Source organism: Puma concolor, chromosome D1, assembly GCF_028749965.1.
Source record: "Puma concolor isolate L17-30 chromosome D1, mPumCon1.1.hap2, whole genome shotgun sequence".
In the NCBI taxonomy this organism is placed as follows: domain Eukaryota; kingdom Metazoa; phylum Chordata; class Mammalia; order Carnivora; family Felidae; genus Puma; species Puma concolor.
Window position 1 is genome coordinate 6,984,867 of NC_141676.1, and position 267,864 is coordinate 7,252,730.

Sequence of the window (267,864 nt, forward strand, 5' to 3'; positions counted from 1 at the left end):
TCTCAGAGGTGAAAGAATTCACCCAAGGCAGAACAAAGGAGTTAGAAGTTCATGGAATACACTGCAAGGGAAGGAGGGCAGGAGAGCAAAGAGATTGTCTGCCTGGAGGCGGGGGTGGGGGGGGGCTGTAGTTAAGGGGAGGAGGTCAGGAGGTAGGGGAGGTTCGTGTGGAATTTTCTTTTTGGTGCCTATGACTGGTTGTAAGTAGCCCCTTGGTCAGCTAGGGCTTATGGGTATTTTGAGGTGTGGCACCTGATAGGTGGTCACTGTGGGCCCCTTCTACCTTTCTCAGGTTCCCACTGCTCAAGCCTGTTGCCTAAAAGCAGCCTCTGCATATCTTATTATTAGCGAATTCAAAGTACCAACTTTCACCTTTGTTAATCTCTACTTCAGCTTTACTTATTTTATTAATTTCTACTTTGTTGTTTCCTTGACTTTCTCATTGGTAAAATTCACATACCATAATATTCACCATTTGAAAGTGTACAATTCAGCGATTTTAAGTATAGTTACCAAGTTGGGCAACTGTTACTAGTACGTGTTCCAGAACATTTCTATCACCCCCCAAAGGCAACCCCACATCCATTAGCCATCGCTCCCCATTTCCCAATCCAGCCCCTGGCATCCACTAAATTTCTGTCTATGTGGACTTTACTCTTCCAGATATTTAACATAAATGGAATGATACAATATGTCTAGCTTCTTTCACGGAGCATAATGTTTTCAAGGTTCATCAGTGTTATAGCATGAATCAGCACTTCGTTCCTTTTTAGAGCTGAATAATACTCCATTGTATAGATATGTTACATTTTGTTTCTCCGTTCACGGACCTTTGGGTTTCCACTTTTCAGCTATGTTGAATAATGCTGCTACGAACACTCATGTACAAGTGTTTATGTGAACAGACATTTTCACTTCTCCTGGGGATGTAACCAGGAGTGGCATCGCGGAATCATAGGGTAACTCTCCGTTTTCTTGAGGAAACGCCAAACTGTTTTCCAAAGGACCTGTACTATTTTCCCCTGCTAGAAATGCGTGAAGGCGCCAATGTCTCTACATCCTTGCTAATACTTGTTATTATGGGGCTTTTTGTGTGTGTCTTTTTTATTATAACCATCTGGGCGTGAAGTGATCTCATTGTGGTTTTGGCTTGCATTTCCTTCGTGTGCCTATTGGCCATTTCTTCTTTGAAAGAAATTTCTGTTCAACTCCTTTACCATTTCTGAATTGGGTTATCTGCCTTTTTATTATTGAGTTGGAAGGATTCTTTTTATATTCTAGATACAAGTCTTTCATCAGATATATGGTCTGCAAATCTTTTCTGTTATTCTGCGGGTTGTCTCTTCAATTTCTTGACGCTGTCTTTTGAAGCACAAAAGTTTTAAGTTTTGATGAAGTCCAATGTAGCTAGTTTTTCTTTCGTTGCAATGCTTTTGACGTCACATCCAGGAAACCATTATCTAACCCAAGGTCATGTAGACTTATGCCTGTTTTTTCCCTAAGACTGTTATAGTTTCAGGTCTTACATTTAGGTCTTTGATCCATTGTGAGCTAATGTTTTGTGTATGGTGTGAGGTAAGGTTCCCAGAACCATTTGTTGACAAGACTACTTTCCCCCCCCCCGCTGCATCGTGTTGTTGATAATCAACTGACTATAAATGTATATGCTTATTTCTGGACTTTTAATTCTACTCCACTTCTTTGTCTATCCTTTTGCTATTACTACATAATCTTGATTATTGTAGCTTTGTAGTAAGTTTTTAAAATGTTTTCTCTATTGTGGGTCTCACGCATTTCCACATGAATTTGAAGATCTCATCAATTTTTGCGATGAAGGCAGCAGGGATTTTGACAGGGACTGCTGAATTTTTAGATCAATTTTAGGGACCATGCCGTCTAACAATATTAAGTCCTATAACCCATAGATATCAGATATCTTTCCATTTATTTAATGTTTATTTTTGAGAGAGAGAGAAGATCCAAAGCAGGCTGTGTGCTGACAGAGAGCCTGATGGCGGGGCTCAAACTCACAAACGGTGAGATCATGACCTGAGGACTGGAGCCAAAGTCAGACGCTTAACTGACTGCGCCACCCAGGCATCCCTCTATGTGTCTATTTTTGTGTCAGTACCACACTGTTTTCATTACTACAGCTTGTAGTATAACTTAAAATCTGGAAATGTGATGCCTCCAGCTTTGTTTTTCTTTACCAAGATTGTTTTCGCTATTTGGGGTCTTCTGTGGTTCCATACAAATTTTAGGATTATTTGTTCTAGTTCTGTGAGTAATGCTACCAGTATTTTGATAGGGATTGCATTAAGTCTGTAGATTGAAGGGGCGCCTGGGTGGCGCAGTCGGTTAAGCATCCGACTTCAGCCAGGTCACGATCTCACGGTCTGTGAGTTCGAGCCCCGCGTCAGGCTCTGGGCTGATGGCTCGGAGCCTGGAGCCTGTTTCCGATTCTGTGTCTCCCTCTCTCTCTGCCCCTCCCCTGTTCATGCTCTGTCTCTCTCTGTCCCAAAAATAAATAAACGTTGAAAAAAAAAATTTAAAAAAAAAAAAAAAAAAAAAAAAAAAAAAAAAAAAACAAAGTCTGTAGATTGCTTTGGGTACTATGGACATTTTAACAATATTTGTTCTTCCAATCCCTGAGCATGAAATATCTTTCCACTTGTATCATCTTCAATTTCTTTCATCAACGTTTCGTAGTTTCCAGAGTCCAAGTCTTTCGCTTCCTTGGTTAAGTTTATTCCTAGATACTTTATTATTTTTGGTGCAATTATAAATGGGATTGCTGCCTTAATTTTTTTCTGTTGCTTCATTATTGGTGTATAGAAATGCAGTGGGTTTCTGTACATTGAGTTTCTATCCTGTAACCTTACTAAATTCGCTTATTGGATCAGGAACAGGACAAGTCATACGCATGACACATCTGGGGTCCCCACAAATAGGGCATATGCCTGACAGGCAGAGCGTGGGGAGAGGAGACAAGACGTGAACGGAGGTGTCAGAAGATCTTTCTGGCCATTGTAGGGGCAATAAGTGGAGAGCAGAGAATAGGAAAGGAGACCAGTCGGGTGGCTGTTAAACTGGACCAGGCATAAGATGGTGACAGCCTGGACTAAGAAGACCAGGAGATGGCGATGGAAACACTTCGGAGGCAGACTCAACAGGACTTCATCTTTCTCTCTCTCTCTCTCTTTTTTTTAATGTTTATTTATTTTTGCGAGCGAGAGAGACAGAGCCTGAGCAGGGGAGGGGCAGAGAGAGGGAGACACAGAATCGGAAGCAGGCTCCAGGCTCTGAGCTGTCAGCACAGAGCCCAACACAGGGCTCAAACTCACGGACCGCAAGATCATGACCTGAACCCGCGAGATCATGACCTGAGCTGAAGTCGGCTGCTTAAACAACTGAGCCAGCCAGGTGCCCCCCCCACCGCCCCCACCACCCAGAACTTCATCTCTTGAGTAATATACCGTAAGAGCCTCCTGTTTTACCCCCGCTCTCACCTTTGCCCGCAACCCCACTCCATTCAATAGCACAGGTGCTAGAGTGACCCTCTTACCTAAGTAGAGCCTTTTACAACATCTCTGCTCATGGCTCCTCATGTCACTCAGAGTAAAAGCCAAAGTCCTGGTAATGGCTAATGCCATCTGGTTCTGCCTCCTCCTCCTCCTCCTTACCCTTTTGCTATTTCCACTCTGGCCACACCCATGTCCTCCAACAAACCAGGACAGGTCGACTCTTACCTAGCTGCAACTCTTTACCCAGATATCCACTTGGCTCACGCCTCTACCTCCTTCAAGTCTTTGTCCAGCTTCTCACTGATAGGGCAACCTGCTTCAAGCACCCTACCGCACTCCTGACCCCCTTTTGTTCTGCTCTTTTTTTTTTTTTTTTTTTTTGCCTAGAGCACTTATTATTCATTGCCTCCCAACGTAGTAGAGAATTCACTTACATCATGCGTATTGTCTATCATCCAGCACATTTACTAGAATAAAACGTCAAAAAGGCAGAGATCTGTGTTTTGTTCATGGACATCCTAAGTTCCTAGAACAGGTTGCATCTGACACATATTCGCAGACAACTGAATAAATGACTTATTTACCAGTGGGGATGTGGGGACAGATGGAGAGGGACAGGGGAACAAGATGCCCAGGTTTCCGGAGCCGGGTAAGAGGGGATGACTAGGGACACTGAAGTGTTTTAAAAACAGGAGATATTCTAGTAAAGACCAGACGTGAGAGTCATCAGCACTTGGGTGGGGAAAATGGAATCCACAGGAGCAGAGGACATTATGTACACAAAACAAACAGAAGGGGCCAACGTGGACACCGACATTTAAATAAAAGGACAGAGGGAGGAAAGGGGCAGATGTACAGCCAGAGAGAAAAGCAGAGGCCTGTGGGATCACAGAAGTTGAAGGAGGAGACTTTTTACAAGAGGAAAGAGATCGAGTCAAGCGAGAACCGAAAGCTGACCATTGGTTTTAGTCACTAGAAAGTAATAGATGGCCTCGCGGGGGAGCCAACTCTGTGACAGCTAAATTGGTCAGGCCAGTTGGGGAGGTGGTGAAGGTGATGAGGCCAACCAACAGCACGGGAATCTAGAATCAGACACAACCGATGCCAATCCCAGGACAGGTCTTGTTAAATCTCTGAACATCAACAGTCCCAAGTCCAAAATGAGTATAGCACCTTCTAGCTCATAAACTGTAGTGCTTGGATGTTGAATGCGACGGAGGACAACGCAAGGCACAAATTGGGTGTATCGGATTCATTCTGTCAACGAGCCGACTGGGTTGGCTGCGACTGCGACACAAACAAATACTACGCAGCCCAAGATCAGTAGTAGCTGCGATTACGGCCCGGGGCTGAACACAAGGAGAGCAAAGCTGTAGGCGCCGGGAAGCTGAAGTCAATCCCTTTGCATTGAACACCATCCCAACATTAGCCGGAATTAAACGTCTGCCTTCTTAATCCCAGACACATCAGGCTGCCCCTCCCTTTTGTGGCGCAGCAAATGTTCCCGCTGGGCAGACACAGATCACCCGCCCACGGACTGCGCCCCCCCCTACCCCCCAACCCTGCCAGCTGTCCGCCCACTGGGGTTGGACCCAGACCTAGGCAACGCTGCCTTCCGTCCCTAGCAACCGCTCACCTGCTATTCTCTTTCCACAGGCCAGCAAATGTCCTTCCTTTTCTTATTGGTCCGCGTAACTCTATCTAGGCCAATTAGTAGCAGCCACGGGGACCCAACTCACTCCCACACAAATCGGGGGTGATCGCGGAGAAGCAAATTTTTCTTTTCTGAACCCAGTTCTCCAAGGAAGCCTCTTATTTGTGAAGTTGTTGCGAAACCTTCTGGAATGAGACTCTAAAACATTTTATTTCTCTTAAGCCCGTAATGCTTGTCCCTTGCACACTCCCCCTTCCAAGTGGTACGGCCCACACGAAGCCCCACCTTCCAGCCTCTTTGAGAGCCTGAGCCCTCCGCTAGGTTGAGTACACTCAGCGGCGGAGGCGATACCATCTTTGACTGATAGATGGGGGGACTCCAACTATCTCCCGGGTTGTCCTATTCCGCTCCGACCACCTCTCGCGTCTTTAGCTCCGGCCGTGGGCACGAAGCCTAGATACAGTGGCGGGACTACCGCTCCCGGCACCACGGACGGTGCGCGGGGCGGCCAAAGGAAGGGTGCACTTGGTACGACCCACGCCGCGCCCCGCCGGAAGTGAGGTGTCTCTCCCCCGAAGTTCCGGCTCGCAGGGGGTGGGGAGTGTTGTTAACCGGGGCCGCCTCCGCAGTCGCGGGGATTGAGCGGGCTCGCGGCGCTGGGCTCCTGGTGAGTCGGCCGGGGTGGGGCCCGGGTTGTGGTTGGAGTCGGGACCTGGGCCCTCCCCTTGCGGTCTCCGGGGTCGACGCGCCCCCTCAGCCCCGCTTGCGGCTTGTCAGCTGGCGGTAGACCTCAGGCTCCCGTGCGGCCGCTCTCCGTTGGCTGGGCCCCACCTGCGACGTTCGCAGCTCCCGGAGCTTACAGGTGCGGGGGCGACCCGGGTCCCTCTCCGTGCCGCCGCTGCATCCCTCCAGTCGGCCGTTTCTCCGGTGCCCCGAGTGGACATTGCCCCGGCGGGTGGGGGACGCCAGGGTTCCAGGCTGACGTATCCCGCCCGCTCCCGCGGGGCGCGCGGCGGGGTTGCGCACCCCGGCCGAGCTGTCACCGGCGCTGTCGCCTGCCCGGCTGCGCCCCCCAGCGCCTGGCTTCTCCGAGTCCAGGCGGCACGTAACCGCTTCTGGAGATTTCTGCGTTTGCATCCTCTCCATCACCTTCACGGTAGAGCCCGTGGTAGCAGTTCTCCTTCCTGCAACACGTTTGCCTTTCCCCGTTCCTCCCTGGAGGCGGTGGCTTGGCAGGCGGCGTGGAAAGAGCCCTAGATTTGAAACAAAACTGACCCAGGCTCCAGGCCTTGCGTCAGTCTGATCGCTTAACCCTTTTGAGCCTCCATTTTCTTGTTCGTAAAATGAGGGGGCGGGGGGCGTTTGCTATATTTGACGTCATGATTGTGTGGGAGAGGTGAGGTGGGGGGGGGGCTCTCCCTGGTGTTTAGTGACATCGCGCGCTGGGCACTGTTCAGGGTTTGCGCAGTGTGCGCAACACGCAGGTTATTCCTTCCCTGTCCCCACGCAGGTCTCCAGGCCGGAGCGATGTTCCGCACCGCAGTGATGATGGCGGCCAGCCTGGCACTGACCGGGGCCGTCGTGGCTCATGCCTACTACCTCAAGCACCAGTTCTACCCCACCGTGGTGTACCTGACCAAGTCCAGCCCCAGCATGGCAGTGAGTTCAGGGCTCAGGGTGGGAGGAGCTCCCTGGGAGGGAAGGAGGAGTCTGCTTGAGACAGGGGCGGAGCTGGGGGTCAGGTAAGCGTGAGAGGCGTGAAGCTGCCACCAGCCGCCTAACTTTGAACGAATTGGGACGGACGGGGACATAGGGAGGTTCCGGAATCATGAGCCCCAGACATAGCAGAGCAGAAAGTGACCTCAAACCATAGCCTCTTCTCACTCCTAGGTCCTCTACATCCAGGCCTTTGTCCTTGTCTTTCTCTTGGGCAAAGTGATGGGCAAGGTGTTCTTTGGACAGCTGAGGGCAGCAGAGATGGAGGTAAGATGTTCACGACTCCCAAAAGTGAGGGCCAGGGAGCTGGGCAAGCAGAATGTCTTGAATTCCTCGTCTTTCTCTGCCCAATCCCCAGCACCTTCTGGAACGTTCCTGGTATGCCGTCACTGAGACTTGTCTGGCCTTCACTGTCTTTCGGGACGACTTCAGCCCCCGCTTTGTTGCACTCTTCACTCTCCTTCTCTTCCTCAAGTGTTTCCACTGGCTGGCTGAGGACCGTGTGGACTTTGTGAGTTGGGTCAGGGGGTTCTCAAAGCAGATGGGAGCCAGGGAGTGGCTTGGTAGGTGGGCTTGTGAAGTGGAGGCTGGGGGGTGGGGTGGGGGGTGAGCCCCAGCCTTCCCGACAGGCCCCCTTTCTGCTCTGCCTCAGATGGAACGCAGCCCCAATATCTCCTGGCTCTTTCACTGCCGCATCGTCTGTGAGTGAGATCCACGGGAAGGGAGAGGAGGGAGCTGGAGGGAGTAAGAGGCTCTGTGGAGGATTGGAACGTGATAAGTCACGAACTGCGGACCCGTGCCGTAGAGCGCAGGCTTCCCCCTCGACCCGCAGCTGTACAGGAAAGATAATTTGGGAAGTTAATTTGCATCATCTCTGCCCTGTTCCACCCCAGGGCTTTTCAACTGTCCAGCCCCTCAGTTCTTTGCCTCCTCACCTGGAACTTGGGCTGCTCTAAAACCCTCCTAGGCAAAACTGGAGCTCCCAGGGGGCCGGGGTCAAGCCACCTGACTAGATGGCTAGGGCTTGAGGGTGGGAGGTGTCTTAAAGCGGGAAGTGGCTGTCAGTCCCTGGGCTGACCCCACCAACCCCCTATTTGGGGGGTCCCCACAGCCCTTATGTTCCTCCTGGGTATCCTGGACTTCCTCTTCGTCAGCCATGCCTATCACAGCATCCTGACCCGTGGGGCCTCTGTGCAGCTGGTGTTTGGCTTTGAGGTAACACTGGCTCGGGAGGTGGGGAGGACGAGCCTGAGGTGCCTCTGAGTGTGCCTCGAATAACCCAACAGCCCCTCCCTGGGCACCTGTTCTGTGGTCAGGCCCGTGCAGGCCACCAAGGAGCAGCCGTCAGTCTCCGCTCCCGCCTCGTGCGCTCTCACGCCTAGGAGAGCGGGGGAGGCACAGAAAGAGGCGTGTGTGTTGGGGGAGCCCTGACCCGACGCTCAGGGAAGGCCTCCTGGAAGGTGACGCCAGAGGAGCTGGCTGTCGTTGGGACGGAAGCACTTAGCTCGATGGACAGCTGGGGAGGGGTGTTCAGCGATAGCAGCTCACCGTACGCTAGACCCCCTGCTGAGCACTGGCTGCGTCTTTTAATCAGCAAAGCAACGTAGTCACTAAGGAACATTTAATGCCGTCACTTGGCAGACAAGCAAAGTGTCTGATGTTCTGAGAGGTCTGGTGAGCCGCTAGAAGTCCAACCAGCTAGTGAGTGCAGGCGCTCGGAAGACCCCAGCTGTGTCCAGTACCACGCTTGTGTCGTTGCACTCTGCTGTAGTGGCCTGGGTGTGGCAAAGGGTGACCAGAGCAAGGAGGCGTCGTGTGCTTAGGTCCCCGCGCCCCCTCCTCCCTCCAGTATGCTATCCTGATGACTATGGTGCTGACCATCTTCATCAAGTACGTGCTGCACTCCGTGGACCTCCAGAGCGAGAACCCCTGGGACAATAAGGCCGTGTACATGCTCTACACGGAGCTGTTTACAGGTGAGAAGAGCCTGGGCCTCCCCTGACCTGGACCAGCGTCCCCAGCCCTGCCTCCCAGGCCCTGTGACTGCTGCTCTCTGCACCTCCCCTTGCCCCCCAGGCTTCATCAAGGTTTTGCTGTACATGGCTTTCATGACTATCATGATCAAGGTGCACACCTTCCCTCTCTTTGCCATCCGGCCTATGTACCTGGCCATGAGGTAAGCCCAGCTCAGCCCAGCCCAGCCCGTCCTGCCCCTGCCCCTGCCCCACACCTGACTCTTCTCCCTCACCCAACTTTCACTGCAACTCTCCTTTCAGGCAGTTCAAGAAGGCCGTGACAGACGCCATCATGTCTCGCCGAGCCATCCGCAACATGAACACGCTGTAAGTGGGTCGGTCCAGCTGCTCTCCCTAGCTCCGCCCCAGGTTCCTCTGTCTCCAGTTCCGGTCTGGACATACCCTTGGCCTGTCCTAACTAGGTATCCAGATGCCACCCCGGAGGAGCTCCAGGCAACGGACAACGTCTGCATCATCTGCCGAGAAGAGATGGTGACTGGCGCCAAGAGACTGCCCTGCAACCACATTTTCCATACCAGGTGGGAGGGGCCCGGGGAGCCTGACTGCAGGGGATGGGCTCTGGAAGGCAGGCTCCTGGGGACTTGCCGACTGTCGCCTGTTCTTGACCCCCAGCTGCCTGCGCTCCTGGTTCCAGCGGCAGCAGACCTGCCCTACCTGCCGTATGGACGTCCTTCGGGCATCACTGCCGACCCAGTCACCACCACCCCCTGAACCTGCGGATCAGGGGCCACCACCTGCTCCTCACCCCCCACCACTGCTGCCCCAGCCCCCTAACTGTGAGTGGCCCCCTCGTTTGGCCGTCCAACACACTGTTGAGTACTTGCCCGGAGCTGGGTAGGGGAAACACGGAGGTGAATCCTCCAGAAGCTCAGTCTGGATAGGGGAGGGGGTCATAGAAAGAGACCTCCGTGGACTGAAGTCACATGTCATCAGTGCTGAGCTCAGAGAGGCCCGTGGGAGCAGGGACAGAGTTCCTAACAATCAGTCTCTCACATGTGATTCGGAGCTATCTCACTCCGGACCTTTCTTCACTGCCTCGTCCTCTCTCTGCAGTCCCCCAGGGCCTCCTGCCTCCCTTTCCTCCAGGCATGTTCCCGCTGTGGCCCCCCATGGGCCCCTTTCCACCCGTCCCGCCTCCCCCCAGCTCAGGAGAGGCTGTGGCCCCTCCGCCCACTAGTGCAGGTGAGTCTTTTGGCTACTGTGACGGCCAGGGGGCGGGAGGAATGGAGAGCCGAGGCCTCAGCTCTCACCAACTTCCTGTTCTCGCTCTGTACCAGCCCTTTCTCGGCCCAGCGGAGCAGCCACGACCACAGCTGCCGCCGCCTCCTCCGCCTCCGCCTCGGCACCTGGCTCTGCCCCTGCCCCCGAGGCCGGCCCCGCTCCGGGCTTCCCCTTCCCTCCACCCTGGATGGGCATGCCACTGCCTCCACCCTTTGGTAAACCCAGCCGCCCTTGGGGTTGATCTGAAGGGATTTGGGCGTCGGGCCCAGGCCGCCCCGGCTGAGCCTCTGCCTCCCTCCAGCCTTCCCCCCGATGCCCGTGCCCCCCGCGGGCTTTGCTGGGCTGACTCCGGAGGAGCTGCGGGCTCTGGAGGGCCACGAGCGGCAACACCTGGAGGCTCGGCTGCAGAGCCTGCGCAACATCCACACCCTGCTGGACGCCGCCATGCTGCAGATCAACCAGTACCTCACCGTGCTGGCCTCCCTGGGGTATGTCTGCACGCGGGCCGGCGCGCATGGCGGCAGCCTGGAGCTGCCAGCGAGGCCCCCGGCCCCGGCCCCTTCTCTTCGGCCACCCTGTGATGGATTCGATGGACTTCGAATCCTGCTCCTTTATATTTTTCTGTAGTCAGTTCACTCATAATCGTCAGCGCTTTAACTCATCACATATACTTTTCTCACGTGTGGTGACTCTGTGCCCGGGAAACACTGCCCCTGATCTGAGACCGCGCGTAAGTCACCCAAGGGCACCTGGGTGCCTCAGTCAGACGTCCGACTTCAGCTCAAGTCACGATCTCACAGTTCGTGAGTTCGAGCCCTGCATTGGGCTTGCTGCGGTCAGCACCGAGGCCACTTCAAATCCTGTTCGCCCTCCATCTGCACTTCCCCTCCCCCCGCCCCCAAAAAGTCACCCAGAACCAGCCTGGCCTAAGTGTAAGTTATGGTGCCCACCACTCATTTGCTTCGTGACCACTGTCACTTTAATTGAATAGAAGGGTCCTAGCTCCTCTTCACGGGTCACACACACAGAGTGTCTGGCGCACAGAGCACAGGCTTGGAGGGGAGTTTGAGTCTGAGCAACCTGAATACGGTTTTCTTCAGTGGAAAATCTTAGGTGGGAACTCTGTGAGGAGCCTGGCGCCCCGCTAGAGACCGCCGTTTACCAGCGAACAGGCCAACGATTCTTGCCCGCAAGTAGTTTAGTCTATAGTATGAAATCCCGAGAACTCACACACGCTCGCTCGCGTCTGCTGCAGACTGAGGCTGCAGAGGTGCGGGCTCCACCCTGCAAGGCTCACCAAGGGCAGAATCTTCTCAATCATGCCAACGTGTCCAGGCCTCACCTCCCTCGTCTTTCTCTCCTAGGCCCCCTCGGCCTGCCGCCTCAGTCAGCCCCACTGAGGAGACCCCTGGAGTCGTCACTGCTGCCACCCCCACCGGCGTCCCCAGCTCGGAGGCCACCACCCCATCCCCAGGAGACTCCCCACCGGCCCCTGAACCTGACAAGCCTCCAGGTAGTCTGGGCGAGCGTGGGGAGGGGGTGGGGGTTGGGAGGGAAGTTCTCTGGTTTCCACTTCCGAACTCTGTCCCCAGCTCCCGAGTCCGTGGGCACGGAGGAGCTGCCTGAGGACGGGGAGCCTGATGCCGCAGAGCTCCGCCGCCGCCGCCTGCAGAAGTTGGAGTCCCCTGTTGCCCACTGACACGACCCCAGTCCTACTCCTGCCTCCACTCTCTTGAGCAGCCCTCGCTGTAACGTGTCCTGCCACCAAGTGCCAGCTCCCTCTGTGTGCACCAGGGAGTAAGAACCCCCAGCTCTGAGACAAAGGAGGTGGCATCCCCTAGGCCGAGTGGAAAGAAGCCTGAGGCCCCAGTTGACTCCAGCCCTTTCAGTCCCCGGCAGCCACGGGGATCTCGGGTCAGTCCCAGCCTTTCTTTCCAACCCGTCACCCTTTTCTGCTGGGGCCGTGAAGGCAGAAAGGCGGTCTCTGAGAAGCCCTCTACCCCGCTCTGGGAGAAGGGGCAGCCCTTCTAAGCCCACTTGTGTGCGTGTGTGTGTGAAGTCGCTTCAGTGCTGAACAGTATTAGCTCCCCAATCCCACGTGTGAACTTCAGGAGCTGGAGGCAGGCCAGGAACTTGCTTCCTGGGCCACCCACCAAGATTGGTACTGATTTCCCTTTTCTTCCCCTAAACTCCCTAGAAGCTCTTTGTGACGGTGACTGTGTCACTTACGCCTTGTGGTGTTTCCGCGTCTTAGTGGCAACCGCACAGCTCTGGGAAAGGAGTGCCGAGCAGGTGGGCAACATTGAGGTGTCCACGCCCCTCTCCCTGCAGTTTGTCTAAAGTGAGACTTCCTGGTCTCACCCAGCAACCACTGCCCAGCCTCACTCCAGGCTGAGGGCTCGTGTGTCTGCCCCTGAACCACTGCAAGCCCCAGAATCTGTGGAAGGCCACTTCTCAACTTACAGAACTTTTCTTGAGTTGAGAAGAATTGGAATTACTTCCTTGCCGTTGTCTCTTGGCTTAAATTTTGTCTTTGAACTTGAATGCTTGACCCTAGGAAAGAGGAGCAGGAGTGTCAGACTCCTGGTCTTTCCAGTTTAGAAAAGGCACTGGGCCAGGTAGGGACCACAGGAGCCGAGGCCTGCCTGCCCTTGTCTCTTTCTCCCTTGGTTTTGTGTTACAAGAGTTGCTGGAGACCGTTTCAGATGATTATTTAATTTGTAAATATTGTACACATTTTAATAGCTCAAATTGTATATACCGCCAAATAAAGACTTGCATTAATGACCGGTGGAGCTAGTGTCATGGGGTCAGTGTGCCGGGAGTGGTCTTCTTGCTCAGGCTCTAGACTGGAGAATCCCGGGGGGGGGGGGGGGGGGGGGGGTGATGGTTTCTTTAGACATTAAACCATTACAACAGTATCTCCATTTTCCAGATGAAGAAACCAAGCCCCAGAGAGTTAAGCTTTTAGAACTCCCAAGGACGGGGCAAGTGTGAAGGCCCACGGGCCCAGAGTGGGATGGGAATGATGACAGGGGCAGAAGGCCAGCATATTTTTTCCCGCAAAGGCCCCGACCACCCCTGACACCAGGTCAGGAAGCTGGCAAGGATGGCTTGCTCTGCGCTGGACCGCTAGAATCTCCCAAGCACCCCCTCGTGGACAGACCAGCTAAAGCTAATCACTTAGCTTCCTGGAGCTAGAAACCTAGTCACGCCCAACTCTGGCCTAGAATGGAGCAAAGGCCACTGGGCCGCCTTCTCCAAGGGTGAAAAGAACGAGCCAAGGGGCTGACGTGGGTGCTTTATGCCTATGCCCAGGACTGCGCTGGGAACTGAAGACCTCTAGGACCCACGCCTGAGTTCCCTGTGTCCTCCGTAGCCTCCACCAAGCTGGGTCTGGCCTGGAGCAAGGGCTTAAGGGTATTTGTGGTAGTGAGGGTCTGAGGGCCAAGGAAGGCAGGTGCTCAGGGCGTTTGCCCTGTGCCACCCTGCCCTGAACTGGATTGGGCTATTCCCCCAGAGGGGCAGTCAGCAACCTCCAGAATTTGAAGAGCTGAGCCCAGTGAGCTCCAATGAAGGTAGGGTCCAATGTCAGACAGCCCACCCCCAGTGCTGGCCCCTGTGTAGAGGGTCCCGTTCCCCCTTACTGTGAGCAAGGCCTGCTCTGAAGCCCTCAGCCCTCATTTAACCCGTCTATGCGCTCAGCCCTGCCATTTATACCTGCTGTCCTGGTTGGTCCTTCAGCCATCTCCCTCCTGGCCCGCCCCTTCCCCAGACTCTAGTTGTGGGGAACGCTGTCAGGTAGGCTGCTCGGGTGGGCCTCAGAAGCCCTTTTCCAGGAGCCAGGCTTTGAGCTGCTGGTCAAAGTAGCCCTTGACCCGCAGGGTACCTGTCACCTCATTGATCTGGGTGACTGGTGTCTTCCCGAGCAGTGGACTCAGAAAATCTTCCACGTCCTTCTGCAGGGCCTAGGTGGAGAGAGGACAAATCAAGCCCGGTCAGACCATCCCCTCTAGTAGACTCCCCATCCTTCAGCCCTGAAAAGGTCAGAACCGGGCCCTAACCCATCCCCTCGCTTACCCAGATGTCCCCCTCCACCTTTCGGATCACAGTCATCTGGCGGTTGCCATGTGTGACGTCCTTGTAGACAGGGATATTGTGCATACGAGAGCGCCTCACGAAGTAGGGCAGGTTAGGTGGGGGGTCTGCGACAGGAACAGTGAGAAGTCAAACCTCCCCAGGCTTTATGCCACCTTAGCCAACACCCTTCCCCTCACAGTCTACACAGAGTCAGTGCACCCAATGGCAAAGCCACCTCTAGATTTCAGATCAGAAGACCCGCTCTTTCCCTAAGTTTAGAGCCAGGGCCAGGTTGTTCACCCTGGTAATCTCGCAGGCCCAACACAGGGCCTGGCACCAGAAGGTGCTCAAGAAGAAACGAAGTTAGGGCCATGCCTCCCTGGATCCTCATCTGGGGCCAATCCTTGCACTTCTCCCCTGGCACAAAGAATCTCTGGCACAAATGGGGATTTACAAGCACTGAACACCTACCTACCGCATGCTGGGCTCTGTGCTAAGTGCTTTATATACTGAGCAGATTATCTCCATTTTGAGAAACCGAGTGACTAATGATCACGCTGGCAATGAATAACAGAGCCAAATTCGAACCCAGCACTGCCCAACTCCCAAGCTATGTTCTCAATTATGGTACGAGGCCTACTGGAGTCGGGGCATGGAGGTCCCAGCTCTTGGGTCTTCTCTCTTTGCTTCACTGTTCCTGAATGGGAAGACCTCATCCCAACAGCGTTGATGGATGCGTACTAGTAAAACAGGGCTGCATTCCCAGGCCCCTCCTTGAACATGAGATAGGTGCTGGGCCCTGAGTGCCCTCAACACAAATCCTGAACCCACTGGGGAATCCAGAGCCTCAGCTGGGGAAGTACACCACTGGGGGGGGGGGGGGGTTCCCTGTAGCTTCCAAGCCATCCCCATCACCCAGCTCACCTCTGGGTGGCTGCCAGCCACTAGGAGTGGGATAATGTTCATGCTTTGGGGGCTTCGGGATGCGGGTAGGGGGTAACAGGCGCTCCACAAACTGGTATTCATCCACAGACTCCACAAAGCTGGGGTAATCAGGAGGCCCCTGGGTCTGGCTCTGCGGCCAAAATCAAAAGCAAACAACCGTTGCTCTACTGGCCCAGCCACCATACACCCACCCACCACAGGAGAGGCAGAACTTCAGTAGGTAGAAACACTACAGGTGCAGAGACTGGGATAAATAAAAGACTGGAGGTAGCAAAGCATCAGACTTCAGTTTGCCAGGGTAGAGGTAGGACTGGAAAAGAAGTTCAGGCACTCTGAAGCATCTGCCTCTCTTGGGATTTCTGTGGGACTCAAAACCCAAAGCCAAATCACTGTCAGTCTGACCAATACAGCATTTTTCAGGATTTTAAAGTTTCCTCTAAACATCCTGCTGAAATATTCTAGTTCTGGATGAGGCACTTTCAGCAATCTTGATAATGCCACTCACAATCATCTGACATGACCCTCGCTTACCTGGAACGTTTTGGCCTCATATAAACACCGCCAGGCATTGGACTTAATGTATTATGGGTATTGTTTTGAGTTAATTCCTACAATGATACAGTAAGGTATTTTATTACCCCCTTTTTCCATCTAGGAAAAATTAAGACATTAATAAACAGTCTACCTAAGGTAACTCTCCGCTGTCTCTCCATCCTCCAACAGATAATCCTGGAATCCCGATGGGCCCCGGGGTTACAAGCAGAATGAAGTGGCCTGTATATCATGAACCCCAGGTTCCCTAAGTGTCGCCAAAGATCTGGGGCCGACCCCTACCCTGTGAAACGGCTATCCCTTTTTAAAATTAGGCAGCAAGCGTTGATGTGTAGCCTCTCCCAGTTCTGACCAACCCGAGCTGTCCACCAATCAGGTTCCAAGCCCCACACACAGGGGCGCGTTGTCAGCCCTGCACCTTGCCTCTCAACCTTGTATGTGAGCTCCAGGGTTACAGGAGTAACAACCAGACTCACACGCAGCCCTCTTCCCCCACCTCCAGGCTCAGCGCCCTCACCAGCCACCGTAGCCCGCAGCCCGGCTGGACGCCGGTTCTCCAGCCCCTCAGCGAAGCTCGGAACAAGGACGCTGCCATCTTGCACCGCTCCCGTACACTGGCCCTCTGCGCGCGCAACCGGCCTGGTTCCGCCCCTTCGGGAGCGCACCGCCCCGGACCGAAAGAACGCCTGCGCAAAGCGTAAAGAGGCGGAGCTAGGACTGCGGTGGGCCGTACAAACACCAGAGACCTTCGCGGTCGCTCAGCAGTGACGTAGCGCGCAGCAGGCGGTGAGGACGTGCGCGCCCTTCCTCCTTCCTCTTTCTCGACTCCATCTTCGTGGTTGCGGCTGCGGTGGCCGTAGTTCAGGTAAGATTTGGGTCCCCGCTGGATCTGAGGAGCTTAACAGCAGGTTGGCCGCGAGATCAGAGGGCACGGGAAAAGTAGAGGCAGAGGGGCTGTTCTGAGGGCCAAGTTCTGTTCCCCGCCCGACCTCCCTGAAAGGCCCGGCCTTACCCACGTGAGATCCCGCGACCACCTAAATCCCAGAGCGATCGGCCCCGGCCCACCACCCATCCTCCGATCCCTCTAGAGCATTGTTTCTCATACAAGCCTTTCTTTCTTCAGTCGCCGACATGCAGCTCTTTGTCCGCGCCCAGGAGCTACACACCCTCGAGGTGACCGGCCAGGAGACGGTCGCCCAGATCAAGGTAAGGCTGCTTGGTGCTTCCTGGGCTTCATCCTCTTTTTTTTTTCTTTTTTTCCCAATCTCCTCTCCCTCGGGAACGCTGACGAATCTTCTTTTTCCCGGTAGGCTCATGTAGCCTCTCTGGAGGGCATCGCTCCGGAAGATCAAGTCGTGCTCCTGGCGGGCACGCCCCTAGAAGATGAGGCTACCCTGGGTCAGTGTGGAGTGGAGGCTCTGACCACCCTGGAAGTAGCCGGCCGCATGCTTGGAGGTGAGTTGGGGAGGATTGTCCTTTGAACTGTTTGTAAGCTCATAACGAGTGTGGGCTGTGGAGTTCATTGTCCTCAATCCAGGGTGGTTCTTGTTTACCTCCCTCAGAAGGAACTCCTGAGAGGTCCGTGGGAGACTGAGCCAGAGCCTAGTTCTCTTTTTAGTCATTTATTAGACCCTATAAAGGCTTGAATTGAGAGAGAGAGAGAGGATTCTGCTGGGTGGGGCCTTGTTGCTCCCCTGACTGTTGGCTGTCCTTTACCATCGCAGGTAAAGTCCATGGTTCCCTGGCCCGTGCTGGGAAAGTAAGAGGGCAGACTCCCAAGGTAGGTGAGGGTATTGGTGGTGGTGTTCGGAATTTGTTTTGTTTTGTTTTCCTTCTATCAAAGTTAAGCCGAGACCTTTGGCCTTTCCTCTTGTCTGCCTTCTTCCTGGAGTTGGGCCGAGGGAAGGCATGGAAGAGGTCAACCTGGGTCTGATCGTTCCTTCCTTTGCCCAGGTGGCCAAGCAGGAGAAGAAGAAGAAGAAGACAGGTCGTGCCAAGCGGCGGATGCAGTACAACCGGCGCTTTGTCAACGTTGTGCCCACCTTTGGGAAGAAGAAGGGCCCCAATGCCAACTCTTAAGTCTGTCGTGATCCTGGCATTCCCCAATAAAGCCACTTAGTCCAGACATGTCATAGTTTCACCTTCACTTGCAGGGCTTCGGGAGGATACGTGGCTCCCAGGGTCGGTGGTGTGCTCGTTAGTTTCTTGGCACCGTCTGGTTGGAAGAGGCAGGGACCCTTGGGCTGGCATGGGCAAAAAGTGATAAACTACAAGAAGAGGCTTGCCGTGAAAATAACTCGGTAATTCTCCCGAGTCCTTTTTTGTTGTTGTCCTTTAAACAGAAGGTGGCAAGAATCGTGGGAGGATTATGGAGGCCGTGGTAAAGGAGAGGGGTTTGAATAGTAGATCTATCAGGAGGGCCATTCTGACCTTCCCTTGGAGATGGGACCAGCTATGTATGGCCTTAGTGGAGTCCTTGGCAAGGGTCTGGCCTGTCCCCACTTTAGAAAGGTGGGGTGACCCGATTGGGTGGAGGCCAGTGACTTGGGCAAAGCAGTGTAAAGAATTCACCCCAGGCAGAACAAAGGAGATAGAAGTTTATTGAACACAGTGCAAGGGAGGGAGGGCTGGGATAAGGTGAGGAGGTAGGGGACTGTATGGAATTTTCTTTTTTTGGTACCTGTGCCTGGTTGCAAGTAGCCCATTGGTCAGCCAAGACGTATGGATATTTTGAGCTGGGTCATCGGATGGGCCTGTTTGTTGCCCAAAAGCGGCTTGTACAGAAAGCATTGCCTGATTACTTTGCATTGTGTAACTTTGCTCCCTTAATCACAGGTCAGGTGGGTTGTTTCTGTGTTCCCAGAAGCGGAATTCTCTGGGATTCATTTCAAGGTCCCTTAGCTATGTGGGTACCCACTTGTTTTGATAAGGTTTTTCAATCTGCTTGTTCTTGGAATACAGTATAACAGGAGGTAAAGACCTCGGGATCTAGACTTGGACTGCCTTGAGTTTTAATCCTCGCTGCATTTGTTTTCTGACTGACAAACTACTTATTTAATCTCCGTCATCATCAGAGTTGCTGTGGAGACTAATAAAGGATGTGAAAGACTGAGATCAGTACTTGCCACATAGAAAGTGTGCAAGTATATTGGCTATTTTTATCTCTAGTAATCTTTCTAGAAAAAAGACGTCCCCTCCCTTCTAGGAGTTTGGATTCTCCTGGGCTAAGTGCAGAAGCTAGTTAGTTTCAAGTGCTAGAGCCTCAAAGAAAGTAAGCAGGGTGTTGTAATGAAAGAGGGGCAGGGGGTGGTGGGCGGACATAACATCATAGGGAAGGGCTCTGAAGATGGGATGTGTGACGCCTGAAGCAACCTGTCAAGTGAGATGACCAGAGTTCCAGCCAGGAGAACTGTGTGCAAAGCTATGTGGTATTGTTAACATGGAGGAGTTTGGGTTTGAGTCCAAGTGCCAGTGGAACGTCACCCGAGTACAGGGAAAGGTTTTAAGCAAGTGCCTGATGTGATCTGACTTGTGATCCAGTACTTTCTCTGCCTGATTTTTCCGGACAGCTGGCAAGAACAGAAACCAGTTAAGGGACCAGTAGCTTAAACCAGTGGTCGTGGGGATGGAGAGAAAGAGCAGACTCAAAGGTCCTCAAATCCATCCAGATCTGTAGGGAAAGAAGTGATCCACGTTGAGATAAATACAACTTACTGAGGCTGGGACTAGATGGAGGTGAGGGGCTAAAGAACCAGAGCTCACTTTGATGGGTGCCATGGATGGTCTTCAGGACACTTGCCACGGTTTGTGTGGGTTATCACGCCCACTCTACCACAAATAAGCTCCTTTAGGACAGGGACCACATCTCTGCCCCTCAATGTGATTTTGGAACCTGCTGTGGATTCTGCCCTTAAAAGTTGGATAAACCACAGATTAGGAGGGGGAATCAAACAAGTTCAGTCTTAAAAATTGCTTTCTTCTCCAGAGGGGAAACGCCTCCAACGTGTACACACACACACACATTGTAGGCCAAGTAATCTATCTTCATTCTTTTTCTATTCCGCTTTGTGTCCCCTAGTTAGAATGGCTACCCTCCCAGCGCAGGGACGCATCTCATCCCCCGAGGGCCTGGGGCAATTAGCCGCCTAGAGTAGGTGCCCCGCCGAGGATGAATTTCCGCCACCGCGCTTTCTGGTGCCAAAAAAGGAGCCACTAGGGGGCGAGCTGGTACCAGCGGAGCTCCCGCCGAGCGCGCTTGCGCTTCCTCCTCACCGCTCAGGCCGGGCTTGTGCGTCAGGAACCCTCTCCAGCGCCTGCCCGAGCCCTACTTGACCGAGAGGTGGGGTGGCTCCCGAGTGTGGGCGGAAGTTGCCGAGAGTCCTCGGGAGCTTTGGCTACGCCCCGTTGGCCTCCCTTGGAGGCGGAAGCAACCGCTTAGCGCCGGAAGTCGCCCCGCGCCGCCTGCGCGTGTTCGCGAGTGGCACCGGGCGCCGGTTGCCATGGAGCCGGCCGGGCCGTGCGGTTTTTGCCCGGCGGGGGAGGCCCAACCAGCGCGCTACACCTGCCCTCGCTGTAATGTGCCCTACTGCTCGCTGCGCTGCTACCGGGCGCACGGCACCTGCGCCGAAGACTTCTACCGGGACCAGGTGCTGGGGGAGCTCCGCGGCCGCAGCGCCTCGCCCAGCCGCCTGGCCAGCGCCCTGCGGCGCCTGCGTGAGCAACGCGAGACCGAGGACGACCCGGAGGACGCAGGCCTCAGGCCTGGCCCGGCGCCCGGCGGCCTCTCGGGGCTCTGGGAGCTCCTGGCCCCGGCCGAGAAGGCGGCCTTCGAGCGGCTGCTGAGCCGGGGCGAGGCCGGGCGGCTGCTGCCCCCATGGCGGCCGTGGTGGTGGGGACGCGGGGCCGGGCCGCGGCTCCTGGAGGAGGTGGGCGATGCTGCGGGCGGTGACCCCGTGGGGCTGGAGCCCACCCCCGCGAGGGCGCCACCGGAACCCGTGAAGGAGGCCGCCGCCGAGCCGTTTCTCGGAGACGCCCCCGAGGCCTGCGCGCCCACCGTGCCCACCCGGATCCCCACGCTGGCCAGCCTGAGCCGTGGCCCGGCCTCGCCGCTCGTGCGCTTCCAGCTGCCCAACGTGCTGTTCGCCTACGCACACGCTCTTGCCTTGTATCACGGCGGCGGCGACGACGCCCTGCTCTCCGACTTCTGTGCCACGCTGCTCGGCGTTTCCGGCGCCCTGGGTGCGCAGCAGGTCTTCGCCTCGGCCGAGGAAGCCCTGCAGGCCGCAGCCCGGGTGCTCGAAGCCGGCGAGCATCCTCCTGGGCCCCTGGGCACACGGGGCGCCATGCGCGAGGCCGCCCTCATCCTGATGGGCGAGGGCCCGGCCAACCAGAAAGGCTACACGCTGGCGGCACTGGGGCACCTGGCGCGGACCCTGGGCCAGGCCCGGAGGCAAGCTGTGGCTACCGAAGAGCGAGATCGCCTCTACCGGGCGCGGAAGAAGTGCCAGTTCCTGCTGGCTTGGACCAATGAAAATGAGGTGGCCCTCACGCCCCTTGCTCTAGACTGTGCCAGGGCCCACCGAGCCCACACTGTGGCCGCCGAGGAGGTGGCAGCCCTCACTGGGGAGTTGGAGCGGCTTTGGGGAGGCCCCCTGCCACCTGCTCCAAGAATTCTCATTGAGGAACTCCCTGGCTGAACTGGGATCCCTTTGTCATGAATAAAGCCGCGACTGGTCTGCCCTGGCAGCGGTGCCCATTTCTGAGTAACAGCTGTTGTCCCACCCCCTCTCCCCTCCCCCACCCCCAACCCTGGGGCCCACAAACCACCTCTCAGCTTCTCCCAGATCAGAGCTGACCCAGCCGGTTTTTAAACACCCTAACCCCAGAAAGGGAGAGAAGTGGTACCAAGGGTTCCAGATGTTTATCCGAGGAGGACGAGCAGCCCCTCCACCCCCCCATTTTGGGGGCACTGGCTTCATTTCTCCTCTCTCCGGAGCGCCTCCCTGAGGCTGTTCACCCCTGCCTGTGGGAGCTCAGAGCAGGGGAGGGGTCCAGGCTCCTGGTGCTGGGTGCGCTGACGGGCGGGTGGGCACGTGCCCCCACCCGGGGTCGGTGGAGCTGCTTCAGTAGACGTAGGGCAGGATTCGGTAAGGCACGCGCCGGCAGTACTCCTGCCAGGCCAGGCCGTACTTCTGTAGGCACTGCTGTTCATCCCGGGCCTCCCGGTGCACCAGGAGCGCCGTGAAGTAGAGGAAGTAGAAGTAGGGCAGCAGGTGAGACACCCCTGTGGGGAAGGGGAGGCTGTGATCCCTCAGCAGCGCCCCCCCTCCCCGCCCCAGTTCACAGAGGTTTCCACACCCACTGGCTCACGGGGACCCCGGGGCTCTATGGTGAAAGGTCCAGGTCTGCAGCAAGGCGCTGGCACAGCTTAGGTTGGATGGAGGTCGGCCCCGGCCACTGAGTCCATCCCCAGCTCCCTGACGGCTCCCTCCACCGGGGCGCACCCCTGCTCTGCATTCCACACCCAGACTGGGCCTCCTGTGTTCACCATCTCTGCCCCTCGCACGCGTGGTGCCCGCCCTGTGCCCACCCGAGCCGCTCACCGCAGGGCAAGGACCACGCCAGAGCCATGATGAGGTCCCCGAGGTAGTTGGGGTGGCGGACCATACCCCACCACCCAGACACCAGCAGCTGCCGCCCCGTGGCCGTGGGGATGGTCTCAAGGCCTGGGGAGAGACAGGGAATGAGGGGGCGGGGGGACTGCTGGAAGCCCAGCCGTCCTTGACTCATGTCCTTCACTCATGGCAGCCCGGGAACCCAGCTCACCAGCCACTCTGGGGTCAGAAGGATTCTTTCGGAAGGTGTTCTTCTGGGAATTGGCTCTTCGGAAGATGTAGTAACCAAGAGCTAGGGAAAAGCACGAAGTGGTCAGGGCTGAGGGTTATAGCCTTCTACCTGACCCTAAACCTCCCCGCGCAGCCCCGGAGACCTCGGACCCAGTCCTCCCCAAGCCCCGGCTTTAGAGAAGCGCCTGAGGCTTAGCACCTACCAGGTGCTGAATAAACATGACATGAATGAATGACAGGGGGAGGAGCCCCTTCCAGACTGACCGTTGATGAGACAGATGGCGGAGGCCATGGGCAACCCCAGGGGCTGCGGGTGATGCAGCAAAAATTGGGCCTGCAGGCTGTAAGTGAAGGGTACCCAGGCTAGGTCCCCAAAGGCCAGCATGAAGCCAAACCCGTCGTGTGTGATGTCCATGGTGGTGAGAACAGCCTCCTGCAGGGACGGGACCCAGACACACTGGCTCAGTCCCCACGAGGTCCTCAAATGCCCTCCCCGCCTCTCCGCCCAGTCGGGCCTCACCTCATGCCAGAGAGCATCACCCACATAGAGTAGCTGGAAGCCGTTGACCAGCCACATGGCCAGTGAGGGACTCCCCCGAAGTTCTGCTTCCTGCATCAGCAGGGCCAGGTTGATGAGGACCTGGGGTCGTGGGGGAAGGAGAACAGGGCAGTGTGTCCCCAGCCCGTCTCTACAGAGGTGGCAGCACCTACATGGGAGAGGAGCCAGCCTTTCCCCTTACAGCTCTCAGTCCTCAGGCCTTTGTTGAATGGATCCAGGCCCTGTACCCAGGGGAAAGACTGCAATAGATGTTTCTGGAAGTGCTCCCTGCCTGTTGGCTGACTCTTGCCTCATCCTATAATATTCCTTTTGGGAGAGCAACAGACAAGGATTAGAACAGATGTGGTTTGGGGGCGCCTGGGTGGTTCCGTCGGTTAAGCGTCCGACTCTTGATTTGGGCTCAGGTCACGATCTCACAGTTTGTGAGTTCGAGCCCCACGTCAGGCTCTGCGCTGACAGGGCGGGGCCTGCTTGGGATTCTCTCTCTGCCTCTCTCTGGTCACTGGGTGCGGCCCCTCCCCCGCTCTCTCTCAAAAATAAATAAACATTAAAACACACACACAAAATCTTTAAAACAGACCTAGTTTTGAATCTCAGCTTTGCGACTTGGGCAAGCTGCTGGCCCTCTTCAAAGCCTCCTTTCCCCCACCCCATGTGGGAAATGATCGTGGACCTGCCTTATGGAGCTGAGGACCAGTGGACCTGACGCATGGACAGCACGAAGCACGATGAGTCTGGCACCCAGGAAACAGTAACGGCTGGCTGGCAGCCAGCCTGTGCTGAGCGCCCCATTCTGGTAGTGGTGGCTTTGGTGTCGCCATTAACGTCCCCGCTTCTAATCCTCACAAGAACCTCAGCAGGAAGCTCTCTGACTTTATTCCATTTCACACATGAGGAAATGGCCTCAGAGGCCAGAGAGACCTTGCCCGAGAGACCCTTTGGGAAATCTTGACCACAGTCCAGCATGGGGGATTACAACCGAAAACCACAGTTGGCATGTCATCAAGGCCACTGGTGATGACCAGGTTGCCGCACCCAGTGACCAGTCTTAAGTTGGGCACCGCTTGGACCGGCAGGCAGCATCACATCACCCTGTCCTGTCCTCAAAATAGATCTTGAACTTGACTGCTTTATTGAAAGTTGCACCTGCTCACGTAACTCCTTCCGTGCCTTTTCTCCTGAGCCATGCTATATATTTTTTACTTCTGTTTTGTCTGCCTTCCCCAATAGAGGGTAGGCTCCATGGGGACAGAGATTTTTTTTTTTTTTCCTTGCTTTCCTGTAACTTTTTCTCCTTTGTCTCCTTGGACCTAGAGCAGTGCCCAGGGCACACAGTGGACTCAACAAATATTTGTGGAATGGATGATTAATGGTTTACATCTGCACAGCATTGGCCCTGCCTGCCTCAGCAAGCTTATCCATCCCACCCCTCCCCTTAGCCGGGCCCAGCATACCCAGCCGATGAGGCCAGGCCGCAGTTCACAGAAATATTTGAAGTCAAAGGAACAGATGCGCGGGTTGAGCTCCCGTCCCAGGAAAAAGTCGTAGACGGGGTTGCCTGGAGAACAGCCGAGGGATGAAGGCGCAAGCGAACGCACCCCCACCTGCCCCCACCCGCTCCCTACCGGGCCCTCTCTCACCTGAGGTCCCCCCAGGTGCCAGGGCGGAGGGAGGGACTCCCAGAGCCTTCAGGTAGAGAAGGAAGCTGAAGATGAAGGCGGTGAGGGTGGCCGCAAACGCCAAGGGCACGAGCATTTCCGGGAGCGCCCCCAGAGGCAGCCCCGCGGACACTGCCAAGCCCACCAACAGGGCCGTCAGCACCAGGGCCTGGAAGCCTGAACCGCAGTCCACAATGAGTCCTGGGGGCTGCGCCCCTACACCCCTGCTCTCCCCCTCCATGCCACCCCCACCCCCACCCCAACACACACACACAGTCCAAAGCCCAGGGAGGTCAGGGACCTTGCCCTTGGCTTTCAGTGGGTCACACCGACCACTGCTCTGGTGCACAGAGTAGCAGCAAATGCTGCGGGTAGGGGTGGAGGAACAAGGGACGTGCAGAGGGACAGTGAGATCCCCCACGTCGGCCTGGGCACATGGCATGAAATAGGCATCTATCGGAGCTTGGGGTCGGGGGCTAATCGCCACTGGGCCTGGATCTCCACCCCCACCGGGCGCAAGTCCGGCGCAAGGATCCCCCAGGCACCGTTAATGGGGTAGCGCAGGCGACTCTTGTCCTTCAATTCCAGCCCCTCGGCCACCTGCAGGCACAAAGGGACTCTGTAAGGGGGGAGTGTGCCTTCTCTCTGCGGGCGCCCCCTCCCTCCGTCCGCCGAGTCCGCACCTTGCGCGCCGGCAGTAGGTAGAGAGCCGCCTGAAGGCCGAGCCAGGTGAGCCACAGCAGCAGCACCCGCGGGCTCCACAGCACGTCTGGACCCGGCAGGTAGGGGGGTGGGCCCAGCAGGCGCGCCGGGCCCGAGCGGGCCACCAGGAGCAGGTGGAACATGGTGGCGGGGAGCAGCACCATCAGCGCCGCGGCGCCTGGGGAAGGGGGCGGTCGCGTCGGGGGTCCGCTCCGCAACTCGCCCACGGCACCCGCAGGCGCCCTGTTGCCTCCAGGGCCCCCTCAGCATTCCCACTGCCTTCTTCCATATCCCGTCCTCAGCCCTCAGCCCTCAGCCCCTGCCCTGACTTCCACCTTGGTCCCCGCCCCCACGCTCGCCCAAGGATCCTCCCCCTGCTCCCCATCCTCCGTCCAATCCTCCACTCCTTAGATGCCGCTCTCTGCAGCAGTCTCCCCAGACACTCCCCCCACCCCCCACCGGACCCCTCTTCCCCGGGATACCCTTCAAAGCCTTCCATTCTCAGACCCTGCACCCGCCCCCATCTCTCAGTTCACCCCGTACCCGCCGAGCCTCTGGTCCCAGCCCCGCCTGCCCCATTACCCAGGGGTCCCCCGAATTCCAGCGGAGCCCGGGAGCCCTGAGGATAGGCCATGGTCTCCACTCCACCCGGGGCCGGGGGTACACAAGCGTCCGTCAAAGGAACACCGTCCACCCCATCCCCCAGGAGATGAGCTTGGTGACGCAGAGGATCGGCCCGCTTCACGCAAGCACCTGCTTGGTCCCCGAGCTCGGACTACAAGCGCCCGAGTGCCGAGGCCTTTAAATGGACCCGCCCCCGGCCCATTCCAGGCCCAGCAATCCAGCCAATCGGCTCTCGGGAGCGGGCCTGACGCGAGGGCCTCCGAAGCCACCTCCGTAGCCTCACAACTCCACCCCGGGCAAGCCCCGCCCCCGCAAGCGACAAGGAGGAGGAGGCAGCGCGTCTTTATTTGGCAAGTTTTGAGGCTGGAGGGGAAGGGCCGCCCGGGCGGGAGACCAGGAGATGGGCGGGTTGGGGCAACTGGGCGAGCCTGTGCCTGGCAGCGGCCCGGCCTAGCCGCGCTCGCAGATGACCTCGACGACACTGGGTTCCATGGGCACTGGGTCCGGGCAGCGCAGGGCGGCTGAGGCCACCACTTCATCCAACAGTAGGTGCACAAGCTCCTCGTCGGCCACGAAGCGCCACAGGTAGAGCTGCAGGAAGTGACAGTCCACCTGCACCTGCTGCAAGCCGAAGCGCCCAAAGGTGCGCAGCCGCACACACTCCAGCAGCGTCTTCAGGCTGATCTTGATGATGCCGGTCAGCACCGATACCTGCAGGCAAGGAGAGGAGGCTGCTCTGGGACAGCAGGTGTTGGGTAGGGGCACTGGATCCCGGAGGGCACCCACGTTCTGGGCAGGGGCCAGAGAGACAGTAAGAAGCCAGTAGCTGTGATGGACCCATCTGAGAGGGAGGGATGGATACAAGGTTAGCACCATCATCCGAGGGGGAACAGACAGGGAAAACCCAACAGTCAGAAGCAGAGATGGGAGAAGCGCCTGGTCGGTTGAGTGTCCAACTCTTGGTTTCAGCTCAGGTCATGATCTCATGGTTCGTGAGTTCGAGCCCCGCATAGGGCTCGGTGCTGACAGTGCAGAGTTTACTTGGGATTCTCTCTCTCTCCCCCTCTCTGCCCCCTCCCCCATTCACTCTCGCTCTCAAAAAAAAAAAAAAAAAAAAAAAAGGCAAGCAGAGATGGGAGTCAGCACTGACACCAGGAGCGGGAAGGCTTGCTGAGTTAGAGGCAGAAGAACACCAGGTCCCTGAGTGTGGGCTGGGTTGGGGCAGGGCCTATCATGTGGACAGGAATCCCTGATGAGGACCCAGAACTCCTGTGGCAACAAGGACAAGGATAAAAGAGGCATTCCAGATCAGCATCGAGACCCAGGCTGGGGGCACCAAGGTCAGGGCAGAGGGCCATGGGATATGGCAATGGCGGGGCTGTAGATGACCATTCACTCCTAGAAACAGCCCAGAGATAGAGCCTGGTGGCAGGAGGCAGGGGAGCAGAGGAGTCCTAGACTCCTTGAGTCAGATGCTTGAGCCAACCTTCCCAAGGGCCCCTAGAAGGTGGGGTCACAGGGGACTTCAGACCTTGTTGAACTCCACAGGGCTGAACACGTCGATGCGTTCAGAGAACAGCTTCTGGATGTTGCTCAAGAGATTGGTGTCCATTGGGGCACTGGATGGGGGGAGACAAGCAGTCAGAGCCCACCCTGCACCCACATCCTCCTTTATCCATTCCCCTGGGGTTACCCTGACCGGCCAGACCTGGGCGTGTAGCTGGGGGCGTAGCGGCCCTGCTGTCGAGAGCTGCTGTACACGGAGAAGGTCCTTTTGCTGGAGTCACTGCTCTGGGCCTTGCGGACACCCTCTTCGTACAGAAGACCCACCTGGCGGTGGAAGGAGGCACTCACTGTAAGGAGGCCAGAGCAAGGGGACCCTCTAGCCCACCAGGTGCCCAGGGTGAGGGCCAAGGACACTCTAAATTACAAACTCTGGGGAGGCTGGGTGGCTCAGCGGATTAAGCTTCTGACTTGGGGTTCAGGTCGTGGTCCCACAGTTTGTGGGTTCAGTCCCCACATCAGACTCTCTGCTGTTGACACGGAGCCCCCTTCTGGTCCTCCCTCTGTCTGCCCCTCCCCCACTCACGCTCCGTCTCTCTCAAAAATAAATAAGCATTAAACAAAATAAGAATAAAAATTACAAACTCATCGGTTAGAAGCACCACAGGGTAGTGGGGACCTGGCATCTGGTTGGTACCCGGTCGCTCTTCATAGAACAGTGGAGCGGGGCAAGGGTAGGACATCAGACTTGGGGCTGAGGCTCAATCTTCAGTGCTAACCCTGTCCTGATGCCCTGGGTGACTCTAGAGCTCAGCCCCCTCATAGGTGACATGCGAGCAATGATGCCACAACCCAGGGCTGAGGAGGAACGAGGCCACAGACGCAGGCACTGCTCGGCCCTGCCGTCTTGATCCTCTGAGGGCGGCTATCTTCCAACCCCCCGAGCCTGCATCAGGACCCCTCCTGGCCAGCCCAGGGCCAGCACCTGCACGTCGATAGCCGTCGTGTCCTCCACCACCCGCTTCATGACAGCACGCACGTTCCGGGGCTCCAGGGTACTCAGCCAGTCCCGTGTCTCTACACTCTTACGCAGCATCTGTGATATGACGAGGCCCTGCACCTTCACATAGTGGGTCAGTAACCGCCGCGCCGTCTCCCTGGCCTCTGCGCACAGTGTGCTCACGGGGGTCACTGGAGACTGGTCCTGAGCCAGGGACGCAGAGGACAGAGGGGCAGTGAGTACGGGGTGGGCAGCTCGGGGGCCACCGCCAAGCAGGAGCGGGGCACGGGCTGGGCACGGGCAGCTGGCCCGGGTCTGGCCGCGAGGGCACCGTCCAGCCGCCTGGACTCCCGGTACCACCGTCCCCTTCCCTGCTATGAGTGAGCGGTTCACCTGCACGAGAAACTGTTCATCGGTGAGGGTGAGGATGTAGGAGATTGTGGCTGTCTCATAGTCCAAGCAGAGGCGGGAGAGCAGCAGGAGCAGAGCAGGTGGCGTGGCTCCCCCCTTCTCCCCAGGGCTGTCACAGAAGCTCTGAGCCGTCTGGCACATGGAGCGGATGAAGCCCACGATGAGGCCCTCGCGAACACCCTGGCTGCAGAACTCGCCCTGTGAGGAGGAGGGCCGCAGATACACAGCAGGTCCCCTCTTCCAGGCGGGGGCCAACAGCGACCCTCTACTGGGACCCTACGTGCCCTAGCCCCTCTCCAAGGGACAGCTTGGTCCTGCATTCCGGTCCCCAAGAGCAGCTCCCCCCGGGGGGTGGGGGGGCGTGGGAGTGCAAAGGGGACAAAGCCAGCACTGGGGACCCTGCTGGCAGATGCCCTTGGAGGCTCCCCCCCCCCCCCCCCGGGGTAGTGCCAGCCTTCCTCGTGACTCCCTCAAAGCACACCCAGAGGGCCTGGGGCAAGGACTGTGTGCCCCGACAGCTGCCAATCTACGGGATGAATGAAACAATGCCCAGAATGGGGGGTGGGGCAGGGAGATAAAAGCCCGAAGGTAGGCCATACCCGGAAGTAGGGCTTGTTGGAGAAAGACACCTCCTTGGCGGTGAAGAGGTGCACAGCTGCCAGCGAGGCCTTGATGTGGCTCAGGATGGAGCTGGCCACGTTGGCCAGCAACTCGGCCAGGCCCGGGCCTTCCTTTCCAGCCAGGCGAGGGGCAGCCAAAGCCTGCCGCACATCGGTCAGGCAACCCAGGAAGGCCGACCGCAGGCCCTGCAGGTGGTGGCCCAGGCGCTCGCGGGCCACTCGCTCCACGATCTCCGTGGCCGCCTCGGCCAGCCCAGCAGCGGCCAGCAGGGCCCCAGGAGCCCGCAGGCGCCGATGGAAGCGGTCCAGCGCCCGCACCAGCAGGGAGTTGTCACCGCCACCCTGCTCCTGCGCCAGCCGCCGCTCCACTAGCGCAAAGTAGCGGCCACCCAGCTCCCGGGCGAAGGCTGCCAGCCTCTCGGCACCCGCCGGGCCCTGGGCCGCAAAGAGCTCCTGGTAGGCCGAGGCCACCTGGCAGAGGCCACCCACAAAGCCACTTCCTCCGCGATCCGTGAACTCTAAGACGTCGGGAGCGGGAGGGGAAGGCCCCAGCTCTGCCTCCAGGCTCCGCAGCTCGGCCTCCAGCCGCCCACGGGCGTGCGCCAGGAACTCCTCACACAGCTCCTCCGCTGGCTCGCCCAGGGCCAGCAGCAGCTCCACGCACTCTGCCTGCTCGGGGGCGCCGGAGCCGCCCTCCCTGCAAAGTGGGAGGCGGCGGTCAAGGGCAGGCTGATCGAATTCGGGCGGGAGGGCGGAGGGGGACGAGTTTGGACCGCAACTGGCAGGCCCAGGGCCCCCGCTGGGGGTGGGAGAGGGTCCCGGGGCCACACCTGAAGCGCTGCCGCAGCTGCTGAGCCAGGCGAGCCGTGATGACCTGGCAGTCATCCTGGATGGCGCGGAACGAGGGCAGGTGCTGGTACTGCTGCAGGACGGCCCGCGCGCGGCCCTGGTAGCGCACCGCCTGCCCGTAGGCGCCCAGCTCCACGCACTTGGTGAGGCGCGAGGGCAGCTCGAAGAGGAACTGCAGCTTCCGCAGCAGCGCGTGGACCCCTGGAGGCCGGGGACAGGTGGTGTCAGCCCCAGAGCCTCGGGGTAGGCCGCTCCAGCACCCGCTCGGGGGCAGGGCCCACCTGCTAGCTTGGTGATGCGCTCATGGCGGTCCTGCAGGGTGGCGCTGATGCGCGCACTGAAGTCGGTGATCACCGCCATGTTGGTGGCCAGCCGGTCCATCTCGTCCTCCATCTTCCGGAAGTCGTTCTTCATCTTCCGGATGGTGTCTGGCGGGGCAAGGGCGCGGGGGAGGGGAAAGGAGGCGACTTGTCAGCTTGCGACAGGGTCCGACTGCTCCCCCCACCACACACACACGCACACATGCACACACATGCACGCGCGCACGCGCACAACCCTCCTTCCCAAATGCCCCTGAGCCAGCTCCTTAAGGGTCAGGTTGATGATTCAGTGCAAAAAGCAATGGTGTTTGGTCACAGTAAATGGGAGGGAAGGCCGCATCTTCTGAGCACAAGTGCCCTGGTGCGGAGACAGCCCGTGGAGCCACAGTCCCTGCGTTCAGAAGATGCCAAAAGGGGGCACAGAGCACCTGGCAGGAGCCTGTCTGCTCCTTTCCAGGGGCATCCTCCGCCTTCAGCGCACTATGTGGCACAGAGGAGACAATATCTGTTCGCCCTTATCTTCCCAAACCATTTCACTCCACTTTCTGGAACATGTCCTCTCTTCTCTGAAGGGTCCTTTAGCTCTCTTGTCTCAGGGGAAACCTGCCTAAGAGTTTTTCTTTTCACAACCGGTGCCTCAGGGCCTGGCCCCTTGACACTTCTAGATAGTTTCTACTCTTCTTCCCTTTTAAAGACCCCAGCTTCTTCGAAGCCTGTGCCGTCAAACGGCATCCCTCTTGCTGCTGTCCCTCCCCTCCTCTGTGCCTCACCTCTCTGTGCCTGGTCACTGTCACCTCCTTGGGGACATGACCATCCACGTGAATGAGGCTTCAGACATTCCCGACTCTCCGTTCACAGTCTCCTCAGTCCCACCCACCCTTGCCTCTGCCTCATCTGTGCCACCTCTCCTGGTCCTCGGCAAGACCTGTCAATCTCAGCTTCAAGCCTCGCACCTTCTGTAATTCTGATCATTCACCCTGTCTACCCACTCTAACAATCCTTTGCCTTTTCAGGAACTCTGGACCCCTAGCTCGGGGCACTTCTCATCACACTTCTCACGGCTGCAATTCCCTACTCCTTCCCCAGGAACTCTGACCCACCACCAGTGTCATCACATGTTTACAAGCCCCCTTGCCTCTCTTGTCCACTCCCTCCATTACTTGCTAGTGAAACTCTACCGCAGGTTAAGCCCAACTAGCCACCTATCCCATGCATCGGAACAGCTAAAACCGCGCCACAAGATCATGCCAACTGCCTCCCTTTATTTTTTTTTAATATTTATTTGAGAGAGAGAGAGAGAGGGAGGAAGGGGTGGAGAGAGAGGGAGACACAGAATCACAATGCAATTAAATTGGAAATTAATAACAAAACTAGAAAGCAAAGAGACCCCATCATTTGGAGAAAAAAAGAAAACTTCATTCTTAATCGGCTAGTGGGTCAAAAGGGAAATCAAAATAAAGTGCAGCATATAACAACGAGAACACTAGAAATCAGAACCTATAGGCTATAGCCCTCTAGAGCAATGTTCAGAGGAAATCAGTTTTAAATCCCTACATTAATAAATTAGAATAAACATTCAACTCAAGAAGTTAGAAGAAAAAGTACTACAAAAGAAAGCAGAAAGAAATTAGTAAAGCTAAAAGCAGAAATTAATACACTTTTTAAATGGGGTGCCTGGGTGGCTCAGTTGGTTACGCATCCAACTTCGGCTCAGGTCATGATCTCGCGGTTCATGAGATCGAGCCCTGCATCGGGTTACTCGCTGACAGTAAGTTTATCGCAATATAAATAAAAAAGATCAGGATCACTGAAAATAAAAGGATAAAAAATAAAATTTATAAAATGTTAGCTAACCTAATTTTTTTAAAGGGGAAAAAAACGAAATAAGAAATAAGGGGTGAAATAATCATAAATACACAAATTATAATAATCACAAGATACAAGTTTGCTCGATTCCACATAAAAGAATTGAAAACCTGAATGAATAATTTGCTACAAAAACAGAAGTTACCTAAGTGGATTCCAGAAGAACAGAAAACACAAACGGAGGGAAGGGAGAATGTTGTCAATCAAAGATTCTCCCTCCCCTCCACACAAAGGCACCAGGCCCAGGGGATGTCCTGGGGCGGCTACCAGAGCTCAGAAGGGCAGTACGTTCCAATGCTCTGTGTAAGCAATGCTCAAACAGAAAACATTAGAAAAGCTTTCACGTTAATTTGTGGGACAAACCTAACACTGACATGAGAATGTAATAAAAAGTTCAAAGATGAAAATGGTACATTCATGTCTCTTATGAATAGAGATGCATAAATTAATAAATGGAGATGTGTAGGTAAATTAGCAAACATAATCCAGCAGTGGATTAAAAGAATAATTGATAAAATATGTCCAAATGTTTTTTATTTCATAAATGTAAAGACAGCTCAACATTAGAAGCCCCTCCCCTGCCCATTCTCTCTCTCTCTCTAATACAAATAAACATTAAAGAACATTTTTTAAAAAAGAACTTTCAATAATAATTCACCCATATAAAAGGTGAAAGAGGGCCAATTCAACATCTATTCTTGAATTTGAAAAAAAGTCTCTCAATAAAATATGAACAGGGGCGCCTGGGTGGCTCAGTTGGTTAGGCGACCGACTTCGGCTCAGGTCATGATCTTGCAGTCTATGAGTTCGAGCCCCGCGTCGGGTTCTGTGCTGCCAGCTCAGAGCCTGGAGCCTACCTACTACAGTCTCTGTGTCTCCCCCTTTCTCCACCCCTCCCCTGCTCACGCTCTGTGTCTCTGTCTCTCAATAATAAATAAACGTTAAAAAATGAAAATTAAAAAATATGAACAGCTGAGTATTTCTCTAACCTCCAAAACCCAGCATCAAGTTAATGAAGCAATGCTAGAAGCATTCCTCTTAAAATCAGAAAGATAACAAGGATAACCATGATCACCACTACTATCTAAGGTTATTCTGAAGATACTGGCCAATTCGATTGGACTCAAGAAATATATTATAGAGATACACAAATTGGAAAGGAGGTGAAATTATCAATATTTGCAGACAATAGACTTGTATAAATAGAAAACCCTAAAGAATCACCGAAAACATTACAACAAACAATAAGAGAATTTAGTAAGGTGATTAAGTATGGAGTTAATACAAAGAAACAAAATATAGTTGGATTCAGACCACACGCTCTCACACACACACACATACACCAGACGGATCAAAGTTTAAATGTGATTTAAAATGTAATCATGGGGCACCTGGGTGGCTCAGTTGGTTAAGCATCTGACTCTTGATTTTGGCTCAGATCATGACCTCCCAATTCGTGGAGTTCGAGCCCCATGTCAGGCTCTGTGCTGACAGCTCAGAGCCTGGAGCCTCCTTCAGATTCTGTGTCTCCCTCTCGCTCTGCCCCTCCCCTGCTCACACTCTGTCTCTCTCTCTCCCAAAAATAAATAAACATTGAAAATTTTTAAATAAATAAATAAATCATTGGGGTGCCTGGGTGGTTTATTCAGTTGAGCGTCCGACTCTTGATTTTGGCTCAGGTCAGGATCTCACAGTTCTCGGGATCGAGCCCAGTGGCGTCAGGCTCAGAGCTCACAGCGCGGATTTTCTCTCCCCCTGTCCCTTTCCCACCTGCACGCTCTCTCTCTCTCTCTCTCCCAAAATTAATAGATAAACATGAAAAAAATAAAATAAATCATTATGAAAAAGAACAAGTCTATAGAAAAATAGGAAAAGGACATGAACAGGCAGTCCACAGACAAGGATACCAAACAGCTCTTAAACAGGCAAAAGACTTTCAACCTCACAAGAGACATTGAAACTACACAGAGATACCACTTTTCACCTATCGGATGGCCAAAGATGAAAACTTCTGGCAGCAATGTTGGCCAGGGTGTATAGAAAGAGCTCTTCTCTTAGTTGCTGGTGGTTGCACAAACTGACCAATATGTACGGAAAGGAACCTGGCAACGTCTAACTGCGGTCATCTGTGAGGCTTCGCACACCCACCGCTGGTTTGTGTGTGGCTCCTGGGCCAGGGGAATATTCTCGGAGCAGGACTGGAGTAGCAACCCAACTTGGGGAGAGAATGCAGGGCCAGTGGTCATGGGGGTCCTTGGAAGGTCATGAGGCATTTCATACCCCCCCCCCCCCCCCCCCAGTTCTTGTTCTTGCTTGTTAACAGTTTAACCTGTGACACAACCTCCTCCCAGGTCTGTCAAATCATACCATCAAAAGAGCAGATTCTTTTTTGGATTAGGTGTTTAGGCCCATGATACTTAGGTGCTACCTCAAAAAGGAAACTTGAATCTGACTTCCAAAGGGGGGAAAAATCCCCAAACTAAGTTATCAGAGTAAGAGAGGGGCACCTGGGTGACTCAGTCGGTTGCGCGTCCGGCTTCAGCTCAGATCACGATCTCACAGTTCGCAGGTTCGAGTCCCGCATTGGGCTCCTGCTGTCACTGCAGAGCCCGCTTCAGATCCTCTGCCTCCCCCCTCTCCTCCCCTCCCCCACTTACGCTCTCTCTCCCTCTCTCAAAAATGAATAAGCATTAAAAAAAAAAAAAAAAAAAAAACAGAGTAAAAGAAAACCTACCGCTAGTGTCATTGTTGCTGATTTCACAGGCCCAGAGCCACAAAATTAGAAATTAAAGTTCTACCATGTCAATAAAAACAAAACAAAAACAAAAACAACTTCATACCACCAAGTAATAAATACTACACTGTGTATCTTTGAACCATTTCAAGCTTGTTAACTGAACCAGCTTGGGCTAGGGCAAATGGTTAGCTGTTTGGACACCAATATACCAGCCTGGGGGAGGAGTGGAGGGTAACTGGTTACTGGTAGGAGACTGGAGGGGGCCTTGCTAGCCTGCAGCTTACTGACCTGGGTGCTGACTGCATAGACCTGTTCTGTTTGTGAAATTCATGGAGCTGTCCACTTATGACCTGTGCGCTTTTCTGTATGTCTGTGAATCTTCAGTCAAGTTTACCATCAAAGACTGCTTTGCCTTTGCCTGGAGAAAGGAATGGGAAGAGGCTTTTCATTGCACAACTTTGAGAGATCTTTTCAATTTTGAAACAGATAAACGCATTATTACATAAACTCAAGGTTGAGGCCAGATGCTGGCAAAGTTTAGCCTGCAGGCCAAACCTGACTTGATCCCTGGTTGGGTTTTTTTTTTTATTTGGTTGGTTGGTTTTTAACTGGGATATAATCAACATACCATAAAATTCAGTGGGTTTTAGTATTTTTGGTATATTCACAAGATTGTGCAACCGATATCACGATCTATTTCCAGAACATTCATCACCCCAAAAAGACCCTCAGCAGTCACTTCCTGTTCTCCCCATGCCTCAGTCCCTGCCAACCACAAATCTGTCTTCTGCTTGTATGAATTTGCCCATTGTGTACATTTAACATAAATGGAATCATACAATATGTGACCCTTTGAGCTTGGCTTCTTTTAGTTAGCATGATCTCAAGGTTCTCTGCATTTTAGCATGTATCCGTATGTGGGGAGTAAGCTTAGGAATTCCCTTAGCTTGCACTCATGGGTTAACAAGGCATACAGGAATAGGAAGCCCCAGGATAAAAGCATCCAAGATTAGGTAGGCAAGATTAGGTATTCAGGGCAGGACACCCCCCCCCCCCCCCCCCCCCCCGCAATTTAGTACAATAGCAGAAAGCTGCTTTCACTGGAAGGAAGGGCCAAAATAGGTAAACAGGTAAACAGGGCTATAGACCACAGCAGGACAGTGGGGCCAATTAGCAAAAGAAAGCAGGTGCCTTGTTGACCCTGAGGTAGCCAGCTGTCTTGTCCCTGAGTCAAGTTAAGATAAACAGAGGTGAGGGGCGCCTGGGTGGCGCAGTCGGTTAAGCATCCGACTTCAGCCAGGTCACGATCTCGCGGTCCGTGAGTTCGAGCCCCGCGTCGGGCTCTGGGCTGATGGCTCAGAGCCTGGAGCCTGTTTCCGATTCTGTGTCTCCCTCTCTCTCTCTGCCCCTCGCCCGTTCACGCTCTGTCTCTCTCTGTCCCAAAAATGGATAAACGGAAAAAAATAAAATAAAAAAAAAGATAAACAGAGGTGGTGCCTCATGCCTGCCTTAAACAACCATCCCCCCCGGCCAGGATTTTGTTTTGTATTGACCCAAACCCCTAACACTGCACATCTATCTTCAAAACCTCCTTTCCCTCACACCCATGAGTTAATGTTCACAGTTTCATGGTCTCTTTGCGCACATCCTTCAGGCTCGTAAGCTTTCCTGATCCTAATAAAAACAGAGTAAGGACCCTCACTCGGGGCTTGTCTCCTCCCAGACATTAGCCTCTCTCTCACTTTAATCCTGTGTCTGCTCTCTTGCTGGACAAGACAGAACTCCAGACCCAGAGTCTATGACATCGGTATGTTATATTTTTTATGGCTGAGTAATCTTACACTGTGTGGGTCCACGTTTGTTGTTCTATCTACCAGTTGGTAGCCATTTGGCTTCTTTTGACTATTATGAATAATGTTGCTATGAACGTTCATGTACATGCTTTTGTGCAAACATTTTCTCTTCAGTATATTCCTGTGAGTGGAACTGCTGGAACATAGGCGAACTCTGTGCTTAGCTCTTTGAGGAACGGCCAGACTATTTTCAGGAGCACCATTCTGTATTCCTGCCAGCAATGTGTGAGAGTTCCAAGTCCTCCACATCTCCAACATTTGTTATATCCCATTTGCTGGAAATCCCAGTGGGGGTGCAGTGGTATCTCACTGTGGCTTGGATTTGCGTTTCCCCAATAACTAATGATGCTGAGCATCTTTACATGTGCTCATTGGTCATTCGTGTATCTTCTTTGGAGAAATGTCGATTTGAATCCTTTGTCCATTTTTAAATAGGGTTGTCGTTTTAGTGCTGAGTTGCAAAAGTTCTTTATATATTCTGGACATTAGACCCTTTTTAGATATATGCCTCACAAATACTTTCTCCCATTCTGTGAGTGGTCCTTTAACTTTCCCGGCAGTATCCTTTAAAACACAAAACTTTAATTCTGATGAAGTCCAATTTACCTATTTTTTTTTCCTTTAGTTACTTGTGCTTTTGGTGTCTGTAAGGGGAAAAGACACTCTGGTGCCTCTCCTCCACTCTCGATACTCCAACGCAACTTCGTATCTGACACCACGTGTGTGGGGTTTCCACACATCAAGCAATTCTGCAACACCAGCTGGGTGTCCCACGATTTAACTTCATTGTGACACTATTTGCCTGGAGTTAGTGTCAGATCTCACAAGTTCAGGGCTCGGTCACCCAAGACTACTCTACCCCCACCTCAAACGTCAGTCCAAAGTTGAGGTTGTCACTGGTACTTTTGACCAACTGGCTGTAAACTGGAGGGTTCCCATCCATGATCCCTCTGCAGGTTCAATTAATTTGCTACAGCAGCTCACAAAATTCGGGAAAACAGTTTACTTACTAGATTACCGGTTTATTACAAAAGGATACAACTCAGAAACAGCCAGATGGCAGAGAGGCATAGGACAGCATATGTGGGAGGGGCACAGAGCTGCCATGACCTCTCTGGGCATGCCACTCTCCCAACTTCCGCATGTTCACCAACCTGGAAGCTCTCAAACTCTCTCCTTTTGGAGTTTAGTGGAGGCGTCACCGATGAGGCATGACTGATCAAAGCGATAGCTATTGGTCACTGAACTCAGTCACCAGCCCCTCTCCACTTCCACATCCGGGAGGTCTGGGGGGCGGAGCTGAAAGTTCCAAACCTCTAATCAGTCACATGGTTGGTTCCCCTAGCAACCTGCCCGTATCCTCTGGTTATCATGGGGCTTTCCAAAAATCGTTTCATTAACATAAACTTAGGTGTGGTTGAAAGGGGTCCGTTATATGAATAACAAAAGACATCTATGTTGCCTTTATTGATCTGGGGTTATTTCAGGAACTGGAAACAAAACTAAATATTATTACAAAAGATGCCTTGCAAATATGGTGCATTCCACTGATTGATTTGCATGTTGAACCAACTTTGCATTCCTGGAGTAAATCCCACTTGGTCATTGTATGTAATGGTTTTTCTATGTTGCTGGGTTTAGTTTGCTAGTATTTTGTTGAGGGCTTGGCATCCATATTCATAACGGATATTGCTCTGTAGTTTTCTTATGTTGTCTTTCCCTGGTTTTGGCGTTCGACTAATACTAGCCTCATAGAATTAGTTAGCCTCCTCAAATTGTTGGAAGACTTTGTGCACTATTTAAATGTTTGGTAGAATTCAGTAGTGCAGCCATTCAGTCCCAGGCTTTTCTTTGTGGGAAGTTTTTTTCAATATTGATGTCTTTCATTGTTATACATCTTCCAAGATATTTTATGACTTCTTGAGAAAGTTTTGGAAGTTTGTATTTCTCCAGGAATTTGTACATTTCACCTCATTTTCTAATATGTGAGCATACAACTCCTCACAGTGTGCTCTTATAATCCTTTGTATTTTTGCAAAATTGGTAGTAACATCTTCTTTCTCATCCCATTTTAGTAATTTGAATGTTCTCTCATTTTTTTCTTGGCCAGTCTAGCTAAAGTTTTGTCAATCTTGCTGAACTCTTCAAAGAACCAATTTTTGGCTTCATTTATTTTCTCTATTGATTTTCTACATTATTTATTTTGTTCTAATCTTTATTATTCCCTCCTTTTGACACACTTTGGGTTCTGTTTGTACTCCCCCCCCCCCCAGTTTTTTAGGTAGTATGTTATTTATTTGAGATCTTTTCTTTCTTTCTTTACTTGCGTCTGTATGTATATAATTTCTACACCCAACTCTGAGATTAAGAGTCCCATGCTCATCCAACTAAGCCACAGCCAGGTGCCCCTCCCTCTTTCTCTCTCTTTTTAAATTTTTTCATGTTTATTTATTTTTGAAGGAGAGAGACACAGAGCGTGAGCAGGGGAGGGGTAGAGAGAGGGGAAGACACAGAATCTGAAGCAGGCTCCAGGCTCTGAGCTGTCAGCACAGAGCCCGACACAGGGCTCGAGCTCACAAACCAGATCATGACCTGAGCCAAAGTTGGATGCTTAACCAACTGAGCCACCCAGGTGCCCCATCTCTCTTTTTTAATGCAGGCATTTATAGCTATAAATTTCCCTCTGAGCGCTGCTTTTATTACATCTCATAAGGTCTGGAATGCTGTGTTTTCATGTTCACTCATCTCAAAGTATTTTCTAATTTCCTTGCAATTTCTTCTGTAACCCATTGGTCATTTTAGAGCATGCTATTTAATTTTCACATATTTGTGAACTTCTCAGACTCCTTTGTTACTGATTTCTAATTTAATTCCACCATGATCAGAGAACATACTTCATGTGATTTCAATCCTTTTAAATTTATTGAGGCTTTGTTTATGACCTGACGTATGGTCTATCCTAGAGAATGCTCCATTTATCTTGAGAATAAGGTGTCTTCTATTGTTGCTTGGTGGAGTCTGTTAGGTCTATTTGGTTCAAGTGATCTTTTAAGTCTTCTGTTTACTTGTTTTTCTATATAATTGTTCTATTCATTTTTAAAAGTGGGATATTGGTGCTTCTATTATTGTTGAATTTCTTTTTCTCCCTTTAATTCTGTCTATTTTTGCTTTGTGTATTTTGGGACTCTGTTGCTAAGTATACAAATGTTTACATTTGTTAAATCTTCCTCATGGACTGACCCTGTCATCATTATAAAATGCCCTTCTTTGTCTCTAGTAACAATATTTGCCTTAAATGCTATTTTGTCAGACATTGGTACCACAATTCCAATTCCCTTCTGGTTATTGTTTGCATAGAATATCTTTATCAGCCCTTTTTCTTTCAAGCTATTTATGTATTTGAATTGAAAGAGTGTCTCTTGGGGCGCCTGGGTGGCTCAGTCGGTTAAGCATCTGACTTCAGCTCAGGTCACGGTCTTGCGGTCCGTGAGTTTGAGCCCCGCATCGGGCTCTGGGCTGATAGCTCAGAGCCTGGAGCCTGGAGCCTGCTTCCGATTCTGTGTCTCCCTCTCTCTCTGCCCCTCCCCCGTTCATGATCTGTCTCTCTCTGTCTCAAAAATAAACTTAAAAAAAAGAAAAAAAAAAGAAAGAGTGTCTCTTGGAGGCACTCTTGAATCGTGAGGTTTTCAAATCTATTCTGCTTATCTCTGCTTTAATTAGAGAGTTTAATCCTTTTACATTTATTGTAACTACTCATAATGTGTGACTTACATGTGTCTTTTTGTTACTCATTTTCTGTCTTATGTTCTTTTTTGTTCCCCAGTTCCTCCATTCCTACCTTCTTTTGCATTAAATAGATATTTTCTAGTGTACCATTTTAGTTCCCTTTTGGGGTGTGTGTGTGTGTGTGTGTGTGTGTGTGTGTGTGTGTGTGTGTTTGTGTTGGGGTATACCTTAAAACACTCAACCAGGCAGCTTACAACCCTGCCTCAGCCTTCACTTACTACATGTGCAGAGCCCGAAGATGAGCCACAGGTGAGAGCTTAGGGCATCCTGAGGTCTTTCTTAAAAGCATGTGTACTGGGCATCTGGGTAACTCAGTCAGTTAGGCATCTGACTCTTGGTTTCAGGTCAGGTTGTGATCTTGCAGTTCATGAGTTCGAGTCCCATGTCAGGCTCTCCACTGATAGTGCAGAGCCTGCTTGAGACTCTCTCTCCCCCTTTCTCTCAGAATAAATAAATAAACTTAAAAAAAAAAAAAAAAAAAGCATGTCATATATATGTGACCTTCAAGATTCCCAATATGGATGTCTCATTTCTCAGCTTTTCTTTTAAGCTTTTTCTTTTTAAGCTTTTTTAAGTCTATTTTTCGCCCCAAATATTATCCATCACTTGAGGCAGACACAATACCTGTCTGTAATTGTTTTTGACAAACACCCCCTGGTGAAAGGCTTTTAGTACTGGGTGACCTCAGGGTCAGGACAAATAAAGACAAATCTAGGGAGGAGAATCTTTCAGGAAAGCACCAGACAGGTTACATAATGACAATTCTCTCAGCATGAGGCTTTGAAACAGGTCCAGTCCTGTTCTGGTCCCTCCAGAACTAGAAATAGAGGCTATTTTCCAAGGCTACTGCTGAGCTGGAGAGGAAACGGTGGGCCAAGTTAAAACATCACTACTACAAAGAATTCACTACTTTGACCAAGATTCAGCTGTTTTTCTTGAATAAAGGCTCGTAAGATTGCTACAAACATTTGGTTAATTTCTAGAAGTCTGAAAAAGTTGACTCTGACCGTTTTGGCCAGTGTTTTGGTTCCTTTTATGGAAGGGAGATTTCCAAATACACTTGCTCCACTGTTTTCGCTGATATTCTGGATGTCACAGCTGTTGGTGGAAAGGAGTTTCACCGGAACACAACCATGTATACGCTTACCCAGCGTCTATTGCTGCTTTCGGGCTACAATAGCAGAGGTGAGTACAGAAACCAGGTGGCCCACAAAGCCTAAAATATTTACTCCACCCAGAAAATGCCTGCCCCCCCTCATGGACATCCTATGCAGTCGGGTCCTGTTCCCATCATCCTGTCACTCTTACTCTGGTCATAGAGTTCTCAGGGCCTCTGCACAGGTCGCTTCCTCAGCCTGAGCCACTCTGCCTCCAAATCCTCCCACGGTCAGCTCTTCAACATTCACCTTCATTGTCCCCTCCTCACAAAACCCTTTCTCTGCCACCCCATTCGAAACCACTCCCAACCGCCCACTCTCTCTATACTATCCTGTTTCATTTTCTCCAGAGCTCCTGACAGGGAAAACGATCCTATCTTCTGTCTCTTTCTCTAGAATGTATGTTCTGTGACGGCTGAGAAATTGTCTCGTTTGCAGCTATATCCTTGGGCCTAGCATAGTGCCCGGCGCACAGGCAATCCAATACTTGGCAAGTAAGTGAACGAACGAATGAATCAGCCGAATGGATGTACATTCGTGCTGGTACCACCTTCCCTCTGTGACCGCTCCTCTCTCTGCTACAGGCTCACCCTCTTCTGTACGGCCATCAAACACGCACTCCTCAGAGGCCTGTTCTGGGCTCTCTCCTCTTCTCAGGCTCTATCCTGTCCTTGGGCAGTCCCACCCACACTTCCCTTCAAAACCTCCTCCTCTTCACAGCAGACTCCCAGGCTTATCCCTCCAGCCTAGCTCTCCCCTCTGAGCTCCAGACCCACACATGTATCTGCCGTCTCGTCAGCTCCTAGCACCTCAAAACCTCACTCCCTTAGCCTCCGAGTTCTGAGATCCCACCCCTCGATAAAGGCTCCCCACCTCCAGCGTGAGTCAGAAGGCCACCCCTTAGAGGTACTCGGAGGACAGAAGAGATGGACTGGACTAGATCTGTCAAGGCTCCTTCTAACCTGAGACACTGTTGTCATCTGACATGGATCTCCAGAGTTATGATGAAGACCAAAATCCTTCTCATGATCTACAAGAGCCTTCATGATACAAGGGCCACAGGGTCCTCCAGGTTTGTTTCATGTCTGGCTCCCTTTCAGAAAGTAAAAACCACAAACAAAAACACCAACCTAGCTCACTTTGTCCCTGTTCCCACACCTGATCTTCTTGTAGTTTCTGGAGCACCAGATCCACCATCCAGGGGTCACGCTGAAACCTAGGGGTCATTCTTTATGGCCAAAGCTCTTCAACACCGTGTCCCGTCAAGCTGCTGCAAATACTTCTCAGCTGGCCCAGCACGGTCCTTCTCCACCACTCCCATCCTGGGGTAAACTCCCCAAATCTCTGGCTTGGACTAGTGAAAAGACCTCTCTCCAGCCACCTCTCCAACCCATTCCTCCCAGTGCAGCTGGAGGGATCTTCTCAAAACACAAATCTGCCACATGACTCCTGTATCTAATCACCTTTGTGTGGCTTAGCGCTTAGGAGGGATAAAGGCAAAATTCCTTAATACGCTCTAGGTTACACTCTACTGTGTCTGACCACCTGACTGGCTCCGCCCACACTCTGCTTCCCCTTCTACAGTAGTTGGCCTGCTCTCGTCCCCTCTCCCTTCCCTGAGGGCTTGGCTCCTCCCTGGCTCTTGCACCACGGATAAGCACTCCCCACACTAACGTTTAGCCCATGCTGATCAATTCTATTTCCTGCAATGCTTTCTTCATTTGGCTTCGAAGACACCCGTGCTCCTGACTGTCCTCAAACCTCCCCAAATGCTTGCTTCCTTTGTGAGATCTCCCTTCTCTTCATGACTTTCCGAACGTCAGGCTGCTGCAGGGCTCAGTCCTTAGACCTCTTCTCTTCTCTCTGTATACTTCCTCCCTAGGAGATCTCATCTTATTCCAGGGGACCTCGAGGTCCAGACTTCTCTGAACTCCAGACCCTTCACCTAATCAATTAAAAAAAAAAAAAAAAAAATCTTGAATCATTCTACTTTTCCACTGCTGACAGGCTTCCTGGTCCCTGCCACCAGCATCTTCCCTGGACCACTCCAGTAGCCTCCTAATGCATGTCTCTGCCACCCCTGCCTCCCTAGAGTTCATTCACTGGACAGTGAGCGTCCTTTTAAAACCACGGTCAGGTCACCCCATTCTTGTCATTTCATCTCACTCAGAGTAAAGTGCAGGATCCCCATAACCACTTATAAGTCCCTAAAATCTGGTTCCCACTAACTATCTACCCCAGTCACCTACCACTCTTCTCCTTTGCCTCCCCCCTAAACTCCCTGCTGCACTCTGAATATACCCAACATGCCCCTCTCTTCAGAGCCTTTGCCCCCGCTGTTTCCTCCCCCACAGTAGCTGGTTCTTTCTCATCAAAGCCCTGCTCAAATGTCACCACCTCAAAGAGGCCTTCTCATACTTACCCTAGCTAAAGGCAGACCCCAAGATATACTACTCTTTTGTCCCTACTCGATGTCCTTCTTCTAGTACTTACAACACCTTTATTTGTACATTCACTTATTGTCTGTCTCCCCAACTAGAATGTGGGTTCCAGGAAGGAGCCTGATCTAGCTGGTCCATTGCTGTATCTCCAATATGCAGAACAGCTCTTGGCAAAAAAAAAAAAAAAAAAAAAAAAAAAAAAAAAAGCCAGCCAGGAAGGAAGGAAGGCAGGAAGGAAGGGGCATTCAATGAAAACTTCTTGAATGGATACAAAACTTTACAGTATTTATAGATTTAGAACCCCTGATTCCAACGCTCAGTTTATAACTCTCTCCCCTTCGTAGGAAAAAGACAAAACAGCAAACCATCCTTATTTAAGCAAGAGCTAAATGTCAAAACTATACAAATTCTAAGAAATGGAAAATGTAATGTTTGCAAAGTTCCCGTGAGAAATTTCTTAGCACAGGAATTATGATTTCTTACTGGTTGACATTGGTGTTAGCAAACACACAGGTGCCTATTCATTGAACCTGCTTCCAATCAGATAAAAGAACAATAACTATGTGTTACTACACCTGGCATTATGACACTTAGTACAGTAAGCGATGTCACAGTGAACCTCACAGAGGTTCATGCAACATCCTCATGGACCACAGGTAGACTCCTCAGGATCTGCCTCTAGGACTAAGTACACATGGGTCCAAAATGATCACAAAACTCTGAGTAGTGCATCTCACCAACATAAGACAGAAGTTAGTGTGGATGATAGCTAAACATTGTGTGGCACTGTCCTGGACAGAGAATAAAGGGGGCAGGAGGGGAAAAAAAAAAGAAAAGAAAAGAAAAGAAAACCTTTACATGAACTTTGTGTCCCTTAATGTCATAAATTTTCTCTTTGCTTCATTTAAAAGGGGGGGGGGGAGGTGGAGAGAGGAAGGGAGGGAGGGAGAGACAGAGACAGAGACAAGCCCACCCTCAAGAAGGACCTGGACAAGAGAAGAAAGCTACCACTAATGACAGAAACTAATCCTTACTGAGACATCCTTAGTGTCACGGATTCTAAGTGGTTAAGATAAATCCATTTCAGTTTAAAAATGTCTTTGAGTTTTCTCTCCTTTGACCCTCAGAACGACCCTCTGAGAGCAGCTATTAAGCCTATAGTCGTTTGACCACAAAGGTTCTGAGCGGGAGGTGAGCGTAGATTAAGGTCAGAGAAGGACTAGAATCTGGGTCTTCTCCCCCGGAATCCCCTGCCGGTTTCCCCAACACAGGAGGAACAGGTCAGCGGGACTGCGAAGGGTAAGGTCCCGGTGCGAATCACCTGTGGCTGAGATGAACTTGTTGTAGTTCTCATAGACCAGGGTCTGCATGTCGCTGTCTAGAGCCCGGATCTGCCGCACCATGTCTGTTTCACTGTCCATCAGCTGGGCCAGGGGGCACTCTCTACGCAGCTGGAGTAAATGGGGTTGTTAGTGTTCAGGTCAGGGGGTACTCAGGTCCCTCAGGCTTTCAGAGCACGAAAACCCGCATCCCACCCCTGTCTGGAATCCTAGACATAGAGCCTATAAGTGGCACGGGTCGGGAGTTACTAGGTTCGGTCCTGTTTGGGATTTGTCAGCGTTTCAAACGCTCAGGCCCGGCCAAGGCCCCGTCCTTATGCCTGTCAGCGCCTGGGCCACGCCCCCTACCCGGGGCCCGTCAGAACGTCAGCCCAGGACACCTCCGACTCCGCATCACTTGAGGCCGGTCCAGATCTGCCCATGCCCCCCTAGACTCCAGCTCTGCCCCTGCTTCCTGCCCGACCGTCGTCGTCTTTTTATGAACCCCTGCTTCCCTCACCCCGCAACAAAGTCGAAGGCACGATCTGGGGGTGCAATGTATCGGGAGCCTGGTTCCCCCCACCACACAAACACACACCTTGTCCAGATACACTTCCGGGTCGAAGTGCGCCCCGTTGAGATCCGTCGGGTCCAGGGGGTCCGACCCCGAGGGGCGCCCCGCCGCCTCCCCCTCCGAGAGGCCATAGTAAAGCTTTAGCATCCCGTGCGCCTTCCGCCGACGCTCCGGAGCCTCTGCCTCGGGCCCCTCCGGAGAGTCCCCGGGTCCAGAGCCCGGGCCAGGCCCAGCGGCTGCCGCCGCCATCGCTCCAACTGCAGCCCACGGGCGTGAGGCTGGGAAGAGGACCGGGAGGAGGCACTTCCGGGAGCCATAAAGTTCTTGTTGAAACGAGGCAGTCCTGCAGGTGAAACGTCCCCCCGCAGCCCTGGGTCCTTCGAGACTAGAGTTCCCCCGCACCTTTCCTCCCCGAGCGAAGAGGTTCCGGGAGAAGCCTGGGCTCCCCCAGCTTCTCGGGTGGAGGGAAGGAGTGAGTGGAACTGGTCCGGTTGCTTCTCTCCCGGATGGAAGGCGGGTCCTGGCTCTCAACCCCGCGCACCCTTGCGGGCAAGGACCCCCGGAATATGGGGACGGAGCTCCCGCCGCGGAGCCAGAGAGCCTGTGCCGGACGTCCTGGCACTGGCTCCTTACCTGGGCGGCGGCGGCTCCGTTTCCCCCATTCCTAAACTTGGGGGACAGACTTCACAGTGGGGTTGCGAGTATTAAATGCCCGCACAAGAGGACAGGTAATGACTTGAAGTTCCAACTGAGATCACGATGAGCTTTAACGGAGAAAACGACTTCACGTCGTGGTCCTTGGAACATTACTTATGATGGGCTGTGGTGGGCTCGCGGCGGGGAGGAGAGGGCAGGGGAAGTGTTGGAAGGGAACTCACCTTGCAGGGGTCTTGAGGGCCCAACGCATCCTACCATGTGTTTTCCTATGGCCGGCGAGCTCAGAGTGTTGTTTTTTGTTTTCGTTGGTTTTAAACAATTAAGACTTATGTTTGATGATACATGAAAATTATTTAAGTTCATATAATCAGGCTAGATCTTAAAAGTTCTCATCATGAGAAAAAATGTGTCGCTATGTGACGGGTGTTAACTAGACTTAACTGTGATCCGTTTGAAAATATACACAAATAGCGAATCATCGTGTTGTACGCTTGAAACTAACGAAGTTATGTGAAATATTCCAGTGTCTATAGTTTTTTAAAGTATCTACTTATTTGGGGGAGAGCACAAGCGGGGGAGGGCAAGGGAGGGGGACAGAGGATCCGAAGTGGGCTCTGCACTGACAGGCCAAGAGCAGAGAGCCTGATGTGGGTGGGGCTCAAACTCACGAACTGGAAGATGGTGACCTGAGCTGATGTCACTCAACCAACTGAGCCACCCAGGTGCCCCATCTAGTGTCTGTAGTTTTATTTCAACACCAGCCATGACCAGTTGTATACATTTTATTTATGCCCACTTTTGCACGACAACAGCAGAGTTGAGTAGTTGCATCAGAGGCTATATGGCTGGCAAAACCTAAAACGTTTACCATCTGGTCCTTTCAAGGAAGTTTGCTGACCCCTGAAATCTATATTCAGAAGGATGTTCAGAGGCTGTTTAAAAAAACACAGTGTCGGGGGCACCTGGGTGGCTCAGTCGGTTAAGCGTCTGACTTTGGCTCAGGTCATGATCTCGTGGTCTGTGAGTTCGAGCCCTGCGTGGGGCTCTGTGCCGAGCTTAGAGCCTGGAGCCTGCTTCGGATTCTGTGTCTCCCTCTCTCTCTGTTCCTCCCCCGCTCTCCTTCCCTCTCTCTCTCAAAAATAAATAAACATGTAAAAAATATTTTAAAAAATACAGTGTCGGCCTATGAAGCTATAATCTTAAGAAAATGAAGAAAAGAGTATAAAGATTTAGATCTACTCCAAGAAGTCTATAAACTTAAAAAAAAAATAGGTTGCAGAACACTGGTGAGAAAAATTACCCAAAATTTGGAAATAAGACCCAAAATGCAACATGTCCTCCCAGTGCTATAGCCATCCAAGGACTATTTAAATACCCATAGGGATGAACATTTGATTTTGCTATTTACCACTAAGTGTTCAGATGCAGACATTACAAGTAGATATTGTGCAGATACAAAACATTTATATCCAGTAGAAAAAATAACTTCCAAAGTTGTATTTCTTATCGCCCTATAGGACATGAACCAGTTTTGTGTCTAACTTAGAATCATACTCTAACACTCCTCTTTAAATGCCTATCAATATCCAGCTCCCCAAGACGTATTACCACCTTACTGAGGGGGAACCCCTCACTGATGGGTTAATACAGCTTGGTTACATGTTCATTCCAGATCTAGCATCGGACTTTTAACATTTTGAAGATTATACTCTGACAATACATATGCTGTGATTCTCTACATATTTTTTAAATTATGCATGTTGGGGCGCCTGGGTGGCGCAGTCGGTTAAGCGTCCGACTTCAGCCAGGTCACGATCTCGCGGTCCGGGAGTTCGAGCCCCGCGTCAGGCTCTGGGCTGATGGCTCAGAGCCTGGAGCCTGTTTCCGATTCTGTGTCTCCCTCTCTCTCTGTCCCTCCCCCGTTCATGCTCTGTCTCTCTCTGTCCCAAAAATAAATAAACGTTGAAAAAAAAATTTTTTTTAAATAAAAAAAAAATAAATTATGCATGTATATGCACATGTACGCACATGTAGTTACATCAAGAAGGGACCCAAAAGGGGCGCCTGGGTGGCTCAGGTGGCTAAGCGTCTGACTTCAGCTCAGGTCATGATCTCACGGTTTATGAGTTCGAGCCCCGCATCGGGCTCTGTGCAGACAGCTCAGAGCCTGGAGCCTGCTTCGTATTCTGTGCTGTCTCTCTCTCTGCCCCTCCACTACTCACACTCTGTCTTTTCTCCCTCTCAAAAATAAATAAACATGAAAAAAAATTTTTTTGAAGAAGGGACCCAAAAGATACCCACTCACCAAACTATCGAGGGGGTTACCTGTTAGGTACGTAGGAGGTGGAAGGCTCTTGCCTTTTCCTCTGTATGCTTGTGTATCATGCAAATCTGTTTTGTTTTTTTTTTTTTTTTGAGAGAGAGAGAGAGGGTGCAAGTGAGCGAGGGGCAGAGAGGAGAGAGAGAGAGAAAGTGGGGCTCATCTGAAGTGGGGTTTGTTTTTACTGGAAGCAGGGCTCAAACTCACGAACCATGAGATCATGACTTGAGCTGAAACCAAGAGTCAGACGCTTAACTGACTGAGCCACCCAGGCACCCATCGTGCAAATCTTTTACAAGAACAAGTTCACACACTACTTGGATACTTCCTTCAATGGCACTGAGCCAGGGACGCCTGGGTGGCTCAGTCAGTTGAGCAGCTGGCTTCGGCCCAGGTCACGATCTCATGGTTCATGAGTTCAAGCCCCACATCGGGTTTGCTGCTGTCAGTGAAAAGCCTGCTTCAGATCCTCTCCCCCCCCCACCCCTCCCCTACTAGTACGTGCTCTCTCTCAAAAATAAACATAAAAAAATTTTTTTTTAATGACACGGAGCCAGAAACCCTAATGCATAAAAGCTCATGTGTATTCACCAGAGAACCGAGATGCAAACTATTGTTTCAGCGGTGGGCCCATGGCTGGGCCCTGGGTGTCACCCCTGTGGTGTGTCAGAACGGGGGTCTCAGGGACGGTTGTGATTAAGGACACTGGGCAGCAAGCATGGTGTGGCAGGAGACTTTGGGTCTTGGCCAGACCTTGAACCTTACTTCTGGGGCAGAGAGACAGGAAGGAGGCCATGGGAGTGGCCAAGTTCATGTTGTCCTTCTACTTTAGTTCCCGGGAGTGTTCATGTCCCTCCACACCATTTCTGCCCGTTTTTCTGGATTCTGTGGTTGAGAGTCCTGGAGTTTTCACCTCTTACACGTATGGAGGAAGTGTTTTCTTCTTGCTTGGAAGTGTCCCTGCCCACTTAGTCTCAGTACTGGATCTTAGTCTCAGTACTGACTCCTTCACTCATGGCCGTGAGCACTTGAGCCGGCACTCCCTCTCTCTACCTCGAACTTGTGCACAAAACAGGATTTATGCCACCAGTCTCACCTGGGACTCCGGGAAAGGACAGAGATGATGGGGGTGAAAGTGCTGCGTGCTTGAAGGTGGCAGAGAAGGGCAAGCTGGTCAGCATCAGGCCCCTGAAGAAGAGGATAGAAGAGCCGGGTGCTCTCTGGACCTACGGAAGGCCCGGGGAAGGTGCCAGAACAGTTATGGGCACTCTCTCACCTCTTCCCTTCCCTTCGTTCCTCCCCATTAGGGGATGGAGCAGATACTTGGGGCTTGCAATTCAGCCCAGGCCTCCTTACCTGGGAATGCCCTCCGGCTACCCTTCTGGGGCCTAGTCTCTTGTTGGCCGAAGACTTGCTGTGGACCTGCGACATGCCCTTCCGCCGTTCCGAGCCCCGGCTCTGTACAAGTACCCACACTGCCTCCTCTGTGGCACTGTCGAGGGGACTCAGCGAGAAGGTACGCAGAAGCGTACACGGTGTGTGGGCAAGATGATACAGGACGCTGTCCCTTCATCAACCCAATGAAGCCAACAGGCTCCTGCTGGCCTGCACCTGTCACCCTCCAACCTCCCTTAATTTGGGAGCTCCCCTGGCCCCTCATGAACCACTCCTCTATTGGCTGGAACCAGCCTGGATTCTAGAATCTTGTCCCCTCCAATGTCCTTGTGGCCCTGGAACCCCACCGCTATTCCAAACTGTGCACTCTAGAAAGAGAAGGGCCAGCTGCTTCTCCTGGACAGTGTCGGCTTGCTCAACTCCGCCGTCTGACTGGAGTCTACGCTGCCGCCAGGATGCGGTGGCGGGACCGGCTGGCTGTGCTCTTCTTTCCAGAAGGCATGATGCTCACTGTGGCCTCACTGATGCTCTTCCTTGTACACCTGAGTGTCTTTGCCAGCGACGTGCACAACTTCTGTGTCACCCACCACTACGACCGCATGAGCTTCCACTACACGGTTGTCCTGATGGTAGACCGGGGCCGGGGCTCAAGGGCGTGGTCGGGGGAGGTCCAGGGGCTGATGGAAACCCCGCTGTTGTCTCAGGGGGCCACTCTCCCACCGGATGGGGCCTACAGTTCTCCCAGGTGATCGGCATCTGCTGGGCCGCCATGGGGTCACTCTACGCTGAGATGACAGATAACAAGTTTCTTCGGTGCTTTTCCCTGACCATCCTGAGTGAGTGGGGGTGGGGGCTGGGCTAAGGGGGAAGGGGAGCTTTGGATCCCTGAGACCTGGCAAAGAGCAGGCAGGGAATGCTGATGGGGGCTCTCTCCTCTGCCCAGTGCTAAATGGAGCCATGTTCTTCAACCGCCTGTCTCTGGAGTTTCTGGCCATCCAATACCGGGAGGAGAGTCACTGAGGCCAGAGGACCGGGCCGAGAAGGGGGAAGGAAAAGGAGGCTTCGGTGTTTTAATAAAGTCTGTCATTTATTTCCACCTGTCATCTCCTTTGTGGGGAGGAGGGTGGGAGGCTGGAGACCCAGGGTAAGCAGGTCAAGACAAACGTTTGAACTGCAGGGGCCCCAAGCCCAGCCAGCAGCCACTCTAGTGGACTTGGCTGGGCCTGGGATCTTAGTGTCTCAAGCTTGAAGAAGAGGAGCGGAGAAAAAAAGCCCCCAGACCTCCCCACCTCAGGCCCCCAGGTCCTAGGCTGGCCCAACTCCAAGCAAAGGCTCAGGAGGGTCCCACACGGATGTGAGGGTTCATGAGCGGGTCCAAGTTGGGATCGCTGTCGGCTGCAGCTCGGCCCAGGCGAGACATGAGGGCAAGGAGAGCCAGGAAGCCCAGAAGCCCCAGGAGCAGCAGCAGCCCTGCCCGCTGGAGCAGGGTCAGCGGCCGCTTACGAGACCCAGCCCGGCTCCTAGGGGGACGAGGGGAAAGTCAGGTCAGGTCCCCGCTCCCTGACGGCCCCTCAGCCCGGAGAGGAACCCCAGTCACAACACTTGTCTTCTGGCCCTAGGGCCACCATTCCTGAGCTTTGTTTCTTCATGCGTGCAGGGTCAACCCTGCACCTGCCCGTTACACAGGTGACTGTGCAGCTCAAACCAGCTGAGGCAACAACTTGTTCTGGAAACTGGAATGTGTCAGGCATGGTAGAGTCACTAAGGTCAGGTGGTGCCAGAGCAGGAAGAGGCCTCAAAGAGCCCAAGTTCAAGCCCCAGATACCTAACGGGCAAGGAAACAGCCCGCGAGTAGAGCAGACCCAAGACTCCTACTGCCAAGCTGCGGCCTCCCTGCACAGCCCAACACGAGGTGTCACTGCCCAGAACAGGCCCCTTCTGTCATGAAACCATCACGCCCAGGGCCTCTGGCTCTCACTTCCTCCCTTCCCCCTTCCTGCCATGCTGCCCCACCTGACCCTGTGTACCTGAGCAGCTGGGCCAGCCAGCCCAGGGCAGGCCGGCGACGGTACTTGTCATCATCACAATCCCCGTGGAGGCCTGGTGAGCGGTCATCGTCCCGCGTGTCATACACCTTCCTCGGGGCTGAGGCTGCAGGGGCAGAGCCACCGGTATCCACAGGCTCAGAGAAACTGGCCTGCAGCAGGGTGGGGGGTGGGGAGGGCAGGAGCTCCTTGCCCTCTCAGCCTGACAGAATGTCTCAGAATCGTGGGGAGGTGATGGCCATGTAAGAATGAGAGGGGAGGGCCCCCCCGGGAGGACTCTGGAACCCTGAGCTCCTTACAAGCCAGCCCACTCCCTTTCTATCTTCCTCTAGACTGGACAGTGCCCCGGCTCACCGTGAGTCAAGGGCTCAGGGCTGCCCATGTGGATCACCGTGTGCTGCTCGGGCCGGCTCGGGGAAGCGGGGGGCCGGGGGACTTGGCTGTAGAAGGCTGGGGCGGCGGAAGCGCTGGCAATCTCCTCTCGTTCTGGGGCACCACCGGCTATGGCAAGAAGAGAGCTGTCAGCAGAACAGGGTGGCGAGGGCCCCCAAAGGCAGTGCGGGCCACCGCTTACCATTAAAACTAGACCAGTCGGAGAAGTCAGAGGTGTTGACGGGCTCGGGTTCCGGGCTCACCACTTCATCGATCTGGAGGAAGGAGCCTGTGTCATCGGCCTGCCTAATTATGTCCCTCCCCACCCATCTGGCCCAGGTGGCACCCAGGGCAGATGGTCAGACAGACAGACAGATTCTCACCAGAGGAAGGCCCAGTCCTGCTCGGGCCCAGTTGACCGTGGCCAGCTTCTCTCTCAGTGCAGAAGCCACAGGGCCAGCCAGGTTGGTCGGGGGGAAGATGGGGCCACTGCAGCTGGGGCACTGGTAGCCAGCAGGCGCTGTGTTTCGGGGTAGCTGGGCGGCACGTTCGTTGAGGCAAGCCCAGTGGAAGAGGTCTTAGGGCCCATGAGACAGGGGAGGAGAGGTAAGAGGAAGAAGACACTTAGGACCCCTAGCCCAGCAACAGCCCCCAGCCTGCTCTAGGGACATAGGCGCACATACACCTAAGCCTGCAGCCTTCCTGTCCTCACTTAGGTCCATTTCAGCAGTGTCCCCTAAGACTTGAGCCTTCTTGGTCACCACTGACCCAGTCAAGGTAGATGCTACCAAGATCCCCAGCCCACTAGGAGGGAGAAGCCCACCAGGGTGGGAAGAAGATGCCAGCGACCCTTAAAGTGAGTCCTCTCTGAACCTGCACTCAACACAAGATCCTCGGGCTAACAGCTAATCAAGAACAGTTTCAGAAAAAGTTCCTAAACACACACAGGCACAGGGATGCATGCACACACCCACGGACACAAACGTACGCGCGCTTGTACACCTACAGTCAAACACAAGTACCGTCCCCTGTATCTGTACTCGTGGGCACACTGACTCGCACATGTACACATCTATACATTCACGTTTGTTAAAATTCAAGCACTGTCACCCACACATACTCCTGCGACCCCACAACGCACCTGTGTTCATATGTTCACACGATTTACCCGTTTACTCGTCCCCAAGTACTAAGGAACCCGTTAACACATGTAAAAACATAACCCACGTTAAATTCATGGATATAGATACACACATACACACAACGAGAAATACATACACGGAGCTCTCTTGCACTCGCTCCTTCAAAAAAGTGGAACTAAGACTCCTACACCGCAGTCAGGTCAAGGTCACGACACATGTGACTGCTGACTTCTTTTTGCTGATTTACTGTGGGAAACTCCCTTCCTCTCTCCCTTCAGCTCACTGTTGGTCCAGCCAGCTACTGCCCACAGTCATGATGATAACCACAAGTTTGATCGACTCTCCTTCAATCCTCAAAACGGGCAGGTAAGCAACGAAGAGCTTTAGGGGCGCCTGGGTGGCTCAGTCGGTTAAGCGTCCAGCTCTTGACCCTGGCTCAGATCATGACCTCACGGGTTCGTGAGTTCGAGCCCCGAATTGGGGGACATCAGTGTGGAGCCCGCCTGGGATTCTCCTCTCCCTCTCTGTCACTTCCCCACTCTCGCGCGCTCTCTCTCTCTCAGAATGAATAAACTTAAAAAACGAGAAACAAAAAAAAAAAACCTAGGAGCTTTAATTTTTAGGGCAAAACACTGAGGTCTAGAAAGGGAAAATGACTTGTCTGAGCTCGCATAGCAGGTAAATAATGTAGCAGGGCTAGAATTTTGGGCTCCAGCCTCCCAAGCTTGGGAGGGGGTGGTTTCCATTGCCCTGCTGCTTAGAGAGGCCCTGGAAACTGGTCACCAAGCTGGGCCTGTCCTGATCCCTCCCAAGGTGCTCAGGCCTCACCATAACAGACGAGGCGGGTCGTCTCCCGGTTGGCCAAGGGTATGTTGCACAGTCGGCAATTTGGATTGTAGTCGCTATCTTGGAGCCACTGCAGATAGGACTGGACAATGCACTGCAGAGGGAGAGAGAGGTCACAACTGGGGCCCATCTTCTCAAGGCCCAGCTGCTGGTCTCTCATCACAAAGGAGAATCATCTTTTCTTTTGTCCAATCAATAAACATTTATTGAGCCCACAGTGTGCTAGAGTCTGTCTTAAGGGCTGGGGATAGAGCCGAGAACAAAATAAACCAAGTTCCTCCCCTCCTGGAGCTTCCATTCCAGCCCAGGCCCTTCAGAGATTTGGAGAAAACCAATACTGCCTGCCCACCCAGTGCCCTGCTCAGCGGCTCCCATGAAGGACGCACCTTGGCGTGATTGGCTACCAGGCAGTGCTCGCAGACGTTGACCCGGTGTTCGAAGCAGAACAGATTGGTCACCTTCCTCTTGGGGCACTTGCAAAGTCCCATATTCGACTCTGAGAAAGGAGTCTGAGTTAACAGAGAATTCTGTTGTCCTCCACTACGAATCACAAGCCCAGATGGCTTCCACTCTGAACTCCTCTAGACACCTCTCATTATCGCCCCAACCCCCAATTCCTGCCCACTGCCCCGCTACATCCCTGGCCACGCCCCCTGAACAAATCCCGCCTCTAGTGACCCCCCATTCCTCCTGGATCCCGCCCCCCGCCACGTCCCTCCATCAGCGTCTCTCCGATACCAGCAGCCCCGCCCCCAGGGGCTCCGCCTGAGCCCCACCCCCTCCAAGCCCCGCCCCCACGTTCAATACAGACCCCGCTCTTCGTGTTCCCGAACGACCGCCGCACCGGTCCCGACAGGCGCGAGAGCTGGCCCGAGGCGCGGAAGGACAGACACCGCGCTCAGCCGAGCTCTGCGCTCTCTACCCCGGACCGCTCTGATTATCCCTCCGCTGCCACGTCTCTTCCGGGTGCGGCGCGCTCTGATGACGCTAGCGTGCCACTGGCCCCGCCCCTGCTGACGCTAGACGTGAAGACGGCTGAAGAGGTGAAAACTGAGCACGGCGGCCCTCCCCCCTTGCGTCACTTCCGCTTCCTCCCAGCCAGGCGGGTAATTCGAACGTTTCTGTCTCCGTCGGCCCTCCGGGTTGGCGCGAGCCCTGGCGGCGGAGACCGTGGCGGAGATCGAGACCAAGGCTAATATGTCCGAGAGGCGAACGCGGTCCGGAGGGGCCGCCCAACGCTCCGGTGAGCGGAAGACGCGCGGGAGCCTGGGGCCGAGCCGTTTGAGGGACGGAGCCCCGTGAGGAAGGCCCTCCCCCACCGCTCTAGGAGGCTCCTTCCCGGGAAGAAGCCCCAAAGGGCTTGTTTGGGAACTTTCTCTCGCCCTCTCCTGAACTTGTTCTCTAGACTCTGAGGTTTAGAGCCCTCCCCTACCTCCTAACTTTTTTCTCTTCCCAGGGCCCAGGACCCCGTCTTCTACTCAGTCTCCGCGGAGGTCCCAGCGGAAATCAGGCCCTGATCTCCCCAGCACCCTCCCTGAAATCTGGCCCAAGGTGAGCCCGGGATTCCTCAGTTTCTGCCTCGGAGGCCGGTGGAGTAATGTGTAGTTCATGTTCACTCCTCTTTTCCAGGCATCCCCTGCGGCTCCTGTCAGAAAGCCCATCGTTTTGAAGAAGATCGTCGCCCATACCGTAAAGGTGAGGGCTAACAGAAGGGTTGTGGGTTGGGAGCCAAAATTGGGGGTGGCTAAGTGATCAGTTATTACTGTCTCCACAGACCCCATCTGTGCACACGCCTCGAAGGAGCCCAAGGGTGAGTTCATTTTCATCTGCTTAGTTGAGTGGGGAGCACTCTAGAAATGGGGCAGGGCATACTGGCTGCTCCCATCTGCCCAGGTAACTGTTTTGAGGTACAGATCTTCCTCCCGTTAGGACGGGGTTACATCCTAATAAACCTATCGTAAGTTGAAAATATCCTAAGCCAGAAATGCATTTCATACACGTAATCCTTTGAACGTCATAGTTTGGCGAAGCTTGCCTTAAACGGGCTCAGAACACTTACGTTAGCGCGCCGTTGGGTAAACCATCTAACGCAAAGCCTATTTATAACAAAGAGTTGGATACCATTTAATTTCTTGAGTTCTGTATGAAAGCGAACAATGGGATGGTTGTACGTTCTATCCATTGTTTACCCTCCGTGATCGCGTATCGGGAACTGCCTGACGAGAGAGTATCTTACCCCGTATCACTAGCCTGGGAAAAGATCAAAATGTGAAATGTGATCTCTGCTGAATGTATATCAGTTTTGCACGGTAATAAGGTTGAAGAATTTTGAGTCCGACCATCAGTAAGTTGGGAACCATCTGTATTTGGAAACAGGTTGCCTTTGGAAACCTACATACATCGCCCGTTTTGCGCACTCCCTGTGGACTTAATAATACGTTGTGGTCTTGTGGCGTTCTAATAGTCTATATTGTTTTCCTTGAAGAACTGAGCTGTGTCCCAACTCTTCCTCCTCCTTTCCAGTCTGTCTGCTCTGTTTGTGAGTACTGGTTGTTGTAAGAGAAACGTACAGCATTTGTACTGGTTTAGCAGGAGTTACTAAGGGTGTTTCATTAACAGAAAACCTGTGCCTGGGGAGACAATAAGTGGAAAACGCTAGCTGCCTTTTAGGAGCACATGGAACCCCCAGTCAAGTGGGGAGAAAGACCGATGAGCAAGCGATAGTAGCCTAGTGTGCTGAGAACTGCAATAAGAAAAGTACTAGAGGTCAGGAAGGCACCTAACCCAGACTAGCTGTCCCTGCGATTGTGTCACAGAAGAAGGAAGGTTTCAACTGAGTCTTTAAAGACAGTAGTGTTTGGGCACAGGAAGCTGTGTTTGCCGCGACCTCTTAATTCACAAAATCCCGAGGCGTGCAGAAGGGCAGCTTGCTCAGTGTGCCTTTGGTGATCTTGTTAGGGGATGGAACAGGCTAAGACAGAGCAGTTCCTGAAGCATGAAAGCCACACTCGGGAGCTTGGGCTCCATCCTTGGCACCGCAGGAGCCTTTGGGGAGTCGGTAGTCCCCGAGGCATGCTGGCGTGTTTCAGAAAAATCCCTCTTGGGTCTGGGTGGAGACCGGGTTGGAAAAAGCCTGCTGCTGGGGACCCGAGGCCAGGTAGGAGGACTTGACTGAAGTGACATGGTGGGGGCCTGAAGGAAGGGAAGGGCAAAGTGATGCTCTGCCCCTCGGCTCACCACGTGACCATCCCATCACATAGGACTCGGCTTAAAGGACACCTCCTGGAAGCCTTCCCTGACCACTTGCACCCTGTCGCTGTTGCGTTTCTCTTCGTAGTTCTCGTTAGGCCTTACAGATACCTGAGAATATTTGCGTGTGGTCTTGAGGGCGGGGACTTCTGCCTCCCCGTGGTAATCCCTCATTCTTGTTGGTTGAATGATAGGTTGATGATATACTGATCAAAACTGCAAGGATTTGGACGGTTGTTTGGCTGTAGGGGATGAGGAGGAAGTAGTCTAGGGTGACCCCCATTTTGTTCAGCATCCCCCCTTTTTTTCAGTTTATTTGAGAGACAGTGCAAGTGGGGGAGAGGCAGAGAGAGAAGCGGGGAGAGAGAGGGGGGGAGAGCACGCACGCACAAGAATCTCAAGCACGCTCTGTGCTGACAGCGTGGAGCCCAAAGCAGGGCTTGATCTCACCAACCATGAGATCATGACCTGAGCTGAAATCAAGAGTCGGATGCAGGGCGCCTGAGTGGCCCAGTCGGTTGAGCGTCTGACTTCACCTTAGGTCATGATCTCGTGGCTTGTGGGTTCAAGCCCAGCGTTGGGCTCTGTGCTGACAGCTTGGAGCCTGGAGCCTGCTTTGGCTCTACTCGCGTGCTCATGCGCTTGCTCTCTCTCTCTCTCTCTCTCTCTCTCTCTCTCTCTCTCTCTCAATAATAAACATTAAATAAGAGTCAAGTGCTTAACTGACTGAGCCACCCAGGCACCCATATTCAGCATCCCCTTTACTAAGACTCCTGGGGCAGATTTCTAGTGCTTGTAGCTAGGAAGTGTCTCTCTTGATAACCAACATACTTCTGTTAGACCACAAGAGTGGCGGAATTTGTCCTGTTTCCTACCTTGTCTTGGCTGCCAGAAAGCTCAGTGTGGAATTTTGTGTACATTTGTTCACTGAGCATTTATGGAATGCCTGCTGCACGCAGAGGGCTTTGCGGAAGGTGCTGGACGTAGGCAGGGTCACCCAGACGGACGAAGACCCCTTGCTGTCAAGAACCTCATATTCCAGCTGGGGTGATGGTTGACCAGTGAACAAGCCAAAATCTGAGAGTGGTGGCTGCCGGACGAGATAGGTCAGGGTGGCAGCAGTAAATAGCAGTGGTAGGAGGGGCTGGTCTCTGCTCTATGGTAAGAAATACCTTCTCTGAGGAAGCCGCGTTTGAGCTGAGAATAGAATTTTTAAGGAGCCAACGCGTGGACCTCTCTTTTTTTTCTCTCTTGATTGTGTTAAGTTTATTTCTTTATTTTGAAGCAGGAGAGGGGCAGAGAGAATTCCAAGCAGGCTCCACCTACTTAAAATTCCAACCCACCCCCAGTCCTATCTTGTCCTGTTTTTTTTTTCCGAAGCGCTTAGTACCTCTGACGTGCTACATGATTTTTCCCTGTTCGTTAGCTCTGTCTTCCTCCCACGGGAACGGAAGCCCCATGGAGACCGGGTTTTCTCTGTTCTCCCAGGGCCTAGAACGGGGCCTGGAACGGGGCCCGTGACCAATAGGTACTTACTGACTGGATGCACATTTTAGGAAAACTCTTGCCAGCTGTGTGACATATAGACCACAGAGGGCACAGGCAGAAGCAGGAAGAGAGGTCAAGAGGTTACTGCACTGGTCAGGACGACCCGTGATGGACGCCTGCATCAGTAGAGGTTGGCCAGCTTCTGGTCACGTGTTGTTTGGAGACGGAGCCGACAACACCAAGTGGTGATAAGTCCTCTTGCGTTGCAGAAGTGCACTCAGAAGCGATGGCAGATTGTTCTTCCCCTTCCCAAATTTGTCTCAAGGTCTGATTTGTTGCTTGTCCTGTCTTTTCCTTTATAAGTGTTCTATGCGTCTTTCCACACTGAATCTCCTCGGACCTTTCTGGAAGTGAGTAATAACAGCTAAGTAACAAGGAGTTGTTCTCTCTTCTGCCCTGGTACAGATTGCTTTTTTCTTGGAGAAGGAAAACAACCCTTCTAGCAAGGAGCCTGCTAGAGAGGAGCCCTTCAAGACAAGCAGTGTCCCCATCACCCCCACCCCTACTCCTGTGCTGTGCCCCCTGAATGTCGAGTCCAACTCCAGGGAAGACCTGGACGCCAGAGACTTGGAAATGTCTAAGAAAGTCAGGCGATCCTACAGCCGGCTGGAGACCCTCGGCTCTGCCTCCACCTCCACCCCAGGCCGCCGGTCTTGCTTTGGCTTCGAGGGCCTGCTGGGGTCAGAAGACTTGGCCAGAGTCTCACCTGTGAGGTGTTCAAAGTTAACCGAAGTCCCCAGGGTCCCTGTGAAGCCCTGGGCCCCAGATACCACTCTCCCTGGAATCTCTCCACCTGCTGCGAAAGAGAAACGAAAGAAAAAGAAGGTTCCGGAGATCCTGGTGAGTGAGGGGCAGGGCATTTCCTCTGCTGGCACACGGGACACACTGGGAGACATGCCGGGACTCAGGCTGGCCCGGGGCTCAGCATCTGCAGGGTATGGGTAGAAATGCCCTGGCCAACGTGCCCCTTTCCTCACTCACCTGTCCCCTCCTTCACCCCCACCCCCACCCCCCATTTCTCTTCCTCTAGAAATCAGAGCTGGATGAATGGGCTGCAGCCATGAATGCCGAGTTCGAAGCTGCTGAGCAGTTTGATCTCCTGGTTGAATAAGATGTCGTGGGGGCCGTATTCTCCCCTCCCTTGTACATAGCTCCTCCTCCCTGCAGAGAAGACACTTGGGGTCCCCTCCCCTGGTTTTGTTACCTGTGCATGTGCCGTCACCACACAAAGCCTGTCCTCCTCTGAAAGCTTGTGTAGCGGCAACAGCATCTCAGGAAACGTACTGCTGTCCCATGTCTATTCTGACCCACCGGCCTCTCCTTCCCTCCCAGGGGAGTCCAGCCAGTTTCCACACCAGGGAGTAGAGATTACTGGCACAGCCAGAGGAGGTGAAAGGCTGGGGTTGCAGGTGAGAGAGGACCTGGGCCGCCGTAGGGGATTGAGGCTGCTCTGCATCAGCCGCACCAAGCCTCAGGCATCCCCCCCACCCTGCATCGTCTTCTCCTGGGGGTTTGGTTCCCGGCCACGAGCCCATCTGCGTCAAGAAGCTTGGGCTCCCTCTCAGATTCTGTAGATGGTCCAGGAGAGAATTCTGAGGAAGAAGCTGGACACTGTAGAGTTTTACATTGTGAAGGAGGGAGGGAAGCTTCGGTTGGGTCTGAGACCACAGCTCTTACTATGAAAGCTGTTCTGTAGGTCTGCTCTGCTGCTGAGATTGTTCAGTTAAATGCCAGGCTGCTGGGGGCCAGCAGGGTGCGTTTTTCGGTGTGGCCATTAGGTGCCACAGGAACTGAGGCCCGGGCCTCTGGGGGACGCCTGCACAGGGCTGGGAAGGGGCTGTGGTGGGAGGTGCCCTTATCGTCGCTTAGCCTATTTCTTACAAAATAAAATGCAGAGTCTACTCCACTGTAGAGGGAAAACAGGGTCAAGCAATCCGAATCCTAGTCCCACTAGCGTTTTGCAGCTACACCCATAAAGTTCTAGGAGGTGCCTTTTCACCTGCCAGAAAGGGACAAGGGTCAGAGGCAGTTTTAGCTTCCTTAGTGTCTGCTCACACGAGAACACTGCCTGACGAGATGTTAGGAGCAGATGGGGCGCGCGAGCGTGGGTGTGTTGTCTCATTGTTTCTGGGGAGCCCTGCTCCCCTGCTTCTCTTGGTTCAGTGCTGGTAAAGAGCATGCTCTCAGAGGCTGCCCTCCCACGATTTCTGCCATACGTCTTCTGACGTTTACGGGGCCGTGGAGGTAGAGGGGAGATGCACGCATGCTGGGTTAGGGTACTCGATGATCCGACGCGGGCCCGGTGGGCACCCGTGAAAGCCCTCAAAAGGCCTGGGAATCCCGGGCTTCCTGTTCAACACTTCGTGCTTCGTCAGACCCTGCAAGCAAGCCCCCTTGCTCGGACGGGCCCGGACGCTCCAGAGCTCGACAGCTAAAGAATTCTTGTCCTCACTGGCTGGTGGGGTGGAACACGTGGGAAGTGTCTTAGCAGAGTCGAGAGTAGCCAGGTGCTGTGCTGATGGCATCGTTGCAAATTCTCGCTGTCCCTGAAAAACTAAGACTAGAGTTTAAGGGGAAATTGTGTTGTCGTTTTAATAAAAAAATTTTTTTTGATTACAAAGTTTCTGCTCATTCGTAGACTGCTGTTTTTATAGAGGCAGAGGCAAGGGTGGGAGGCCCAGGAAGCCAAGCCTTCTTTGACCTGTGTCACCAGGGTTGTCCCCTTGTGCAGGGGACTACCAGCCTGGCCTCTGGTGGCCCCGTGATCACTGCTCTGCTCTCACGTTTGTTTTTTTCTGTCCAGTCAAGAACAGGCCCTTCAAGGCAGGACTGCCTGGAAAGGGGGCCTCCAGGGAGCCCCAGCCCCTCCAGTCCCAGGAGGAAAGAGGTGGGGCTGCTAAGAGCTTCACCCGGTGCCTGGGGACCCGCTCCTCACAGAAGCCGGCCTCTGTTCCCCTGTGAGGCTCCTGCGAAGGAGCCAGCTTCTCACATTGGCCCAGCCGCCATGCCCTACGACAGTAGGGGCAGAGCCTCCTGGGGGCTAGTCAAAGATACAGGTTCAGTTCACCCATCCGGCTCAAGGACACCCAGGGACGCGTGTGCCGCTTGATGGCCTGTGGCGCGAACTAGTCTCCCTTCCAGCTCCTCTTTAGACTTGTCCTTGCCTCCTGGCCCTTAGAACAAATTAAGGTCTTTAACTCCTTAAATTCAAGGTGCCTGGGTGGCTCAGTTGGTTAAGCATCCAACTTCAGCTCAGGTCATGATCTCACTGTGAGTTCAAGCCCCGTGTCGGGCTCTTTGCTGTCAAGGGGCCTGGGGGGTCATCTGCAACTCTGTGCTTGCCCTCGCCCCATCCCATCAGCCCTAACCTCAGCCTCCCTCTGTCCCAAGGCCATTGGACAGCACTGGCCTGGCAGGTCTAGTTCCTTTTAACCTCTCACTTCCAAACTCCACACTGGGGCCAGACTCCGTTTCCTAGAAGACAAAAATAGCCCGTCTCTCCCTTGCTTAAAGCCCTTTACACAACTCCACTTCTGAGTGTAACACCCAAAAGAATGGAAAGTAGGGTCTCGAAGGGATAAAAGATAATCATTCGTACAGACCATTGAGAGGCTTGCTTTTGTGGTGTCACAGCGTCTCCTGCACTTGTTCCCCGGTATCCACACAGTGTAGACACTTGGCAGGGGATCAGTTGCGCCTGCCTCTCCACTCCCAAGGCCCTTGGCTTCCCCCCACACTCCTACTCCCCGTGTCTCCTCGTCCCCCCCACACTCCTACTTACGGCCCAGACGACCCACAGACACACAAAGGTCTCTCCATGCCTCCTTGTCACCTGGGGGCCACAGCCCAGGCCGGCTCACACTGTGCCCTGGTGGGCGTGCCCTTCAGTACCGGCCTGCGCAAGCCGCTCCTTCTTTTTTGGATTGCTCTCCCCGTGCCAAGATACCCCATTTCCTATGTATGGACAGTCAAGCACATTCACGGCGGAATCTAGCTGGAGCTTTGAACCAAATGTGTGGCTCCTTTCTTTCGTGGCCGGGGCTGTCTACAGGCTTCTCTTAAGGCACATCTCCCTGTGCTGCGCTCACCTGGGAACCTGGGACCTTCCCTAGCCCCGGGGGCTTTTCCTGAGCAGAACCGGACCACCTATCTGTGTGCTCTCGGGACCCTGCGAGACCTGTCCCACAGGAAGCAGCTCGTCACAGTTTACTGGGGACCACTAACTGCAGAGTAAGCTGCGTTCTGTCACGTTCATGCCACTGATTACTGATCTTTTCTTAAAAATTTTTTTTTCAACGTTTTTTATTTATTTTTAGGACAGAGAGAGACAGAGCATGAACGGGGGAGGGGCAGAGAGAGAGGGAGACACAGAATCGGAAACAGGCTCCAGGCTCCGAGCCATCAGCCCAGAGCCCGACGCGGGGCTCGAACTCACGGACCGCGAGATCGTGACCTGGCTGAAGTCGGACGCTTAACCGACTGCGCCACCCAGGCGCCCCTACTGATCTTTTCTTATACTTGGGCCCTTGAGGCTGCTTCCAGTTTCGCTCTCTGGTATAAATCGGCTACTCTGTGTAAATTATTTTTTATTTCCATGGGAGTCGTGTCTTTAAGCCTCATTACCAAAGCAACCTTACCAGGGGCAAAGGTCCCGGCTAGTTTTGTAGATCTTGTTACACGCTGCCAACTTCCCCCAGGACACAAATCAAACCCAGTGACAGAGCTACCCGCTTGGGAGCGCTGGTATGACTTTGGAGAGTTACAGGAACTCCTGCAGGATATTGCCAGCCACGAAGGTTCTGTTTACATCATGTGGACAGGAATTATAATATTTTAGGCCACCTGGAAAGGCTCAATGTACGGCAGAGAGGACTTCACATAGGATCCCTGCCACGACCCGTGGGCCTGTCAAAAGCCCAGACGGAGCTCGGTATGAAGGACACACGGGAGGTCACTATTTGCCTTCTCATTGGATTGTCCTCTATCACTAGGCCAGCCGAGGTGCAAGATTCTGGAAAATCTGAAAGTGAAAAATGGCGACAATTCCATCTATTGACTGAAGACTTTCTGTCACCTGGGGGCGGGGGGCGCCTGGGTGATTCAGTTGAGCATCCGACTTCGGCTCAGATCATGATCTTAGGGTTCGTGAGTTCGAGCCCCGCATCGGGCTCTCTGCTGTCAGCACAGAACCCGTCTCCCTCTCTCTGTGCTCCCCCGATCGCATTCTCTCTCTCTCTCTCTCTCTCTCTCTCTCTCTCTCTCTCAAAAATAAACACTGAAAAATATATATTTAAAGACTTCCTGTCACTTGGGGAGAAGCTGCTAGTAACATCACTTCGTAGAGACAGATGCATATTTAGGCTCAGGGATGTGAACCTGTCCACGGGGGTCCCGGGAAGGTACATCTGCTCAGCAGAGAAAAGAGTGGGGTTCAGCTCAGATTACAGAGCAGGGAGGGAACAGGAGAGGGGTGAACAACACGGGCAAGAGTGGCAGTGGGGGCAGCTCAGGCTGGTGTTGGGAAGTGAGGCTCCTGGCCGGTCTGAGCAGAGACCTGTTCAGGGACAGTGGCGTATTAAGGGGGTTGGAAACAGGGGTGTACATAAGAGAGGGTCTTGAATGCCACACTATTTATTTCTCGGCGTCTCATTGATAGATGATTTCTATGTCCAAAATGGGAGGGATTCTCCACTTTTTTACAAGCTTCTATAGGATTCCTTTCAACAGGGTGCCCGTCACGCCCCCACCCCCTATACCTTGCATTTGCAAGGGTTCGGTTTCTAAAATATTACCAGCATGTAGCATGTTGCCAGATAAAATGTGGGTCACCTAGTAAAATTTGAATTTCAGATAAACCATGAATCATTTTTTAGTCTAAGTATTTCCCAAACACTGCGTGGGCCATACTTACGCTTTCAAAAGTATTCGCTTTTTGGGGCGCCTGGGTGGCGCAGTCGGTTGAGCGGCCGACTTCAGCCAGGTCACGATCTCGCGGTCCGTGAGTTCGAGCCCCGCGTCGGGCTCTGGGCTGATGGCTCGGAGCCTGGAGCCTGTTTCCGATTCTGTGTCTCCCTCTCTCTCTGCCCCTCCCCCGTTCATGCTCTGTCTCTCCCTGTCCCAAAAATAAATAAACGTTGAAAAAAAAAATTAAAAAAAAAAAAGTATTCGGTTTCATCTGAGATTCAAATTTCCCTGGTACCCTTCCTTGCGCTTTATTTGCTAAATGTGGTGATCCTAACTTTGAGGGGTCTGGTTTGCTAGACAGAACTGGTGGTGGAGGCTCTCCAGACAGGAGGCTACGTCAAGAAAACCAGACAAGGGGCGCCTGGGTGGCTCCGTCGGTTAAGCGTCCGATTTAGGCTCAGGTCATGATCTTGCGGTTCGTGGGTTCGAGCCCCGCATCAGGCTCTGGGCTGACAGCTCAGAGCCTGGAGCCTGCTTTCGGATTCTGTGCCTCCCTCTCTCTCTGTCCCTCCCCAACTCCCTGTCTGTCTCTCTCAAAAATATATAAACAATTAAAAAAAGAAAACCAGACAAGGCTGGAAAGGGGGAGACCAGCAGGATGGCGGACGTGCCTCACCAACCGGGCTTCTGTCTCCTTCAGTCTCTCAGGGGCAGACGAAGAGCCCACTCTACACCCGTGGTGAAGCCAGAGGTGCAGCCTGTTGAGAAGCAGGAGCCAGAAGACCCTCAGGTCTCCGGGGAGCCAGTCTTAGAGGTGACAGGAAGCACCAGGGCCTCCCAAGGCAGACGGCAGGGGTGGCAGGAAGGGTGGCAGGTGGCTGGAGAAATGCTTCCCCTGCCGGAGAGGAGCTCTGGACTGCTGGCCACCAGCCCCGCTGTCTTGCTCTACGGTGTGAGGGGACCCAGTCTCCCTGGCCGCCAGCCTCCTGCCCTTCAGTCACCATGGCACCTTCTCTGCCAAAGCCGTCTTCTTCAGAGCAACCGCGGAACTTGCAGCCAGAACCTACCGTCACATTCCTGTTTATACTCCTGAGCACAGCGGAGCCCAAGGAGTCCAAAGACCCTGAGGGGTAAGGCTGAGTGAGTGTGTGCAGGGGAGGGAGGCAGAGGGTGCTTCTCTCTGTTAACATTCAGACCTGGGCCAGGACTCGGCCCTGGGATGCGCAGGCCTGGGCCTGGGCCAGCCCCCCTCCCCAGACCCTCCCCCAGCCTCTAGACCCTCTGGTCCAACCCTTGCTGTGCACTCTTCCCAGGGACGCAGAGATCCAGGAGGACCAGTTCCTGGACAAGGAAGACTGGGGGGCTCGGCGGACCTCACAGGAAATCAGCCATTTGCACAATGATTGCATGAGGTGAGCCGGGCCGGGGCAGGTGGGGGCGGGTGGGGGGACAGGGCCTTGGGCTTGACAGCGGTGGGTTTGCACCCTCGCGTGCCCCTCCTCCTTCCCCTCTTCTGCCTGCTCACCGTTCTGCACTGGATGACCTCCTCACTGGCCAGCAGGTCCCCTCCCTCCCCAGCATCGGTGCCCTCCTTCTGTGTGAGCGGAACCTGCCCCACAGGTGCAGGAGGCGACCGCTCTTTCCCATCGGGCAACTGGGTGCCCGCATGCCTGGTCAGCAAGGCTGCCTGCAAGGGGACCCCCACCTTTAACTGTCCAAGAACTTGAGGGAGCAGTTTGGTCTGTGGAGCAACGGGGGTGGGGCTCTGTTCTCTGGGTGCCAGGCTCTGGAGTCTGTGTAATTCCGCGGCCACTTGGCCCTCCGTGGTGATGCCAGGGTCAGACCTCTGCCTGGAGACAGAGGTTTGGGGGGTGGGGCAGGGGGACACATTCCCTCCGGGCTGCACGTGGGCTCCCATAGCAGAGATCTGAGGGGTGGGCACGTTGATTCATACCCAGAGCACTCGGGCCGGGCTACTTCCGGGGCCGACCCTCTTGCTGGCCTGGAACCACGCAGAATTCTGTCATGGTCCCCGCTGCAGCCCAACAGGCTGGGATGGCTAGCCTGTGGGACAGAGCAGCCGGCCCTTCTGCTGGAGAAGAGGAAGACACACTCTTCGTTTCGGTCTGGGTCTCCTGCTGTGAGTCACTGGGGGGGAGAGGAACCCGCCCCCACCTATGGCTTTGCCAGGACAGGAGGACCCTTGGTGAAAGCCCGTTCCCAGGTGGCCTTTCCAGGTCACACAGCCCAGGCAGGAGACGCGTGTTGGGCGCTGCGGGGAAGCTGCTTAGGACAAGAGCCTGGGGGCTGAAGCGGGTCCCTTTCCATTCTAGACTTCGGGAGTCACTGAGCACCATCCAAGCAGACAACCTGGCCCTGGGGGAGAAGCTGCAAAGGCTGGTGAGCCCCTCAGCCCGGGACCCCCTTTCTTCGTTGTGCCTCCCCCTCCTCCCTGCCTCCCAGCCCAGCTAGAGGGCCTCATAGCGGGCCTCAGGCAGTCCTGTCCGGGGTCAGTACCCACCTCTGGGCCCTGCAACCTTTTGTTCCAGCTGAACTTGTCATATAAGAGCCTCCAGGAGGAAGCAGAGACCCTCCAGGAGGAGGTGAAGGCCGTCCACGAGGGAGCCCAGGCCATCCAGGAGGGAGTCCAGGCCGATCCGGAGGAGGCCCAGGCTGTCCCGGAGGATGCCCGGGCCGTCCAGGGGGTGGCGCTGTCCCCGCTGCCCTGACAGCACCCCTGTGGCACGTGGGGAGCAAGGGCAGGCCTTCCCAGCCGCTCACTCAGCTCCCCTTGCCTGTAGCAACCCAGCTCCCAGGAGACAGCACTCGTCCTGCAACCTGGTGCTCCCGCCACCCACAGACACCAGCGTCAGCCCCGGCCAGGCCCGAGGCTGGAAACTGGTCGTCTCCTCGGGAAGATGTTCCAGCAGCTCCTCTGCAGGTCCCAGCAATAAACTTCTCCGAAGTTGAGCAGCCACTCCCCGCGTGTTTGTGGGCCCTGGGAATCAGGTAGGGTGGGAGGTCACCAGCTCCAAAATGAGCTTGGTCCCTGGGCCCCCTCTGAGACACCCCCCCCCCCCCGCCTTGGTTCCCTGGCCCTGAACTCCCATCACCCCGGAAGAGGTTCCAGGCCTGGTGGTGTCAGCCTCAAGGGCAATGTCCCCGTGATAAGCACTGGGGTGGGACTAGAAGCACCCCCCCCCCCCCCCAAGGATGGAGGCCACAGGTCTAACTCCAAAGGGCAGAAAGAGACTAGGGAAGGGCTGGAAGAGCCACTACCCACCTTGCAACCTCGGATAAGTCTCTTCTCCTTTATAAGTCCAATCATGGGCAGGGGTGGGGGCTGGTAGTGGGAGCTCCACAGGGGTCCAACACCTGACACTCGTGTGACCTCTTGCCCTACACCCATGGGACTCTTCCTGCCCTGGCTGCGGCTGGCTGCCTTCCTGTATGACAGGAGCATGGTCCATTTGGTTTGGTGTTCAGACTCCTTAAAGAGGGGCGCCTGGGTGGCTCAGTCGGTTGATTTCAGCTCAAGTTCCTGGGATCGAGCCCGGAAGTCGGGCTCTGCGCGGGCAGTGCGGAGCCTGCCTGGGATGCTCTCTCCCTCTCTCTGCCCCTCCAGCGTGCTGTCAGTCTCTCTCAAAAATAAAGAAACTTGGGGCGCCTGGGTGGCGCAGTCGGTTAAGCGTCCGACTTCAGCCAGGTCACGATCTCACGGTCTGTGAGTTCGAGCCCCGCGTCAGGCTCTGGGCTGATGGCTCAGAGCCTGGAGGCTGTTTCCGATTCTGTGTCTCCCTCTCTCTCTGCCCCTCCCCCGTTCGTGCTCTGTCTCTCTCTGTCCCAAAAATAAATAAACGTTGAAAAAAATAATAATAATAAAGAAACTTATTTAAAAAAAGAGAAAAACAACTCCTTAAGGAGGAAGAGGACAGAGCCAGCAAGATTGATGAGGTTTTTGGGGTGACTGTGGGGCTCGTGGGGTCCGGAGCCGACGACCAAGAAAGACAGGACCCGTGGGCAGGAAGAGCTGCCCCGGGACCCTGAAGAGAGACTGGTTAAAGTCCAGGGGAAGTTTCCAGTGAGATTTTCATATGCTAAAGACTCAAAGGTTACCGGAGGCCTAGCTATTGTCAAGCTGAGGCGGTTTTCTCTCCAGCAAATCATTAGCATTAAGACTGTAAGGAGTTTCTGGGGAAACGTTTTACTCTGCCTGCCTCAAGTATTTATTTGTCGATGGGCTGCTGGTTAGAAGGAAATTGAGTTCTAGCTGCCATTTCTTTCTGCCTTTGTTCCCCACCTCACTATGGAGGGGTGATGGAGGCTTTTAGGTCCTTCGGGACTATGATCTCTATCAGTTAACCATCTGTTTTTCCCCTTTCCTTTGTTCTCGGGCAGCCAGGACTGCCCAAGGAATGTCACACAAGTCCCACCTTGGTGGGGGAGGGGAGTGTTTGCGGCCTGTCAGCTTGCCTCGTGCTCCCTGATCAAGATGATGAAACCAGTTTAAAGGAGGATACAAGAAATCGACACGTGTGTGTGTGTGTGTGTGTGTGTGTGTGTGTGGTCAATGGGAGAAACAGGAGGAATCCTGAAATAAGATTGCTATTGCTAAATTAGATCAATATTGGTCAATATCCTATAGAACAGTGTTTTTCAGGGGCACCCAGGGGGGTTCAGTCAGTTAGGCGTCTGACTTCGGCTCAGGTCATGATCTCACAGTTTGTGAGTTCAAGCCCCGTGTCGGGCTCTGTGCCGACAGCCTGGAGCCTGCTTCTCATTCTGTGTGTGTCTCTCTCTCCCAAAAATAAATATTTAAAAAAAAAAAAAGAGCAATGTTTTTCAAAGCCCCATGACCCCTAAGGGTGATAAAACGTACTGGGCAGAAATTCTCTAGTATGACACGAAAGGACTGGGGCCGTCTTTCTGCCTCATACCCACTGCAGGGAACACTAACCAAGAGGATGGAAATTCAGGTTTGTGGCCCCTCTACAGACCTAGTTTGACTTACAGCAGCCCCGGTGGGATCACCCCCAGGCCAGTAACTCCCGACAGATTTGATTAGTGAAGGTTTGATTTGATCACAGCTGCAGGCAGAGCTGAGCTGAGCTCTGACCTAGCAGCCGCCTCCCCCAGAACTCCACCCTCAGGGCCTGGATGGTTCTAGGAGTCCCAGGCGCCCCCCGCCCCCCCCCCCCTTCCTGACCTGTTCTTGAAGGCGGTCCAGCTGTTACAAAACAGCAATCCTGCCATTTTCCTGAAGGGAATCATCTGATGCTCAGAGGGCTGTTGGACCGGAAGCATGGTCCCCTTTGAGCCTGCTTCCCCGAAAGCCTCCAGCATCTCAGCCTGGGAAAGCAAAGGTATGCGGCTACGTGAACACTGCAGGAAATGGAGTCGGTCACAGAGCCCTCTCTGCCCATTTGTCTCCAAACCACAGAAGAGCTGACAGGTGCCCCGGAGGCCCCAGCTCTGAGCTCCGTCCCTACAGCCGCTCCTGTTGACACAGCAAGGCAGCAAGGCAGGGAGGCCTTCCCAAGGAGGGGGTCCCACAGCACAGCCATGTGGGCCCCGGGACATTCCCAGGTCTTTTAACACACACACACACACACACACACACACACACACACACACTACTGTGCCATTCACAAGCTGTGCCCCACGATCGTCCAGCCCTCTCTGTCTTCAAGGCACTGAGGCTGGGTTGGCAAACCAGCCTCCTGCGTCCCCGTGATTCCGCCTTGTGAGGAGCAGAATGGGATGCCCCTCTCCGCCTGGAGCCTGAGAGGTGGTGTAGCTTTGGAGAGAAGAGGTCCTGCTCCGGGGTTCTAATCTCAGCTCCGCCACGTGCCAGCCCGTGTGGCCTCGACCGAGGAACCACACGTGCTTCTTTTATCTGCAACATGCCCACTTCAGAGGCCCCCGCGAGGACCGGTGACCCAGTGCGGGCTCGGGGAGTTGTTAGCATGCAGCGAGGGTTGGCAAGTAGCCTACTTCCGGTGCATCTACCCACGCCTCCGACGTGGCTTCAGGGGCCCCGTGGAAGCAGGGTGGAGTGGGGTACCCCAGCAGGCTCCCAACTCCCACCCCACCTGAAGGGGCTGCTATTCCTGCCTGTGAGGGTGGCTCGATCCCGCGGCCCAGCAGCAGCACCCTCTGGAAACATCCCGCCCTGGAGGACTGTTAGATCCCACATCCCCGTCTCACGAGGGCACTTGTGTCATGCAGGCCCCCACCCGTGGCCACCTCAGCGATCCCACTGGGGCTCATTCAGATGGGGTCTGTTTCCCAGGGGTTCTGAGCCCACCTTTTGTATCCCTTGGGGTTGCCCCGGGCCCCCTGCGTTCTGCTCCTTAAATCCCAGATAGCTGGGCCATGAATGCCCAACGCCGAGGAGGTGCGCTGGTCCAAGGCGGCTTTCCATCCATTCGACAGGCATGTGCTGAGTGCCTCCTATGTACCAGGCTCTGTTCTGGGCTCCGGAGACTCAGCGAGGGTGATTCAGTGAGATTCAGTGAGGGCGAAGCTTCCATCCGGGAGCGGGGAAGGGTGAGCAGGCCAGGACCAGGGAAAGACAACGGGACCGCTAGGCAGTGCTGAGAGCCTGCCTGAGGTTTGGGCTCATAAAGGTAAAGCAAGACCAGTGAGGTCACGTGATTCTGCAGGCCCATTCAGGGTCAAGGGTACAGGTGCAGAGCGGGCAGAGCGCCAGGTTTTTTTCCCCAGCGAATGTGACGAAAGCAGAAGAGGAGGCCGGTGGTGGAGAGGCTTTGTAAGGGGCTGGGCGAGGCCAGGAGGGTGGAGAGGGAAAGTGGGAAGAGCTGGCAACCAATGGATCAGGGGTCCTGGAGGGTCAGGAGAACTCCTGCAGGCAGCAGGATCAACAAGTGAGGTGGGAAAATAAAGAGAACGCGGTAGCTACCTTAAGTGGTTCCATCAACACCACAATCCAAAATGTTCAGGGAGGGGCCACACCAGCCACCAAGCCAAGATGGGGAAAGGAAAATTGGCCAGGTTTACATCCGGTGCAGAATGCGGCGTAGACACCAGCTGACTCCAACAGCCTGAGCTGGGGTTCTCAGATGGCACACAGAGATGTCACACGCCCTTGTCCACGTGTCGCATCTGTAATTTCACAGGTTCAAGCGGCTAAATCCCTCCAGGAGGGGGTGGTGTGGGACCGTGGGGCTGTTCCTCAACTTATCAGCCGATCTTGACGTCCCTCCCACTGCCTGCCAGGTGGTGACAGTCCTTCTGGTCCTCAGGAATGTGTACGCTCCCTACACTAACAGGCTTCTGATAAGATCCAAGGTCATATCTGGCGTGCTGATAACCACCTTGCAAAAACTGTGGCTTCCTGGTGTGCCTCCCTGAACCACTGATCACACTAAACCCCACCCATAGCCCTCCCATGCTGTCCTCCTGACCAGCAGCACCAGGGGGGATGGACACAGGACGGTGGGGGGCAGGCGGTGCCCACAAAACAGGGTTGTGAGCAGGAAGGGGGCTGCTCCGGGAGCGGGCTGTGAAATCACACACACACCAAGTCTACCCTGCCCGGCTCGCCCAGCTCTTGGAGCATCTGTGGGGCAATCAATGGGCTGCAGCCTGGCTGGGGAGAGGCCCAAGGCAAGATAGGTCATGGGGGTAGGAGGAGTCACAGCTTGAGCCCCGGGGATCTTCCCACCCTGCCTGGCTGTCTGAGGCCCAGAAGGGGCCCAATCAACATTTGTAGTGAGAACTTGGTGTCTTCCTCTCCTTCTCAGCCTTTGCGCATGCTGGGCCATTTGCACGGATGGCCTGCACCTCCCTTCTCCGCCTGCTGAATGCCTTCTCATCCTTGGCAGATCCCCTCAAATGTTCGCTCTTAGAATTCCTCATTCTCCCCACTGGGAACACACTGGTCCTCCCTCTATAGGGGCACTTACCACATGGTTGAGCCCAAAGCCTGCCTGTCTCCCCTCTGGACCTGAAGTCTTGGGCACCTCTTCCTCCTCAGGCCCTAACACGGGTCTTGCACAGAGCTGGATGAATGGATACTTGCAGGTATAAGAGAAGGAGTGAATAAAGGAATGGATGGATGGGAGGGTGGGTGGATGCGTGGATAGAAAAATGGATGGGTAAATGGGTTAGTGGGTAGATGGATGGATGGGTGGATGGATGGATGGGTGGATGGGTGGATAGATGGATGGATGGATGGATGGATGGATGGATGGACGGATGGAAGGATAGAAGGATAGAAGGATGGATGGATGGATGGTTGGATGGATGGATGGGTAGTTGGGTGGGTAGATGGATGGATGGATGGATGGGTGGCTGGATGGGAGAATAGATGGGTGGGGGAATAGGAGGGCGGGTGGATAAATAGTGGATAGATGGATGGATGAACGGGTGAATGGATTCCAGAGAGGGCAGATACGGTTAGAGGATGGAGGAGGAAGTCACCTTGCAAAGGAAGAAATGGCTTCCCTTTCTAAGGGTTCCACTTCCTCACATAAGCTGGGACCCCTGCAGGATACACACAGAGAATTCTTCTGGATCCCCTTTCTTCCTTTAGCCCCAGGTTTTGCATTTTAGGGAGTCAGATGAGGCAGGAGTGGCTAAAATGTACTGAGCTCCCATGATGTGCCAGACACTGGGCTAGATTTTTCTGCAGATGTGGTCTTGTTTAATGAAAACAGCACCAGTTTTGTGAAACAGATCTATTATCCCCGTTTGACGGCTTTAAAAAAACAAAACAAAACAAAACAGAGTCAGAGAAGCTAAACGAATTGCTCAGGGTCACACAGCTTACATCCGGCAAGGACGGCATTTGAACTCAAAACCTGCTCAAGCAGCGGGGACTGAATGCGCTGGAAATCAAAGGGCGCTGAGGAGACAGAGGTAGGGGTGGCTGGGGGCAGGCCCAGCCTTGCTCTGAACAGTGGCTCTGAGTTCCAGTTCTGACTGAGACCTGGTCCCTCTCTGGGCCTCAGTGTGCCCATATGGACTTGATACCCTGGGGGTCGCTTCGGTGAATGATGCAGATATGGAGGTGGATGGGAACAGCTCGCGGCCCTCCCTGCAGGATGCTCCCTGACTCTCCCCGCCAGCGGAGGGCCAAAGGGCAGGGCCACCCATGGGGTAATGGTTAACTAGACCTGACACCCATCTACAAGGAGTGACCCCAGCTGGCCAAGACTCCACAGGATGCAGTGGGTGAAGGTGCTTGGGGGGCTGGTGGGGGCCTCTGCCCTCTTGGGCCTGGGGATCATCCTGGGCCACTTCGCCATTCCCAAAGGGGCCGACGCACCAGCTCCCGGCGTCTCGGTCTCCCAGGACCTGGATCTGGAGATCCTTGAGACCGTCATGAAGCAGCTGGATGCCAGCAAGATCCGAGAGAACCTTAGGTGAGAGGGCTGTCTACCCTCCCCTCCTGTTCACCAGAGGCGCCTCCCTGACCCTGGGCCTGGCCCTTTGTCTCCCCGCAGAGAACTCTCCAGGGAGCCTCACCTGGCCTCCAGCCCCCGGGATGAGGCGCTGGCACAGCTCCTGCTGCAGCGCTGGCGGGACCCGGAGTCAGGCCTGGACGCAGCGGAGGCCCCCACGTACGAAGTGTTGCTGTCCTTCCCCAGCCGGGAGCGGCCCAACCGGGTGGCTGTCGGTGAGTCCCTCCCACTCAGGTCTGGGGATGCCCGTGGGGCAGGACCTGCCAGGCCCAGCTCTGATGCTGCCCCTCCTCCACAGTGGGTCCCACTGGGACCATCCTCTTCTCCTGCCGCCAGAGTGAACAGAATCTGACTGGGGAGCAGGGGGGCCCCGATGTGGTGCCACCTTATGCCGCCTACGCTCCCCCTGGAACCCCGCAGGTGGGCCTGGGACACTCCCTCCCCTCTGCCGAGGCCCAGTCCCCTCTGGCTCCACCCCAAATTCTCCCTTCCTGACCCAGGGCCCTTCCCTCTAAACTCCACTGCCACACCTTTTGCCCATCGCCTAGCCATTTTACAAATGCTGATGGCCCCATGTTCAAGGTCAGGCCCACTACAGGGCACCTGGACCCAGAGGAAACGAGATGTGACTCCGTTCTTGGGAAGTTTACAAGCTCTGGGTGAGGCGGGGAAAATAGAATCAAAATCCTTCACTCTGCCACTCAGCCTCCCTCTCTCCTTTCCTCACCCCCTCTTTCCTGGGCCTGGCTCTGAGGATCACCTCCCCTTGGGACCAGGGCCTCCTCGTCTACGCCAACCGGGGAACGGAAGAAGACTTTATGGAGCTACAGACTCAGGGCATCAGACTGGAAGGCACCATCGCGCTGACCCGCTATGGGGGTACAGGGCGTGGGGCCAAGGTGAGCAGCAACCCCCAGTGCAGGAAACTGGTGTGTGTGTGTGTGTGTGTGTGTGTGTGTGTGGGTGTGATGGGGTGGTCAGCAGAGGACAGGAAGAAGAGAGGGGAAGAGGAAGGAGCAGGGTTGAGTGGCCTGCGGAGCCCTGGGCTGGGGCACAAGAGGTGAGCTATGTTTGTGCTGTTACCACTCATGATGTGCTGTGTGACCCTGGAGGCCTCCCCTAACCTCTCTGAGCCTTAGGAAATAAATAGATCAGGTAAACTTTGATATTCTGGGGGTCTAAGTTCTCCTGAATATTCAACTTAAGTCCCTCCTGTTGCCTTCCCTCCTGGCCTGCATCTTTTCAACTAAACATTTTGGCTGAGTAGTTCACATGTGTGCTTTTCAAAAATGCGGGATTTTTTTTTTTAAACGTATAGAGTGAGAGAAGGGAATAGGGAGTTAGGGTTTAGCGAGCACAGAGTTTCAGATGTGCAAGAGGAAGAATTCTGGAAGTGGGTGGGGGTGATGGTAGTGCAATAAAATGTGGATGTCCTCCCTGCCCCTGAACAGCAGGCTATAAAATGGTTAGGGTAGTAAATTTCATGTAGATTTCAGTTGGGGGGTCACAGGCGCAGGTCTTGATCTCACAGTTTGGGAGATTGAGCCCCTTGTCGGATAGCTCCCAGAATCCCTGCTTGGGATTCTCTCTCTCTCTCTCTCTCTCTCTCTCTGCCCTCCCCACCCCACCCCACCCCCCCCCCCCCGCTTGCACACATGCTGTCTCTCAAAATAAATAAATAAACTTAGAAAAAAAAGAGAAGTGCCCGTAATAAGATCTGCAAAAGAGAAAAGAAAAGAGGAAGAGCCATAATGGAATTACACAGATTATAGGGTTTAGAGTGCAAAAGCTTTCCTGTCATGCCATCCTCCAAAGAGGAATCTATCCACAGTTTCTTTTGGAAGAAATGCATATGAATATATATTTTTATTTCTCCCTCTTTTTGTATAAAAGCAGCATACTATACCCACCTTTTCAAGGTGTGCTTTTTTTCACCTCAATACATCCTGGAGATGATTCTCCATCGGCACATAAATTGTGTCCTTGTTCTCTTTCTTTCTTTCTTTCTTTCTTTTATGTACTATTATGTTTTCATTGTGCTAAAATATACCAGTATAAACTGACCGTGTTAACCATCTCTAACGGTACAATGCAGATGCATTAAGTAGCTTCACAATGCTGTGCAAACCATCACCACCGTCCATTTCTAGGGCTCTCGATCATTCCAAACGAAACTCTGTGCCCATGAAACATAACGTCCCCTCTCTCCCTCCCCAGCTCCTGGTGACCTCTATTCTACCTTCCAGCTGTATGAGTTTGCCTATTCTAGAAACCTCATATAAGAGGAATCACACAATACTGACTTTTTGTGCCTGGCTTCTTCACTTAGCATAACGTTTTCAAGGCCCATCGATGTTGTATCAGAACTTCATTGCCTTTCAAGTCTGAGTAATTGCCTCTTGCATGCTGTATACCACACATTGGCTTATCCATTCATTCTGCCCATGGACACTTGGGCTGCTTCTGCCTTTTGGCTCCTGTGAGCGGTGGCCCTGCTCTCCTACGCGGCTGCCCAGGGTGCCCTTGTGCGATGCCTCCGATCACGTGACAGCCCTGCTGATGAGCATCGACCTATGTCCAGCGGTCTTTTGCTCCCTCGAGCAGGGCTGCAGTAAATAACTTGTGTGAGCATCATCTTGCCTGTGGGAAGACAGATCCATCCTGGCTGCCGCAGTGAGGGAGGGAGCGGAACAGGACATGACATCCCCTCTTCTTTCCCCTAAACACAGCCTCATCCCCCTCCCGCAGGCTATCAATGCGGCCAAGCACGGGGTAGCTGGGGTGCTGGTGTACACGGACCCCGCAGACATCAACGATGGGCACAGCTCCGCCAGCCAGACCTTTCCGAACTCTTGGCGCCTGCCTCCCTCAGGGGTGGAGCGAGGCTCCTACTATGAGTATTTTGGGGATCCTCTGACTCCCTACCTTCCGGCCAATCCTTCTTCCTTCCGCCTGAACCCTGATACTGTCCCTGGATTTCCTCCCATTCCCACTCAGCCCATTGGCTTTGAGGATGCAAAAATCCTTCTCTGGTAAGCTCTGGTGCCCCCCGGGGACCCCTGCCCGCAATCCAGTGGCCCCCAACCTCCAACCCCCACACCCTCCACCTCCTCCTCAGTAACCTCCAGGGAACCTTGGCCCCAGCTGCCTGGCAGGGAGCACTGGGCTGTGACTACAAGTTGGGGCCTGGCTTCCGACCTGATGGAGACTTCCCAGCAGACAGGTGAGGTGGGGCCCCGCTTCCTCAAGGTTCCTCTCCTCTCCTCTTCCCTTGTTATGCTTCTCTGCCCACGTCAAGGCCTGGCCTTTTCCTTTCTTCTCTCTCCCAACCTTCCCCTGACTCCAAAATATCTGTCTTGTCTTTGGGGAAGCCACAAGGCCCTGTGGGGTTCCACCCGCCCTTCATCTACACCCTCCACTCTCCAGTCACCCTCTCTCTCTCTTGAACTCATTCCCAAACCAAGGCCTCTGCACTTGTTTGCTGCTCCCTCTGCCTGAACACCATTCCCCACGCTCCTGCCACTCCTGGCCTGTCCTCCCCCCATCTGCCACCAGGTGTCCTCTTACAGGTCAACCTGTTAGTGTCCTCGCCACACCCCTTCACCGCCTGCAGGTGCTGTCTTCCTCGTGGTTTGTCTCGCTCAGGGGAGGGAGGTCCCCCCAAGGGCGGGGCTGTGTCTGTCTCAGGCCCTGCCCAGAGCCTAGTAGGGTGCAGGCATACACTAAGTATCCAATAAATACTCTCACCTGAGTAAGTCAGTCCGTGAAAAGAACTGACTCTAAAGAGCGGGGCCCTAGCCTTGCTGCCTCTCCAGGTACTTCTGGGCAAGTGACCTCGTGGTGTCGCTTTCTCGCTCTGGGTCCCAGTTTCCCCTGTATTGGGTTGTGAGGGGGAGTGGGCAGGGCCAAGACTCTGCTCGCCCCCTTGGCTCCCCAAGCCAGGTGAACGTGAGCGTCCACAACCGCCTGGAGCTGCGGAACTCCTCCAACGTCCTGGGGATCATCCGCGGGGCGGTGGAGCCCGGTGAGCGCCCCGTCGGGGCTCCCTGACCACGCCCCCTGCGCTCCGCCCGGCTGGCCCCGCCCGCCCTCCTTCTTCCCTGGTTTCCGAGCCTCTGCTCCTCTCTCCAGACCGCTACGTGCTGTACGGAAACCACCGGGACAGCTGGGTACACGGGGCCGTGGACCCCAGCAGTGGCACTGCCGTCCTCCTGGAGCTCTCCCGAGTCCTGGGGACCCTGCTAAAGAAGGGTGAGGCAACCCCCGGTCCCGGTCTAGGGACTCTCCCAGCAGGAGGTCACCCGCAGCCCACTCCTCCCCCCAGCTTCCCCCCCCCAGTCCTCTCCCACCTCCTCTCTCTCACTCTCCAGTGCCCACTTGTGCCAAGCCTGAGGGCCCTGTGGGACGACCTGCACGGACACCAGCCCTGGCCTTGCTCCGGTCGCCCAGTGGGACATGGGGAGCTCGTGCGGTGGCTGCTGAGAGCCTCCTGTGTCCCTCCAGTGGAGGGAAACCGGGTGCCACCATAAGGAAGCCAGTGCCGGGCTCTGCCTTCAGCCTAGTTGAGGCAGGGATGACAGGCAGTCGTTAACTCAACAAACATGTCCCGTATGCCTACTATGTGCCAAGCCAGTTCTAGGCACAGCAGACCCCACAGTGAACACCTGAGTGGCTGTGTGTAAAGACAACCGTGGTCACAGTTTCTCCTGCTCCAAATGGGGAGGTTATAGGGAGTGAAGACCCTACATGGAGGGACCCGTCAGAGGCCTTGGCATCCTCAGGGCCAGGAGGGATAGTGGGCTTGGGCCAAGGTGGGGGCAATGGGAAGGAGGTCTGTGGGTTGTCACAGGTGCGGGAGAGGACGAGTGGAGGACTCCTGGCTCCCTGATTGCTGGTTTGAGCAACCTATATATGGCAGTGCCATTTATGAAAAACAAATTGGGGTCAGAGGGCAGATCGAGGGGGAAGAACGTGAGGTTAGTTCTTTACATGTTGATTTTTTTTTTTTTTTTTTAGCTTTTGTTTGTGTGTGGTAAAATATACGTGCCATACAATTTGCGCTTCTAACCAGTTTTAAGTGTACAACTATGCATTAAGTATATTCTGTGTTGTACACCCATCACCCCCATCCATCTCTGGAACTTTTTCATCTTCCATTACCTATAACATCCTAAAGTTATCACTCCATAATTTGAATGGATACCAAGTTAATCTCATAGGAAACTCTACTGCTATAAAGCGCTGTCTTTCCTCTTCATGTTACTGATGTCACAAATCACATCGTTATACATGCGTGCCCGTTCACACATGGATTTCGAGGGGCCTAGGAGACATTCCCCCCGGGGAGAGGGCAAGCAGGCAGTTGAAAGTGCTGATCTCGGGGGCGCCTGGGTGGCGCAGTCGGTTAAGCGTCCGACTTCAGCCAGGTCACGATCTCGCGGTCCGGGAGTTCGAGCCCCGCGTCAGGCTCTGGGCTGATGGCTCAGAGCCTGGAGCCTGTTTCTGATTCTGTGTCTCCCTCTCTCTCTGCCCCTCCCCCGTTCATGCTCTGTCTCTCTCTGTCGCAAAAATAAATAAACGTTGAAAAAAAAAAAAAAGATTTCTTTAAAAAAAAAAAAAAAAAAAAAAAAAAAAAAAAAGAAAGTGCTGATCTCCAGGTCAGAATAGAGACTCCAGAGATAAACTGGGGAGTTGGTGGCATAAATGGCATGTGAAATCACAGGCGTGGTAGAGATCAACTGATAAGTGGAGGGGGGCTGAGCTTGTGGCTTTATCCCCTTCGTTACAAGGGCAGGAATTTCTGTCTCTGTCGTTGCTGTTCAAGTTTTTTATTTTGAAATAATTTCTGGGGTGCCTGGGTGGCTCAGTCGGTTGAACATCCGACTTCGGGTCAGGTCATGATCTCTTGGTCTGTGAGTTCGAGCCCCGTGTCGGGCTCTGGGCTGATGGCTCAGATGCTGGAGCCTGCTTCGGATTCTGGGTCTCCTTCTCTCTCTGCCCCTCCCCTGCTCATGCTCTGTCTCTCTCTGTCTCAAAAATAAATAAAAACATTAAAAAATTAAAAAAAATAATAATTTCAAGCTTACGCAAAGACTTGCCAACATAGTACAAAGAAGCCTTAGACACCCTTCATCCAGATACTCCTGATATTAGGATTTTTACCTTGTTTTCTCTTTCTCTTTTTGTTTTCTGGAGTGTTTGAAAGTTGCAGAAATGCTGGACTTTTACCCATAAACTGTGTATTTCCTAAAAACAAGAACATTTCCCTTCATGACCACCATACAATGACCAGAATCAGGAAATTAACAATGGTCCCAGTTGTTCTCATAATGACCTTTAGAGCAAAAGAAATTTCTGGTTCAAGGCCCAATCCAGGATCACACATTGCACGTGTGGTAGTGGTATGTGTCATCTGTGGAGGGTTAGGGGGTGTCTGGAGGAGGTAAGGGGCAAGCGAGGGCTGCTAAGGCTTCTGGGAGGCGGCTGGAGACTGCGGCTCTTGGCAAGAGCGGTGTGGCATCGAGATTGGAGATGGAAACGCGGTCGCCAGAGGCAGTGAGAGGGAGTGTGGGCAGCTAGTGAAGCCCCTGGACTCTGGAGCCGGGCTGTGGATTTGAACCCTGGCTCTGCTTCCTACCAGCTGTGTAACCCTGAGCAAGTCATTTAACTTCTCTGTGGCTCAGTTTCAATTGCGAAAAGGAGATTGTAACAGTCCCTCCCTCAAGGCATTGAGGACTGGCTTAATATGAATAATGCCCTAAGGAGAACATCAGTGTCTTATTACCAAGTGGAGAAGGTTCCGGAAGAGTTTGGCATAGGATGCTTGAAGGAGACAGTTGGAGGGGCCGAGGGTCAGGATGTCTACCCAAAGCATGCCTATAAGGAAGGGGGAGGGAGGGCATCCTGGCATAAGGGACCACCTGAGATTGGTATTGGGGGCAATTTTGTGGTGGGGTCATAGCACAGGCCGGGGGGCTGGAAAAAGGAAGCCAGAGGGAGCCTGGGCCAGAAGGCTGGGCTGGAGAGTAGCTGGGACCTACCTCCTGTCTCTGGCAGCTCCGCCCCGTCCAGCCCTTCCTCCTCTCCACGTTCTCAATATTTCCAAGCGACCCCAAGATCCGGGGACCCTGTCCTCCAGCCCTTTATCCCCCTCCCCAGGAACCTGGCGGCCCCGCAGATCAATAGTGTTTGCGAGCTGGGGGGCAGAGGAGTTTGGCCTCATTGGCTCCACAGAATTCACCGAGGTGAGTGAGCCCTGCAAGGCTGGCGGTCAAGGGGATTCCCGAGGCAGGGCACCGCTGAGCTGACGTCGGTCCTCCCACCCTCAGGAATTCTTCAGCAAGCTGCAAGAGCGCACCGTGGCCTACATCAACGTGGACATCTCCGTGTTTGGTACGGGGGGCAGCTGGGCTGGCTGGGGGAGGCGGGTAATGAGGGGCTGGGGCCTGAATAGAGGCTTTTCTGATCTTCCCACAGCCAATGCCACCTTGAGGGCTCAGGGAACACCCCCGGTCCAGAGCGTCATCTTCTCCGCGGCCAAACAGGTGAAAGGGGGTGGGGCCGGGAGGAGGGCTGTCCCAGGCGGGGTGGGCGGGGCTGGAGCTGGTACTTATTAGAAGGTCCTGGCGTTGGGACTGAGGCTGGGGGCAGGCTTTGTAGGAGCCCCAGGGCTATGCATAGGAAGGAGACTCTAGTGGGCAGAGCGGAGGACGACGGCCTCTTGGGCCTTGGGGGAGGCCAGCTCCAGACTGGATTCGTCTCCGGGTCAGATCCCCGCACCGGGCCTCGACGGCCTCAGCATCTACGACAACTGGATCCGGTATTTCAACCGTAGCAGCACAGCATACGGCCTGGTTCCCAGGTGAGCCCAGGGCCAGGACAGGGACCCGGGAAGGGCGGGCTGGCCCAGCGGCCTCCAACCCGACCATCTTTCTTTCCACAGCCTGGGCTCTCTGGGTGCTGGCAGCGACTACGCACCCTTCATTCACTTCCTGGGCATCTCCTCCATGGACATCGCCTACACCTATGACCGGGTGAGCAGGCACTCCTGTCTCCCAGCTCCGTACCTTGCTCCACAATCCCCTTCCTCTTTTAGAGCTGCTCTAGTGCAGACTGAATCCGGCTCCACCACTCAGTAGCTGTGCTACCTCAGCCAAGTGTCTTAACCTCTCTGAACATGTTTATGCTCACCTGTCAATTTATCAAATTTAAGATACTACTGATTTTAAGATGCAATATGGTGATGTACACTATTCAGGGGGGAAAAAAAGCAACACTGCCAGTTAGTTGTAGGGTGACATTGACTTAAGAAGCATCCTGGGGCAGGGCACCTGGGTGGCTCAGTAGGTTCAGCATCTGACTTCTGCTCAGGTCATGATTTCATGGTTTGTGAGTACAAGCCCCACATTAGGCTCCCTGACAGCTCAGAGCCCGCTTCGAATCCTCTGTTCCTGACTTGTGCTCTCTCTCTCTCAAAAAAAAAAGCATCCTGGGCGCCTGGCTGGTTCAGTGGAGCATGCAACTCTTGATCTCAGGGTTGTAAGTTTGAGCCCCACATTGGGTGTAGACATTACTTTTAAAAATCAATTTAAAAAACATTTGTTTAAATGTTCATTTATTGTTAAGAGAGAGTGCGAGCAGGGGAGGGGCAGAGAGAGAGGGAGACACAGAATCTGACGCAGGCTCCGGACCCCGAGATGTCAGCACAGATTCGGCTTGAACTCACGAACTGCGAGATCATGGCCTGAGCCAAAGTTGGACGCTTAACTGACTGAGCCACCCAGGCGCCCCAAGAAACAAATCTTACCACCAAAGAGGCATCCTGATTCCAGAGATCTTAAAATATGACAAAAGTGTTTACCCCAGAATAGACTAAGTAACAGTATAAAACAGGGGTGATTCATAGCACTGGTGTGAGGGTAAAATGGGATAAGGGATATGGAGTGCCCAGCTTGTGTCTCCCTGCTTGATGTTCTAAGAAGCCACTTCTCTCATCCACGGGTATACTGCTGCAGGGCAGTAGAGCTGGGATTTGAACCCTCTTGTCTGATTCCCAAGCCCTCTTCCTCACGTGAAATAGGAAACTGGCACCTGACCCGGTTCTGCTACTCTTAGCTGTTTGGAGTCAGGCAGGTGACTTTACTTCTTGAGCCTCAGTTTCCTCCTCTGTAAAGTAGGAATTCTAGAACCTACCTCATACCCGTGGCGATGATTCAAGATAATGTCCCTGTGTTGTAGCTCGCTGTTGATTTGCCTTCTCCCGCTTCTCCTCTCAAGCCTGTCGCTTGGCCTTGTTCCCCTAGAGCAAGACCTCGGCCAGGATCTACCCCACCTACCACACAGCCTTCGACACCTTTGGTTACGTGGACAAATTTGTGGACCCTGGTGAGGAAGGGGGCAGGGGGAATCCTGAGGCTGGAGGGCGGTGGGCTGAAGACTGAGCCCTGGCCTGATGGCATTCCTTGCAGGTTTCAGCAGCCATCAGGCTGTGGCCCGGACAGCAGGGAGCGTGCTGCTTAGGCTCAGTGACAGCCTCTTTCTCCCTCTTAACGTCAGTGACTACGGAGAGACCCTCCGAAATTTTCTGCAGGCTGCCCAGCGCGACCTTGGGGTCCTGTTGGAACAGCACAGCATCAGCCTGGGTATGGAGCCCCCTTAACATGGAGGTGTGGGGAGCCCTGCACCTCCAGGGCTAAGATGCTGGCTGTTGCCCACAGGGCCTCTGGTGACTGCAGTGGAGAAGTTTGAAGGGGCAGCCGCGGCCTTGGGCCAACACGTATCAGCGCTGCAGAAAGACACCCCTGAGTGAGAAAGGGCAGCAAGCAGGTGTCTGGGAGGGTGGCCTCCGGGGCAGGATGCAGGCTGGCAGCTGGGCTATTGGTTCCAGGGTGACAAGGTCCTGCCACTTCCAGCCCCCTGCAGGTCCGGATGCTCAACGACCAGCTGATGCTGCTGGAACGGACCTTCCTAAACCCGCGAGCCTTCCCAGACGAACGATACTACAGGTGAGCCTGCTCAGGGCTCTTGGGAAGTGCTGTGCGGTGGGGGCCGGGCAAGGGGCACCCATCTGAGGGCGGAGAGATGTCAGAGTTCTGCTGGCCTTTAGAGCACAGGACAGCCCTTTGAAACAGGTGGGGAATCAGCCTCAAAGGAGGGGAGGCAAATCAATCACTTGGGGCTATAACGTACATCTCTCACCCCCACTGCGACGAGGGCCGCAGGTTTCAGAGGCGGTGGGGAGGCGCTTTTGTGCCTAGCTGTACAGAGAGGGGCCCCTCCAGGCTGAAGCTCCCTCCTCTCCTGGTCCCTGAGTGACTTTGCGTCTCCCCCATATCTGCTTGCAGCCATGTGCTCTGGGCACCCCGCACAGGCTCCGTAGCCACATTCCCAGGCCTGGCCAATGCCTGCTCCAGGGCCATGAACACGAGCCTAGGATCTGCAGCCTGGGCGGAAGTGCAGAGGCAGCTCAGCATCTTGGTGGTGGCTCTGGAGGGAGCGGCAGCCACCCTGCGGCCTGTGGCTGACCTCTGACCCCAGCCCTCATTCTCCAGCTCCCACCATCCTTTATCCTAACCTTTTCCCACCCGAGTTCTTTTTGGGTGTGCCCCAGTCGTCCTTGATGCCAACCTAGGGCACTATCACTGGACCCTCCAGAGCTTGAGACAACAGCTCAGGGTCCTGCCAGTTGTGGACACCTGAAGGGAGTGACAAGCCTTCCTCGTCCTGGATCTTGGTCGGCAGAGGGTGAAGATCCGGAGACGGGGATGGTGGGGAGTGTCAAAACCACCAGCTGGTGGGGGCGCCTGGGTGGCTCAGTTGGTTAAGCGTCCGACGTCAGCCCGGGTCACGATCTTGCAGTCCGTGAGTTCAAGCCCCGCGTCGGGCTCTGGGCTGATGGCTCGGAGCCTGGAGCCTGCTTCCGATTCTGTCTCCCTCTCTCTCTGCCCCTCCCCCATTCATGCTCTGTCTCTGTCTCAAAAATAAACGTTAAAAAAAAAAAATTAAAAAAAAAAAACAACAAACCACCAGTTGCTCTTGGTGGTACGTGGGCAAGGGAGGGATGCATAATGCCAACCAGCGACCACGAGACCCACCCCTCAGGGACCAGCAGGGAAACTGAGGCCCAAGATGGCTAGGGCCTTGCCCAGGCTCGGTTCCTCTCTCCCTACATACCTATCGTGTCTCAACAACCCCCTGCCCTCCCCCACATAAATCAATTATAGTTCTTGTCCCTACAAAACAAATTCCTTTTATTGTGTAGGAATGATGAGAAAAGAAACCTGAGTGCTTGGATCCATTCCTGGGCTCTGGGAGAGCGCACAGCTCCTCACGCAGGGGACTTCCGTCTAGCCACACCCTCATCTTCCTCCTCCGCCATGACCACCTCCTCCAGGGTGCGCCCTCCCAGTTTGCTCGCCACCAACACACTGCAGGTCCCCGCAGGTGGCAGCCCTTTCTCTGTGTAGCGACCCCTGAGAAACACAACTCTCTCCTGTCCGTCCAAGGGCAGTCCGTGGGCCTGGCACAGATCCCGTGCCTCTTCCGGCCCATCCAGGGCCAGCAGGTGGACCATGAAGCCCAGGGGCAAGGTCTGGCCTTTGGGGGTGCTCAGGGCACGAGCGAGGCGGGCCAGGGCTCCCCGGCGGGCACGGCCTATGTGGCACTGCACTGCGCAGCTTTGCAGATAGGGCAGGATCCGGAGCAGGCGGAATAGGCGGGCGGTGTTGCCTTCTCGAAAGGCTGAGTCCACAGCCAGGGCCCCGCGCAGGGCGGGGCAGGAACGCAGGGCGGCAGGTAGCTGCAGAACCTCATGAAGGGCCTCCACGGAGCCTGTGAGGGCGGACAGGGGGGACAGCTCAGTGTGTTTCTCTGATCAGGTCCACGTTCCATGTGGCCTCCGGTTAGGCCTCACCCCACCCTAGCCTCCCACCTGCTGAGGTCCTCAGCCACGCCCACCCCCTCTGGCCTACCACCAAGCCCTTCTCCGACCTTGGGCCGCCCACCTTCCGCTCTGGCCACGCCCCTCCCCTGGGCCAAGCTTACTTTCCCTCCCCCTTTCTCCATCAGCCCGTTCCTGAGCCTTATTGGAATGAGGTGCAGAGAGAGCCCCTTCAAACAGTCTGGATCCTCTTAGCAGAGTGAAGCATTGTTTTCGGATGAGGGAGACAGGCCCAAATGATTTCACGACTTGGCCTGAGGCTGTCCTTGAGTTCGTACGTAGAATTTGAAACACACACACACACACACACACACACACACACAAATCTGTTTTCTGGCTTCAAACTCAGCTCTTTCTCCACTGCCCTAGCTGCGATACAGACGAGGAAGCTCGTTCTGCCACACCTTCCCTGTCTACCTGGTGAGGCCTTTTCTTCAAAGAGCTTCTGCCCCTGCTTCCCTTCCAGGATAATCACAGACAATGGAACCTCGGGCCTCTTTTGTGAACTAAGGCTTCTGACCCATTAGTGGGTTGTGAAATCAAGAGCATTTTATTACAATTAAATAGGATAGTATTAGAACGCACCATCCACCCACAGGGAGGATCTAATGTCTTGAAACTTCTGTGTCAGAAGTCTCATGGGCATATATTCATGGCTGCTTTGCAACACTGAACTGCAGGTTTAAAAAAGTTTGAAAATCACTTAGGTGAATTTTCCCGTTCCAACCTTGTCCTCTCCACTTTTATTACAAAAACACCCGAGACCCAAATATGGGAATGGACAGTCCGGAAGGCCCACGTCGGGGCTCGGCGGATCTTGCGCATTGACTCGACAGACATCTAGAAGGCAGGGATGGGGAGGGAGCTAATGGTGAGATTGTAGAGCTTCCCGTTCCTTCCCTGGCCTCCACCATCCGTCTACAGGGAGGCACCCTTCCCACGCCCCGCCCCCGCCCCCTGCCCTTCCGCCGGGACCCGGACTCACCCAGGTTGTAGAGCAGAAAGAGGCCCTGGAAGACGGCCTCGCGGGGATGCGGCCCCGCGCCCTGAGCGTAGCAGCGCCGCAGAGAACCGAAGCCCTCCTGCACCTGGGCCTGCAGCAGCACCGGGTCCGCTGGCCCGCGCACGGCGTCGGGCCCCAGCCGCGCCACCACGGCCAGCAGCACTGCCAGCGCCGCCTCCAGCACCCCCGCCGCCTCGGCGTCGCCCGCGCCCTGCAGGGCCAGGTCCAGCCGCACGGCGCGCAGCCGGTCCGCCACGAAGCTGGCCACCTCGGCGCTGGATGCGTCGGCGCGCTCGGCCACCTCGCCGGCCAGGTAGCGCACGGTGGCCAGCAGCACGGACGGCGGACGCAGCTGGCTCGGCGGGGGCCGGGCCTTGCCGGCGGCCGGCCGCCTGTACTCCTTCACCGCGCGCTGCGGGTCCGCGCGGGGCCGGTCGCCGCGGCACCCCGGCGCCACCTCGAAGCGGTGCAGGCGGCGCTCCTTCTCGCGCTGAGCGCGCTCGGCGGCCGGGCACATGTCCGGGCACGTGCCCACCGGCAGCTTGCAGCCGGACATGGGTGGGCTGAGGGGAAAGGACAGGCTCTCAGCATCCCGGGGACCGCGGCGGCCAATCGCTCCATTCTACGCGAGGGCTGGCGGGGACTGTGGCGGCGGAGCTGGCTGATTGTGGCGGGGCCCCGCCTCCCCGCCCGGGGCCTGGCGTCCCCACCGCCCAACTGGCAAGCGCCGTCCTCTCACCGAATCTTGTCCCCTCCCACAAGGCCTCCAGCAGGACTCCCGAGACGCCCCGCGTTGTAGTTCAGCGCCACCATCTCCGGCTCAGGCGTCCCTGAAGCCTCCATGATGCACCGCGCACAGCCCCGCCCACTCGCATGACACACCAGTTTGTAGTCCCTTCCGCAACCAACCGCTTTGCAGGAGGGGCGGGGAAGGAATAGAGCCACGCCTTCCCAGGTTTCTGCCTGCCAAACCCTCGCTCTTCGCCTCTGGGCACCTCCCAAAATGGCTAACGCTAATTTGGGTTCCTCTTCATCATCCTTTTCACCCAATAACCTGGTTCAGTCGGTCCTGCTATCATTCTCTACTCTTGTTTCCCTGCAGACTATTCTCCCTATTTTCTAGATCAGGGGTCAGCAAACTTTTTCTGCAAAGGGCAGATAGTAAATGCTTTGGGATTTGCGGATTGGAATTAGTCGACTCTGCCACTATTCACCTCAGCTGGTGTAGTGGGAAAGCAGCCACAGACAATATTAAACGAATGAGCCTGATTGTGTTCCACATTTTATTCTTAGATACTTAAATTTCATGTAATTTTCACCTGTCACAGAATACTATTCTTTTGATTTTTTTTTTCAACTATTAAAAAATGTAAAAACCTTTCTAGCTCATGGGCCTTACAGAAAAAGGCACTTAGGCAAAATGTGGCTGCTGGCCGTAGTTTGCAGAACCCTGTTCTAGATGGGTAAACAGCTAGTTTAGGACCAGAGATGCTGCTCACACAAGATAGGATCACAAGTAGGAGTCCCTGATTCCAAGGTGGCAGATGTGGTCAAGGAGCTTCAAATTCATTATTTGTCTCATTCTTGGTCCAGTTACATACAGAAATCACCCCTAGAGTTACAAGACCAGGATGCAGGGCCAGGCCCCAGGGACAGTAAAAGGGAGTAGCTGGCAGTGCTGGAGCTAGTCCTGGGTAGGGGTTCATGTCCTCTCACGGGGGGAGTTGGGACAGATGCAGGTGCAAAATTTCTTCTGCCCGCTTTAGATATTCAGCTGCCTTCTTCTTCACACCCTCCCGGCGGGCAGGTGATGGGTCACCTATGGAGAGAGAATGGTTCAGCTGAGACACCTGGGTTCAGAACCCCTGGTCCAGCCCCTTACAGTTCACAGAGCATCAACGTGCATCTTCCCCCCTCCCCACCTGCCCCGCTGCTCCCCCGCTCCCTGGGAATCAGATCTATTCTCCCCATTTTACAAATAAGAAAATTGAGGCCACAAGAGGTAAAGAAACTGCCCAAGGTTATATACCTGGTCAGGGACAACGCTTCTCCCCCTGGACTTGCTTGTTTTGCACCTTCCCTTCCCTGCACCATCTGAGACTCTGGGCCTGACCTTCCACCTTCCAGGCCTACTCACCGGGAACCCCCTGTAGCAGGATGTGCACGCCGTCCCGATAGCCCTGCAGGGCTGCAGGGTAGGCACCTGCCTTCTCATCCCGCAGAGCCTGGGTGATGAGCTCTGTGGCTTGGCTCAGATATGCAGGGACGGGCCGTTCTTCCTCCTCCTCTTCCTCCTCCTGCCCTCCAGGCTCCCAGGGCTCCTGGTCCAGCCTTTCAGACTCCGCCTCCATTGCTGCCAGCTCACCCAGGTGGGTTGGACTGGGGCCCGCACCTTCTACAATCAGATATGGAGGACTCAGGCCAGACTGGCCCTCCTTTTCCCAGGGCCTGCTGCCCATCCCCAGAACTCTCTTGCCCATCAAGGTACCAACCTGTTCCACGTGGAGGGAAGCAGTGCCTGAGCAACTCAAGAGCCGTTTGTGCATAGCAAACTAGCCATGACCTATTTAATTGATGCAGTCCTTTGCTTTTGTAAAAACAAAAACAATGACCTTCCTAATTCTTTCCTTGGGTACGCACTAACATTAGTTTGTGAGGTTTGGGTCACTGGGCCTACTCCTCTCCTGACTATAGTTGATCTACAAACGTAAGAATTCTCTCCACAAAGTTTAACGGAAGGATGCTAGAGCAACCATACCAGGCCAAGGATAGAAAGGCTCCAAACCTTGGAACGTCAGAATAACGGATTCAGAGAATCTCAGGTCTTACAACTTCAGTTGAGAACCCCCTCCATGGGGGGCCTTCCCCCTTCCATGGGGGCGGGGGGTCTTGTGGTGCCTCCACCTGCCAGCAGCTGCTGCAGGGCCTCCCGTGCTGCTCTCTGAGCCCAAGCCTCACCCCTCCCCGATCAACAGGCCTCTCCTGCCCTCAAGATCTGCAGCGTGACCCCGAGCCAGCCGGGAAACCCCCACCTTGGGCTTCCAATGGAAGGAACTCAAACCCTCCGAAGACAGGGTGACCCCTGCCTGTTCCAAAGCTTTCTCAGGGAGGAGGAGATCCCACGGTGGGAGGTGGCTCATTTCCTTCCTCTGTGGTTGCCCACTGTCCAGGGGCCTCCAGCTTATGCGCCCTGGCACAGGGCAGGGGGGAGTATGGGGGGTGGGGACCTGCTTCCGATTCTCACTAAGGCTGCGGGCTGCCCGAAGGGGGGCTCCTTTCTAGGATTCACACAGGCACGACACGAGCTAGTTGGTGGCTCTGCCTACTCTCCTTGCCCCCACATCAGCCCCCCTCTGCTTGTCCCAGCTTGTTACCTTCCCTGGAGAAGGGGTCGAAGAGGGCAAGCTCAGCCTCTGTGAGGGGGCCTCGGGCAGGGGAACCGGATGCCTCCTCGGTGCTCCCACAGTTAAAGAGGAGATCCAGGGCCTCCTGGGCAGGGCTGGATGGTGGGGGATCCGCTGAGGAATAGATCATTGGTGACATTTCATGCCTGTCTTTATCATTTCCCAGCTTTCAAAATGGAATTGCCTCTCATTAAATCCTTGTGGCACCCAAGGGCACAGATAAGCCCACGTTTAGGGTTTGTACCCCTTTTACAGATTAAGAAACTATAGCCCAGAGAAGGAAAATGGCCTGGCTAGAGCTCCTCAGCAGGTTAATGGTAGAGGGGCTGGAACACACCCCAGAATTTTTACTGGGGAAAATCTTCACTGGGGAGGAAGTGTGTGCCCACCACCCCCCCTCAGACCCTCCAGCCCTGCTGCCCTCCCCACCCCCCATGTACCTGGCACCTCCAGTTCCTCAAGGCCTCTCCTCTCTGCAGGGAGCGGCTGGGGCAACCAGGGTTCCTCAGGGGGCGGTGTGGGGATCAGAGGGGGTGGCAGGATGTGTAGGTCCCTGGACATGTCAGAGGGCCGGGTTACCTCCCCACCCTGCGGGAGAGAAAGACAGGGATGGGGAAATCTCCAGCGCGGCCTCGAGGGCAGGTAGGTTTCCCAGGTACCCGGGAAGAGGGACAGCAGGTACACGCACCCGGAAGAACTCCTTGAGCTGGGGGCTGTTGTTGAGTGCAGGGATGTGCACCGTGAAGCGAAGCAGGTCCTCGGCCCCCTTCCGCCGCTCCTCAATCACTGAGGCCTCGAACCGGCCTGCAGCCGCCCCAAGGCAAGGGGTGGGGAGAGAGGCAGTGATCCACAGGGGTCACTCTCCTGGTTCAGCCGGAGAGGATCCCAGCAGCCTGCTGCCGTCCTCCCCATAATCTTCCCTGGCTCCTCCTGGGGAGGTGGGGTGAGGGTGCTTGCAAGCAGGGACCGAGCTCCCTAGTCATCCATTTGCCACATGTTTATCGAGCACCTACTAATGCGCTAGATTGGTGTTGAGAAGGCGAAAGAGAGAAAAGCAAGGCCTCTGCTCTCATGGACATCACATCCTAGACAGGCGGGGCAGGCAGCCAGCAAGAAACAAAATAGTTTCAGACGGGTTTGATGTAACGGAGAGGAAAGTAAGGCTCAGAGAGAAAAGTGACTCGGCCAAGGTCACACAGCAGGTAGCTCTGTGTTTACGGTTGCCCTGCTCTGTTCTAGATGTCCTGCAGAGTCACCTAGCTCTGACCTCGTCATCATGCTGCCAGGGGAGCAGCTGGCTGCGCTGCCCACAGCCTGGCATGACCTGCCAGCAGCAAGCCCTCTTCTTGCTGTGAAAGGGCAGCTCATGTGAGTCTACAGACACAAGTAACAGATCAGTCCCGGCCACCCAGAAATACATCGTGAGTGGCATACGTAATTTGTCATTTTCTAGTCACTATGTTAAAAAAAAAAAAAAGTAAAAAGAAACAGGTTAACTCGGTGTTAATAATATATTCCATTTGGGGCGCCTGGGTGGGCTCAGTTGGTTAAGCGTCCGACTCTTGGTTTCCACTCAGGTCACGATCTCAAGGTTCGTGGGTTCGAGCCCTGTGTCAGCCATCAGCGTGGCGCCTGCTTGGGATTCTCTCTCTCCTTCTCTTGCCTCTCCTGTACATACACACACACACACACACACACACACTCTCTCTCTCTCTCTCTGTCTCAAAATAAATAAGAGATTCTCTCTACAAAATATATAAATACATAAATATAAATATATAAATAAATATCTTTATATTGAGTTAAGTGAAATGCTTTATATATATGTTTCACTTCACCCAAGCAACCAAAATAATCTCCTTTGGACACAGGATCCATAGATAAGCTATGAGGATAATTTACATTCTATTTCAGTGTGCATTCAACCCACAGGCACACCTCAGCTCAGACTCACCACGTCTGGCTCACAGCTGGCACTTTTGGACAGTGAGGGTCTGGAGGAAACACCGGCTTGTGGGGAAGCATTCTGGTTCTAGCCATTTACAGGCCAAGCCCCTTCATGACCCTGCGTCCCAGCGGCCTTGTCTTGAAAATGGGGCTAACGTAGACGGAATGTTAAAGGGCCTGAGATGCACACTAAAGGCTAGGCTGCTCTGAGCCTCAGTTTCCCCCTGTGTGGAAGGAGGTTGTCTCTAAGGGCCCTTCAGCTCCCCAAAAGTGTCTCTGCTGGCGGTCTGGGTTCCCCTCATCCAGCCCCCGCCAGCAGGGGGTCCCCTTTGCCCACCTGTCCCTCCATCTGCGGCCTGAATGCCAGGATGAACACTCACCAAACACTTGGGCACGGGGGAAGGCCGGGAACTCCTCCAGGCGGCGGAAGAGGTTGCGGTGGGTGTAGGCCAGGTCCCCATGCAGCTTGCGGAAGTCGCTGTACCGCTTCCAGACCACCACCTAAGGGGGACACAAGACTTGACCCAGGCCGGCAACAGTGGAAAGAGGCTTCCCCGCAACCCCCCCCCCCCCCCGCCTGGCCCCAGCGTGGGTGTGCAGATTGGGGCATAGCACCCCCTCTTCCCAGGGCTGCAGAGTGATCAGTTGTTCCTTTACTGCTCCTGCATCTGGAATCGGGGAATGGTCCCCCTTCCTCCCAGGAGCCTCACCTCTTTGACATCCTCTGGGTCCCTCTTTGAGATGAACTGAGGAAGAAAGGCAAGAACCAGGTGAGTCCAGAGACTGACATCTGACACCCCATCACCCAGTAAAATCCAGGGAGGCCCCAGGTACCTCCCAGCCCCCTCTCAAAAGGGCAGTGGCCTTTGGCTGTCGACCACGGCTGTCAAGGTGTCCTGGCTTCGAGGCTTTGTGTGGCTTGGAGCAGTTTTTCGACCATACGCCAATTTCGCCATCTGCCCAACGCGAGGGTCCCTAAGGACCCGTCCACACCCCTTGGTCCTCGGCCCAACTTTTATCTCAGTTCCTTCGTGAATTACATGCCATCCTTCTGCAGCGGCCACACTAACCTTCTCTGCGTCGTTCCAACTGTAGCTTACGTACCACCTAAGTGAGCACTATTTCAGTTCCTTCAAAGGGCCAAGTCCCTGAATTTCATACTGAAACCAAAGAACCTCAAGTTCTCCAAAGAATCAGGTTCCGTCCCAGGAGCTCCTCCTTCCTTAAGTGAGGGAGATGCTGTGGGCAAACACTCCTGAACACAGAAGAACCATCACCGGGGTTGTGACTTTCTGGAAGGGCAGACTGGGGTCTGAGGTGGAAAGAAGACCCTGTATTCGCTATGTTACATTTCTTTTTTTTTTTTAATTAAAAAAAAATTTTTTTACATTTTTATTTCTTTTTGAGAGACAGAGAGAGACAGAGTGCGAGTGGGGCAGGGGCAGAGAGACAGGGAGACACAGACTCCGAAGCAGGCTCCAGGCTCCGGGCGGTCAGCACAGAGCCTGACGCGGGGCTCGAACTCACAAATTGTGAGATCATGACCTGAGCCGAAGTCAAACGCTCAACCAACTGAGCCACTCAGGAGCCCCCCCCCAACCTTTTTTTTTTTTTTAATTTTTTAATGTTTATTTATATTTGAGAGAGACAGACAGAATGCGAGTGGGTTACGGGCAGAAAGAGAGGGAGACCCAGAATCCGGAGCAGGCTCCAGGCTCTAAGCTGTCAGCCCCGACGCAGGGCTTGAACTCATGAGCTGTGAGATCATGACCTGAGCTGAAGTCGGAAGCTCAATCGACTGAGCCACCCAGGCACCCCCACTATATTATATTTCTTTTTTTTAAATTTTTTTTTTAACATTTATTCATTTTTGAGAGACAGAGGCAGAGTGGGAGTGGGGGAGGAGCAGAGAGAGGGGGAGACACAGAATCTGAAACAGGCTCCAGGCTCCGAGGCATCAGCACAGGGCCCGACGCGGGGCTCGAAGTCACGAACTGCGAGATCATGACCTGAGCTGAAGTCGGACGCTTCACAGACTGAGCCACCCAGGTGCCCCAATACTGCAATAATTTTCTATGGCGACAGATGGTCAACTACACTTATCGTGGTCAACATTTCATAAGCGTCGAATCACTATGTGGTACACCTGAAAATAACATAATACCGTCTGTCAACTAAACTTCAGTTAAAAATAAAAATTCTTGGGGCGCCTGGGTGGCGCAGTCGGTTAAGCGGCCGACTTCAGCCAGGTCACGATCTCGCGGTCCGGGAGTTCGAGCCCCGCGTCGGGCTCTGGGCTGATGGCTCAGAGCCTGGAGCCTGTTTCCGATTCTGTGTCTCCCTCTCTCTCTGCCCCTCCCCCGTTCGTGCTCTGTCTCTCTCTGTCCCAAAAATAAATAAACGTTGAAAAAAAAAAAAAATTAAAAAAAAAAAATTCTTTAAAAATCACACAGCAAGCAAGAGGGACAGCTAGGACCAAAACCTTGGCTTTTGCTTTTCACAACAAACTTGCCTGAAATATGTTGGGTAAAAGAAACTAGATTTATTTATTTATTTATTTATTAAAAAAAAAATTTTTTTAACATTTTATTTATTTTTGAGACAGAGAGAGACAGAGCATGAACGGGGGAGGGGCAGAGGGAGATGGAGAGACAGAATCGGAAGCAGGCTCCAGGCTCTGAGCCATCAGCCCAGAGCCCGACGCGGGGCTCGAACTCACGGACCGCGAGATCGTGACCTGAGCCGAAGTCGGACGCTCAACCGACTGAGCCACCCAGGCGCCCCAAGAAACTAGATTTAAAAACTGTTGAGGAATATACATACCTGACAAAAAAAAACCCTCATATCCGGAATATATAAAGAACTCCTACAGATCAATACTAAAAAGATAACTCAACTTTTAAATAGGGGCGCCTGGGTGGCTCAGTCGGTTAAGCGTCTGATTTTGGCTCAGGTCATGATCTCACAGTCTGTGAGTTCGAGCCCCACGTCAGGCTCTGTGCCACCAGCTCAGAGCCTGGAGCCTGCTTCAGATTCTGTCTCCCTCTCTCTCTGCCCCTCCCCAACTTGTGCTCTGTCTCTCTCTAAAAAAAACAAAACAAAACACACACACACTAAAAAAAATTAAAATTGGGCAAAATATTTGAGCAGGCACCTTCCACGAAAGAAGGTGTTTGAATGGCCAATAAGATTATGAAAATATGCTCAACATCATTAGTCATCAGAGAAATGCAAATTATACTGCAATCAGATGTTACACATCCACCAGCCTAGAATGCTGAAAATTAAAGATGCTCATGATATCAAGTGCTGGTGAGAACAGGAGTATAAAACAGTATAACCACTTTTAAAAACCGGTGATTTCTTTCTCTTTTCTCTTCCTTCTCTTCTCTTCAGATTAAAAAAAAAAATTTTTTTTAATGTTTATTTTTGAGACAGAGGCAGAGCACAAGCAAGGGAGGGGCAGACAGAGGGAGACACAGAATCTGAAACAGGCTCCACGCTCTGAGCTGTCAGCACAGAACGTGATGCAGGGCTCGAACCTACGAACCGTGAGATCATGACCTGAGCCCAAGTTGGACGCTCAACCGACTGAGCCACCCAGGCGTCCCTCTTCAGATTTTATTTTTAAGTAATCTCTACACCCAACATGGGGCTCAAACTCACAACCCCAAGCTCTACTGAAAGAGCCAGGCAGGTGCCCCGAAAATTGGTAATTTCTAAAGTCTATTTATTTTGAGAGAGAGTGTGGGTGAGCACAAGCCGGGTAGGGGCAGAGAGGGAGAGAGAGAGGGAAGGAGAGACTGAAAAACCCAAGCAGGCTCTGCGTTGGCAGCACGGAGCCCTACTCAGGGCTTGAACTCACCAACCATCGGGAGATAATGACCTGAGCCGAAACCAAGAGTCAGATGCTTAACCGACTGAGCCACCCAGGTGCCCCCCAAACTGGTAATTTCTAGAACAACTACACAGGTACCTATCAAATGACCCACTAATTCCACTCCTAAGTACATACCAAGAAGAAATGGGTGCACATGCCCATAAAAAGACTTGTACATGTGTTCATACAACTCTACTTGTAGCAACTAAAACACTTTTTAGATACAACCCAAATGTCCAATAACAGCAGAATGAATAAAGAAATGGTGGTGTATTTATACAAGGGACTAATACCACATGGCAATGAAAAAAGAAAACTTATACATGTAACAACACAGATGAATTCCAAAAACACCATATAGACAGTGACGAAGGCCAGACACAAAAGAGTACTTGCTGTGGATGATTCCATTTGTATGAGGTTCAAGAACAGACAAAACTAATCTGTGGCAAGAGAAGTCAGGTCAGTGGTTACATCTGTGGGAGTAGGACTATAGATTGGGAAGGAACAAAAAAAGACTGTCTATATCCTGGTCTGAGCGCTGCCTGCACAGACGTATACATATGTAATGTAAAAATTACTGGGCTATACACTTGAGATTTGGGCATATGTATGTAAATTATGTGTCAGTTTTTAAAAATTTACAAGGGGAGGGGCGCCTGGGTGGCGCAGTCGGTTAAGCGTCCGACTTCAGCCAGGTCACGATCTCACGGTCCGTGAGTTCGAGCCCCGCGTCAGGCTCTGGGCTGATGGCTCGGAGCCTGGAGCCTGTTTCCGATTCTGTGTCTCCCTCTCTCTCTGCCCCTCCCCCGTTCATGCTCCGTCTCTGTCTGTCCCATAAATAAATAAAAAACGTTGAAAAAAAATAAAATAAAATAAAAAATTTACAAGGGGAAATAACAAAAAAAAAAAAAAAAAAAGGAAGAATACCGGCAAGTGACTTGTAGAACGTCACTGTGTGTCAGTAATAAAATGGATACACATATCTGCTTTTTTAAATAATCTTTTTAAAAATTTTTATTATTTTTTTTTTAAACGTTTATTTATTTTTGAGACGGAGAGAGACACAGCATGAACGGGGAAGGGGCAGAGAGAGAGGGAAACACAGAATCGGAAGCAGGCTCCAGGCTCCGAGCCATCAGCCCAGAGCCCGACGCGGGGCTCGAACTTGCGGACCGCGAGATTGTGACCTGAGCCGAAGTCGGACGCTCAACCGACTGAGCCACCCAGGCACCCCGAAAATTTTTTTTTTATTATTTTTTGGTTTGTCAGGTGATTATCTTTTTTTTCTTTTGTAAGTTTTCATTTAAATTCAACATAAAGTTAATATAAAGTGTAATATTAGTTTCAGTAGAATTTTGTGACATACCTAATTTTTTTTAAGTTTGTTTATTTTGAGAGAGAGAATGCAGGGTGGAGGCAGAGAGAGAGAGAGAGAGAGAGAGAGAACAGGGTAGAGGCAGAGGTGGTCGGGGCAGGGGGGAATCCCAAGGAGGCTCTGAGCTGTCAGTGTAGAGCCTGACTCAGGACTTGATCCCATGAACCTCGGGAGTAGATCCATGGCCTGAGCCTAAATCAAGAGCCGGAGGCTTAACGGATTGAGCCACCCAGGCACCTCTGACATATTTGCTTTTAAATATAGGGTTTATCTGCAAGGATAAATAAGAAACTAGCTGCATTGGCTCTCACAAAAATGGCAGACAGATGGGGATGGTAAGGGAGGGAAAATTATTTATCTTTAAAAGTTACAAAAAATATATCAAAACAATGCATTTACTTGTTTAAAAGTGCTTCAACAGAAAGACTTCTAGGAAAAGGCTACAGCTCCTTGTCACACCCTTCCCACCCCCCTCCGTCTCATCTTTCTAAGGGCAATCTTTTTGTGTTTTTAGGCCAAAGTTAAGGCATAAAGGATATGGGGAAAGCTCATTTTAAACATCTAGGATTCTGCACTTAAATCACTTTGGAAGTATCTTTGAGTTTCTGCATCCTTTTAACAGTTACTAATGCACCAGTTTAATAGTTGCCTAGTTCAAAATTCTAAAGGTACAAAACAATTTATAGCGAAGTTTTCCCCAACCAATTCTTGTCTGTCATTCTACAGATACTCTTTTATACTGCTTCCATTTTTTAATTTTTCTCTTGGTTTCCCCCAAGTATCTATACACGGTGCTTATAAACATTGTTACTGCTACATACGTCAACTTTCGTCTTTATCTACTGACCTCCTGCTAGGACTGTGAAGATAGAGACTTACTCTTCAGATTCTTTTGAACTGTATGAATTTTTAAAGCCATAGAGCGGTGTTTTCTGAAGAATTAAAAATGAAAGTCTTTTAAAAAGGAACTTTTACGTAAACATCAAACAAACCAGTTAACAAAACTTAACTCCAAGAGACTGGAGAACTGATATTTGGATGGAACAGAGCTTTCCTCTTAATTTAGAGAAATTCACAGCCTGAAGTGAAGACACCACACGTCTGGCGTGGGAACCCACCCCTCCCACTCCGGGAACTGCCGTCCACGCCCTTTTAAAAGGACAGCGCCCTCCCAGGGCCTCGCCCCCTGAAGGCTAAAGAAGTAAACGAAGGCTCTTACCGCAGCCTCCCCTTAAAGGGGAAATCCATTTCTGTCGTCTAAAAAGGGAGCTTCCAGCTGCTCCTTGCCTTAAGGTAAAACCCGGCCCCCCTCTAGTTAAAAGGGTAAAGGTCCCCGCCGGGCCCCACCTCACCTGCGCGGTCACTTTATATTCGGTGTAGCCTTTGGGGTGGGTCCGGGGATCGGAGACGGTGTAGTGCCGCAGAAAGTCGTCCTTCGCCTGGCGGGACATGGCAGCCGAGCTGGAGCGGAGCTGACCGCCGGCCTCTGCCTCCTCCACGCCGCCCCCGCCCCTCCGGGTCAGTCTCTGCCAGCCACCGCCTCAGCCGGGCTTGCGCCCTCCTTCCTTGGGCCTAGGGAGCAGTCGCAAGTGACGGCGCAGTTCTCGGCCCAGGCGGGCGGCCAGGGAGCGTCTAAAAAGTTCACGGTTGTTGGTAAAGCGTGAACTGGGGGATTGAAGCTGGGGAGGTTGGATCGTTCAGCTGTGACCCGAGGTCAAACCCGCCCCATCAAGCATCGCCAGCTTCTCCTCTGCTTCCCAATTCCCTGCTTTCATCTATCCATCCAACTTTCACTGTGTCCAAAGTGTGCCAGTTGTAGCCAAATCATTTCCCTGTCTCCCTCCATAGGATTCGATAATTCATGTTTTCAGGAAAGGTAGGGGAAGCAAAAGAGAATTCCAGAGAGGCAGGATGGCTTCACAAGTTCTGAAGTCACACTTTTTTTCTTCTTTTTTCTTTTTTTTTTTGATAGCATTTTCTTTAATCAATTAATTTGTTTATAGTTTAATTTACATCCAAGTTAGCACGTGGTGCAATAATGATTTCAGGAGTAGATTCCTTAATGCCCCTGACCTATTTAGACCACCCCTCCTCCCGCAACCCCTATCTGGCAATCCTCTGTTTGTTCTCCATATTTAAGAGTCTCTTACGTTTTGTCCCGCTCCCTGTTTTTATATTATTTTTCCTTCCCTTCCCTTTTGTTCATCTGTTTAGTATCTTAAATTCATCATGTGAGCGAAGTCATACGATATCTGTCTTTCTCTGACTAATTTCACTTAGCATAATACCCTCCAGTTCCATCCACATAGTTGCAAATGACTTTTTTTTTTTTTTAATGTTTATTTATTTTTGAGAGAAAGAGAGAGTGTGAGCAGGGGAGGGGCAGAAAGAGAGGGAGACCCAGAATGTAAAGCATGCTGCAGGCTCCGAGCTGTCAGCACAGAGCCTGTTGGGGCTCTTGAGCTCAAGAATGACTGAGCCACCCAGGCACCCCTGAGGTCACACTTCTTACCAGCTGTATGGGTTTCCTTTAATTACTGGAGCCTAAATCTCTCATCTCTAGGTTTATAATAGAGGGTGTTTTATAATAGAATCTCCTGCAGTGGATATTTCTTTTTTTCTCTTCTTGGCCTGTCCAGCATTCACCCCCTTCTCTCCGTTAGCACTGTATCTTTGTTTGAAGATAGTTCTCTATATGTGTAGCCCTTCAGCCTCCTACCCCAGAATCCAAAGGTGTTGGCTCCTTTCCTTGCCCCAGCTCCTGGGTCGGGGTGGGGGACTCTCTCCTGAAGCCTGAGTACCTTGAGTGAGGGACCAAGGGCACAATGTCTGGCAAGGGGACCAATTTGTTCCTGGTGTGCAGTGTTGGCCGCAGATTTAGCTGCCCAGCCCCTGGGCACTCCTGACGTCTGGCATCCTGAGACCTCCGTCGGGGAGACCATGAGTTCCGGGTATCCTTCCAAGAACCATCCAGTTGGCTGGGGGCAGTTGTGATCAGTATCTGGGGCAGGCCGATGAGAACCCTGACTGATAACCACCGCCGCCAGGGTGTGAAGCTTAAAAGCAGTAGTGTGAGTGAGGCCCTCAAGTGCTCATGGCCACTCCTGGTGCTGGAACTCAGATGTGTGGGCACCATACTGCCAGCCGCCAGACAGAGGTGAAGGAAACTCCCAAATAAGACTTGTGGAGGCTCAGGCAGAGGGTAGATAACCAGGAGGTGTTGGGGAGGGCGCTGAGATGGGATATCCCCTTGAACGGTACACACCTCTGCAGACCCATTTGCTTTGTTTATTTATAAGTGTTTATTTTTTTATTTTTGAGAGAGAGGAGAGAGAGAGAGCACAGGCGGGGGAGGAGCAGAGAGAGAGGGAGACACAGAATCCGAAGCAGGCTCCAGGCTCTAAGCTGGGCACAGAGCCTCTGCGAGAGGGTAGCGGCAGCCAGGGTCTACACATAGCCTTTATTTCATGTCCCATTAGATATAAACATCAAAGAGCCTCAAAGTATGAAAGGGAGCACAAAGGGTCTTAAACATTAACGAGACCCACATCTGGTGTTTATGTGCAAGCACGCAGGGAGCGCGTGCAGTTTCACGGACTGCCAGGCAATTACAGTGGGTCTGTTTCTTAACTGCCTTCTGGGGGAGCACGGGGCTCTGTACCTCGTGATGCTGTCGCGTTCAACAGCCTTGAGACCAGAACACTGCGGATGTTTCAGCTGTTGCCCCCTTCACCCTCCGGGGCTTACAATACATTTTCTAGAAATAACTCCACAAAGCCCCATTCCTATCTAGATCAGTTTCCCCCCCGCCCCCGGCCTTCAGACTCCAGCTCCACCACTTCCATCGGCGGGAGGAGCACCACCATTTCCATCAGCGGGAGGAGCAGAGGGAGGCAAGTTGCAGATCCCCGCTGCCAGCAGGGCTCCCCACGTTCCCACTGGGCTGAGTGCAGGATGCAGGCTTTCTGCCACAGCTCACACTCCCCATCTGCAAGCCTTGGTAATGAGAATGGCCTTGTTATTTTCTTCTTTTTCTCCACCCATGCATAATTCATGCTTTAACTCAAGGATGCTGCTTACTACTAAGGGCGCCCCGGGAGGACTTGAACGCTGTGATGACTCATCTGGATCAGTGGATGGCTGAATTCACATCCACTGGATCTGCTTGAGCTCTTACTGGTTCAAATAGTGATAATTATAGCTAACACTGTGCAGTGCTTGTGACACACAAGACACCCACCCATTTGGTCCTTGTCCCAAACTTAGCAGGTCGGTGCCATGGATCTCTCCCCCAGACGGGGACACTGTGGCACAGACAGGTTAGGCAACTTGCTCAGCATCATCCGGTGAGTGGCAGAGCTGGGGTTTGGCTCTGGAGCCTGGGTGTGCTCATGCACCATAGGGCTTGGGAGCGCGGGGACCACAGAGTGTCTCACACAGAGGACAGGGCAGGTCGTTTTAATCTTCTATACGGTAGGACAGGTTATGTTCTGAGTTTGTCTACCTAACGCCAATTTCCCCTCGTCCACCCTAACAGAGCCCGGATTTTGCACATTCCCTCTCCAGGAAGGAATCCTAGCACCAGTTTAGGAGCAAATCTCTGTGTCTTTCTCACCTTTAACGTCACTCCCTCTGGGGAGCCTGCCTGGACTCTTCCAAGTGGGATTCGTTGCCGCCCTGTCCTGTGCTCCTCTAATTCTTTGTCTGTCCCTGTGACACTGCCGCGGTTAACCCTCTGATTGAAATGACCCGTTCCTTTCTGTGCCCTGCTGCGCCCTGGGCTCCGGGTGGGGGTCTTAAAGCTGCTGGATCAACGCATGACTCTATCAGGAAGTGGGGCAGGGAACGGTTTATTCTCACAGCTGAGCAAAGGATGAGGCCCACAGCCTTGGTAGCAGCAGAGGCGGCCCCCTCCCAGCCCCAGCCCTCTCCTCCGCAGGCGGGCCGGGTCAGGAGCCAGGGTGACAGCCAGGGAAGCAGCCCTCCGGCCACGGGAGCCGGCCGCCGAGAAGCAGTGGGTAGTGTTAGCAGCAGCAGGTTACGGAGTGGGGCGGGGGGTGTTAGTCAGCCTGGCCGACTGCCATCCCCCCCGTGGATGGTGCCTGATGAGGGCCGGGGGAGGGGGCTGGACTGTGAGGTGTGGGGGTGAGGGGGGGGGAAACGTCTGGAGTGGTTCAGTCGGCCGTGAAGACGCGGCTGGAAATGTCATCCAGGAGCCAGTCGATGCCAGGTAGGAGGTTCTCCCCCGTGACGGCGCTGCAGCCCTGGATGCACCAGTGGTGGCTGTGGATGGAGTCCAGCTCCAGGGCCTGGGAGGGGGAAAGATGACGGTGGGCCCTGGGGACCACAGGCCCTGCCCACTCACCGCCTCTTCCCTCTCCTGGCCCACGGGAAATCCATGCCTCCCTTTAGGGCCTGCTCTCAGGAGCCTCCCCTGGCCCCTGGGGAAGATCTGTCAGCCCCTCAGGGCACCTGGGCTCTCGGCACCCAACCCCACCTGCGCTACCCCTCAGTAACTGAACAGGGACGCAGGCTCCTGAGCATCTGCTAGGATCCAGGCATTGTGCTACGAGCCCCACAAACGTCCTCCCATCCACTCTTCCCAAGGCCCAAGGAGCCAGGGATTGTTGGGTATTTTACTTAGAATACCTCAGAGAGCTTAAGCAACCTGCCTCAGGTCACACAGCTAGTAAGTGACAGAACCAAGATTCTAACCCTACTCTTTCTCATGCTGCTGCTTCAAGCCCTAGAATCAGAAGTAGGATCGATACAATTTGGGGACACAGAGGCCTGTGTTTAAATCCGGGCTTGTTTGCTCCCTGGCTGTGTGACCCTGGGTGAGTCGCCTAGCTTCTCTAAACCTGCTTCGCCATCTATAGAGTGATAGTAACAGTTCCTAGTCTGTGAGGCTGGGGTGAGGACTGAATGTCAAGATAATCCACGCAGAGAGCCTGGCATGGGAGCACTCACTACTGGCTGGCTGCTATTGTCCTGCAGGATCATGTTCGCAGGCCTGCCTTCCCCCAGGCTGTGGGGCACAACCGTGTCTCATTAATCACTGACTCTCCAGTGGCCTGCATAGGCCCTGCCACACAGGAGAGGCTACTAAATGCTTGTCGAACAAGTTAACAAAGAAAACGTGTGCTTCTTTTCCTCCACGAACCTGTGCCAAGGCCCGGACTCACCTCACAGATGGCGTTAGAGGACAGCGCTCCGGGTAGGTCCTGCTTATTGGCAAAGATGAGGAGGGTCGCTCCAGCCAGGCGCTGGGGGAAAAGAACGGGGGGGGGGGAGGGGGTTGGGAGTGGGGGCTCAGAGGGCAGCCCGGCCCCTCCCCTCATCACCCAGAGCAGGTGGGGTCAGAGATCTACCTGGAAGATCAAGGCAAGGCCCTGGGGTGGTAGGAGAGGCCCAAGTGGGGTAGCACCATGGCCATGGTCTGTGAGTCCAGCCATACTTGGAGCGGGTTGGGAGGGGGGGTGGTGCAGAGCCCTAGGCTGGGGCCTAGTGGGCACCTCTCCCCTCTATGCCTCAGTTTCCTCCTCCATAAATGGGGAGGGGGTGACGGGCATGATCCCCAAGCCCTCTGGTTCTAAACGGCTCCCATATCCCATGACCTGATATGGGCAATGAATGCAACTGTCCTGGAGACCACGGGGTCTGCTGGAAGTGACCTTTCCCTCTTCCCAAGTTCATGTTGCCCTTTAACTGTGCACTACCCTCACAGGCCTCACTCTTGGCCTCTGCTTCCAGTTAGTTCTACGTGTGTATTTCCGCCGGGAGTCCCTGCACATAAGCAGGTGGATCTAGCCCTGACAAATGGCCTCGAGGTGCCAGGCCAGGGCTCAGCACTGACATCCATGATCTCACTGAACCTGCTTGACACCCCTTGGAGGTGGCTCCTGCTACCCCAGGTGACCTGTCCCTGTGTGCCCAGAACAGTCCTGTTGCTGTCTGTTGTCCCTGCATAAGTATTAACAACTTCCTCTTTCATTCTTAAAAGTGTCCTTGTTTTCAACTAAATGCAGTGTCGTACCCCGGACAAATCCTGCAGCAGAAAAAGGAGATTGGTGGAAAAACTGGTGAAATCCAATTAAAATCTCTAGTTAAGAGTGACTTACTAATGTTACTTTCTAAGTTTTGACAAATGCAGGGTGGTTGCATAAGATGTTAACAGGGGAAGCGGAGTGAAAAGTATTTCTGTTTCTTCGCTATCTTCGCAACTTTTCTGTAAAACTAAAATTTTACTTAAAAGCGTTTTGGCCCAGCTAATAAGTTAGCAGAGCACCCTAATTATAATGCCCAGCTCAGAAACGAGGAAGTGGAGGTTCAGAGAGGTTAAGTGCCTTGCCTGAGGTCACACAGCGGAGAGGCCAACTCCCGAGCCAGGCTCCGCTGCTTCCCAAAGCTCCACCCAATGGCCTCAGATGAGCCTCCCGAGAGCCCCATTCACGGTGCAGAAACTGAAGTTCAGGGTGGTGGGGCGGTGACATCACAGGGACGTGAACCCAGGTCCCAGTTCATAGCATGCCCTGCCCACAGCACTGTGGGTTTCCCTGGACCAAATGTACAGGTTGTCTCTGCCTCCCCAAGGGTGGGCACCTCGTGAGGGCTCAGTGAAGGAACAGAGCCCTCCCCCCCCTAGGTGTTCCTTTGGGGTCACGGACCCCTCAGGGAATCTGCTCACACATCCGCGTATGTGCACAAAGTGTGGGGGCCTGGATGGAAGCCTGGCTCCCCCCGGCTTGGCCAGCCACCCTGCCCACCTCCTCCACCAACAGGCTCTGGAGCTCCCGCTGGCAGTCCTTCATGCGCTGCCGGTCGGCGCTGTCCACCACCCAGATGAGGCCGTCGGTGCTCTCAAAGTAGTTCCGCCAGTAGGACCGCAGGGACTTCTGGCCGCCCACATCCCAGATGTTCAGCTTGAATCTGGGCGGGAATGGGGTGGCCAGAGGGTCAGCCTGGCCCCTCACCCGCCCTCCCTGCCCTACTCTGGGCCAGCCCGCTGCAGGGCCCCCACTCACCCCCGGTGTTCCAGGGTCTTAATGTTGAAGCCCAGTGTCGGGGAGATGGTGTCGATGTCTTCCCCGTTGAACTTCTTGAGGATGGTTGTTTTGCCAGCATTGTCCAGGCCTCTGGGGCACACCAGGTTAAGGAGAAGTCCCCGTGCTCTGCCCAGGGTGGTGACATCACCGTCGTGCCCCTCTTTTAGGGGACCAATGGTTTCCCGCCACGTATCAAATGAGTTGAGCACGTGCCTGAGCCCCAAGTTATCGGCCCGTGAGAAATGGGAAAGTATCAAGAAATAAAGATTTTATCATCTCGTCCTGACCGAAGATTCCTTCATTCGCTCTACAATATTTATTGAATACTGACTATGTGCCGGGCCCTCCTCTGGTGCTGGGGGTGGGTACCCCAGAGTCAAAGTCCCCACCCTGTGCACCTTCTAGTCCAGTGTAGAGACAGGCGACAGAGTGCAAACAAATGAGACTCAAGGTACCGTCAGCTCCTGGTGACTAAGGAATACAGCTAAGAGGCTTTCGGGGAGGGCCTTTGCAGGAGCTTCCTTTAGCTCAGGCACCCCTCTCGGGGTCTTGGGCTGAGGCCCAAACGATAAGAAGCCAGCTTTCCAAAGGGCTAAGGGAAGAGCATTCTAGGTAGAGGGAACAGCAGGAGCAAATATCTGGGGGTAGCCAGCCTCACCTTTCTGTTTCTGGAATATTCCAAACCCTCTGCTGCTGAGTGCGCAAACAAATGGGAACCACCCTCCTCTGTCCTTCCAACGTTCGAGGGGGGGCTTGCAGCTGGGAGCGGGCCCAGGCGACTCAAACCAGTGGAAGGAGGGGGAACCAAGAAGCTCTCCTGAGACCCAGCCTTCACCTCTGATTATCCAACTCCAACTCCATCATCCACTGGATCATTCCCATCAGCAGACAAGCTGGTGTCTCTCCCACCTTAGGAGAAGCAAACGTCACCCTCTCTTGATCCCTTCTCCCTCTTATTCCTTTACTTCCTTCCCTTGACAGCAAATCTTCTCAAAACCATTGTTCGTAAGCACCCTCTCCAATTTCTGCCTTCCTGCTCGTCCTTGAGGCTTTTGCTGCCACTGCTTCCCTGAAACAGCTCTTACCAAGGTACCTAAAGACCTCGTGTTCTTCTCCTTCTGGGCAGTAACCAGGCCTCGTCTTCCCGCACCATCAGCAGCACCTGACACAGTGGCCTGCCCCCTCCTCCACTGCCTCACCTGGTTCTCATCGCCCTGACCTCTTATCTAGGTAAGCTCGGTCCTTTCCTCTGTCCACACTCATCCCTTACAGCTCTCACCCAGGACCATGGCTTCAGATACCATCTGGTTTTTTTTTCTTTTTTAAGCTTATTTTAATTTTAAGAGCACATGCCAAAAAAAAAAAAAAAAAAAAAAAGCACATGCACAAGCAGGGAAGGGACAGAGAGAGAGAGGGAGAGAATCCCAAGCAGGCTCTGTACTGCCAGTGCAGAGCCTGATGTGGGGCTCGAACCCAGGAACCAAGAGATCGTGACCTGAGCCCAAATCGAGAGCCGGAAGCTCAATCGACTGAGCCACCCAGGTGCCCCGCAAATACCACCTTTATGCTAATGACTCCTAAAAGTACACATCCCACCCAGCTGCTCCCCTGGACTCAGTCCCTCTCTTCAGCTGCCCATCTGGCACTTAGAGGATGTCTCAGAGGCATCTTCTGTGGCTAAACCTGAGATCTCCTCTTTCTGAACCTGCTCCTTGCCCCCCTTCCCCATCTCAGCAAGTGGTTCCTCATTCTTCGAACCGCTCTGGCCAGAAACCTCAGAGTCAGGCTTGACTTGGCTCTCCCTCTCACTTTGTGCCCAATCCAGGAGCGATTCCTGCTGGGCCTGTAGGCAAAATGTTCCCCATCTTCCATCACCTCCCTGCTTCCACCCTGATCCAAGCCACCATCCTATCTCGCCTGTGGCGGGGCAATGGCACACCTAACCTGAGATCATGCTTCCTCTCCACACTTCTCATCGAAAGGAAAAGCCAAAAACCAAAAGGCTCTTCAGTCCCCTCTGTCTTCATCTCGTAATCTAGTAATCACTCTCCAGCCACACTGCCCTCCTTGACATTCTTTTGAACACACCCGTTGAGTTCCTCCTTCCAGACCTTTGCGCTCGTTCCTTTTGCATCAACAAATTTCCCTAGATATCCACGTGATTCAGTCCTCGCCGCCTCACCTTTACTCCACTGTCAATTTCTCCATTGTGGCCTTCATTGACCACTTTATTTAAACTGCATTTTTCCCCCCATACGTCCTATACAGCTTACCTATTTGCTTTCTCCCCACAGCATTACGGACCGTCCAAGACGGTGGGGTTTGGTTTTGCTGTTTTACCCCAGCCCCTAGGAGAGTGCCTAGTATATAGTAGGCACTCAGTAAATATTTAATTGGATGGGTGGATTCTCGGCGCCTTTCTAAAAGAGAGCTTTTTAAAAGAGACATGATGTGACTATTATAGTTATTTGTACACTTAAATGTCTTTTCTCCCCTGCTAGGGGAGCTCTGGGTGAAACCCGCCCAGCTCCGGGATCGCGGAGTCCCGACGCGGCCAGGATAAGAGGGGGCAGAAGGCGTGCAGGCGCCTGTTAACGGGACTCGGAAGGTCGGCGGGGCCCTCGGGCCTACACGCAGTCAGCCTGGGGAGGGGACGGGAGATAACGACCGGCCGCGGGGCCACACAGACGGGCAGTTGGACACAGGGATGAAAACAACCCGAGGCGTCTACACCCGCCTCCCCCCCCCGCCAAAGCGAGGGCGGGGCCCGCACGCCCCCGGGATTCCGACCTTGAGGGCGGGGCCGGGGTCTGGCACCCTCGGACAGGGGAGGAAGGTCAGAGCCAGGGAGGACAGCGGCCTCACGCTCGGGCCAGACCGACGGGTGGTGGCATCCGAGTCGCCTCCGGCCCTCCTTCCCGCCCCCTGCATAGGGATATCTAGTCTAGCCGCTGCGCCTGTAGGCCCTCACCTTTGGCATTGGCAACGGAGACCCCCCGCCCCGAGCCGGTGGTACGACCTCCTCACGCCCCCCCACCCCGCTAGAGCGATTGGTAGGGCCCACGTGCGTGACGCACAATGGGCAGTTGGTACGCGCCGGCCGCGCACCCCGCGCCCGGTAGGGGGCGCCTGGCACCGCCCGCCCGGCGGGGCCCCAGCTACCCTCGCGGCTCCGGCGTCCAGGAGGATACAGCATGAGCAGTCGCAGCTCCCGCTCTTTCTGCTTCATCTTCTTCAGAATGGTCAGAAGCCCCATGGTCCCAGTAGCCCCCTCCCGGCCGCCGTTTCTTCCTAGTCCCGGGACCCCTCTCCCTGCTCCTATTGGCTATCACGCCCACCGACAGCGCAACCTATTGGTCGGCCTGTCGCTGGGTCCCGCCCTCGCTCCCACGTGACCGCGAAGCCGCCTGGCGGTGGGGCCGAGATGGTCCCTCTAGCGGTGCTAGGGGCTTCTGCGGGGCCACCTGCGTTAACCCTTCGCTTCCCGAGGGCTTGGGGGACGAGGGCACCGCCATTCCTTCTTCCCCAGGAACCCAGACTCGGCCAGGAACGGAAACCTGGATTGTATCTTGGCTGCACAGGGGGTAGGAATTGTGACTCAGGAGTCGGAATCGACAGCCCCAAGGATGTTGACAAGCTCGTCCGGGGGCCAGTGTAAGGCCCTGTTCCCCGGAAACATGATCCAGGTCCTGCTCATCTTAGGTCTCGGCATCATTCTAAACCTGCCAGTTACAGGGCCTCCCCTTTTCCCCGTCTCCTGGACTCGTAGAGGGTGGGCCGGGGATTCTTCGTCGCGGGCGAAAATGCCCCCTAGGGGCCGTTTCGAAATGTGCTGGAGCATTTTGGGCTTGTCCCAATTACAAGATATAGTTCCTGTTGTTTAGATGACACAAAGAGTTGTTCTGCCTAGGATGCCCATCATTTCTCCTTTGAGAAGCACTGGTCTTCATTTTGCCAGTGAGAATATTGAGACGCACACGATGGTTAGCACAATGACTGGCGTATGGTAGTTACTCAATAAATATTTGTTATTGAACGAATGACTGTCCCAAGAGTTTAGTTCTTTACCTTAGCGTTCAAGTCCTGAAGAAGTGAAGAAAATGAGGCCAGGGCCAGGCAAACTGTAAAGTCAGAAGGGTGAGCTAAGCTTATGGTCTTATTTTGAGCCCTTGCCCCATCCCACTGCAGGGTAAATGTGAGTGGGTAACAGAGTAGGCCCTGACTGGTGCTGGGGAGAGAACAGTCAGGCACAAGCTGAAAATAATGGCTGATTTCTGTGTGATTTGTTTATAAAGCTCGTCACCTTTTCTACTTCACTCTCCTGGCAACCCCGAGAGGTTTCTTTTTTGTAGATAGTGATAGTGAAGTCCAGAGAACTTAAGGAGCTGGGGCAGCACTTTAGCATTTTTTTTTTTTAATTTTTTTTTTTAACGTTTATTTATTTTTGAGACAGAGAGAGACACAGCATGAACGGGGGAGGGGCAGAGAGAGAGGGAAACACAGAATCGGAAGCAGGCTCCAGGCTCTGAGCCATCAGCCCAGAGCCCGACGCGGGGCTCGAACTCGCAGACTGCGAGATCGTGACCTGAGCCGAAGTCGGACGCTTAACCGACTGAGCCACCCAGGCGCCCCAGCATTTTTTTAATATATATATTTTTAACGTTTATTCACTTTTTGAGAGACCGAGACAGAGTGTGAGCAGGACAGGGACAGAGAGAGAGGGAGACACAGAATCCAAAGCAGGCTCCAGACTCTGAGCTGTCAGCACAGAGCCCGACTCGGGCTCGAACTCACAAACCCTGAGATCTCGACCTGAGCGAAGTCGGATGCTTAACCGGCTGAGCCAACTTGGGCAGCGCTTTAAACTCAGATCCGGGGGCACCGGGGTGGCTCAGTCGGTTGAGCGGCTGACTTCGGCCCAGGTCATGATCTCGCTGTCTGTGAGCTCGAGCCCCATGTGGGGCTCTGTGCTGACAGCTCGGAGCCTGGAGCCTGCTTCGGATTCTGTGTCTCCCTCTCTCTCTGCCCCTCCCCCACTCATGCTCTGTCTCTCTGTCAAAAATAAATAAACTTTAAAAAATATATATGAAAAAAATAAACTCAGATCCGGTTGACATTAAAATGCACTGTTTTTCAGGGTCTCTCCATAGTGTTTGTCTAGAGAGGGAGAGGTCTGGAGCAAGCTTGAGCTTCCAGTCCTGCAGAAGAGGGTTGTGGACAGATGAGGGCTGGACAGAACAGGGTCCCTGGCTGAGCCCCCTTGGTCAGTACTGTTTTACCCTCCACCAAGCACACACAGGGGGAAAGAAGTGAGCCTAACTCCCCATTCAAAGGCTTTGAGACACAGCAACATTTATGACGAGAAAGTTCACCGTGGTGGTTTGAAACAACAAGAAATTGGAAAACATCCAAGTGCCTTCAGTGGGGATCCGTAACCTAAGCTGGGTGGTGGATCCCATGAAGCCTTTGAGAAGGGTGAGGTGGAGGGATAGTGTATCTGCAAGGAAAGATCTCATGCCATATGAAGTGAAATAAAAAAAAAAAACAAAACACGTTTTCAATCTCATTTTAATTTTAAAAATAACAACCCACTAAACAGTGTTTCCCGGGTACGTGGGTGGCTCAGTTAAGAGTCTGACTCTTGATTTCAACTCAGGTCGTGATCGTGAGACTGAGCCCCACATCCGGCTCCACACTACAGCAGGGAGCCTTCTTGGGATTCTCAGTCTCCCTCTCTCTCTCTGCCCCTTTCCTGCTCGCTTGCACATGCACTTTCTCCCTCAAAATGAATAAATACACTTAGAAACAAATAAAGTGCTTTCCTACGGGATGCAGCCCATTAAGTAGGTTGTGAAATGATTGTAGTGTCACAAATTAGTCGAACCATATGAAGTCACCTGTATTTGACCATTTTGACTACGAAGTTGTCTGTTTCATGTGGTTCAACCTAGCAGCATTAGCAAAGATGCGGAATGAACAGATTAGACGGTATCACTGCCTTTGCCTTCCGTGAAGTAAAGGAAAGTAATGTTTTTTTTAATTTTTTTTAATGTCTATTTATTTTTGAGAGAGAGCGTGAGTGGGGAAGGAGCAGAGAGAGAGGGAGACACAGAATCCGAAGCAGGCTCCAGGCTCTGAGCTGTCAGCACAGAGCCCCACGCAGGGCTTGAACTCACCAACTGCGAGATCATGACCTGAGCCGAAGTCGGACGTCTACCAACGGAGCCACCCGGGCGCCCCAAGGTAAGTCATGTTTGTTGAAAAATCAGATATCTATATGTACGTGTGTGCGTCTTACTCAGAGTCCCAGTCATGAAAATCACTGTTTGAAAATCACTGCAATGCAACTGCTAACTCGAGTGGGTGTTTTTTTGGGGGGGTGGGGGTTGGTATTTTTATTTAATTTATTTTTTAAAATTTACATCCAAGTTAGTGAGCATATAGTGCAACAGTGATTTCAGGAGTAAGATTCCTTAATGCCCCTGACCCATTCCCCCCCCCCCCCCACAACCCCTCCAGCAACCCTCTGTTTGTTCTCCATATTTAAGAGTCTCTAATGTTTTGTCCCCCTCCCTGTTTTTATATTATTTTTGTTTCCCTTCCCTTATGCTCATCTGTTTTGTCTCTTAAAGTCTTCATAGGAGTGAAGTCATATAATATTTGTTTTTCTCTAATTTCACTTAGCATAATACCCTCCAGTTCCATCCATGTAGTTGCAAATGGCAAGATTTCATTCTTTTTGATTGCTGAGTAATACTCTATTGCATATATATATACCACATCTTCTTTATCCATTCATCCATGGATGGACATTTGGGCTCTTTCCATACTTTGGCTGTTGTCGATCGTGCTGCTATGAACATGGGGGTACACGTGTCCCTTCGAAACAGCACACCTGTATCCCTTGGATAAATACTTAGCAGTGCCATTGCTGGGTCGTAGGGTAGTTCTATTTTTAGTTTTTCGAGGAACCTCCACACTGTTTTCCAGAGGGCTGCACCAGTTCACCTTCCCATGGAGTGGGTTTGAAAGAAACTTAAAATGATTACCTTAAGCACGTCTGGATTGCTTCACTTTACTACCGCCACTAGTACTGAAATCCTTGTTTAAATGTCAGGATGGAAGTCCTGCCCTGTCCAAACTGGTCTAGCTTCCCAGGGGCCACAGGGTAGGATTACAATCAATATCAATTAAGTAAAAGAAAAACAACAACAACGACCTGGGAAGGAAGTAACTGTGTTTAAGTTTCAGATAACAATTGTCTGGAGCTACAAATCTGGAGTGGAGGGTGGGGAGGAGAAGTTGGGGGCTTTTAAAGACACGTGGAAGGGTCTAGCAGGTGACAGGCAGTATTTTCATTTGCCTCACTGAAAGGAGGAAAGGGTGCTCTTAAGGAAGTGAAATCTTTAGGGAATACCTTTGGAAGAAAACTGGGAAAGATCTATAGAGCTGTAGTTATATATAGCTATGAATATATATATTCACGAGAAAGAATCATGGGATTGAAATACCAAATCTTGGCAGCTGTGAAACCTGCTTTTGAAGGGAGAGTTTCTGAGGCTAAGCTAAGTAAGTGGATTCTAAGTTGAGGATAGAATTATGGATGCCTTTTAAAAAGACGTGTGCTATATAAAAGTATGCATATTAAAAAGGCATGTATGTTTACCCAATGTCTGGGGAGGAAATTTTGGCACTATAATTTTAATTTTACGAGGTATAGCTTTTTTTAGAAGTAATCGCTATACCTCACATGGGGCTCGAACTCATGACCCAGAGATCAGGCGTCACATGCTCTCCTGACTGAGCCAGCCAGGTGCCCCTTAAGAGGTATAGCCTTTTTTATTCATCTGTACCTTTCACGTATCACCTTTATAATCATAAAAGGAAAGTAACAAAACTCTTTATTTTGGAACAACAGCAAGCAGGGGAAAAGACCCCGCTTTAATTAAATCGCTGGTCATTAAGCATTAGCAAGACTATACCTAAGTATTTTATTGATTTGTGTATATAAGTATTTATTTTTAAGCTTACTGTAGATAATTTTTTAATTTCTTTTCCGTTTCATTTATTTTATTTTTAAGTTTATTTATTTTTGAGAGAGAGACAGAGAAAGACAGGCAGAGAGGAGGGCAGGGACAGAGGGCCCAAAGCGGGCTCTGTGCTGACGGCAGAAAGCCCAATGTGGGGCTCAGTCCCATGACCCTGGGATCATGACCTGAGCCAAAACCAAGAGTTGGTCGCCCACCTGACTGAGCCACCCAGCACCCCTAGATGAATTTTCTATTTGACTCCTCAAAACTATAATCTACATCGAGGTTGTTTAACATAACGTTATAGTTTTGATAAGAGAAATCCTGTGTTTCTCCCCGGCGAGACACATCTGTGATGCAAGTTTTATTTTTTGGAGCACATGCACAGGCCAGAAGCAGCAACTGGCACTTGGGGGCAGCATACCCAAGGGCAGGCTTTGTCCTACCAATCAGTAAACAAAGAACTGGAAGGTGGAGGGCGCGACCTCATCCCTGAAGTGGCCACTGCCTAGAGACCACAGTTCCGCCCTGGCCTGCTCTAGTAGGCCCACCCCTCATCTTCCTGTAGGCCTGAAGTATCCAGGAAAGGCCCTGTCCCTGGCGGTGCGTACAAGGTGCAGGCCACAGCCACAGCTGAATGCCTCAAATGGCGAGCCAGAGTGTTCAGGCGTCCTCATTACGGTCTCAGTCCAGCTGCCTCACGTGGGAAACAGCGGTGTCCTCTCCGACTTACGGATGACGCCATGAGCTGTTTACTCACACCTTTGTCATTCACCTAAGGGCACAGGACATTCTCCGGCTTTTCCAGAAACTTAGGAGTGGGGAAGGACTCGAAAATCTGAGTCTCTTCCAAGAAACGTCGGTGTCCCCTCACCTGTGCCTGTGGTGTCCTCAAGGGCAAGGCTGAGCCGGTCTCCACGGGGCCCCGGGTGGGCGAGCGTTTCACCTTCACTCCGCAACCGGAGAGGCAGGTACGGCTCTTCTCTGCACTTGACAGATGAGCCAGGGGCTCCGCTCGCCTAATCACTGCAGCAGCCTCTCCACCCACCGTTCTCCCCAAGGCAGAGGGATGTTTTTATCCTGTGCTCAAGGCCTTCCCCTGTCTGCTGGGTGCTCCCTGTATCTTCCAGAGTTAGAGCCCAAGATCTTTGGGGGCCTACAAGGCCTGCGTGAATGGCCCACGAGGCTCTCTGCCCCCGTCACCTCCTCCTCCCCTGCCCTTACCAATCCCCTGATACACCAGCACATTCCTACAGCCCCAAACCCATACTTTCCTGTCCCCTCCCTCTCTTCAATTCTTGGCTCAAATTTCCAATCTCAAAAAAAAATTGTTTTTGTTCGAATGTCTCATTGAGGCCCACCCTGACCACCCTGTTTATTGTTTATTTTTATTTTTTAAATGTTTATTTATTTTGAGAGAGAGAAAGAGTGTGGGTGGGGGAAAGGGGCAGAAAGAGAGAGGGAGAGAGAGAATCCCAAGCACGCTCCATGCTGTCAGCGAAAAGCGTCTCAGGGCTCCATCTCATAAACTGCGAGATGACGACCTGACCCAAAATCAAGAGTCGGACGCTTAATGGACCGAGCCACCCAGGCGCCCCTGGACCACCCTGTTTAAATCTGAAGCCCCATAATCTGCCACCCACATTCCCCAAATCCTTGATTTTGCTCCGTATCCCCCATGACACTGAAACCCTTCTACCAGGCTACATAATTCCTTTAAGTTGGTACGTTTATTCTCTCCCACCCCTCCGTCCACCCTACAACCTCCCAAAGGCCAGGGATCTGGATTTTTTTCCACAGTGTCACTGCAAAATAATTGATATGTGTCACCGTGTAAGTTGAAGGTCTACAGCTAAATGATTTCTGCAGTAGGTTTAGCTAATATCCATCTTCTTATACAAACAGAAAAAAAAGAAGAAAAGGAGAAGGGAAACAAAATTCTCCTTGTGATGAGAACCCTTGGGATTTTTGTCTCTTCACTTTCCCATACAGCCTGCAGCACCGGTAGCTTTGGGCATGGCTTTGCACACCACACCCCCAGTACTGTGTTATCTTGTAACTGGAAGTTTGTCTCTTTTGACCACCTTCCTCCATTGCCCCCTCCCCTGATTATTCACCTCTGTTATTGGATCCGTTTTATTTTTTGGTTTTTGTAGGGTTTGATTTTTGTTTTTTACTTAGAGAGGGAGGGAGAGAGAGAGCACGCGCGCGTGCGTGCAAGCAGGGACGGGGGCAGAGGGAGACAGAAAGAGGATCCCAAGCAGGCTCCATGCTCGGCGAGGAGCCCAACACGGGGCTCGATCCCATGACCCTGGGATCATGACCTGAGCCGAAATCAAGTCTGATGCTCAACCTACCGAGCCACCCAGGTGCCCCATGTCTGTTTGTTTAAATTTTTTTTTTAATTTTTTAACGTTTATTCATTTTTGAGAGATGGAGAGAGGCAGAGCACGAGTGGGGGAGGGGCAGAGAGAGAGGGAGACATGAAATCCGAAGCAGGCTCCAGGCTCTGAGCTGTCAACACAGAGGCCGACGTGGGGCTCGAACTCACAGGCAGTGAGATCATGAGCTAAGCTGAAGTTGGACGCTTAACCAACTGAGCCGCCCAGGCGCCCCTGTTTGTTTTAAACAGGTGTCTCCCAGCAGGGAGAACAGAGCCTGCCACGTTCTAGATGCTCAGTAAATATCTGTTGAGTAAAAGGGACAGGAGTAGGGGGTCCTGTTAATGGCTTCCCAGCTGTTCACTCGGCCAGAAAGCAGCAGAGCTCTGGGAGCCTTGCTCTGAACCGCCAGGCTTGTCGGCCTCCAGACCAAGGCAGATCTGGCCCCGACCTTGGCCACTGAGATCCTACAGACGCCAGTTCCCAGAGCAGACCCATACGGAACAGGGCGTCCCTTGGGCACCCCTTCCCCGCCGTTGTGCAGCAGGAGAGCTGAGGCCTGGATTGGGGGGCAGGCAGGTGGCAGTGCCGGGAGAGGGACCCAGGCCTCCTGTGCCCAGGTACCTGCCCTCAGTTCAGTGTCTCCTTGTCTGGTAGAAAGTGCCCTAGGTTGTCTCCATGGCACAGACCCCTGAGGCTCCCAGGTGTCTATCTCCCAGAAGGCCTCAGGCTGGCCGCAGGCTCCAGCCACACCAAGAGGGGCCCCAGCAGGCCCATTGTCACATTCTTTCCTTTTACAAATGAGAAAGCCCCACAGAGGGCACGAGTCTGCCCAGGCCTCACGGCTGGCAGCACACGCTGCCAGTGAATCCAGTTTTCCTGGGACCCTTTCCTGGCCTTTCATCTGGAGAGGGGCCGTTTTCAGCTTCAGGAACCCCGGCCCAGGACCTGCAGGGGTCAGCCATCGTTCCCCTGCGGGCCCACAGCAGGTTTCCTCCCCAGGTACGGTGTTCCCTGTCCTCCCGAGGGTGCTGTGAGTCCTCATTATTTCCACGCCAGGGCCAGAGGCCATGAGCTGGATCAAGAGGAGAATGGTGGGAAGAACATGCTGGGACTGGGGCTGGGGCGGGGCCTGTCGGCCTGATTCGGCCGCGTGCTTGCTCTTGGTCAAGTCCCCTCCTCTCGCTGAACCTTACTTTTCCCACCTATAAAGCAAGGATACCGGATGGACAATCTCTAGACTCTTCTGATCGTGACCTAATGCCAACCTGCCTCGCCCAAGCTCTTGGCACCTTTGGTACAGTGCTTGGGATGGGTTGGCCAAGGCAAGCACTCTCTTGTCTCTTGCTTGGGAGACGCTGGCCACACTCAGTTGGGCTTTTTTTTTTTTTAATTATTTGAGAGAGAGAGAGAGAGAGCGCACAAGTAGGGGAGAGGAAGAGGGAAGAGGGGCTGAGAGGGAAAGAAGGTTGGAAGCCGGCTCTGCCCTGACAGCAGAGAGCCCAATGCAGGGCGAGATCATGACCTGAGTCGTAAGTCAGACACTTAACCAGCTGAATCACCCAGGCGCCCCTGGGCTTTTATATCCCACCCCTTTCCAGCCCTCCAGGCTCTTGCCCGTGACCCTGGCTGGCTGTTTCCCTCTACCAGCCTCCAAGTAAGAGGGACAAAAAGGGAGAAAGACCTTCCTGCCTCTCAGGGCTCTTGTGGGAACCAACACAGAAGACCAACTAAGAGAAAGCCACTCGAGGAGTGGAAAGGCTCCCTCAAAGGCCAAGGTGACAGTCCCTTTTCTCCAGTGCCCAGGATCTTAGCAGGGCACCTAGCCTGGGCTACTCTGCCATCTACAGTGGACTCTGGAGATGTGAAACAAGGGAAACCCACCCACGGGCACTGGGGCAAGAGGGAACTTGCTGGTGACTGCTTTCCGTATGCGGTTTCAGTCGTCATGACCGGGCTGACAAAGCAAGGGTACTATCCCCATTTTACAGACAAGGAAACCGAGGCCCAGAGACACAAACCGTGGGCCATGTCTGAAGTCACGCAGCTAGAAGGGGCAGAGCAGGGATTTGAACCCAAGCCGGTCTGGGACTCGGACCACCTGGAAAATCCAGGAGCTGTGCTCACTGGTGCCACATCCTGTAAAGCCCTGGAAGGTTTGCTGTCACTTTAGCACTCAGCTGTTCTCTTATTTACACTTCCTGCTTTTACTTCCAAGAGTTTGAGTCCGTTTCCCGACCTGGAAAGATGGGTATGTTAAAAGAATAGCAGACCCTCAGAAGCACAAAGCTCTGGAGGCAGCAGAGGGCCTGGCGGGACTGGGGGGGTGGGGACACGCGCCAGCTCCCGCTGACTCTGTGATGGTGTCACAGAGCCCTGGTGGAGTCACCCAGTTCGTGGGAGGCCTGGCTGTTTGCAGATTCCAGCTTTGATGTGTGCTCACAGGGTGCTGTGCTGAAGTGAAAGTCAGTCCTCTCCTCCCTACGGGCTGGGGAGTCCCCATGATGTCGCTGCCCCAGTCCTTGTGCAGCATTCAGGTCATCTGGAATCTTCCCCTTAGCAAGCCTCCGCTTTCCCGCCCACGGGTCCCTGGGAAGCAACGGAAAGAGAGTGCAGGCTTGGTGTCCGGGACGTGTGGGGCACTGTGTCCATCCCACCTGGGGATGTGATTCTGCCAAGGGATGTGCCGCGAGCGGCAGCCTCCTCATATCTGAATCTGAGCCATGGTGGTGGATCAGCCCAGCATCCGTTAACCCTTCTCCCGCCAACAGCTCTCTGGGAGTTGCCCTTCCCTCACCCCTAGTCCCTAGAGTTAAGGTGGGGTTGATCCTTTCCCCTGGCTCCAGGATGGTCCTCGGAGCCCAGCCTTGTCTACCTTATCCTAGCCACAGTGACTCATGTCAGCAATAGCCACACCACCCAAGCCAAACCGAGGCCTGGCCCTTTGTTGAAACTAATGGGAAAGTGGCGGGGTGGGCAGGTGGAGGGATGCACCCCCCCCCCCAGGGCAGCTGAGCTGGTATTTCTGTTTTAGTAAGGAAACAGCTAGGGTGAGACACTGGCTCCTGATGGCATTGTTTGGGCAGCATGATCCAGCTGTGCCTGAAGCTGGCACACTATAGACTTGTCAGTAACTTAAGCTTGAGTTAGATCATTCAGAAAACTGAATCCAGAGAGTGCCAGTTTCCCACCTTTTATGATGCTCCCTTGTAAGCATGAGAAATTTTGAGCAATTTACCTCAAATATTAAATGCTGCTTCTTACACGTGGACACAAACATTAACTTCTTTTCACTAAAAACGTATTATGTAAAAAAAATCTTTTAAAAAATATTTACTTATTTTTGACAGAGAGAGAGAGCGCAGGGGAGGAGCAGAGAGAGAGAGGGAGAGAGAGAGAATCCTAAGCAGGTTCCATGCTGTCAGTACACCGCCCAATATGGGACTCGAACCCATGAACCGTTAGGTAATGACCCAAGTTGAAATCAGTTGAATGCTTCAGGTGCCCCAGGAAAAAAATCTTATCCCTCGTGTATTCCACCATTTTTTTTCTTAAAATAAAGAGTAATCGTGGAACAAAATACAAGCCTTTGGTCATGCCAACAGAAATTTATCAGATAGTTATCAAGTGCCTTTGCTAAAAGTTTAACGGATGTTTATGTGACTTGCTGTGTGCCGGGCACTGTTCTTTTATTTTTATTTTTATTTTTTTTTATTTTTTAATTTTTTTTTAAATTTTTTTTTTCAACGTTTATTTATTTTTGGGACAGAGAGAGACAGAGCATGAACGGGGGAGGGGCAGAGAGAGAGGGAGACACAGAATCGGAAACAGGCTCCAGGCTCTGAGCCATCAGCCCAGAGCCCGACGTGGGGCTCGAACTCACGGACCGCGAGATCGTGACCTGGCTAAAGTCAGACGCTTAACCGACTGCGCCACCCAGGCACCCCTTTATTTTTATTTTTATTTTAACGTTTATTTATTTTTGAGACAGAGAGAGACAGAGCATGAACGGGGCGGGGGGGGGGGGGCGGTCAGAGAGAGGGAGACACAGAATCCGAAACAGGCTCCAGGCTCTGAGCTGTCAGCACAGAGCCCGATGCGGGGCTCAAACTCACAGACTGCGAGATCATGACCCGAGCTGAAGTCGGACGCTTAACGGACTGAGCCACCCAGGTGCCCCTGCCGGGCACTGTTCTAAGCCCTTTACGTATATTACTTCCTCAAATCGTTATGTGATTATGCCCATGTTACAGAAGAGTCATGAAGGGTTAGGTAACTTGCCCAAGATCAAGTTCCAGGTCCCCGGATGCCCATCCTTCCATGTCCTTGGTAAAGAGCTTCTTCTTGGAAAGTCTGCCCTGATTCCCTCAGTAAGGAAGTGCCCTCTGCTGCCACAGACCACACCCTGCCCTGTTGGCTGATGTGCTGGGCGTGTGTCACACACCCGGGCGCCTTGTGAGTTTGTGCCAGCTGAGGTGCAGCTCCCGCACAGGCCCATCCACACTTGCAGGTGGGCAGTCGATAGCCAGCCTCAGCCCCACCAGCAGCCACTTGGCCTCTTTCTCTGCTACCCGTCATCTGACGCTCCCTCGAGGTGCCCTGAGGAGGTCAGCCCTCAAATGAGGGGTGCACAGGGTGGGGAGACCTGGCAAGAGGGTCCTCATCCCTGGAAAACTGGAGACCCCTAGCATCTGTCCAACCTGGAAGGTGTGGGAAGGAACTGGGAGAGAGCATCAGTGCGTCCTAGCTTCTCCCAAACCAGCCGAGGATACCAGGATTGTATCCTCCCTGTCCCTCTGTTTCCTCACTGGTCAAATGAGGAGGTTGGGTTGAGGACAGTCCCCCAGGAACCCAGGGCAGGTCCCGTGGGAATGAGTAAAGCAGCAGCTTCGTTACTCGTCCGGAAAACTTTTGGGGTTTCTGGCAAGCTGTCTGCTGGGCTTTCATTGGTTTATTCATTCATTGAACACCCATCATGCGGAGACAGTGTTGAGGGGATATACCTCAGAGTAAGACAGGCAACGATCCTGTTGCCCAAGAGCTCCCTCGGTAGCTCTGGTTTGGGGAGGCCTCCCAGCCTTCACCCACGGGGACTGCAGGCTTTGAACCAGAGGCTCAGGGTGTGGAGAAGGACTGAGGGCTTGGAGGAGAGACGCGTGTCCTCTGCCCCCTGCCTCTGGGCCACCTGGCCTCTTGGGGCATTCGTTTCCTCATCTTCTAAGTGAGGGGCTGGACTGCATGGCCCTGAAGCCTGCCCTGCCAGCCTGGGAAGGCAACCACCTCTTTGGAGAAGCCACACACACAGCCATTCAGGGTTAAACATTACCCACCCTGTGTCCCTCATCCCTGCCACTCCTCAGGGAGAGCAAGCCATAAACGCTGCCTCCTTCAGACTTCCTCCAGGGCTGTGGCCTCCTGGGAGGGGCCGCAGGCACACTTGCTGACTGCCTCTCTTCCACCCAAAGCCAGGGTCTGGAGCGGGAAAGACTGGCGGTCCCGGTCTGGGGCTGGGGGCTGAGGTGGGGAGCAGTTGGGCCCTAGCTACTGCCCTCCGGCCCCACAGATGTGTTTTTCCTTGGTTACATCATGCGTGTGGCTTCCCCAGATCCTTCCCTGTGGAACTCCTGGACTGGCTTAATGAGCCCCTTAGGTGCCCGCCGCAGGCAAGGTGACCTGGCCCTCTTGGTTTTTCAGAAACAAAAACAATCCAGAGCAATCGAGGCAGCCTCACTGCATGGGGTGCCCCATTTCAGCCTCTGTCCCCAGACCCCTTACAAGCAGGGAGGGCCGGGCCCAGCCGTCATGCCCAATCCCACCCACCTGGGCATTTGAAATCATGAGCCTTCAGGGGCGCCTGGGTGGCGCAGTTGGTTAAGCGTCCGACTTCAGCCAGGTCACGATCTCGCGGTCCGTGAGTTCGAGCCCCGCGTCGGGCTCTGGGCTGATGGCTCAGAGCCTGGAGCCTGTTTCCGATTCTGTGTCTCCCTCTCTCTCTGCCCCTCCCCCGTTCATGCTCTGTCTCTCTCTGTCCCAAAAATAAATAAACGTTGAAAAAAAAAAAATCACGAGCCTTCATTAATCCCGTGTTCCCACAAATCTCAATGCAAAGAGCTTTCTCCTCGGCTCCTTTTTCTCCATCCTCAAAACAGCTTTGTAAAATAGATACGATTTCTCTGTCATCTGTCGCGTACATAGGACAGCACTGAGGCTCCAGGCTTCAGACCTTGTAAGTGCAGGGTGTGAGGGTCAAGTCTAACTCTAAAGCCCAGATTGGTTTCATGCCCAGTTTTAGGCAGAGCAGGGGAGGGGAGATGGTCACTCTCCAGGCCCTGCTCATGACAGACATCACTAATCCACCACGGCATGGTCGATACAGCGAATCATTTGCAGTGCTCTTTTCGGAAAAGCTCAGAGGCAGCTGTGAAGTCCCCAACACAGCACTCCAGGACACCATTACCTATCAGAAGATCACGTCTACACTATTTGCCATTCCTGTGGTCCCACACCATCAGCCTGGAGCCCTCAGGACTCAGGCACAATCCCCAGAGGCTCTAGTCACCAGAGCAAGGGACCCTCTGTGCTCCACATCAGTTGCTATGCTGCTCTCGGGAGGGGCTTCCTGGCTCCTCTGGGTTCCCCCAGACAGATGTCCCTTCCAAGCATGTCCCTCCAACCATCCAGGTTTGCCTCAGGCTCCAGGGCTAGCTAGGTCTTTAATAGAAGTTTTTATTATGAAACATTTCAGGTATATGTGTGGAGAACAATATCATCACAGAGTTTAGGCAACAAAACACCACAGACACAACTGAAATCCCCGTGTGCCCCCCCGTCAGCGCACCGCCCCCCAGGCCACCGCTCTCTGAATTTTGTGTTTCTCGTTCACAGGCACATTTCAGGACTTTTATTGCATGTTTGCATACCCCTATCAGCAAACCCCACAGAAGTGATGTGGTTCAGACTTTCTTGCAGCTGTGGCCTTCAGGCAATTGGATGTTACAGACTTTCAGGCGCAGGCGCGATGATACGTGCAGCCTCCATGATACGTGCAGCCTCCATCGTCCACCAGGTCGTAAGTGCAAATATTTGTTAAACTGTTACTCCGCGCTGGGCGTGGTCGCAGGCGCCTTGCCTTCCTGAACTCGTTTGCTGCTCACGACAGAATTATTTTGATCCCCGCTTTATAGATTTGGGGGGGGGAAGGCACAGAACGATGAAATTATGTACCCAAGTCACATAGCTTGGAAGCTGTTCCCCTAACTGCTAGACATCCCTCCCTCTACTGCTGCGTGGTCTGTTGAATGAAAACACAGTAATTTATCCATCTGTGCTCCTATTTAAAGGCCATCGCTTATTTTTGCACACTCGCCTCAACATTGGTGTCAGAGGGTTCGGGGGTGGTTGTATTACCTCGCTTAGTGCCTACATGAAGCCTGTGAGCGGGTATTTGTATCATCCCCCCGCCGCCCCGTGCCTTTTTAGGGATGAAGAAACTAAGGCTCGGAGAGGGTGAATCGATTTCTCAAAGCTGCACAGCTCCAGGGTGCCAGAGGTGGGCCGTGAACCTGGACTCATGCCATTCCAGAGCCCAGAGGCTCTCCCCATGTCCCGGATGAGCCCTACGTCCCCTATTTGGCTTCTCCTCTTGGTTCCGTGCCTGGCAGCCTGCCCTCCCTCCCCCAGGACACCCTCCCCGTAACCGGCTTTTGGTCTCCCCCCTCCTCTGGCCACCCTCTGTCATTCTCTTTCCAGAGAAGGGGCCCAACCGGAAGGCCAGTTCATGTTAGGAAATTCCAGCCACGTGAGCCAACCGGAGCCAGGGATTCTGAGCAGCCCGTGGCTTTAGAAGAAACTGAAACTTGTCTTGCCGGGGGCGGAGTGGTCACCGGGGATTTAAAGAGCTGCCACTTCCTAGGGCCCCCAGAGGGCACCAGGAGGTCACAGTAGCAGAGGGACACCTCTGCCTGCCCCTTGCCTAAGCCATGCACCTCTGCGAGGGCAATGCACTGCTGACGAGGACGGTGAGTACGGGGAACCAGGGACAGGGGATGGGGAATATGCTTGAGGGTCCCCAGTTCCCGGGCAGGGAGGGATGTGGTCAGGGCTGTGTGACCAAGGGATCCATACACCTCCTCCTGGGGGGCTTCAGGTCCCCCAGGTGATTGAAATGAGGGCTTTGGGGCTCTGCTATTTCAGAGCCAGCCTCCAGTTTAGAGCGTGGCCTCTGAGCAACCTGTCCCCTAACACACTCTCCCTTCATTGCCTTGATGGGAACATTCTTTTCCCTCCCCAAATTCTCAGACTTGGCTCACCTTGGAGGCCCTGCCCCTCCCCCAGGACCCAAGTACTGAAATCCTACCCCTTTCTGTCCACTGCTGGTCTCTCCCCCAGGCTCCAGTGTCTTGGCACCCCCAGCACCTGGAGTGGGCCTGCCATGACTTTGAACCGAGCAGCAGAGAGTCCTCAGCAGGGAGGCCAGGGTCCTGCCTGAGCTCCCTACACTCAGAACATATGTCCAGAGTGACCTAGGGGAGGGGGACTGGAGCTGTGGGGTCTCCAACATTCCCTCTCACCTGACCTTCCAAAGCTCTGGGCATTTGGGTTAAAATATTTTGTCTACATTTTCTCGACGCCCTAATGTGGGGACCAGGGCAGGGGGAGGGGTCCCGCTGTGAACCTTTTGAGTCCACTCACGCGTCCCTGCCGGGTTGCTGCCACACTGGAATGTGAGCCACTTGGGGGCAGGGGTTTTTGCCTGGTTCGTCTGCGGCTCTGTTCCCCTAGCTCAGTGGCTGGTGCGCAGTAGGTGCTCGATAAATATTTGTCGAGTGACTGAACATCAGCTTCGGGCGGGTCTGAGCTGGGCAGGGGCTCACAGAGCCCAATCGGACCCTGGCCCTGCCCTTGCAGGTGAAGCCCACACCTGTTTTATGGCCTGTGAGGAAGGCAGTGGTGGCTCCGTTGTACAGCTGAGGCGGTTGGGCTCAGAGAAGGGAGTGATTTGCCCAGAGCCAGATGGCTGGTAAGGAGAGTGTGGGTGTGAAGTCAGTTCTCTCCGGGTTCGAATTGAAGCTCTGGGCTTCTCTGTTTGTCCTCCCCCATTGCAGGCCGTAAGCAGGACGTGTGGGTGAGGCCGGCGTTCCAACATGGTGGGCCGTGCAAGGAGGGATGCTGTGCGTGTGTTTGTGTGTGTGTGTGTGTGTGTGTGTGCACGCGCGTGCGCGTGTGCGCCCCCAGGGAGACAGAGGAAGGAGCCCCCTGGGGAATTGAACTGGGGAAGGTGTGGCTTTACAGATGGCCTGGACAGAGGGTGCAAGCCCCTGCTGGGACCCCTGACCCCTCCGCCTCACACCCTACAGGATCCCGAGGAGCATCAGAGGCTGAAGAAGAAACAGAAGAACCGCGCGGCCGCCCAGCGCAGCCGGCAGAAGCACACGGACAAAGCGGACGCCCTGCACCAGGTGGGGTTGTCTTCCTTTCCCCATCCTGACTCCACTCACCTGGCCCGGCCACCTCGTCTCCATCCGCCTATGAGCAGCTCCCCTTATACACTGCATGTTTCCAGGTCACCTGAGTTTGAGAGAGGTGCTGAGATACACGCGGGGGCTCTGGGGACACAAAAGTGCATTTGCAGCCCAGCCCTGCCCTTAAGGCGCCCCGATCTAAAGAGAGGAGACAAGAGGTAGAAGCAAACAGAAGAACTCAGCACTCACACTATGAGAAACTCTGGTTCAGGGTTAAGGTGGGCAGGCTTTAGGGTCCCAGCTGCGGCACTCATAGCTACAAGGCACTTCCTTCACCTTCACTGTCCTCATCCAAAAAAATGGGGACAATAATCCCTGTCCCCCGGCAGGACCGCTGTGGAGATCAAAGGAGGCAAAGGAGCCTTGGAGGTGGGGGGGGGGGCAGGAGAGGGTTCCACTGTACTTGCCTCTTGACCTTGGGTGGTAACTTGACCTTGGATCGTGACCTGACCCTTAGAGCTTTTCTTCTTTCTCTGTGCAGAGAGCAAGGATAACACCAGTTCCATCCCAGGGAAAGGATTAAGACCTGGGCTCAGGACCTGGCCCTTGGGAAGGCCGCATACCCCTTATAGCGATGAGTGAAATTCACAGCCCTCCATGCCAAAGGCCCTATGCTCTCTGCGACCCCCATCCCTACCCCTCCGCCCCCCCTCTCCTAACATCCCACGCCCTGTTCTCCCTGTTCTTTCACTGGCCGAGCACATCCAACCTCAGGGGCTCTGTGTAGACCGTTCCCCTCTGTTCTCAGAGAACAGCCCAGCTAGACCTTCCCTTCTTTCCAGTTGTTTGGTTTATTTCTTATTTATTTTAATTAAAAAAAAATTTTTTTTAAGTTTTATTTATTTATTTTTGAGAGAGAGACAGAGAGAGCGAGTGGGGGAGGGGCAGAGAGAGGGAGAGAGAGAGAATCCCAAGCAGGCTCTGTGCTGTCAGCACGGAGCCCGACGCGGGGCTCGAACTCACACGTTGTGAGATCGTGACCTGAGCCGAAACCAAGAGTCGGACTCTTAACCGACTGAGCCACCCAGGCGCCCCTCAGTTGTTTGGTTTAAATGCTACCTCCTCAGAAGGACTTTTCTAAGCCATCTGATCTAAAGAGACGTCTACTTGTGACTCCGCTTTATTTTTCTTGTTAGCCCTGAACTTCAGTTACATATTCAGATATTTATTGCTTGTCTCCCTCACCAGACTGTAAGCGCCACGAAGGCAGGGAACGATTCTGTTCCTTGCTATTTGCCCATCACCTGGAACAGTGCCTGACAAACAGAGGGAACTCAGTAATGCCCTGTGAAGCGAATGACAGAGTCAGAATAGAGCGCTCTAGGAACACACGGGGCGGGGGGGGGGGGGGAGGGTAACACACGGGTAGCAGCAGTAGGATGATACCAGAGATGAAGTCTGAGCTGGTCTTGAAGGATGAATCGTTTTCCAAATGGATGGAGGTAAGAAAAGGCATTGCAGGCAAATGAAGGAGCCCGGGCTTGGGTGTGAGGGAGCAGCACCCTGTAGATTGTCCCGAGTGAGGACCGATGTCCAGTAGGCTGTCCTCTGGCTGGGATAGGGGGCTTCATGCATTCATGTATTCATTCCTCCCAGAAATGCCTATCGAGTGTCTCCTGGGTGACAGGTGTAAGTCTTAAGCATTGGAGATACAGCTGTGAACACAGCAGACGGAAGCCCACCCCACACTCTCCGGGGCTCGTATTTTCATGGGGGAGCCAGCCGGACAAATAAATTGTCCGTGAGGCATCTGGGATGTCAGCTGGTGATAAGCGCTATGGGGAAAAATACAGGGGGAGGGGGAGGGAGATGGCAACCTAACTAGGGAAGCCTTCCCTGAGGAGGTAACATGTGAGTAGCCTGGAGGTGGCCAATGAACGAACGAATGAACCGATGAGTGACTCAATTTCTGGAGTTGAATGGAAGCCTTTGGAGAATATATATATATTTTTTAAGATTTTTAATATTTGTTTTTGGGAGACAGAGATGTGGCACGAGTGGGGGAGGGGCAGAGAGAGAGGGAGACACAGAATTGGAAGCAGGTTCCGGGCTCCGAGCTGTCAGCACAGAGCCCGACGCGGGGCTCGAACTCACGAGCTGTGAGATCGTGACCTGAGCCGAGGTCGGACGCTCAGCCGACGGAGCCGCCCAGGCGCCCCATAAGCCTCTGGAGAATTTAAGCGAGAGGTGATCTGATCACATGTTTTCAAAACGTTATTCCATGGGCAGAGACCAGCCTGGAAGCAGGGCCTTTGATTCCGTTAGAATTTTGAGTTCATGCCCGAAGCGACATTTTTATGTAAAACATCCTTGCCTCCTCTTTTAAGAATTGTCCACGAAAGAGATGAGGTTGGGGAGGGGACCAGAGGAAGTCACTCAGCCTTGGGAGCCGTGGAAAGAAAGTTCTTTTGTTGCTGTCGCTGTGAATGGTTGTTTAGAACTGCGTGCCATCAAGGGGGGTCTCAGGACCCAGCGTCCAGCAGAACAGACCCTAACAGACGCTGACTCAGGGGTGCTGGATAGAACATAGTCGCCCTGTGAACCACTACCCTGGGCTCCTCCCACAGTGCCTCAGTGGGTGAGTCCTGGGCCCTGGGGAGGTCTGGCAGTGACACGAAGCAGCCCAGAGGTGCGTACGACAGAATGACCTCTCGGTTGTCATGAGAAGGCCACATCGGGATCGGCCCGGGAGAGGAGGTTGCTGGAAGGGTGCCAGGGAGAGGAGACAGGAAGTGTGGCAGAAAGCAGAGTCCGTTGGAGGGACAGGAAGTGAAGGGGAGCGGGAGGTGTGAGCCAGGCCCGCCGTGCACGGGGAGGTGTGGGAGCCTTTAACTTCCGGTTGATGATGCAATTGCCGGATGGCTCCTCTGGGCCGAGAGAACAGAGTGGTTTGAGGGGCGCCCCGGTCGGTAGAGCTCCCAGGTGAGTGGAGGTGACAGGCTGGTGGAGCACGGCTGGCTCGGGGAACTGGTGGGGGGATGGAGAGCAGCCCAATCTACCCCCGTAGGAGTAGAAGGGGCAAGACGTGGCGGGCGGTGGCGAAGAGCTGGCCAGAGAGGAGGAGCCAAGGGGCCCTTAGCTTAGACATTCAGATGGTAGTAGTATCTTCCCTCCTAAGTTAAGGAGCCTGGGGGCAGGGTACGGGGCTCGTGCTGGGACCCTAATGCCGGCTGACACCCCCTTCCCCACCCTTCTGCTTCTGCCCCCAGCAGCACGAGACGCTGGAGAAACACAACCGCTTGCTGCGGAAGGAGATCCAGACTCTGCAAGCTGAGCTGGGGTGGTGGAGCCGGACCCTGCATGCGCACGAGCGGCTGTGCCTGATGGACTGTGCCAACCGCTTGGCTCCGGTGCCCCCTGGCTGCTGGGGCCAGACTGAGCAGCCCCCGGACCCCATGCCCTGTGGACAATATGGCTTCCAGGAACAGCCGGGCCTGTTCCAGACCCCCGTCTCTTCTCCCTCGGCCCACCAGCTCTCTTCACATCTGCGGCCTCATAGTTCCCCTGGCCTCCTCCTGTCCCCTCTGCCTTCTCTGTCCCTTGGCTCCACCGCGGCCCCTGCACCCCCTCCCCAGCTGTCCCCCAGCCCTGTCCAGTCAGCCTCGCCCACTGGCTCCAGCCTGCTAAGGCCTTCCTCCAGGCTCGACGCCCTCCTGCCCAACCCCCCAGCCCAACCTGCCCCTCTACAGCCCCTTGGGGTGGAGCACCCCACCAGGGGGAAGCTGGGGTCCCCACCTGACAGCGCCACACCTGCTCTGGGGCTGGCCGGCCTGCAGGGTAGGGAGCACAAGCCTGTGTCGGCAGCAGCAGCAGACCGGCAAGGGCTGGGTGTGGATCCCAGTCCCCACCCACTCCTGGCCTTCCCCCTGCTCTCCTCTGCTCAAGTTCACTTCTAAACCACCCCCTGGAGCTGAGCCAGCCCCTTCCTGGGGCTGAAGGAGCAGCCATAGCACACAGGGACCTCCTCCATCACCCCTGGAGGTTGCCTTTCTTGGCTGACCCGCTGGCCCAGCATTTCACCAAGAAAAGAGAGTCATTCCTGCTGCCCACCACTCTGCCGGGCCCTGTCACTGCTATTATCTTATGTCGAGTCTGTGGTCATTGCGCAAAATCCGGATCGTCGCTCCCCTTTTTTAGATCAGGAGATAGAGGCCAGAGAAGCCGTGTGATGTGCCCAAGGTCACGTGGCCTTTTTTGGGATCTGAAACCCCACCATCTGCTCCTCCTTTTCTTGGTGGGATCCTGGCCCGGGCACCCTAGGAACTGACGTCCTAGAAAGCGGGGGCTGGCGTGAAGAGGTTGAAGTGCCGGGAGCAAGGAGGAGACCTTTCTTCTGGTCTGTGCCTCCCAGGGCCACAGATCCCTGCGGTCCTTGAAACCTCGCCCTACTGGGGCTGGTCCAGAGTCCAGGCCTAGATGGGGAGAGGCCAGCCAAGCAGGAGCCCGGAAGTGGACTCTTTCTTCCCTAGCCGTGCTTTCAGTGCCAAGGAACCGCACCTGTGAGTTGGAGTTGGGGAGAAGCCTAGAACAGTCTCCCCGGGGATGTCTGCCGGAGGGGCACCTATAGACATGCCAAGACCTCTAGGAGAGTCTCCAGGGTCAGCTCTCCAGGCTTTTCCCAAACAGCTCCCTGACTTTCCCAGGCAGGAGCTCAGCTGTAGTATCGGCTGGGATTGGGGGTGGGGGTCCTCACTCAGACTCAGCCCAAGCTCCGTAAGGGGCCTGAGCCGAGAAACCCCAATCCTCCACCTGGATTTTCATACAGACACTATGCAAGTATTTGACACGCTCCAAGATGCTGAGCACGTCTTGGCGTACGTGTTGTGGTAAATACATTAAAGTGTTTTCCAATTCTTTTTGCTTTGGCTAGTTTTTTTAAGCTCTGATTGTACTCTACATGATTGGAACTGAAGGGCCTTTGAAAGAGGAGGGAATAGTCTAGGGGCTTAGAGGTGGGCAATCCCTCATGGGCCTCCCAATCTGACCCCCTCCCCATATTGCGGAAGAGGAAGCTGAGGCCCAGAGATGGGATGTACTTGTCCGGGGCCACGCAGCTAGACCAAGGGTGATGGTTTCAGGATTGTGGGTGGTGCCGGGGTGGGGGTCTGAACCACAGGTTCACGGAGAGCAGACTGGTGGGAGGAAAGCCAAGATACTTTTCACTGGAGGTCAGCGGGAGTCTGGGACAAGAGTTGATATCATGCACCATGGACTGAGACTTAACGAGGGGCAGGCCCTGTGTGTGAGGACACTGTGGTCTGGCTTGTGTCCGTATGACCTAAAATTTGTCAGGTACTGTGCTGTGTTTCACCTGGGTTAACCCCCGGGTTGTGCCTCTAATAACTCTGTGAGGTAGGTACGGTTGTTATTCCCACTGTTCAGAAAGGGAAACTGAGGCCTGGGGGTGTTAAGTAACAAGCAAAGGACACATAGCCAGGAAGTGTTGTAGGCTTGATGCAGCATGAGAAACACTTAAACATAGGTGATCCTGCCTTCTCCCTACCCCATACCCCCTACCCCCTCTCCCCACAAGCCCTGCTTGAAGGGGCCAGCATGTGCCGATAGACGTGAACCCAAGACTTAAAACCCCACCTTGAGCTCAAAACATGAGAGAGGGAAGTGACTAAATTAATGTTGGTGCACTCATCAAATGGGCTGCTGGAGAGGCGCGAGGCATAAATAATGCTTCGAAGTACAGTTAATGAGATGAGAAAATGCTCCTAACACATTAAGCTGGGGGAAAAAAAAAAAGAATGTGTAACTGTCACTATAGTTTGATATTCTGTTTCTTTAAAAATATAAAAAGGAGTGGGAGGAGATGTTGTAGATTCTCCCCAGAAGGGATATGAGCTAATATCTGTGAATCCTCGAATTTGTCAACATAGCTACAGTTATAGCTTGAGCCTTCCACGTGGTTGAGTAGAGCCTAGAAATTTATATCTGGGTGTATCTATCGCTGTACGACAAATGGCTCCAAAACTTAGCGGCTTCACGATGAGTGTTTATCATCAGCGATGAGTGTTTATCATCTCACAGATTCTGTGGGCACAGCGTAGCTGGGGGCCTGGGGCTCAGGGTCTCCCACAGGCCCCAATCAAAGCGTTAGCTGAGGCTGCAACATGGGAAGGTTCAGCTGGGGGTGGAGGAGATCAGGTTCGAAGCTCATTCCTGTGGCTTGTCTGCCGGCCTGGGAAAGTCCACTTCCAAGCTTGCTCACAAGGTTGTTGGCGGGCTTTAGTTCTCTGAGGGCTGCTGGACCTCAGGTTCTTGTAGGCTGTTGGCTAGAGATATCAGTTCCTTGCCACATGGGCCTCCCACAGGGCAGCTTGATATGGAAGCTGGCTTCCCTAGAAGCAAGGAAGCTAGGGAGTGAGGAAAGGTGAGCAGTACAGAAGCCACAGTCTTTTGTGACCTAATTTCGGAAATAACATCCTGACATTCTTACTGTATTGCATTTAGTAGAGGGAAGTCACTAGATCCAGGCCATACTTGAGGGGGAGGGGACGACATGTAGACATAAAAACCAGGAGGGGAGACCATTGAGGGAACATTCATCTTAGAGGCTGCCTACCATCCTTGGACCCCTTCTTTTTCCTTTCTTTTTTTTTTTAATTTTTAAATTTATTTTTGAGAGAGAGGGAGGGAAAGAGAGAGAGAGAGCAGGGGAGGGGCAGAGAGGGAAACATAGAATATGAAGCAGGCTGCAGGCTCCAGGCTCACAGCTGTCAGCACAGAGCCTGACGCGGGGCTCAAACTCTTGAACCACGACATCATGACCTGATGCCAAGTCAGATACTTAACCAACTGAACCACCCAGGCACCCTTCTTTTTCCTTTCACTATCTGCATAGCAGGTGACTCTCTTTGGAAAGGTCATTTTCTAGAAAGAAACTATTTTGGCCCCTTAATCGTAGTGGCAATACCCCCCCCCCCCCCCCAGTAAGGAGCAGAGAGGATCTGGTGGGTTTGGGGTTGCAGCAATGCCCCTGGTTAGACTCATAGCCCCGAATTAGCCTTGCAGCGAGCACAATGCAGACACTCCCTCCTCACAATGACCTTTGGAGTGATGCGTGGACAGTCAGTGCTGAAATAGCAAGCATGTGCAGGGCAGGAGTCTTCTATGCTTTGAAAAGGGATCGCTCACTGGAGGACTAAAGTTTAAACTCAGTTTACACTCTTTCAGCTTTTTTTTTTTCTTTTGAGTTTCACCTCTGCACTGGGTTGTACAGTACCTTTTGGCTCCCTAAAAGGTATGTCCACCCAGGAGCTATGCATGTGACCTTATCTGGAAAAAAGATCTTTGCAGATGTAATTAAGTGAAGGGTCTTAAGATGAGATCATCGTGGATCATCCAGGTTGGCCCTAAAAAAATAAGAGGAAGTCACCAATAATAGGGAGAGGAGATGCAGGGAAGAAGGCCATGTGAAGACAGAGTAGAGATTGGAGTTAGGAAGTCCCAAGCCAATGAACACCTGGAGCCACCAGAAGCTGAAAGAGGCAAAGTAGGCTTCTCCTTGTGGCCTTCGGGAAGAACACGGAAACAGGAAGGCAGGGAGGATGTTGTTGCAGTTGTCCAGGTGAGCGATGGTGACAGTCGTGACCAGAGGGGTCGCGGGGAGGTGGTAAGGAGAGACCAGATTCAGGATGTGCTTTGTAGCTACAGCTGAGGGGGAGTGCTCATGGGTTGGGTATGGGAAAGGAAGGAAGGAAGGATGATGCTGTGGTCTGGAGCCTGAGTAATTAGTGGCTGGTAGTTCCTAAGAGCAAGAAAGATTGGAAGAGGAGCAGTTTGGAGTGAGTGTGAGTGGACAGGGTTGGGAGCCCTGTCTTGGCAATGTTAAATTTGAAATGCAGATTTGTCACCCAACTAAAAAGAAAAGAGTTTGGAGATCAGAGGGATGGTCAAGACTGGCTATATAAATTTGGAATCCAGCAATGCAAAAATGGGTGAGTGGACAATGGTGACTGGACAAGGTGATCTCTGAGGGCCCTTATGGCTACGATTATATGAGGACTTACTCTTCCTGTGCCCTCAGACTCTCTCAGCCTGGCACTCCTTCCCTTCACCCTGGCACGCCCAGAAGCTTCCCCCATCTTTTCTCTTTAGATGCTTTTTCCTTTAGGAAGCCTCCTGTGATCTTTCAAGATACAAATGACCCCCTTTTCCTTAGACTTCTTGTCACGCCCATGTGCCTTACCAATATCCATCGTTTTCCTTCTAGAGTGACTGTGCATTCCTCTCTTTTTTTATTTCCCTCAGTGGCAGCAACCAGTCTGGCACATCATGAGTACCTCTAAATGGCCTGTGTGCCAGGAGGCAGGAAAACGTGACGGATAGAGAGCTTGAGCTCCAATGCCAGACAGGATGGGATTTGCAGCCCAGCTCCACTACTTCCTGGCTCAACTTCTTCAAGCCTCAGTTTTCTCATCTAAAAATGGGAATTTAAAAACCTACTGCAGTCCACCCGATGTATGTGTGTGTATGTGTATACATACTCCTCTACACATGTGTATCTAATATCTTATATGTTACAGAAAAGCATATGTTCACCAAAAGATATGAACAAGAATGTTTATATCAGCAATATTCATAATGGCAGAAAACTGGAAACAACTCAAATACCCCATCAGCAGCGGAACGAATAAATTGCATAACGTCTTACACAAGGTAATGCTACATGACAACAAGAATGAACAAACTACAACTATCTAGAATATGAATAAACTTCCCAAGCATAATAGAAGCCAGACACAAAAGAGAAGACAATTTGTATGATCCATTTATGTAAAGTGCAAAAGTAGGAAAAAACTAATCTCATAATGTTCTGTTTCTAGATCTTTGTTTTGGTTACATGAATATATTCGCTGTATGAAAATTCATTGTGTTGTATGTTTATGATCTGTGCTCTTTTTCCTTATGTCTGGAAGACCACAATAAAAAGAGGCTGAATGTAAGGACATCACAGTCCCTGGGGCATAATAAGTGCTCAGTGTATATTAGTTATCGTGAAGGAACGAAAGAACCCATGTCTTGCCCTCAAGTGAAATACATTAACAATCAGAACCATGGACAGATCAGAGTCTGCTCTCAAGGAAAGCGGAAGGGAAAGAAATTGATCTCAGGTCTGATCCTGGGGACTGGAAGAAGGAGAGAATCTGAGACCTTTCCTCTTGGATCAGTGGTTCAGTGCCTTCTGGGGGGCAACCTTCAAGGCAGAAAGGAGACTATTCCTAGAGGACCATGGGTATCTGTGTGTGTGTGTGTGTGTGTGTGTGCTCATGCAGCATTTCATTCCATTTTAAAAGGTCTGCAGCTCTTATTTTTCTAAGCCAGTGAATACTGAAATCTCCCCAGAGAGGTCATTCCTGGACTTAGCATATCCAATGGCTTGCTCAGGCTCTGCAGGCTTTGCTCACTGTTTGGACTTGGTTAGGGGAGATAGGGAAGAGAGCCCAGGAAGGATAAAAACAACCCATGACAGAAGATCTTCTCTCGGTTATGCCCAAACTCCAGGAAGAAAGGCATATCTTGTTACCAATTGAAGGAGCTGCTTTATTTGATAGTGAGTTCCCCATCACTAGGAGTATCCACACAGAGGCTGCACAGCTACCTGTCAGGATATTGCAGGGAAAACTCCTGCAAAGTGAAAAACTTACCCAGGTGACTTTTAAGGGCACTCCAAGTCTAAAATTCTATTATTTAATTCAACACAACATTCCCTTGAAGGCATGAACTGCTTCTCTATGCATTGCCCCTGCTTATCAGTACTTTTCCTTTTTCCTAAGAATTAAAATATTTCATACTCAGTAGGAAATTTGAAAAGCAGGTGAGCAGAATTACTTATACCATTGAATGAATACTACTCAGCAATTAAAAGGAATGAACTACAGATACACCTAACAACTTTGATGGGTCTCAAGGACATTATGCTGAGTGAAAAAAGCCAATCTCAAAAAGCCACACACTATATGATTCCAGTTATGTAACATTCCAAAATGCCAAAATTATAGAGATGGAGAACAGATTAATGGTTGCAAAGGCTTAGGGATGGTGGGAGAGGAGATGGGTGTGACTATAAAGGGTTGCATCTTTGAGGTGATGAAACAATTCTGTACCTTGCATGTGGTGGTTATACGAATTTGCATGTGTGAATAAATGATACAGAACTATACACACACTTTATAGCAAGGACATTTTTCTGGTTTTAATATTGTACTAAGTCATGTAAGATGTAACCATCGAGGACAGTGGATGAAGTGTATGGGACTTCTTTGTACCACCTTGATAGCTTCTTCCATATAATTCTTTATAAAAATAAATAAAATTAAATGAATTTTAAAAATTTAGAGCACAGAAAACCCACTGTTAACATTTTAGCATATTTTTATGAATTATTTTCTTCACACAGTTGTGATCATATTGCATATAAATTTTGTATCCTGAAATTTTTTTCTTTTTTTTTTAATTTTTACTGTTTTTAAATTTATTTTTGAGAGAGAGAGAGAGAGAGATGGAGCATGAGCAGGGGAGGGGTAGAGAGAGACAGAAACACAGAATCTGAAGCAGGCTCCAGGATCTGAGCTGTCCACACAGAGCCCAACAGGGGCTTCGGACTCATGAACCGCAAGATCATAACCTGAGCTGCTTATAACCTGGCCACTTAACCAACTGAGCCACCCAGGTGCCCCCTGAAATGTTTGTTAACAGAATATCATGGGCATTTCCTCTGCCCTGAACTTCTCCACAACACCATCGCCATACCAGTTATTCCCATCAGTTGGAAAATGGATAAAGAAACTGTAGTATGTTCATACAATACAATATTATTCAGCAATTAAAAGGAACAAACTGCACCAATATGGATAAATCTCAAAAACATTACATTGAACAGAAGAAGCTTTACACAAAATAGTATACGCTATATGCTTTCAATTATATAAAGTCCCAAAACAAGCAAACAATCTATGATGGAAAAAAATTAGGTTAGTTGTACCTCTGGGGTGGGGGTGGGGGATGAAGTGAGGGCAGGGATTGAGTCGGAAGGGGCATTGAGTAGGAAGGGATTGAGTAGGGCAGGGATTGAATAGGAAGGGGGAACTTTTTGGCATGTTGGTAACGTTCCATATCTTGATAGGGATTTGGGTTACACAGGTAAATGCATTTGGTAACATGTAGCAAATGTACGCTTAAGATTGAGGCATTTCGGGGCGCCTGGGTGGCGCAGTCGGTTAAGCATCCGACTTCAGCCAGGTCACGATCTCGCGGTCCGTGAGTTCGAGCCCCGCGTCAGGCTCTGGGCCGATGGCTCGGAGCCTGGAGCCTGTTTCCGATTCTGTGTCTCCCTCTCTCTCTGCCCCTCCCCCGTTCATGCTCTGTCTCTCTCTGTCCCAAAAATAAATTAAAAAAAAAAAAGTTGAAAAAAAATTAAAAAAAAAAAAAAGATTGAGGCATTTCATTTTATGTAAATCTCCTCTCAAAAGTAAAAACTTGTAAATCGATACTGATCCCCATTTAATGAAGTGCACGCTGAAGTATTTACAGGAAGTATACTGATGTCTGCAACTTCTTTGAAATGCCTCAAAAAAAGAATGAATTGTTGGGGGGAAGAAGGATGGGTGGGTGGGTGGACCGGGTATGTGATGAAGCAAATAGAGTTAAATTGAAATGACAGTCTAGAAGGTGGGTATACCACTCTTCTGCCTGTTTGTAGATTTTCACTATATACACATATATATTTTTTTTTAATTTAGACAAAAATCACTTGGAATCTTTGGTACAATGCAGAATGTCCCCCATCCCGGTCCCCCCAGCAATGTGACTCCCTGGTCCGGGCCTGGGACCCAGTGTCTAGATCAGTTTCTGTGGAAGATTCTCGGCACACTTGAGCCTCTAAGGGCTCAGTCTCCCAGCTAGGTCCAAACATGAACCCTCTCCAAGCATCCGTCTTCTAAAGAGGTTTCTCCAGAGTCTCTCCCACCTCTTTGCTGAGGTTCGCTTCTTCTGTCCTATGGCAGCCACCGCCCGCAGAAGTTAGCTCTCTTTACTGAATTCACAAAGGCCTCCAAGGTCTAAGCTGAGCCCAGAAGATTCTTTTTTCTTGGGGGAGAGGGGGTGATAAAACATAATAATACTCTATAGGGAGCATATCCAGCTCCAAGAGTTCCCCTCCAGATTATAAGGAAGTTCTCAAAAATAGCTAAATTTGCTAGAGCCTGGCCCACTGCTCAAGGGAGGGAGAGGGAGTGGAATGGGCAAAGCACTGAGGTTGGTTCTCTTGTCACTCATGGATCCGGTTCTAAGCCCAGCTCTTCTAATCTACCAGCTCTTCAGGCTGAAACCATAAGCTAATCTTCTTCTCTGCACTTTGCACGGAATCACTGCCAACTTGGATGCAAAAGTCCCACGGATGGCCCCAGGTTTGGAGTCTGCAGGGTTGGTCTCCCTGAGCATCACTTGTCCTGTCTTCACCACATTCAACCCCTCCCAGACCATGGCAACCACAGGCCCTGATTGAATGTACTTCACCAGGCCGGCAAGGAATGGACCGTCCTTCAGGTCAATGTGGTGTTCCTTGAGAAGGTCTTCAGAAGCCTGAATTGATTTCATAGCAGTGAGGTGAATCCCTTTTGCTCAAAACACTTGGTGATCTCTCCCACGAGGCTGCGCTGGACCCCATCAGGGCTTGATGGCAATGACAGCTGCTCAGGCTGCAACTCCCACAGCCCCTCTGGGGCTGCCGGCACCGGAGAAGCCCAGAAGGATTCTGAGGCCTCTTTGAGCAGCCCTAGCCCAACCCATTGCATCGCTGAGCTCTACAAGGCTCACACTTGGGTAGTCACAGGGTGTCACAGACTTGCTGTGAGCCAACACTCAAAGAAGGAGAGAAAAACAGCCAATCAAATGATAGTTTCCCTTAGGAACCACTCCTCCTCCCCTCCTCCTACCCCCAGGGTTGCCTCTCTGAGCCAGTTTTCCTGGTCTCCAGTCCCCTCGAGATGAGACCTGAGGAACATCCAACATCGCCTGACTCTGGTAATTGACCTGGGAAGCCGGAAGGGAGGTGGCAGGGGCTCAGGGGAGGCAGAGCCCCAGGTGCTGCAGGAAGTGCAGCTGTTAATTTAGTGGCTTCTTGCCACCCTGGGAGAGGGAGATGGGGGAACTGCAGAGGCCCAGGAAGCAGGGGTCTTAAAGGGGACAAGACCCCTTTCTGACCCTATCAGAAAGAGCCACGTTATATCCCAGGCTTCTTCATGGGTCATACTCGGGATTTGTCCTGTCCTCTGGGGCTCGCTGGTGGAGCTACTCAATGGGAGGGAAGCCTGTTAAGGAACCCATGTGACCACGCTCCCTCTGAGAAGCCTTAGGGAGTCCCTGGGAGAAAAGGACCAGGAGAGGGCACTGTAATGCCCAGCTCCAGCTCCAAGGGGTGGGACAGAGTAAAGACTAAGGAAATCCCCTGAAGGGATCCACTGAAGCTTCAGGTGGTCAGACAAGAAACAGCAGCAACAGCTGCAAAGAGGGCCCCTTGACAATGCCCAGCCCAGGGCTTGTCTGTGAGAAGCACCTGAACTGTAACCACAGCCACATCAAAGGTTCCTTGAGTGTGGTCCTCAGCAGCAGCAGCATGATCACCTGGCAACTTCTTTTGCATGTCCAACATGCAAATTTTCAGCCCCCTTCTCCTTCCCAGACCTATGAATCAGAAACTTGGGGGCTAAGCCCAGCAATCCACAAGCCCTCTAGGTGATTCTGACAAATACTTAAAATTTTTTTTTTCAACGTTTATTTATTTTTGAGACAGAGAGAGACAGAGCATGAACGGGGGAGGGGCAGAGAGAGAGGGAGACACAGAATCGGAAACAGGCTCCAGGCTCCGAGCCATCAGCCCAGAGCCTGACGCGGGGCTCGAACTCACGGACCGCGAGATCGTGACCTGGCTGAAGTCGGACGCTTAACCGACTGCGCCACCCAGGCGCCCCTACAAATACTTAAATTTGAGAACCACTAGTATAATCTGACAGATTCTGGAGCTGGGCTGCCCAGAAAACTTCTATTCACAAATTCATTCACATTCATCGAGTATTTGTGTATTTATTTATTTATTTTTAATTTGTTAGCGCTTATTTATTTTTGAAGGAGCAAGAGACAGGGCACGGGCAGGGGAGGAGGGGCAGAGAGAGAGAGGGAGACACAGAATCGGAAGCAGGCTCCAGGCTCCGAGCCGTCAGCACAGAGTCCGACGCGGGGCTCAAACTCACAAGCCGTGAGATCATGACCTGAGCCAAAGCCAGAGGCTTAACAGACTGAGCCACCCAGGCACCCTCAAAATCTAACTGTTAAAAGCACCTTATGGGGACGTCTGGGTGGCTCAGTTGTAAGCGTTCAACTTTGGCTCAGGTCACGATCTCACTGTTCAGGGGTTCAAGCCCCACATCGGACTCTGTACTGACAGCTGGCAGCCTGGAGCCTGCTTCAGATTCTGTGTCTCCCTCTCTGTCTGCCCCTCCCCTGCTTGCATTCTGTCTCTTTCTCAAAAATGAAACATTAAAAAAAAAAAAAAAGATCAATGAAAGGAAAGAAAAATATTCATTAAAAAATAGGTAAATAAAATAAAAGCACCTTAGAGCTTTGGGGATAAATTCAAGTGCATCAGCCAAGCTTCTCCATGATCCAGCCCTTGTCTCCTTCATTAACTCTATGTCCTGCCACTCTACACCTCTATCCATAGATTTGAGTAAAATTGAATTTCTCATAGAAGTGCGCACACAGCATGCTATTTCTTTTTTTTTTTTAATGCTTTCTTTTTTTTATGTTTATTTATTTTGATAGAGAGAGCAAGTTGCTAAGGGAGAGAGAGAATCCCAAGCAGGCTCCTCACTGTCAGCACAGAGACCAATGCAGGGCTCAATCCCAGGAATTGTGAGATCATGACGTGAGCCCAAACCAAGGGTTGGACGCTTAACCGACTGAGCCACCCAGGCACCCCAGCAAGCCATTTCTTATTGCCAGGGCTTCGCTTAGCCTGTCTCTTCTACCTGGAATGCCCTCTTTGTGTCTCTTAGTCCAATACCCACCCGTTCTTCAGGACTCCTTACAGGCGTTATCTTCTCCAAGAATCCCTCTCCTCCAGGTCCCCAAAGGCCTGGGACACTGGTCCCTCAGTGCCTTCACTGCACTGTATTTAAAAATCTGCTTTACGTTAATCCTCCCCCCGTTGGAATGTGAACCTACTGTAAGTGGGCATCTTCCTCAACTTTGTGATTCTAGAGCCTAGCACAGTGCCTGGCATGCAGCGGGCTTTGAATAAATAGTTCTTTAGCAAAGGAAAGAAGGAAGGGAGAATGTTAAGTAGGAGGCTCAGGGGAAAAAACCATGACAAGAATGACGTAGAGTCTGACAAGGAGCCCATCCCGAAGGCAAAGGCACAAAGTGTTTTCCTCTACATAAAACCTGGAGCAGGGGAGACAGTGCTTAACAGCCAGGAGCCTCTTGCCGCCTGCTTGCTGGCTGGACAGACCTGGCATATGTGCTTTGAATCCAATTGTCATCTGCTGAGCATGGCTGCTAAAATGTTCCAGTATGTCAGGCCAAATGTGAATCCATATAAGTCTATTTAGCACTGTAGGTTGGTTTCTGAGTTGGGGTCCAGGTTTATTAATTCTCAGGATTCCCAAGAGCACATGAAAAGATGCTCAAAAGATGCATTAGGGAAATGCAAATTGGATCTACAACTAGATACCATTAATATCTCTTAGAATGGCAAAAAAAAAAAAAAACCCAAATATTTTTAACTGAAAATACCAAGTCCTGGGGTGCCTGGCTGGCTCGGTTGATTGAGCGTCCGACTCTTGGTTTGTGGGATTGGGCTCTGCATCGACGGCACAGAGCCTGCTTGGGATTCTCTCTCTCTGCTCCTCCGCTCATGTTCTCCGTCCCTCTCTCTCTCTCCCTCAAAATAAATAAATAAACTTAAAAAAAAAAAGAAAGAAAATACCAAGTGATATCAAGGATGCACAGCAAGTGAAACTTTCATACTCTTCTGATAAGAATGCAAACCAATACAGCCACTCTGGAACACAGTTTGGTGCTTTCTTAGAAAGTTAAACATATACTTGCCATAGAACCCAGCAGCCCCTGTTCTAGGTCGTTTTTTTATATTTTTTAAAATGTTTTTATTTATTTGAGAGACAGAGCAAGAGTGGGGGAGGGGCAGAGAGAGAGGGAAACACAGAATCTGAAGCAGGCTCCGGGCTCAGCGCCGTCAGCACAGAGCCCCAGGCGGGGCTTGAACTCACGAACCGTGAGATCATAACCTGAGCCCAGGTTGGACGATGAACTAACTGAGCCACCCAGGCGCCCCTCCTGTTCTAGGTATTTACTTGAGACATATGAAAACTTACGTTCATACAACAACTGGTATGTCAAGCCTTATAGAAGCTCTATTCAAAATCGCCAAAAACTGAAAACAAACCAAATGTCCACCAATAGGCAAATAATAAAGAAATGGTGGAATATCACTACAATAGAATACTTCTCAGCAATAAAAAGGAATGAGTTGGGGCGCCTGGGTGGCTCAGTCAGTTAAGCGTCTGACTTGGGCTCAGGTCACGATCTCACTGTCCGTGAGTTCGAGCCCCGCGTCGGGCTCTGTGCTGACTGCTCAGAAGCTGGATCCTGTTTCCAATTCTGTGTCTCCCTCTCTCTCTGCCCCTCCCCCCGATCATGCTCTGTCTCTCCCTGTCTCAAAAATAAATAAAATGTTAAAAAAAATTTTTTTAAATAAATAAAAAGGAATGAGTTATGGATATATATACAACAACATGGATAAATCTGAGTGTATCACTCAGAGAAAGACCCCAATTCCAAAAGGTTACATAGTGCATGAATCCATTTACGTGACACACTGGAAACTAGGAATGGAGAACAGGCTGCTAGTAGTTGGGGTTGGAGGAGGGTTTGACGATAAAGAGGCAACCAGAGGATATTTTTTGGAGGGACAGAACTGTTCTCTATCCTGATGTCCTTGAATCTATGCATATGTTAAAAATCATGGACTTAGGGGGCACCTGGGTGGCTCAGTAGGTTAAATATCAGCTCAGGTCATGATCTCACCGTTTGTGAGTTCGAGCCCCGCGTGGGGCTCTCTGCTGAAAGCTCGGAGCCTGGACCCTTCTTCGGATTGTGTGTCTCCCTCTCTCTCTGTCCTTCCTCTGCTCGTGCTCTTTCTCTGTCTCTCAATAATAAATAAAAATTTAAAGAAAATCATAGACTTATACACCAAAAACAATGAATTGAACTATATGTGATTTTTTTTTACTTTGTATTTATCTATTTAGTTTTAAGGTTTATTTATTTATTTTGGTGGGGGAGGGGCAGAGAAGGGGGGTGGAGAATGAATCCCAAGCAGACTCCATGCTGGGCACAGAGCCCGACTCGGGACTTGATCTTATGACCTCGAGACCATGACCTGAGCCAAAACCAAGAGTCGGACACTCAATCAACCGAGTTACCCAGGTGCCCCTATAATTTTTTTTACATGTAATACTAGTTTAAAGTTAAAAAAAAAAAAAAAAATCCCAAGGGACCAGGCAGTCTTCAGGCCCACAGGTGGTGCCCCTCCCACCATCTTGTCTGCGGTGACCAGGTGTGGTGGCCAGGTGTGGTGGCCAGGTGTCGGTGTTACCTCTAGCTCTTGAAGCAGGTCAGTCAGCTATACAACCCTCCTGGGGGGCTCAGGAAAGCAAGCTACAATTCTCCCATCTAGTTTGATTTCCGGGTCGTCTCCATAATGACAGCTAATTTTGTCTTATTCACCAAAGTATCCCCAAAGGGCTAGAACAGTGCTTACAGTTATTCAAATAAATATTTGTTGATCGAGTAAATATTTGTTATCCCTTTATCTGACTGGCTCCAAATTCCTGAATCCACTCTCTTAATTGAAGCACTCATCTCAGCCCCCCTCCCTCTTCTCCAGTTATGTCACTAAGTTCCCTCCTGGAATTTTGGCACGTAACGTTCCTGCTCAGGGGGTGGCTCTGCCCCTTTTCTGGCCCAAGGGACACCTGTCATCTCAGGTAAGAATTCCTCCCTATGGCTGCATCCCACTACGGGCCCTCAGCCAGACCCCCCGTGGAGGCAGCCCTGGGCTCACCACACAAGATGGTGCCCAACATGGGGCTGGCACCCTCCCCGAACAGGAAGGAAAAAACAGCAGGCCACGTGGGCGGAGAAGGCACCCATGCCTTGACGGAGTGTGTGCGCGTCTGTGTCCGCCAGGAGACTAGACGGACTAGTATTACATGTAAAAAAAATTATAGGGGTACCTGGGTAACTCGGTTGATTGAGTGTCCGACTCTTGGTTTTGGCTCAGGTCATGGTCTCGCGGTCATAAGATCAAGTCCCGAGTCGGGCTCTGTGCCCAGCGTGGAGTCTGCTTGGGATTCATTCTCCACCCCCCTTCTCTGCCCCTCCCCCACCAAAATAAATAAACTCAACTCAACTTTGGTTGAATCTTCCTCCTTGAAAGTGTTTGTGTGCTCCTTTTATTTCACTGACACCCTGTAATTGCAGATGACAGGAAGTGGAATGTTTGGTCATTTGGAGTTGTAAGTAAGCCTTTGGGTTAGAATCCCCCGGGTTCCTGCTTATTTCCCTTCTGGCTGGTTGAAACTGAAGACCCTTTGTGTCCAGTGATTACTTCCTGTTCATCACACCTGACAAGGGGCCCTCTTCCATAGGAGATCATGTACATCACACAAGTGGCCATTCAACCTTCTTTACCGCTTTGGGACAAATAATATCCAGGTAGGTAGATTACAAGTAATTAGCACATGTACACAACAGAAGCCTGATCCCTTTACCCTTCGTGGATCCTATCCCCACCCGGCCCAAAGAGGGGGTCTTTCTCTTGGTTCCCAAGCATAAAGAGTGCAAGAGTGCATACAACAACTGCTGGAAAGCTGCCCGGTGCTCCGACTCAAGTCTCACTAGCTTGGTCATCTTTTTCTCTGTGCCAAGCAAGGTCAGAGCCACAGATGGGTGTCTCCAGAGCTGTGCACACAAATGTGTCAGTTTCAGTCCACAGTGTATTCAAGTTTTTCAATTAGTTGCCAACATTTTTTTTTTTTTTTTGGTTAATGTTTCTTTATTTTTGAGAGAGACAGACAGACAGGGAGGGCACAAGCCGGGAAGGGGCAGACACACACACACACACACACACACACACACACACACACACACACACACAGAATTGGAAGCAGGCTCCAGGCTCTGAGCTGTCAGCACAGAGCCCAATGCAGGGCCTGAACTTACGAGCCATGAGATCACGACCAGAACTGAAGTCGGGCGTCTAACCGACTGAGCCACCCCGGCGCCCCTAGTTGCCAACATTTTTAAATTGGGAGATTCCCCAGGAAAATCAGATCTGGCATTACCAGGCCACACTTCCCACAGGCCTCCCTTTAGCGGAACACTGGACAGCAGATGCCTTCTTTAGATGGGGCAGATGCCCAGGTGAGATATTTTCCTCCCCCTCCATCCACTTTTCCTTTTTCTTCCTGCCTTGCTTTTCCAGGTCTTTGCGTGTACTACTCAGTAGCAGGTGCTCAGTTGTGCCTGGGTATAAAAAGATATACAAGACTCAGCCTTCAAAGAGCTTACTATTTGGGCATGTGGAGTAAAGTTTTCAGGTGGGGTGGGGGAGGCATTCCAAACAGAGGGAACACCATGAGCAGTGAAGAGGAAAGCAGGAGAATGCAGGAGGACCGTACACGTAAGAGTTGGGATCGCCGGGTATCTGGGCAGGTCCATTTTCAGGAAGGCAGACACCCAGTCCCCCCCCCCCCCCCCCCGATGACGTAGGGCCAAATCGCTTAATAATTCACATGGTCAGAATTTGATCAGCAGGGAGTTGGAGGGAAGGTGCTGGGCTTTGAAACCAGAGACCCCTGTTCCTGACCTCGCACCTCCGCAAGTCGCTCCCATTCCCACGCCTCTTTCAAAATAGGATATGAATAACTGCTTTACAGAGGCGCCCGAGTGGCTCGGTCCGTTAAGCGCCGCCTCTTGATTTCGGCCAGGTCATGATCTCATGGTTTCTGAGTTCCAACCCCAGGTCAGGCTCTGCGCTGACCGTGTGCAGCCTGCTTGGGATTCTCTCCCTCCCTCTCTCTCTGCCGCTCCCCTGCTCGTGCACTCTTTCTCTCTCTCAAAATAAATAAATAAACATTAAAATAAAATTTAAAAAACCTGCTTTACAACACTGCGGTCGGGATTTACCAAAGAAGAGCGAGTATGAAAAGTGCCTTCACGATGCTGGACACATTAGTAGGGGCTCCGCAGGACACAGCTCCCACGGCAGGCACGGCACGCACGGACTATGCGCTAAGTGAACAAACAGTGGACAGGATGAGTAGTGACAAAAAGGCCCCGGCCGGGGTGGGGCCGCGAGCCACTCCGGACCTGAGCGGCGGACCACCCATGGGGACGTGGCGCCGCGCCGCGCACGCGCACATCACGGCCAAACCTCGGCGCGCGCGCCCACAGCGGCAGGCGAGGGAGCACATCTGCGCGTGCGCAGAACGCTCGGCCCCGGCGGGGGGTGGGGCGGGGAGCGCGGTTGCGCGTGCGCAAAAGGGCTGGCGGGCGCGCGGCATGAGCCAAAGCGCGAGCTCGCTCGCCTGAGTGAGTTCGCGAGCCGCGCTTCGTGCGCAGTCGACGCCCGCACGTTTCGGGGGCGCTCTCCGGGCGGAACTGCGGCCGAGGCCGCTTGTACGAAGCGCAAAGAACCCGTAGCCTGTATAAGGGCCCGGCCTGGCCTGGGAAAGTCTTGAGTCTGAGGTAACGGCCCACAGCGGCCTGGTGCTCCCGTGAGGGTGGCGCTTCGTGGCCTTTTATTTTCCGAGGGAGAGTTACAGCCCCGGCGGCCCCTCCCTTCAGCGGCGCGAGAGGGCCAGGCTGCCGCGGCCACTTGCAGGCCGCGAGGGTGGCCCGGGGCGGGCTGGGCAGGGGGGGCGGCGGCGGCCTGGGCCGACCCCCTTCGCCGGGCGAGCGGAGCGGCGGCGGCGCCGAGGCCGAGAACGCGGCGCGCTGGCCGCTCTTCCCGCCCCCGAGGGCCGCCCCGTCTTCCGAGGGCCCCGCGCCCCCCTCGCCGCACCCCCTTTTTTTAAACCCCCTTTCCCCGTAAGGAAACTGTGCCCTCTGCTCTGCAGCCTCCCGGTGACCCCAGGCTCAGCGGTTGCCACGAAAGCAAGACTTCGCCCACGGAGACGTTTCTTGTCCCCGCCATGTCTTAGTGATCTCGGGGAGTCTCTGCCTTGCCTGACTCAACCTGGGAGGGAAATACTGGAGGCGTGGCACTCAGTGAGACCTCCCCTTCCCCCCCCCCGCCCCCCCCCCCCCAGCCCCGCCGTTTGAATCTTGGCATCTGCGAAAGTGGAAAGATTAAGCCTGCCTTGGTCCTTGACTTTTCTCAACTTCAGTTCCTCCCCTTGCGCATGTGCAGGTGGTGAACCTACCGCAGTATCCCAACCGTCTCCCTAAAATCGCTCTTTGGCTGGCTCGTGGGCATCTTAAAATTGAGCACGTCCCACTAAGGAGGTCACATCTTCCCCCTCAAAAATGGACTTTCCAGGGGCGCCTGGGTGGCTCAGTTGGTTAAGCGTCCGACTTCAGCTCAGGTCATGATCTCGCGGTTCGTGAGTTCAAGCCCCGCATCGGGCTCTATGCTGACAGCTCGGAGCCTGGAGCCTGTTTCAGATTCTGTGTCTCCCCCTCTCTCTCTGACCCTCCCCCGTTCATGCTCTGTCTCTCTCTGTCTCAAAAATAAATAAACGTTAAAGAAAAAAATTAAAAAAAAAAATGGACTTTTCAGGGGCGCCTGGGTGGCTCAGTAGTTGTGGGGTTCTTGATTTCAGCTCAGGAGGTCATCAGCAACTCCCGGTTGGTGAGTTCCAGCCCCACTTCGAACTCTGCTCTGGCAGTGGGGAGCCTGCTTGAGCCATCTCTTTCTCCCTCTCTCTTACCCCTCCCCTGCTCGCTCTCTCTTTCTCAAAAAAGGAATAAACTGAAGACTTTTTAAAAAATGTACTTTATAGGGGCGCCTGGGTGGCTCAGTCAGTTGAGCGTCCGACTGCAGCTCAGGTCATGATCTTATGGTTGGTGAGTTCAAGCCCTGCGTGGGGCTCTGTGCTGACAGCTGGGAGCCTGGAGCCTGCTTCAGATTCTGTGTCTCCCTGTCTCTCTGTTCCTCCCCGGCTCACACCATCTCTCTCTTTCAAAAAATAAATAAACATTAAAAAATTTTTTAAAGTTTACTTTCTAAGACTACTTTTTCAGGAAGTGGTACTTTTTTTCCTCTTCCATTAGCTGCTCAAGCAATTAGGAATCATCTTTGTTCTCTCTCCCTTCCCTCATCAGTTGACAAAATCACGTCTAGACATCTTCGCAGGCATCCTCCAAACCAATCCTTTTCTCTTCATCTCCACTTTTGTCACTGGAGACCAGGCCACTTAATCAGCTTCTGCCTAGCACCACAGGCATCGCCTCGCTGGTCCTAGTCCTTTTTTATCTGTTCTTGTTCTGGATTATTTCCCACGTTACAACCGGATCCATACATATGTGTACTTTAACTCACAGCTGTGTGGTCATTTCTTTATTATACCCTTCAGCGCCTTCCTATTGCTTTCAGGATAGACTCCACAATTCATAACCTGGGCTGTAAGTAAGGCCCACATCCCTTCTTTACCTGCACTTTCTCCCCTGATGATCACGTCTGTTCAATAGTTTCAAATACCACCTAAACACTGATTACTTAAATTTACATTTCCATCCTGATTTCCATCTCTTTCACACTAGGAGACCACCCTCTCAGCATATCCACTGGGATGTTGAATAGGCCTTAGACTTAAGCAAAACAGAACTATTGAGTTTCTCTACAAATCTCTTTCCCTAGAATCCTTCCCCATCTCAGAAAAGGGTATGTACCATCCTCCACCTAATAGCAAAGGTTGAAAACATAAGAACCGTCCTTGACTCCCACATCTAGTCCATCAGTCTAAAATATACCCCCATTCAGCTATTCATTAAGACTCCCCAGTCAAAATCAGCATCATCTTTCTCCTGGACTACTACAAAAGTTTCCTAACTGGTTCCCTGCTTCTACTTTTACCCTTGTACAGTTCATCTTTCTAAAACAAATCAAATCCTTTCATTCTTTATAAAACCCTTAGCATAAAATTTGAACTCTTTACAGTGGCCTACAGGCCTTACACGATCTGGTTGCTTCTTATCTCTGACTTCGTCTTCCTCTATTCTGTTTTCATTCTCTGTGCTCCAGTCACACTGACCTTTCTGTCCATTAAACCTAAACCACCCATCACAAGGCATCTGTGATTGCTGGTTTTTTTTCTGCTTGGAATGCTTTTCCTCTTGACTTCGCATGGTTGTTCAACTTTCCATTTGGGCCTCAGCTCAGCTGTAATCTTGTCCGAAAAGTCTTCCCTGGCCACAGTAGTTAAGCACCCTCCCAGTTACTCTTTTCTATGAAACTCTTTTATTTTCTTTATAGTACTTAGAGTACTTCAAATTACATTTATGTACTTACATGTTTATTGTTGCTTCCACACCTGAAATATAAGCCCTTAAAGACAAGTTATCATGTCTCTCTTGTTATACTCTAGACATAGAGCAGTGCATAGTAAGGCTCTCACATGTATGCTGACTAACTCATTGCTTATCTGTATGTGTTATCTCAAAGCACTGTCCTTTTTGCCCACTAGGTTCCAAGTTTCTATACTTCTTTCTTTTTTTTTTTTTTTTTTTTAAATTTTTTTTTTTCAACGTTTATTTATTTTTGGGACAGAGAGAGACAGAGCATGAACGGGGGAGGGGCAGAGAGAGAGGGAGACACAGAATCAGAAACAGGCTCCAGGCTCTGAGCCATCAGCCCAGAGCCTGACGCGGGGCTCAAACTCACGGACCGTGAGATTGTGACCTGGCTGAAGTCGGACGCTTAACCAACTGTGCCACCCAGGCGCCCCTATACTTCTTTCTTTTGAAAGCGCCATGCTCTCTCCAAGTTGAAGACTCTTACATCTTCTCTTTCCTGTATGCACCTCAGACCTGCTCTCTTTTTGTGCGTCCCTAACTCATATTCATCCCTCAGGTATGAGTCTTTTACTTAGAATGGGCTTCCATGATTTCCTTTCTAGGGTTAGGATTCTCTGTATCATGTTCCCATATCACCCTGTTCTTTTTTGTAGCAGTCACCACACTTGAAATGATTTGTAAGCTCTTTGCAGGTGAGGACCAAGTTCCAATCCTCTCCACTTCATCTCCAGCACTTCCGCTTCTGGAACATTGTAGGCATGCGAATATTTGTGAGCTGAATGAATGAACATGAGATGTTGAATGAACATGAGATTGAGAGGCTCAGATCAGGTAAAACTAGGAGAGCAGTTAGCATGGAAAATGAATTAGCTGACTCTACCTTTCCTACTTCAATAGAAGTTTTTGGATCTTGTGAGCTAGAGATAAGAAAGCATTATATGCACTGAAAGTGCTTTATAAATATGAGGTTTGCTTGTTTGCTAAGGCCTCTTCACCATTAGAGCCCTGTGGTTTGATGGTTATTCAAAGTACAAAACTTTATGTTTCTTAGCCATAATAAATGATTTGTTGTTTTAGAGCTAGGCTTAAAATGTAAAATATAAAGAATTGAGGCTAATATTGAGTGTAGGCCAGTTCATAATCAGTTGGACTGTCTTGCTTTAACAATACATCTGAGTTTTAGTCTTGCCCGTCATGGCCAAATTAGATGATCTCCTCAAGTCAGCTATATCTTTTTGTAAATACAGTTCTTATCTCTGCCCCCCGCCCCACATCTCACCAGAATTGGATTAAACTTAGTAAAATATTTCAAATTTCCTGTATCAAATGTCTCTCGTTACATAAAAAGTAATTTAGTTTTCTTATTAATTTCTTCAGAATCTGCCATTGTTTCCTGGCAAGAACAAAGCTGGATATTTTAGAAGCTTTTCTTTTCTTTTCTTTTCTTTTCTTTTCTTTTCTTTTCTTTTCTTCTCTTCTCTTCTCTTCTCTTCTCTTCTCTTCTCTTCTCTTCTCTTCTCTTTTCTTTTCTTTTCTTTTCTTTCTTTTCTGAAGTAGGCTCCACACTCAGCATAGAGCCCAACTCAGGGCTTGAACTCACGACCCTGAGCTGAGATCAACAGTTGGACGCTTAACCAACTGAGCCACCCAGGTACCCCTCAAGCTTTCTTTTCACACTTTCCTATATCAGTCTTCTGTCACTAAGACCATCGAGATATGTACATCAAGGACTCAAGAGTTTTGAGCTCAAAGTTGTAAAAGATGTTCCTTTCTCTCTACCTAAGCATATTCTCTAAACCATTTGCCCTTCTGAAACTACTGATGCTTTTCCCCCCACCAATTTTACATATTCTTCCCTACATGTACGGGTGAGTACAGGTCAACTCACCCAATGGTGTAACCAAAAGATAAAATGTCTCTCATTGCCTTCAGTTTTACATCCAAATGCTTTTTGGGTTCCTGGGGTTGGTAGGATGTTTAGAGTGCTACAGTGAATTCAGTGTGATGTGAATGCTAATAGGTTGATCCTCATGTAACAAGCCAGAGCTTCTGGGCAGGGTGATGAGATGAGATACCATTCTATTGCTTTTCTAGAATAAGGACCACAGTTCTGGACCTATTGACTAAAGGTAGTTTTTCCAATAGCTTTTAGGATGGTTAAGATGTAAGTGGTGCAAAGGTAACTTAAGAGATTAACTTAGACTCCTTTCTGGTCTACTGACTTGTCCATTAGGCCTTTTAATTTCACTTTAGGGCATCTTCCTACCTCTCTGTTAGAAACTTTAGTTACTCCTTACCTCTCAAACAAAACAAAACAAAACAAAATCTAACACAGTTCCAAGGGCAAATCTATTCCTGAACAAATGCCAAGAGCATTTTAAAGATTGTATTTTACCAGAAAGAGTAGGAAGAAACCTAAAGAGAAAGAACGATACCAGTAAACACGAAAGTATTCTGGGTAGTCTTAGATCAGTCTCTCCCTGTCCCCTCCCATATCTTAAGACTTGGTTTTGTCTTAGAAAGGTTATTCTTTATTGAAAAACCTGTGTAGAGCACTAAAATAAGCAGTTATACCTGCATTATTTCATAACCATCCTAGCTACCCTGCAAGGTAAAGAAACGGAGAATAGTTCCTTTTGACAGTAGAGCTTGAAGACAAACAAATGTGAACACTTTAACACTCCAAGAAATAATTCTAAGAACATTTGATCAGAAAAGCTTACATTTTGGTTTGATGCCTTTATACCCAGATTGAGTTTGCCTTGAGTCATCCACAATTATAAGAGTGACCAGGGTTACAATTTAATAAAGTGACTGACAGGGTATTGTGATGTAATGGGGAATGCGTGGGTCAAAGGAATCAGCAATCTTGGGGAGTGCTAATTCTGGTTCCGTACTAAGTTATATGACACCTTGTGGAAGTTATTTCGTTCTTTGGTGAAATCACTTTATTCTCATACCGTCTAAAACAGAGGGCGCTTCCAACTATAGGCAACCATGAATCTCTGTTTGGAAATACAGACTTCAGAGAGTCTGAACATACTTCAGTAAAGCCAGGCAGACCTTGGAGACTAGCCAAGGACTTGTGAAGGTGGAAGGAGTTGCTGGTCATCTGTCTTCAATCTCAATTCTAAAACTTGGGTAGTAAATTCATAGTATCAGTGGGATTTCCCTGTTTTGTTACCCCCACTCATTAATGGTCACAGAGCCTATCATATTAGATCTGCTCAGTAAATGTATTTTGAATAAATGCTTATGAAGCTCTTTTATTCTTTAACACTATGGAGGATTTTTCCATCAAATATCACCAGATATATTTAGTGACAGCACTTCCTTATCTTCCACCTCAATAGTCAATATTATCCTCATATAACATTCAGCCCTGCTTTAGGTTCTATGAACTGACCCAGATGTTTCTTTATGTGAAAAAATTACTAAAACCTTAAAAAATCGAACATCATTGCCTATGTGGCATTTAAATATCATTCTTGGAAATTTTCAAAGAAAAGGTTCTTGATTGGGATTTGTCAGATTTTGCACTGAAATTAAAGGTAGTCAGTTTTCCTCTCTTAAATTTGCTTTTCTAGTGAAGCATTAAGAGAGAAACTCTTCAAATCTATCAAAACAGCTAATATTTATGTAATATTCTAGAGTTTATGGAGTGCTATTTACAGCATAATCTCATTTAATCCCACTACAGTTCTAGATGGGATTCCCATTTGTAGATGCAGAAATTGAGAAATGGCAAGGCTAAGTGACTTGCTCAGGATCTAATGGCTAATAAGAAGCAGAGCTAGGACTCAGGCCTTGATCCTCCAATTACAAATCTTACGTGTTTCCAACTAAAGCATTTTGCTTCTAAACTTTTCTTTGTTTTAACACCATCGTGTTGTTTGATCACCTAAAAATGGATTGAGAGTGACCCTTCTTCATATGTTAAGACCCCATGTTGTTATCTTGACTACAGTACTTAGGTTGAAAAATAACCTTGTGAAATCTTTGAACCAATAGTACTATGTGGTTGTTTTGGATTATGCTGTCTAATCTTTATTTTCAAATGAGGCAATTAGTGTGTGGTTGTTTCTGAAGCAGGCAGCCAGCAATTAACAGGCAGGCCCCAGCCAGAAGAGGGCTGTTGTTACCTCTTTCGGACAGCCACTGTGGTGCAGTACATGAAGTTTCCTCTCTGGATTGTCATTTCCAGCAAATGTCCTTCATTTCCTTTGCTCTGATCCCCCAACCCTCAGTCTGTGGTGAGAGGTGACTGCATTTAAGTAAAACTCTCTGAATAACTGAAAGCTAAATTTTTGTGGCAGCAACTTTTGTGGCAAGTAGGCTCCTTTCCTACTTAGAAAAGTCATCTTAGCACCGAAAACACCATCAAATCTAGCTGGGTTCCTGCCATGCCTTGGGCATGGGAATCAACAAGCTTCCCTCCCCCCCCCGCCCCCTCCCCCCCCCCCCCCAGCCTTCCCCACCCCACCTCAGGATATGAACAGTATTTCCCCTCTGGTAACTTTGCAGTTGGCACCAAGTATTTCTTTTCACTTTTGACTACAATTCTAGTCTAAATAGTCTCATGGGCTCTGGCTCCAACCCCCTGTCATTCTAATCCCAAGCAGCTGAGATCAGACACTGGGATATCTCTTTACTGGCAGCCCCAGACATGAACTCTGGAAATTGTGGGAAATTCCATTCTTTGGGCACGTAGATCTTCTGACTCCACCACACGAGAGTTTTCCCTGCCGAGTGTAAATGGTACTGGGGTAATATGGAGGAAAGAGTAATGAAAATAGTCCTTTATGTGTATATAGTATTTTAATACTTACAAAATGATTTATATTCATTATCTTATTTTTTTGTCCTAAAAACCCCAGAAAGCAGAGTAGGAAAGTGGTTAAGAGGTATCAAGTCTGGCTTCATATTACTTCATTTGAAACTCAGTTCCAACATTCATCTCTCAATGTCTCAGTTTCCTTATCTATCAGATTTGGGCTGTTGATCTCAAAGCCTTGGTGTAAGGATTAAGTGAGATGATACATGTAAGACACTTAAGGCAGGGCATTTAAAAAAGTTGTTGTTAATTGTTATTATTGTATAAATAAGAAAATCAAGGCCCAGAGAAGCCAAAGAGGGATATTGGACCCGAGACTCAAACCTAAATTATTCTTTCTTTGTGCCTGTTCTGTCTACCCATTTTAGCTACCTCTGAAATCAATACTTTGTGTTGTGTGTAGGTAGCTTTTATCCTCAGGAACTCTGCACCTCTCATCTCATTATTTATTACTTACACTTCCATATGAAGAGACAGAAAACGCAGGGTTTATTATCTCTACAAGTAAAAAGAGGCACAGAAAAGTCCCAGTGACTTAGAAAATCACTAATCACTGTGCTTAATTCTTTTTAGGGTGTACCGAATGCCTGCTTGGAGGAGAAGAGACATGCCATTCTTCTTTTCCCATCTTTCCCTTTTCCTGACTTTCCCTCAAAGAGGACCTTAAGTGACAGAGATTCAGGAATAGGAAAAGTAAATCTAGTAAGTGCTAGGAGGATAGTAGGTACTCTTGTGGCACAGGGCTGTCTCACAAGTGGTGAAAAGGAAGAGTGGTTGAGAGGTAGGGAAGATAAGGCATTCCTTGGCAGCACTGGGAAACATTAGTGTACATCCTTATTTGCTGCATGAGCTGTGGCAGGAAGGTGTGTTCCTTCCTTAACTTCATCTAAAATTAACAGCAGAGGTCTTCCTAATTGTGCCACCTATTGGTACATTCGGATTGTTTCATTATTTGACTTGAGTCCTCTTCATACTGGCCTAGATTCCAAGGAAAGTGGGGACAAGGGGGGAGAACAGATTCAAGAGATGTTTGAGAGAGAGATTTAATCCTAACAAAAACCTTATGAGGCATCAGATGTTGGTTATCATTAGTCTCATGAAGAGAAGTGATTTGCCCGAGGTTGTCAGGTAAACTACAAAACTCGAACCCAGGTCTTCTGATTTCAAGTATAGGGATTATTCCCAAACACCGTGTATCTTCCTCCATGCAGGTAGGAGAATGGTCCAAGTGATTAAAATAGGTGATTAATGTAAAATCTGAGACGGGACATAGGCAGTGGTGCTGAATGTTGGACATTTTACTCATGAAGAGACGCTACAGACTGGGCAGGTTCTCTTTCCCATATGATAACATAAGGAACCATCTTTAGCTTTTTAATAATTCTCTAATATTTGTATTTCATTTAGGCTGTCATTTGGAAGCAATGAGTTTAAAACCCTTCACCTACCCGTTTCCAGAGACGAGGTTTCTTCACGCAGGACCCAATGTGTATAAGTTCAAAATTAGATATGGCAACAGTATCAGGTAATTTTGAAGCTAAGAGAATAGCCTTTGCAAATACAGGTTAGTACATTCCCACAGGTATCCCTTCTCTACCTTCCCCCTGTCCAGGGGACTGGCTGAATTAGCATCTTGTAGGACTCTGTTTCCCATGTATTTTATTTTATTTTTTTAAGCTTATTTATTTGAGAAAGACAGAGACAGTGAGAGTGAGGGAGGGGCAGAGAGAGAGAGGAAGAGGACGAGAATCCCAAGCAAGCTCCACACTGCCAGCAGAGAGCCCAGCACAGGGCTCAAACCCATGAAACTGTGAGATTATGACCTGAGCTGAAACCAGAAGTCAGATGCTTAACTGACTGAGCCACCCAGGTACCCCTGTTTCCCAAGTATTTTATAGTCCATATATTAATATTCATGTAAGTTTCTAAATTAGGCATACCTTTGGAGCAGTAGTTCTCAAGATTTTTTTATCTCAAGATCTCTTTGCACTCGTAAGATTATCAAGGATCCCAAAGAGTTTGGTTATGTGGGTCATACCTGTCCATATGTATCATATACAGTTTAAAACAGGAAAATTAAAATAACATACTTACTAATTTAAAAATAATATATCATTAGGGGTGCCTTGGTGGCTCAGTCGGTTAAGTGTCCAGCTGCAACTTAGGTCATGATCTCACGGTTCGTGACTTTGAGCCCCACATCAGGCTTTCTGTTGTCAGGACAGAGCCTGCTTCAGATCCTCTTTCCCCCTTTCTCAATGCCTCTCCCCATTTATTCTCTCTCTCTCTCTCTCTCTCTCTCTCAAAAAGTAAATAAACTTAAAACAAAAATAATATATCATTATGCTAAGGGAAATTAGAAAGATAAATATCATATAATTTCACTCGTAGGTGGAATTTAAGAAACAAAACATGAACATAGGGGAAGAGAAGGAAAAATAAGATAAAAACAGAGGCAGGCACCAAGGGATACAGGTGTGCTGTTTCGAAAGGACACATGCACCCCCATGTTTATAACAGCACTATCAACAATAGCCAGAGTATGGAAAGAGCCCAAATGTCCATCCATGGATGAATGGATAAAGAAGATGTGGTGTACATATATAAAATGGAGTATTACTTGGCAAAGAGAATGAAATATTGCCATTTGCAACCATATGGATGGAACTAGAGGGTATTATGCTAAGAGAAATCAGTCAGAGAAAGACAAATATCATATGACTTCATTCATATGAGGACTTTAAGAGACAAAACAGATGAACATAAGGGAAAGGAAACAAAAATAATATAAAAACAGGGAGGGGGACAAAACATAAGAGACTCTTAAGTATGGAGAACAAACAGGGATTACTGGAGGGGTTGTGGGACGGGGGATGGGCTAAATGGGTCAGGGGCATTAAGGAACCTACTCCTGAAATCATTGTTGTACTATATGCTAACTAATTTGGATGTAAATTAAAAAAAATTAAAAAAAACAGAGGCAGGCAAACCATAAGAAACTCCTAAATACAGAGAACAAATTGAGGGTTGCTGGAGGGGTGTTGGGTGGGGGGATGGGCTAAATGGGTGATGGGCATTAAGGAGGGCACTTGTTGGGATGAGCACTGGGTGTTATATGTAAGTGGTGAATCACCAAATTCTACTCCAGAATCCCTTATGACACTATATGTTAACTAACTTGGATTTAAATAAAATTCTTAAAAATTGCTGAAAATAATGTCGTTAAATGTTAACAAATAATATGTTTTATTAAAAGTAACTATATTTTGGGGCACTTGGGTGGCTCAGTTGGTTGGGTGTCTTGATTTCAGCTCAAGTTATGATCTCATAGTTATGGGATCAAGCCCTGCGTCAGGCTTTGCACTGATGGTGTGGAGCCTGCTTGGGATTCTCTCTCTCCCTCTCTCTCTCTCTGCCCCTGTCCCCTCAAAATAAATAAATAAACATTTTTTAAAAAGGTTAACTATATTTTTAAAAAAATTAATGAGGAGATTGGCACTGTTTACATTCCTGGGATAAAGACCCTAGGAATGCAAGGATGGTTCAGTATACAGACATCAGGGGCACCTGGGTGGCTCAGTCAGTTAAGCATCTGACTCGATTTTGTCTCATGTCATGATCTCTCGGTCTGTTACATTGAGCCCCATGTCTGGCTCTGTGCTGACAGCCAGAGCCTGCTTGGGATTCTCTCCCCCTCTCTCTCTGCCCTTCCCCCCCCCTCTTCTTTTTTATTTTATTTTTTAATTTTTTTCAACGTTTATTTATTTTTGAGACAGAGAGAGAGAGCATGAATGGGGGAGGGTCAGAGAGAGAGGGAGACACAGAATCTGAAACAGGCTCCAGGCTCTGAGCCATCAGCACAGAGCCTGACCCGGGGCTTGAACTCATGAACCGCGAGATCACGACCTGAGCCGAAGTCGGACACTTAACCAACTGAGCCACCCAGGCGCCCCTCTCTCTCTCTCTTAAAATAAATAAGCATTGGGGCGCCTGGGTGGCTCAGTCGGTTAAGCGGCCGACTTCGGCTCAGGTCACGATCTCACACTCCGTGAGTTCGAGCCCCGCGTCGGGCTCTGTGCTGACCGCTCAGAGCCTGGAGCCTGTTTCAGATTCTGTGTCTCCCTCTCTCTGACCCTCCCCCATTCATGCTCTGTCTCTCTCTGTCTCAAAAATAAATAAACGTTAAAAAAAAATTAAAAAAAAAATAAATAAGCATTAAATACACACACACACACACACACACACACACACACACAGAAATCAACCAATATAATACACCACAGTAACAGAATGTAAAGGGAAAAAGTCACATGATTATCTTAATTGAGAGAGAAAAAGCATTTGACCAAGTCCAGCACCCTTGCATGATAAAAACACTCAATAAACTAGGAATAGAGGGGAACTTCCTCAATATGATAAAGACCATATATGAAAATCCCACAGCCAACTTACTCAGTTATGAAAAACTTAAAGCTTTTCTCTCAAGGTGCTCATTTTCACTACTTCCATCCATCATAGTACTTGTTTCTAGCCAGAGCAATTAGTTAAGAAAAAGAAATAAAATACATACAAATTGGAAAGGAAGAAGTGAAACCATCTCTATCTGTGGAAACCATGATCTTACCTGTAGAAAACCCTAAAGAATTCACACACACACACACCAAAAAAACAAAACAAACAAAAAACCTATTAGAGCTGATCAATGAATTCAGCAAAGTTGCAGGATACAAAATCAACACACAAAATCAGTGGTATTTGTATACACTAGCAAAAAACAATCTGAGAAGAAAATTAAGAAAACAATTTCATTTACAGTAGTACCAATAAGAAAAATATTTAGCAATAAATTTAACCAAGGAGATGCAAGACTTGCCCACTGAAAACTACAAAAAGTTGCCAAAAGAAATTGAAGACTTACTAGATATCTATGTTTGTGGATTGGAAGACTTAATATTATTAAGATGACAAAGCAATCTACAGATTCAGTGAAATCCCTATCAAAATTCCAGTGGCATATTTTGCAAAACTGGACAAGCCCATCTTAAAATTCATATGAAATGGAGCATCCAGGTGGCTCAGTGGGTTGAGCATCCATCTCTTGATTTTGGCTCAGGTCATGGTCCCAGGGTCATGGGTTCGAGTCCCACATTGGGTTCTCCACTGAGAAGTGGAGCCTGCTTGGGATTTTCTCTCTCCTCCCGCTCTCTCTCTTAAAAAAAAAAATCATGGAATTTCAAGAGACCCTGAATAGCCAAAATAATCTCGATAAAGAACAAAATTGGAAGACTCCTACTTCCCAATTTAAGAACTTGCTACAAAGCTACAGGTAACCCAAAAAGCTACAGGTAATGGCGTAAGAACAGCTTACAGACCATAGAATAGAATTGAGAGCCCAGAAATAAACCTTCACATTCACATCTTTGGTCAATTAGTTTTTGACTAGAATGCCAAAACTGTTCAATAGTGGAGGAACAGTGTCTTTAACTTTAATGGTTCCGAGAAGAATGGATATCCACATGCAGAAGAATGAAGTTAGACCCTTATACTGTACACAGAACTTACAAAAAATAGATCAAAGACTTAAATTTAAGAGCTAAAACTATAAAACTCTTAGGAGAAAACATAGGTGCAAATCTTCATGACTTTGAATTTGGCAGTGGTTTCTTAAATACCATACCAAAAGCATAGGCAACAAAAGAAAATTCAATAAATTTGGACTGCATTAAATTTTTAAAAATTGTGCATCAAAGGACACTATCAACAGAGTGCAAGGGCAACTCACAGATGGGAGAAAATATCTATAAATCACATATCTGGTAAGAGTTTAATATCCAGAATATAGAAAGAAGTACAACTCAGGGAACCTGGGTGGCTCAGTCTGTTGAGCATCCGACTCTGGATTTTGGTTCAGTTCATGATCTCATGGTTTGTGAGTTTAAGCTCCAAGTCTGGCTCTGTGCTGACAGTGCAGAGCCTGCGTGGGATCTCTGTCTCCCTCTCTCTGTCTCTCTGCCCCACACTGCTTGTGCTCTCTCTCTCAAAAATAAACACTATAAATAAATGAACATTAAAAGAAAAGAAGTACAACTCAAAAACAACAAAATAAACCAGTTTAAGAATCGACAAAGGCTGGGGTGCCTGGGTGGCTCTTTTAGGTGACCAACTTCAGCTCAGGTCTTGATCTCGAAGTTGGTGAGTTTGAGCTCCCCATGGGGGTCTGCACTGACAGTGTGGATCCTGCTTCAAATCCTCTGTCTCCCTTCTCTCTCTCCCCTCCCCCGCTTGTGCATACGCTCTCTCTCTCTCTCCCTCTCTCAAAAATAAACATTTAAAAAATAATAAAAATGGACAAAGTATTTAAATAGACATTACTTCAAATGAGATACACAAATGGCCGATAAGCACGTGAGAAGATGCTCAGTATCCTTACACCAGGGACATGCAAATCCAAACCTTAATGAGATACCACTTCACACCTACTTGGATGGGTATTAAAAAAAAAAAAAAAAAAAAACCCAGAAAATAACAGTTGGCAAGGATGTGGAGAAATTGGAAGTCTTGTATAGAACTGATGGGAATATAAAATAGTGCACCTGCCATGGAAAACAATTTGGCAGTTCCTCAAAAAGTTAAACATAGAATTACCATATAACACAGTAATTTCATTCCTAGGTATATGCCCAAAAGAATTGAAAACAGGGAGTCAAGCAGATTCTTGTACAACAATGTTCATAGCTGTATTATTCATGATAGAAGATGGAAACAGCCCAAGTGCCATCAAATTGGTGAATGTATAAACAAAATGTAGTTATATGCGTGCCGTATACATATATGCAATAGAATATTATTCAGCTACTAAAGAAATTGCAAAAGAAATGAAGTTCTGATACCTGTACAACATGGATGAACCGCAAAAACATTATGCTAATTGAAATAATCCAGGAACAAAAGGAAAAATATGATTCTACTTCTATGAAATATTAAACAGGAAAATTCATAGAGACAGAAAATAGATTAGGGGTCACCAGGGGAGGGGTGGAGGGGAGAATGAGGAGTTATTGCTTAATGAGTACAGTGTTTCTGTTTGGGAAGATAAGCTTTGGAAAAATAGTGGTGATGGTTGTACACCATGGTTGTGAGTCTAATTAATACTGCTGAATTGTATACTTAAAAATGGCTAAAATGGCAAATTTTAGGTTATATATATTTTACCACAATTTTAAAATGTATTAGTTAATTTAAAATAATGTATCCATTAAGTGTTAACACATTTTTATTAAAAATAGCTAATTTTCAAAGACAAAAAAATTAATGAGAAGATTGGCATTGTTTTAAATTTTTGCAAATCTCATTAGTCTGGCTTAATAGAAAGCTGATAGATTATATCTGCTTCTGCATTCAGTCTGGTTTTTTTGGTTGAATTATATGAAAAAAATCCAGCCCCACATAGATATGTAGTTGGGGAAGGTAGAAATGTGTTAATAGCCTTCACAGATTATTGTGGGCATTCTTTGACCCTACATTAAAATTTAAGAAGTGATAGTTTTTTTGTTTGGTTTTGTTTAACGTGGTACTTTTTTAAAAGTTAGTTGCAATATGGAATCTGAAATTCTATCAGTGAACTTTTTGAACTCTGCTGTATTAAAATCTGTCTTGTTCTGGGAGTGAATCTCTTACCTAGGATGATTTGTAACATAACGTGTTTCATTGGTCATTTGGAAAATATAGGTTGACTGACTTATATAGATAATCCAAATGTCAACACACTTCGTTATACAATATCAAAAAATCATATCTGTTAATATCACGATCAATCTTAGAAAAGTGTTTTAAGTTTTTGAAACTTGTCAATCTCACTGTGGTGGATTGAGTTTTCCAAAGTTCAAATTTTGCTTGAAATCCCAAAACTCATCATTGGCACAAATAAATACTGTCAGTTGTTTTGCTTGAATTGATAAGCTCACTATTCATTTTTGAGGAAATGTCACATTTCTAAGTCTGTATAATGACTATAGTTTGTTAGCTGATCATTGAAGTAAAATACCATTCCATGAAAAGCAGCTAGTTTAATCTGCAACTTTAACAGTTAGTTGCCCAAGTGCTTTTCCTCAAGACACCCATCATATTTCTGTATGCAGCAGAAGTACTTAATGAATACTTCCCATTTTATCACATAGTGCATTAAAAAGACATGTATTTAAGGGTTGAGATTTTATAAAATTATTAATTTTTTTCTTGCTTCCTCAAATATATTAAATGAAGCTGGATTTTTTTTTTCCTGTGTGGCAGTCAAGATTACCACAACTGCTAGTACAGTTTAGTGTAACTAGCTAGATTTGTGCAAAGGCACCAGCAATTTTGCCCTCCATTGCTTTTGTACTAATGATTACAAATGTTAACACAGCAAGGAAAAAAAAGGCAAATAACGTCTTATTATTAGTATAAAAAGAGTTATGCCTTCAAGAACACTTGACAGGGGCTTGAGGATGCCTGGTGGTCCACAGACTACACTTGAGTACAACAAGTCTAACAAATTATTAACTTAATTTCAGGTCTTGGCAAGTTAATGGGGAAGATATTTTGGAACAACCTTCTACCAGTTCTCAGACCATACCACCTACGTGATCACTTCTTCCCATGAGCTGTTGGTCAACACACACGATTCTTACTTAGTCATGTTTCTGTAGCTCAGTGGAAGTGTCATTTTTGCTCTTCTGTCTACTCTGTACTGACAGTAGAGTCTAGCGTCTTCAGAGCTTTCCTTCTCAGCTTATTTATTTCTTGTTTGTTTACCTTCTAGAGGGGAAGAGATAGAAGATAAGGAAGTCATCCTCAAGGAGCTGGAGGTAGGGGAAAAAGCAGACAACTTCTGGGAAAGTTATTCTTTAAGCCAAGGATGCGTCCATATCCAGCTTTTAATTATTTCCTGTGAACTGAGTCACAACCTCCACTTGATCACTTGGCTTCTCCCTGCCGTAGTTCCTCTGCAAAGAAACTTAACTGTTTTTCCAAGGAAATTAAAGCCTGTATCCTTTCTCAGTTCTTCTAGTTGAAGTGTCAGCACCTTTGAGGCTTAGAGTTCTATTGTTTCCACCAGAGTTCCCAGCCCTCTGCAGCTCTCTTCTGTGGTGGCTGGCATGGAGAAAGCTTCTGGAGGACTGCCGCCTTCCAGGGCTCTGGGAAGCCTCACCCTCCCAACCACTGCCTGGTACTTGACGTTCAGGAAACTCAATTGTAAATACACATACGAGACTGCTGTGTCTTCATTTTAATTGGAAACATTTGCAATTGCTTTATTCCTACTTCATTTTCATTCCTCCTTTACCCAGCCTTACTTAGGTTCTCCCACAGGAGAAACACTGAGCAAGTGAACAGCTTTGTGAATTGGTGAACGCGTTGGGCAAGGAGTCAGAGCTCTGGGCGCTGGCCTTGGATTCCAGCCCTGGCTGAGCCACTGATTAGCAGTGCGAACCCCAGCAAATCATTTCTGTCTCTTGGTCTTAATTGCCTTATTCATAAAATGAGAGTTCTAAACTAGTTTATTTCTCTTCCGACTTCACAACTCAGTGATTTGGGACCGTTCAGATTTATAAAGACATACACTGTCATATTTCTTTTTTTTTTTTTTTTAAATTTTTTTTTTCAACGTTTACTTTATTTTTGGGACAGAGAGAGACAGAGCATTAACGGGGGAGGGGCAGAGAGAGAGGGAGACACAGAATCGGAAACAGGCTCCAGGCTCTGAGCCATCAGCCCAGAGCCTGACGCGGGGCTCGAACTCACGGAGCGCGAGATCGTGACCTGGCTGAAGTCGGACGCTCAACCGACTGCGCCACCCAGGCGCCCCATACACTGTCATATTTCAAGGAATTTGAATACAATGAAATATACAAACACAAAACTCTATGAAACCAAAAATTTGAGTCCTAGCCTTAAAGGTATCTATAGCTCTTGGCTAAGTGTTGAAGGTACCTTAGAATCTTGTGGGAAATCAGAGACATTGTTATAAATAACAATTATTTTAATAATAGAACCATGAGAGTTTTCTGCTTATTTTAATTGTAAGTAGAGCAGAGTTTATTTCACTTTGCTTCAGTTAACATGGGCAGAGAAAAGTGCAAGGCAGTATCTAGCAAAGTGGAGAGACCATAGACCTCAGAGCCAGTCACACCTAGATTTGAGTTAAGTTCTGCCTTCACAATGGGACTTTTGGGCAAGTTACCTACCTTCTCCAAGCCTGCTTCCTTACCTGTCAATGAGGTTGATAAACAGTACTTGTTTTCACGATTGTGGTGAGGGTTAGAAATAGATGTGTGCAGTGCCTGCCACACAGTAGCTCAGTATGCGGTAGCTAGGGAGCATTTATATACATTTATAACCAAAGTTTTCAAGGTGCTTTTTCTGTGTTCTTGCTCTCAGCTTTCAGGCAGATATTCTCATCTTTTACTCAGAAAACATTTGTTGATAGGCATTGTGCCTAATGAATGGTTAAGAGAGTAAGCCCTGGAACCCCATTGCCTGGAACCCCATTGTTCATATCTTGGCCCCCTCCATTACTCCCCCAATACTAAGAAATGGCATTTCAGGCAGAGGGAACAGAGCACAGAAACGGAGGATCAGAAGGCATGTTCAGGGAACAGCACATAGTTCAGCTTTAATAGAATGAAGGGTTTGCAAAAAGCAGTGACAGGTGTAAATGGACAGATTGGCTGGGACTAGACAATATTAAACTCATTTCAGATTTTTTTTCCAGGATTCTATTCGTGTGGTCTTGGGAAACTTGGACAATCTGCAGCCATTTGCTACAGAACACTTCATTGTATTTCCCTGTATCCTTTCATTTCAGGATAGAAATAAGCTACAGGTCACACTATAGATTCAAATGGAAGCAGCAGACTCGTAGGACAGGGAAGGGCAAGGGTCTTATCCCTAGAATAGTACTCAGGGATTCGTACTGACTGCTTTCTTCACTCCTTAGCACCATTTCTCAGATAAAAGCAAATGGGAAAGAGTGTCCCACCTGAAATTCAAATATGGGGAAATCGTCTTGGCCCCCTATCCATTTGTTTTTACTCTGTATGTGGAGATGAAATGGTTTCATGAAAACCCGTCACCTGGTAAGTAGAATGATGGAAGTTTTAGTGGTGGAGGAGAAATAGGGAAGGTTGAATGTCCGTGGGTTAGCATTGCAAGGTCAGTATGGCAAAATGGCCAGCCTGACTGGGCCCTAACGCCACACAGTGTAGAGGTTAGGAGCAAGTGCTCCAAGCCAGACGGCCTGGTTCAAATCCCAGTGGTTTTGCCACTTGAGAGCTGTGTGACCTTAGATGAGTTACTTAATCTTTCTGTGCCCCCTTTGTGAAATGGCGAAGGATAATAATAGCACCCATCTCACTGAGTTGTTAAAATATATATATATATATTAATTATACATTATTAATAAACAAAGTCTGACAGTAATCACTCAGTGAAAGAGATCTCTTATATAAAAATACTTCCTTCCATTTTAGAGTATTCAGTGACTTTTACGTTAGCGGTATCTTAAAGGCATCTCCAGGTTTTTAATCTCTGAAGGCCATTGCTATTTTTACTCGTAGAGGGACAAATAGATACCTACCAGTTTGATTTGGAAAAGAGTGCAAAGGCCTTGCCTCAAAGTATCTCCCCTATTCATTTGTCACTGATGTCTGAAGTTCTACCTTTTTTCTTTTTTTCTTCTTAAAAATTTTTTAATGTTTATTTATTTGTGTAAGAGAGAGACAGACAGACAGTGTAAGCAGGGGAGGGGCAGAGAGAGGGAGACACAGAATTGGAAGCAGGCTCCAGGCTCTGAGCTGTCTGCACAGAGCCCGACACGGGGCTTGAACTCACAAACTGTGAGATCGTGACCTGAGCCAAAGTCGGACGCTTAACCGACTGAGCCACCCAGGGGCCCCTACCTTTTTTCTTTTATACTAAGGATCATTCCCTTTTAAGTGGCATATCATTAGAATATAATATAAATGTAGTATGTTTGACCTTGTAGATGACAATAGTTCTTTAAGTCTAAAAAATAGGGGAAGAGAGTTTGAAGACCCCGGATTTCTAGCAAAAGTGGTACCAGGCAGAAAAGGGAAAAGGCATACATAGAGCTTTTTGTCTACGACCAGTTGTAAGAAATAAGTGGTAGCCAGAAATCCAGGTGAAACAGCATCTTGATCCATTATAACCTTCAAATTTCCATTGTAGGGAAACCATTAAATGACAGTCCTCTTGGATTGGTAAGTTTGCCTTTTCTATACAAGATGAAAATCGCCTTTATTGCCATGTCTTGTCCAAAAAGTCCTGCTCTTGTCTCTTCCTCTTACTTTGCCCCTTGGTTGCTGCCCCGGTCCAATCAGAATTGTATACACGAGACCATCTTTTTCCTCTTGGCTAAATTTCTAAGACTGTCTGTAACAACGATATCTAGCCTCACTTGCGAAGCTGGTGTTAAAAGTTGCTGTAGGCAATTTCGAGATGGGGAGTTCTCTTCACTGTGCCCTCGTGAACTGTGAGCAGGTCTGGAAAAGGAGTCACAGGAGTCTGGTTCCTCTCTGAAGGTGCCGGCGGAGACGAAAGCAGCAGGAGCCATGATGAGGAAAGGAGCGCGAGTGGAAGTACCCAGCCCCCTGCACAGGCCAGAGCTGGACAGGTCAGTGGTGTTGGGAGAGAGTTGAAATCCTGCATCCTCATTAGGCTTTGCCAACTATTGCTGCTGGCCGATCTTGTCCTTCGCTGAGTCACTTTTTGTCTTCAGCCTACATTGGTACCTGCTTATTTCCGGGGGTGGACTAAGGGAAGGAGACACGTTGATGTTTGCAAAGTAATTTGAACACAGTTCCTTCCTCGACAAAGTGGGAGTCTTCTGCTCATCAAGACAGTGACTATGAGGAAAGGCGATCACATCTATGTACGATTGAATCCAACACATACTCAGCACTCAGTATGGTCACACTACCAGAAGGCCCAAGACTTAAGAAGTCCTGGCATATTATATAAGAACACAGAAAAATCCTCAAGAGAGTGAGAAAAAAATAAAATAAAATTCTATTTTACCTAGTAAGCAGTGAAGTTTTTTGGAAATCTGCCTTTAAGAGAGAATGTGAGCTAAAATGTAAATACGTACAAGAGGGTATGTATCAGTCAATGGGTGAAATACTGCAATATTAGGGTCAATGTTGAACATATCCTTAACATGTTGAAGTTGCTGTTGTGGAGGCTACTTACTTTATTCTTTACAATCTCTGTCAGGGACAGAGTGAATCAGTAAAGATAAGATAATTCAGTCATTCTTAACTTGCACCCAGAGAGGGCAGCTGGAATAATCCAAGGTGTGGTTTGCTCCCCAGCCCAAAGTGCTTTCAGCCCATGTTCCCAGAGAGCAGCTGCTTCTTTCCTGGGGTCGTGTGGGCAAACAGTTCCGTGAGGGAACTGAGGCCTCTACCCTCCACATGCACATGTCAGGGAAGAGTCAGGAAACTTCTTTCCCAGACAGGTGGAATGTGAAGGTACTTGGAGGTGTGAAGCTTTGCTCTGTTCTATTTGACTGAATTTTCCATGGAGATGAGGCCTCACATCTTCCCTTTCTCTGGGTTTTGATGCAGTCAAGTATTTCAAAATCTGATTACCTGCTGTCAATCACATTTTCCCTTTCTCAACCCCTAGATCCTTAAATGTTTCAAATTGGGATTCTGCTGTGAATTAAAGCAGCACCCAAAGAAAATTTGGCCACGCAATTTATTCCGTAGGCCAGGAGTGGTATAAAAATAGCCAACCTGCTGAAATATTCATTTAGGCCACATTTGCTTAAATGTGATGTTGCTGCTGCCAGTAACATTTCCTGGGCTTTTTTCCCCACCTCAGGGCCAAGATGGGGATTTCCAGCCAAGGCCCCAGCAAAAAGAGGCCCCTTATGGAAACCAGGAGGGTAAGCACCAAAATGGAGGCTGCAAGGCTTTTGGCTGTTCCTGTTCTGTAACAAGTCATAATTCCTGTTACCAGCACATTTTGGTCCTAAGTACAGACTGAACTGACTGAACTCATTCTCAGGTTTCACCATCTGCAGAATAACATTCAGCCACTCTACTTCTGCCACAACCTGTCCCAAAAGTAGCCACATAATACACACATCGATGAATCCTTTTGTTAAAAGGCCTTTTCTTCTCAGCTTAAAAAGCTGCTTCTTGTACTCTGCAGTGAGAGAAGAAAATAGGTCTGTTGAATCGGGGTGGGATCTGGTATAGAATTTTTTCATTTTAGAAAACTTTTTGCCTTCATCTGCACCGGGGTCTGAGTCTGGGAACATCTAGTTTTTATAGACAAGCTAGGCATACATCAGCATGGGATACTGGTAAGAGAAAACTTCACTTAGAGCAGTGATGGGCTGGCCCCAGTGGCATTTGATTTCATTTGTGAGGTTTATTCCCCATTTAGATATTCATATACCTGCTACTCTTGCATTTCAGGGCTTCTTTTTTAGTAGCCTGTGGAAGAGTCCCCTTTTTCTTTTCTTCCCCTCTTGAAATAGCTGTTATTTGTGCCTTTTTCTTACTTTCCACTTATCTCTCCAAAGTAGCTCTGACCTTAAGTATTTAAAGTTACTTAAGGTCACACTCCCTGTTCACCTCCCTCGCCTTCCCAGAACCCGTAGCATGATCAGTTATGCAGTAAGTATCTGTAAAACATGTGCATTTATTCGACAAACTGACTGCGTGTCTGCTGTGTGCCAAGTACTAGAGATCTCCTGCTCTCCCCTAAAAATGCCAACTGTGTAAAAAGCTAGGCAGACAATTATTGATAGATGTGCTACGTGCAAGAATAAAGGAAGCAAAGGGACCACAAAGGAGAACCTCACCCAAACCAGGTGGATGGGAGGGAGGCAGGCTTCTCAGAGTAGCTCAGAGAACTAAAGCCAAGAGGAACGAATATAGTGCTTTTGGTGACTGCAAGCCAGTGCACCTGGAGCTTAGAGTACAGTGCTAAGAAATGTTATTGGAGAGATCAGCACAGGCTGGATCTTGAAAGACTTAAGGGCAACTTCAAGATCACAGGCTTTCCCCTAAAACATTTTGTAAGTAGGAAAGTAAAGTGATTTTCATTTCTATATGATTATTCTGCCTCCTGTTTGCAAGGTATTGTGTTAGGTGCTGGGGTGCACCCAAACATGTAAAACATGGTTTTTCTTGCAGGAATTTATTGTTTAGTTAGGGAAAGAGAGAACCCTTAGGGACTCAGTCCTCTGGCTCCGTGGGTAGGGGCAGGGTATAGGACCCATTATGCCATGGCCACCTGGCCCACTGAGTGATTGTAGACAGATGATTACCCTCTTCTATACTCCTATCCTTTCAAGAGGGAAGAAAAAGAAATGAGAAAGTACAGGAGGGGTACATGAAGCTCTGAAGAACAAAGACGCTTTATACAACCAAGATAATTACTATTAAAAGAACATTTCCCTCACTCTCTATCCTTCATACCTTCCTATTCTTAGTTTGACACATCATCTCCCTCAAGAACAGTACCCACAGTTTCTTACTCAACATAATTACCTTTTCAACCTGATACTGGGTTTAGAAAAAAACTCTGAGCCCAAAAAAAAAAAAAAAAAAAACAAAAAAACCCGAAACAAAACCCAAAAGGAACATGTTTATTGATTTTGACTCAAAGCCCAATGACAGTCTCCATTGTAGACCCTGTTCCCAGAAAGAGGATTTCTCTTGAATTAGAGTGATCATAGTGGCTCTCAGTGTAAGTCACTTGAGATGGAAAAATCGAATTTGCTCCTATGGTCCAATGCTTAATATTTTCTCTCCCCTTTGGGGAACTCAAGATGTAGGGTCACAGTCAGTGTGGACTGTCATGTCTTAACAGGACACCACTGGGAGCTGATACAGGGAAAGCTTCGAAGAACATGGCTCATATCTAAATAAGGTCTCTGTTTCATAAGAGGTGTTTTGGGGAGAATGGGAAGGAAAGGCAGACCCATTCCCTTTATTACTCGAGGTGCCAGACTAGAGATCCAGACTTTGTAAGGACAAAAAGGGGGAGAGCAGATGTAAAACAGACTGCTGTGTGTGTGTAGCTTTTTTTTTTTTTTTGCCACTTCTGCTTGAACTGCTTGAACTTTTTTTAAAATTTTTTTTTTTTTTTTAATTTTGAGAGAGAGCGTGAGCCAGGGAGGTGCAGAGAGAGCAAGGGATAGAGGATCTGAAGCAGGCTCTGCACTGACAGCAGAGAGCCCAATGTGGGGCTTGAATTCAAGAGCCACAAGATCATGACCTGAGCTGAAGTTGGACGCTCAACTGATTGAGCCACCCAGGTGCCCCTTGAACTATACTTTTAAGCAGATCTGGCCCTGAACATATAGAGGACAGTTTTGTGTTGGGTTGTCAGTGTATTATTATGTCTTGTTGGATGTCCCAGATGGTACCATCAGTTTAATTTCAGGCTATGTTTTTCTTTTCTTGTGACATTTTCCTGAGGAGACATCTGTCAAGATTTTAGGAGAACACAAATGCTAACCTATATTGTGAGGGGAATCTGCCCTGGTTGAGAGATCTTTACCTCTGTCCCAGGGCCTTTGAACCCTTCTATTCCCCACTGCCACCCTTAGTAGATGCTTTCATTAGAGCCAATGCAGCAGAATTTAAGCTCCAAACCATAGTTTCATTAAATTTGTAAGAGTCATTTTCTCAAGCTAGAAGTTAGAGCTGTGCCCTCTCAATTCCATCTCCACCCTGTGGTGGACTGCAAGCCAGTGCACCTGGAGACTTAGAAGAGGTAAGAGTTCCCCTTCACTTTTATAGCAGTATGACCCAGGTAGCAGCCTATGTGTTCCGGAAATTGAGGGTTTATGGAAATGTTTATCTTAGAAATACAACTCATGCTTAAGATGGAGGCTACATCCTAATTTCTTTCTTTCTTTTTTTTTTTCATCCTAACTTTCCTAGAGGCTTATCATACCTCTGCCTCCCAGACCCACCTTGATAGTCCACAGCCCCTGGCTGTAGAATTCTTCACCAGCACAATGGCTCAAGGAACTTCCCAGCACTGCTAAGGTAGTCAGGCCCTTTCCAGGTGAGGGGAGTGGCCAGTTAGCAGAGAGTCCCAAAGAAAATATATGAACCATGATTCTGAATACTGGGGTATCAACTGGAAATGTGGGCTTGGAACCAGGTTATAGGATGTCCTCCTCAAAGTATTAAAAGAAGTTCTGTAGGGGCTCCTGGGTGGCTCAGTCGGTTAAGCGTCCAACTTTGGCTCAGGTCATGATCTCATGGTCCATGGGCTCGAGCCCCGTGTCGGGCTCTGTACTGTCGGTTACAGAGCCTGGAGTCTGCTTCGGATTCTGTGTCTCCCTCTCTCTTTGCCCCTCCCCAACTCATGCTCTGTCTCTCTCAAAAAATGAATAAACTTTAAAAAAAATTCTGTAAAGGAGTAGCCCAGGGAGAAGACTGAGTTATAGTGTGCTGCCTGCTTATGCCATAGTCATATTTCCACTACCCCAGCTCTAGCCACACTCATCTTTTTAGTTGTTAAAGGTAGTGCCTCGTATACACCATGTCCCTGTCTAAAATGCCCTGCTCTCTCTGACCGTCTCTTCACCCCCATTATGATAAAATTTCACTCATCTGTCAAGACCCCATTCAAATAGCACTTTCCCTGCGAAGTCTTCCTTGACTAACCACCAACCAACAAATAGCATCCTGCCCACCAAGATGTATGGGAGTCGAGTTTAAAACTTTTCTTGGTCCTCTTTTTATCAGAACATGGAAAGAAAAACCAAGCAGAAATGTCAGGAGAGCCCAACGTTTGATATCACTGATGTCCAGGAACAGGGTAGGTTCTGGGAAATTTATTCTCTTTTAATAATCATCCTGACCTCTTTCGTTCTCTGATGAGCAGAGCAACACAGAGCTGAGTCTGGGCACACTTGCTGGGTGATATACCTGCTCCCATGAAGACTCTTGTTGGCCATCCTCTGGTGTGGGGGCCTGCCCTCGAATCGTAAAAGCTCCCTCAGCTTCCAAGAGAAGTGAGAGGAAACGATGCATGTCCTTCCTGTGCAAATGATGGTGAAATTGATGCTCCCACTATTTGAAAACAGTTCTATACGGGTGATAAGTTTTACAGAAAAGTTGGGAGGGATGTGTTTCACTGTTCTGTCTCGTTGGAGAATAATCTCTGGGAAGCTGTCTTTCCTCCTCTTTCCTTCAGGGCATTAATGTGAATATTGGAGGTGCAGTAGATGTTCAGCAAAGGCTGGAAATGCTTGTTAAGATGTCCAGCATGAGGATTCAGTATGGATTGTAGTTATCACAGATGCAGGGATGTAAGCACATGAGTTCTTCAACAAGTTGTCATTCCATGAGAAAACATCATGGTGGGTGGCTAGGATTTAAGCCGTGTAAAAATCTCAGGGGCCCAACTAAAAATAGTCCAAGGTCAGAGTAGTATCTTACTGGGCTGAGATGAAATTGGGAAGGTCTCAACAAACAGTTTGGCTAGCTTCGAACAAATGGTGTGAGGCTGCCCTTGGCCCATACTAGATGTCATGTGAAAGTCCCTGGGCTAATACCTTTTCCCTGCCTGAGTGTTTTCCTTGCAGATTCTAAGCTGGGGGACAGCCTAGTGGGACAGATCATCCCCCCATTGCAGCAAGACAATCCATCTCCACCGGAAAGACCCGCAGAGCTGGCAACCAATGGCTTCTTTGGGTTTCTAAGGTAGGATGGATTTCTCTCCTGTCATTAAACTGAGACCCAGAGCAATCTAGCTCCAGAGTCTGCCTCATTGAATCTTTTGGGGAAATTAGAAAAGCAAGCAGATTCCCCACATAATCTCTATTTTTCCCGGGTTACAGGATGGAAATGAGACAGCACAAGGGCCCTAACTGAATTTAATAAAGATCGTGTCTTGTTCGCTTTTACACATCCCACCCCACCCCACCCCAGTGTGCCTAGCATTGGACCTTGTCCCATAAATGCTGCTTAAACAGAGCCTGTTCTTACCGTTAGGTCATTCAGATGCTTCGGTTACCAAAATGTTTCCATTCTCCTCTCTGAATCTAGGCTGTGTCTTCAGAGTCCTTTTTGCGGAAGACAATTAGCAAATCCCTTTATCCATCTAGAGCTCAGCCATCCCATTGAATTCTCCTTCATGTGTCCCTCCTGAGTATAATTGAATTTGGGTACCTTTTCAAATGCTGTTCCAGACTTGAATCCATTCAGTGGTTCCCCGAAGCCAAAATGTCCTAGCTAATGGAGCCCTAATGGGACTGGGAGAAGGGAGGGACCTCTAGAATCTCAAGCCACTCTGTTCTCCTTCCTGCAGCTCTCTCTTCCCCTTTCGTTATTTCTTCGGAAAGAGCAGCCGGTGAGTCTTCCAGATGCAGCAGTGGGAAGAGCGTCCTCTCGCAATGACTCTTCCCGTTCCACCCTCCATGCATGACATTTCAGTCAAGGGGAACGTGGGCCCTAAACCCTCTGAGTCCTCTTGTAGGTTTGTCCTATCCTTTGCCTCTTTACAGTGGATTTTTTTTTTTCTATTTAAAACACTAAGAAAAGAACTTCCTAAAATGTTCTAGTCTGAGAATTGTACGCTCTGAGGGCCAGTTTAGGTCTTTCGTCTCCAGCACTTAGGATCCTAATGAAAATAAATTATTTACGAAGAGTTATTGACTGAATTTCATGAAGTAGAGGGAGAGAAAACTTCTCCCTGAAGATACAGGGAAGCAATGCCTGAAACCTCCCCTGGGTCTGCCTGGTCCTTGTTGGTGGGATGCTTTGGGTGGGTGGGGTCTGCACCTGACCGCAAACTTTAGCCTCCCTGCCGGGGCCTAGGGAATGAAGTTTGTAAGACTCAAGAGCCTCACAGACCCCCAAGACATCATCTGTCCCCAGTTCACCCAGTTTGGCCCCAAAGTGCACCCTCAGTGCATAAATGCTTTCCACTCACCTACCCCCTCTGGCTTTTGATAGGAGAACAGTTTAGCTTCTCAGGTCAACTGCAGGTCAGCCCAGGTTAGGGCCCCTGGAGAAGACCAGGGCACCCCAGCTCTGACTTCATGTAACCCAGAGGCTGGTCTGGGACAGACAGATTAGACTTGTGTTGTGTGGCCACAGAAGACCGAATGGGAATTTAGGGAAACTCAGTTTAGCTCAGAACAAAGGGTTCTAACTGTTATAAATGTCCAGTATTAGAATGGGCCACCTTGTGAGGTAATGAGTCCTTGTCACCTCTAGTCTTTAAACAGAGCTGACGGTCCATCAGATGCTAAAAGGTTCCCATGATTAATGGCAGTGTCGGGGCTGGAATGCCTAGGTCCCTTGCAGGCCCCTTGTTAGGCTGCCTCACCCTGGATGGGGAGAAGAGGTGGATGCTGTGGACATGCCCAGGTCCTGAGGAGAGAAGTGGAATTGGAGGATTAAGGACAAGTTGCGTTTACGGCCTTTGCCCTATGGTCCCAAACATGGCCCGCTTTACAAAGCTGCCGAAGGCACACTGCAGAACAGCGAAGTGAGCGCCATTCTGACCCTGAGTAGCTTACGGTGAAGCCTTGGCAAAGTCACCTTCCTCTCTGGTTCTGATTTTCTCATCTGAACACCGAAAGGGAGATCCAGTGAGCTCTCGAGCACCTTCAGGCCATGGCAGTCTGTGTGGCCGGCTCTGCCTTTCTGAGCAAATCAGTGAAGTAGTGGCCCTGGGGTATAAGGGGCCAAATCACCATAGGCTTCTTCCTGATGTCCTGCAGCTACTGCTGATGGGGAGCTTTTCCAACTTGCCACATTCTTGCCCCGAGTGTAATTTAGCATCATGTGTGGACGGCAGATTTAGCCTGATGTTAACTAGCCGTGTGACTTTTAGTAGCTTTCCTTCTCGAAGACTTAGCGGCTTTACCTGTAAGACCAGAGCCAGAGCTGGACTAAACAATGGGATTTACTGGGGTTGACAGCTTCAGACTGTTCTAGGAGTCAGGACCCTGTCGTTCCAGAAACTAAGGGGATCCCCGCTCTGTGGCTGACCCCCAGGATGAGAAGTCATCCACCTGACCGTGCAAGTGAGGCTCTAAAGATGGACTTAGCACCCTCCGTTCCCCCCAACTCTGCCACCAAGCATATCTCAGGAGGCCCTGACTGGGGTCATTTCCCTTGTCCCTCTGCAGTGGCTAAAGGATAACCTGGGAGGAGCTTAGGAGCTTTAAGTTCAGGGTGGCAAGGCCCTGAACAGGGGAATGTCCTGTCCACGGTCACACGGCAAAGAAGAGAACCCTCAGCCCACAACTCGGCCCGGTCTCGAGCCCTCTCTCCCCAGCTGCCCACAAGCCACCCATTCCACCAGTCTGTGGGCTTTTTTCCATATCTCCCTTCCCCCAGCCCTGGACCTCAGACAGCAGAAAGCGGCAGAAGCCATTCTCTGAGGACCGCACCTCAGAGGAGAGCTGGATCTCCCAGGTGGGATTTGCTCTAAGGGCTCTGGCAGGGAGGCAGGCATGAAAGCTGATCCCCGAGAGGGCGTGGCTCCGGAAAGCTGGCAAATAAAAATCCGGAGAGCCAGCACCGTCTGGAGACCCACAGAGGACCTGAGGAACCCGCTCGGCCAGCCACTCAGTTCCTGGGCCTTGGAAGTGGTAAGCCTCCTGAGGCAGGAGGAGCCCGGGGAGGACCTGGGGACTGCGAGTGGGGCAGATGGAGGGAGGCAGATGTTTGTGCTCCGATGGAAGAAGAAATTCCAGGGGAGAATCACTGCAGCGAGCTGACAGCTGCTCACACTCCCACCCAGCAAGAGAGACCCCCAGGCAGACACACACATGCGCCCAAAGACGGATACAGGGAAAAGACAGCCCCGCTCACAGGCTTGCCTCACCCCAAGCAGAAAGAGCGGCCCAATCCTGGCTCATTCACCTGGAGGCACACAGTAAAGAGCCCCCCCTCCCACCCGCACGCTGATCTAGAGCCCGCTCTTTGCCCGCTGTGTTTCAGATACCCATGGCATCCCCCCACATGCTGCTCCTCTGCCTGCTGGTCCTGGCAGTCCCCGAAGGCTGGGGTCGGCAGGTGGCCGTCCCAGGCTGCCACTTGCACCGTGAGTAACCGTGGGAGCAGAAAGCTGGGTGGGAGCAAACAGCTGATGGACTGGACCGAAGGTCAGGCAGCACCCTCAGCGGACCCCCCTGAGGTTCCCGCAACAGGAGCTAGACGAGGCTTTGCAGAGGCTCCGTCTGCCACTTGCCCGTCTCCTTCTAGCCTTCAACGTGACCGTGCGAAGTGACCGCCAAGGCACCTGCCAGGGCTCCCATGTGGCACAGGCTTGTGTGGGACACTGTGAGTCTAGCGCCTTCCCTTCCCGGTACTCTGTGCTGGCGGCCAGTGGCTATCGACATAACGTCACCTCTGTCTCTCAGTGCTGTACCATCAGTGGCCTGAAGAAGGTGAGAAGGCCTAGCCCAGTAGTGGCTCGTTGGGGGTGGGGAGAGACAAGAGGAGATGGGGATCTAAGATGGCCCAAGGAAGGCGAACGGAACATGGACCCCCTTCTCCCACAGGTAAAGGTGCAGCTGCAGTGTGGGGGGGACCGGAGGGAGGAGCTGGAGATCTTCACGGCCAGGGCCTGCCAGTGTGACATGTGTCGCCTCTCGCGCTACTAGCCCCTCCCTTCCCTTCCTCCTTCCCCTTGGTCAGAGGTTTTGAGTTGGAGTATATCCCAAATATCCTGAGCCTCGTTGAGGACAACAGCTCCAGCTCTCTTAAGAGTCCGTGATTGTCACCTCCAGAGAAGAGGGGAGTTTCTCTCTCTCCCCTGCCTCTGCCTGGCCTCGTAACCAGCCTATCTAATCATTTCACTCCATTCTTTGTCCCTACCCCTAAATAAAGCAAGCAGTTCTCAAGTTTCTCTCTTTATTAAGTCTACCCCCAGGCAGGGGAAGGGGGACAGACCATGGTAACTGTGACACCCCCCCCCACCCTAGGACACGGGGAATCTCTTCTGCCTATGCCCTCACCCCTCCCCCTGCCCAATAAATAAAAAGGGGACAAGGAAGTACAGGGTGAGGGAGAGGAGGGAAAGAAAATGCCCCAGGCCCAGGACAGCGTCTGTGTTGGGGGTGAGCTGGGGAGAATAAATAGACCATGGATCCCATGGTGGGGTGAGGAAGGACCTCGTGCTGGCACGAGGCAGGGCAGGCAAGGGGCTAAGTGCCCTTGCTCTAGGCAGGAGCCGGGGTGGGAACCTGCCTGCACTCTGGAGCCCAGCTTTGCGGGGCAGGTGCAGTCCCTGATGGCAGCTTCCTGGTCAAGCCTGCCCTGGTCGAGTCCTGCCACAAAGGCCTGAGAGTTCTGTTGCCAGGACCACCATCTCTCCTCCTCTCCCCATAGCAAAAGCTGCCCATGCCGGGCCAGGCAGGGAGCCCTCCAGGCCCGCTCTGGCAAGGCCAGGGGTAGGTGTGTGTCTCTCTGGGCCCCTGGGCAGGAGAGGGGATGGAGGGACTGAGAGCTCCGAATTTAGCTCTTCCCCTTCTAGGGGATCTCTAGCTCTGACCCCCACTGGTGGCCACCTGGGGTGTAAGCCGCTGGAGGGGGGCCTCTTTGGCCCCTTGGGTCCCCTGTAACCGGCGTAGCCGTAGCTCCTCCAGGCCTTGCCATAGCTCCTGACGCTCCCGGGCCTTCTGCTGCTCCCTGGGGAGAGAGGGTGAGGCAGCTCCCATACCCGGGCCGCTCTACAGTCCAGCCTCCCTTACCACCACCCCCACTGTAAAGGGGCTGTATGGGAACCTTCCACTTAGGGGAGAGGGCATTGGGAAACTGGCCCCGGTCTGCGGTGGTGAAGCTGAAGGGGAGGAAGCTCCATACCTGGAAGGACGTGGGAGCACGACTGGAGGAGGCAGTGGGGGGCTGGGCGTGGATGGCCCGGCACTTGGCAGGAACACAGGGACACTAAACATCTGATCAGATAGGGTGTGGGGCCGTCCTCTTAGGCTCCCTCCAACCACGAGGAACTAGCTCCTTCCTGCTTGTTTCCCCTCTCCCCCCATGCCCAGCCCGACACTCACTGCTGCTTCTCTAGCTTGTAGGAGGCTGTGAGCTCATCAAACAGCTTTCCATTCATCTCCATGAATGTCTTGAGCACATTGTAGATCAGAGATACGATGGTTCTTAGCAGGGTCCAGCGAAGGGGGAGGGGAAGAGAAGAACTTCAGTTAGGCGCCACCTCCCTCTCTAGGACTCTGCCTGTCCCAGACAGCATGCAGCCGTGAACACCACAGGCACTGCTCTCTCCCTGCCCCCTTTACCATCCCTGACCCTCTCCAGCTAGGAGTCATCCCACATCTGGACTGGCCGACCCTGGAACCAGCTTCTGTGGGGTGGGTCAAGGCCTGGGCACTCACTGATTCCAGTGTTCCTTAGAGACTTGGTAGAGGGTCCCAAACACAGCAGGCAGCACAGTGTGGCAGTTGTCCTCAATGAGGCTCAGGATATACTCGTTGTTCCAGAAATACAGAGCCCGCTCTGCAACCTGGGGGCAGGGCAGCAAGGTGGCAGAGTGGGCGCCTGGTAATGGCTTCCCTGCGTGTGCAAGGGCCCGGTGTCCACCCCCACCTCAAAACCCAGGGAGCTCTGCCTCAGCTCATCTGACCCACTGGAGGAGGCAACGCAGTGAGGAGAAAAGAACACTGGGTTTGGAGTCCAACGCTCAGGGTTGAATCCTAGCTCCACTACACATGGGACGTATGACCTAGGGTGAGGCGTTTAACCTCTCAGCCTCAGTTTTCTCATCTGTAAAATGGGGCTCATAATAGCTCTCTCCCCCCCACCCGGGGCTGCTGTAACCATCAAATGAGGTGTTTAATAAATTTAAGTACCAGAGTCACTGTGAGAAGAACTGACTTCCACCAGATTGAGGCTCATAAGATTGAGGGAGACAGTCTGCACACACGTGCAGGAAAAGAGCAGTTATGGCCAGCCTGAGAAGTGGAACCGCCTGGCTGTGCCCTGGAGTGGGACTGATGAAATCAAAAGCCACTAAGAAGAGGGAGCAGGGATAACAACCCATTCTGGAGCACACTGCAGCTTACGAAATAGGTTTGCACTACGTAGTTCTCAGACCTCATCACCATCTGGGGAGGAGATCCCTGTGGTCCCCTTCACAGATGAGGAAGCTTCGTCAGATTCAAGTGGCGGAGTGATTGCCTGTGACCCCTTAGCCCCTCGGGAGTACAGCTGAAGCCTGACCCTAGGTCTCCTGACCTGAAGTCCAGCATCTCCCCGTCACCAGACCCTGGAGGGTCCAGAGGAGACACTGAGGGCGCAGGGAGCGGTGTTTGTTTGACTGGCCAGCCCTCCTAGTCCCTACCCTGGCTCCTGCTCTTACCTGTTCAGACCCCATACCTGGAAATGGGGGCTAGACACACAGCGGGCCACCTGCTTGAAGAGGGGTTCCTGGATCTTCACAAACTGGGAAGGCTCGATGACATCAAGAATCTCTTCCATCTCCCCCAGAAACATCACCTGGAGGTAGGGACACAGGACACGGCAGTTCCCATCTCCCCCCTCCCACACGCATTTGACCGCCCTCCAGAAACAGCCCTCCTGATCCCTCCCCCTGGTGGGCATCAAAGCCCTTCTTCGTACCTCCTTCTGGGTACAGGTTTTTGGCCAGTATTTGAGCAGCCCCCGGATCACCTGTGGGAGTTGAGGCAGAGAGGAGTCAGACCTGCAGGGGTGGGGCCTGCCTTGCCCCCCAGAGGTACTCACGTGCTCTGTCAAGGTGGCATCTTTCTCCAGGAACTGCACCACACAGTATGCCAGCTGAGGGGGGAGGCGGGTGGGTGGAGAGAAGGAGGACTGGGGTCAGGAGGGGACCAGGACGGGAGGCCAGATGTCTGCTCACTTACTGTGTCTACTCTCTCATTACTAAACGTTTATTGACCGACTACCTATGATGTGCCAGACACCGTGCTCTGTGTGCAGGGACATAACCGTGTTCACCCAGGAGGAACATTCAGCACACCAGTCCTTATACATTTTACAAAAGCTTCCATAATTGAAATCTGTATCACAATCTGTGGGACCGTGGCAAGAGAAGAGTTTAATCCTGCCTAGGGCAGGTCAGGAGGGAAAGGGCTGGGAAGTCTTCACAGAGCTGATGTCTGAGATCAGCCTTAAAGCGTCATGGAAATTCTCTAAGGTAGACGGAACAGAATTAGTAAAGGAAAAGAAGGTAAGGGAGGGAGGATCCCATGAGTTCAGGACTTAGTGTGTGGCTGGAGCAAAATGTTGGGCTGACCCGGATGACCGGATGGCTGCCCTGACTGTGTCAGGATCTCTCTGCTGTGGCAGGGCCAGGCCTGGGCCTCACCTGGGCATGAAAGACAGACAGTGACTTGACAGAGTGCAGGGGAATCAGGACCCGGACCAGGAACTGCTTGTGCTCGGTCTTCAGGGGCAGCGCAAAGCCATTGATGATGCTGAGGTGGGGGCAGAAGAGAGGAGGAGGGCTCAGAAGACCGGGCCTCAGTCTGTCCTCCCAGAATCCTGATGCTCCGGCTGAGGCCCAGAGAGAATCACCTTCCTAAGATCTCCAGCAGCTCAGCCACACCATTGAAGTGCTCGAGTTCATAGATGAACCTGCAAGAGAAAGAGAAGGATGCGGAAGGGCTCAGAGAGATCGGAGCAGGCCCAGCCCCTTCTCAGCTATCCTGCCTGCCACCCCATCCTGCACACTAATCCAACTGTCTCCCAACCCAGAGGCTGAGCTCCCTTCCCAACACCCCAAACCATGCCCCACTGAGATCCACACCCACAGGTGAATCACCCTCCTCAGCCCAACCGCTGGTGCTCAAACCTCTCTTCTAGGAAGCATTCCAACTCTTCTTGTTCTCCCCCAGACCCTAATTCTCATTTTCTGGCCCCCCATCCAGTCAGCAGGCACCCAGGCTGCATCCTTCACTCTTCATGCCTTTCAACCCAATGAATAACAGACACTAAGACATCTAGTCTGTGCTATGGACTTCTCAAAATGATCCTGAGAGATAGGGTTTATTAGATCCATTAAACAGATAAAGAAATCGAGGCTCGGCAGTTTGATGACACCCGCCCCAAAGTTAATAAGCAGGATTATTATTGAACTACAACTCCTGGAGGACGGGGATCAGGTCTCACCTATTCTGTAGCTAATAACAATAAGAACAAATGTTTCAGCCTTGGTCAAGGAGCCATATGCTGTGTGCTTTGGAAGCACTGCCTTGTTTCATCGTGATGACTGTCCCTGGGTTAGTGTAGCTAGCATTCCCATTTTAGAGATGGGAGAACCTAAATGATTCGCCCACAGTCACCCAAACATTTGAACCAAACTCAAAACAGGCCACCTAGCTCCAAAGCCAATCTCAACTCCTTCCTACCCTTGTCCAGACCCATGGGGCCCCCTGATGCCCAGTGGGCATCATTGCTCAATACACATTTGCAGAAAGAATCTCTTCATTTGGGTCTTTATGGTCCAGCACAATAAAGATCAAAAGATTTGGATCCTAGGCTCCTAGGCTCCTGGGACTGACCGAGTCCCTGCAAACTACTTCATCTCCCTCAGCCTCTATTTTTTTCATCTGTAAAATGGAAATAAATACCCTTTCCCTGCTGACCTCACGGGAGCCTTTGCCTCTGTCTTCTCCCCTGCAGCTCCCCTCCCTCCCCAGGTCTCAGCTGGGCAGGCAGCAGGCACCCACCGGAGGAAGATGTGGCTGCACTGTTTGCGGATGTAGGCCCGGAGCCCCAGGAACTTGCCATAGACCCGGTGCAGGATGGTCTTGAGGTACTCACGCTCCCGGGGGTCCTCACTATCAAATAGCTCCAGGAGCTGGGGGACCCAGGGTCAGGGGTCAGGGGAGAGGCCAAGCCCAGGTTGCTCCCATCCTATCCCCACACCCCTCAGAGAGCCTGCCCCTGTCCCATGGCACCACCCGGCCTGGGCTCCCCACTTCACCATCAGGACAAACTTTTGATCCACATATCTCTTGGCCACAGAGGGCTGGAAGTCTGGGCTCTCCAAGAAACGCAGGAAAAACTCATATACCAGCTGAGAGAGGGGAAAGACAAAAAGGTGACTTCAGGAACAGCCTCCCTCCTCCCCCTACCCGCCCTCTGCCAGTCTAGGAGGCCATCCCCCCCTCTACTGAAACTCAGCTCCCTGCCTTCCCCAGCCCCCGTACCTGCAGATGTGGCCAGGAAGGCTCAAGGTTGGGCTCATCCTCTTCAGGATCAAATTCAGGGTTCTCACTGGGTGGCAGGGTCCGGAAGATATTCACTGAGATCTGAAGGGCAGGGGCAGGGTTCTTTTAGGAAGAGCCCTCGAAGGCAGAAAAGCCAGGAGGTCCCTTATCCAAAGGTCTAACGAGCCTCAGCACCTGCCCCGGCAAGCAATTCACTCCTCAGCGATCATGACCTGAACATATGGAAGCCCTGGGTTGGGGGCTGGGGACCCAGGGATAAACAAGTCACATCCCTGCCCTCTATCGGGTACTGGAGTCCAGCGGGGATGACAAGATGTTAAGCAATAAGGTCTACGGACATCCTAGTCAGCAGAAAAGGAGGTGTCTAGCCTGGACACGGAGACGCTTCTCTTCACTGAGAAGAGGCTGCACCTGAGCTAGGCCATGGCAACAAGGGACATGATGAGAGTGCACGCCAGGCGTCAGGAGAGCATAAGCGAAAGTGCAGGGTGGGACAGGCCCAGGAGGCACCGAGGGACCTACACTGGCCAGATGCAGCAGGGCTGCGGGGAGGAGGGGAGGAAGATGTAGGCCCTGAAGCTAAGCCAAAGAGCATGGGGTTATCCTTTGCAGAAAAAGGGGAGCACAGACAGGTCAGTAGGGTTCCGTGTCCCCCAAGCCCTCCCCCAGAGGCCGGGAGCCAGGCAGGTGCTTACCATGCGGATGATGTCAGGGTAGACAGGCTCAATGAGGACCCCCCGGGTGCTCCCCACACACTCCACCAGCTCATTGAGCGCTGCCCGCTTCACCTCCTTCCCCTTCAGGTCAGCCACACAGTCCAAGAAGTCAAACATCACCCCACATTGGGCCAGCTTCCGGCTCAACAGCTCGTGCAGCTCAGAGGCTGGCACATCTGGGGAGAAGGGAGGGGGCTGAGCCTGCGCACCGGTTACCACAGCTCTGGGCATGGACGAACCTTCCTAATCCATAGAGCAGCCTCCCCCTGCCCCCAGCCCCAATGCTCATGTCATCCTCCACTCTTTGCAGACAGCAAATGCCTCCTGTCCCACCCTCCATTCCTGCAGGATAAAGGAGCTGCTTCTCTTCCTAACCCAGGCTCAGAGAGCAGGATGGCCTGACTCAAAGCAAGGTAAGAGACCCTGGATGCCCGGGCTTGCCACGGGTGCCCAAAACAACCATGCCACCCTTTCATAGGTGGCACTCTGTTCTAAGAGCCAGAGATGAGAAGGAGGGTGGGTGCTGAGGATCTCCAGGGTACCCTCTGGCTCAGCCAGTCGAGCCCCGTGGCCCAGAGATGAGGACCCTATGTGGTGATCACAGGGAGCTGTGCTGAGCACCTGCTCCAGGACCCTGGCGGTAGCCTCCTGGAACCCAGACTGTGGGCCCCACCCTCGGCCGTGGTCTGCCCCCCCAGGGTGGTGCCACTTCCAGATGCCCCACCTCCAAGGATGACAGGCCAGTCAGGCTATGCGTCAGCAGAGGGCTGGAGCGCTGGGGGTGGGGGTCATCTCCAGTGCTGGAGTCCCCAGCCCAGAAGGAGCCATCTAAACCCTCTGATCACAGTGGCCAGCTGCTTCTCACTACCCGCTGCAGCATCGCTTGCCCGCTCTAGGACTCGGGTACCCTGGCAGCCAGCCGCAGGGCTCACCTTTGAGCAGGGGCAGTGGAGTGAGCTCTTGCTGGTTGCTCTGATAGCGGAACTGAGAGGAGCTGTGGGAGCGCCGGGGCCGGGCCCTGCGGAGGGAACGGCGGGAGAAGCCGTCCACCTTGTCAGGTGGGGGCACAGGCGACAGCCCAGGGGAAGAGGGGCTGGTGGGGGTGCTCGCAGGGGGCAGCTTTGTCTCCATGGTGGCCAGGCGGTGGGTCAAGCCTTCAGGGCCCCTGGGGTTCCCTCTGGGCCCGGAGGATGCCGAATGAGGTGAGGCTGACTAACTTGGGCCCATCCTGGGGCGGGGGGGGGCACACAACCACAGTCTGGGCCCCCCCCCCCAGGGCCTTCGGCAACTGCCCAGTCCTGGGGGGCAGCAGAGTAGAGAGGAGGATGGCTCAGGCCTCAGGTCCTGGGGTTCCCGAAGAGTCCAGTTAGAGTTCCCACCCTGGTTCTTTTGAAAATGAAGTCAAGGCAGAGACATCAGCAAGAGAGACAGAGAGAGCCTGTCAGTTCTTCCCAGAAAGACCGCGTGTGCGGCTGCTCCAGTCTTCTATTCCCTCCTACCTTTGCCCAGACCCTAAATACAGGTGCAGCCCATTCCCACAGGAGCATACCCCACCTTCTCCTAGACCTAAAGGCCCCAGGCTCCAAAACAATCCCTCTCCAGTCCCTACCTAGAATGGGGAAACCCCATCCTCATCCCTGGCCCCTAACAGCATGGGGCCCCCTTCTGCTCCACTAATACAGGCCACCAGCGACTTCCCCAAGAATGGGGTCCCTAATGTCACACACACCCCCTCCCTCCTAAAACCTGGCATCCTTCCCCGCCCCACCTCCTCTTCCTTGCCCCGCAAATCTCATCTGCCTCCCGGTGCGGGGACACTCACTTCTCAGAAGCCCAGACTTCCGTCCCCGACCACAGGGGACTGCGGGTGGGGAGGGGGCGGCCGATCAGGGCTCCTTCGCAGAGGTTCCGCTCCGGGCGCTGGCGCTGGGTGGCGGCGCTCCCGGGTTCTGTCTTCGGCTCCGGAGGGGCCGGAGCATGCCCCCAGGTCAGCCCCTGGTCGGGGTGCGGACGGCTGGCACGCTCTGGGCTGACCCGAGCAGCGCGCGGACCTCTCCTCAAGTCGTGGGACCCGACCCAGCACGACGCGACGCCGCGGGAGCCCCGGCTCTGGGCGCACCGGCACCCGCCGCCCAGCTGCTCAGGATGACATCAAGTCACCTCCCCCCGCCCGGCCCGCACCTCCCCGAGGGCTGGGTAGTTGCGGGGGGGGGGGGGGGGGGGGTGCTGCGTCAGGATGTTCCCGAGGGCCGCTGGGAGATGTAGTCCCCGCACCGCTTAAAGGGGGCTGCCGGAGCAAAGGGGCAGTGCCTGCACCGTCCTGGGGTCAAAGCTTAAGCAGAGCGGGATGACGTCCAGCTGGGGCTAGGCTCCCGGGTTCTAGAAGGGAGACTACCTAGGAAGAGAGGAACTCAGGAGTCTGCATCGAGAAGCTGGGGGTGATGTTGGGACCCTGGCAGGAAAGAGGCCCGATCCTATACCAGAAGCAAAGATTTGGCCTGCTCCCTCTGTGCTCCAGGCATTTCACCCCCATGGGAATCCCACCCTCACCCCAGAATGGCAGCACACTTGAGAACCCACTAGGAAACTGGCACTGAACTGGTTAATAATCTGCAGTGAGCAAGAGCCTGCTGGGAGAGGTGTGGTGCATTCAAGACTGCTGGGAAATGCAGTCCATCCTTAGGCCTGCAGTCCCCCTCCCGTCCTTTGCTGTCTACGGTGACATCATGGTCTGGGGTTTAAAGGGCCAGCCTTGGAATGGCAAAGCATCAGAACAGAAGGTGCTGCCTGGCGCTGCCACCCCACCCCAGGCAAGCTGGCCTCCCTGGACAGACCTCCCTTAGCCCCTCTGGGCCCTAAGATGTGCTAGTGGGGTCTCTTGTTCAAAACCTTACTGTAGGTATCCAAGGTACAGGTGGGATTTCAAAAGTTTGGCATTCTGGCCAAAAGTTCCTGGCCTGCAGTCCTGGGTCTCCTTCTTAGGACCCTAGACCCCAACACTCTTTTATTTCTCTGAACTCCATCCCCTACACTGCGCTGTGAAATCTCCACCCAGAAGTTTTGCCTGGATGAACAACTAACTGGTCCATGTAAGCAGCAGCAATGGGCAATAAGAATGGACACCGAGGTCAGGGAGGGGACTGGGGCAATTTTCAGAGTCTTCTCTTTCTGCCTTATACCTTAGCAGCCATCTTCCCTGCTACAGAGGGAGCCTGGGTGCCCACCTGCTGGTGCAACAGAAAGCAAAGCCCATGGATTAGCCAGATGGGGTACAGGGCCGTATGACTTGAGAGCTGGCCAGCAATCCCTTGCTCAGAAATCTTCAGCAGGCCTTATCCACCTGACCCTTGGTGTCCTCGTCTGTCAAATGGAAACCCATAATTTCCTCCTTGCCCACCTCCCAGGCTCAGGAAGTGAAGCCTTGTCCCACATCCCTGCAGAAAAAAACTGGGGGACAACAGGCCCACGGAGCCTTCTACAGCCAAGTGAGGACCCCCACGCCCAGAGAAGAGAAGTGCTTTGCCCAAGGTCACAGAGTCTGTCATCAAAAGCTGGAACCACAGGCCTCCCAGCCTGAGTCAAGAGGGCACCACCTCCAGCCTCCCATCCTTGGCTCCCTGGGCTAGGACCCTGAGCTCTGAGGGTCTCCAGGCCAGGATGACTGTGGAGGGTTTATACTTTATATAAAGGGTACTATGCTCCATTTGAGGATATTGGGGATTGAATGGTGGAAGAGGTAAGACTTCTTACAAGACGTGACATTTGAATTGGGTCTCAAAATAGATACAGTGTCACCTGGAGGTTATGGGGTAAACATTATTTTTATTTATTTATTTATTTATTTATTTATTTATTTATTTATTTTTAATTTTTTTAAAATGTTTATTCATTTTTGAGAGAGAGAGAGAGAGAGAGCGTGAGTGGGGGAGGAGCAGACACACACACACACACACACACACACACACACACACACAGAATCTGAAGCAGGCTCCAGGCTCTGAGCTGTCAGCACAGAGCCCAATGTGGGGCTCAAACTCACGAACCGTGAGATCATGACCTGAGCCAAAGTCTGTTGCTTAACCAACTGAGCCACCCAGGAGCCCCAACATTATCATTTTTTAAATCATCATTATTGAGATACCACTCACATACTATACAATTCACCCATTTTGGTATTGTTTAATGCGTATAGAGTTTCAGTTTTGCAAGACGATAAAGTTCACAATGTGAATATCTTTAACACTACTGTATGCTCAGAAATGGCTAAGGTAGTAAAATTTGTTCTGTGCATTTTACCACGGATCAGACAAAATGCCAAATCCAAGCCCTCCACCGTGGACCCAGTCAAAGGCACAGCCCCCAGGCTATCTTCCATGATCCCATCTACACCTATCAAGACCCCATTGAGGGATTTCCCTGAGGATTTCTTCTGGGTGGACCATCCCTGGGAAAGGGAGAGCCTCAACCCCAGGGCCCCTGAGGCCTACAGCACCCAGTTTGCCTGATGAGTTTCTACCTAATCTAGTATGGAGAAGTCCCCAAGGGGTCCCACAAATCCTGACCCTCTCCCTTTTCTCTCTGTGGAGAGGAACCGTGCCCTGGATCTTCATCCCAGGAATACCCCTGTGAGGCCCCGTCCTGAGAGAACACCATCCTCTTTACTCTGTTCTCTGTCTTTACTCTGTATTATTTATTCTCTCATTCAGCTCCTACTCCAAGGCCTGGGTCAGGTTGCGGAATGACTACATCTTTGGAGTTGGTCTTCTGTGGATCTCATGGCACGTTGCAGGAGGCAGCATGAAAGACCTTTGTGCCCTTCTAAGTCCTAGTTATTCCTCTGCTGTGGCACAGACACTGTGCTGTGTCACAGACTTGAGTGCAGCCTCCCTGGAGGGAAGCTGGCCTAAGAAACAGCCACCCAGACTGAGGGCCTAGATGCTGGGAATGGTTCTGTGTCCCCAACCTTTGCACGTGATGTACCCTGTTCCCACAGCAGGGGAATAGTTGCCTCTCCAAGTCTGGACTTCAGGACTTTTCCTAGACTCCAGTATACACCCTTCCACTCCCACTGCCTTTGGGAGAAGTGATGCTTGTTCATTCACTTGCTCCACAGGCACTTACACACAAGGCCTCAGTTTTCCTCTCCTGTAAAATGGGGATATTAATAGTACCTACCACCAAGGACATAGTGAAGAACAGACGAAGTAATGCGTATAAAGTGACAAGCCCAGGGCCCAGGACATCACACAGGCTCAATTCATGGTGTCTATCGTTTTAATTATTTAATTTTTTTATTTTTTTTTCAACGTTTTTTTATTTATTTTTGGGACAGAGCGAGACAGAGCATGAACGGGGGAGGGGCAGAGAGAGAGGGAGACACAGAATCGGAAACAGGCTCCAGGCTCTGAGCCATCAGCCCAGAGCCCGACGCGGGGCTCGAACTCACGGACCGCGAGATCGTGACCTGGCTGAAGTCGGACACTTAACCGACTGCGCCACCCAGGCGCCCCATTATTTAATTTTTTTAAAAATCTTAATTTATTTTTGAGAGAGAGAGACAGAGTGCAAGCCAGGGAGGAACAGAGAGAGAGGGAGACACAGAATCCGAAGCAGGCTCTGGGCTCCAGGCTGTCGGCATAGAGCCCGAGACGGGGCTCAAACTCACAGACATCGAGATCATGCCCTGAGCCAAAGTCAGACACCCAACCGACTGAGCCACCCAGGCGCCCCTATCATTTTAATTATTAAAAAAATGTTTTTAACGTTTATTTATTACTTTGAGAGAGAGAGAGAGAGACTGCACGCTAGGGAGCCTGCATGAGTGAGCAGGGGAGGGGTAGAGAGAGAGAGTAAGACACAGAATTCGAAGTAGGCTCCAGGCTCTGAGCTGTCAGCACAGAGCTTGATGTGGGGCTCCAATGCAGGGCTCGAACTCACAGACCTTGAGATCCTGACCTGGGCCGAAGTTGGTTGGACGTTTAACTGACTGAGCCACCCAGGCACCCCTCTCGTTTTAATTATTATTAATTTAATAAATGTTGGATGAACATAACACTGCCCCTGGCCTATTATGGGAGAAAGGTTAATCTCTTGATTCATTCCACATTTTCCTATTAATCTGCCTTGAATGGAACCTTCCCAGTACTTCCCAAAATTACCTAGGAGGCTGTTCCTTAGTCCCTTCCAGGTAAATGGACTGTACCACCTACCACCCCAACTCCAGGTTACCGGGGATAAAACAGGCTCTTGGAAGAACAGTGACTTGCCTGAGGCCACACAGAGCTGGGACTGGAATCCAGGCCCCTGGCTCTCAGGTCAGGGTGGTTGCCCTTGCTTCAGGCTGCCTTTATTAGATTGCAGTAGAGTCCCCCTCCCTAGTAAGGCTAAAATAGAATTATAATTACCTGTCGGTATCCTTTAAATCACCTATGATGTCAGAGGGCTTGGGTGGCCAACCCTGTAGAATAAGAGTTGGCAAACTTTCTGTAAATGGCCACGAAACAATTATTTGGGGCAACAGCTCCCCACCTTCCAACAGCTCCCAGACAGTACTTAATCGAGCGTGGCTGTGTTCCACTAAAACTTTATGGATACTCACATGTGAATTTCATGACATTATCATGTGTCATGCAGTCTTATTCTTCTTTTGATTTTTTCCAACTATTTAAAAATGTAAAAAAAATTAAAATTAAAACTAAAAAATGTAAAAACCATTCTTAGCTCACTGGCTGTACAAAAACAACAGACCCCTGCTCAAGGGATTAAGTCCATCTGTTATTAATTTTAGGTTAGAGATAAGAAAAACTAATTTTTTTTCCCCCAGAGAGGAGCTGGAGGCTTGACCAAATGCGGAGAGAAGGGAGGGTCGGTAAATCTCCTGCCCAGCATTCCAGGTAAGGGGGGGGGGGGGGGGAACTTCCTCGGTGATGGACTTAAGAGTATTTATAAATCGGTTTTCTTATCTGTAAAATGGTTTTCTTATCTTTCAAATCTCCACCTAAGAAGGTCATGAGGGTTGAATGAGATAAAAGATGGTGAAGCGTTTTGTAAAATGCAAATGCTTACTCACTTAATTGTTTCTATGACGCGCGCTGGGGCTCTCACACAGACTTTATTCCTCTGGGAAGCTTAAGTTTGATGGGACACTGTCCCTTTAAATCCTGCCTAACTACCTCAAGTACTTGGAAGAGTCGGCACATGCGCATTCCTCTGCGGGGCTGGTACCTCCTGCAACAGCCTTCCCAGAGCCGGTAGAAGGGAGGTTAAAGGTCCTCCCACCGAGAATTTTTACGCAAGCGTAAATCAGGATTAGGAGCCCTGTGTCGTGCGGAGAGCCCAGTCCCTTTTTCGTGCTCGAAGACTCCGCCCCCCGCGGCCAATCAGCAAGCCTCGCCCTTTACAACGGCGAATGGCATTGAGCGTGGGGGGCGTGGCTGAGGGTCCGGGGGGCGCGGCCTGGCGCTGAGAGAAGCGGCGGGGAGAGCCGGGGGCTCTAGTGAACAGCGAAGCCCGACAGGCATCGCCGGCGGGTGGCGAGCGCAGGCGGCCCGGGCCCGAAGGTCTCCGAGATGTCACGATGGCTGTGGCCATGGTCGAACTGTGTAAAAGAGCGGGTATGCCGCTACTTGCTGCACCACTACTTGGGTCACTTCTTCCAGGAGCACCTCAGCCTGGACCAGCTCAGCCTCGATTTGTACAAGGGCAGCGTTGCCCTGCGGGATATCCACTTGGAGATCTGGGTGAGGAACCAGGCCCGAGCTCGCGAAAGGGGGCGGGGGGCGCCGCAACGACCTAAGGATTCTGACTGAAGGGTGGGCTGGGGACCGGGCATACGGCGTGGAGAGGCCATGGGAGTCAGGCCCTTTCCAGGCGACTGATCGCTTCCAGAGCCAGAAGCTGGGTAGGACTGGGTCCCTGCCTCCACAGTAGGAGAAACTGAGGCTGGGGAGGGGGATGTCACTTGTCTGAAGAATGCCAGAATAAGCACATCGAGTTTGGGGCCTGAGTTGGGAAGCGTGGTTCTCAGGGGCTAAGGGGAAGGTGAGGAGGGAGCGGAGGAACTAGGGGGCTCTAATAGGACCGGGCCAGGGCAGTGAGAGAGTTGGGGCCTTGCAGCTGGTCAGGGAAAGCTGGTAGGGGTCCGGAGTCCTGCCGAGAGCACCTGTGGGAAAGGTGCTCTGACCTCCTGACCCTAAGATCCTGGGCCAAGTGGGTGGGGTTCCCGCCTCCGGACGTGGATGTCAACAACCGCGTCAGCGCCGGTGTTGATCAACACCTCGTGTGACTGGCGACTGCCGCCCCTGCCTACTTCCTGCTTTGGGGAGAGTGGGATGGACCCAGTAGCGTTTGGGGAGGGGCTTGGGAGTTAGCATCCGTCCCCACCTGCCAGAGAGTCCCTGAGGAAAAATGGAGAGGTTTGGCTTCAGGCCGGGGGGAGGCCAAGGGAGATGCAGGGGAGGCGGGAGGAAGAAGGTCTGGGTCAGAGGCCTGAGGCTGGGGGCGGTGAGAGGCAGTGAGTCACAACTCAGCTGAACTGGGAAGTTGCAAAGAAGCCACCAATTAGAGGCATCAGCCCAGGGCTGGCACTGGGTCAGCCCTCCAGTCCAGAGCCGCAGGGGTGGGCATGGGGCAGGGGCTTCTCAGTTTTCTGGCTGGGCCGACAGAGTGCCTGGCCTAAATGCAATGTGGGGCAGGAAGAGCTGAGCTTTAGGGGTAGGCAGGCCTCCCTGGGCAAATGTAAGGTAAGGGGAAACTCCTGAGCCCAGAGCTGGGGACACTTCCCGATAGCTTCTTGCCTGTGAATCCTAGTGGAGGAGGCCTTTTCTGACCTCTGACTTCAGCCTCTTAGGCTGGCCTGAAAGAAATGGCCAAGACCTCTAGGCTGCCTCTTCCTACTTCCAGTCCCAGAAAACACTCCCACCCTGCCCAGCCCTGCCCTGCCCTCTTGGTGGAGATTGAAATGGCTCCTAGCTAGGATGCTTTCTGGGCTGGCCTCAGGAGTTGTCCCTTGGAAAGCAGGTGCTTTCCCCATAGCCAGCCCCTCCTCCAAGCTGCTCTGCCTGCCGCTCCTGCCTTGAAGACCCCAGAAGAAGCTGAGTGCCTGGGGATCCTGGGATGGGGTGAGGAGAGAGACTTCAGTCACAGTCCTCACCCCACACTGAGTGGTTAAACTAGGCCCTTCTCTCTAGGCTTCAGTTTCCCATCTGTGGATCTCTGGGTAAGGAATTTCAACTTGACCTCTATGAGTCTTCTAGTTCTGCCATGTGTTTGTTTACTCACGGATCCAACAAGCGTTACTGGGATCCTCTCTGGGTGGTACCACACACTACCTGGGGTCACGTGAAGCAGGCAGGTGAGTTCCTGCCTTCAAGAAGCTCCCAGACGGGCAACGGTGCTATTTCCCCATTTGTAACCAGGGGTTCTCAGCCTCATACCTCAGAGAGGTACAGCTACACCAAATGTTTGAAGTTGGGCAGGGGTCCCCTCCGGCTCAGCTCGGCCCTCTGCCAGCCTCTCGTGTACACTCCCCTTGAACTCCACACTGATCCAGAGAGAACGTGGGTGCTGCTGCACTCCGCTGTGCCTTTGCACGTGCTGTTCCCGTGCCTGGAACATACCACCTTCCATCCCCTCTGCCTGGCTTCCTCCTTCTCATCCTTCAGCTCCCCCTCCTCTGGTTTAAAGGATGGACCACGTTTGGATGGGCCAAGAGTAGGGATCAGCTAGAGCGATAGTAGAAGTTTATAGGTAGCACAGGGGCAGTGGGTGGGGGGTAGGGAGGGGGCAGGGAGAGCCAGGGAGCTCTCGAAGGTCGCAGCAGCCCACCAGGAGTGCTGCAGCCAGGGAGACCGCCACATTTGGAGGTTTCCCTGAGCCGGATCTGTCCCTTCCCTGCTCCCAGTCTGTGAACGAAGTGCTGGAGTCCATAGAATCACCCTTGGAGCTGGTGGAAGGCTTTGTGGGCTCTATCGAGGTGGCCGTGCCTTGGGCTGCGCTGCTCACCGACCACTGCACCGTGCGTGTGTCAGGACTCCAGCTCACTCTGCAGCCCCGCCGGGGCCCAGGTGAGGGCTGGGCAAGGCTAGGGGCAGGGGGCTGGGGAACAAGTGGTAGGAGTAGGCCTGGGCACCTCTTCTGAGACCCTCTGCCTACTCACAGGGCCAGGGGCTGCTGACTCACAGAGCTGGGCCTCCTGCATGACCACGAGCCTACAGCTGGCTCAGGAGTGCCTTCGGGATGGGCTGCCCGAGCCCTCTGAGCCACCACAGCCCCTGGAGGGACTGGAAATGTTTGCCCAGACCATTGAGACTGGTAAGTAGGCCTCCCATGGCCACCCTGCTCCCTGCCCCCCTGTAGCCCACAAAACAGGGGCCCTAGACAGTGGGATGGCCACTCTGCTGCCCCAGTGGGGAAACTCTGCCTGCTCCCTTGCGGCTCTACCTGGCCTGAGACCCCTTTCCGCCCCTCAGTGCTACGAAGGATCAAGGTGACCTTCCTGGACACTGTGGTGAGGGTGGAACACTCACCAGGTGATGGGGAGCATGGCGTGGCGGTGGAAGTCCACGTGCAGAGGTAGAGGCATGCCAAGCGGGGTGGTCTGGTGCGAAGAGGAGGGGGAGTGAGGGGCTGCCGCGTGGCCTTGGCGGTGCCCCTGCCCCTAACCCCAGCCTGGGCTCCTGAGAGGTAGCAGGGCGAATTTTGGGTGGTCCTGGTGGTGGCTGTAGTGGTGGGAGGACCATATCGTGAGCCTGGAATGGGGCCCGACGGCCAGGGTGATACAGGCCCAGAGTGGCTGGGGCCCTAAGGAGCAGGTTACACACCAGGGTCTGAGGAAGAAGGGCTGGCCATGGAGGTCCAGGATGGCCTGGCTCTGGTGGGGAAGCTCTGCTGTCCAGACTCTGACCCCAGACCCCTAGAACAAAGTGCTGTGTTCGGAGAGGGGCGCCAGCCTGAGGTGGCTGGGGCAAGGGCTCATCCTCCACTCCCTAGACTGGAGTACTGTGACGAGGCAGTGCGGGACCCAAGCCAGGCCCCCCCAGTGGACGTGCACCAGCCCCCTGCCTTCCTGCACAAGCTGTTGCAGCTGGCGGGGGTCCGCCTACACTTCGAGGAGCTCCCCCCACAGGTGGGCTGACTCTGATCCCCACAGTTTCTTTCTCCTTCTAATCCCTGTCTTCTCTCCCATCTGCCCCCGCTGACCGTCCCCCCATTCCTTCTGACCATCTCTGACCTCATATGTTCAACCCGTTCCCTCCTGTATCCTCTTGCCTCCAGGAGGAACCCCCGAAACCCCCCTTGCAGATTGGCAGCTGCTCAGGGTATATGGAGTTGACAATGAAATTGAAGCAGAATGAGGCCTTCCCAGGCCCCAAGGTGGGTCCCAAGCCCCTGTGGAGGATGGAATGTGCTCCATTTCAGAATAGAGGATGGAATGTGCTCCATTTCAGAATACTCCTCAGCAGTGCAAAGCAGGGTCATTGAGTGGGGGAAGTTACTGCCTTCTTAGCAATTAGAGAAACAGGCTCAGTGGTCAAGTTGTGGCCGGGGTTCCAGAACTAGCTGGTGACAGCTTAGCCTGGCAACTGACATCCTACGTCCTCTGGGTGAGGGCAGGTGAGTGGTGGCTCTCAGAGGGCCTAGGTGGCAGATGTAGGCTCCATGGTTGTCTCCTCTGGCCCCTTCTGGCCCCAGCTGGAAGTGTCTGGACAGCTGGGCTCCCTGCACCTGCTCCTGACCCCTCGGCAGCTCCAGCGGCTTCAAGAACTGTTCAGTGCCATGAGCCTTGCAGGTGAGGCCTCTGGGCGCTCCAGGGGAATGGATGCCTGGGGAGGGGCCAGCCAGGCCGGGCTGACAGAAACAACTGTCCTCCTCCTTAGACCCCGAGGGCCTGGTGGACAAGCTGAACAAGAGCCGCCCGCTAGGTGCCGAAGACCTGTGGCTGATTGAGCAGGACCTGAATGAGCAGCTTCGGGCAGGGGCTGTGGCTGAGCCCCTCAGCCCAGAACCCCTTGCCAGCCCTCTTGTCAACCTGGACAACACTGGTGGGTGTGGGGTCACACTTGGCATTTGTCTGGGCAGCGAGCATGGGTGCAGGAGTGGGGACCAAGTGTGGCTTTCCCTAACCTCCCCTGTCCTGGCCCACAGACCTCTTCTTCTCCATGGCGGGCCTCACAAGCAGTGTGGCCTCAGCCCTCTCCGAGCTCTCCCTCTCCGATGTAGACCTAGGATCTTCAGTGCACAGCGACATGGCCCCCCGCCGGCTGTCTGCTCATGCCCACCCAACTGGTGAGTGCTCCTGGGGCAAGAACAGCTGGAAGAGGCCTCAGTGCCCCTGTGATATCATGTGGGTGCAGGAGGCCTCCACTCATGCTTAGCCGTCCGCGTGGGTGACTTGGTTCCCTGGGGATGCTCGGGAGGCTGGTGACACAATAGATAGAGGGCTAGGTGTCATAGTCAGTGATCTTGGGCAAAGCATTTAAATTCTTGGAGACTCCGTTTCCCCTTCCATAGAAAGGGTGTAATAAGATCTAACCTTGCCGAGCTATACATATTGACCGGTGTTTGTTGAGACATCATGTGTGTCAGGTGCTGGACTGAGTGCCTTGCCACCTCTAGTCCTTCCAGCTCCTTGAGAGGGTTGAATTGAGCTTGGGCTCAGTTTCTGGCATGATGAGGCTCTGTGTCGCCCCTGCCCGGCCAGGCCCCGTGCCAGAGTCATAGTCCATCTGGGCCAGGGCTTCTCCCAGCCCCTGGCCCAGCATCTGACCATCACTTTACCTGGGGTGCCCATGAGCTCTGGGAAGTCCCTGGTAAAACCTCTCTCCTCTCAGGCAAGACGGCCCCCACACCCCTCCCGGACACCCTGCGCCCTGACTCGCTGCTAAAGATGACCCTGGGGGGCATGACTCTGACCTTGCTTCAGACATCTGCCCCATCTTCTGGACCACCTGACCTCAGTACCCACTTTTTTTCGGAGTTTGATGCCACCAAGGATGGGCCCTTCGGCTCCCGTGACTTCCACCATCTCCGACCGCGCTTCCAGAGGGCCTGTCCCTGTAGCCACGTCCGGTACAAGCCTGAGGCAGGGGCCCAAGGAGAGACTCCCCGAGCCCCCCGAGCCCAACCTCTGATGCCCAGCTTCTTCCTCGCAGGCTAACGGGTACAGCTGTGCAGCTGTCCTGGGAGCTGCGGACAGGCAGGGGCCGGCGGACTACCAGCACACAGGTGCACTTTGGGCAGCTCGAGGTGCTGGAGTGTCTGTGGCCCAGGGGCGCTTTCGAGCCTGAGTACACGGAGGTGAGGGCCGAGAGCGAGTGTGGATGTGGGAGGGCCCGCAGGTTCAGGTGGATCTGGAGGCCCCGCCTGACTCTTGCCTCCTGTGTCCCATCCCAGATCCTGAGCTTCCCCGGCAGCCTGGGTTCCCAGGCCTCAGCTCGGCCCTGTGCCCACCTGCGTCATACGCAGACTCTACGCCGTGTGTCCAAGGTAACCCCCCCAACCCGTGCCTAAGGGCCCTTGGCTGTTTCCGTGGTACCTTGACCCCGCCCCATCCCCCGACCTCCCCTGGTGGCTGCCTGCTCCCACCCTCCAGCCCCCTTGCCTGTGCTCCAGCTAGAGCACACCTCCCCATCTGGGAGCCCTTGAAGACGACGTCTGGGCCCTACACATGTATCCTTTGGCCTGGTTGCCCCTTCCCTGGCTCATCTTGGCAACCCCTGCCTGTTTTGAATATTGGATGGCTTATATTAAACAAACATGGTCCTCTTTGTCAGGCAATATGGTGAGGGTCTCCCTCTCCCTTCCTAGCTTTGTCCCCTGTGCAAGCTTTTCTCCACACCAGCCAGGCGGCCTCTGCATTTTGTTTTTGCTCAAGGGGGTCCCTTCCCATCCTGCCCTCACCTACCCCACAGCCCTCGCTGACCTGAACACCTTCACCCTCAGAGCCGACCCCGGCGCCCAGCCGCCTGCCATTGCCACTCAGAACTGGCCCTGGACCTAGCTGACTTCCAGGCAGATGTGGAGCTGGGGGCCCTGGACCGGCTTGCTGCCCTGCTGCGCCTGGCCACCATACCCCCTCCCGAACCACCTGCTGGCCTCCTGGTAAGATACCCAGCTGGGGCAGGGGGCCGGCACGGACCCTCTAGCTCACAGCCATAGTGCTGGGGCCTCTGGCAGCTCTGATCACCCCCCTCGTCCCGCAGACGGAACCCCCACCAGCTGCCGAGCAGCAGACAGTGGTGCGGTTGTCAGCACCCCAGGCCACGCTGCGGCTGCGCTTCCCCATTGCTGACCTGCGGCCCGAGCGGGACCCCTGGGCAGGCCGAGCTGTGCGGGCTGAGCAGCTGCGGCTGGAGCTGAGTGAGCCCCAGTTCCGGTCAGAGTTGAGCAGTGGTCCTGGTCCGCCCATCCCCACCCGCCTGGAACTTACCTGCTCCGACCTTCACGGTGAGAGCCCCCAGAGGACAATACCCAGGGCAGGGCCTCAGGCCTCTGGGAGAGGGGGGGCCCAGGGCTACGGAAGGGACTGAGACACAGTTGGGATGGACTGGGGCCCAAGGTCTCACCAGCTCTGTGAGATGCCAGCATTACCTGTCTTCAGGCTCCTCTGAGAGTGTGCAGAGTGGACCCTTCATCACTGGACTGCTGCCGGCCATGGGTGTGAGGGAGGGCGCAGGCACCACGATGGAGGCTCCGGGCCCCCACTAACCCCACCTGACATTGGGGAAGAAATGGGGAAAGGCAGCAATGACAACCCCTCCTCTTCATCCTCGCAGGCACCTACGAAGACGGAGAGAAGCCACCCATCCCCTGCCTGCGGGTCTCCAAAGCCCTGGATCCCAAGAGCCCTGGGCACAAATACTTCCTGCCCCAGTAAGTGGGGGCTCAAAGGGCAGACAGGAGAGGAGTGCTTTGCTCCTGAGGGCAGCAGGAAGCTGGAGGGGGCGGGGACCAGGGGCTGAGGGAGACTTGCAGCCCGGTGACAGGCCTGTGCCCTGGCAGGGTGGTGGTGACCCTGAACCCCCAGCTCAGCAGTGCACAGTGGGAGGTGACCCCCGAGAAGGGAGAGGAGCTGGAGCTGTCGGCTGAGAGTCCATGTGAGCTGCGGGAACCTGAGCCCTCGCCGTTTTCCTCCAAGAGGACCATGTATGAGACAGAGGAGGTGAGGCCCCAAACCCAAGGGAGCCACTTGGTGGCTGTGGGCCAGGAGGACAGGATCACTTAGGGCACCAGGTGACGTGACCCAGCACCGGCAAGAGTGGCATCGCTTCCATCGTCTTTGATCAGTGGGGAGTCCGAAGCACCCCAGCTCATGGGGCCTAAGGGTGAGGACACTGGTGGGGGCAGGTCCTTCGCTGGGAAGATCAGGACCTTGTTTCTCGGCAGGGACCTCGGGATCCTTTTCTCTGAAGGTGATGAGATTTGAGTGAGAGACAGTTAAGGGCCTGGTCTCTGGGCTAAAGTGGGTTTGAATCCAGGCTCTGCCACTCTATCTTTGTCATCTTAGAACTGGTCTAATCTCTTAGAGACCTATACTCAGATGAGTTTCCTTATCTTGAAAGTGGGTGCAATGACCTGTGTCGTAGGCCTATCATGAGGATAAAGGAGTTAACATATATGAGGCCCTCCAAGCAGATTTGGCATGCTGCCAGCGCTTCTCCCGAGATGGCTGTCCTACCTCCCAGCAGAGAAGGGCTCCCATCAGTGCATGAGAATGAATGAATGAATGAATGAATGAATGAATGAATGATAGGAAGTCAGCGTGCAGACCAGAGTCTGATTCCCGAGCCAGCGGCAGACCCTGACATCTCTCAGATGCCTTTCCCCACTCCCCTGACTAGATGGTGATTCCCGGAGACCCCGAGGAGATGAAAACCTTCCAGAGCCGGGCCCTGGCACTATCACGCTGCAGCCTTGAAGTGGTCCTGCCCAGTGCCCATATCTTCCTGCCCAGCAAGGAGGCCTATGAGAGCCTCTATAACAGGTGGTGACTCAGGCGAGTAGGGGGAGTATGGGGAGGGGCCGGGCTGGGCCACCCTCACTGCTGCTGTCCGTCCACTTGTCTCAGGATCAACAACGACCTACTCATGTGGGAGCCTGCGGACCTGCTTCCCACCCCTGACCCCACTGCTCATCCCCCTGGCTTCCCCGGCCCCTCAGGCTGCTGGCATGCCAACTTCAAGATGTGCAAATCGGCCTTCAAGCTGGGTAGGAGGGATGCCCTGGCACGGATCCCAAGGTCCCCAGAGCTGGGTAGGGCTGGGGCAGCCCTCCCAGGTCTCCTTCCCACTTGGCTCTTTGATCTCACCCCAGACTCTGATTCGGATGAGGAGGATGCCCACTTCTTCTCAGTAGGGGCATCAGGCGCCCCCCAGCCCCCTGCCCCTGAGTCCCCAGGTCCTCGCTCCCAGAGTACCTTCTCTACACTGGTGACGGTGCTGAAAGGTCGGATCACAGCCCTTTGTGAGACCAAGGTGAGGGCAGCCCTGGGGAGGTGAGCCCCCCTGACTCCAGAGCTCCCCACCCACCACTGGCAGGAGAGCAAGACCTGTCTGAGCAGTTGGGGAATCTGGGGGAAAAAGCCCCAGTGGGGCCGAGAGTGGCCCATCCAGCTAGCAGCACCCACCCATGACCCACCTATCCCATCACACCCCATTAGCGCCGGTTGTATGCAAGGTGCCATGCTAGGGGTCCAGATGGGTGCTGTCTCATTCTGGATGGCGGGGAGGGCAGGGATGACTCCCCTTCTGGCAAAACAGGCAAGTGTTGCTCCAGACCTTTAGCAGAATCTGGGTAGAGCTGGGGCTGGTCCTAGGTGGGCTGGGGCTCCAGGGCCCCCTCCCCTGCCAAGGGCCTAGGGGCTACTGAGTGCCCTGGTGGGGCCAAGCCACGTGCTTTGTCTGCAGGATGAGGTTGGGAGGAGGCTAGAGACCTCACACGGGGAACTGGTGTTGGATGTGGAGCAAGGCACCATCTTCAGTGTCTCCCAGTACCGGGGCCAGCCAGGACTCGGCTACTTCTGCCTGGAAGCCGAGAAGGCGAAGCTCTATCACCGAGGTATGAGGGGAGGGGGCTTTCAGGAGGGACTGGGCCCCGGGTGGAGGGGACGGCCAGCCAGCTTGGCAGGGGGCTCACCGGGTGCCTCCCCAGCGGCTGTGGCTGACCGCCTGCTGCCCAGTCGCCTGGAGCCGCCCAGCTTTGCTCCTCCGGCCCAGCTGGCCCCAGCCATCTACCCGTCAGAGGAAGGCGTGACCGAGCGGGGAGCCTCGGGCCACACGGGCCAGGGCCGGGGCCCCCACATGCTGTCCACTGCTGTGCGCATCCACCTGGACCCCCACAAGAACGTCAAGGTACAATAGTGCCCGCTCCCGGTCCACCCGCTTGGCTGGGACGACTGCCTCTCTGGTGCCTGGCGGGCTGGGCCCCACCATGCTGACTGTGCCCCACCTCCAGGAATTCCTGGTAACACTGAGGCTCCACAGAGCCACCCTGCGCCACTTCATGGCCTTACCGGAGCAGAGTTGGCACTCCCAGGTGAGTGAGAGTGGTACAGGCAGGCAAGTCTCTGGACCAGCGGGGAGGCCAGTGTGAGAGGTCTGGGCTGGGCCAGAGCTGACTTCCAGGCGAAGCCCCTGGGCAAGGGGTATGGTGGCAGCTGACAGGTGACGGGCAGCAGGTGGGGAGCTGTGCTGGGGTGGTGGGGGTGGGGGTTGCTTAGAGGAAGGAAGAGGCCCCTTGTCCTCACAACTCCTGTCCTGGTCCCCAAAGCTGTTGGAGTTCTTAGATGTGCTTGATGACCCAGTGCTGGGTTACCTGCCCCCAACGGTCATTACTGTCCTACACACTCACCTGTTCTCCTGCGCCGTGGACTACAGGTACCCAGGCTGGGTGGGCCAAGAGCCAGGGGCGGGGGCGCAGGCTGTCATGTGTCAGGAGCCTACTCTAGCCCACGTGTGACCCCCCAGGCCCCTCTACCTCCCTGTGCGCGTCCTTGTCACCGCTGAGACCTTCACGCTCTCCAGCAACATCATCATGGACACCTCCACCTTCCTACTCAGGTATGCGCCACCCCCACCCAGCTCACTTTACATCCCACTCCAAACTGGGCTGCAGCTGCTACTCCCCTGGGTCCTGCCTTTCTGCTGTGTGTCCTCGGGCCGGTCTTTGAGCCTTTCTGTACATTAGGGTGATGATCCCTCCCTCGAGAATGAGAATTGGTTCCGCCTTCCCGGAGGACAATTGAACCTCTGAATCAGAGCCTTAAAAGCATTTGTGCTCTCTAACTTGACAGTCTCACTTAGGTGGTTGTCCTAAGGATCTATAAGAAAACCAGGTGGAATGTGATGTCTCTGGAGTATAGCTCAAAACAGTTCAGGGGCACCTGGGTGGCTTAGTCGGTGAAGCATCCTACTCTTGATATCAGCTCAGGTATCGATCTCAGGGTTGTGAGTTCAAGCCTTGCATTAGGCTCCATGCTGGGTGTGAAGCCTACTTCACAATAAAGAAATAAAACAGTTGAAACCTAGAAATAATCTAAATACCCCCAGATTATAACCCGAGTCAGTAAACATGGGTTACCCAGCTATTGAAGTCAAGTCAAAGAATGACCTTGAAAAATATGGAAAATCCCTTAATGCAGCATGGACTGAAAAAACCTACGTCAAGGCTTATGAGGGGTTATGTGTGTCCGTGTCTGTGGCTTCACAGAAAGGATGAAAGAAATGTATAGGCGCTTTTCTCAGAATTTGGGATCAGGGAATGTGAATAGAGATCATTTCTTTTTTCTTTCCACGTTTTGAGATGTCTCAAAGGAGGTTGTGCTATGTTGCCATTAAAATAACTTATTTTGGGGCACCTGGGTGGTTCAGTTGGTTAAGCATCTGACTCTTGATCTCAGCTCAGGTCTTCATCTCAGGGTCAGGAATTCAAGTCCTGCATCGGGCTCCACACTGGCTATGGAGCCTACGCAAATAAGAATAAAATAAGAACATATTTTGAAAGAACAATGAATGCCGGAGTGGGGGGGGGATGCAGGACACGTCCCTCCCGGGGCCACTGTGAGGTGAGGGGGAGGAGCAGGAAGTACTTGGAGAGCCCTAAGTGCCATGTGACCTAAGCAAGCTTGTGCTATTTCGGGCCTTCGGCTCAGGAGACAGGCCCAGTCTCCCCATGGTACAGACAAGAACACTGAGGCCGAAGAGGACCCAGCGCTGGCTTCTTGTGGGCTTGGGACCCCCTGTGGGTGCCCCCTTGCCCATCTCTAGGAGCCCCACCCCTGTGGCTCCCATGGAGCTGCAGTCTGCAGCGGCTCCTGGGCCCTTCTCAGCCCTGTTCCCCACCAGGTTCATCCTCGATGACTCGGCCTTATACCTGTCTGACAAGTGTGAGGTGGAGATCCCGGATCTGCAGCGAGGTGGGCAGGGCCTGGACGGGGCTCCCTCCCCCCTGAGGGACCCCAGCCCCCGGCCACACCCAGAGCAGCCAGATGTCCTCACCTAGCTGCTAGCTGGGCCCTTAGCATGCACGCCAGGGCTGCACTCGGATGAGCCCCACGTTCTCCCCTGTGGGGGTGGGCCAGGCGCTGGGTGTGAAGAAGCAACTGGAACCTCTCTTACTTTCTGCTTCAGATTACGTCTGTGTCTTGGATGTCGACCTCTTGGAGCTTGTGATTAAAACCTGGAAGGGGAGCACCGAGGGCAAACTGGTGAGTGTTGCCTGGGGTGGCCCGGAGCCAGAGCAGTCGCAAAGGCCGATCACCGTTTCCCTTGTGGCCGTCTCTTCTCTTCTGCTACCTGGGCCTGGGCTGGGGTTATGGTCACTGCCTGCCCTTCAGTGCCGGGCTCTGTTTATTGGCCCTCCCGGAAAGGGCCAGGCCCACCGTGCATGTCTCAAATTGGGAACCCCACCACCAGAAGGCAGCTGTAGCCAGAGCAAAAAAAGGGCCTTGAGAGTCAGACGGCGTTTGTGGGGCCCCATTTCCTCATCTGTAAAATGGAGATAATCGGCCCCACCTCCCCAGCTTGAGGCGAGGGATTGAGGACGGACACCGGAACGTTGGCAAGCCGGGAGCACCCCTGCTGCCTTGGGTGGCCCCGAGCGAAGCCCCTTTTAGTCTCAGGCTCAGTTTGCTCAGTGGGGTTGCCGGGCAGCAGGCTGTATGGAGGGATGGACCCTGGGCAGGTGGGGTGTGGAGCCTGGGCTGACGGCGCCCCGCCCCCCAGAGCCAGCCGCTGTTCGAACTGCGCTGCTCCAACAACGTGGTGCACGTGCACAGCTGCGCGGACTCCTGCGCCCTGCTGGTGAACTTGCTCCAGTACGTAATGAATGAGGGCGACCTACACCCCCCTCCCCGGCCCCCCAGCCCCACGGAGATCGCCGGCCAGAAGGTACAGGTGAGGCCTGGCCCTGCAGGCCACTAGAACTCTGCCAGGCCCCTGCCCCTGCCGTGGCCCCCTCGGGGTGGGGTGCTGGCTTCGGAGGAGCAGGCGTGCCTCCTTCCTGTCATTCATTCATCCCTCCTCCCCTGCCTGGCCCAGCTCTCCGAGAGCCCTGCCTCCCTGCCCTCCTGCCCCCCAGTGGAGACAGCCCTGATCAACCAGCGGGACCTGGCCGACGCCCTCTTGGACACCGAGCGCAGCTTGCGGGAGCTGACCCAGCCTTCAGGTGGGATGGGGGAGTGCTTTGTGGCCGGGGGACGCAATCAGGTGCCCAAATCAGGCATTGCACCCCCCAAACTGGACTCTCTCTCCACAGGTGGCCCCCTCCCTCAGGCCTCGCCCGTGTCAGTCTACCTGTTCCCCGGTGAGCGGAGTGGGGCCCAGCCCCACTCGCCCCCTGTTGTGACCCCTACTGGCAGCTTGGGGTCCTGCTCAGAGGCCAAAGAAGATGCAAAGGAAGAGGAGGGAGATGGAGACACTCTGGACAGTGACGAGTTCTGCATCCTTGACGCTCCTGGTCTGGGCATCCCGGTGTGTTGGTGGGGAAGGCTGGGCAGGGCCAGGAACTGGTGGGAGAGAGTGGCTCCCTTCAGCGTGCTTCTAGAGCTCCCGGGGAGGCTGGGTCTGTGGCAGGGCTGGGGGCGGTGGGGTGGTGGTGGTCTCTGGCTCTGGGCTCTGAAGGATTTTTCCAGAGGAAGAAAGAATGGCATCCAGGACAGAGGGATGGGACATAGGACATCAAGAAGAGGGAGGGCGATTAGCAAGAAGGGGGTTGGAAAACCATTTGGCTGCAAAGGTATGGATCTGCTGGCCCCCAGGAGCCAATGTGAATGTCATTTGTAAGCAAGACCCAGGGCCCAGAGAGACAGGCCTGGCAAGAACAAGGGGCACTTAGCCCCCACCCGGGAAAGAGCACTCTGACACAGCTTCTGGGGATGGTGGCCCAGGGGAGTCATCTTTTGTCCAAAACAGGGAGGGAAATGTGAGGATGGGGACGAAATCGCGAGAGGGTGGTCTGGACTGAGGAAAGTATCTGTGCACACGTGTTCACTTGGCCTTCTCCCTGTAGCCCCGAGATGGGGAGCCCGTGGTGACACAGCTGCATCCGGGCCCCATCATCGTGCAGGACGGGTACTTCTCACGGCCGCTGGGCAGCACAGACCTGCTCCGGGCACCTGCCCACTTCCCTGTGCCCAGCAGCCGTGTGGTGCTACGTGAGGTCTCCCTCGTCTGGCACCTCTATGGAGGCCGAGACTTTGGCCCCCACCCTGGCCACAGGTGAGAAGGATGGGTGTAGGTGGCAGCTATGGCCATGGGGCCCACCCACTTAGGAGATGGGGCCCGGGCTGGGGTTCAGCTCTGACCTTCAGCCACTGATAACCTTGAGCAGGATCCTTGCCTCGGTGGCCTCCGTTCTTCCTTCCTTGCCCTGCACCCACCTCCCAGGGCTGAGCTGGAGAGTGTCTCCCGTCCCTGGCTGAAGGGCCCACTCAGGGGAAGGGGCAAGGGAAGGGGTTCCCCTGAGTCCATTTGTCCCCTCTCTGTCTTTCCAGGGCAAGAGGCGGCTTCATGAGCTCCAGGGGCTCCCCTTCTCGCTGCTCTGGCCCCAACCGGCCCCAGAACTCTTGGCGGACGCAGGGGGGCAGTGGGAGGCAGCACCATGTCCTCATGGAGATCCAGCTCAGCAAGGTGAGCTGGGGGCAGAGTGCAGAAAGCCGCCGGGGTGGGGGACAGGGCAGGCTATCCCGTCCCTGCCCCTCAGCCAGCCCTTCGTGGCCACTTACCTCAGGGTCCCCCGTCACGCACCGAGTCACCGAGCGGCTGCCATGCTGCACACTACGTGCTGTTCTAGATGTTGGGTGTCACGACGGGCAAAGCAGACAGCACCCCTCCCTTCCTGTCACTTGTGTGGTAGTGAACGGAGCCACGGATCTGTATGGTGTGGAACGTGGTGAACGTTTGGGGAAGGTGAACCAGGGAGGGGCACGGGGAGCGCTGGGGAGGGGGGCCAGCCATGTTCTGGAGAAGGTGCAGTTTGCACGAAGCCCTGAGGAAGGGAGCAGGAAGAGGTTTTCAGGCAGAGAGCACGGCACGAAGGCTGCCAGCCAGGAGCCTCCCTGGTGTATCCAGAGCGGCAGGGAGGCCAGCAGGCTGCGGCCGGGCAGGGAGGAGGGCGGTGGAGGCCGTGCGTCCAGCTGGCAACCAGGCTGGCAGGCCCCACAGACCACGGGACGGCTTGGGTGTTTACTAGAGTAAGGCACCCTCAGCAGGAAACAGTGGCTGCACGGGGTGGCCGCTGTAGAGCCCATGATGATGGTCAGATTCTGGAGAAATTTTGCTGGGGAAGAACAAGTTGGGTGGGTGGCCAGGCTAACCTGAGAGATTGTGCAGGTAGGGGTGCCGCCCATTGAGTGAGCACACGGGCTGTCGTGGGGCTGGCACATCGGGAGCAAGGGTGGAGGGCAGGCTTTGGAGGGCGAGGCCAGGGCGCAAGGTGAGCAGGCGTGTGCTTTATGAAGAGCCCTGTCGTGTGGAGAAGGGGCTGGGGGCACCACCAGGAGGGGCTGTCCAGGGGAGAGGGGACTGCAGTTCCAAGATGAGCTGGAGGCGGTGGACAGGACACAAGTGCGGAGGGACTGGAGAGATGTTCTAAGGAAGCAAGCTTGATGGCCTTGGTGACGGAGAGGTGGGGGTGCAGTGTGGGGACTTGGTGACAGACAGGTGACACTTAGGCGACAGGAAGGGAACAGGAGCAAGTAGATTCAGGGGAGGAGTTCAGTATGTTAAGAGGAGTTTGAAATGCCTGTGGGACAGCGACAGGGAGGCAGCCAGGTGGGGGGCTGAGGGGGGTGCTGGGGGCAAGAAGGGTGGCTGAGAGACAGGGGCCCTGCCTGCATGGCTCAGGCCTCCACCCACCCCTCAGGTAAGCTTCCAGCACGAGGTGTACCCAGCGGAGCCGGCCCCCGGCCCCGCGGCCCCCGGCCAGGAGCTAGAGGAGCGGCCACTGTCCCGCCAGGTGTTCATTGTTCAGGAGCTTGAGGTCCGAGACCGGCTCGCCTCCTCCCAGATCAACAAGTTCCTGTACCTGCACACGAGTGAGCGGATGCCACGTCGCGCCCACTCCAACATGGTACAGGCCACCCCCGCCGTCCACGCTGGGCAGAGCCGTGTGCGCACGCCCGCGCCGGCCTGTTTGGGAGAATGCTGGGGCTCGGGTGGGCTCAGCTGTGGCGACAGCGTGCGCCGATGCGAGGCCAGCTGGGCACGGGGTGGGGGCAGGGACCTGAGGCCCCGCGGGCACCCAGAGCTTGCCCTCTGCCCCCAGCTCACCATCAAAGCGCTGCACGTGGCCCCCACGACCAACCTGGGTGGGCCCGAGTGCTGTCTCCGTGTCTCGCTGATGCCCCTGCGGCTCAACGTGGACCAGGTGAGGAGGTCAGATGGGGGTAGAGCTGGAGGTGAGCCCCGCTGCCTCCGGGCCTGGGCGCCTGACCTGCACCTTCCCCTGCAGGATGCCCTGCTCTTCCTCAAGGACTTCTTCACCAGCCTGGCGGCTGGCATCAATCCTATGGTTTCGGTGGAGACGTCCACTGAGGGTGAGAGGCTAAGCTGGGAGGGGAGGGTCCGGGCCTCCCACCTCCCGGCCATCCCCAGGCCCATCCCCAATCTGTGCCCCCCACCCTAGCTCGCCCTGAGACCCGAGTCCAGCCCAGCAGCCTCCAGGAAGGCCAGGCTGAGGACACAGAGACGCCTGGCTCCCGGGAGACCACAGGCAGTGGACACCGCTCCTCTGCCGAGCAGCAGCCTATCTACTTCAGGTGGGGCTGCAGGCTGGGGGGTCCCAGCCCAGGCCGCAGAGGGCCGGGTCAGTGACCAAAGGCCCCTCTCCCCATTCCCCACCCAGGGAGTTCCGCTTCACGTCTGAGGTGCCTATCTGGTTAGATTACCATGGCAAGCACGTCACCATGGACCAGGTGGTAAGTAGGGCTGTCAGGCAGGCTGGCTGTGTGGGCCCATCCCTCTCATCCCCATTCTGCCCAGGTGTGGCTGGCCTAGGGGGCCAGGGCTTGCATCCAGGTGACATCAGCTGCTGAGTCGGCCTTCAGAGGCTGCTGTGGGCTGGGCAGGCCCCTGTGCTCAATCGCATAAACCCCAATCCCTTCTCCGTCCCCAGGGCACTTTCGCTGGCCTCCTCATTGGCCTGGCCCAGCTCAACTGCTCTGAGCTGAAGCTGAAGCGGCTTTGTTGCCGACACGGGTGAGCCCTTCTTGCCCTGCAGCACCGCTAGCCTCTCTCCAAGGTCCTCTAGCTTCCCTCTGCTCTGTTTCTGACTGGTTGTGTGGCCTTGGCCAACTCATCACCCCTCTGGGCCTTCAGTTTCACTCTGTCTAATGGGGACCATCATCCTCCACAATCCTCCGGGGGGTGCTATAGAGAGCATTGGGGTACCTCAGTTCCTGGTCCCATGACCCCTCAATGTGTGGCTCTACCTCTCCTCTCCTCTCCCCTTCCCAGGCTCCTGGGTGTGGACAAGGTGCTAGGCTATGCTCTCAACGAGTGGCTGCAGGACATCCGCAAGAACCAGCTTCCTGGCCTGCTGGGGGGCGTAGGCCCCATGCACTCAGTTGTCCAGCTCTGTGAGTGGCTGACTATCGGGGCTCTGGAAACTGCTCTTACTCTTGGGCAGCCTAGAAGCTGCCTCAGGGATAGGTAGAGGAGGTCTGAAGTCAGGGTTTGTGTGGGCAGCGCAGCCCTGAGCTTCTCTGACAACCCTGTCCCTTCAGTCCAAGGGTTCCGGGACCTGCTCTGGCTGCCCATCGAGCAGTACAGAAAGGATGGGCGCCTCATGCGGGGGCTGCAGCGGGGGGCTGCCTCTTTTGGCTCCTCCACGGCTTCCGCCGCCCTGGAACTCAGCAACCGGCTGGTGCAGGCTATCCAGGTGAGTGGGCACATGGTTCCAGGCCAAGTAGGGCAGGGAGGGTGCTCCACAGCACCTGACCCATCCCCAGATTTCTACTGAGGATAGTCTTGGGTGTGTGGTCTCATGAGACACAGTCATAGATGAGAGAGGCCCAGTGACCAACTTGGGGCCCACACAACTCCCATGTTGGAGGGTGAGTGCCCTCCAGGCTCTACAGCCCACTGGTGTCTGTTCGTGGCCACCTCTTGAACAGGAGGGCAGGGGGTGTGATTCTGTTTACAGGCGGAAAATCTGAGGCACAGACCGGCCCTCACTCATTCAGGCCCTGCATTTTGCTAGGCCCAGACAGATCCCAGGGACACCAGGGCATTGTCCTGTGAGCAGCTGTAGGTCAGTGCCGTGAACTCTGGTAGAGGGACTAGGACAGACACGCCCTTGTGGGGGAGCTCAGTGCTTTCTGGGATCTGCAAGCCCAGCCCCCTGCAGGCAGGGGGCAAGATCTCTAGAGAGGAAGCTGGAAGGATTAGCAGGTCCCAGAGAGGCCCCAGAGGCACAGGTGAAGAGACTGGGTGAGAAGTGAGGGGGCAAAAGGAACAGAGGAGCCAGCTTCAGAAGGTAGAGGGGACTCGGTGGGGGTGAGCAGGGGGGAAGCCAGTGCTCTGCCAGAGCTGCCTCTGCAGCGGACAGGGCAGGGCAAGGTGCAGGGTAGGGGAGACGGTGCACTCAGTCTCAAGAAAGCTGCCTGTGTGGCACCTCACAAATGGGCAAGGGCACACAGATGTGGTCCACACGAGGAGGGTTTGGGGTCCAGAGGACGTTGGGCGAATCCCCTCAGGAGGCATGTGCCCACCTGAAGCCCCTTGACCTGAGTCGTGGAAGCATCAGCAGGGCCCCAGGAGCAGCACCATAAAGCACAGCTATGGAGGGAGACAAGAGTGCGGCGGCTCCCTGGGCTGGCCAAGGGTCTGGCACGGTCCTCTGGGGCTGGCTCGGGGGGCCTCGGGGCTGGACGTGTGTGCCCCCGCCAGGTGTCCTCATCCGGTGCCCTCCGTGTTCCTCTAGGCCACAGCTGAGACGGTGTATGACATCCTGTCCCCTGCAGCACCCATCCCCCGCTCCCTGCAGGACAAGCGCTCCGTCAGGAGGCTACGAAAGGGCCACCAGCCCGCCGACCTCCGGGAGGGTGTGGCCAAGGCCTATGACACAGTTCGAGAGGTGATGAGGCCCCGTCCCCCCTCCCAGCCCCACAGCCACCTCCCCACCCAAACCCCTGCGCTGACCTCCCACTTCCACAGGGCATCCTGGACACGGCTCAGACCATCTGTGATGTGGCATCCCGGGGCCATGAGCAGAAGGGGCTGACGGGCGCCGTGGGGGGCGTGATCCGCCAGCTGCCCCCAACTGTGGTGAAGCCCCTCATTCTAGCCACGGAAGCCACGTCCAGCCTGCTCGGGGGGATGCGAAACCAGATCCTTCCCGACGCACATAAGGACCATGCTCTCAAGTGGCGTTCGGATGAAGGCCAGGACTGAGTGTCGGGGGCCCAGGACCCAGGGGCACTGCTGCCCACCTCGCGCAGCCAGCCCCAGTGGCATCTTGGTCCCTGCACCTCCCCAGATCTTCGGCCCACAGCTGGGCGGGCCCTCGGGGGAAGGGCCTGGAAGGACCCTTCCTGGCCCACCCTGCCAGTCGCTGTGAGAATGAGGCCTCCCTGCCTGGGGCCTCGGCCCTGTCTCTGCACTTTTCCTCTGGGGAGAAAGGACGCTGCCTCCACTACTACCTGGGCCCACACTGCCGCCTTGTCCCAGAATAGGAGGCATTTGGACCCTCAGACCCCAGCCCCACTCAGCCAAGTATCTTTCTATGTCTGGGGGGAGGTGGGGGACAGACCCTGTGTGGTTCAATGTATTTTTAAGCTCCTTGAGCGTGTGGGTCAGTGTCTGCATGAAGTGGAATAAACTGCCCACCGCCAGCCCCCTTGTCCCGTGTACCTGCGCTGCCCCAGCCTCAGCCTTGACCTTGGCTCTCACTCAGATCCCCACCTCTGTACCCAGCACCTCCCATGTCACCACCAGGGGTCACCACACCTGCCCAGCAGGTTCAAACTGGCCCCCAGCTACCTGCCCACCCCTGCACCCCTTCCCCTGCCTGCCCTGCCTCCGCCCTGGGCTCCTTGCCACTCGGCCCCACTTCTGCTGTGGCAGGAGCGGAGGGGGCAGGAGGAAGGCTTGGAGCCCGCCTCACCCGACCATGTTTCTTGGCTCTATCCCTGCAAGAGCCCAGGATCCAGCCTTACCTGGGGCCAGGTATTAGGGGACAGCTGGGAGGACACTGGCCTGCAAAGGGTAGGGCTGTGGGGTGCCCCGGGAGATGCAGACCCTGAGCATGTGGCCTGAGGCTACGCCCTTGGTCTCTGAGCCTCAGGTGCCTCCTGGTAATCCCTGCCTGGGGACCAGGAGGGTCAGTCAAGGCCATACCTGGAAGGCTGGGCCCTCTGGAGGCCGCTCCTGCGTCCCTAGCAAAAGGCTGTTCAGGTGACTGGAGCCTCTGCCCTGGGGTCCCAGCTCCAGGGCACTAGACAGGGAAGGACACTGGGGGGTAGCACTGGCCAGCAGGGGTCCTGACAGGCGTTTCCCTACATGGGGAAGGGAAAATGCCCACTGTCCCCACCACCACACATGCATGCGTGCACACACACGCCTTGTTTCAGAACAAGAAGGGGCTACTCTTATGCCCCACCCCACCTTGCTCCCCCAGGCAGGTGGGTCTGTGGGGAAACTGAGGCTCAGACTAAGAGGCACAGACTTAGAGAACCCTCACCTTGCTAGGGTCATCTGCAGACTTCTCTTTGGTGAGCAAAGGTTCTCCCCCCAACCCCAGTCCCCTCTGTGCCCTTGCTGTCCCCTTTGTGTCTGGGCACCAAATGAACAGGGCAGAAGTTTTGTCCTGGTGGATCCCAGGGGTCTCGGCTGCCCATGGTCACCTGAGGGGGCAGGGAGTGAAGGAAGACAGGCTGTGGGTGGCTGGGGTCTGATGCCACCAGAAGGGACAGATGGGGGCCCAGCCTGATGCTTCCTAGAAGTGCCCCACCCCACCTGGGCACAGTCCAGGGTTTCATGCCCTTCGAACCACACTTGTGATCAGTATTGACAAGCAGCAGAGTAATCATTAACCACCGCCAGGGGCTGGGCCAACGGCTCAAAAGGCACTGGGCCCAGGGCGTCCCCACTTCCTCCTTGTGCCCCGAGGGCCAGCCAGGCACCGAGGTAAGAGCCGGTCCAGGCGGTCAGACCCCTACAGCCCCTCTGCCCCAGGGCGCTCCTGAGCCCAGCTACCTTTTTGCAGGGTTCCCAGCCCCTCTGAGGAAGGAAGGGAAGGGTCTAAGCAGCTGCTGGGTGACCTGAGCCAGTCCTTTCCAGCCCTGGGGCCTCAGGTTCCACCTGTGAGATGAGGGAGCCCGACCCCTGACTGGGCAGTGGCATCGCTGCCTCCACTAAGCCTGGCGCTTGGTCTGGCCTGGGCATCTTTGGGAGGGCCTTCTAGGCTTTGGTGATGGGAGGTGTCACCTGCTATGGTGTCTTCATTCACAGGCCTGTCTTTCCAGGCAAAGGACTCCTGCCCAGGGACCTCCCATCCCACCTTGACTGCATCCCAAGAGGGTGGAGGCTGCTTCGGAGAGGTTGCCAGGCAGGACAGAGGCCCCGCTCCGCGAACTCGGGCAGCCTCCTTTGCCTCTCTGGGCATCTCCAGTGTCAGGAAAGGGAGAAACGGTCCAAGTCCACTCTCAAGGCTCAGAGTCCCAGATCCCCCTTCTTCTCCAAAATGTCCCCTAGGTGGGTAGGACTGGCCTTGGAACCTGTCACTGAAGCCTCTGGGGCCAGATCCTGTCTGGATCTGGGGGGTGGGAGGTTTGGCGCGAACACACTTTGCAGGAGAAAAGTCTGCTCCCCTGGGAGTCCTGGGCTGGCTCCAGGACCGCGGGCAGGAGCTCCTTCGGATCTTCACAGCAAGGTGGGACCCAAGGGTTGAAGGGATGGTGGCTTCCAGCAGTCAAGGCTGGCGTGCAGGACAGGTCTCACAAGCCCTGATTTGCAAGTGAGGAGGAACCAGCAGGAGATGAGACCACACGCTCAAGGTCACCCAACTGCCAGACCCCTGCAGGCGCTCAGGCCACTGAGGTGCTAAGTGCTCTTGCAGATGGTGGTCGCTGACAGCCCTGTGCTTAGCATTCTGCCAGCAGGTTTGCACATTGCACCTTCTCAAGTTCCCTGTTTCTCCCCGTCGCCTTCCTCTGTCCCTATTTGCTCCGTTCCTTTCCAGTTCTCTCCGGCTCTGCATCTGCTTCTCCCACCTTCTGTGTCCCCCGCCCCCACTTCACCCCTGCCCCTCTCAGTCTTGCCTCCAGCTTCTCATCTGGGGCCATCCTCAGGAATCTGGACGGTCAGAGATCCCTGGAGACCGACAGATGTCCAGCTATCCCTCACTGTCCCTCTGCCCTGTGGCTGTGGCAGGAAGGGTGGGCAAAGGGCAGAGGGTGGAGGCCACGGTGGCCCAACCTGGAACTGGGGCTCGGCTCTGGTTGGGAAAGAAAGGAGGAAACAAGGAACTTGGGGACAGAGGGTGTGGGGTGTCAGGGCGGGCAAAGGCTGCCCGGGAGCTATAAATCGGGGCCACTCCCGGCTTTATGAGCAGAGCTGGGGCTGAGACAGGACTTCGCCCAGAAAAGAAGGGCTGGCATCAGACTCCAGGTGTGGGCCCCGGATGATAAGGAGCCTCAATAAAGAGACCACGGACCTGGGGCCATGAGGACCCAAGAGGCCCACATGGGTGGGCACGCGTCCTCCCCGGACTTCTGCCCAAGGGGGAGACACCAGACAGGCAAGGTCCAGGCCTCCAGTTGGTTCCCACCCTCTGTAACAGCAACTCCATGTGGAAGTGCCCACTGGTTCCAGTGGGGCTGCTGTTATCGGGGATGGGGACCAGTACCCACGGAGGCGGAAGAGCACGCCAGCAGGGACCTCCACGGCTGCGCTCCCAGGCCCAGGATGGCAAAGGGCAGTGGGCTGTCGGCAGGCTGCCAAGACCGAGTGCACAGGGCTCTGACCTATGAATTGACAGCCAGTGTTCTCATCTCCCCTCTGGCTGCCAATTCCATAGGTCACAGGTATGTTCGCCTCAATGTCAGCCGCCGGGACCTGCAGTGGAGGGAGGGGAAGGGATGGGGCGAGGGGTGTCCAGAGGGCAGGAAGACTTGCTACCCCAGGGCAGCCCTCAGGTCCAACTCCTTCCTGTTTCATTCCTACCTTTCCATGTCCCCTCCCGTGAGCCTGCCCTGCTTTAGGTCCCTGCCTGTACTGACCGCTTGTGGCATGCCTGAGTGCTTTGCCCATGCTTTTCCCTCTGCCTGGAACACTTTTCCCTGCTTTTTTTGTGCCAGGTTCACCCTTACTAACTGTTCCAAGCTCTGTCCAAGCATTGGCTGCCTACAGGAAGCCTTCCTGAAGCCCACTTGATCCCCAGTGCCTGCCTGGGCACCCCCAGCAACCTGCGCTTCCCCAGAGAACTGTACTCTCCCCCCCACCCCACCCCGGTGTTTTCATCCTCCCCACCACCTGTGAGCTCAGCTCCCGGCACCCAGCCCCCTGTGCTCGGTGGATGTCCAAACAGATCCTAAGCCTTCGTCTTGCACCCCAAGGAAGCACCACCAATGTCCCATGTGGCCAAGAGGGGCCGAGGGCTCCAGGCCCCAGTCTGTGTCAGAGCCTCTCCAGGACGAGGACCCCCCCGAACCGCCTCCCCTCCACTGGCCTGCTCTCTCCTCTCTCCCTGCAGCACAGCCCAGACTTGCCTGCCCAGCTGTGGTGGCCGTGGAGGAAGGCGACCGTGTGGGGGCAGGACCTGGCGGAGGTCGCCACAACAGCCTCTCTCCTGCTTGGCTTTCATACGATGCCGATGCCGATGCGATGCCGTTCCGGAGACATTCGCATTTGAATTAAAAGCCTTCTGCTGCTAAAAGATAAGCTTTTCGAAATTGGAAACAGAGACCTAAGAATAAAGTTCAAATTGCTCAACGATAGGAGCCGGCTCTGGAGCCCTTTCTGTGTGCCGGGCCCTGGCATGCATCGGTCACCTGGGATCAACTCAATGACCTTGCGAAGCGACTATCATGGACCTGTTCCGGAGATGAGGACTCGGGGCTCACAGAGGGGGGAGCATCTTGCTAAAGTGAGAGTAGTTGAACCTTCTCTCTCCGAGGACCAGGCAGCTGGCAAGCATCCAGCCACCCTCTCTGGCCCCTATGACTCTTACCCTAGTGGGGCTTTTTTGCTGCCCCATCGGCTCCGGATCCCTGGGCCACCATCTTGACCGAGCTGGGCTCAGATGTCCCTCCCGCTACCTCCCCTCACTACCTCCCACTGCTCCCCCCACCCACCACACCTTGGGCCCCTGGGCCTCTCCCTGCTCCCTCTTATCTTATCCCTTCAGGGTTGAGAGCTCCATGCTCTTAACACCCAGGGCTCCAGACTCCTGGAGGGCAAAGTCCATGATTCACTCATCCTGCCTGGCCCCTGACCCCACCCCAGCATGGCAGGTGTTCCAGAAACCCTGGCCCTCTTGGGGGCTGTCAGGCCCCAGGCTCAGAGTGCTGGCTTAGGGTGGGTGGGTGGAAGGGTGTCCACTTCCATCTGCCTCTGGCAGCTCCAGGAGATCATATCCCAGCTCCGGAGCAAGGCCCACCCAGCTGCCTCCGACCAGCTCGGTTTCTCTTCACTGTCGTTTCTCTTCACTGCCCCAGGGCCGTTTCCAGAGAAGCCTGGCCGTATGCTCCTTGCCTAGCCTGGATCCTGCCCCCACTTTCTCTTAAGACCTCTGGGACACCTGCTGCTTGGTCCTTTCCCCCCACTCAGTGGCTTCCGTGACGTGACCGCTCTTAGAGTCCCCATCACCAATGCCTGGCTATTCCCCTCCCGACTTGCGAACCCCTGCCCGCAGCAGCCACTGACTTTTTGTTTCCTGTAGCCTCGGAGACTGGTGCCAAGTAGCTGCTTAATAAATGCCAGCTGAAGTACCGACCACATGACCATGCGTGTGAATGAAGAGGCCTGTGGGGAGCAGGCCGCAGACGCAGGTGGGTGCAAGGCCCTCAGTGAGTTCCGGCTGTCGTCTCCATCACCATCACCATCACCATTGCTGCAGGTTTGTAAAACAACATGAGGCTGACGAGGCATCCTGAGGGCATGTGCAAATTCCAACAGCAAAGAAAGCCCTATGGGGGAAGGAACGGTCAGAGTGGGGGGGCTTTGATTGGGAAAGTCTCCCCGAGAGAGGGGAGTCTGAGTTCAGCTTTTGCTGCGGTGAATCCTAGGAAAAGGTCATGAGCACCAGGGAAGGAGGGAATAACAGGGAAAAAGGTACAGAAAGAAGGGGCTGGTGGGGGGGGGGTGTGAGTAGAGGCGACCCTGCGCTTTCGCAAGCCTCGCTCCCTAAAGCCACCACCAGGGGGTGCACTGGGCCACGTCCCTCCCTGGCTGGCTGGGGCTGACGCTCCCCACCTCCTCCCCAGCTCAGGGACTCCTCCCAGCCCTTCTCCGAGCAGCCCCCCAGGGCACCCCCCGCCCAGGTCCTCACAGATGTCAGCTCCCTTAACACAGTGGCGGGTCCCAGGCACTCAGTGCACACCTGGCACAAAGTGGGATTCCTTAGGGACTTTTTTTTTTAACGTGTATCTATTTATTTTGAGAGAGAATGCAAGTGGAGAAAGGGTAGAGAGAGGGGGAGAGAGAGAATCGCAAGCAGGCTCTGTGCTGTCAGCACAGAGCCGGACAAGGGGCTCGATCTCACCAACTGTGAGATCATGACCTGAGCCGAAATCAAAAGTCAGAGGCTTAACCGACTGAGCCACTCAGGTGCCCCTTGATGGGGCTTTTACAGCTGCTTTTTGTGTATAAAACATAAATTTAGGGGTGCCTGTGTGGCTCAGGTGGTTAAACGTCCGACTTCGGCTCAGGTCATGAACTCACTGTTCTTGAGTTCGAGCCCCGCACCGAGCTCTGTGCTGACACCTCGGAGCCTGGAGCCTGCTTCGAATTCTGTGTCTCCCTCTCTCTCTGTTCTTCTCTCTCTCTCAAAAATAAGTAAACATTAAAAAATTTAAAAAGCACATAAATGTATAGTGTATATTTGTCTCATTAAAAGTAAGTCCCTGTGTAACTACCACTCAAGAAAGAAAATCTGTGCCGCCGAGCACCCCTATATGCGTCCTTCCAGGTGCCCCCCCCCCCCCACCGGTAAGCACAGTGCCGCCCTGTAAGATAATCACTTCCAGTTCACCACCCAAGTACACAGCGGAAAACAATATGTCTTCCTTTCGCCTGGGTTTGTGTTGTTGTGTGTTTATTCTTTAAGTGGACCCGGCTGCTGGGTTCGTCTGTGTCCGCGTGGTTGCTGGAGCCATAGTGTGTTTCCATCCGTTCGCTGCTGTGCCGCATTCCGCTGTATGAATAGAAAAGCTGGGTTGTCCTTCTTACTATAAACGGACTTAGTACTGCTGGGTCACGCACGGGGCAGCAAATACGACGCTGGACCAGGCTGCACAGTGGTCTGAAGGAGGAGCGCCTGGTTACAGGCGGGTTTTTTTGGTTTGTTGTTGACAATCATGAAACCTTCAGAAAAGGTGCGAGAAAAGCACAATGAACACCCTTACACCCTTCGCCCGGATTCACCGATACTTAACATTTTGCCACGTTTGCTTTCTCTTTCTCTTTCTCTCGCACGCCTGAATGTTTTCGGAACCATTTGAGAGTAGGTTACGTACGTTATGACCCTTCACCCTTAAATATTTCAACACGTACCCCCCCCCCATGACATCTCTTTACACAACCACAGTACGGTTACCAAATTGAGGCCCGGCGACAATGACGCAATACTGTGATCGTACGTGTCATCCCCTTTCAAATGTCTCCCGTTGTCCCAATAAACGGGGATCACACCTCACCTGTGGTTGCCTGGTCCCTTCAGCTTTCTTTAGTCTGCAGTTGTCTTCGACCTTGCTTTGGTTTTCAAGACCTTGACATTTTTGAAGAGTACAGGCCAGTTGTTTTGTAGTATGACCCTCGGGTTTTTTCCCCCCACTTGCCCCCAATTAAGAAAATCAAAGGGGGCGCCTGGGTGGCTCAGTCGGTTAAGCGTCCGACTTCAGCTCAGGTCACGATCTCACAGTTTGTGGGTTCGAGCCCCACAGCAGGCTCTGTGCTGACCGCTTGCTCAGAGCCTGGAGCCTGCTTCAGATTCTGTCTCCTTTTCTCTCTGCCCCTCCCCCGCTCACACTTTGTCTCTCTGTTTCTCAAAAATAAATAAATGTAAAAAAAAAATTAAAAAAAAAGAAAATCAAATATGTCCATTATGTGAAATTTTGGCAATATAGGAAAGTAAACAGAAATTGCCCCAGCTCCGATGATGCAAGAGTAGCCCTGTAGACATATCCTGTAATCACTCAAGTTAGCAGACTGTGTTGTTCTATGCACTCTGTACATTAACTCACTTAGCCCTAGAAGGCGGGTGCTTTCCTTAGCCCCACTTTACAGCTGCTCCCAGAAATCTCAAATCTTGCTAAAGATCACACAGTTTGGTAGGACTTGAATATGACCTTGTACTTGGCCCTTATGCTACACTGCCTCTCGATAGTTGTTGGGTTTGAGTGTGTGTGTCTCAACCTTTTAGTGACATTTAAAAGAATTTTTTTAACATTTATTTTTGAGAGAGAGAGACAGAGTGAGACAGACTGTGAGCAGGGGAGGGACAGAGAGAGAGAGACAGAATCAGAGGCAGCCTCCAGGCTCTGAGCTGTCAGCACAGAGCCTGATACGGGGCTCGAACCCACGAACCGCGAGATCGTGACTGGAGCCACAGTTGGATATTTAATCGACTGAGCCACCCAGGTGCCTCTCAACCTTTTATTGACATTTGGAGCTGGATAATTCTCTGTTGGGGGCTGTCCGGTGCATTGCAGGATCCCTGACCTCTGCCTGCTAGATGCCAGCAATGTTCTCCCAAGTTGCAACCACCAGCAACATCTCCAGACACTGCCAGAGGTTTCCTGGGGAGTAAAACCACCTCCAGTTGAGAAACTTGTGTGTGTGTGTGTGTGTGTGTGTGTGTGTGTGTGTGTGTGTGTGTGTGTTGAGCCAGGCCACACTGTGTACAGTCTTTTTTTTTTTTTTTAATTTTTTTTTTCAACGTTTATTTATTTTTTTGGGGACAGAGAGACAGCATGAACGGGGGAGGGGCAGAGAGAGAGGGAGACACAGAATCGGAAACAGGCTCCAGGCTCTGAGCCATCAGCCCAGAGCCTGATGCGGGGCTCGAACTCACGGACCGCAAGATCGTGACCTGGCTAAAGTCGGACGCTTAACTGACTGCGCCACCCAGGCGCCCCATGTGTACAGTCTTGAAGTCTGCTTTTTCAGTTTGTTTGTTTTTTTAAAATTTTTTAACGTTTATTTATTTTTGAGACAGAGCATGAATGGGGGAGGGTCAGAGAGAGGGAGACACAGAATCCGAAACAGGCTCCAGGCTCTGAGCTGTCAGCACAGAGCCCGATGCGGGGCTTGAACTCACGGACCGTGAGATCGTGACCTGAGCCGAAGTCGGCCGCCCAACCGACTGAGCCACCCAGGCGCCCCTCAGTTTTTTTTTTTTTTTTAATGTTTATTTACTTTTGAGAGAGAGAGAGAGACACACACACACACACACAGATGTGTGCAGGGGAGGGGCAGAGAGGGAGGGAGACGCAGAATCTGGAGCAGGCTCCCCGTCCTGAGTTGTCAGCACAGAGCCCAACATGGGGCTCGAACCCATGGACTGTGAGATCACAACCTGAGCTGAAGTCGGACACTAAACCGACTGAGCCACCCAGGTGCCCTGCTTTTTCAGTTATCGACTCCACGACCACATTTGTTCCTTTCCATTTTCTTCTCTTCGCCGGTTGAACGGCTGCGAGGCATTGCCAGTCAAATAAATTGTCAATTGACCAAAAGACAAATCCATTGCTGCGGTCGTCTTCTATGGCCATGCAACAAATTACTGCAAAGTTAGTGGCTTAGAACAACCATTTATTAGCTCATGTTTCCGTAGGACAGAAATCCAGAGTCTCGAATGCTGAAATCTGGTGTTGGCCGGGCTGAGTTCTCAGCTGGAGGCTCAGGGGTGGAGGGAGTCTCCCTCCGTGCTTATTCTCGTCCACCAGCAGGGATTGGGATTTCTTGCTGGTTGTCAGCTCTTGGCTCCTAGAGGCCACCACGTTCCTTCCACGCGGCTCCCCTCCATCTTTAAGCCAACAGTGGAGCACTGAATCCTTCTTGTGCTTTGAATTTCTGATGTCCTTCCTCTGCCACCGGCTAGAGAAGAGTCTTTTTAAGAACTCATGTGATTAGGTCCGGCCACTGGGAGAATCTCCTATCTAGAGTCAGCTATGCTGTCAAACACGCTCTATCACAGAGTAAACCACCATAGCCACATTCACAGGCCCTCTTCCAGGTGTGTAGACCAGAGCAGGGAATCTCAGGGGATTCAGGGAGACGTCTTGGAACCGACGGGCTGGAGGCCAGATTAGAAGAGCAGAACATGGAGGCGTGATGCCAGCTCTGGGAAGGGTCCTGCTGTATCCCTGCCCTTGAAGAAGCCCCAACATGTATTTCTGGGAGCAAACACGGACCTTGGGCAGACACGGCCCTCATCTCATCTCCCCACCCCCCAGTCCCTTTCCAGATGACCCATCCCCACTGCCTGTACTTAGGGCAGGAGGAAGAAAACACAGGTCAGAGGAATGTTCCAGCGGGGCCAAGAGGGAAGTGAGAGGCTGACTGCTGGCAGAGGAGGTCAGCTGGGGCAGCTGTGTGGACCACCCAGCTCAGTGGGACTTGCGTGGCGACCGATGTGGGGGAAGGAGGGGGGAGCTGTAGGTCAGCAGAGGGGACTGGAGGGTGGCCTTGGGCACCGTGTCTGACCCGCACTGAGGTGTATGGGTGTGAGGGGCTGGGCCAGAGGAGCTGGGCTTGTGCCCTGGTGGCCAAGTATGACACACTGTCGGGCATGGAAGTGCTGCTCCCTGTGAGCCCCGTGAGGCCCGTGGGGAGGCTCAGGGTAGCCCCCAGCTGTGGGGGAACAGGGGCTCCAGGCTATGGTGAGGGACAGTCAGCTGCAGCAGAAAAGCGTGCCTGGAGGGGACGCGAAGAGGGTGGTGGCCTGCGCTCACGCAGGTGGGGCCACCAAAGCGATCAGCCCGACAGCAACATCTGAGCCCCTCACGTGTGCTCTCCGGCTGCTGGGACTGGAACTCCCAAGTCCCATCTTGTCTCTGACCTCGCCACTGAGCCCTGGCAGCCTCGTAACTGGCCGATGGCCTCCTTGCATCCCCCACGTCCCCTGCTGACCTGAGCCTCTTTCTGCCATTTCTCCTCCTACGCCCACCATTCCCATCAGTATGGAGTAAGGAGACCCCAAGACCCTGCCCAAGGACCCCGACGGTATCACTGTAAAAGGCAGAATTCCCATGTGCCAAATAGTAAACTCATTCCCACGGAGTCCCCAAACCCGATGCGTCCACAGCAAAGGCCTGGAGGGCAGCGCGGGGGTGGTGCCTGCCGCTCCAGCCCCGGCAGCCCCTGCAAGATGGGGAGCTTGGAAGCCCAGCGGTGGGTGGAGTTATTACCAAAAGTGCCCGGAGGCTTCTGTGGCTCAGCTCTGCAAAGAGCTATGTGGTTCTGTATACACAGCATCCTCATACATCTGCACGCTGGGCCCCCAGGCTGCAGAGTTTAAGGGCAGAGTTAACCCCAGCCTGCACCTAGCTGGGAAAGAGGTTCTTGAAACTCCCTTCCTCTGCGTTGCCACCAGCCCAACCTCGCAACTTCCAGATTTGAGCGTGCAGAGGGCAGCGATGTTAAGATTCCAAAGGCCCAGCTTCTTATTCAGCCTGAGTGACTTCCAACAAGGCACTCACCGTCCCTGGGCCTTGGGCTTTTCTCGCTGAGATTTGACAGCAGAGATCCTGAGTAGCCCTGACACTCTGTCACCTCCAAGCTGGGCCTATCCCTGCCACTGGACACACCTCCAGATTGGCAACTCTCCCCAGGACCCTAGCCCCAGGGCCACACGCACTGCTGTGCTCTTCAGGAGAGAGGCTTCATTGGGTGCAGAGGATGTGCTCGTGGCCAGCACTGGAGACCTCAGCCTGCAGAGGAACAGCCCTCCCCATCTCTTGACCTTGTTTTGACAAAATTCATCTCTTGGCCAATTCTGTTCCTCCAGACTGCAGGGAAAGCTGTGTCTACACAAACCCATGTGGTTTTGGGTTTTTCCAGCCTCGTACAGACCCTTCTCTAGACCAGGCCATTGTGGGACTGAGGGGCCAGCTTTGAGGGAAAGCAGGTAACCCCCTTCTGCTGAGAGCGATTTCTGGGACTGCAGGTGTATGCTTCTGCATTTGAAAGAAGGAAACGCTGGGGGGCGGGTGGGGGGGCATCATTTCCGAGAAAAAGGAAAAGAGTCGAACTCTTCCTCAAGATAGAAAGTGAAACCGAGACACCCAAAGTGAAATGCTTCATTCGTGTTTTACAAAACTCCCACCAAATAGAATCTACCCTACTCAAAACACACACACACACACACACACACACACACACACACACACACACAGAAAATTAGGCCATTTTCACAATCTGGGAACTACCAGATGAGGAAGCTGGCCAGGACCTGAGCGCCAATTCCGTGAAACTGGGAAAACTGATCTCTGCCCACTTGGGCCTCATGAGGGAGAGAGATGCCTTCTTCCAGTCCTTTGTGCTCCTCGGAGAAAGCCAAGCGGCCATATGTAACAAACACGGGCTGAGTCTCATGTATAAATAACCCAGGAACATTTTGTTTTTCAATTTTATTGGGAGGGCTATTCCCAGCACGGAGGGCTCTGGGGAGATGTGATAAACCACGGCCGGTCAATGTGAATGCCGCCAAGGGGGAGCTCGCTGTAGCCCCATTCAGGCCATTGAACAACCAACTCTTTCAGGATCCTCAGCCCCGAGCTCTGCCCTGGAACAGCCCGGAAGTTGCATCTCCGGGGTGGACCCCTCAAAGCACCATGGAGGAGGCAAGTCCTTTGGCTTCTAAGGCTGGCCCAGGAAGTCTGGACTGGACCCACCCAAGGCTCCTGATCACCAGCTGGCACTCAGCCTCTGGTGACAGCCCTAAGAGGCTCAATGTCTTTTTTTGACACCAAAAAAAAAAAAGACCCTTGGGGCTTCTGTTTTACTGTGATTGATGAAAGAACACTAATGAAATCTCAAATAAAAGCAGTAAGTCAGAGACCTAAGATTACAGGCAGGACTTTCCAATGATTAGGGAGGGAAAGGGGCGGGGTGGGAGGCAATGGATTTAACATTTTACTTCTTCAGAAGGCGCTGAGGCCCTATCCTACAAGGGGTGGGCAACCAAACCTTCCACTTTGCCCTCTCTGGCTCCCACTTGACCCAGATTCCCTAATATTCTGCTTCTTCTCAGATCTGAGTTCCTGCCTCCATTCTTTTACACTGCCAGCCTGCTTTCTTCCTGGATACAGGCACCTGGCCCTCCAGGCTCCCACATCTCCCAGAAGCCGGAAAGTTGGACATGAGGCTTTCGAGTTCTTAGGTGCATTTCAGATCCAGCTAGGAACTTCTCACCACCACCTCACCCCCGACCCCCTCCTACACTCTGGTATCCTCATTCTGGTTATGTAACAATCAGCCCCCCGAGTTCTGACATCACCCACTGAACATTCTCACCGGCCTGGACAGCCAGGGCCAGGGGCCTATACGTGGCAGGGAACGATGGCGGGGGAATGAGCCTAATGGAACAGCCAGGAACTGGTAAGGGGATGGGGCACAGATCAGAGTAAAAGCCGGTTAACTGGTGGTGACCCTAAGAGGAAAGCAGAAGTATTTGGGTTTTTTAATTCCCCCTAGGTTCCCACAAGATTTCATTGTTGCCCCACATTTCCCCTCCACCCCACATAGGGAATTTCCGATTTCACTTCCTCAAAACTCAAGCGGCCAAAGGGCCTCAACTTCCTTTGTACCCCTTCCCAACCTCCCACAGATGCAGCCCCTTCAGAGAGGCCATCTCTTCTTCCCCAGTATGTCCTGTGTCCTCCGCTGCTGTGTCCATCTTACAATTCCCCGCCCCACTGGCCTGAGGGCAGCTCAGGCCTCCTGCTGCTGGTCGCTTTTTTCCCCAGGGGCGTCTTGCTCCCTCCCCAGTTTTCTTTCCCCAGTCACCACCCGCCTTGGACGTTCTACTCCCTCAGCCTCGTCTACTCCCTCTTCCCTCTCTCCCCCTCTCCCCAAAGCAGACGGAGAAGAGGGGTAGGAAGTAGCATCAGGGAAGCAGGGGCGAGGAGGAGGCAAGGAAGGCCTGTTCGGACTGGAGCGAGGCCCCCGGGGTCCGCCGGTACTTCCGGGGACTCTGAGCCAGTGGGGGCGGGAGGACCGTTCGTGGGGGAAGCGCGGGTGCGGCGCGCAGCCAGGGAGCCGGGTGTCTAACCGGGCGTCTCGAGGGTGCTGGAAGGCACGCAGATTCCCCGACCTCTTCGCGCGCGACCCCGGCTCCCCGGCTTCCCGGCTTCCCAACCGCAGCACGTCCGCGAGCGGCCCCAAGGAGGGCGGGGCGGTGGGTGAGAAACAGGTGCGGTTGCCACGGCACCCGGGCCAGGGGGCGGGGAGCGGGGCGAGCAGCGCTCGCGATATTTGGAGTCGGCCAATGGGAGCCGGGGGAGGGGAGGACGTGGCGCGGGGTTCGCGGGCGGAGCTTCTTCCTCCCCCGCCCAGTTCCCCGCGGCCTGTCGCGGCGGCGGCGGCAGCGGCGGCGGCGGCGGCGGCGGCGCGCGCCCGAACGCCGGGCCCGGCCCTATAAAGGCCGCACGGCTAGGAGCGCGCGCCACTGCGCAGAGGGCGCTCAGCGGGCCGAGTTGTGCGCCTGCGCAGTACGGGCCGTTCCCCGCCCCCTGCCCCGCCGCCCCTCCGCCGGCCGGCCGGGCCCCGCCTCGGCTCTGCGCCCTCGCCCCGCTCTCAGCCGCCTCTCTGCCCCGCAGCAGCCAGCCCCGTCCCCGGCAGCATGTTCAGCTGGGTCAGCAAGGATGCCCGCCGCAAGAAGGAGCCGGAGCTCTTCCAGACGGTGTCCGAGGGGCTGCGGCAGCTGTACGCGCAGAAGCTGCTGCCCCTGGAGGAGCACTACCGCTTCCACGAGTTCCACTCGCCCGCGCTGGAGGACGCTGACTTCGACAACAAGCCCATGGTGCTCCTTGTGGGCCAGTACAGCACGGGCAAGACCACCTTCATCCGGCACCTGATCGAGCAGGACTTTCCGGGAATGCGCATCGGGCCCGAGCCCACCACCGACTCTTTCATCGCAGTCATGCACGGCCCCACCGAGGGCGTGGTGCCGGGCAACGCGCTCGTCGTCGACCCGCGGCGCCCCTTCCGCAAGCTCAACGCCTTCGGCAACGCCTTCCTCAACAGGTAGCCGCCCCTTGCCCCCGGGACGCGTAGGGGGGACCCCCGATGCCGCACTCGGGTCCTGACCCTATCGCGGCCGCTGCCCACCCCCACCCCCCGTTGTCCTTTGTCTCCGAGGCCCCAGCGAGCCCCTCGGCGACCACTCCCTGGGACAAGGGCCCCAGCCTCTTCGCACCAAAAACTCACCCAGAGGTCTGGGAGCGGGTGTCGCCGCCACCGCCCCCCCTCGCTTGTGTCACCCCCCCCCATAATTTTCCAGATTATCAGTTTAACCCCCAAACCTTCCTGCCGATCCTAGCCCTGCTTCCCTTAGAACCGCGATCCGCGTTGAGAAAGTGAGAGATTCTGTCTCCACCTCTCCACAAAGTAGTCCTTTCCCCAGACTGGGTGCGTGTAATTCATTCATACCGGCCCCTTTCTCCCTCCCTTTCTCCAAATGTCTGTTTCTTAAGTGTCCTGGAAAAATATGTGAAACTTTTAGTCATTCCCTTTGCTGGTGTGCTGTGCCTCCCCTGGGACCAATGGTTTCATGTGGGAGGGACAAGGAGGATCTCCTGTGGCCTGCTGAGTTTGGGGCAGCCCACGAGGTAGCGGACAGATGGGGTGTGAACACTTCTCTTCAGGTAGGGGGCAGGAGCAGCTCTAAACTGTGCTGCTTTAGGAGTTTCAGGAAGCCGCCTCAGGCTGTGGCACTGGGAGTCCTGGAAGGAGATCGGGGCCCTGAATCCCTCCCTAGGACGTTCCTTAACCTTCTTGAGCCTCAGTTTCCCCGGTTAAATGGGTGAAATCTGCCTCCTCGTGATCAGGGTTATCCTCCAACAGACTAACCCTCACGATGCTGGGAACGAAACCCATTGGCCCTTGTTCTAAGGAGTGCGACAGCCGGGTTCACACTTCTGTAAAGGAATTCAAAGGCGCTAGTCCGTGATTCTAAAGTCCCTCTCCGCGTGCTCGCTTATACTAAATTTCCTCTCCCCACCCCTACCCCCAGAGACATACCAGAAGCCTTGACAGATTTGCCTTTTCTGCCACCCCCACCCCCCATTCAAGGAGTGACTCCACATGCCTTTCAAAGTCTGGGTCCTGGGAAGAGCCTAGGAAAGAATCCTTGACTCGTGCCTTCCAGGTCTCCGCCCTGTATGATCACATTCCTTTCCAGACACTGTCCAGCCACACAGGGTGAACCAGCTTGCTCCTGATCCGAGCCAGTGGCCAGCCTACTTCTGTGCACAGAGCTGACCTCTAATAGAAAAGACAGGCAGGCTTCTGTTGTATTATTTTGTCCCTTTCAGGCGTTTTAAGCCTGTCCTGTTTGGTGGTTGATGGCGTTCGTGTGTCAAGGGCCAGGGCTAAGTAAAGCCCTTCATGTGAGAGGCGTGGCCCTCTTAGCCGTGAGCCCTCCTCCGGTATTACACCAGTGTTTTGGAATTACTGTGCCTGTAGATAGGCAATTAGCCCAGACTGTTAGCCGGTGGGTGCCATAGGGTCTTGTGGAAAGTTTGGCTGCTGTGCCGGAAATTTCAAGCATTATTAGGTCTTGACTTTCACGCTGAACTTTGGGGAGCTAGAACGGAGGGTGGCTACACCTACTTCTGTCTTTGTGTCTCCACTTCCGACTGTGAGAGCAGACCGTTTTTTGCAAGGATATGACCTGTGTTCTGAATTTGGAGACCTAAAGTTTCAGAGTTGGAAGGGATCGTAGACATCATCTAGGCACCCCGCACCTCGGTGGTTCAGGAAAGCCTGGCTCAGAGGGCTCTGCTGACTTGTCAGGCTCACCAGAGCAGCGCTGACGGGCCTTCATGCAGCCAGTTACCACCTACCGCTGCTTCTGCCTGAAAAAAAGAGCAGTTCGGGGGTGCCGGGTCCAAGGCAGGCACTCTGATGATGTTGGTGCCGTGTGTGTGTGTGTGTGTGTGTGTGTGTGTGTGTGTGTGTGTGTATTTTTTTTAAGTAGCCTCCACACCCAACGTGGGGCTTGAACTCACAACCCTGAGATCAAGAGTCCTATGCTCTACCGACTGAGCCAGCCAGGCACCCCTCAGTTCCTTCTTGCCACTCTCCAGAGGGTTCTCGATCACTGCCCAAAGGAGCCTTAGCAGCCAAGGGTCAAGTGGCATGGGTTTGCACTTGAGCTGGGGCCCCAAGCTGTATCAGCCCATGGAGCACACCAAGTGCTACCCGGCTAGCCAGAGCGCACAAAGGGGGCTCTTCTCTGCCCGCCTGACACGGCCTCTCCTGGCACACTTCAACAGACGCATTGAGGAGCTCTTGGGAGTCAGTTAAGCATCTGACTCTTGATATTGGCTCAGGTCATGATCCTGGGGTCATGGGATCGAGCCCCGTGTTGGGCTCTGCGCTGGCTGTGGATGGAGACTGCTTGAGATTCTCTCTGTCTCTGCCCCTCTCCCCTGCTCTCTTTCTCTCTCTAAATTAAAAGGGAGAGAGAGAAACCCCGTTGAGTCATGAACTTGACTTTCTGGCCTTTTACCGTAAGTGGCCGCTCTAAGAGTAGAATCCGATGGAGCTGACCAAGTCAGGGTGCCATCAGGATGTCCTAAGAGCATCCTGTGAGGACTCAGTTGTGTAACCGGTACCACCCACTTAGAGTGTGAGATGAGCTCGGTGCGTCCTTGTTGGTGAAAAATGCATGTTGCGTGTGCCCCGTGCACCGCCTGCTCCCCGGGCCCTGCAGGGCGTCTTATTCCTGTGTCTCTCACACGTGAGCTTGCTCCACAGTCTCATTTACAAGGCGTTTTTAGGTCTGTAACTTCTCGGAGCCGGTTCTGCTTCAGATTCTTTTAATCTGGGCTCCTCTCAGTGACGCCCTTCCCTAGCAGGGTCCGGGTCTGGCCTGCAGTTACTTCCGGCACCCCGGCTCCATTGCCGACACTGGTGAGGACGAGGTCCAAGGTCTGCGGGTCAGCTGATGTGGCTCCGTTGTGCTTGCGGGCGGCACCTCTCCCCTTGGCCAGCTGCCCTTAGCCCGGCCACTGGTCACTTTGTCGGGGGGGTGGGGGGTTGGGGCCGATAGAAGAACCTTATCAGCTCAGATTCCTCCTCACTGTGGGCAAGGCAACTTTTTAAGCCTGCGTCTTACAGACAAAGGGTCAGTATTTTCTTTGCTCACAGTATCTTTTTCAGAGAAGCGGCTGTGTCCAGCAAAGAATCTCTGTGATCAGTTGGGACAGCCCCTTGCTGTTCTGGGCTGTTCTAAGCTCAGTGGGAATTCAGGCACACACACACAGCTAAGCCCTGGCTCATGAGCTGCCATCCTGTCTGTGGCTTCGTTCATTCTTCCTTGGCCTGCTGTGGCTTTCAGAGAACCGTGAACCGTGTCTGTGCTTCCCTGCCCTACCCGCCCCCCCCACCGGCCCCCCGGCTCCAGCCCATGTGTCCCCCAGCTGTTACCCGCCTCCCACGGCTATCCCTTCACCCAGGCAGCTGGGCCCAGCAGCAGTAAGAAAGCCTCTCACTGCCTTCGGTATATATGGAAATTCAGCCAAGTGGTTGAACATTTTAATACAGAATTCCAGGGTCCCAGGGTCCCCTTCTGTTTCCCTTCTGGAGTTGAATGGTGACCCAGGCTCGTGCACTTTTCATACCGTATCAGCAACTTGAAAGCTGAACTCCTAAACCCTGGGGACAAAGCTCGCGTGGGGAAAGTGCTGATGTAGGCCAGTCTGAGCCTCTGGTTGGATTCCCAGTTAAGAGAATGAGCTGTTCCATGGCCACCCCTGGAAACCAAGAGTGTAGAAAACCTTGACATTCTTTGCTTCTGGAAAGGAGGGCAGAGGTGGAGAGGAAGGGGTACGGAATGCCCCACTGTCACATCTAGAGCACCAATAACCGAGTCTTGACGTCTCTCTTCTGGGCTCTTGCTCTCGTGCAGGTTCATGTGCGCGCAGCTGCCCAACCCAGTCCTGGACAGTATAAGCATCATCGACACTCCCGGGATCCTGTCTGGAGAGAAACAGCGCATCAGCAGAGGTAAACAGCCTCCGACATGGCCCGGGGCACCTTCCGTCTGATGTCCGCCGCGTGGACCAAATGCTGCCCTCCAGGTCTCTCCCGGCCCAGGCGGGGACCCTTCTGTATCAGCCTCGTGTCCTCATAGTGTGCTGAGCCCAGAGTGGTCAGGAGCTGCTCTCTCCCCTGGCTGCCTCTGCCCAGATCACTAAGAGCTGTCTGGGGCAGAGCACAGCCAATCTCGCGTGACTTTCATGCTTCCCAACCCCTTCCAGGGGCATCTGGAAAAGAGGGCAGGTTTACGAGAAGCCACCTCGGGCTGGCTGCGAGGTCACAGGAAGTCACTCTGGGTCCGGGCTCCAGGTACCTCGGCCAGCACAGCCGTTCTGAACGGGCCCCTGGTCCCCCTGGGGCTCACTCACTTTAGTTTATGTTTAAAAGCTTTGCTTCCAACACCATAGGAATTCCTGGCAAGCCCAGCAGGTCTGTGAGAGAACAGTTGACATGAACAAGTGAGCCCAAAGGAGAAGCTGCAGGAGTTTGTTAAATATTTGTTTCAGGGGTTAGTGGCAACGTGTTTAAGTTTGCTTCAGTGTTAAATCAGCAGCCTCCCTGCGCGCCGTGCGCAGTGGGCGGTTTCCGTGCCGGGTAGTGGTAGTGTTAGCGTGTCGGGCCCCTAGTCGTGCAGACTCCTGACTCGATCTTGCCGGGCTCTTCTGAAGATCCGGTTCAGGATGAGCCTGAACCGCGTTATGTTTCTGCTGCTGTTCCTTTTTTCGAACGGGAAGGGGGCTGCTGTCTGCCCGGAGCGTGAGGGCAGGCTAGGAGTGGGGCCTACAGCTACAAATGTGCGAATGAAGTAAGATCAAACTCAGGGGTTTGAAGACAAGTGACCAGATTTGTTTACCGTTAACTTGCAAATCTTTCCTGTACCCCTTTCCCTCTGGGCGGCCCAGCCTTGGCAAGCTTTGTCTTTGAAGCCAGCAGCCTGACATTCGGGGGATTTTTTGTGGCTGCTGTGGCTCTGAGGAGGTGGGAGCCCTGTTCTTGGTCCTGAGAAACCTTGCTTCTCTTTTTTTCCAGGCTGTGGGCCCTGGCCGAAAAGGGCTTACATCAGAGCATCTTGAAACTGCCCTAATTCTATCTCTCAGTCTGGTTTCAGCTTTCAGGTTCTGCACCCTGATGACGAAGACACTCCTAGGAGTTGAAGGGGGCCGCTTTGGGACCCCTTCTAAAAAGGAGAGGGCTAGGGGCACCTGGCTGGCTCAGAGGAGCGTGCGACTCTTCATCTCAGGGTTCTGAGTTCGAGCCCCACGTTGGGTGTAGAGATAAAATAAATATTTAAAACAAATAAAAAGACGAGGGCTAGTTTTCCCTCTCTTACTACTGTTGTTTCAACCTGGTTGTAAGAAAATACCTGATAAGCATGTAAGAGAAAGACCAGACAAGGGGGAATTTATTCTCTGTTCACTTCCAGGCCTGAGTTCTCCTGGAGGGACTTTTCTTTGAGGCTCTGTCGTGTTATCTTTTTTTTTTTTTAATTTTTTTAATGTTTGTTTATTTTTGAGAGACAGAGAGAGAGAGAGAGAGTGTGAGCAGGGGAGGGACAGAGAGAGAGAGAGACACACACACAGAATCAGAAGCAGGCTCCAGGATGTCAGCACAGAGCCCAACATGGGGCTCGAACTCACAAACTGTGAGATCATGACCTGAGCCGAAGTCAGACACTGAACCGACCGAGCCACCCAGGCACTCCTGTCGTGTTACCTTTTTAATGACCTTGAAGAGTGGGTAGACTGGGGGCCATCGGATGGAGAACTAAGGCACCTCTGGGCGGCCACCTCCCTGCCTCAGAGGTCAGCTGATGCGTACACATCTTCGGATGGGGACAGTAAGCTGACAAACACCAGCTTACCTTCTCGGCAGTCTGTGCTCACTTACGGCCTTCAGAGCTCGGAGTTAAGGTATTCGAGGGAAAGGGCTCGTGACCCTCGTCTTGTAAGAGGGATCCCAGATACCACTGCTTGCTTGCTTTCTTTTTTTTAATGTGTATTTATTTATTTTGAGAGGGAGAGAGAGAACGCACCTGCACGCGAGAGTGCGTGGGGGGAGGGGCAGAGAGGCAAGAGAGAACCCCAAGCAGGCTCCTCGCTGTCCGTGCAGAGCCCGGCTTGGGGCTCAATCCTACAAACCACGAGATCATGACCTGAGCTGAAACCCAGTCGGGCGCTTAACTAACTGAGCCACCTGGGCGCCCTGACAGACATCACTGTTTTCCAGCAGTGCCGTGAGGTTCCCCTGCCTGGGAAGAGTGTCTTTGACACATCAGCCTGCGTCCTTAGAGCTCGGCAGGCAACAGGTTGGGAGGATATGTCTTGCAGCATTGGGCGCCCTGGCCCCGTCTGCTGGGATGTTTCCCTCCCCTGCCTCCTTTCTCTGTCAGCAAAAAGGGGGGGGCAGCGGTGTCCAGACGTGCCCTCTCTGGGACAGGCGCTGCTGTGCCTCCGCGTGCTCTCCAGTTCGCGGATCGGCAGGCATAGGGTACACTCTGGGGGCCAGGGGAGGATGCGGGGTGCGAGGCAGTCCCCGCCCTCAAGTTGCCCGTGCAGGTGGCGGGTGCTTGGAGGGGGAGGAGGCCGGCAAGAGACACCAGGGCTCACCCCTACTTGTCTGCTGCCCCTCCAGGTGGGAGATGTGGCCCCTTTCTGTCCTGGGGCAGCTACAGAGGGCCTCCCCCCCAACCCACCACGGCCAGGAAGGAGGAGTGGGCCTTAAAGAGAAGCACATCGCTGGGGCGCCTGGGTGGCTCAGTCAGTTGACCGTCCGACTTTGGCTCAGGTCACGATCTCACAGTTCCTCAGTTCAAGCCCCACATCAGGGCTGATAGCGTGGAGCCCGCCTCAGATTCTCTGTCTCCCTCTCTCTGTGCCCGTCCCTGCCAGTGCATGTGCACGTGTGCTCTCTTTCCCTCCCTCTCTCTCAAAGATAAATAAACGTCGCAAAAAAACTTAAAAAAAAAAAAAAAGCGCTCTGATTGGAGGAGGGCTTCTTCCTGTGAAAGTTTCTTTCCCTCCGTGCCCTTAGATATCTTGTTTTTTTGGGGTTTTTTTTTAATGTTTTTATTTATTTTTGAGACACAGACAGCACGAGCAGGGGAGGGGCAGAGCAAGAGGGAGCCACAGAATCTGAAACAGGCTCCAGGCTCTGAGCTGTCAGCACAGAGCCCGACGCGGGGCTCGAACTCACAGACTGTGAGATCACGACCTGAGCCGAAGTCGGACGCTTAACCGACTGAGCCACCCAGGCGCCTCCTAGATACCTTGGTTTAAAGCGTTTTACTGAAAGTTACCAAGTTGGCATTTGCTCTGCAACATGTTTGGTGTCAGTGTTTTACTAGCCGGAGAGAGACCAGCGGGCAGTACCTCTCAGATGTGCTGGCTGTGGTCTTCACGGGAGGTGACCACTCGCTAGACGGGGAAGGAGCGGCCTTCTTCTCGGAGGCCCCACCCATCAGTCACTGCAAAGGGCCCGTGTTGCCCTGTCCAGCAGAGGAAGTCAGAGTAGGGCAGTGCAGTTCCCCGGCCGGTGGCCTGTCTGTTCCCTCTGCTGACGGCACGGAAAGCAGGTGTTTCCCTCTCAGAAAGATCACGCCACCAGAAAACATGGGTCCTGGGCAAGCAGCACGCGTTCCTGTGTCCCGCCGACCTGGTTCCCTGGAAACAGAAGGTTCTTCTGGACGTTGCACGCGTATTAGAGTTGCTACTTACATTTACTTCCATTTCCCACCCTATCTGCCCGGCCCCTCTGGACTTCTTCCCCCTTTCCCCGTGGTGCCTAACGTGTGCAGGAAGTACTGCCTGGAAAGATAACGTAGGGCCCGTGCAGGCCCAAAACAGGGTACAGGCCAGGCTCTGCAAGAGCCCCCTGAGAATTACCACAGGAAGAAGGGGCCCCGTGGGGGCCTCGGGCTGCTCTTCCTCGCTGTGCTAGTCTGACCGCCTTTAAAGATTACGTTCTCCTGTGTCAGCAGGGAAAGTGGCCTGTGGGGACAGCATTCGGTCTTTAGTGCTGTGTGACTGATAAAGGGCATTCCAAAGGGCACCCGGGGCCCGGTGGGGCTGGCGCCCTTGGCTCCCAGGCTGCTGCCCGCCTGCACTGTCACGAGCTGGAGCAGGGTTTTCCCACGGCAGGCCCCTGGTGGGCAGCGGTGGGGAGCACACTCAGGTGGAGCACGCCCCGGCCTGGGAGTCAGGGGCCCGGCCAGGGCACTCCCTGCCCTTGTCACCACGCGGCCGAGAGCTGGTCGCGACTTTTGTGCCTGTGAGTCGCGTCAGCAGGGAAGTGTTCCTTGAACTTGGGTTAGGAGAACACCGCCTGGCCGGCCTCGTGCCTGGCTTTCTGCAGACTGTTGTCACACGGACCCGCTCCCCTGAGTTATCACACAGCTGCATTGGGGAGGACACTGATGCTCTGCAGATGAGGAGACAGAGGCTCGGGAAGGTTACGTCGTTGGTGCAAGGCGACACGGGCTGGCCTTGCCCACGGGCCCCGCAGAAGCTGTGGCCACACCATCCGGGGCTGAGAGCAGACGCTTTGCCTCCAAGGAGCGCCCACAGCTCAGATCGGGCAAGTCTTTGACCCTGTTGGGTCGTGACCATGCAGGGGCTTCTGAGCTCTCCTGACACACACAGGGGCCACCTTCTGTTTCTCTCCCGGCCTGAAACCAGACTCTGAGTCCAGAAATGGACCTGAGGTCCAGGGCTTGGACCAACAACGCTGGGATCTTCTTTTCCCTGTTCTCTGCCTCCAGCCAGAGACGGTCCCCCAGAGCATCTGTGGGTGAGGACTAGGACGCCTGGCCAAGGCTGGCTGGTGCCGTGGCTTCTCACTTGCCCTCCTGCTGACTGTCCCTGGTTCCCAGGCTCCATCCAAGCCTGGAGGCCATCCCAGTAGGCAGGTAGGGCCTCCCAGGCCCAGACCCGGAGTCCTCTGACTCAGAGATGGGGCCGCGCTGTGGCCCTCCCTTCCTGCTGACCCTTGTGCTGACTGCCTCCTGAGGTGCCCCACCTAAAAGCCCTCCGGGTCGGGGTTTTCTGCAGCCCAGAGCATGCTCTGTGAGGTTGCCTGAAAGCCTTGGGCAAGGCCAAGTGCTGCACCCCTCCTGGCCTCCCAGCACCCACAGTTCAGATAATGACCGAACGTGCAGGCCCCAGCTCAGTACTCTAGGAGCTGGGGGCCCTAGGGAGTTGCAGCGACCCTTGGGAGCCAAGTCAATAAAACAGGAATAGCGACATCAGCCTCCTTGTTGATAAATACAGGAATCTGTACGTGTTAACCTCTTGCCCTAGTCCCTGGTGCACAGTTACATGTTCAGCAAATGTCAGCTAATTAAAAACAGACACCAAAAAATCCAGGGATTCCCAGACTTTGCTTAGACCTTTTCCTGAATAACCTCCCCAGAGGATGGGGAAGTACTGACTCAGCTGGAGTTTCCCTTCAGCTTCCAGGACCTTCTCGGGGCCCCTGGCCTCCTCCAAGCCTCCCTCTCACCACTGTCCCCCCCCCCCCCACCGCTGTTCCCCCACCTGTGGTCCCCTGGACAGCTTTGGGCCGAACCTTTGCCCGGAATGCCGCCGCTCCGCCGAGGGGCGTGGGCCGCTGTGCCCGGAGGAGCGGTACCCGCGCATGCTGGCGCCCGGCACCTGCTCGTTCCAAGGCTGCGAGCCGGCGCCCGGCTTTGTAGCAGCTGGCCCGAGCGCCTGCAAATGTTCCGCTTATATTTGGTGGCATAAGGCGTTCTTTGCGCGTTAGAAGTGGTCGTTGCCTACACACCCGTCGGAACCTGAGCTTCTGGAGCCCAAAATACGATTCCCGTGAGTAAATGATAGCAAACCTTTACCAAGTGCTTACAGCGTGCCGGGCGCTCCCCTGCTGCCCACAGCAGCCCTGTGAGTTAGAAACTTCCATCTTCACGTCACAGAAGAAACAGGCTCGCAGAGGGTCCGTGGCCTGATGGGGTCACAAGGACTCCGGATTCCAACGCGGGCCCGATTCCAGACTCCATCTGTCCTTCCGCTTCCCCACCCTTTGCTCATTTGCTTGGGTCCCCATCAGATTTATGGAGGTCTTCACCCTGGTTAGACGTACAGCTGCGTGAAGCTGTTATGCAACCGCCACGACCAAGATCTGGTCTTTCCGTCCACCTGGAAAGCTCCCTGCAGTCGCTCCCCGCCCTCACGACCCACTGGCGTGACACTCGTCCCTAAAGTCTTGCCTTTTCTAGAATGTCAGGTAAGAGTCTTCTGTGTCTGTCTTCCTTTACTGAGCAGGTGCTTTGGGGATTCATTCGTATTTGAGAGCATCGACTGACTGTTCCCTTTTGTCACTGCCGTTCCTACCCTGTCACATGTGTGTGCCCTCCTTTCTTACCCGTTCACCTGCTGAGGGGCCTACAGGTCTCCAGTTTGGGGCAGTTTTGAACAAAGTTGCCGCGGACATTTGCACACAGCAAATGGTCGCTGAGCAACCCCGGGAAAGCCCTTCCCTGAAGAGTGCCCGCTTGCAGAAGTGCGCCACCCAGTCCTCTCTCAGCGCCTTACCCTCCATCTTGCCCCTCTGTGCCCCTCTTCTGGGCCCAGCACCAGCTGGAAGCGTGCGTGGTGGGAGCTATGGCAAGAAATACCGAGGCCCACGCGGCTTGAATGGCAGGAAACAGACGTTGATTGCAGACAAACCCTCTATTGTTGATGTTCTAGAAACTTGGAATGTATGAAGTAGCTTTTCCCCCAGCTGCTGGAACTACCTGTGTTTGGAGGGTGCCAGGAGAGGGCGAGGACCTGTCACAGTTTTCCCTCCTCCGCCTCGGTGCCCATGGCGGGGAGCGGGACTCTCCTCGGGAGGTCAGACCTGGTGAGGAGGCCTGGTGGGAACAGAGCTGGGACGGGAGGCACGTTTGGGTCTCCTGTCCGCTGGCCTGCACCGTTGCTTCCCCGAGACCCAGCCCAACCCTCAGCCTGGTCACCCTAAGCGAACACACGACTCTTCTGCCTCCCCCCTGCCTCCACCCCCGCGACTGTGTGCACACGTGTGCTAAGCTTCACCGACACTAACCGCTTCGGTGCACAGTTCAGCGGCCCCAAGCAGATCCGTGTTGTTGTGTGACCTTCACCACCTTTCACAACCTTTTCATCTTCCAGACAGAAGCTGTATCCCCATTAACCACTAATTCTCCGTCGCCCCTCCCCCCTGTTCTACCTACTGTCCCTATGGATTTGACTACAGGTACTTTTTTTTTTTTTTCAACGTTTATTTATTTTTTTGGGACAGAGAGAGACAGAGCATGAACGGGGGAGGGGCAGAGAGAGAGGGAGACACAAAATCGGAAACAGGCTCCAGGCTCCGAGCCATCGGCCCAGAGCCTGATGCGGGGCTCAAACTCACGGACCGCGAGATCGTGACCTGGCTGAAGTCGGACGCTTAACCGACTGGGCCACCCAGGCGCCCCAACTACAGGTACTTCTTAAGAATAGAGACATACAGTATTGGTCCTTTTGTGCCTGGCTTGTTCTATAATGTCTCCAGAGTTCCAGAACTTTCTGCACTGGAGCTTGTCCCCTATCAGAGACGGCACTGGCTTTTCCTCACGCTGCGGGGTCAGCCTTTCCTTTCCAGCTCACCACCTTGGACCACGTTGTCTGTCCTTCATAGGGACACTGGTGTCCGCACGCTCAGTCCTAGCCCCACCTGAGGCAGACGAAGTGTCCCTGTCTCCTTGGGTGGGGGTGTACTTGTCTCTGGCACCAAGCATGCCTTGAACTCCCACTTTCCTTGAGGAAATGCTGTGCATTGGGCTGTCTGATGGCTGACAGCCATCTTGTCACTGATCTCGTCACTTATCCTGTCACTGAGACTGATCTCTAATGTGTCCCAAAGCCCGAAGGCTCACTGCCTTGGGCGAGGGTGGGGGCGTGGGCACGCTCGTCCCTGTCCCTGTGCTTGTTGTCTAGGGCCTAGCTCTAGGCCAAGTGGTGGCCCTGGCCACCTTGCTGGGTGCATGGACTTGAGTGATGCTTTGGTGCTGCTGCTCTGGGTGTAGCCCTTGGTGCCTTTTGCGACAGCATCTCTCAGGCTGAGTGAGGGTTTGCTGGACAAGTGGGTGCCGGGCAGGCCCGGCGGTGGCTGCAGCCACGTGGTCGCGCACGGTCATACACCTGCGATGACCTCACACGAGCCTGAGTGACCCTTTTCATGACCTGTGGATGTACTTGGCCAGCCACCGTGTCTCCCTCACCAAAAGTGTGAGCATTTTTCATAATAAACAGGAAATTTCATTCACCTGCAAAAAAAAAAAAAAAAAAAAAAAAAAAAGGACTTAGCTCTGCTGGCTCCAGCTCGAGGTGTTGGCAAGTAACTGGGTTTCGGGGGGGGGGGGGGGGCGGGGGGGGTACTTGGGGCTCTCGGACCGGCGGCAGTGACTCCGGCCACAATTCAGAAGGGGCTCCTCCTCTCCATCTTTCCCCGTTGTCTTGGGCCCCCCGCCATTGCAGGAGGGGGGCGTGGGGCCACATTGGGTGGAGTCTGGGGGTGAGCTCAGCTCCCTGTGCGCCGTCCTGACTCCTGGGCCAAAGCTAACTTGGGCTGGAGCCCAGCCCATCGGGGCGCCCCTGTTCCCAGTACCTCGCTTCTGGCACCGCTGCCTCCCCAGCTGTGTGAATCTGCAGTCATCCAATCTGTGATGGCCTGAGGACGGGCGGTTTGACGAGGGGAGAAGTGGGGCCTCGTTTCTGCTGGGAGGGAGCCACCATTCAGTCCTGAGTCATTGCTTTCCCAGCGCTGGCCTGCTGTTCCCAGAGTGGGCCATAAAAGGCGGTGGCTTTGTGGCCCAGGCAGGCGCCTCGGCCTCCCTGCCGCTTCCCTGGCCTGCTCCTCTCAGCCTTCCTGTTCTAGTTTTCTGCTGATGAGTTTTCTCTCCGGGTGTCCCGTCCCGTGGCTCCCAGAGCCAGCCGCGCGGTGGCGGGCGGCCCCGTCCTCTGGAACCAGCAGCCTGGGATGCTGGCTGGCAGCTGGCACGGGAGTGACCCGGCACCCTCTCCACGCCTCTCCTGCTCTGAGCACAGAGAATCTGGTGGTCTGGCGCTTTCCCACCATCTGCACTGGCCTCGGGAGGGCTGATGACCGCCGTGCCCAGGCTCAAGTTCAGACTCCCAGGGGCTTTACTGTCCCCCTCCCCCCACCGGCTTCACCTTACCCCCATGATAGTAGAAACTCCAGCCGGTCGGGAGGCTGCTTCTCATCAGAGCTTCCTGTCTCCCTGGTGTGCTGGGGCAGGAACAAATGCATGTTGCTGCCATGCTGAGTCGACAGAATGTGGGGTTTTCCTTAAGTTTCGATGTCTTACCCCAAGGGTGAAAGCTGGCTTCTGGCCTCAGAGCCAGGTTCGTCTCCGTTCCTGACTCGTGATGTCGTCCTAGGCCACTCGGCCCCTCCTGCCGGTGGGGCCTGTGCCAGGAGCCCCGCGTGTTATCCCTTCTGGTCCTCCCTATGACCATAGGAGGAGGAATTGTTTTCTGAATTTCACAGAGGAAACAGTTGTAACAGAAAAGTTAAGAGCTTCGGGTCACAGGGGCGCCTAGGTGGCTCAGAGGGTTAAGCGTCTGATTTCAGCTCAGGTCATGATCTCGCAGTCCATGAGTTCGAGTCCTGCATCAGTCTCTATGCTGACAACCCCTGCTTCGGGTTCTGTGTCTCCTCTCTCTGTTCCTCCCCCGCTCCTGCGCGCTCTCTCTCTCTCTCTCTCTCTCTCAAAAATATTTTTTTTTTAATTAAAAAATAAAGGGGCGCCTGGGTGGCTCAGTCGGTTGAGCGTCCGACTTCGGCTCAGGTCATGATCTCGCGGTCCGTGGGTTCAAGCCCCGCGTCAGGCTCTGTGCTGACAGCTCAGAGCCTGGAGCCTGTTTCGGATTCTGTGTCTCCCTCTCTCTCTGACCCTCCCCCGTTCATGCTCTCTCTCTGTCTCAAAAATAAATAAAAGTTAAAAAAAAACAAAAAACAAAACTTCAGGTCACAGAAGGGGGCGGACGAGGGGAGTCGAACACAGAGCTGTCTTTTTTTTTTTTTTTTTTAATGTTTATTATTGAGAGAGACAGAGCATGAGTGGGTTAGGGGTAGAGAGAGAGGGAGCCACAGAATCCGAAGCAGGCTCCAGGCTCTGAGCTGTCAGCACAGAGCCCGATGTGGGGCTCGACCTCACAAATCCTGAGATCAGGACCTGAGCCGAAGTCGGAGGCTTAACCGACTGAGCCACCCAGGTGCCCCCAGAGCTGTCTTATTTAAGGGCCTGTGTTCTTCCTGAGCACCGGAGTGGGGAGAGGCCTGGAACGCTGTGGCTTCGGGCACGCAGACAACTCCGAGGTACACTTGAACCAGGGTGAGGTTGGGAGGGGGGGATGCTTGGCGGCCAGAATGTTTATCCAGCCAAGCAACTTCACCCCTAGGCGCGCCCACAGTGTTAACTGTTTATCTTAAAGCCCTTGCGATGAGGGCCTGGTTCTGGCCTGAGTGCAGGGAGCCTCTTGGGGAGCTTGGCCATATAGACTTGTATTGGGTCTGTGAGGCTCGGCAGGATGGGAACGGCCGGATACCCCTCTGACGAACCGCCCTGAAGGTTCCTTAATCATGAGGCTGGGGAGGGCTGCCCTCCCACCTCATGGCACTGGTGGTCACTCTGGGCCTTTTCTTGACACTCTGTCCTTTCCTTCTCCCCGCTCTAGAGAATGCATGTCTAAATCCCAGTTTGGTCAGAGGGTAGTGAGCGTGTTGTGCAGGGGATGCTAGAGTCAGGCTGTGAGGACAAGGAGGTTGGTTTGGGCCAGTTTCTGAGAGCAGTGTCCCGGCTGGCTCTTCCCTGTAGGAGCCGTGTACCCTCAGGAGCCTGAGTATACTCTGGGATGTATTTGGTGCTTCTTAGGAGGACCGGCCCACATTTCAGGTGGGAGGTGGCCTGTGGGTAGCGGCTGGCTGAAGAACGGGGAGAAGGAGCCCTGGGACAAGGAGGCCTGCCCAGAATCCCCCAGAGAGGAAGTGATAGTTCCGGGGCTTGGACCGAAGCTTCCCAAAGATTCTTAGGCGATTGTTTTCACGTGGTCGTCTTCCTACCTCTCCTCTCCTCTTCTCTTGATTCCTAAAAGATGAGAACGAGAACTTTCACACCTTCTGGGGGCAGTGGAAGAGGTGGAAACATTTTGAAGAGGGGGAATTGTAAAACAGGATGCAAATTAAACTAAACTGCGGTTACAGAGACGCAAAAATCCGTTGGCTTCAGTCAGTTGTCAGATAGTTTCCGTGGAAAACAGTAGTCCAAAGCCGTCCTGAATGTTCAGTTTGCACCTCTGAACTCAAGGTGGTTGCTCCAGCTCCTTCCATCACGTCTGCATCCCATTCTTCAGGAAGGGAGAAAAGGACAGAGGGCTCATACACCTCTTCATGGTCATTTCTGCCTCAAGAGAGGCTGGGGGGTGCACTCTCAAGCTGTGGGGCCCTGAAATCAGCTAAAGCCAAACAGTTCTGTTATTAAAGGAAGAGTTCCAGTTAGCAGTCTTTGCTGCAGATGTCCATGTTCACCAAAGGGCTTTAACTGGACGGTGGAAAACAGCAGAGAACGGAGGGAAGAGCTGCTTCATTTTAGGGAACGTGGAAGACCTAAGCGAGGGGAGGCGGTGTGTGACACGTCATAGGCTGCCGTAGAGCAGGGGCCAGCAAAGTTTTTCTGAAGGGTCAGAATTAATATTTTTGGCTTTGCAGGCCTGTGGTCTGTGGCCTGACAGCTGAACTTTGCTATTGGAGACAAAAGCCACCATAGACCGTACCGAGGAGCGTGGCTGCATTCCAATAAAACTATTTTGAGAAAGTGAGAGAGAGAGAGAGCAGGGGAGGGGCAGAGAGAGAGAGAATCCCAAGCAGGCTCCTCACTGTCGACACTGAGTCCGACGCAGGGCTCGATCTCACCAACTGTGAGATCATGCCCTGATCCCAAATCAGGAGGCAGACGCTTAACCGACTGAGCCACGCAGGCGCCACCCCCCCCCCCCCCCCGCCATAAAATTTGTATTTGCGGAACAGGTGATGGGCGAGCTGTGGTCTGCCAACCCCTGTTGCGGAGAATAAATGAGACTCCTGCAGAATGGGGGGCCTGGCGTGAGCACCGCACGAGTAGCGGCTGCAGGTGTGGTGGCTGTTACTGTCTCTGTCGTCCCAGGGCATCCAGCTGGCAGGTGGCAGCCCCCCCCCCCCCCCCCGAGTCTCTGCTCTCGCTATGCCGGTCTCTCCCCCTCAGTCTCGCCCTGATCTGAGCCGCTTCAGAGCTCAGGCTCTGACTTCTTTTGCATGACTTATTTGTGCTCCGGGCCAGGTGCTGCGTGGGCGAGGGTGCCACAGGGGTGGGGTGCCACACAGTGGGGGCCTGACGCCCCTGCCCTCAGGGTGCCGGGCTGGCCCCGTGAGTACACGGAAATGTAGCTGACCCCGGGCTGAGTCGGGAGGAGAGCCATCCGAGCAGCCTGGGCCTCGGTGCCCCCGCCTCACCCTGCTCTTCCTGCCTCCCCCCGCAGGGTACGACTTCGCGGCCGTCCTGGAGTGGTTCGCCGAGCGGGTGGACCGCATCATCCTGCTCTTCGACGCCCACAAGCTGGACATCTCTGACGAGTTCTCGGAGGTCATCAAGGCCCTCAAGAACCACGAGGACAAGATCCGCGTGGTGCTGAACAAGGCCGACCAGATCGAGACCCAGCAGCTGATGCGGGTCTACGGGGCTCTCATGTGGTCCCTGGGGAAGATCATCAACACCCCCGAGGTGGTCAGGGTCTACATCGGCTCCTTCTGGTCCCACCCGCTCCTCATCCCCGACAATCGCAAGCTCTTTGAGGCCGAGGAGCAGGACCTCTTCAAAGACATCCAGTCTCTGCCCCGAAACGCCGCCCTCAGGAAGCTCAATGACCTGATCAAGAGGGCACGGCTGGCCAAGGTAAATGGGGCGGGGGCGTGGGCAGGGGGGGAGGTGGTCCGCTGCTGGAGGGGGCCCGAGGGGGCCTGGGACTGCCACTCGGGGCCCCAGGATTGGGCTGCCGTGGCTTTCGGGACACCCGAGTCCCATCCGGGCAGACCCACAGCCACACGCCTACGTTGCGCCGTGTCTGAACGAGTCCCCTCTACGCCCATGGGTGCAACCTCTTCTCAACGGAGTCTTGATGCCTGTGGACACCAGGTGGGAAGATAGCACTGTGCCAAGGGGCAGCCTGGGAACTGGAGAGCAGGTGGGGGTGCAGTCCTTGTTGGCTTCCCTCCCAGGCCTGTGGAGCGCTTAGCACACGCTGGGCGCCGGGGACACAGTGGGGACTGCCACGCACGGTCCCTGCCCTTCCGGCACTCACCAGTCGTACTGCGAAAGCAGAACATGCAAAGACAAATAAAGCCCAGTTTATTTGTGTGGCCATGGTGCGTTGCAGCAGCAGGCGACCGCGAGGCCTCAGGTGGGAGCTGATGCATGAGCCGGGACAGGTGAGAGCTGGTGGAGAGATGGGGCGCAAGCCTGCGGGCCCAGGGAGAACCCGGGTGGCCTCAGCCCCCAGAGGCCTGTGAACCGTCCCCAGTGCTCTGTGGAAACGCAGGGCCTGCCGACACCCGCCGGCGGCGTCGGAACTGCTCACGAGCCTGGGATCTTGGCGCCTGGCCAAGCGCCTCCCTGAGACCCCAGCGTGGGTGGGTCTGGGAAGCAAAGGTCAGTGCCACCAGTGGACCCTTGGGACACAGAGGGGCAGAGCGTGTCCCCTGATGTGGCATAGCAGCACGTCGTGAGCCTGCCTGGATACGTCCTCAGGCCGTGTCAGTGCCCGTGTGAGGGTCACGGATCCTTGGGGCTCAGCGCTCGGCTTCGGCCCGAGCCTGTCGGTGATGGCTGCCGAGCAGGGACCCTGTGCATCACCCCCTCCCTGGAGCAGTGGCCACGGAGGGCAGGGGGTTTTACACCCGCCCCTGGCTCATGGAGGAATAGGAGGGTGTTCTGTGGGTGTTAGGGCTTCGGTGAAGGCGGTCCCATGGCCTGTGAAACCCTCGCCCTGGGCTCCCGACACGGTGGCTCACGGTATCCCATCTGGAGGTCTGAAGTCAGGTAGCATGTGGGTGCTCACTATCGTAAGTAATAAGAACTGACCCTTCATCTTTTACCACTGGTCCCTGTCTCCACCCTGGTTACCCACAGTGCTCACGGGCCCTTCTGGAGCGTGCTAGAAGTGCAGTCCTCAGGCCCTACCTGGCACGACCGAACTGTCTGCACTTGAACACCATCCCCTGGTGGTCCGTATTCACAGTAACGTGCAGGAGCCTGCTCTGGGGGATACAGGCTGCACAGTTTTCTAGATCTCTCACTTCGGGACCTTTCCCAGTGAGTGGAGTCGGTTCTGAGAAAAGGACCCATGAGAAACCCCGCTTCACTGGCCCCCGGTCTCTCCCGTTTCCAGGCTGCGGGGAAGGGCGGCTCTGGTCTCTCCTTGTCCAGCCTCCTGTTGGCAGGGCCGCCTGTGTTCTCGCGCAGCCTCCTTCTAGGATACAACAAAGGGCAGACTCTTTGCTCATCCACAGAAATGGTGTTGTAATCACCCGGCCGACAGGCACATTGAGTCACCGTGCCCGGAAAACCCCGGGGCCTCCCATCTTGTCCCACACCTGTGGTTTCTAGACCGTTTCCTTTTCTTGGATTGAGTGGCTCTCTGCGCCAGGCCTGTGATAGGCGGAGCAGTGACTGCCACTCTCTTGGACAGGCCTGCTGCCCTCAGGCGGTTCTCAGCCAGGCTCTCAGCCTGGGGCAGGGCAGGGCCAGGCCCCTGGAGGGGTTTTGACGGAGTAGAGCTGGCAGTCGGGAGAAGGAGGGTGAGGCCGGCTGGCTACAGCCCTTCACGGCTGGACAGTACCTGGCAAGGCAGAGGGATCTGAGGGCCAGGGCCCTGGGAGGGTTGCGGGCGTCACCAGCCCGCCGTGGGGAAGTGAAGGGTGTGCCCCTAACTGGCGAAGGTCTAAGTAAGGTATTGAGCTTAGATAAACTTCAGAACATCTGGGAAAAGCCTTAGGTGGTTTTCCTAATCCTTAGTCATTCTGAGCCATCAGGGTGGTCAACTGAGCATACCTCCAGCCATGTTGAAGTTTTGTGAACTTGACATCATCAGCCACACGTTTGCACATGCGGGATGGGATGGCAGGGCTCTGCTCGGCTTGTACGGCGTGCCCCTCATCTCTGCTGCGTGGAGGGGTGGCTGGGGGGTGCCCGGTGCCACAGAGAACACGGGCTGTGGTCTGCTTTGGGCAGTGTCCCCAGTTACAGTCCCAGCCTTCTGGGGCGGCCCCCACGCAGGTCCCCCCCTGACAGGGTGTCCGGGACGCGCCTGACGTCCGCCCCTTCCTGTCTTTCCAGGTCCACGCCTACATCATCAGCTCCCTCAAGAAGGAGATGCCCAATGTGTTCGGTAAAGAGAGCAAGAAGAAAGAGCTGGTGAACAACCTGGGAGAGATCTACCAAAAGATCGAGCGGGAGCACCAGATCTCCCCCGGCGACTTCCCAAGCCTCCGCAAGATGCAGGTGTGGCCACCCCGCGCACCCCGCATGTACCCTCTGTGGGCGCTGGGGTGTCAGGGAGTGAGACGGTGGTGGGGGGAGGCGGGGAGGGGATGCCGGGGCAGTGGTTCTGGAGGGAATGCAGCTTCTTGGGGTGGGGCCTCCCCAAATGGAAGCAGCTGAGTCAGTCAGCAGCACCCCACCCGAATCAGAAGTCGACCCGGCCGTGACACCACGAAGGGGAATGCGGTGACTCACCCTGCACGGCGGGGGGAGGGCGGCGGGCCAGGCATTCCAGCACCGTCCTCCCCACGGCCCTTCAGGGAAGGTACCTCTGCCCCGCAGCCTGGGGAGCCGAGGCCGAGGGGCTGCCAAGCGGTCGGGGCCGAGACCTGGAACCAGCTCTTTGGCTTGGGATCCCTTGCTCCCCCACCCCGCCTGGAGTCTGCAAGGGACCTGAGCCAGCCCCTCCCCCCACCCCCTCTGCCTACCACAGGAGCTCCTGCAGACTCAGGACTTCAGCAAGTTCCAGGCCTTGAAACCCAAGCTGCTGGACACGGTGGACGACATGCTGGCCAACGACATCGCCCGGCTGATGGTCATGGTGCGCCAGGAGGAGTCCCTGATGCCCTCCCAGGCCGTGAAGGGCGGCGCCTTTGAAGGCACCATGAACGGGCCCTTTGGGCACGGCTACGGTGAGGGGGCCGGTGAGGGCATCGACGACGTGGAGTGGGTGGTGGGCAAGGACAAGCCCACCTACGACGAGATCTTCTACACGCTGTCGCCCGTCAACGGCAAGATCACGGGCGCCAACGCCAAGAAGGAGATGGTGAAGTCCAAGCTGCCCAATACGGTGCTGGGGAAGATCTGGAAGCTGGCCGATGTGGACAAGGACGGGCTGCTGGATGACGAGGAGTTTGCCCTGGCCAACCACCTCATCAAAGTCAAGCTGGAGGGCCACGAGCTGCCTGCCGACCTGCCCCCGCACCTGATCCCGCCCTCCAAGCGGAGGCACGAGTGACCGTGACCGCCGCGCCCGCCTGGCCAGGCAGAGACTGGGGGGAGGGGAAGGGTCACCAGCTCTCAAGGTCCATAAAGACTGAGCGATGTTTCCTCAGCTCTTGAAAAGGAAAACCATCATCTTTCTTTTAAGGCTGTTCCTGGGCCCAGCAGGGAGGCGGGTGATACTCGCATGTGAATGATGGAATTTTGTGCACAAGAACTATGGATATTTTTAATATATAACGTCAGAGGCAGCGTTCTTTCTTGCCTCCTCCGTCTGACAGCCCCGCACACAAGCCTCTGTCCTCTCCTGTCCCGCCGTACGGCCCGTGCCCACCCTGGCTTGCCCCCCACCCGGCAGCTGCGGGGGTGCCCCGGGGCCGTGTGCAGACAGGCGCCCCAGGATCCCAGCTTGCCGCTGAACTGAGCGCAGCTTCGCTGGGCCGGTGGCTTCCTTCCCTGTGCGGCTCCGCCTCCTCCCCGTGCTCCTGGATTGGGTTGGTTCTGGTGCCTTCTTCTTTGCCCTCCGTGGTGGCCCCCTATGCACGGGCCCTGCTCTGTGCTCTCCTGTCCCACCCCGCTCCCCCAGCTTGGCAGGCCCAACTACCTTTCTCGTGGGGTCCGGGGGATGAGTAGGTATGCGAGAACGTTTCCCAGAAAAACATAGAAGCTAGCTTTGTTCTGTAAAGTGACGCCTCTCATACTTGACCGAGTTTTTCAGTAACTTCCTAACCACTTGTTCAGAAGCTGTGATTTTGTCCCCTTTCCCACACTCCAAGTAGGGGCGGTCCCACCCAAGAGCCGTTGGATGTACAGAGCACACCCCGTCGGGGGCCCAAGAGCCGGCGTTTCTTGCTTCTCCCTTCCACTTGCCTGGAACATTCTGGTGTGCCTCCTCCCCCACCTTGGATGGGTGGCGGGCCCCGACGAAGCCAGCATGGCTTAGCGTTCCGGCCTGGGCCTTGCGTCCAGACAGCAGAGACCAGGGACGACCCAGCCCCTCCCCCCTCGTACCCGCATTCGAGGAGGCCCTCTCCTACCCTCCTTCGGTCGTCGTCCCATTGAGCAGAGGAGGGCAGCGTGTTGTCTTGGATGCCCTTAGAATAACCTCCCTCCAGGCTGAGCAGTGAGGGACCCGAGGCAGCGAGCCACCAGATCAGGTGGCCCCATCAGCTTTGCCAGCACGGCCTCGGGGGGCCTGGCCACACTCGCGGGTGTCCCCGTCACTGGTGGGGGGTGGGGGGGGCAGGCTTCCCACCAGGCACTCCCCAGGTAGGTCTCAGGGACTCCTCCATCTGACCTCTTCGACTCCCCCCCCCCCCCCCCCCCCCCCCAGCCCCATGCCTCCAGTACTGCTCTCTCTGGGCCTCCGCTGGGTCTGAGTCACTGGCACTGACCTTGTCACCTGCCGCTGGCTCCGGCGCACCGTTCTGTGCAGTATCCAGTGAGGGTGGGGGCAGCCTCCCGGTCCAGAAGTCACTGTCAAGGTGCCATGGCCCATCCACACTTACTTGTGGGAAGAAAAAGCAACCGAAGGTAACTTCTTTTCTTGCATTAAAAAACATTTAATCATGCCGAAGGTGGCTTTTGGTGCTTCGTCGTCTCTTCCAGGGGCCTGCACCCCACAGCGGCGGCTGGGACACCGGCAGGGCATCTGGAGGGCCCAGGTGCCAGCGGGGACAGATCGGCAAGCCTGAGGGTGCAGAGGTGGTCCTTGTCCCATAGAGCGAGGCCTGTAATGGGGCTGACGACCCCCCTTTCCTTGTGCCAGGTGGGGGCTGCGCGGGCAGAGTTGATTTGTGGGGGGAGGATGGGGGGTGAAGAACTCAGGGAAAGTCCTGGTGACTGAGGACAAGGCCGGCCTCCAAGGGGCTGGGGTGAAGGTGCCTGCTTTCTACGACCTTCTCCGCTTCGCTTCTCCAACCGGGGCCCCTCCCTGGCCTTGGACTGTAGGCACTGGGAGGGGTCAAGGAGACAAGGGCTTACTGAGCCCCACACTAAGCCCCAGGGTGGTTCAGAGACCGTGAAGCCCGCGCTCTGAAGACAGACCCAGCAGACACACTGGCGACAAAAGCACAATTATGAAGGGTGGGGCCGGCCAGCGTCAGACCGGGGGACTGATGGTACCGGCAGAGGGAAGGGCGACAAATCGGGAGCTGATGCGCCACGGAAGCTGGGACGTTTTAGGCGCAGTCAGGGTGGAGACAGCTCCGGGCCGGCGCATCTGTGACAAAGGCAGGACACAAACAGGTCCCCGTGGGTTTTGAGGGCCAGGTTGTATGCTGCAGCTCGTGTGGCGGACGTCCTGTCTGATGGCCGGTAGCTGAGGGAGCAGGGGGTCGCCAGCCCCCCAGTTAACCGCTCAGGTTTGCCTTGACCTTCATGACCCAGGAGGTTACTATTCCCCATTTCACAGCCAGGAACTGGAGACTCCAGAGGACTGGGAAAGCAAGCATAGAAGTGTGGGACTCAAACGCAGGCTGCCCAACTCCAGAGCACGAGCTCTCGAAAGTAGCCTTTAAATGTTTATTTTGGGGTGCTTGGGGGGCTCCGTTGGTTAAGTATCCGACTTCGACTCAGGTCTTGATCTTGCAATTCGTGAGTTCGAGCCCCGCATCGGGCTCTATGCTGACAGCTCAAAGCCTGGAGCCTGCTTCGGATTCTGTGTCTCCCTCTCTCTCTCTCTCTCTCTGCCCCTCCCCCACGTGTTATGTCTGTCTGTCTCTCTCTCTCATAAATACACATTAAAAATTAATAAAAAAATAAAAATATTTATTTTGAGACAGAGCCCAGGGGAGAGGCAGAGAGGTGAGCGAGAATCCCAAGCAGGCTCCGCACTGTCAGCGCAGAGCCTGACTCGGGGCTCGATCTCATGAACCTCACGATCTCAGATCATGACCTGAGCTGAAACCAAGAATCGGACGCTTAACCGACTGAGCCACCCAGGTACCCCCGAAGGTAGCCTTGAAAAAGGAAAAGCTCACACCTCGCTGTGCCCCCAAGTCTGAGCTATAGACTCGCGTTTGAGAAACCCACACTGGAGGTTAAATGCTGTCACTCCAGCCCAGGGCCTTGAAGGCTCAGTCAGTTAAGCGTCCGACTCTTGATCTCTGCTCAGGTCATGATCTCACAGTTCGTGGGTTCCAGCCCCGGGTCAGGCTCTGTGCTGACAGTGCGGAACCTGCTTGGGATTCTTTCTCCCTCTCTCTGCCCCTCCCTCCCTCCCTCTCTCTCAAAAATAAAACATAAAGGGCGCCTGGGTGGCTCAGTTGGTTAAGCATCCGACTTCGGCTCAGATCAGGATCTCGCGGTTCGTGAGTTCGAGCCCTGCGTCGGGCTCTGTGCTGGCAGCTCCGAGCCTGGAGCCTGCTTCCGATTCTGTGTCTCCCTCTCTCTCTCTCTGCCCCTTCCCTGCTCACTCACACACACGCGTGCTCTCTCTCAAAAAATAAACATAAAAATTAATAAATAAATAAGACCCAAACACACACCAGCTGAGAAAGCACACAGAAGTCAGGCCTCGGGTCAGACAGTCCCAGTTAGAATCCACTCTGCCACTTTCTGGAACTCTGCCTCTCCTCTCTTGAGACTATTTCTTCCTGCGCCAAATGCAATGACCCCAGCTTCACAGAGGCGGGGGCCCCTGGGGTACCAGCTCCATTGACCCACCGTGGTTGATCGGGGGGGGGGTGGTAAGAGTGGGTGCAGGGAGCCTAGCACCCCACCCAACTCCCAGAACAAAGCAGGCAGGACCCACCCTTCCCTGAAGCAGCTCGCAGACGGGGTGGCGCCCAGGGGCCAGAGGGACGGTGGCCAAGGGGGCTCGGGGCCTGGCTTCCTGTGCGCCCAGAGGGATTGATAATTATAAAACCACGTGGGGCTGCAGCCGCCGTGGAGCGTGGGAGCCCCTATAGCGTGTTGGAGCAGCACAGACAAGGTTTTTGGAAGGAAAAACCAGGATGATGAAATCACCATATGTCCACCCATTTGGAGCTTTGGACTTTTCAAAGGACACACCCCTGGTGTGCTGGGGAGGGCGGGGGAGCGGGCACGTGGGGCTGCCAAGACTAGCTCGGGGAGTGGGGACCCCCGACCCCACCATTTCTATCAGGCCTTCCCCCAAAGCCACCCCAATAGACACACGGTGAAATAGAACCCGAGTGCCCGAGCAGTGCGGCACGGCTTTCTGTGAGCTCTGCGCCCCCCCCCCCCCACCCCGCCAACCCCAACCACACTCTCTTCCCATCAGACGTGCTCCAGCGACATCGGTGGCCATTCTGTGTACCATTTGCCCCTCACACCCAAGCTGGGCAGTTCTCCCTTGGGCACAGACGGTGGCCCGGAGAGGGACTTGCCCAAGGCCACATGTCAGTCAACAGTAGGCATGGCTGTGTGACCCTGCAGCCAGCCTCTCATCTGGGGAAGGAGTGGGTCACTGCTTCTGCCGGGGCCAAGGGCAAGGGCAGTCTGCCACTCTAGCGAGCCCTTCAGGACCATCTGCCGAGAGCGGCCTCCTGAGCAGGTTGTCCTCTGAATCTCACTCGACCTTGGGGAAAGGGGAGCCACGGACCAGGCTTGGGACGCCCATGATGTGGCTGTGAATGCCAGAGGCCCTGGAGCCTGTCTCTCGCTTCCGGTCCCCTCCCAGACCCAGAGGGCTGTGCTCTGGGGGTCGAAGAAGCTGGGTTCCCTCCCACTCACCTGGGGCCTCCTTACCCGGGCGGCCTCTTTTCCCTGCTAGGCCTGGGTCTCACCATCCAAGGCCCTTCACAGAAGACTATGTCAAGTTCACTGCAGTTCGGTTTTCCTCGCCCCTGTCCCTGGGATCTGGGCGCTACGCCCTGCCCTTCCCCAGCCGGGCACTGGCCTGGAACCTGGATAAGGAGGGAAATCTGGCACCACCCCCCTACCCCCTCCCCAGCCTCAGGTATTACTCGATTAAGGGAGGGTAATAATAACCCCTCCTTGTGAAGATAACAGATCCACAGTCACTTTGAAATGCGAAGGCGCACCATAGGAGTGTAAGGTGTTATCGAGGTGATCTGTGCCCCACAAGGCTGGGTGAGAGAGAGTGCCCGCACTTCAGTATCAAAGGGACTCACGGGGGAAGAGGTTATGAGGGGAACAGGTGCCCCTCCCTCGGGGCGGGCCTCCCGCAAGCAGTGACCAAGAAGGCAGTGGGAAGCGGGGGAAGTGGGGGGGGGGGTCTCCTCTTCAGACTCATCCGCTGAGCACCCGCCGAGCTGGGTCAGGATCCTGGCCCCCACACAGGGCTCCCTGGGACAAGGTCTCCGTGGCCCTGGTGGTCCGGCTCACACAAGCTCACAGACCCGGATCTACTGGGGCAAAGCAGCACCTCGTACAAGAACTTGCGACTGTCAGGGCTGGAGGACGGGATGCTTGTGGAGGCTGGAGCGGGAGTTCGGGCACAGACAGAGCCTTGAAAGGCTTTCTGACCCTGGAGCTGCAGGGGAGTGGGCAGGGCAACCCACCCCCTTTTACAGACAAGGAAACTGAGGCTGAGAACAAGGATGTGACAAAAGCAAATACAGGACCAAATAGAATCAGGTACCAGATGGGCTGGGAGTGCCGAGTGCCAGTCCCAGCTCTGCCCCATGCAGGCCTCGGCAGGACTCCGCTTTTGCTGCGTGGGACTCAGTTTCCCCTCTGCCTGTGCTATGTGGGGACGGAGTCTTTTTTTTTTTTTTTAAGATTTTTATTTTTTTTAAGCATTCTTCTTTCTTTTCTTTCTTTCTTTTTTTTTTTTTTTTTTGAGTGTATTTATTTATTTTTTAGAAAGAGAGAGAACGCGAGCAGGGTAGGGGCGGGGAGAAAGGAACAGGGAGAATCCCAAGCAGGCTGCATGCTGTCAGCACAGAGCTGGATGCGGGGCTCTAACTCACAAACTGTGAGATTGTGACCTAAGTCAAGAGTCAAGAGTTCGCTTAACTGACTGAGCCCCCCCCAGGCACCCTAAGATTTTTATTTTTTTAAAGCAATCCCTACACCCAATGTGGGGCTTGGACTTACAACCCCAAGATCAACAGTCGCATGCTCATCACAGCCGGGTGCCCCTATGGTGATGGTTTTTACAGGGACCCCCCAGTTAATGGCAGGAGTTCCAGGCATTCGGGTCACCATAAGGTGGGCTGAGCCAGCCAGTCCCCCCTGTGGGGATGGAATCTTAAGGGCCTGACGATAGCCTGAGAATTCAGCATTCCCAGAGGCTTAGGGACTTGGCCAGAGGTCACACGAGGAGTGATCCAGGACCCAGAGGCCTCACCCAGTGGGCCCGTGACTGCTGGCCCCTGGGGGCTGTGGCGGCCTGGGGTCAGGGAGTCAGGGTGTCCAAGGGCAGCAGCGGGAAGTAGCCCATCTTCCCACCCAGGACACTTTCGCTCCCCCCTACTGCTCTAGGAGATGGGCACTTGGTCCTGTCCTGGGCAGTTGGCCCTCCTCTGGTCTCTGGCGCCCCCCTGTGGCCTGTAGCGGGGCAGGCCCCACCCCTGCCCTGCCCTGCCCCCTGAGGAGTGCCCAGAATGCTGCAGGTGACAGAACACCACCAGCCCCTGCTCCCTCCCAGGGGACAGAGGCAGTGAAGAGATCCCCAGATCTGGGTTTGAATCCTGCCTCCCTTCTGTCACCTGACTGACTTGGGTGAGACAGTCTACTCCATTTCACAGACGCAGGGCACAGGGAAGCCACAGGGCAGGTCTCCGAGGAGACCAAAGGGGAGATGAGTCAGAAAGTCCCCTGTGTATCGCCAGGGAGGCTCAGTTCAGCTCCAGAGACATTCACGGGGCGCCTCCTCCCTCAACCTGACCGTCTGGACTCCAGGAGGTCTCAGTCTGAGGGGGGAGGCAAATCCCCAAAGAGATCTTTTAATGGAAGAATTTGTTGTCTAAAGCCACTAAAATGCCCCACCCTTTGATCCCTCCTCTTGGACGGGCCCACAGTCCCATGGCGTCTGGTCCAGCCCAGCTGGAGACAGCTGGGCAGAAATCAGAAATGCCACTGGATAGAATCAGGCCCTCCCCTCAACCACCTCCTCCAGCCCAGCTTCCACCTCTCCTTGGCCTCGGTGTTCCAGGCCGGCCGCAGGCCTCGCTCTCGCCTATGCTTAAAAAGCCTGTGGTGGAGTTGTCAGCCCAGCCCCACTCCAGGGCTTCTCCATTCACCTTCGTCCTTCCCAAGCCTCAGTATGTCCATCTGCCAAATGGGTGTAACCATCCCTGCCTCGCCTACTTGCCTCCCTAGTCGGCTGTAACGACACAAATAAAATGAAATCAGAAACTAGCGAGGTTCCCCCCCTACCTCTTGCGGAGGGGATTGGGGGAGGGTGTGTGCCAAGAGCGGCCGGCATCCCAGGGAGAGAGGGGACTACAACTCCCATCCGGCTCCGGGGTCGCGGGCGTCTCCAGCCCCCTTTCCCAGGGGGTTGAGGGAAGCTGCACTGCCCCGGGCATCCCCCACCTAGGTTAGGGGCCGGCGAAAGCCCCGGTAGGGCTGGCTCTGGGGCCACGCGGAGACCTAGGTAGCCTTCCCGGCCCCGGGGGGAGACCACCCCCCTTGGCCCGGCCCAGTCAGGAGTTTACTCTTCGGGACCCGCCCCCCCACTTCCTGGCCGAGGGTTTGGCCCGCCCCCGCGCGCCTCCGCCCTCCCACCTTCACTTCCAGTCGCGTCTCCCATTGGCCGGCGCTCACCTGCCCGTCCGTCGGGGGGCGGGGCAGAGGGCGGGGCGCGACGCCCAGGTGTGGGCGCGCAGGAGGCCGCGAAGGAAGGTGACAGCGGGGAGGGCGGGAGGGGTGGGGGGAGGCCGCGCTAACGACCCGCGGACGGACGGACGGACGGACCGACGGACCGACGGGCCGGCATGCGGGCGGCCCGGCTCTAGCCCGGGTGCGGGGCTCCGGCTGCAGCTATGGAGCGGCGGCTGCGCGCGCTGGAGCAGCTGGCGCGGGGTGAGGCCGGCGGTGGCCCCGGGCTCGACGGCCTCCTGGATCTGCTGCTGGGGCTGCACCACGAGCTCAGCAGCGCCCCCCTCCGGCGGGAGCGCAACGTGGCGCAGTTCCTGAGCTGGGGTGAGTGGCCCGGGCTGGACCGAGGTGGGGTGGTCCCGGGGACACCGCGCCGGGACCCTCCCCCCACCCCCGCGCCCTTCGCCCCCAGACCCTCCCGCAGGGAGCGGCACCCCCACAGGTTCCCCGCGCAGAGCCCGCACCGGCCCTGACACGTGCCACCGGCCCCTTTGGGCCCTCCCAGCTAGCTGCACACCTTCTCCTCGCTCAGATTCACGCACACTCCTTCCCACCGACAGAGCCTGGCGTGTGTGCACAGCACACAACTTACACGGACACACACAAACTTGATCCCAAGTATAGACCCCAGACATGTGCTGCAGAGTCGCGTCAGGGACTCCTGGCTCACATGTCATATACCTCATGACCCTTGCGAACAAACAGTCACACACGCAGAGCCTTGTGTGTGTCACCCACTGACACGCATGCTTCCTCAGTCTCCCACATACCACATAGACACACGCAGATACATACAGCTCAAGGAGAGATCCAGGGAGCCCCGCACTTCACCCGGAAGACCACCGGAGCCACACTGGCCATTGCATTATACACTTGCCTGCTTCCACTCACAGATCCGTAGGCACTGTACGCGTGGCAGATGTTCCCACAAACACACACTTCTATGTCCCCGCATGCAAGACCACCCCAAACTGGGCACCGGCACCAACCTCAGCCCCTTTGTCGGTGCGAGTCGCTGGCCAGGCTTCCTGAGGTCTATTTCCCAAAGCCAGGGAGGGGGGGGCCCGGCTGGGGGTGGGTCTGCGCCCCTTCCGGGTTGACTCATCCGAGGCACCGGAAGTGGGTGACCTGGAGTAAACCTCAACCCAATGTGGGCACCCTCACCAGCCCCAGGCCTCCCTGGTTATGCCTGGCCAAGCCCGTGGAGGAGGGCTGACGGGCCTGGCCTGGAGAGCGGGGTGAGGCAGGTGTTTGCCCAGTGGGTGACGAGCATCCCCAGAACTCCTTAGCTCTGGGCAGGTGCAAGGCCTGGCCTCGGCATGGTTGGGGGCCCGTGAGACATGCCGGTGATCTGGCCCCCAGCCCAGCCCTCTCCTCCAGGGTGAGGGCAGCCAGGAAGCCCCTGCCTCTGGTGCCTGCCACTGTCCCCGGGGACTTCTGCACCTTATTCATGTGTATCTGACAGTGTTGTCATCACCCGCTGTGACGCCTACGCGCGCGCGTGCGCGCGTGTGTGTGTGTGTGTGTGTGTGTGTGTGTGTTTGCACACACATGTGCTCCTCCCTGCCTGCCTCTGGCATCCCTGCCTGGGACCCCAGCATGGGGGCCTGTCTGTTGACATCTCCCGAGGTAACTGGCAGGGCGGTGACTCACTCTGCCCCTGCTCCAACTTGTCCCTGCTCCTGCCCAGAGCCCCCATTCCCTGCGGCATGGCGAGGGGACTGGGCAGCCTGTCCCGGGAGCCTGGGTCCTCCTGACTCTAGGCCCCAGGTTTTGGTTCCCGTCTGGCGGATTGGGAGCCACCCTGGCCTCAGTTCCCCCCTGGAGCCCGCGGTTGCTGCTCCCCAGCCGCACACACAGACCTGGGAAAAGAGACAATTAATTTCTGTCACGAGGTTTCCACACCACCCCTGCTGCGGGGGTTCTGCCTGATAAACCTGTGGAGCAGCTCTCTGTCCCACCCACAGACCCGCCCAGCTGGCAGGGAGTTTACCTGCTGGCAGGGGGAAACTGAGGCGGAGAGCCAGTCTGCAGCTTCCCCCCCCCCCCACCGGTCACTCTTGCCTCCCTAAGTTTCCAGGCTCCAGTTCCCTCCCCCAGGCCTGTGGCTTCTCCAGGCCTGGAAAAGGCCTGGGACTGGCCGGAGATGCCTCTAAAGGGAGTACCAGGGACTGTGAGAGGAAGAGCTTCTTGGCCAGGTGAAGGCCAAGTCCAGAGAGGGAGGCAGGGCCTAGAGTTGTTGGGCTGGTCAGGCCTGGAGGAGATCTCGAGTGTTTACCCCTTCAGGTGCCAGCGTCAGGCGCCAGGGAAAGGTTTTTTTGGCTCTGTTCTTGAGTCTTGTGAGAAGCTGGGCAGACCTATTTATGCCTCCAGACTGAGAAAGCCCCACACAGGGAGCCCAGAGTGTGTCCTCCCAGGGCCCTGCAGCACCATATCTGACCTGTCTTCTGGGGCTGCCCCAGGCCTCACTCCCAGCCAGGTACCTCTGTGCCTACAGGGTCCCAAGACCAGGGCTCACAGCTCCCCAGTGGCAGAGAAGCCTCTCTGGGGACAAGGAATGTTGCCCGTCCAGTTTCCCAAGACAGGCCCAGGCCTGGTCCTGATAGGCGCCAGGAACTGGGAGCGAGGGTGGGAATGGTATCCCCTTCCTCCCCAGGGTGACCTGGTCAGCCAGTATCCTCCTGCAGGCAGGGAGGGGTTACCAGTTCCATGGGCCCCTGGGATGAGGCCGCCTAGAGTCTGGGGACAGGGGTTCAGGGAACCGTTGATTTGGGGAGGTCTGGGGGCCAGGTGGTCAGCAAAGCCCGGACCCCCACCTTCCACACTTCCTACCCATGACCGAGTGGGCTGCAGCCCCTCTCGGCCCCTTGGCCAGAGGCCGCCCCTGCCCCAGTGGGGGTTGTGGCTCCCGCTTTTCCCCAGGTAAGAGAGGGAGCTGGGGCCTCCCCGTAGGTTCCCTGAGCCCCACTCTGTGTCCCCTCAGCCGGCCCCTTCGTAACGAAGGTGAAAGAGCTGAGGCTACAGAGAGATGACTTTGAGATCTTGAAGGTGATCGGCCGAGGGGCCTTCGGGGAGGTGAGCAAAAGGCACGGGGTAGGTGGGAGGAGGGGGTTCGCACCCAGGCAGAGCTGACCCCGGGGCTCCCTGTGGCCTCAGGTCGCCGTGGTGAGGCAGAGGGACAGTGGGCAGATTTTTGCCATGAAGATGCTGCACAAGTGGGAGATGCTGAAGAGGGCCGAGGTCAGTGTGGGGTCCGATGGGACTTGCGCACCCTACGAGTGGGGGGGGGGGGGCGGAGGGTGTGCTGCCAGTGGGGCGTGCAGGGCATGCTGGGGAAGGGGCCGGCCTGGCCCCCGGGACGGGAGAGGATCCAACCACCAGCCTCCCCTGTTGCTTCCCCACAACAAGCCTTTCTTAGAAGCTACTGTAGTTCCCATTTTCCTTACCGTAACACTGAGGCCTGGAGCCATAAGGCACAGGCCGTGGCTCACCCGGGCAACTTCTATCCAAGCTCCTAGACTTACCTAGTCTTCCTCCACCCCCTGAGCTGGTGAGGAGGGCTTCCTGGGCTCTGATCCCACCCCCGCCCCTGCTCCCCAAACCTGCTGCAGACTGCCTGTTTCCGGGAAGAGCGGGACGTTCTGGTGAAGGGGGACAGCCGCTGGGTGACCACTCTGCATTACGCCTTCCAAGACGAGGAATACCTGGTGAGGATACTCAGCGAGGGTGGGGGCCGTTGCCCGGGGACAAAGGAGGAGGGCCTTGGGTGCCAGGGGAGCTGGGTCCAAGGAGAGAGAGACCCTTCCTACAGGGACCAAGAGGCTTCCACTGGCCACCCCTTGCTGGGCCCGGAGCCCCTGCCTGAGCTCTGCTGGGAGCCAGCTGCCCTAGAGCTGCTTGCTGGGAGATGGTCTTGCCTTCCCAGAACCCCTCGGGACCACGAGGAGGTGGGTGGGAGGCAGGGCCCTGGGGCAGATGCCCCCCACCCTCCTCCCTGTCTGATTCTTGCCCCCCCGCTCCCCCCCCCAATCCCATCCAGTACCTGGTGATGGACTACTATGCCGGTGGGGACCTGCTCACTCTTTTGAGCCGCTTTGAGGACCGCCTTCCGCCCGAGCTGGCCCAGTTCTACCTGGCTGAGATGGTGCTGGCCATCCACTCCCTGCACCAGCTGGGCTACGTGCACAGGTGGGGCCCCCGAAGCCCCTCCTGCCCTGACCAGCCCCTGGGGAAAGCTCTAGGGACAGCTGACAGTTGTTGAGCACACTCACCAAGCCCTATGCTGGGTGCTTCATGTGCACGATGCCTTTGAATCCTCAGGCCAAAAACCTCATGTGATGGGCACTGCTCTTGTCCCCACTTTACAGATGAGAAAGTCAGGGTTAGCACAGGTAAGCACCTGGCTTGAGGTGACCCAGCCGGTGGGCGCCCGGGTCGTGGTTTGCACCAGGCAAGTCTGACTCCTGTGTCCCCCACGACATACGCTGCTGCCTCCGTGGCTCATCCTTATGGGTCCCTTTTCTCCACTAACCACCTTTTTCCCTCTTGGCACCCAGGAGGCCTGGCCACCAGCCTTCCCCCTCCCGTGTACATGCACACACACTGGTCTTGTGGACTCGCAGGAACACGTGTGACAGACAATACACACGCTGGTGTGTGCGTGCGCCCATGCACTCATACCCCGGAATGTGCCAGAACACACATCTACACACACAGGTCAAGCCCCGCTCTCTCCCTGTGCTCCCTCAGGGATGTCAAGCCGGACAATGTCCTGCTGGACATGAACGGGCACATCCGCTTGGCTGACTTCGGCTCCTGTCTACGTCTCAACAACAATGGCATGGTAAGACCCCAGAGCAAGGGCTGGGGACACCCAGCCTGGAGAGCTCCCAGGGGTGGAAGGAAGAAGGCCTGGGTCTAGGCCCCAAGTGGGGTCACCAGGCCAGCTAAGCCTTAGAGAGTTGGGGTGTCAGGCCCAGGCTCGGGCCTGTGGTGAGGGGCCATCAGCTCTGGCCAAGCCCAAGGTTATTCTCGTGGCCCCCCCCCACTCCTAGGTGGATTCGTCGGTGGCAGTAGGGACACCGGACTACATCTCCCCCGAGATCCTGCAAGCCATGGAGGAGGGCAAGGGCCACTATGGCCCACAGTGCGACTGGTGGTCACTGGGAGTCTGTGCCTATGAGCTGCTCTTCGGGGAGACGCCCTTCTATGCTGAATCCCTGGTGGAAACCTACGGCAAGATCATGAACCATGAGGTCTGGCCGCCAGGCTCTGGGGTTCCGGGAGGGCAGCAGAGTCCCGAGTCCGCGTGGTTGGTATGCCCGCAGGTGGGGGTGGGATCCTGTACACCCACCTGCACCCCTCCACCCCACCCCCACCCCCCACCTACAGGACCACCTGCAGTTTCCCGCGGATGCACCTGACGTGCCGGCCAGCGCCCAAGACCTGATCCGCCAATTGCTGTGCCGCCAGGAGGAGCGCCTGGGCCGCGGGGGGCTGGATGACTTCCGGAACCACCCCTTCTTTGAAGGCGTGGACTGGGAGCGGCTGGCAACCAGCACTGCCCCTTACATCCCTGAGCTTCGCGGGCCTGTGGACACCTCCAACTTCGATGTGGACGATGACACTCTCAACCATCCAGTGAGTTTGGGCCCCGCTGCAGGGGGAAAACTGCCTGCCCCTTGCTGGCTGTGGGAAACCCCCAGAGGTTCTCCAGAGTGGTTGCTGGGCCTAGGATGACGCCTTCACACCCCAGAGGCTCATGGGAATTGTGGTTCACCTGGGCCAGTTCACCTCTTCAGAGGTGGGTTGTGACAGGTGAAGGTCATTTGACCTTGAGTGTCATTCTGTGAGCCAGAAGTCTTCCAAGGAGACTCCTGGAAGCACCTGGGAGGCCATGGCCGCAAGGGCTCATGGGAGTTGTAGTCTGTTTAGGTGGGGGCCACGTCACCCACCTCGGTTCCATTCTTAGCAGGAAGAGGTTGGCACCCCCAGTCCCGGGGAGTCTCCTGGGTCTTGAGCCTCAGCCAGGAGCTATGCCTGTTGAGTCTGATGCTCCTTCCCCTCCTTCTGCAGGGGACCCTGCCCCCACCCTCCCACGGGGCCTTCTCAGGCCACCACCTGCCATTTGTGGGTTTCACCTACACTTCAGGCAGGTGAGTCTAGTCCTCGCGTACCCAGTAGGAGGCTGGGGGCTGCCTGGCCTGGAACCTTGGGCAGGTAGCCCACTGGGACCCTGGGAAAGGGGCTGAATGGCCTGCCTGTTGCCTGGATGTGACAGGTGCTCAGGAAATGTGCTCTGAGTCCTCAGGAAGACAGCTCCTGTGTCCTGAAATTGTGGCAAAGCCATGCCTATGCCCCCTGTGGGACCTGTCCTGCATTTGGCCCTTAGAGTACCCTCTACAGCAGGCTGAGAGTGTCATGAACTTGGAACCAGAGGCCTAGAGTTGAAAGGGCCCCTCCCAGCCCCCCAGCCACACTCTATGCCTCTGTAAAATGGGTGGAATGATCTAGTTCCATTTGAGGGGCTGGCCTGAGACCGCAGCGAGGTCTTAGGCAACGAGGTGTTCTGAGGTGGAAGCAAATGTGTCTTGACCTGCACTCTGAGCACCCACCGTGTGCCAGGCACGGGGGCAGCTGGCCCAAATCACTAAGTTCTCTTCACTGTCCTTGGAAGAGGGCCTGTTATCACCTCCAATTTCCTGTGAGGAAACTGAGGCTCAGATATGTTAGGTTCACACAGCTTAGAAGGGCCAGGGCTTGAACCTAGGTCTGGGGGGCCTTGGGGTGCTGCCCACAGGTATTCCGGGGGCAGGGTCTGGTCCGGTTCGTTTCTTCCACCACAGAGCCCAGGGCTGGGTACAGAGCTGGGGCACGGTGGGTGTTTCTTGGATGAGTGAATGACCGATGCAGGAGGATGGAGGAGCCTTTGGGGGGTGGGGGGTGGGGTTTCCGCCAACATGTGTGGCCCTGCTCTCCCCAGTCCGGGCCCTGAGAGCAGCTCTGAGAAGCTGCCTGCCCTAGAGCGGAAGCTCCGTTGTCTGGAGCAGGAGAAGACGGAGCTGAGCCAGAAGCTCCAAGGTACCGGGGAACCAGCTGGAGCAGGGTGGGGTGGGTCTGACCCAGGACTAGCTACTCACCTATGGGTGCCCCCCCACCCCGCCCGCAGAGGCCCTGCAGGTGTCCTCAGACCATCGGGAGCTGGAGCGGCTACAGAAGGAAGTGCAGACTCTACGGCACAGGCTGTCAGGTACCCGGCCCCCCATGCCACCCCGTCTCTCCCCCCTCACCCCGACCCCTCCCCCCAGAGGCTGAGCTGCTTTCCCAGCACACCTGTATCCAACCCGGGTTCCAGTCCTGGCCCTACTCCGTGGATGAGGTGTGATCTTAGGGAAGTACCTTAAACTCTCCGAGCCTGCACGTAGAAAGTGAGCCAAGGAGACCCGCTCCCCGGGCTGTGGTGAGGGCTCTGGGAGATGCCGCACGCGGAGTGCCTGGCTGAGGCCGTCAGTGCACGTGGGCCTCAGTGACAATTCCTGGCAGAGACACCGAGGGGCAGCAAGGCCTCCTTATCCCAGACGGATGGTGGTAGCCCAGGCCGGGACTCGGACCTACAGCAGGAGAGAGACCGGCTCCTCCGGGTGAGGGCCTGGTGGGGTGGCTGAGCGGCCCAGGGCTCCACGGTGAGGAGGTCTGTGCCCTGACGCCAGGCCTTGCCCTCCGACCCCCCAGGAGCTGACCGAGGCTCAGGCAGGGCTGCAGGCCCAGGCAGGGGAACTATGCAGAGCCCAGGAGCGGCAGGAGGAGCTGCTCCAGAGGCTGCGGGAGGCCCAGGAGAGAGAGGCAGCCACGGCCAGCCAGACCCAGGCTCTGAGCTCCCGGCTGGAGGAAGCCCAGGATACCAGCAGGAGGGTGAGTGATGGGGATGGGTGGGGACAGCAGCAGAGCACTGCCCCTGTGAACCCCAGTGTGGCCGTTGGGGGCCCAGGGAGCTCAGTGCTCAATGCTGGCAATACTACGTGCCTCTGCGCCCCCACTGGGGCTGGCTGAGGCCTGAGCAAGCGGATGAAGGTAGGGTGGGCCCCTGCCTGCATTCCCGCTGTGCCTGGCGGGGCCCGAGAGTCTGTAGCGAGGCGGGCAGAGGGGTGGGATGGAAAAAGTCAGCAGTGGCCGCCTCTGCACCTCGTCACAGCTACAGGCCCAGGTGGCCACCCTGTGCCGGGAGGTGACACAGCTCCAGAGACAGCGGGAACGAAGCACTGAGAAGGAATCTTTGCGGGTCAAGGTAGTGAGGTCTCACCCCCTTCCAAGTGGCGCTTCCCTTGGCCTGACCTCCTCCGGGCTCTCAGGGCCAGGCCTTTGTCCCAGGGGTAGAGTGGGCCATAGCTTCTCAGGCCCCTGCCCTGACCCCTCTCCGTGTCCCTCAAGACCATCCACGCCGCCTCTGAGACCAACGGCACGGGGCTGCCCGAGGGCGGGCCTCAGGAAGCGCAGCTGAGGAAGGAGGTGGCCGCCCTACGTGTGCAGCTGGAGCAGGCCCGTGGCCACGGGTGAGCCGGGCAGCCCAGGCGGGGCGCGGGACGGGGGCCTGAGCTGGGGGCCATCCCGTCACTCGCTCTTCCCCAGGCTGAGTGGGAAGGAGGAGGCTCTGTGCCGGCTCCAGGAAGAGAACCAGAGGCTGAGCCTGGAGCAGGAGCGGGTGAGCATGGCAGACAGAGGGCAGACGGACCGACGGGCCGTGGGACAGATGTGGGGAGCCGGCAGGGTGGATGGTGCAGGCCGCCAGGGTCTCAGAGCAGGCTGTGTCCCCAGCCCCGCAGCACCCGCAGGTGGCCGGCAAGCCATGGCGGGTGAACGGGGGTGGACGTGGGCGGGGCTCGGGGGTGCCGGGCCCCCGGGGGCTGACCCATCTTGTTCCCGGGCCCCAGCTGGTAGGAGAGCTGGAGAGGGAGCAGCAGAGCAAGCAGCAGCTGGAGGGTGAACGGAGGGAGACGGAGAGCAACTGGGAGGCTCAGATTGCCGACATCCTCAGCTGGTGGGTGCCCGGGGGCTGGCGGGGAGGGGCTGGGCCCAGGCAGGGCTGAGGGCTCAGGCCGTGACCCGGAGCCCCCTTCCCAACCAGGGTGAACGATGAGAAGGTCTCAAGAGGCTACCTGCAGGCCCTGGCCACCAAGATGGCCGAGGAGCTGGAGTCCCTGCGGAACGTGGGCACCCAGACGCCCCCCACCCGGCCGCTGGTGAGTCCCGGAAGAGCCCTGGGGGAGGGGCTGGCAGCAGCCTCACGTGGCAGGTGGGGACGCTGAGTCCACGGAAGATCAGTGACTCGCCTGAGCTCACAGCAGGATCAGGGGCCAGTCTAGGATGTTGAGTCTGGCCGGGTGGTGTGGACAGTCTGGCGGGAGAGGCCTCTGAGGCTGCCGGCCGCCCCCCCCCACGCCCGACCCGGGGGCATCTCACGCGGGCGCCCCCTGGCCGCCAGGACCACCAGTGGAAGGCACGGCGGCTACAGAAGATGGATGCCTCGGCCAGGCTGGAGCTGCAGTCGGCGCTGGAGGCCGAGATCCGGGCCAAGCAGAGCTTGCAGGAGCAGCTGACGCAGGTGCAGGAGGCCCAGCGGCAGGCCGACAGGTGAGGCCCGGGCCAGGCCCTGCAGGAAGGGGCGTGGGACCCACGAGGAGGCCTGTGCCAAGCCCCTAACCGGTCCCGTCCCCGCCCCGCAGCCGTCTGCAGGAGGCCGAGCAGCAGAGCCGGGGCCTGCGGCAGGAGCTGGCCGCGCTGCGGGAGGAGCTGCAGGCCCGGGGGCCAGCGGGTAAGTGGCCATCTGCATGCCCGTCCTGGAGCAAGTCCCCCACTCGAGCCTCAGGGTTCCCCAGGGGGTCCCCCGACAGCCTCGCGGGACCGTGGAGATGAGAGTTCTTGACTCTGCCGCTTGCCTGGCTCTCTGTCACCCGGCACTTACTGAGCACCCGCTGTATGCGTACCCACCGGGGCCTGCTGTCATTTCTCCATTTTACTGAGGTGGAAACTGAGGCTCCTGCCGGCCCCCAGTTCCCCAGGAACAAGCGTTAGGGCTGGGCCAGGGACCCCCACCCCCGGTGACCCGTGCTCTCTGTTTGCAGACACTAAGCCCTCAAATTCCCTGATTCCGTTCTTGTCCCTCCGGAGCTCAGAGGTAAGAGGGCCTGCAGGGGCTGGTTGGGAGGAGTCCTGGACGGAAGCCAGGGGCCTTGATTTCCACCCTCATCCTCAATCCCCAGAAGGATTCCACCAAGGATCCTGGCATCTCGGGAGAGGCTCTGAGGCCCGGTATGGAGCCCGAGCTGAAGCCAGAGGGCCGCCGCAGCCTGCGCCTGGGGGTGAGGACGGGCAGGAGTCCCGCATTTGGGGGGCCGGGCCCCGCCTTCTGCCTGTGCCCCCCTCACCTGTTTGCTTGCCCCTCCCCCCCCGCAGGCTGTGTTCCCCAGAGCGCCCGCTGCTGTCACCACCCCTACAGAAGTTCCTCCCGCAAAGGTCCGCACCTAGAGGGGCGGGGCGGGGTGGGGGTACCCAGCCATTCTTCCGGGTCTCCAAGGACCTGCTTGAGTCCCTCTACGTGCATTAGTCATGGCTGGCAGACCACCCTGGGGACAGCGGCAGTGGCAATGAGTCTGAGTGCTGTGACAGACTCACTGGGGCTGGGTTCACACTGCCACTGGCTCATTCTCTGGTCCCACCTGACACTTCAGGGTGGCCTTGGGGGTGGGACGCAGGGACCTGGGAGGCCATGGTCAGGCGTGGGTAACGAGCTTGTCTCCCTGTCCCCAGCCCGGCTCACACTCGCTGCGGCCCCGGAGCTTCCCATCCCCCACCAAGTGTCTCCGCTGCACCTCGCTGATGCTGGGCCTGGGCCGCCAGGGCCTGGGCTGTGACGGTGAGACCCCCCACCCCCACCCCACCCACACGCCTGCCTCCCGCGTGCCAGCACCCAGTCCCCTGGAGGACGGAATGAATGGCCCGGATCCTGGCACATGCAAGCCTTCCTCTTGGTCTGGGCCTCATCTCCCGTTGCTCAATTTTTGTGGTTTTTTTCTCACTTGACGGGGAATTGGTGACAGTCCAGGAGCCACCACAGCCTCAGGGAGGCGGGAACCCGAGTCCTGGTTCCAGGCTGTCCCCACCCAGCCTCACACCATCTGCCTTTCCTGCTTTCTCCACAGCCTGTGGTTACTTCTGTCACTCAGCCTGTGCCCCCCAGGCCCCGCCCTGCCCCGTGCCCCCTGACCTCCTCCGCACGGCCCTGGGAGTGCACCCCGAAACGGGCACAGGCACGGCCTACGAGGGCTTCCTGTCGGTGAGCTGGGGCTGGGGAGGGGGAGGCTGGCGTGGGCGGGCCGAGAGCCCGGCAGGCCCCCCCCATGCCTGCCTTTCCCACAGGTGCCACGGCCCTCGGGGGTCCGGCGGGGCTGGCAGCGGGTGTTCGCCGCCCTCAGTGACTCCCGCCTGCTGCTGTTTGACGCCCCTGATCCACGGCTCAGCCCGGCCAGCGGGGCCCTCCTACAGGCGCTGGATCTGAGGTGGGTGCCAGGCAGTGGCCGGGGACGAGGGATGCGGGTCGGGGGGAGGGAGGCAGCCAGGGGCAATGTGACCTCTGACCAGCTCCACGGACCTCCCAGGGACCCTCAGTTCTCAGCCACCCCCGTCCTGGCCTCTGATGTTATTCACGCCCAGTCCCGGGACCTGCCACGCATCTTTAGGGTGAGTCCGCCTCCGTGTGGCCCTACTGCAGCCCCTTGTGTCTGTCTCCTTCTCCGTGGCTGCCCTCTTCAGACACACACATATGCCACCTCGGTTGCCTCCATCCCACAGCACGGTGCACTTTCTGTACGCGAAGCTGCCCGCATCCCGCTGGCCTAGGGCCCTTCCGTGGCTTCCCATCACCCTCAGGGTGCTCCTGACTGTGTGCTTGAGGCCTCACATTTCTGACCCTGAGCCTCTTTCTGCTCTGGACACACCTTGCTTTCTCCAGTTCCCAAAGTGCCCTGTAACCACGGGCCCCTCACATCCTGTTTCTGCTGTGCAGCCCAGGCCAGCCCCCAAGCTTCTCCCCGACCTGGATCATTCCTGGTGACTCCCCTCATCCCTTGGGCACTGGCAGAAATGTCTCTTCCTCTGGGGGGCCATCTTTTACTCTTGGCCCGGGTTGGGGATGCCCCGTCCTTCTCCCGCCACGGCACTGGTTCGGGGCCTGTCTGACCACCCTACTCCGTCTGGCTTATCACCCGCTGTAAGATGGCTCCTAGCGCTGTGCCCGGCAGCTCACGTTGGTGCGAACAAGCGTCATCCGGTGGAGAGCAGGAGGGGGATGTCTGGCTCTCGGCCCACAGCCCTCCAGCCTGAGTCCCTGCCCACAGGTGACGGCCTCCCAGCTGACGGTGCCCCCTGCCATGTGCACCGTGTTGCTGCTGGCAGAGAGCGAGGCTGAGCGGGAGCGCTGGCTGCAGGTGCTGGGCGAGCTGCAGCGGCTGCTTCTGGACACGCGGCCAAGGCCTCGGCCTGTGTACACGCTCAAGGAAGCCTATGACAACGGGCTGCCCCTGCTGCCCCACGCGCTCTGCGCCGCCATCATCGGTGAGCCACATGCCGAGGGGGGCATCGCCCTGGGCGTGGTTCTGTGGGCAGCCTTAGGTAGGGGGCGGGGGGCTTGGCTTCTGCCACTCCATTTCTCTGTGCCTCAGATTCTGCTTTTTCTAAATGAGTCTTGAGTGAGTTGAAAAGAGCAAAGGCTCTAGCAAGAGACAGATGAGGGTTCCAGTCCCGGTGCTCTTACCGGCAGCAGGGTGGCCACAGGGAGCCTGGAAGCAGCCGAGCCTCACGCTGTCTCCTCTGGGGAGACCTCCATGATGACAGCCGGAGAAGTGAGGGAGCAGTGCCTCCTGGCTTCCCCTGGCAGTGGCCGGAGCCCCGAGCCAGCGCCTGCCCTGGAGAGCTGGGGCCTCCCCCTGCACTCAGAGTGGGAGCCCCACGAGAGACTGTGGCTCCTCCAGGTCCTCTGTGTCAGTCGGGAGCTGGGGGGATGAGGGCATTTATTGAGCAGGGACCGCTGTGAGCTGAACACTCACCCTGCGTTGCTTCAGCCTCAGAGCAGCTCTGGGAGAAAGGAACCATTACTGTCCCCACGTTACGCGAGGAGAAGCCAAGGCTCTGAGCGGTGACATGACTTACCCCGAAGCCCACAACTCAGGGTGGGGGCCTCTCGCCTGTGGGCCTTCCCCATTAGAGC

The 267,864-nt window shown here is 54.0% G+C and overlaps 20 protein-coding genes, 2 long non-coding RNA genes, 1 other non-coding gene and 1 pseudogene across 57 annotated transcripts in view; 12 read left to right on the plus strand and 12 right to left on the minus strand.

The window, feature by feature from the left end:
- Positions 1-5,682: 5,682 nt before the first annotated feature.
- Positions 5,683-12,938, plus strand: SYVN1 (synoviolin 1). Of its 5 annotated transcripts, none has more exons than XM_086676954.1 (16): positions 5,683-5,706; positions 6,689-6,837; positions 7,069-7,161; positions 7,253-7,405; positions 7,547-7,595; positions 8,006-8,109; positions 8,744-8,870; positions 8,971-9,070; positions 9,171-9,236; positions 9,332-9,448; positions 9,543-9,706; positions 9,984-10,112; positions 10,208-10,366; positions 10,453-10,639; positions 11,516-11,664; positions 11,744-12,938. In XM_086676954.1, exons 2-16 carry the CDS (start codon positions 6,706-6,708, stop codon positions 11,848-11,850), a joined length of 1,836 nt encoding a protein of 611 aa, XP_086533080.1. In that variant the 5' UTR covers positions 5,683-5,706; positions 6,689-6,705; the 3' UTR covers positions 11,851-12,938. The 5 variants fall into 5 exon arrangements, with proteins under 5 accessions (XP_086533080.1, XP_086533079.1, XP_025771272.2 ...); XM_086676953.1 differs by lacking the exon at positions 5,683-5,706 and adding an exon at positions 5,714-5,845; XM_025915487.2 differs by lacking the exon at positions 5,683-5,706 and adding an exon at positions 5,852-6,040.
- Positions 12,846-16,404, minus strand: MRPL49 (mitochondrial ribosomal protein L49). 2 transcript variants are annotated; one of them, XM_025915499.2, is made up of 4 exons: positions 16,246-16,404; positions 15,156-15,306; positions 14,232-14,356; positions 12,846-14,119 (listed from the first exon to the last, which is right to left on the minus strand). In XM_025915499.2, the coding sequence occupies exons 1-4, from the start codon at positions 16,321-16,323 to the stop codon at positions 13,973-13,975; spliced, it is 501 nt and encodes a 166-aa protein (XP_025771284.1). In that variant the 5' UTR covers positions 16,324-16,404; the 3' UTR covers positions 12,846-13,972. The 2 variants fall into 2 exon arrangements, with proteins under 2 accessions (XP_025771284.1, XP_086533084.1); XM_086676958.1 differs by having other exon boundaries at positions 16,225-16,368.
- Positions 16,405-16,460: 56 nt separating this feature from the next.
- FAU (FAU ubiquitin like and ribosomal protein S30 fusion) lies at positions 16,461-17,853 on the plus strand. The gene is made up of 5 exons (XM_025915500.2): positions 16,461-16,593; positions 16,852-16,934; positions 17,039-17,183; positions 17,453-17,508; positions 17,682-17,853. The coding sequence occupies exons 2-5, from the start codon at positions 16,860-16,862 to the stop codon at positions 17,805-17,807; spliced, it is 402 nt and encodes a 133-aa protein (XP_025771285.2). The 5' UTR covers positions 16,461-16,593; positions 16,852-16,859; the 3' UTR covers positions 17,808-17,853.
- Positions 17,854-20,143: 2,290 nt separating this feature from the next.
- ZNHIT2 (zinc finger HIT-type containing 2) lies at positions 20,144-21,473 on the plus strand. The gene has a single exon (XM_025915493.2). It carries the CDS (start codon positions 20,228-20,230, stop codon positions 21,422-21,424), a length of 1,197 nt encoding a protein of 398 aa, XP_025771278.2. The 5' UTR covers positions 20,144-20,227; the 3' UTR covers positions 21,425-21,473.
- Positions 21,474-21,629: 156 nt separating this feature from the next.
- On the minus strand, positions 21,630-26,284 carry TM7SF2 (transmembrane 7 superfamily member 2). Its single transcript, XM_086676957.1, has 10 exons — positions 26,075-26,284; positions 25,474-25,670; positions 25,336-25,390; positions 24,773-24,967; positions 24,587-24,690; positions 23,094-23,213; positions 22,838-23,006; positions 22,554-22,634; positions 22,331-22,453; positions 21,630-22,011 (listed from the first exon to the last, which is right to left on the minus strand). Exons 1-10 carry the CDS (start codon positions 26,124-26,126, stop codon positions 21,851-21,853), a joined length of 1,257 nt encoding a protein of 418 aa, XP_086533083.1. The 5' UTR covers positions 26,127-26,284; the 3' UTR covers positions 21,630-21,850.
- Positions 26,285-26,442: 158 nt separating this feature from the next.
- On the minus strand, positions 26,443-46,890 carry VPS51 (VPS51 subunit of GARP complex). 3 transcript variants are annotated; one of them, XM_086676950.1, is made up of 10 exons: positions 46,577-46,889; positions 45,981-46,110; positions 30,781-30,927; positions 30,481-30,700; positions 29,630-30,347; positions 29,013-29,228; positions 28,605-28,823; positions 27,825-27,946; positions 27,648-27,735; positions 26,443-26,827 (listed from the first exon to the last, which is right to left on the minus strand). In XM_086676950.1, the coding sequence occupies exons 1-10, from the start codon at positions 46,799-46,801 to the stop codon at positions 26,567-26,569; spliced, it is 2,346 nt and encodes a 781-aa protein (XP_086533076.1). In that variant the 5' UTR covers positions 46,802-46,889; the 3' UTR covers positions 26,443-26,566. The 3 variants fall into 3 exon arrangements, with proteins under 3 accessions (XP_086533076.1, XP_086533078.1, XP_086533077.1); XM_086676952.1 differs by lacking the exon at positions 46,577-46,889 and adding an exon at positions 35,711-35,840 and having other exon boundaries at positions 45,981-46,058; XM_086676951.1 differs by lacking the exon at positions 26,443-26,827 and adding an exon at positions 26,841-27,385 and having other exon boundaries at positions 46,577-46,890.
- Positions 46,891-51,289: 4,399 nt separating this feature from the next.
- CATSPERH (catsper channel auxiliary subunit eta) lies at positions 51,290-52,020 on the plus strand. 2 transcript variants are annotated; one of them, XM_025915501.2, is made up of 3 exons: positions 51,290-51,553; positions 51,661-51,760; positions 51,868-52,020. In XM_025915501.2, the coding sequence occupies exons 1-3, from the start codon at positions 51,380-51,382 to the stop codon at positions 51,942-51,944; spliced, it is 351 nt and encodes a 116-aa protein (XP_025771286.1). In that variant the 5' UTR covers positions 51,290-51,379; the 3' UTR covers positions 51,945-52,020. The 2 variants fall into 2 exon arrangements, with proteins under 2 accessions (XP_025771286.1, XP_086533085.1); XM_086676959.1 differs by having other exon boundaries at positions 51,290-51,541.
- Positions 51,991-56,314, minus strand: ZFPL1 (zinc finger protein like 1). The gene is made up of 8 exons (XM_025915494.2): positions 56,141-56,314; positions 55,716-55,825; positions 55,312-55,423; positions 53,725-53,918; positions 53,544-53,616; positions 53,324-53,470; positions 52,952-53,075; positions 51,991-52,444 (listed from the first exon to the last, which is right to left on the minus strand). The coding sequence occupies exons 2-8, from the start codon at positions 55,815-55,817 to the stop codon at positions 52,258-52,260; spliced, it is 939 nt and encodes a 312-aa protein (XP_025771279.1). The 5' UTR covers positions 55,818-55,825; positions 56,141-56,314; the 3' UTR covers positions 51,991-52,257.
- A 97-nt stretch (positions 56,315-56,411) lies between these two features.
- On the plus strand, positions 56,412-62,746 carry CDCA5 (cell division cycle associated 5). Its single transcript, XM_025915497.2, has 6 exons — positions 56,412-56,572; positions 56,786-56,880; positions 56,959-57,024; positions 57,104-57,139; positions 60,532-60,966; positions 61,157-62,746. The coding sequence occupies exons 1-6, from the start codon at positions 56,527-56,529 to the stop codon at positions 61,235-61,237; spliced, it is 759 nt and encodes a 252-aa protein (XP_025771282.2). The 5' UTR covers positions 56,412-56,526; the 3' UTR covers positions 61,238-62,746.
- A 12,457-nt stretch (positions 62,747-75,203) lies between these two features.
- Positions 75,204-86,436, plus strand: NAALADL1 (N-acetylated alpha-linked acidic dipeptidase like 1). 4 transcript variants are annotated; one of them, XM_086676960.1, is made up of 18 exons: positions 75,205-75,419; positions 75,501-75,673; positions 75,757-75,878; positions 76,235-76,357; positions 78,207-78,490; positions 78,577-78,681; positions 79,397-79,482; positions 79,590-79,709; positions 82,617-82,702; positions 82,787-82,850; positions 82,935-83,002; positions 83,228-83,319; positions 83,401-83,491; positions 84,761-84,842; positions 84,926-85,099; positions 85,175-85,262; positions 85,370-85,462; positions 85,802-86,436. In XM_086676960.1, the coding sequence occupies exons 1-18, from the start codon at positions 75,220-75,222 to the stop codon at positions 85,986-85,988; spliced, it is 2,238 nt and encodes a 745-aa protein (XP_086533086.1). In that variant the 5' UTR covers positions 75,205-75,219; the 3' UTR covers positions 85,989-86,436. The 4 variants fall into 4 exon arrangements, 2 of the variants coding, with proteins under 2 accessions (XP_086533086.1, XP_086533087.1); XR_015240734.1 differs by lacking the exon at positions 85,802-86,436 and having other exon boundaries at positions 84,735-84,842; XR_015240733.1 differs by having other exon boundaries at positions 75,204-75,419; positions 84,735-84,842; positions 84,926-85,462; positions 85,802-85,847.
- A 244-nt stretch (positions 86,437-86,680) lies between these two features.
- Positions 86,681-89,792, minus strand: SAC3D1 (SAC3 domain containing 1). The gene is made up of 3 exons (XM_086676963.1): positions 89,139-89,792; positions 88,382-88,962; positions 86,681-87,287 (listed from the first exon to the last, which is right to left on the minus strand). Exons 1-3 carry the CDS (start codon positions 89,240-89,242, stop codon positions 86,785-86,787), a joined length of 1,188 nt encoding a protein of 395 aa, XP_086533089.1. The 5' UTR covers positions 89,243-89,792; the 3' UTR covers positions 86,681-86,784.
- Positions 89,793-89,944: 152 nt separating this feature from the next.
- Positions 89,945-100,580, minus strand: SNX15 (sorting nexin 15). Its single transcript, XM_086676964.1, has 8 exons — positions 100,361-100,580; positions 94,461-94,496; positions 94,131-94,251; positions 92,492-92,607; positions 92,244-92,391; positions 91,774-91,917; positions 90,537-90,794; positions 89,945-90,218 (listed from the first exon to the last, which is right to left on the minus strand). Exons 1-8 carry the CDS (start codon positions 100,457-100,459, stop codon positions 90,112-90,114), a joined length of 1,029 nt encoding a protein of 342 aa, XP_086533090.1. The 5' UTR covers positions 100,460-100,580; the 3' UTR covers positions 89,945-90,111.
- Positions 94,760-94,869, minus strand: LOC147576385 (U6 spliceosomal RNA). Its single transcript, XR_015241483.1, has one exon. It is a non-coding gene; the product is annotated as a U6 spliceosomal RNA (small nuclear RNA).
- A 3,262-nt stretch (positions 100,581-103,842) lies between the features above and the next one.
- On the minus strand, positions 103,843-110,398 carry ARL2 (ARF like GTPase 2). 2 transcript variants are annotated; one of them, XM_086676966.1, is made up of 5 exons: positions 110,245-110,398; positions 107,033-107,143; positions 106,775-106,937; positions 105,194-105,274; positions 103,843-104,317 (listed from the first exon to the last, which is right to left on the minus strand). In XM_086676966.1, exons 1-5 carry the CDS (start codon positions 110,307-110,309, stop codon positions 104,183-104,185), a joined length of 555 nt encoding a protein of 184 aa, XP_086533092.1. In that variant the 5' UTR covers positions 110,310-110,398; the 3' UTR covers positions 103,843-104,182. The 2 variants fall into 2 exon arrangements, with proteins under 2 accessions (XP_086533092.1, XP_086533091.1); XM_086676965.1 differs by lacking the exon at positions 110,245-110,398 and adding an exon at positions 108,998-109,271 and having other exon boundaries at positions 107,033-107,266.
- A 14,804-nt stretch (positions 110,399-125,202) lies between these two features.
- On the plus strand, positions 125,203-131,841 carry BATF2 (basic leucine zipper ATF-like transcription factor 2). Of its 5 annotated transcripts, XM_086676981.1 has the most exons (4): positions 125,205-125,482; positions 126,372-126,483; positions 126,821-126,922; positions 130,195-131,841. In XM_086676981.1, the coding sequence occupies exon 4, from the start codon at positions 130,309-130,311 to the stop codon at positions 130,879-130,881; it is 573 nt and encodes a 190-aa protein (XP_086533107.1). In that variant the 5' UTR covers positions 125,205-125,482; positions 126,372-126,483; positions 126,821-126,922; positions 130,195-130,308; the 3' UTR covers positions 130,882-131,841. The 5 variants fall into 5 exon arrangements, with proteins under 5 accessions (XP_025771281.1, XP_086533106.1, XP_086533107.1 ...); XM_025915496.2 differs by lacking the exon at positions 126,372-126,483 and having other exon boundaries at positions 125,203-125,482; XM_086676980.1 differs by lacking the exon at positions 126,372-126,483 and having other exon boundaries at positions 125,203-125,482; positions 130,198-131,841.
- A 1,124-nt stretch (positions 131,842-132,965) lies between these two features.
- On the minus strand, positions 132,966-153,375 carry LOC147576386 (uncharacterized). The gene is made up of 2 exons (XR_015240735.1): positions 153,316-153,375; positions 132,966-133,332 (listed from the first exon to the last, which is right to left on the minus strand). It is a non-coding gene; the product is annotated as an uncharacterized LOC147576386 (long non-coding RNA).
- Positions 139,263-139,788, minus strand: LOC112851923 (nucleoside diphosphate kinase A pseudogene; annotated as a pseudogene).
- Positions 147,624-175,115, plus strand: MAJIN (membrane anchored junction protein). 10 transcript variants are annotated; one of them, XM_086676970.1, is made up of 12 exons: positions 148,372-148,638; positions 148,879-148,928; positions 156,834-156,951; positions 164,227-164,272; positions 166,180-166,255; positions 166,418-166,543; positions 167,655-167,686; positions 167,987-168,099; positions 169,311-169,374; positions 173,210-173,282; positions 174,052-174,169; positions 174,777-175,115. In XM_086676970.1, the coding sequence occupies exons 1-12, from the start codon at positions 148,604-148,606 to the stop codon at positions 174,820-174,822; spliced, it is 897 nt and encodes a 298-aa protein (XP_086533096.1). In that variant the 5' UTR covers positions 148,372-148,603; the 3' UTR covers positions 174,823-175,115. The 10 variants fall into 10 exon arrangements, with proteins under 10 accessions (XP_086533099.1, XP_086533105.1, XP_086533101.1 ...); XM_086676971.1 differs by having other exon boundaries at positions 148,374-148,638; positions 168,008-168,099; XM_086676972.1 differs by lacking the exons at positions 148,372-148,638; positions 148,879-148,928 and adding exons at positions 151,029-151,148; positions 151,246-151,284.
- Positions 175,116-176,116: 1,001 nt separating this feature from the next.
- On the plus strand, positions 176,117-178,329 carry GPHA2 (glycoprotein hormone subunit alpha 2). The gene is made up of 4 exons (XM_025915370.2): positions 176,117-177,072; positions 177,425-177,527; positions 177,689-177,873; positions 177,988-178,329. The coding sequence occupies exons 1-4, from the start codon at positions 176,935-176,937 to the stop codon at positions 178,087-178,089; spliced, it is 528 nt and encodes a 175-aa protein (XP_025771155.1). The 5' UTR covers positions 176,117-176,934; the 3' UTR covers positions 178,090-178,329.
- On the minus strand, positions 178,323-186,566 carry PPP2R5B (protein phosphatase 2 regulatory subunit B'beta). Of its 4 annotated transcripts, XM_086676968.1 has the most exons (15): positions 186,202-186,565; positions 185,312-185,765; positions 184,359-184,555; positions 183,643-183,744; positions 183,417-183,509; positions 183,160-183,290; positions 182,006-182,065; positions 181,797-181,905; positions 181,193-181,246; positions 181,070-181,120; positions 180,827-180,946; positions 179,827-179,954; positions 179,491-179,592; positions 179,291-179,382; positions 178,323-179,116 (listed from the first exon to the last, which is right to left on the minus strand). In XM_086676968.1, exons 2-15 carry the CDS (start codon positions 185,508-185,510, stop codon positions 178,734-178,736), a joined length of 1,821 nt encoding a protein of 606 aa, XP_086533094.1. In that variant the 5' UTR covers positions 185,511-185,765; positions 186,202-186,565; the 3' UTR covers positions 178,323-178,733. The 4 variants fall into 4 exon arrangements, with proteins under 4 accessions (XP_086533094.1, XP_086533093.1, XP_025771276.1 ...); XM_086676967.1 differs by having other exon boundaries at positions 181,070-181,246; positions 186,202-186,566; XM_025915491.2 differs by lacking the exon at positions 179,291-179,382 and having other exon boundaries at positions 178,834-179,116; positions 186,202-186,562.
- Positions 186,567-191,834: 5,268 nt separating this feature from the next.
- ATG2A (autophagy related 2A) lies at positions 191,835-211,707 on the plus strand. Of its 2 annotated transcripts, none has more exons than XM_086676985.1 (41): positions 191,835-192,118; positions 194,281-194,443; positions 194,538-194,690; positions 194,849-194,951; positions 195,369-195,504; positions 195,654-195,752; positions 196,071-196,167; positions 196,256-196,420; positions 196,524-196,664; positions 197,210-197,447; positions 197,531-197,675; positions 197,772-197,864; positions 198,321-198,479; positions 198,581-198,824; positions 199,154-199,250; positions 199,380-199,539; positions 200,219-200,361; positions 200,446-200,585; positions 200,691-200,851; positions 201,284-201,434; positions 201,528-201,727; positions 201,831-201,911; positions 202,146-202,252; positions 202,343-202,435; positions 203,720-203,790; positions 204,005-204,081; positions 204,599-204,769; positions 204,914-205,040; positions 205,131-205,345; positions 205,884-206,092; positions 206,368-206,503; positions 207,738-207,944; positions 208,140-208,241; positions 208,326-208,410; positions 208,500-208,632; positions 208,719-208,791; positions 208,989-209,071; positions 209,330-209,451; positions 209,599-209,753; positions 210,798-210,950; positions 211,031-211,707. In XM_086676985.1, the coding sequence occupies exons 1-41, from the start codon at positions 191,948-191,950 to the stop codon at positions 211,265-211,267; spliced, it is 5,796 nt and encodes a 1,931-aa protein (XP_086533111.1). In that variant the 5' UTR covers positions 191,835-191,947; the 3' UTR covers positions 211,268-211,707. The 2 variants fall into 2 exon arrangements, with proteins under 2 accessions (XP_086533111.1, XP_086533113.1); XM_086676987.1 differs by having other exon boundaries at positions 204,599-204,763.
- Positions 211,708-224,544: 12,837 nt separating this feature from the next.
- On the plus strand, positions 224,545-248,422 carry EHD1 (EH domain containing 1). The gene is made up of 6 exons (XM_025915488.2): positions 224,545-224,635; positions 225,856-226,282; positions 230,172-230,269; positions 242,854-243,266; positions 245,706-245,870; positions 246,343-248,422. The coding sequence occupies exons 1-6, from the start codon at positions 224,608-224,610 to the stop codon at positions 246,865-246,867; spliced, it is 1,656 nt and encodes a 551-aa protein (XP_025771273.2). The 5' UTR covers positions 224,545-224,607; the 3' UTR covers positions 246,868-248,422.
- Positions 243,703-258,580, minus strand: LOC147576387 (uncharacterized). The gene is made up of 2 exons (XR_015240736.1): positions 255,596-258,580; positions 243,703-249,072 (listed from the first exon to the last, which is right to left on the minus strand). It is a non-coding gene; the product is annotated as an uncharacterized LOC147576387 (long non-coding RNA).
- The window catches only part of CDC42BPG (CDC42 binding protein kinase gamma), a 23,751-nt gene continuing 10,537 nt past the window's right edge, over positions 254,651-267,864 (plus strand). For 3 of the 6 annotated variants that reach the window (XM_086676991.1, XM_086676988.1, XM_086676989.1), the window contains exons 1-28: positions 254,651-254,930; positions 257,590-257,681; positions 257,763-257,846; positions 258,218-258,313; positions 258,646-258,794; positions 259,356-259,449; positions 259,661-259,861; positions 259,998-260,246; positions 260,682-260,761; positions 261,589-261,686; positions 261,775-261,855; positions 262,149-262,246; positions 262,338-262,517; positions 262,798-262,890; positions 263,034-263,155; positions 263,232-263,304; positions 263,534-263,640; positions 263,728-263,842; positions 264,085-264,233; positions 264,326-264,414; positions 264,725-264,777; positions 264,863-264,961; positions 265,056-265,115; positions 265,410-265,515; positions 265,802-265,935; positions 266,019-266,158; positions 266,258-266,339; positions 266,996-267,212. In XM_086676991.1, coding sequence (XP_086533117.1) covers positions 254,771-254,930; positions 257,590-257,681; positions 257,763-257,846; positions 258,218-258,313; positions 258,646-258,794; positions 259,356-259,449; positions 259,661-259,861; positions 259,998-260,246; positions 260,682-260,761; positions 261,589-261,686; positions 261,775-261,855; positions 262,149-262,246; positions 262,338-262,517; positions 262,798-262,890; positions 263,034-263,155; positions 263,232-263,304; positions 263,534-263,640; positions 263,728-263,842; positions 264,085-264,233; positions 264,326-264,414; positions 264,725-264,777; positions 264,863-264,961; positions 265,056-265,115; positions 265,410-265,515; positions 265,802-265,935; positions 266,019-266,158; positions 266,258-266,339; positions 266,996-267,212 — 3,301 coding nt within the window. In that variant the 5' untranslated portion in view covers positions 254,651-254,770. The remainder of the gene's footprint in view (positions 254,931-257,589; positions 257,682-257,762; positions 257,847-258,217; positions 258,314-258,645; positions 258,795-259,355; positions 259,450-259,660; positions 259,862-259,997; positions 260,247-260,681; positions 260,762-261,588; positions 261,687-261,774; positions 261,856-262,148; positions 262,247-262,337; positions 262,518-262,797; positions 262,891-263,033; positions 263,156-263,231; positions 263,305-263,533; positions 263,641-263,727; positions 263,843-264,084; positions 264,234-264,325; positions 264,415-264,724; positions 264,778-264,862; positions 264,962-265,055; positions 265,116-265,409; positions 265,516-265,801; positions 265,936-266,018; positions 266,159-266,257; positions 266,340-266,995; positions 267,213-267,864) is intronic. The other 3 variants (XM_086676990.1, XM_086676994.1, XM_086676993.1) reach the window with 3 other exon arrangements.

Bases quoted from the DNA above. Each gene is read 5' to 3' on its own strand.
- SYVN1 (XM_086676954.1), top strand. From the start codon at position 6,706: ATGTTCCGCACCGCAGTGATGATGGCGGCCAGCCTGGCACTGACCGGG. The intron at 8,110-8,743 runs GTAACACTGGCT...TCCTCCCTCCAG, and splicing joins AGCTGGTGTTTGGCTTTGAG to TATGCTATCCTGATGACTAT. The intron at 10,640-11,515 runs GTATGTCTGCAC...TTTCTCTCCTAG, and splicing joins ACCGTGCTGGCCTCCCTGGG to GCCCCCTCGGCCTGCCGCCT.
- MRPL49 (XM_086676958.1), bottom strand. From the start codon at position 16,323: ATGGCAGCGTCCTTGTTCCGAGCTTCGCTGAGGGGCTGGAGAACCGGC. The intron at 15,307-16,224 runs GTGGGGGAAGAG...TTTTGGCCGCAG, and splicing joins TGAGGGCGCTGAGCCTGGAG to AGCCAGACCCAGGGGCCTCC. The intron at 14,357-15,155 runs GTGAGCTGGGTG...TTCCTGTCGCAG, and splicing joins TGGCTGGCAGCCACCCAGAG to ACCCCCCACCTAACCTGCCC.
- FAU (XM_025915500.2), top strand. From the start codon at position 16,860: ATGCAGCTCTTTGTCCGCGCCCAGGAGCTACACACCCTCGAGGTGACC. The intron at 16,935-17,038 runs GTAAGGCTGCTT...TTTTCCCGGTAG, and splicing joins AGACGGTCGCCCAGATCAAG to GCTCATGTAGCCTCTCTGGA. The intron at 17,184-17,452 runs GTGAGTTGGGGA...TTACCATCGCAG, and splicing joins AGCCGGCCGCATGCTTGGAG to GTAAAGTCCATGGTTCCCTG.
- ZNHIT2 (XM_025915493.2), top strand. From the start codon at position 20,228: ATGGAGCCGGCCGGGCCGTGCGGTTTTTGCCCGGCGGGGGAGGCCCAA.
- TM7SF2 (XM_086676957.1), bottom strand. From the start codon at position 26,126: ATGGCCTATCCTCAGGGCTCCCGGGCTCCGCTGGAATTCGGGGGACCC. The intron at 24,691-24,772 runs GTGAGAGAGGGC...GCTGTTCTCCAG, and splicing joins GGCACCTGGGGGGACCTCAG to GCAACCCCGTCTACGACTTT. The intron at 23,214-24,586 runs GTATGCTGGGCC...CCACGACCCCAG, and splicing joins GGCCTGGCCTCATCGGCTGG to GTCCTCATCAACCTGGCCCT.
- VPS51 (XM_086676950.1), bottom strand. From the start codon at position 46,801: ATGGCGGCGGCAGCCGCTGGGCCTGGCCCGGGCTCTGGACCCGGGGAC. The intron at 28,824-29,012 runs GTGAACCGCTCA...TCCCTGGCTCAG, and splicing joins ATGAACAGTTTCTCGTGCAG to GACCAGTCTCCAGTGACCCC. The intron at 27,947-28,604 runs GTGCTGGCCCTG...TTCCACCGCCAG, and splicing joins CGACGGCTATCGACGTGCAG to GTGGGTCTTCTGTACGAAGA.
- CATSPERH (XM_025915501.2), top strand. From the start codon at position 51,380: ATGCGGTGGCGGGACCGGCTGGCTGTGCTCTTCTTTCCAGAAGGCATG. The intron at 51,554-51,660 runs GTAGACCGGGGC...TGGGGCCTACAG, and splicing joins ACTACACGGTTGTCCTGATG to TTCTCCCAGGTGATCGGCAT. The intron at 51,761-51,867 runs GTGAGTGGGGGT...TCCTCTGCCCAG, and splicing joins CTTTTCCCTGACCATCCTGA to TGCTAAATGGAGCCATGTTC.
- ZFPL1 (XM_025915494.2), bottom strand. From the start codon at position 55,817: ATGGGACTTTGCAAGTGCCCCAAGAGGAAGGTGACCAATCTGTTCTGC. The intron at 53,076-53,323 runs GTGAGCCGGGGC...CTGCCCCTGCAG, and splicing joins CCCTGAGCCCTTGACTCACG to CCTCAGCCCCGAGGAAGGTG. The intron at 52,445-52,951 runs GTACACAGGGTC...TCGTCCCCCTAG, and splicing joins TGGCTGGCCCAGCTGCTCAG to GAGCCGGGCTGGGTCTCGTA.
- CDCA5 (XM_025915497.2), top strand. From the start codon at position 56,527: ATGTCCGAGAGGCGAACGCGGTCCGGAGGGGCCGCCCAACGCTCCG. The intron at 57,025-57,103 runs GTGAGGGCTAAC...CTGTCTCCACAG, and splicing joins TCGTCGCCCATACCGTAAAG to ACCCCATCTGTGCACACGCC. The intron at 60,967-61,156 runs GTGAGTGAGGGG...CTCTTCCTCTAG, and splicing joins AGAAGGTTCCGGAGATCCTG to AAATCAGAGCTGGATGAATG.
- NAALADL1 (XM_086676960.1), top strand. From the start codon at position 75,220: ATGCAGTGGGTGAAGGTGCTTGGGGGGCTGGTGGGGGCCTCTGCCCTC. The intron at 76,358-78,206 runs GTGAGCAGCAAC...CCCCTCCCGCAG, and splicing joins GTACAGGGCGTGGGGCCAAG to GCTATCAATGCGGCCAAGCA. The intron at 83,320-83,400 runs GTGAGCCCAGGG...TTCTTTCCACAG, and splicing joins GCATACGGCCTGGTTCCCAG to CCTGGGCTCTCTGGGTGCTG.
- SAC3D1 (XM_086676963.1), bottom strand. From the start codon at position 89,242: ATGGAGGCTTCAGGGACGCCTGAGCCGGAGATGGTGGCGCTGAACTAC. The intron at 88,963-89,138 runs GTGAGAGGACGG...CTTTCCCCTCAG, and splicing joins GTGGGAGGGGACAAGATTCG to CCCACCCATGTCCGGCTGCA. The intron at 87,288-88,381 runs GTGAGTCCGGGT...CCGCCCTCACAG, and splicing joins CTTTCTGCTCTACAACCTGG to GCTCCGTGGAGGCCCTTCAT.
- SNX15 (XM_086676964.1), bottom strand. From the start codon at position 100,459: ATGTCCCGCCAGGCGAAGGACGACTTTCTGCGGCACTACACCGTCTCC. The intron at 94,252-94,460 runs GTGAGGCTCCTG...TGTCCCCCTTAG, and splicing joins ACCCAGAGGATGTCAAAGAG to GTGGTGGTCTGGAAGCGGTA. The intron at 92,392-92,491 runs GTGCGTGTACCT...TCTCTCCCGCAG, and splicing joins AGCTCAAGGAGTTCTTCCGG to GGTGGGGAGGTAACCCGGCC.
- ARL2 (XM_086676965.1), bottom strand. From the start codon at position 109,080: ATGAAGACAGAGGGGACTGAAGAGCCTTTTGGTTTTTGGCTTTTCCTT. The intron at 107,267-108,997 runs GTTAGGTGTGCC...CTTGGGGCTCAG, and splicing joins GAGAGGAAGCATGATCTCAG to GCACGTGCTCAACTCATTTG. The intron at 105,275-106,774 runs GTGGGCAGGGTG...CTTTTCCCCCAG, and splicing joins AGAGCCTGTTGGTGGAGGAG to CGCCTGGCTGGAGCGACCCT.
- BATF2 (XM_025915496.2), top strand. From the start codon at position 125,444: ATGCACCTCTGCGAGGGCAATGCACTGCTGACGAGGACG. The intron at 125,483-126,820 runs GTGAGTACGGGG...CACACCCTACAG, and splicing joins ATGCACTGCTGACGAGGACG to GATCCCGAGGAGCATCAGAG. The intron at 126,923-130,194 runs GTGGGGTTGTCT...TTCTGCCCCCAG, and splicing joins AAGCGGACGCCCTGCACCAG to CAGCACGAGACGCTGGAGAA.
- MAJIN (XM_086676970.1), top strand. From the start codon at position 148,604: ATGGACTTTCCAGGGGCGCCTGGGTGGCTCAGTTG. The intron at 156,952-164,226 runs GTAATTTTGAAG...TTTACCTTCTAG, and splicing joins AGATATGGCAACAGTATCAG to AGGGGAAGAGATAGAAGATA. The intron at 167,687-167,986 runs GTAAGTTTGCCT...AAGGAGTCACAG, and splicing joins ATGACAGTCCTCTTGGATTG to GAGTCTGGTTCCTCTCTGAA.
- GPHA2 (XM_025915370.2), top strand. From the start codon at position 176,935: ATGAAAGCTGATCCCCGAGAGGGCGTGGCTCCGGAAAGCTGGCAAATA. The intron at 177,528-177,688 runs GTGAGTAACCGT...GTCTCCTTCTAG, and splicing joins CCCAGGCTGCCACTTGCACC to CCTTCAACGTGACCGTGCGA. The intron at 177,874-177,987 runs GTGAGAAGGCCT...CTTCTCCCACAG, and splicing joins CCATCAGTGGCCTGAAGAAG to GTAAAGGTGCAGCTGCAGTG.
- PPP2R5B (XM_086676967.1), bottom strand. From the start codon at position 185,510: ATGGAGACAAAGCTGCCCCCTGCGAGCACCCCCACCAGCCCCTCTTCC. The intron at 183,745-184,358 runs GTAAGCACCTGC...CCTGCCCTTCAG, and splicing joins ACCCTGACATCATCCGCATG to ATCTCAGTGAATATCTTCCG. The intron at 183,510-183,642 runs GTACGGGGGCTG...CCCCTCTCTCAG, and splicing joins CTTCCTGGCCACATCTGCAG to CTGGTATATGAGTTTTTCCT.
- ATG2A (XM_086676985.1), top strand. From the start codon at position 191,948: ATGTCACGATGGCTGTGGCCATGGTCGAACTGTGTAAAAGAGCGGGTA. The intron at 202,253-202,342 runs GTACCCAGGCTG...GTGACCCCCCAG, and splicing joins TCCTGCGCCGTGGACTACAG to GCCCCTCTACCTCCCTGTGC. The intron at 202,436-203,719 runs GTATGCGCCACC...GTTCCCCACCAG, and splicing joins ACCTCCACCTTCCTACTCAG to GTTCATCCTCGATGACTCGG.
- EHD1 (XM_025915488.2), top strand. From the start codon at position 224,608: ATGAGCCTAATGGAACAGCCAGGAACTG. The intron at 224,636-225,855 runs GTAAGGGGATGG...TCTGCCCCGCAG, and splicing joins AATGGAACAGCCAGGAACTG to CAGCCAGCCCCGTCCCCGGC. The intron at 226,283-230,171 runs GTAGCCGCCCCT...GCTCTCGTGCAG, and splicing joins GGCAACGCCTTCCTCAACAG to GTTCATGTGCGCGCAGCTGC.